Here is a 278,809-nt window from a genome sequence, read left to right on the forward strand (position 1 = left end):
TCTCCCTCTCTCTCTCTATCTCTCCCCCCTGGTCTCTGTGACATAACTCAACGTAGCACAGAGATTAGGACATGGCCTGCCTCTGCAGCCTCGGCTAGTTATGTAACTGAACCCATTCAGTCTGAGGAAGCAACACCCCCCACCCCCCCCCACCCCTCCCTCCCCCTGTTCTATAAGCTAAGCCGCGGCCCAGAAAACAGGACAGACGGCGCAGGGAGACACCAAAGGAGGTCATGCCTGGCCACTGGAATTAAGGGCTGCTATTAGAAGTGATTTTTCTATCTAAAATATGTGATATTTGATTTTTTGAATGTAATTTTGCTTCTATGGGGAATGTGAAAAAGGTGCTTCGCAAATTATTATTATTATTACTATTATTGTTATTATTATTACTAGTATTACTATTATTATTATTACTATTATTATTATTATTACTATTATTATTATTGTTGATTATGATTACACATCAAAATGTCAAACAAAATGGTGTTTTGTATCACTATTGTGCAGCTGGCATCATCGCCCATCACAGCACTTCCTTCCTACATGCACCTAGCAGCTGAGGTAGGCAGCTGCTGAAACATGACCACCACTGCTGCCTTCTTTGGCCTTGTAAACGCGATGTGCCTCCATGGAAAGGCTGCCGTCATGGACCCGTTTGAAACGCGATTGTGTCCAAACCCTCTGAGCGAAGTTCACTTCTTCTTCTTCTTTAGAAATGATTATTATTTAGCTCTACGGACTCGTATCCAGGTCGGTTTGCACACTTGAAGAGTAAAGCAGGGAATGGCTGGGTAGCGCAGTGGACTAAGCACTCGCCTACCACCGCAGAGACTCTGGGATCGAATCCAGCTGTCAGCGGTACCTCCGGCTTGGTCAGTCATCCCTGGTCGTTGTAAACTGCGACTCCTACTGGTCGGTCGGGGCGCCTGTTCAGCAGGGAGGGGATCTGGGGGAAATAGCGTGAACCTCCGCACGCGTTATGTTCCCCCAGTGAAACTCCTCGCTATCAGGTGAAAAGAAGCGGCTGGCGACTCCACATGTAACGGAGGAGGCATGTGGTAGTTCTACACCCTTCCCAGGTCTACAGTGGGGTAATCTAAAAGCAAAGAGGCCTAGAAGCGTGGCAAAAACGAATGCCGCACATACCAGAGAGGCTAACTGCCTAAGAAAACGGGCACAGAGGCACTGAAAGAGGATTTCACCTGTCTAATGAACACACTAGACTAGACAAATATCAAGATGTATCCATCAGTGGACCAATTGCTTACTTTTGCAGAGGACAAGAAGCCTTCAGTCGACTCCTTCAGACATTAAACACCCCCCACAGCCCAAATGGAATGATTCTTTTTTATTTAATTTTTTTTTAGTCGACTATCTGCACATTTTGGCCAATCAAAGTCGACTATACAAGTCCTTAGTCGGGGACAGCCCTACTGTACACAGATATGTACTATATGTACTTAGGCCATGAGAGCCCTTCTGGTGCTTTGCGAGTGCACAAAGACAAAAAAGGTTTGCACGCATGCCTCACCTCTGCTGCTACATCTCTCCACCCTTAGGGGAATCAGCCTTATTACCATCAACTTATCTCGGATAGAATCATAGAATGGGCTCACGGTATGGCTTCCACTACACGCCTGGAATCCATACATCTATTGAAGAGGAACTACCCCCGTTTTCAGAATTCCTCCATGTAATTACTATGGTCTCATGGGGTTGCGGCAGAAATGTCCCATGATTAATAAACAGCACCGGTATTACCGGTGACACCAGATAGTGTAGACTAAACACTGTAGAGCGCTTACTTTGATCTTTAACGTTAAGCGGCTACATTGATCCGCTGTGTCTCTCCATCGACGTCTGTGTTTTTAATTACTTTCCAAATTGTGCCAACAACCTGTCGTCAACTTTGCGTAGCATTCAGAGACTACGGACATGCCGTTCCATGAGCAGAGAGACCGGTTGCAGACAGAGTGGAAGTAATGTAATTATTACAAATGGTAACTGACTGTCTTGACTGACAATAGGCATTAAGCATCGGGGTATATATTGCTGTGTGCATTGTTGTGTCCGCAGGGTGAGACATAATAAAATCGGTAGTGTGTGTGACTCCGCGCAATATCTGGTTATTGCTGCTGCCATGCACTTTGAGATGAGTTTCTAAAAATAGATTTTCCTAAACAATTACTAGAGCACTACTCGAGTCATACAAACCTTTATTTGTATAGGCAGGTTAGTTAAGAACAAGTTCTTATTTTCAATAACGGCCTATTTGGGGGTAAAAAGCCCCCTAGGCCCAGGGGAAAGGGGATGGGGGATCAAATTAAATAAATAAAAATAAAACACAAAGGAACATTATTAAAAAAGCAGGACATACATACAGAGCAACAACTGAACTGAAAAACAACAACTGACAGACAACAGAACAATAGTGGCAGCGTGGTGTTAGCACACGGAGAAGCAGCTACATGAGTGGTCTAGGAAGTTTGTTAAAGTTTCCTTAAACAATCGAATTGAAATAAACGTTTCCATATTTAAGTTTTTTTGTAGTGTGTTCCAGCTATCAGCTGCCGCGTACTGAAAGGAGGAACGGCCTTGTGAGGAGTTGGCATGGGGGGCGTTTACCAGAATATGTGTGGCTGACCGGGTATGGTAATTCAGGAGTGGACGAGGGTGGACTAGGCGAGTAAGGTAAGGGGGAGTACGGCCTAGTACTTCATGCGAGTACTGGGTCTGGGGAAACCTTACTCATGCCCACAGCCCACTGCCCAGCCCTACTCTGCACTGTCTGTGACTCTGCTGCACAGGCCTATAAAATAGCTCTGCTGTCCACACACACTTTCAGTTTACAATGTGGCTCTCCACATTTATCAATGTAAGTATTGATAACACGCTTAGTATTTTACTTGAGTTTTTATTTGATGAATGTGGGCACTGGTGTGCGAAGAATTAACTAAATGGGTTTTATTTCATATACAAGTCATGTGCTCGGTGGATGCCTGAACAGACTACCACGGCAAGCCTATGGTCCGGGACGGTCCAAAAATATGAGTGAACACAGGAAAAACTCTCAAAACTCTAAATACTAGAGTGCTCAAATTCAAACCTGTGATGTCATCGAGTATATAAGTCTGGAGCTGCTTCGTAGACAATGATAAGATAAGATAAGATGTTCCTTTATTGATCCCCTTGGGGAAGTTCAGGTGTCATATAGCAGCATGGGGAGGGGAGGTATTTTTTATATTCAGATAACATTTTATTGCCTATATTTATGTCTACTATGGACGGGGTAATAGTAGACATAAATATGTCAGTAGGTAGTAGTAAATACGCAAAATAAAATGCTATCTGAATATAAAGAAATATGAGAAAGAAAATAATAATGAATTATGGAATGATGGTAAGGATGACACTGAAAGCACCCGGGGGAATGATTATACATGTGAATTCATATTTAATACACTAAAGTAGAATAAAGCTCATTTGGTGTTAAATTTTTTTTTAACTCTGGGTCCACAAAATAAGTCTCCCATTGATTGTGACTGGAGCAGCTCCAGCGTGTACTTGGATGACACACGTTTGAGTATTGATCCTCTGGCGTCTGGCTTTAGAGAGAGAGAGAGAGAGAGAGAGAGAGAGAGAGAGAGAGAGAGAGAGAGAGAGAGAGAGAGAGAGAGAGAGAGAGAGAGAGTAGCTCATGTTCACAGATACTGATTGAACTTTCCATCCAAGGCCATGGAAATAACATATCGGAGTTCTTAATTTGTTCCCCTTTAAGATTTGTTGGGCTATGGGCCAAAACTACAGAGGCAAAGCAACAACATCATTGCACAAGAACATCAAAATAATGTTATAATATGCCCAAACAGGCCAGGTTGAATAACACTGAACATTGGGCGGGGACTGGATGTGAACCCATGACATAATAATGCCTTCCAGGGACAGCATTTCCCCACATGGCAGACACGCTAAATAGGGATATCAGCATATCACACTCAAGATGAGATGTAGGCTCATCCACTCCCCCATAAACAAATGGTACACTGCGTCCTCTCCAAACCCCCACCCAAGTCTACCGCAGAGACACTGACACCATAGCCAACAGCCTTCCATCATACATTACCCTCATACCATCCCGGCTCTGACACCGATACACATCCCTCACTTTCAACCTACTCCATCCATGTCTACTGCATACAGTTCCATTCCCGCTCCTCCCGGGCAGCGTGTCGAAGTGTCCTTGAGCAAGACACTTAACCCCTAATTGCACCTTGCATGGTTGCCTCCGCCGTCGGTGTGCGAGTGTGTGAGTAAATGGGTGAATGTGAGGAACAAAATTGTAAAGCGCTTTGGATAAAAGCGATATATATAAATGCACCATTTAGGCCTACCATTTATTGCTTTAAGAAAAACAAAAATAAATTATATTATCGTCCAAAAGAAACTGAAAATATGCATATGTTGCAGCTTTTATTTTTGAAAGATTCTGACCGGAAGTCTTATTGTTGTTGTCGCCAGTATGACACAGGCCAAAGTTACAACGTTACAATCTCGTGGAAGATTCAAGTGTTTTGATTCCACCTTCCAATCAGAATTGATAAAGCGAGCGCTGATGGACATAATATAGCTCTGTAAATAAACCCAACTGCCTTTTTCACATCGAAAATGACGTAACTCTAGACATATCCGAATGTGTTGCGTTTGCTTAAACCGTGACTAAACCTAGAATAGAGACTCACCTGTTTGTGCCTCGTGGTGTTGTTAGGCTAACATGCGGTAACGTCACATTCATACAGGGTCAGAACGTAGGCTCACATAATGTTACCATTTTTGATAATGCGGTGAAGCAAGAGAGAGACCGAATATAGCACAAGATTCACAACAGGGCTGTTGCATAATTGAATATCGCTCTGCTATCGGGAACACGCGAGGACCGTTATCGCGGGCCACGTGTGCGATATACATAAACGATAATACCGCCGCCCGACCGAGCCCACGCGATACCCAATGACCTTCCACCGTGCCAGCTCATCCCAGACACGATAGATACTAGGGGTGTAACCACCATCCACCACGGTTCGGTACATACCTCGGTTTTGAAGTCACAGTTTCGGTACAGTGGGGGAAAGTTTGGCTTTCCATGTTCCACTCATGGGGGATGTAGTGTGCAGTAACTAATTGTACTTGTAGGGCTGTCAACCAATATTCTATATTGAAATTAATAATCGACTTGTAAAGAAAAGAAAAAATTATTATTATTATTATATTAGATTGTGAAAAAAAACAGCCCCCGGTGGGCGGTCGGTCGTAAGTGGTTAACATATCGTTTGTTCGGTACTACACAGCCGTTCGGTACGGTACGGTACACACTGAACCGGTTCGGTATGGATACGTGTACCTTTACACCCCTGATAGATACACAATCCCTCACGCTCTACCCTCCAGCCAGGTTTACAGCGTACGGTAGACCAGACACAGTATCTAACAACCGTCCAATGCCGTGCCGGCTCATCCCAGACACGATAGACACACGCACCGTGTTCCCAATACTTTCACAGTGCAATTAACAGGCTAGCCTCGCTCGCAGTTCTTTCACAGTGCAATTAACTGGCTAGCCACGCTCCCAGCTCTTTCTTTATGCCCCGGTAACATTTTCAAAGTCAATCGATCCTTCGCGTCGCACGCCCTGTCGACAGACAGTCGACAAATTAATATCAGGGCAGACCTCTCGCTTCTTTGTTTGTTTGTTTCGCACACGGATGACTGAAATACACACACGGGGGGCTTGACTGTGGTTCTTTTAGCGCATCAAAGATCAAACACTCGAGGCGGGAGGTGAACCTTTGCCGAGATGTGACCGCGTAAAGCTCTGTGTTTACATCTCGGAGGTGATAATGGCACTGCAGCTTTGCGGCTAATGTTAGTGCCCCCCCCCCCCCCCCCCCCCACGTCTCACAAACGGTCATGCAATTCTCACTGTCTACACTCTATAATTTGTGACAGTAATGTGTAAAATTTAAACAACACTGGGTGCCGTATATATACGCTGGTGGTTTCTTAAAATAATACTTGTCTTTTGCTTCTGATACTGATTTATTGTTCTCATTCTCTCTCTCTCTCTCTGTTTTATGTATGTTGTCCAAAACACTGTCCGCACTCAGATCACCCCCCCGCCCCCATAGTGATGACTGAAGTGGAAATGCTTTGTATAGAATGAATGTCTCTCCTGCTTCCTCTCTGCAGACTAATGTCCCTGCTGCCCATCCCTCCTCTCGTACGCTGCTGCCGACAGTCCCACCCACCCCTCCCCAGTCCCCCTCACCCCACTATCACCCCCCCCCCCCCCCCCCCCCCCACACACACAGTCACACACACTATTACCCCTGCGTTCTCAAACACAAAATGGGTTGCAGCAGGCAGGCCTATATACCTCTCTAGTAGTGCGTCACACACACATGGCAACAGTATAGCGCAATGCTTTTACGAGACTGGGTCTGGTCTCACACAGGGGGGGGGGCGACATTTCTCAATTCAGCCTCAGACAAGCTGAAAAATGCAGTCTGGCACTGACCTGAGTGGCATATCACAGCTTAACTGGGGGCACCTTCCCCCAAACACACACCACACACACACACACACACACACACACACACACACACACACACCATACCACCAGAAGTCCCACATGGCTGCAAAGGTGAGACTGGGTGGCTACAGGGCCATGCACAGGCCTGGAGAGAAATGGATTGGATTTCATGTCATGGGACAACAACAGTAGTGTGATTATAAATCACGTTGGTGACAGTCATTACTGGGAAAACACTGCAATCAGATGATATTTTTTTTCACAGAATACTGATGATTTAATAGGCTACTTCTTGGATTACTCAGAAGCATTTTAAGGGGAACTGTTTTGATTGTGAGATCATAGATATACAGCTGGATATTACACACCTGGATGTAGGCCAAACAATTGATAATAATTGCGACAATAAAATTAAGATGAGGTGCAGAAGTTTTTTTTTTTTACAATCAATACATTGAAATCAATGGTCAGCTTGACTTTATATTCTATTGATTTAGCTGGTAAAAAGTAGTACAAAAGTAACCAAACATAACCTGATTACAGTTAATGATCTTGAGTAATCTAGTGGATGACATCTGTAAATGTGGTTACATTTTGAAGGTAACCAATCCAGGCCTAAGTGTAAGTGTGCCAGCTATAGCAGCTGCATAATAGTGTAACATATCACACATGCAGGTTAGTTCTTGGGACATATTTCATATTTCATGTAGGCTAGGTCTAACTAATACATAATTCATGTCAGACCTCCCAGAGCATTTCAAGCATACTTTTGCACTCTGCCTGACACGAGCTTATTGCACTGGCAGTATGGATATGTCATCATAGCTAAGGAATGCATACACTGGCCGCACAAACCACGAACACACAAGAGAGAGAAGCCACGGCTTATGCCAAAAAGTAGGCTATTATTAGGCGTAATACTGTAGCTTGTTTTGTTTTGGACACATTCAACTCACACACCTAATAATTGACACATCGACCAACTGCCCCCAACGAATATGGTGTCCAGTCCACTCCACGCTCCTCGTTTTTTCGGACCCACTGTCCCCCCTTTTCACACCCTGCGTGGTTATAACAAGCATCTCGTATCCAGTTTATATAGCAGCTATTATGATTTGGGGGCCTATAACGTTACTATTTATAAATATTATTAAGCGCGACAGAGTAAACAAAGTACCGTAATAATAGGCCTGATGATGATATGACTACCACATTTTAGTCACTAATCTAGGCCAAACAATAAAAAATATAAAAAATATAACACAATTGCCTCGTTGTGTGTGGGGAAAACAAGAGAACTCTGGCTCGGCGTATAGAGAGCCCGTAGCTATGGATACTAATAATAATGGCGAGCCTTCGTTGCATCCATTGACCTGTAATGTAAATGTACTGTAATGTACTGTACGGCAGGGTTGACGTGAGGACAGCACTCACCTTGTTGCAGGAGTCGGACGTATAGCCGCCGCCGCCGTCCCCCCGATGACAGTCTCGCGCATATAATAATTAGTCTTCAGCCGGTGGTCGCGCGCTTCACGTAGTTCGCCGTTATAAAACACCACGGTTGTTGAATAACCGTCGCCCCCTTCAACGTATAGCGGCGCGAGCCCCGAAACAGGAACAGGCGCGAGGGTTACCACCACCACCACCACAGCCCCTTTGCGTAAAAAGACACGGGCCGACAGTCCGCACACTCCTACGCAGAAAGTTGGACGACGTTCCACACTGTCAACAGGCTGTGACGTAGAGGCGTAAAGAGAAGAAGGGGCCGCTCTGCGTAGGAGTGTGGAGGACGGGTCCGTTCCCGTTTTTTTTAACGGTGTGAATCCGTTCTCGCCGGTAGCCGCTTTCCCATATGTTCTCGGTTATTATGGGAGACAGAATAAGCAACACCGTATGTCCGGGACTACCACCACCACCAAAGCCATGGCCACGGACCCACGGTCGGCTTGGGAACTCAAAAGGCTGGCTGTCTACACGCGCGCGGTCGCTCCACCCCCCTCTGCTGCCAGTACAGTACAGTACGGTACGGTACGGGTGAATGCGGGTCAGAGGAGTGGACAGGAGCGGAACGGAGCGCGAGCCATATGTAGAAGCCTCGCGACGCTCTCTACTGGACGGAAAGGAGCTACTATGTGTGTCACACTTGCGTAATGCCACTTGGTATGCTATAGGGGCGGATAGGGTTATTATAGGTTATGGCGCCTACATACATGTGCTGTGTTCTTTCTGGCAGCTTTCTGACACACATTCCCAAGTTATTCCTCCCAACCCCCCCTCCAAAAGAAAGATGCATACCAGCAGTGGCGTATAGGCGTAGTGGTATGAACTTCACCATAATGCTGATTTATTTTTGCACATCATCTCTCAGGCACCCGAAAACTCTAAGCGGTTTTGCATGCATTCATTTTTGTTTGACAGTTACTGAGAGCAAATTGGTTCAATATGGCCACCGGCGATGTCATCGGGGACATTGATCATCCTTGTGTCGTGTTAATTACAGCTCAATTACAGCAGTCCCTATAAGACAAGGTATTGCTATTTTTTCATCTACATCATGGTGCTGAAATTAACACAACACAAGGATCCAATGTCTCTGATGACTTGCTGGTGGCCACATTCAAGCTCATTCCTCTACATTTAAAGATACATTTTGAGGAGAGTGGGCAGTCTAAACCCAATGGTATTCTTTACTGAGACGGTAGAAAGATGAGAGGGAAACAAAACAACAGAGACACGGGAAAGGTTGGAGATAAATGGTAAATGGTGCATTTATAAAGCACTTTACAATTTGTTCCTCACATTCACACATCGACGCGACGGCGAAGGCAATCATGCATTGCAAGGTGCCAACCTGCTCATCGAGCAATATAGGGGTTAAGTGTATTGCTCAATGTAGCACCCTGAAAATATGGCTATTATTCAGAAGTGCTGACTTGCCTTTTATCTCCCCTGGTGCACCAAGACATATTAACTAGTTTCCATTAATATTCCCTTGGACAATGACCTGGGTTTCTCCTTCTCCTACCGGCTGGAATATGGATTATAAACAGTAACACTGGATCATATTCTTCCACCCAGTGTTTCCCTGTGGGGCTAGTTGGCGGTACCAGCAGGGGGCGGTTGTGGCAGGCAGAGAGCGTACGAGAGAGACGGAGAAGGAAGCAAGCCAACTGAGACGGAAGGGGGAGGAACGAGCCTCTTCGAGATTGGACTTGGATGTGATCGGTCGTGTCTTAACAGAGCCCCCGTTGTGGACCACACGGGCGAACGTATTGAACTTGAGTATATGACGGGTTATTCTAGAAGTATCCGTGATAGTGTGTGAGTAAGAGAAACCGAACCCAAGGACTAACGTCCATAGATACCGTGTTATAGTAGCAGTGTGTGCGGTATATTTAGCATGCTGCTAACGGCTATATTGACTCCAGTATACACCGGGCGCGAAGCGCTGAAGGGACTGGTGGTGTAGCCAGCCACGTTGCGTAATAGTATAACCGAATAGCAGGAGGGCTGTCTGGGACCCACAGAGTATCGTCGCACGTCGACCCAGAGCCGGCTGTCAACAACCAGTTTTCGCCGGCGTTCGACAGCTGATCTGCACCGGCTGTCTTCAGTCAACACGGGAGTTCGTCCCGACCAGCAGAGGTCGCCATCACCCAGCACGCGCTCCCAGCCCGCTACTGCTCCCTCTGCTCCAGCCCCGCTGGCTGGCGCCCGTGATGAGAGCATTCGACGCCATCTTGCTACCCGGACAGGGGTGGCGCGGCGAGGCCGCCATCTTGGTTGAGTACAATAGAGCTTCGATGCTCAGGATCTTAACGCTGCTAACTACAGTTCATAGGGGTACCCCATAAACATTACATGCCGGCATTAGTATAGGACTTTTGTTCTGGTACAGTGGGCCCACCTTTTTGATTTCCTTTGAGTGTGATAACGTGTTGGTTCTTTAATAATAATTTCCCATCTAATTAACCCTTTCCCTGTGGGGAGGTTACAGACCTGTGATCTCGTAAGTAAAGCCTTAGAGAGGTATTATTCCTACCATATAATTAAAGCCTGAGAGAGGTATTATCCATGGTACCAACCCAGACGTGGGTGATGAGTCCAGCACATTGAAGTATATTATTCCTGGTACTGACCCAGAGGTGGGTGTATAATATAAGTGTCTATCAGGTATTGAGTTACAAATTGAGTAATAGTAGGACTTCATTCTATTTGACCCATTCCTATTAAATCTTTGTAACTGAACAGTACAATTAACATAAAGAATTAGATGGGGTTCTGTGTGCGTGTCCATTTCTGAGCCTATAAACAACTCTTTTGGTGTGGGTAACGTTAATACAATTAACCCCTTCCTATCCAACTCTCCCCTTTTCATTATAAGGTTTCTAGTGGTCATCAAGGGAGGGTACTGCTTGCGGGAGGAACGAATCTATCTATGCATGTCAGTCACTAGGTGTGGGAGGGCTAACGGAGGTATTCAGGGAAGTGAGAGCGAGTTGGGGAGTACTGCTGACCGCCCCGGAGAGGCGAGGAAGACCAGAGTACCAAACCAGGTTGGTAAATCCCGGGCCCCATTCACTCCCACTACCGGGCCCCAGTTTGACGCTCCAGGCCCAAAGACGAGGGTGCAGTCGGACGGAGCTCTGCTGTGTCCAGCTACCTTGTGACCGCCAACAACCGTTCCCACAAAGCAGGGATAATCCACCCTGCTACATTGACGACTGCTCTACCTCCCGAGCCACTGTCTCCCTTCATCATCCCTTCATCATTCCTTTAAAGCATGGTTTCTCAAACCATGTCTGCGTTGATATGGGGTGGCAGAGCGGGGTTGGCCTCTTGTGCTCCAGCCCCGAATGCTTCCTCAAAAGCCTAGAATCTTTTAGGTTTTTTAAATAACTTCAACTTTGTGTAATTTCCCCTCAGTCTCTTTGACCAGACCGGCAAATCAATGGAGAAAAAGTTATATTACTGGGGAAATAGTAACTATCTAGTGAGCCCACTCCACACACACACACACACACACACACACACACACACCTATATTTATATGAAATGGTTCAGTCCTGAATGGTACAAGGCAGGGGTGAGAAAAGACCCCAGCCACCCAAACCACAAACTGTTTGAGCTCATGCCATCTGGCAGACGGTACCACAGTCTCAGGTCCACATGCAAGAGAACACTGAACAGCTACTTCCACCGGACAAACACTCTAAATCATCACATGAGCATACACACAAAAGCACCTTAAGTGACTTACATGCACACACTGTAGAATAATATATTTCTTCATTTATCCACTGTTTTTCACAGTGTAAAAATACATAATACCTTGTATTGTATAAATTGTATAGATCGTTGTGTATTGTTGTTTACAAGTACGGTTGAGGAGCCGGGAAAAACAAGCATCTCATGTGTTTCTGAATGTATGTACTGTGAGAATAAAATAACCTGAATCTGAATCCTTTAAAAGGCTTCCCCCACTTCTTTTTTTTTTTTTTTTTTTTTATTGATCTTTTCCCCCCTCCATTTTCCTCCGATTTTCTCCCATCCCAATGTTAGTCGTATGCCAATTCCCAATCCCTTCCTGGTCGCTGCGCACTTACCCCCCACAGTCAGATCATCTGGGAGAGTGGAGGCTACCACGTGCTTCCTCCGACACACGTCCAGCCAATCACAGCTTCTTTTCACCTGGCAGCGCGGATTCTCATTGAGAGGGCGTAGCGTGTGGGAGGATCACACTATCCCCCTCAGGTCCTATCCGCGCTTAGCAGGCGCCCCGACCGAACTGTAGGAGTCGCTGTTTACAACGACCCGGACCCACCCCGCCAGCTTCTCCCACCCTCTAATACAGCCAATTGTATTAGTGTGAACGGCCAGCCAAGCTGGTGACAACCCCGGAGCTGTGAGCTGGATTCGAACAGGCGAATCCAGCTCACAGTTCCGGGGCTGGTGACGAACGCATTCTCCGCTACGCCACCTAACCGCCTCGGCTTCCCCCACTTCTATTAGTGGGGAAATAGTAACCATCCAGAGAGGACACACACACACACACACACGCACACACACACACACACACACACACCTCTATTTACATGAAATGGCTCAGTCCTGAATGGTACAAGGCATGGATTGCAGGTGAGGAGTGGTGATGGAGTATCATGTCTCAGAAAGACGAATCTGCCATCCAAAAATTAAAAGAGAGACAGGATAGAGAAAAGAAAGGTGCTGAGAAAGGTGTGTGTCGTCTGTGAGTGGTGGACATTAACAATAATAATTATTCCATAGCAGAATAATAGGTTAGGATACTGTTGCTCGCCTAACATTATACTGAATATCTTCACAAAGAAAATTGTGAAAATGTTCGCTGACATTTAATCAATGCAGGCAAATCTTTAGTAGGGTGTTAGGATCCATATTTCAAAATTGCATAATGATGTGTCATAAATGGTAATATCCAAAGCGCTTTCAAATTTCTGTTCCTCACATTCACCCATTCACTCACTCACTCACTCACTCACTCACTCACACACCGAAGGCGGAGGCGACCATGCAAGGTGTCGACCTGCTCATCGGGAGCAGTTAGGGGTTAAGTGTCTTTCTCAAGGACACTTCGGCACGCTGCACAGGAGGAGCAGGAATCGAACCGGGAACCATCCGATTACCAGACGGCCGCTCTTCCTCCTGAGTCACTGTCACCCCATTATATCATGCAATAGAGCAACTTCTCAGAAACTCCTTCAGTCGAGGACATTTCCAGGGATAAATGAGTGGAGCAGAGAGAGTGAGAGAAGTAATGAAGAAAAGATGAGAAAAGGAGAACAGAGGAGACCATCAAAGAAAGTACATTTGAATTATAATATATGCCCATGTTGTTTATTCCCTAGAGAAAGGTAATATAATTGAGTAAATGTTCTTCTGCTGGTCTAATATTCTATTCTGAGTATTGACATTTACATTTAGTCATTTAGCTGAGGCTTTTTATCCAAAGCGACTTAAGGCCTCTGCATGCTACAGCAAATTCAAAGCAACTTCGACACAACATCGACAAAGCAACGGTGTTGCAGACACTCTACCTTTATGCTTCTGCAAAATCAACGCGCAGCCTATGTAACATTGTACCCCGTATGTAGCTAGGTTCCCTAGATAGATGACGCTTCCCTTCTCAACCAACCCATTGATAAAAGCAGAAAAATAAGCATAATTTTTACTTCCGGGCGAGGGGTTTCAAAATAAAAGAGCGAGTCTAAAAGCACCGTAAATACGTTTATTTTTTACAATATCTAACGTTACACGAACCTAAACTAATCTAAAGTTAGTTTAGGTTCGTGTTAACGTTAGATTATGTACAAAATAAACGTATTTCCGGTGCTTTTAGTCGTCGCTCTTTTATTTTGAAATTCCCCGACCGGAAGTATTATAGTGTCTGTTGCTAGCAGCTTAACCTTTGTCAGCCGGTTCTTTGCTTTTTAACGTAACTTCATTCGTTTCCAATGGAGAGGAGAGAAAGACCGGCTCGCTCACATGCAGCTCAAACTACCTATTGGAATAAATTAATTGATTGATGTTTAACTTGTCCCTGTGTGTGTCCAGTCATTTCGACTAGCAAACGTTGTATTTAACGTTAAAGTTACCTCAGGATACCATTGTATTTAGTTGGTTAGCTATGCAGCTAATGTGGATAGCATTTTGTATAGCACCAATGCTAGCTGGCTGGCTACAGGTTTATTTACTAAATTATGGAGGCTTTTTTATCGTCAAGGTAAGAGAGGATTTGTCATGATCAACTGAAGGCGTATGCTATGGAACAATATGTGCTTGGGTTTTCAGAAAAAGGCCAGCTATGTGACGCTAATTATTTAGCATCAACGCTGGCTGGCTACAACAATGGCGGATGGTATTCTCTGCGATACCTATATTATTCTATGACAGCCCCGCCCCCATTCGCTAACCAACCAATCACTGCTACGCAATATCAACGCAACGGTTGTTTAGGTTAGATTTTGGAGACATGTACGCAGATTCCTCGCAACACAGTCTACAAGACCCTAAACAACAACCGCGCTGAAATCGCGCTGATGTTGTGTTGAAGTTGCTTTGAAGTTGCTGTAGCATGTAGAGGCCTTTACAAGTTCTGTACAACAAGTCAGCAGGAAGTGTACAACTCTGGCAGCTAAGGGTCAGTAACGTTCGTCAAACTGTGAGGGCTGCGGGTGTTTGGGTCACAAGCAGATAATAGGGACTCTAAGTTATTTGTATTAAGGAACAACCACTAAACTGCTAAGCAGACATTAAGGAGAAGGGGGAAAGTAAAGAACAAAAAACGACCTTTACAGGTGGAAGCCTCAAAATGAGTATTTTAAGAAAATAAATCAAGTCCAAAAAACAGGTCAACACTCAATAAAGAGGTATTATAGAAAAACTTAAATAAGCCATAAAGGCACCTCCTAATAACGGAGTTCATACAAATAACCTAAATAACAATAAACCTGCACTATGGGGGTTTATGTGTAGTAGTGGACTAATGACAGTTCAAAAGGAAACTATAATTGGATTCTTATTATAGTATTATTATTGTATTATGCACAATCGTTGCGGGCAAGACCCCCCTCATTTCATTGTATACTTGTATGCCGTGACAAATAAAACTATCGACTCTTGACTTGAACAAAAGAAAACTGTCATAAAAAGAAACTCACTACAATAAAAGGCTCAGCTACTAGAAAATAAAGTGCTGAATAAGCCAGTAGCCTAAAACCAGAATGGCTACAGAAAAATGCTGAATAGGTCAGAGATCAGCACTACACTTTAATATAGTAAAGCCAGAAGGATAGCCGACACAAAAGGAAATGAGAAAGCAGCTAACACTGCAAGATTAAAACTTAAATAGATTCAGCTACCATAGGCACAGCTGCACTGAATCAGGTGCAATCAAGCCCACACACCTGCCCTACCATGAGGCAATTAACCACAGAGGCCAGTGATTGACAGCTGTCCCTCACAGGAAGACGAAATAGATGGCTGTCCCTCACAGGAAGACAAAATAAAGGAAAAACCATGACACAAACAGTGTTGAACTTGAGTGCTACAGACTTGAGTGCATAGCAGGTAATAATATAGGCAAGAGTATATTGAAAACCACATTTACTTGGCATTGTTGGGGATCCTTGACTTGCAATTAGAGCAGCCCAGGTTATTATGGCATGGATTCAAATGTTGCAGATTTTTCAGCTAAGCATTACTTCATTCCTTTTTATCTATTTTTATTTCTTTCTCACCTTTTTCTGTATTTTTCTCCCATCCCAATTTAGCCGTTATGCCAATTCCCTTCCTGGCCGTTGCGCGCATTGCCCCACTGTTGGCCTAGGGAGGGTGAAGACTACCACATGCCTCCTCCGATACATGTGGAGTCAGCCAGACGCTTCTTTTCACCTGACAGCGAGGAGTCTCACTGGGGGAATGTAACGCATGCGGAGGTTCACGCTATTTCCCCTCGATCCCATCCCTGCTGAACAGGTGCCCCGACCGACCAGTAGGAACCGCAGTTTACAACGACCAGGACACACACATACCCCGCCCCACATACCCCGCCGGCTTCCCACTCCGACGACTGACCAAGCCGGAGGTACCGCTGACTCGAACCCAGAGTCTCTGCGGTGGTAGGCGAGTGCATTCTCCACTGCGCTACCCAGCCGCCCCTAGCTATAAGCATTACTTCTGTGAACAAAAACAGGTTTCAAGAGTAGTAATGCTGTTTACGACAAATTCCTACCCTGTTCTGTAACTTAAAAATAGTAACGTCAGATTGCCTCTCATGATTGCCGTTCTGATTTCAGAATGATGAAGACAGTAGGAGAACAATTACATACAAAATAGAATGTAGGCTGTACAGCACTTTTTTCCTGGACAACTATCATGTTTTTCCCAAATAATGTACAGATTTTAGGCCTTCTATTATCTCAAATGGCTTTAAAAATGCATTTAGCTGCCGTAAATCTAAGATCTCCCCGGAGGAGCGTGCCGCAGGTCCCCCCAAGTTTTGGGCTGAGTCCCAAATGTTTACAACATCTGGCTCCAACAAAATAGGCCTGTCTCTGGTGGGTCTACTCTTGATAAGAGTGCCAGTGCCAGTATGGGTCCCAGGGTGACACTAATTTACTTGGTTTGGGTCAAACACTGGAAAGGTTTAAAGGGCAACTCCACTCTGGGTCTCTCTTGTATTTGTAGAAAAGCTGCTTTACTACATTATGGTGAGAAATAGCCCTAGACTACTGTGCATGCTCCAGCTTCTGGCTTCACAATGGACTACAAGACGAAAAAGGGGCGGGCGTCAGACGGCGCCAGTCAAAGGTCGCTGCTTCTTCTAAACTCACAAAAAGAGTGGAGGATGAGCTCAGGAGGTGGATCAAGACACTTAATCCCTGACTGCTCCCAATGAGCAGGTTGACATCTTTGCACGGTCGCCTCCGCCTTCGGTGTGTGAATGAGTGAATGTGAGTCATAGGTTGTAAAGCGATTTGGATGAAAGCGCTCTATAAATGCAGTCCATTTACCTGGTGAGAGAGAGAGAGAGAGAGAGAGGGGGAAGCTGACTGAGAGAGATCATGGTGGAGGCATCAGGAAATTCAAATTACCCACACCCACTGTAGTTCTTTGAAATTGAGTGAGGGTATCCGCTAAGTGTCATTATGACATCTGGCTCTATCAAGCTAGCTAGCGTTAGCTACGTTAGCGAGTGCTAACGTGTGGCAGATAAACTAGGAACAGACTCCCAAGTTCATCCCAACGGGGGGGACAATATCATGATGGGGCTGGTGAACTTTTTCCACGGTCGTCTCCTTCCTCTTGGACCTGACTCTGTGTTAGGGTGAGTTTTTAATGCAATCTACTCTGTTCCTGCCGTGGATCTCTCTCTCTCTCGCGCGCGCACGCTCTCTCTCTCTCTCTTGCTCTCTCTCGCTCTCTCTCTGTCGCTCTCTCTCTCTCACTCGGTGTGTTGCATCGTGCAGTTTGTGACGTGTGTACTAAGCTTATAGAGTTCGATTCAAATAAGGCAAAACTGCAAATCTGCATGTCGTGCTTGAAAAATGTACCTGGCTTTAAGCTTGTTTATCAGGTTCCAGGGGTGTTTTATGCATCTCGCACAGGGCCTCGCATTTCTCCCAGACGGCACTGGCTACCGGCCGGCCGGTCGTTCATACTAACACAATTGGCAAGTGTTAGAGGGTGGGAAAGCCGGTGGGTGGGGATTTGACGTTGTGGACAGCGACTCCTACAGGTCGGTTTGGTGACGCCTGTGCGACGGAAGCAGGAAGTAGCGGGGGCAGCGTGAGCCTCCCACGCATTACTCCTCGCCACTGAGAGTTCGAGCTGCTGCTGCGGTGAAAAGATGCGACAGACTGCCTCCTTGTGTACCGGAGGGGACACGTGATGCAAGGCTTGTGTCCTCACTACAACCAACCTGTGGGAGGCATAGTCTAGCAACGTTCAAGACAGGGGAGGGAAGAATTGTAAATACGAAATTGGGATGGGAGAAAAATGGAAAATGGGGAGAAAAAGTGGATAAAAAAAAGAAAAGAAAAAAAGGCCCGGGAGATACCCCACCTGGGTACCTGGCAACCCGGAAACCTGGTCCCCAAGTGGTATTCGAACCCAGGACCTTCTTGCTGTGAGGAGAGTGTTAACCCCTGCACCACTGTGCCGCAAAAGACGTGTCAGAAGCAGGATGTGAACCCGCGCCTCCATTCGAAGACCAGAAGCAGAGATCACTTTGATCAGCCACAGGGAGAACCAATCAGTTATGCCTCGATCTGGTAAATGGGTTTAATGTTGCTCTGCGGCGGATTTCCCCTTTAAGAATAGCTGCCATAGAGAAAGCCTGCCCTGCTGACAGTAGGCTAAGAGGCCACCATGTGGACACACTGTGGACTGTGCCGGCAGGACAGGTGCATAGGTTCCAGAGATACTATGCTACACCGGCTCTATTACACATGGCTCCCTGCCACTGTGGGTCCAGTCTGTAATAGTAATAATAATAATAATAATAATAATAATAATAATAATAATAATAATAATAATAATAATAATAATAATAATAATACACTTTATTTGTATAGCACCTTTCATACAAAAATTGCAGCTCAACAGAAAAAGACAGGCATATAATGAACACATAAAGTGCAAATATATAAAATCACAGTTTTTCACATTAGGATCTAACATCCCAATAGGCCACATTGTTTATAGTTTGATTCAGTTTAAAAAATAGACTAATAAAAAGAGTAAGATAGAATAGACAGAGTAAAATAGTGCAATGGTGCAGTGCAATAAAATAGAAGAGAATAGACATAAAATGAGCACATAAAGTGCAGACATATAAAATCAGTTATTTTACAGTGCAATAAAATAGTTCTGGATTACTGTTTAACAGTTTAAAGTCGTCTTTACCTTCTCTGTTTGGTATCCACAGTTTAAAACCTGACAGTCTTCCCCCCTGTTTGATACCCATGACCCACTTTGACCCTTCAAACCTCCCACTCAGGGCAAACCTCCTAAACGTGTACCCCCGTTTAACGCAGAGAATATAAATCAGCAGAGTTTAATTTGGGATTATTTGCGCTGAGTCTTGCATTTTCATAGGAAGAGTAACTCCAGTGTCCATGTGGTTACTGTCTGTATTTCATAGCAACATGCAAATACCCTATCCAGGGTGTAGAGGCCATGTAGGTGGTTGCCTAGGGCAGGGGTTCCCAAACTTTTCAGGCCGGGACCCAGAAAATAAGGCGTCAGAGAGCCGCGGCCCAATGCACAGTCAGGCTTTCTTTTCTTCTTTTTTTTTGGCCAGGCGACCGATTTTTTAAGCCAAATATCACTTCAATCCTATTAAGTTAGTTCAAGTTAGTTATTCATTTATATGTGCTATTTATGAGAGGGCTAACTTGTTGCAAAATAATAATGATAATAATAATAGCCTCATTAAAATACTATTGTTGCTTCGGTTGTTTTCAGCGTTTTATGTGCATAATCTGTCATTTAGTTTGAAATGTTCGTTGAAATAAGTAGATTTTTCGTTTTTTGTTTATTTATTAAGTTAATATAAAACCATAGTCACATTTTAGAATACAATAGAATAGAATTTTAGAATACAACTAGAAACACTGCCCTGGCCTGCTTCTAAGTTCAGTGGCCTGACAAAAAAAATGTAATTTATTTTTTTTGGAAATCATCTCGCGGCCCTCCCGTGGCTGCTCGCGGCCCACCTTTGGGTCGCGACCCCGACTTTGGGAACCACTGGCCTAGGGCACCATCCATCTAGAGGGCATCAGGCCAAAAATATGGCAATACATTTAGCTATTCTAAATGAAGAATTTTATTTATTCTTATTTTTTATTCTGCTTCGATTGAAAAACTAGTTCCCTGAAAGAACAGAAACAGTTTCCCCCCCTATTGAATGTAGATACTGTATTTAGCATGCATGCAAATTGTTTCATAATCAAACCCCCCAACCCCCTCTCACTCATGCTGTATGCCCACCACCCCAACCACTCACCATGAAAGGGATAACTTACAGTATTCAGGTTGCTGTATATCTTTTGGTAATACATATCAAATACATATACTGTAGATAAAATATAACCTTTCTTTATGTTTGTGAGTTTTTCATCACACTGAGGAAGAGTTGCATTATTGAACTCTGCCTTGTCCTCGTCACAGCCAGCCGGACCAAAGAATGATGACCTCTCGGACACCTGAGGGAACACGCTCTTTCTCACCCCCTACTAGGTTTTGGTCTGAATACCAGAATCGCAGACGGCTAAGCCACGCATCAAAACGGAGAGGGTCACATCACCATGTAAAGCCCTACTCCAGAAACACTGAAAATTAAAACATATCTGTTTGAATCAATGTATTAGATTAAACTTGTTAATAGAATAAGGATGGCCCTGATTTTAAGCGCCGAGCTGGAAGTCAGTGATTATGAAAGATGTCTATTGTATTCTTTTTCCCTACTTGTGTAATACTGTAAAAACTGTAACTTGTGTAAACCACAATATCTTATACAACCCTAAAGAAATGAATAAGAAAGAACCTCTGGTAACCTCTGGTATGTGAGCCGCCGGAATGGGGCCTCTATAGACGGCCTTGCAGATTACATGCAGGAGCCGAGCAGCAAGTTGGCACAGTTTAACCCTTGCCTGCCCTGTCAAAAGGGAAAGCTTTGTACATTCAGAAAACTACATGTAGGATGTATAATGTATGAGGGTTTTACACATGTATGATGTGGAAAAACATTGTAACCAAGGTTTAAAGTATACAAGTACTGTATTGCTATATATTTCTTTATTTTTCTGCTTAAACATACAAGTGTGGTGAGAGGGACTTTCCCAACACAAATTAATTTGTTACTTTTGTAGTTACAGTAATGAAAGGATGGAAGAGGAGGGGTTGTGATTACGTATTGTACACTGATTGGAACTGTACTGTCCAAAGGGGTGTAATCTTATGACGTATTTCTGTATTATATAAACATCCCGTGAAACAAGGAGAGGTAACTTTTTCCATTTTGACTTGGGACCTTTCTTTGCTGTAATAGATCCTATGATAATTGTGCATTTCTTTTGTAACTCTTGTATTTTTTAATTAAAACTTTTTGAAACTAAATCTTTTTCTTCGTGTTACTTCTTCTAAAAATACTGGTAAGCTATAATGTCACTCTTTTTAGCACCTCATTCAATGTCATGCGGTGTATTGAGACTTGAATAAAGGTCGTTTTGGAAGGATACTTCTCCCTAGGATGGTATCCTGTCACTCTTTTTAGCACCTCATTCAATGTCATGCGGTGTATTGAGACTTGAATAAAGGTCGTTTTGGAAGGATACTTCTCCCTAGGATGGTATTCTGTCACTTTCTAAAATGTTAGATTTACACCACAGTACCTGGCGTTTCAGCTTATCTCTCAAAGAGAATAATATATAAAAGTATTGTCATTAGGGCAGACACATGGCATGGATCTATTTCATTTATTATGTATAGATCTTAGGTATAATAAGTACAGATGTCTGTCTTTTCTCTAAAAATAGCAAAAGAAGTAAAGAAGAATCTGTAATCTATTGTATTCAATGTTAGAGGGGGTTTTCCAGACAGCAAGCATTAGAAGAAATGACCTCATTCATTTAAGCTGTGAGATGTACACTCACCAGCACCTATGACATATGAGGGAGGGATAATCACTTGATTGATGACAACCCTATTTGAACACTCAAGTAGATTTACTACGGAAAGAATTATCAATAAATCTTGCTTGTTAGAATAAAATATAGATCTCGCAACCCTTACCAATGATTAACATCTTGTCGAGGGGGGACGAGGCGAGCAAACAGTATGACCGGTCTCTGATGAACTCTTTTAGATTCATAGGGGTTTGAACGTCACAGCCTTGCAGGACGCTGTTTGAGGCCAGACGAGCAGATCACCGATTGATGGGCTTATCAAACTGACCGGGTATACTGGGGCTTAATAGTTATTTAAGCAGTTGTTATTCAGAACTGTTATTTAGGCAGTTGTTATTTAGAACTGTTATTTAGGCAGTTATTATTTAAAACTGTTATTTAGGCAGTTATTATTTAAAACTGTTATTTAGGCAGTTGTTATTTATAACTGTTATTTAGGCAGTTGTTATTTAGAACTGTTATTTAGGCAGTTATTATTTAAAACTGTTATTTAGGCAGTTGTTATTTAGAACTGTTATTTAGGCAGTTGTTATTATTTAAAACTGTTATTTAGGCAGTTGTTATTTAGAACTGTTAATCATCTTCCCTTTATTCATTTGCTTAGATTTTTCAGGGTTGGTAAATTTTAGCATGGTGTTATTCAGTCAAAGATAATTTTTTCTTTTTTTAAATAGAATTGATATTCTCCTTTGGTTCATTACAATTTACTCAAGCCTAGTAACAGACACACTATTTCTGACACTGGTCCATATATGTCCCTAGATTCAGATACCAAGAACATACAAATGGACCATTTAAAACAAATTGTAAATGTTTATTCTACGTCCTTATGGAATGAGTGACATAATTTTTTTTTAATTTAAATTATATATATATATATTTTTTTATGGATGTTAGAGCCGCACATTGACGGGCAAAGAGCCGCATGCGGCTTGCGAGCCGCAGGTTGGCCACCCCTGCTCTAATCCAATCACCCCTCTATTCTCTCATCCTCATCTTTGTTTATTATTTTTCATTCATTCTTTATAATAATAATTTTACACTGTTTCTTTGACTGTTTCTTGTATGTAGCCTGCTAGGGGGGGGGGATTCCTGTTGTAACATCTTTGTACAATCATTTTACTGTTTTTTACGTTTGTGTCAGTTAGTGTGATGCATTTGTTAAAAAAAGATTCCGATGGTGTTGGGTGCTTATTTGTCGAAAGCTCTTTATGTTGTGGCAACCCCAAGCCACCCCTGGGCTTGGTGATTGATGGGCGCTATGTGGCGACCCAATGGCTGGGCGCTGCCCATGTTTGGGCGTCCGCTTCCGGACGCACCTGTCACTAAATACCCATCAGAGTGATTACCTGATTAGCGAATCACGGCGCGGTGCGCCTGTTGGAGAGGGGGGACTTAATGGAGCCGAGGAGCCTCCTCTCAGTCCCCCGTAGCAGCGCAAGGCAAAAGGCCACAGAGCGGAGACGCCGCCCGGCCGACAGCAAACCGTTATTATTTGACTAAGAAAATAAAGAGTATGATTTTGGGAACTGCAACCTGTCTGTGTGTTGTTTATTCTGCCACCCCTACACCTGGAATTGCCACAGTGGTGGAGAATGCGGGCATAGTCTACTGGCAATCAGGGGTGCAGAATAAACAACAATAGACTTTATCAGAATAGAATAAAAGAAATTAAAAAAAATATATATATATATATATATATAAATGTAATAACGGAAAAAGCATGGACGCGCTGGTGCAGCAGCTTGTACAGGCGTGCATGGAACAACAGACCCGGCACGAAGAGGCCCTGCACGAACAGAGGAAACAGACGGGGATGATCCACGCGGAGCTCCAGCGGATGGCCGCTCACCGGCAGGAGGAAGGGGCCGCCGGGACGCGGCCTAACCCCGGGCGCTTCATCCCCAAGCTGACGGAGCAGGAGGATATAGAAGCCTATCTCCTGGCGTTTGAGCGCACCGCCGGCCGGGAGGGCTGGCCCGAAGACGACTGGGGGGGGACTGCTGGCCCCCTTCCTGTCGGGTAATGCACAAAAGGCCTACCAGGACCTGCCACCGGAGCAAGCCGGGAACTACACTCGGCTAAAGCAGGAAATTCTGTCCCGGTACGGCCATAGTCTGCAGTCCCGCGCGCAGCGGTTCCATGACTGGGTGTATGACGCACAGGCCTCCCCGCGCTCCCAGATGCACGACCTGGTCCGCACAAGCCGAGCCTGGCTAATGACTGACCCCGGAGGGCCCACGGTTTTGGAACGGATTGTTATGGACCGCTTTGTCAGAGCCCTCCCCTATGACTCGAAGAAGCAGGCGAGTCAAGCGGACCCCCGCTCCGTGGAGCAGCTGGTGAATATTGTGGAGGCCCACCAGGTAACGCGGGAGTTACTCAAAGGGGGGCGAGGGGAAAAGCCAGAGCGGCCGAGAACAAGGAGGGGTCCCGACGAGCCCAGCCCAAGGGGCCGGATAGGGAACGCAGGTGAGCCCGAACTACCCCGAAGAAGACCGCTGTTCGACCAGGACCAAAGACGCTGCTACGACTGCGGCGAGCCCGGGCATCTCTCGTGGAACTGCCCAGGCCGGGATGTGTCCATGCCATCGGCGGCAGCTTCAGACCCCCGCGGAAAGACGTGCAACTATGGCGCAGCCTGTTGGGCCCATAAGGAAACATCGGCGACACTTTTACCCGTGCGCGTCAACGACAAAGATGCCGTAGCGCTCCTGGACTCGGGTAGTGCCATAACGCTGGTTCAGCCCCATTTGGCACACTGCGACGCAGAGGCTCCGCAAGTGTCAGTGTCCTGTGTGCACGGGGACACAAAGTTGTATCCTACAGCGCCGATCACCCTGACAACCACCAAGGGGGTCTGCTCGATGACAGCCGGCGTCATACCTAACCTGCCGGTAGCGCTGCTGATTGGTCGAGACTGCCCCCTGTATCGCCAGCTGTGCTCAGCCGTCATCTCCCCGCGCACCCCACCCTCTACGGGTAAACCGAGGAAGAAGAAAGGGTTACGTCAGCCGAAGGTGTGTGCTCTGAACGTAACAGGGAGTGAGACTGAGACGGCCTCAGATGTAGGTGACGACGCGCCGGAACCCCTGGATATACCGGGGAGTGAGACAGAGACGGCATCAGGTGTGGGTGACGACGCGCCAGCGCCCCAAGCGGGCCCCGAGACGGATAACAGTGACGAGGACCCCTTTGCGGAGTTCCCCCAGGCGGACGAGGTGGGGAGGGACCTGGCGGGTCAGTTCGGAACGGCCCAGCTGGAAGACCCAAACCTAACGCAGGCCCGGGCGAATATCAAGACCATAGATGGAAATCCCGTGGAGGGGGTGAGTAACCTGCCATATCCTCACTTTGCAATAAAAAGACAATTGCTGTACCAAGTTGTAAAAAAGAATGATGAGGTTAGGGATCTATTGCTGGTACCGAAGTTCTTTATTCCCACTGTACTCCAGCTGGCGCATTCACATATCCTCGGAGCGCACCTGGGCGTGGACAAAACCATGGAGCGCATAAGGGCGCGTTTCCATTGGCCGGGCATGAAGAGAGCGGTAGAGGACTATTGCCGGAGCTGCCCAGAGTGTCAACGCGCAGCACCAAAGGTACAATATAAAAGTCCTCTGATCCCGCTGCCCATCATTGAGACCCCATTCTCAAGAATTGCCCTCGACGTAGTGGGCCCTCTAGTTAAATCGTCCCGAGGCCACCAGTATATACTGGTAATCATAGATTATGCTACCCGTTACCCCGAAGCCATCCCGTTACGCCCGGTGACGGCCAAAATTGTGGCACGGGAGCTCTTTCATTTGTTTAGTCGGGTGGGAATTGCCGACTCTATTCTCACGGATCAGGGCTCGTGCTTTATGTCGCGGGTCATGAAAGAAATGTGCAAACTAATGAAAGTGGAACAGCTACGAACCTCCATATACCATCCACAGACGGATGGACTGTGCGAGCGCTTTAACAAGACCCTGAAAAGCATGCTAAGGAAGGTGATGGAGAAGGATGGGAAGAATTGGGATCAGTTGTTGCCCTTTCTGATGTTCTCTGTGCGTGAGGTCCCACAGGCCTCCACTGGCTTCTCGCCATTTGAGCTGCTCTACGCCCGCAAGCCGCGGGGTCTCCTGGACATCGCAAAGGAGATTTGGGAGGAACAGCCGTCGCCCCACCGGTCTCTCATAGAGCATGTGCAGGTAATGAGAGACAGGATGAAGGCGCTCTGGCCAGTGGTGAGAGAACACATGCAACAGGCCCAAGACGCACAGAAGCGCATTTATGACCGGGGCGCACAGCCACGGGAGTTTAATGTGGGGGACCGAGTCCTAGTACTGGTACCGACAGCAGAGTGCAAATTCCTAGCCAAATGGCAGGGACCCTACGACATAATCGAGAAGTGGGTCCCGTCAACTACAAGGTCCACCAGCCCGATCGTAGGAAGCATCGACAGTTATACCATGTTAACCTGTTGAAGAAATGGCATGCCCGGGATGTGTTGCTCTCGCCCCCCCCTCTTCCCCCTTTTGCGCAGCAGGTGGCAGAGGCGGCCGATGTTCCCATCGGGGAACAGTTGTCCCCGACCCAACGACAGGAGCTTCGGGAGCTGGTCCAACAGAACCGGGACGTGTTCTCGGCCACGCCGGGCCGCACCACATTGGCCCAGCACCACATCATTACCAGCCCGGGAGACAAGGTAAAGCTGAAGCCCTATCGTATCCCAGAGGCAAAAAGAGAGGCAGTCAGAAGAGAAGTGCGGGTCATGCTGGAGATGGGAGTAATTGAGGAGTCTCATAGCGGGTGGTCCAGTCCTATTGTTTTAGTGCCAAAACCCGACTCAACAACCAGGTTCTGTAATGATTTCAGGAAGCTTAATGAAATTTCAAAGTTTGACGCCTATCCCATGCCTAGAGTGGATGAGCTCATTGACAGACTGGGCCTGGCCAGATTTATCACGACACTAGACCTAACGAAGGGTTATTGGCAAGTCCCTCTGGCCCCCGCCTCAAGGGAGAAGACGGCTTTCTCCACCCCAGATGGGCTGTTCCATTATAAAGTTCTCCCGTTTGGCCTGCATGGGGCGCCATCTACCTTTCAGAGGCTGATGGACAGAGTACTACGGCCCCATCGGGAGTATGCAGCCGCATATCTCGATGACATTATCATCCACTCGTCAGATTGGGACACCCACCTCCAAAAGGTGAGAGCGGTGTTTGTTGGGGGCCCTCCGGGAGGCGGGTCTCACCGCCAACCCAAAGAAATGCAGGCTGGGATTAGAAGAGGCAGAGTACCTGGGGTTCACAATAGGCCGGGGCAATGTGAAACCGCAGAAGAGGAAGATTGATGCAATAAGGGAGTGGCCTCGCCCTTTAACCAAGAAGCAGGTCAGGACATTTAATGGGCTAGCGAGCTATTATAGGAGGTTTATCCCTAACTTTGCTGCTCGCGCTGCTCCCCTCACAGATCTGACCCAGGCGCGGCGGCCGTTCACGGTGAAGTGGACACCGGAGGCGGAGGCGGCGTTCGAGGACCTCAAGACTGCCCTCTGTTCGGGACCGGTGCTGATCTCCCCGAACTTCGACAAGGAGATGACGGTACAAACAGACGCATCAGAGGTGGGACTGGGAGCGGTCCTCTCCCAGCAACTGGAGGGTGAGGAACAGCCGATTTTATATGTGAGCAGGAAGCTGCTGCCACACGAGCGCAACTATTCTGCGGTGGAGCGCGAAGGTCTGGCAATTAAGTGGGCACTGGAGACGCTCCGCTATTATCTGCTGGGGAGGCGTTTCACGCTGGTGACGGATCACGCCCCCCTAGTCTGGATGGCCAAGACAAAGGGGACCAATGCCAGGGTGACTCGATGGTTTCTGGAGTTACAGTCATTTAACTTTTCTGTCATTCACAGGTCAGGGGTGGCGCATGGCAACGCAGACGCCCTCTCCAGGAAGGATGCCTGTTGGGCGTCGGACGCTCTTCCCCGACGGTCGGAGCTGGAGGGGGGGGTACTGTGGCAACCCCAAGCCACCCCTGGGCTTGGTGATTGATGGGCGCTATGTGGCGACCCAATGGCTGGGCGCTGCCCATGTTTGGGCGTCCGCTTCCGGACGCACCTGTCACTAAATACCCATCAGAGTGATTACCTGATTAGCGAATCACGGCGCGGTGCGCCTGTTGGAGAGGGGGGACTTAATGGAGCCGAGGAGCCTCCTCTCAGTCCCCCGTAGCAGCGCAAGGCAAAAGGCCACAGAGCGGAGACGCCGCCCGGCCGACAGCAAACCGTTATTATTTGACTAAGAAAATAAAGAGTATGATTTTGGGAACTGCAACCTGTCTGTGTGTTGTTTATTCTGCCACCCCTACACCTGGAATTGCCACAATGTTCTGACCTTTAACGGCGTGTGTATGTATCGTCATGCAGATGTATTATTGCAATAAAACCACAGATGCACAGGTGAAAAGTAACACCTCGTTGTCCCGCTGGTCTAATTTACAACTTAACACTTTGGGCGCCAGCAGGTCTAGCCATCTTTGTACCTACTGTGCCACCGCTCGAAGAGATATGTGAATATGTGAATTTTGCTACAAGCGTTCACGTTTGTATACGTTTTTTGATGCTTTGATCGACAGCAACGTCATACGTTTTGGAGTACATTACATTATGATCGTTGCGATCGATGTGAAATCATGGTTGGATCAAAGTAGGATTGATGTCATAATAGTCCTTACCTTTACTATAGGAGGTATCCCAAAAAGAATATTCCAATTGTCTGATCGCGATTTCCATTATTGGTGTCCATCGGGTCCCCGACATAATCCGGCACAACACATGCATCGAGGGCCATGGACACGTTCCAATGTGATCGGGTGAACCACTAGGCTTGCCTGGACCAAAATTCTCCGCCTGGAGGAAATTAGATGTAACACCCAGTGTGAAAAAAAGGTTTCAAATGGTGGGCGATACTGCCACCTAGCAGGGTGTTAAGCAGAGAATTAACATTAAAACCGCCTTTCTTTTATAGATTTCTGCCATTAGAATCTATGGAAAAGGGACAGAAAATGTTATTAAGAAAATATTGCAATAGATTTATGTCACAAAAAACAAAAACAAAATGTTGTTACAAAGTTGTTGTGACAAAGGTGACATGTTTTGTATCTTTTCAACAACATTATACGACTTCCTTGAATCTGTGGAGCATGTTTGTTAAGTCAGTAAACTAGTCTAAATACAATTTTTGTTATTCACTTTCCAGGACCATCTGTCTTCCCTTGTATTGAACAGGTTGTTGGTGGGTGTAGCAACACATCACATTCTAAATGAATTATTTCCGTCCCTGGCTACCCAACACCCGAGAGTAAATAACTTTTACAAACTGGGCAGTATGTTAGGTAAGCCGTTGTCCTGGCTTTAGCACAGCTAAATCATTAATCAAAGCTAATCCATCCCATTGTGACATCATAGAGGGATAAGTGATTCTGAACAGCTTGTTTGGGTTTGTTAATCTGAAGATTTCAAACCCCCGGCCAAATGGAAAGGAGGACATAATTCTCCCAACTGCCTAAATAACTGTTCTAAATAACAACTGCCCAAATAACTGTTTTAAATAACAACTGCCCAAATAACAGTTCTAAATAACAACTGCCTAAATAACAGTTTTAAATAATAACAACTGCCTAAATAACAGTTTTAAATAATAACAACTGCCTAAATAACAGTTTTAAATAATAACAACTGCCTAAATAACAGTTCTAAATAATAACAACTGCCTAAATAACAGTTTTAAATAATAACAACTGCCTAAATAACAGTTCTAAATAACAAGTGCCCAAATAACAGTTCTAAATAACTTTTAACCCTGTGAGGCCCAAATAAAAAAGACATTAGCAACTTCAGAGGCCAGAGGGTGAGACCTATAAACACATGAAGGTGCCGTGACTGAAAAAAAAGTTGAGAAACGCTGGTATATGGTGTGGCTCTTTGTGGTATCACAGTCATTTTTGTGGCTCTTAGTCTCTGACTGGTTGGCCACCCCTGGATTAGAGGCTGAGTGACAGGCAGGAACGGCAGAGGTGATTGGCACAGATCGGCGGTACTCACACCCCCTCGTCTCTCAGCAGAGACAGGAACTTGGACACTCTAGACTCCGCGTCCATCTGGAGGAGAGAGAAGGAGATGGCAGAGAGAGAGAGAGAGAGAGAGAGAGAGTTAACTACAGTAGCACACCCAAGTAACAGACACTACACGCTTATGTAACCCGTGCTAATCTTCTTGCAACAGATCCAGATTAGGCTTTATGTGCGAGTGCTACATGATGTCACTGCTTTGAGTACAATAGATTGAAATTGATAGGACTGCTGTTCCCATTCGACGGTCTACACTACATTCTCAAATGGTCATTTGGCCGCTAATCCTTAACGGTGCACCGAGTTCGCGTAGACTCGACCGCATACGATTATCTTTTTTAAATTATCTTTTTCCCCCTTCTTTTTCCGTTCTTCTCCCATCCCAATGTTAGTCGTTATGCCAATTCCCAATCCCCTTCCTGGTCGTTGTGCACTCTACCCCCTACCGTCGGTCCGGGAGGGCGGACGACACATGTGTAGCCAGCCCACTGCTTCTTTTCACCTGGCAGCGCGGACTCTCACTGGGAGAGTGTAACGTGTGGAAGGTCACACTACCTCTCCTAGATCCTTCCCTTGCTGTGCAGGCGCCCCGACCGAACTGTAGGAGTCGCTGCTTACAATGACCAGGACCCACCCTCGCCGGGTTTCCCACCCGCTAACACTGCCAATTGTGTTAGTATGGACGGTCGGCCAACCCGGAAGCACCACAACTGGATTCGATCCCACTGTCTCTGTGGTGGTAGACAGACGCTTAGTCCGCTGCGCTACCCGGCCGCCCTCGACCGCATACGATTAACGTGGAAACGAGCGCGGCCATTTAACGGCTGCGTCTAAACCAGGGGTCTCAAACTCGCGGCCCGCGGGCCATTTGCGGCCCGCGGAATGATATTGTGCGGCCCCCTACTTCACATCAAAGTTTAGTGGTAGTGCGGCCCGCGCGCACCTATTTCCTGGTGGCGCGAGTGTGATGTTTTATTTATTTTATCACTTGTAGGCTACCGTAGCGCATGGTACATAACAGCTGACAGCAACGTTAGTGACTTGCTTCAAACGTGACACAAAGTTTCTAATAATTGTTCTATTCTTGACTTGACTTGACTATTATTATTTCTAATAGTCATGTCTTTATCAAAACCTGCCGTGAAGCGAACGATTGGCGACGAGCACAGGCAATTTCAGGATAAGTGGGAGACGCTATATTTATTTATTGAGCACCGGGGCACCCCAACGTGCCTTGTTTGCAAAGAAAAAGTTGCGGTGCCGAAAGACTATAACCTCAGGCGTCATTATATCACTCGACATGCTGAGGAGTATAACAAATACCAAGGAGATGCGAGAGAGGACCGGATCGCAAATCTTAAATCGTGTTTTACAAGGCAACAAGGTTTTTTTACACAAGCAAGCAAGGAGAGTGATGCGGCAGTCAAAGCCAGCTACGTGGTCAGTGAAATGATTGCTAAGGCGGGGAAGCCGTTCAAAGAAGGAGAGTTTATAAAAAAGTGTATGTTACAGGCTGCAGGTATAGTCTGTCCGGAAAAGAAGAGTCAGTTGGGAAACATCAGCCTTTCAGCCAACACCGTGGCAGAGCGCATTTCTGAGCTGTCAGGCGACATCTACGACCAACTGCGTGAGAAAGGCAAACATTTTTGCGCATATTCAGTCGCTCTTGATGAGAGCACAGATATAACGGACACTGCGCAGCTTGCAATGTATGTCCGCGGTGTTGACGACCGTTTTGAAGTGACAGAGGAGTTGCTCACAATGATTCCAATGCACGGGCAGACCACCGCTCAGGAAATATTCCGCCAGCTGTGTGATGCCATTGTGGATGCCGGTTTACCATGGAAGAGGTAAATGTCCAAACACCCCCCCCCCCCCCCCCCCACCGCTTCCCAATGTACATTATCCTCCCCCTCGTATGTATATATTTTCTGTAAGGATCTCTGTTTAAAGATCAAGAGAGGGAAGTGGTATTTATGTAAAGCAGCTGTGTGTGTGTGTGTGTGTGTGTGTGTGTGTGTGCACATGATACAGAGAGAGGGATAGAGTGTGTGTGTGCACATGATAAAGAGAGAGATAGAGAGAGTGTGTGTGTGTGTGTGTGCACATGATAAAGAGAGAGATAGAGAGAGAGTGTGTGTGTGTGTGTGTGCACATGATAAAGAGAGAGATAGAGAGAGAGAGTGCAGTGTGTGCTTCCACACAAAGGCCCAGGCTTCATAAAGCTGCTCCTTGAGGACAAAATTAGATAATCCTGCTTTGTACTGTACTGTATATTTGCATATCTTGTATGTCACAAATGTAACAGTATTGTATATCTGTATGTCATAAATGTCATATATATCTGTATATCTGTATGTTGTGTAGTGTATGTCATAAATGTCACAATTAATTGAAAATGGGGGACCCTGATGTAAACAAGACGAAAGTCTTTCTCTGGTCTGCATCCCCTTAACAATTGTGTATATTGAGCCGTACTGTATTGTATCCATTCTGCAATCTGTTAATACATTTTTCAATCAATCAGGTTTGCTGGAATAACAACCGACGGAGCGCCATCAATGACGGGGAGGAAAAATGGACTGGTGGCACTGGTTCAAAGAAAACTGGGAGAGGAGGGTGTGGAGGAGGCCATTGCTCTGCACTGCATTATCCACCAGCAGGCCCTTTGCAGCAAATGCCTGAAGTTTGACAATGTGATGTCTGTCGTTGTGAAATGCATCAACCATATTAGATCCAGGGGCTTAAAGCACCGCCAGTTTCGTGCCTTTTTGGAGGAAATAGAGTCAGCATATGAAGATGTGATCTACTTCACCGAGGTACGTTGGCTCAGCAGGGGAAATGTTTTGAAGAGGTTTTTTGAGTTGAGAGCAGAAGTGAAAGCCTTCATGGAGAAGGATGGGATGGCTGTTCCTGTGCTAAGTGATCCCAAATGGCTCATGGACTTAGCTTTTCTTGTTGACATCACACAGGAGCTGAATGTACTGAACAAGAAATTACAAGGCCCGGGGCAGCTTGTCAGTGCTGCCTATGACAACGTCAGAGCCTTCTCCACAAAACTTATGCTATGGAAAGCCCAGCTCTCTAAGACAGACTTCTGCCATTTCCCAACATGCAAGGCACTCGTGGATGTGGGCACACCATTCAGTGGTGCGTATGCTGATGCCATTGTTAAGCTACAGGAGGAATTTGATCGCCGGTTTGCAGACTTCAAGACACACAGAGCCACTTTTCAAATGTTTGCTGACCCCTTCTCCTTCGATGTGCAAGATGCCCCTCCTGTGCTTCAAATGGAGCTCATTGACATGCAGTGCAATTCTGACCTCAAAGCCAAGTTCAAGGAGGTGAGTGGACAAGTAGACAAGCTTGGACAATTTTTGAGAGAATTGCCCCCCACCTTCCCTGAGCTTTCCAGGATGTTCAAGCGGACCATGTGCCTTTTTGGGAGCACATATCTGTGTGAAAAGCTCTTCTCCACCATGAACTTTAATAAGTCAAAGTACAGGTCCAAACTGACTGATGCGCATCTTCAAGCCATACTGAGGGTCTCAATTGCTTCCTCCCTCAAGCCAAATGTGGCTCAGCTGTGTAAGAGGAAGCGCTGCCAGGTCTCTGGCACCAAGGAGTAGGCAAGAGAAGCCTATATGTTCTGAAGAACCGTTCATGTTCTGAAGAACCGTTCATGTTCCGTTCATGTTCTGAATAAAATGTTATTACTAAAGATTGGTTCAGTTGTAATTTTTTTTTTAATACTTGAAACCCTTTTTTTGTGGAATACTTTTTTGTGGAATATTTGATGCGGCCCAGCCTCACCCAGACTCTACCTCCAGCGGCCCCCAGGTAAATTGAGTTTGAGACCCCTGGTCTAAACGGTCCTCACTGTTCGCAGGCTGTAAAAGTGACCACAATGTTGGGGGGGCGACCATTACGGAATGCTCCTTTAAAATAACCGCCGCGAGAGGGTTTGATTATGCTGTCGTGGAGATCTGCGTTGGTTCGGTGCACGAGACTCAAAACAGATATATCTGAAAGAGTCGCTACAGTAGGAAAAGCCTAATCTATCCATTCAAGTCGTGTGATAAATGCGCTGCCGCGCCCAGCTTTGTGCCCAGAGATGGTGTATTGATAAAAGCCCTATTCTCACAGGACTAGTATTACACAGGGACCCATGGGAATATAAAAAAAAACCCACAAAGGCCGTTTTAAGCGCTCGCGTGTACATCCTCGTACCTGGAGTGACATCTCAATAAGCATCAGGAGCTTCTTGATGCCAATCGAAACTCTCTTCCCTTTCAGCTGGTGTGCGACGCTGGCTCGCTCCGTCTCCGTGAAGCTCCCCAACAGCTAGACGCCCGACAGAGACATCACAGATGGAGGGGTCCCACATATCAATATATATACAAATATACACACACACGCACATATATACACATACACTCATACATATACACGTATACATACATACACATATATACACCAGCGTTTCCGTTAGCCGGTAATTACCGGTATTTGTCCGGCAAAATCTCCTGAAGTCCGACATATTTAATTTCTCCGGTCTTAATGTCCGGTGAAAATAATTCCCTGAGTCTAAGCACAATTTGATTATTTGAATTGTATTAAAATAGGCTAAAATTAAATAGCCTATGCGATGAACGAAACGATCATTACATTTGTTTCCTCGTTGCTTCTAATAATGACAACGACGTTGTCAGCGAGAGCTTTAAAAACGTAGGTCTCGGTTCGCTTCATCGGACCAAACGCGAACCAAATATAGGAAGTGATTATTATTACCACTGCTCGCAGCACTCACTGCAAAACAAGCACACTGCATCTAATCTCTATCTATCTATCTATCTATCTATCTATCTATCTCTCTCTCTCTCTCTATGTCTGTGCATCTTGGGAAGAAGGAAGAAAAAACGCGGCTTATTATTATTACCGAGGCGCGCGGCTTATTATATTATTAAAACGGCTACTTGTGGGCACTCATAGAAACACCGTGGTCTACAAGTTGTTTAGCGAGAGGATGGTGGTAGGTAATGTGCTTCAATAGAACAATGGATCAATGCCATGTCAAAACTCGGCTCCGCTGATCTGGGCTCCGCAGTACACACACAGACACACACACACGCGCGCGCGCACACACAGGATCGCAGCCACACACACATTTCCACTGTCCAATAGACAAGCGCCCTTTTCGACCGCGTGACATTGAGGTGGAGAGAGTAGTCACGCAAACCACGATAATGTTGCAGTCTCTCTGCTTTCTCAGTTCTTCGCTTGATATAATTAATACAAATGTCCAATATAACGGAATTCGTTAGCTCATAAAAATGTGATTATAACAGACTGCTGTTCAGTGTCGGACCGACTGCCACATACGCGGTCTATTTTATTTCAAGTCAGCAGCAGCACGGAGACGGAGTATCGAGGGACTTATTTTATTTGGAATATATTAATGACTGTATACGCAAAAGTAGCCTAGTTTTAAGTAATAATATTATAAATCTACATGCCTTGAGGATGACATGAGCCTGCCTATCAATTGTTTTAAAGCTCAATAAACTATGACCGGAATTAATCTCATTTGTCCGGTAGTTGAAATCTTGCAGGTCACGGAGACCGGCAACAATTTTTTCTAACGGAAACCCTGATATACACACTATACATACATACATATACACATACACATACATATATTCAGTATACTTATACACAATACAACAACCTAACTTATTACAATCATCCAAAAAATGTGTGTGTGTGTGTGTGTGCATGCGTGCGTGCGTGTGTGTGTCATTTGCTCATGGCATATAGAGAGCACACTTGTTTGAATGTACAGAATGCCATTTGGATACAATTATTATCATCATCATCATCATCATCTACAACAGGTATCGCTGGACGTGCAGCGCTCACCTCCAGGGCGTCGACCAGCTGCTCCCCGGTGGAGATGTTGGGGACGTGGATGGTGGTGCTGAAGGCGTCTAACTCCAGGACGTCCTTGTGACTGGTGGTGCCGATGATCAGCAGCTTTCGCCCCTGTGGAGAGGAGGAAGGTGGGGTTAAAGTCGAGTAACGCTGTGATGAAGAGGAAGGTGGGGTTAAAGTCGAGTAACGCTGTGATGAAGAGGAAGGTGGGGTTAAACAGTAACACTGTGATGAAGAGGAAGGTGGGGTTAAAGTCCAGTAACACTGTGATGAAGAGGAAGGTGGGGTTAAAGTCCAGTAACACTGTGATGAAGAGGAAGGTGGGGTTAAAGTCCAGTAACACTGTGATGAAGAGGAAGGTGGGGTTAAACAGTAACACTGAGATGAAGAGGAAGGTGGGGTTAAAGTCCAGTAACACTGTGATGAAGAGGAAGGTGGGGTTAAACAGTAACACTGAGATGAAGAGGAAGGTGGGGTTAAACAGTAACACTGTGATGAAGAGGAAGGTGGGGTTAAAGTCCAGTAACACTGTGATGAAGAGGAAGGTGGGGTTAAACAGTAACACTGAGATGAAGAGGAAGGTGGGGTTAAAGTCCAGTAACGCGAGAGGAACGCTGCCGCAGCCTAAAGCCACTTTCACGCAGGAAGTGGATATCTGCTCCACGCGCAAGAGTGGAGAATGTTATCCTGAAATGAGAAACAATGTTACCAGCTATACAACCAAATGCTAAAGGTGCTGAAAGTGGTATTTTCTTGGTTCAAATAAGTATTAAATAGCTCTACATTATCACAGCCATCACTGAGATTGTGTGTTTGGTCAGTAACATGGGTCTCCCAGTCCCTAAGCTCTGCAGTAAACAAACATAAAATGTTCTGGTATCGCGTTCTCACTTTATCCAATCAGGAGAGAGAACCATAGATATTTTTACTAAGAAATCTTGCCAAACCAGATTTACTTACTATACCGGCAGATCATTTTACTTGTTTCAAGCACATATTTGCTTAAAACTAGTTTTTATTTATTTTCCTTTTTTTCAGTGTGGAGTTCTCGCTCCTGATTGGATAAAGTGAATGTATGTTCTGTTTACTGCAGCTATTATTTTAACATGTAGACCACTTATTTTAACCAAAAGATATACCACTTACAGCACCTTTAAGATATAGTCTATTCTAATGTATTTTTAACATTCAAAATCGTGCTGCAAAATTACAAACCTTGTCATTGTAAATGACAGCCTGCTGGATGAGTAAATTACACCTACAAAGGCAAAACCTCACGAGCTGCGGCCCCACTGCTGTGTTTTGACTCTACAGCGTGACTCTACACCGTGACTCTACAGCGTGACTCTACACCGTGACTCTACACCGTGACTCTACACCGTGACTCTACAGCGTGACTCTTCAGCGTGACTCTACACCGTGACTCTACACCGTGACTCTACAGCGTGACTCTACAGCGTGACTCTACACCGTGACTCTACAGCGTGACTCTACAGCGTGACTCTACACCGTGACTCTACAGCGTGACTCTACACCGTGACTCTACACCAGGGGTGGGCAATTATTTTTCCCGGGGGGCCGAATGAGCAACTGAAAATATGTTGGAGGGTCGGGCCAAAATTCCAAACTCAATTATGCATAATATAAATTTTATTTCTATATAAAAAGCAGTAAATGGCATTGTTTTGACCCCTGGTAAGAGTGTATGTTATTATTTGGCAATTAAAAGGTGAGGTTAGCTTTCAAAAATATCATTTATTCAAATAGAATTTATTTCCAAAATGATAAACAAAATGTGAAACATTAATAACAAAGGGCATTTTGAGTTTCATATACTATTGAAACAAGGATTTTCTTAGCTTTCTAAAGACATCACATCATCTTATAGCAAAAATAAACAAGACATGTCACTGAACTGTGTAAAGAAAAGTGTCCCAGTTTTGTAGCCTTTTTTACTTTACATGCCTATATTAAACATTTAATGTTTTCAGAAATGTGCAAAAAAAAGATCAAGTGTCCCATTTCACTTGTTATATTTCCACATTTTAGTGTTCTTCAGTTCTTTTTTTTTCATTCAGTGTGAGAAATCCAGTCTCTGTTGAGCTTTAACAAGTCCATCAAAGTCAGGTTGCATGTCTGAGATGGAGATGCGAAGCACAGCTGCCAGATGTTCATCAGTGAAAGAGGATCTGTACCTGGACTTGGTAAAGTCATGACTGAGAATGTCTGTTCACATATGTAGGTGGATCCAAAGAGAACCAACATCTTCTGAGCATGTCTCCTCATGTTTGGAAAGTTCTCCTCCTTGAGAGCAGAGTAGAACTCTAGCAGTGATGCTGACTTAAAGTGCTCTTTCAGTAGTGAATCAGACTGCAGGTTAGGGCTGGGCGATATGGCCTAAATATGATATCACGATATTTTCTGACCTTTCGGCGATACACGATACGCATCACAATGTTTTTCTTTTTTTCCCCAAACAATTCATTATGAGGCTTACCAAGACCAAGAGTATTTGAGTTTGCAAGCTAACATTAAAGACTAAATAAAATACCCATGCATTTAGCATTTTTATATTATATATTAGATTTAGATTATTGGATTATTAGATTATATATTGCATATATTTAGCAATGAGATATTATATGATTTAGATATGAAATATGATAAATTGAAAATGGGGGACCCTGATGTAAACAAGACGAAAGTCTTTCTCTGGTCTGAATCCTCCAGTCCACTGTTGTTGTATTGAGATGTACTGTACCCATGCTGCAATCTGTTAATAACGTTTTCATTCATTCAGACGGCAAACAGAATCATTTTGATTGACAGTCGAGTCTGCCAATTACGTCACACGGCTTGCACCCGCCCTGCTGTTCTTAGCACCAATCGGCAAGCGCGTATTAATTTTTTACTTCCGCCATTGGAGAGCTCAATGACAACAACAATGGTAGCTCCCCCGCCCCGCGGCCGACGTTTAGCTTTTAGCTCCGCAGGACGACTAAACGACTGGAGGCATAATGATTTTACTGCAACGGATGTTATAATAAAAGCCTTTCCATACATCTGTCTGATTGAAAACTTTATTAACAGACCGCAGAATGGGTACAACTGAGTCAGCACGGGCTGAGATATGAACGACTAATGCTTGCTATATCTAGGTTGACCTCGGACGTTGCTATGTAAATACGCTGATGTTATTATTGAACGTGTAACTATATAACGTTAATGCCACAAAACGAATGCCTTTGTTATCATAAGTAGTAACTTTGATGCAGTAGTGTGTGTGGGGCGGCGCTGTTCAAAAGTTTCAACGTGTGGACCAGATTGACGCGACACAATCCTCTTGGGCAAAACATCACGATATCCACGATACGTTTAAAAAGTGTATCGTTAATGAACTGTACCCGATATTTATATAATATCGTCATATCGCCCAGCCCTACTGCAGGTCAATGAGTTCAAGCTGAACAACTATCAACACTGCAGGTAAAGGGAGAGGAAACCAGCTGCATTTCATCCTCAACCTTTTTGAAATCTTGAAAACGCCTTGAAAATGCATCATGCAGTGCTCCCAACATGGATGAGTACCTGTGCCGGTGATCAGCTGATGGTTTGACTTCTTTCAGGGTTTTCATGTGTTTGAGATTGTTGCTGCCTAGTTGCCTTGAAATTAATTGCAACTTTGTCATGAAGGCTTTCACATGGCTATGCATTTCATGAGCAAAAATGCCCTTGCCCTGCAGTTCTGTATCGTATGGCTCTCGCTCGGCGTCACTCTCTGCACTGTCCTCGCACACGTGCACTGAATAAAGACCACAATGTACCTTTAATCCCAATATTTGTCTGACCACACCCCTATCAGCTTACCCATATAAGCAGGGGTGGGGCCACCCACTCGCCTCCTTCTCGCTTTCACCACAAGGAAGTGCCTCGGTAGATCCCCACTTGAAGTGATGTGATGGTAGGAGAAGAGTTGGAAAACAAGGATACGTTGACATATCTTTATTTTCTCTCACTATTTTCGAGAAAATACGGCGATATTGTCTTCGTACTGGAGTGTCTGGAAGATGATGATCATTCTAAAAATCCTCCACCGGTTTTCGTATTGGGAGTTCGCACCGCTACATGCCTTTCCAACTGCAGTCCTTGCTGTGTGCTGGTTGCGGTAAAGACACAGCTGGGCTGTAGGACGTGCCGCTGTTGTGAGAAGCGGTGGGTTCCAGGTTTGGTGAGTTATGTTTTGCTGGCAAGCTCCACTTGTCTGTTAGTGCTATGGGGGCTAGTTGACAATGTTTATGAAAACCGGCCCCAGACTAGGGTCCTTTGTTCAGCCTCTTAGGCGACAGAAGACCTTGGTCTGAAGCCCATTATAGTTTAACTAGTGGGCCACGACCATTAACACTGGTGATCCCTGTGTTTTCTGGACGAGTGGATGTTTTCTCTGTTACCGTGAGCCCCATCTTTCATATCCAAATGAGTATTCCTCACGAGGAAATATGGGCATAGATGTTCGGTAGCGGAAGATCTGTGTTCAAGTCAGCTACAGGCCATTTGGGTATTGTGCTGGCTCCGTCGGGTGTTGGTAAAATCACCGTTGTAAAACTGTGTTAACATCTTGTTTCTCTTTTCTCTTAAAAAGTGAGGAGGGTTTCAGAACGGCGGCCTGTCTGAGTGAGTGTTATATCATTGTGTACAAGTTCAGGTGATAGCTGTTTAGCTTACGTACTAGTGGTGGCCTACTGTTAGCCAGTCAGCTGTTAGCTGCGGCGCTAGCCTGCTGTGATCACTAGGTGGCCTACCTGGCTAGGCTAGGAAACGTTAGCTTGCTGCTATCGGCCGAGGCCCAGCGCGGGGTGGCTCCGGCCCCTCGCGCGCCGCCGCGGTTCCCAACTCCCCTCTCCCTCACGGGGAGAGGCGGGGGGGGATTCGAAGCTCCCCTCTGGTTGCGTGCGCCGTTCGCTCGGCGTCTCGCGGGCAGGGGCGGTAGCGACCGACGGTTAGAGCGGCCGTTAGCTTAATGCTACTCTGTTGAACGTGCTTTGATTATAACATGTTTTAAACACTCTTGACTACGACGTCATCTTTGACAGAGGATGTTCGTCGAACCTGCCCTGGGCCAGGACGGCAAGGACTGCGTCAACAAGAGGGACCGTAGCGACGGGATGGAGCGGCGACGCTGCCAGATCGACAACACAGGACGGCTGTGTTTACTACGGTGCCTTGAGACTGCACTTCGCTTGATCTACGCTCCGGGTAGGCAAGGTTTGGCCAGACCTTGTACACTTCTTCTGGCTTTTCCCTTCTAAATGTTTAGTAAATAACGATGTTTTCCAAAAACGAGTGTTGCTGCACTACATTTAGGATACGACGCGAGTTATGTGTGAATTGTCTTGTCACTGGTATTTAGCTTCTCCATGCAAATCGGGTTGTTGTTACAGATGTGAAAATTATCTGGTTTGTTGTGTTGAGAAACATCATGTGTGTGTATATGTACCGTGTACTCGCAACTAAGGGGGTTAACTAACCTATAAAGCTATGCTTAGTGACAAATGAGTAAAGAATGATTCTTTTCTCAGCCTGTAATGACAATGAACAGTGTGTTCACATATTAACAGGTTTTCCTGTTTTAACTGGCCGTATTAAGGGTAAAGTAGGAGGATTGTGTTTCCCCCCGGTTCCCTGGGGACTTCTTCATCCTCCTCTCAGACATGTTGTTGCACTACATTGTGTCACTGTGTGGTAGGGATACGATGTAACCCTTAGCTTGATTGCTGAGGTTGTGCTAAAACGGCTGGAGAAACTTTATTTTCCTAAAAGAAAAGATTGTTTGGTCGCTTTCGTGTGTGCTTAGCAAGGCCTGTGGCCAATACTAATCGAGAATTATGTATTCTCTCATTATGAAAAACGCCGTTCGTCTGTAGAGTGTTTTTGCCATTTTTTGTAGGTGATGATGGGTTGTGTGTGTCATGTGACCTACAACTGGGTTGGACTGGCCACAGAAGCACATGTGTAAGTTTGGTACCGGGGCTCTTGGAGAGCCCTCTCTATTCTGTGTTTTTTCCTTAGTAAAAATCAGATAGCAGGTTAGCTCATGCGCTGTGTGAAGCTGTCAGACGCTTCATAGAGCTGACTATGACTGTGTCATACTCTCTTTTTGTCATTACATCGTATCATGGGTGTGGGGTCGTAAAGGGGTGAACTGGTAACCTTTCTTCCCCCCCCTTTTTTCTGTTGGTCAGGGGTAAACCCACCTGTCCTTCAAGGTTCCTGTCACGTTGCGGTTCGGCACGTTACAGGGTGAGGGGGGGGGGGGGGGAAGGGAGTTTCCTGGTCCCACGGCCTGGAATATTGGGCGTGTGCACCGCAGAAATTCCCCCGCCATAGAGTACGTCACCGTGCTCTGTTGGTAGGACTTCCGTGTGCTGTTCAGGTCCATGTGATGGATCTGTTTCGGGGGGTGGTCAGGGCTCCTCCTCACCAAGCTCCTATTCTGGCCTTCTGTGAGTTGGGACTCCTTCCGTGAGGAGGGAGCCTCCTTCAGAGTACAGAGCCTCCTCCTCAGAATGTCAAGGTGAGTGGACCCTCTAGAAGGAGTCCTACTCTATTGTGTATGTATTCGATTCAATTCGATTATTGAGTATGTATGGGTTCAGTGCCTCCTCCCCGGAGAGCCCTAAAACCAATTTTTTACATGGCTCAAGGTGCAATATATATATATATATATATATATATTTTTTTGGTCTTTTTCCCCCTCCATTTTCCTCCGATTTTCTCCCATCCCAATGTTAGTCGTATGCCAATTCCCAGTCCCTTCCTGGTCGCTGCGCACTTACCCCCCACAGTCAGATCATCTGGGAGAGTGGAGGCTACCACGTGCTTCCTCCGACACACGTCCAGCCAATCACCGCTTCTTTTCACCTGGCAGCGCGGATTCTCATCGAGAGGGCGTAGCGTGTGGGAGGACCACACTATCCCCCTCAAGTCCTATCCGCGCTTAGCAGGCGCCCCGACCGAACTGTAGGAGTCGCTGTTTACAACGACCCGGACCCACCCCGCCAGCTTCTCCCACCCTCTAATACAGCCAATTGTATTAGTGCAGACGGCCAGCCAAGCTGGTGACAACCCCGGAGCTGTGAGCTGGATTCGAACAGGCGAATCCAGCTCACAGCTCCGGGGCTGGTGACGAACGCAATCTCCGCTCGGCCACCTAACCGCCCTGCAATATATTCTTTTCAATCTGTACAGCTCGCGTGGGAAGTCTCTCTGGGGATTCCCGTCTCCTTCCTATGGGAGGGTGGTGGGATGTAAAAATGTGAAAAAATTTTACCCCCGGCTGTGTAGACTGGGATACATACTGTTGGTGCTTCCTTCTTTTCTACTAAAAAGAGTTGGAGTTAGGAAGTATCACACCCCTCGTCGTTCCCCTGGGCGCCTTAGGGATTCAATGACAGGTCTAAATAGCCTGTTCATTGATGTGGGTGTGTCCCGACGCACGTATAGTGCTAGCTCGGGGTGTTCTGTAAACAGGCGACTGACTGGCACGCCTTGGTTGCTTGAGGTTAAAACGGCGTTTTTATAAAGCAACTGGGATGGAGGTTTTTCCTCTTCCGACGACCAAATCCGACGACCTGGTTTGGTTATCGACGGATTCTCGTTCGTATCTGGGGGATGATGACGGAATGGATCTGAACATATGTAGAGGGGTCTCACGCCCTGGGGGTGGGCCACCGGGGGCGCGGTTCGCCCGAACGTCTGGGTGGCGCCTTCTTTTCATGTTTAAGATCAACACGCATATCTGCCTCTTCTCCTGGAGTAGGCATGTCGGCGTGGTTAGGGCACGGGACTGGTTCTGGTCATGCTGGTCCGGATCAGTTGAACCCGTTGTCCGCCGGGGATGCAGATCTGCTGTTCTGGTACCCTGAGGGACTTAGGCTTTTTTCAGGGGGAAAAATGCCAGGTCGGTCCGGGTGTCACAGGGTTAAGCTCTATGGAGACACTGGTTGGGTACATTTTTTTAATGGCTTACGGCCATGCCGACCTGTACACGCTCGATCTCGTCAGATCTCGGCCGCTACACAGGTTGGTCCTGGTTAGTACTTGGTTGGGAGACCGCCTGGGAATACCAAGTACGGTGTGCTTGGGGCTGGTTCTCCATTCTTTTTCGCTCCTCTCTCACGCATGGCGAAGAGGGGCCTGTTGGGGTGGTCTTTGATCTCCTCTGGTGACCCTGTGCTTCCCGTATCACCGGGCCCGGTCCGAAGTCATGTTTCGTCGACCCGTAGGCCTGGGTTAACCCTTTTTTGAAAACTGAAACACTTGTACTGCGGTATAGCCGGTGTATACCCGCAGGTGTGTTTGAGTTTTTTTCTTGAGGGGTTATAGGAACAACCACCGCATTGGGTAACACCAAGGTGGTTGATTCCCTGGTGTGTTGGAGCAGTGTCAACTCCCGGGTTCACCGGTTGAGGGTGCCCCTGCACGTTCATGACGTCTGCCAATCGTGTCAGCCTTCTCTGCCTCAACCCCTCTGGGTGGGGGCTTTTTAAATGGAGGCTTGGTCATGCAACAACGCCAGCTTACGCCCCTTCCGCCGGGGCGGCTGTGTTCAGCTGTCCCCTCTGGCGCCTGTCTTGTCCGCAGTCTCCAGGCTAGGGTTAACAGCCTGTTGCCTGGTTTTTCCCCGGTGCGCTGCCTGCTTCTGTTGGTTAACCTTTTTTGTGTGCTTACGGCCATGCTGACTGCCTGTTCTGCAGGGTCAGTGTGCCAGGCGGTGAACTATTGGGGGGACAGGGCCCGCTCGGCTGAGGGGCCTTTGTCCGAATACGCTGGCGATGTGGGGGGCGGGGTCACTAAGTGCCCACCTGGTGGGGTCTTGATGCTGGCATCATGGACTTCTCCGGGCCCCCGTTCCAGGGGGTCCAGTCCCTTTGGTGGGTCTGGGTCTTCCTTCGCGCTCCGCTGCTACGGCCTTGCCACGGGGTTGGGTTTGCCCTTGACCCCGTGATTCTGGGGGCAGTAACGAGGTTGTTCCCTCCGTTCGTTCCCGGGTGGCATGCGGGTTGTGCATGTGTGTAGTCGTGGGGTCAAGCCACGGTCTGCTCACCCTGTGCGTTGAGTTGCTTGAGTGCCTCTTCGCACGGTCGGGTCCGTCGCCCTCCCGTGAAGCCCCCAATAGGGGGGGTGCCCTCCATTAGGGGGGGTCGTGGGGGCTCGGCCCTCCCTGTTCTGATGTTTGTGGGGGGCTTTCAGCAGGGTGTATTTGTCTCGCTCTCGCTCGGCCTCCCTTGTGCAGAGAGTGACGCCGAGCGAGAGCCATACGATACAGAACGTTAGGTTATGACTATAACCAAGTTCTGTTAGTATGGTGACGCTCGGCGTCCGACGCCGCTGCAGCCCTTGATCTCGCCTTGTGGTGAAAGCTTGGGAAGGAGGCGAGTGGGTGGCCCCACCCCTGCTTATATGGGTAAGCTGATAGGGGTGTGGTCAGACAAATATTGGGATTAAAGGTACATTGTGGTCTTTATTCAGTGCGCGTGCACGTGTGCGAGGACAGTGCAGAGAGTGACGCCGAGCGTCACCATACTAACAGAACTTGGTTATAGTCATAACCTAACGTTGTGTGTTCAGTAGGGATGGGTACCGTTCACATTTGAACCGATACGGTACCGGTACCTGTGAATCGATACCGGTACCCAACGGTACCTTTTTTTCTGTACTTTAGTCTCAAACATTTTTATCTACCTACCTCAGTTGTGAAAAAAATAATCCAAACTTCAAATAACCACACTTTCGACCGTTTTCGGCTTGCCCCGACTGCTTTGTTGTTGAATCAAGTCAAATCCTAGGTAAGCGTATATTGTGCGTGTGAACGTTCACATAAAAAAAAAAAAAAAAAATTACTATCATGTAATTTTTCGCGGGCCGGTCAGAATCAGCCGTACAATGCCCAGGTCTGCTCTACACCGTGACTCTACACCGTGACTCTACACCGTGACTCTACACCGTGATTCTATAGCGTGACTCTACACCGTGACTCTACACCGCGACTCTAAACCGCGACTCTACACCATGACTCTATAGCGTGACTCTACACCGTGACTCTACACCGTGACTACACCGTGACTCTACACCGTGACTCTACACCGTGACTCTACAGCGTGACTCTATAGCGTGACTCTACACTGTGACTCTATAGCGTGACTCTATAGCGTGACTCTACACCGTGACTCTATAGCGTGACTCTACAGCAGTGGTGTCGTTAGCCCTGGGCTTCCGGGGCTTTAGCCCCGGATGTTTTTCTCCTAGCCCCGGATCTAAAAAAAAGAAAAAAAGAAAATTGTTTACATTTCTTTTTTTTATGGTAGCATCCCCATTGTCTGTGCTGAATGTTTGTTAGTGTTTGGTATTTTTCTTTGGTTTTTAGTACTTTTAAACATCAATTTTTAGCAAGTAGTAGTTTTCATTTGATCCTATATAATTTTCTCATTCACCAATCTGTGGACTTTTTTTTTTAGTGTCTTGAAAGGCGCATTATAAATAAAATGCATTATTATTATTATTATTATTATTATTATTATTATTATTATTATCATCCAGGAGGGAAAAGACACTTTGGATAGTAGGGACTGCATCTCTGCCTGTCCTGGCCAGGAAACACTTTGCAACTGTGATCTCCTCTGGCAGTAGTTGGATATTGTAATGTGTGGCGAGGGGTTGCAGCAATTCCACTGAGAGAAACTGGTCTGAGGCTGGATAACATGCCTGTATGCCTCTCATACGTTGTTCTCCAACTCATGAGAACCTGCTCTCAAGCTCTTGCAGCATTCTGTCGAGGACTGGATTGAACAGTCTCTGTCTCAGCTGATCTCCATGAGGTCTGAGCTTGTGCCACAAGATGACTCAACTACATACTCGTCCATCCTTTTCTGCTTCCTCCTTTGGCTGGTAGTATGTTCCTCAATCCCAAGGCCATTACATATGGCCTTTGTCCTGTCATACATGTCCACTGCCATCTCTGAGGTGCGATAACCTTTGAGTGTGTCCTGCACTGCGCTTTTAAATAGTACAGATAGGTATTGAAGATGTGCACTTTAACGCAGCAGCACCTGGAGCCATCCATACCCATGTCCAGTGTCCACTGACAAAGACATGCTCATGATACTGTGATAAACTATAATAAACTTTAATCTAACCCTGGTTCATTTCCTCGGATAGCCCGGTTGGTTTGGGTGGTGTGAAAGCTCATTCACTCTTGCAAGTGAACCCTGCTGCGGTTCATTTGAGATGTGAATACAAAGCGGACCAAAGGCAGGAAAAGACCCCAAAATCTAATATTTCTTTTATGAGAAGACTGAAACATTATGTAATCTTTTCGATTGCTTAAGCACGATTTTGAAAACAGGGCCTGGTGTTTCAAAACACTACACACAATTAGCACAACCACACACACAATTATCAGAACACCTCAGATCCTTTGCTAAATAAAACACAAACTATACACTAATTTATAAAAACTACATTTTGTTACCATATGAAACACGTTTCATATGACTTAATTCTGTTTGAACCAGTTACACACTGCTGTGCTTAACCTAAAACACATTTAGCAATTCTACTTCTCAGTGATTAGAGTACTGTAAGTGAAGTACACAGAGAATGTGCAAATATACAATAAATTCACCAAACACTACACAAGACCAATGCTGTAGACTGATGAAAATATAATTTATTTATCTCCATATACCCAAATCAATGATGCAGACTGATGAAAAAAAAAATTCTCCCCATATACCCAAATCAATGATGCAGACTGATGAAAATAGAAATGTTCTCTCCATATAACCAAATCAGTCAACATTTCAACATGGAGAATCACAACAAAACATGTCCCAGTTTTCCCGCTACTACAGTGTGCATAACACAGTAAGCTCAGCAAATATCAGACAAACATAAAATACTGTATCCAGTAACAGGTTAAAATTACAGTAAAACAAAAACAAAAATAGAAAACATTTAAATAGAGTACAGAAAATACTAGACATTATCTCTTTGCCTAGCTGGATCTGGCAAGAGATTTTTTTGTTGTGATTCTCCATGTTGACATGTTGACTGATTTGGGTATATGGAGAGAACATTTATATTTTCATCAGTCTGCATCATTGGTTGTCTTGTGTAGTGTTTGGTGAATGTATTGTATATATATGAACTCACCTGCTGCATTTTTATAGTGCTTAAACCTGATTGGTGTATCTACAATTAAGCAATGGTGTGTTTGTGCATCCGATTGCTGTGTTTAACCAATTGGCTCATATGTGTGGTAATTTGACATTCTATGTGTAATGTAATGCAAGTGTGTTTAGTGTTTTGCAAATCACTGTGTGTATTGTTTTGCAAAAAGTGTGAGGCTGACTTTGTGCTTATATGGGTGCAGATCTGGGCCTATGTGTTGCTCCTTGAGTGTAAGGTTTTGATAATTGTGTAATACTTTTGATTTGAGTGTTTATGCAATCGAAGAAAACTGTAAAGACTAGAGATGAACTGTTTATTTCTTTTGTACATAGGCTGTGCATAATGTTTGTTTGTTTATTTGCTTATGTGTATGATTCTTAACTGTGTTTTTATTTTGTTATTGGTGTATATGTGTGTATGTATGTATATATGTATGTATGTATGACATGTATGTATGTATGTATGTTTGTACTCTCGTTGGGGCCTCTTGGACCATATCAATGTTTTATCTGGCTAAATAAATGTTAAATAAATAAATAAATAAATAAGAAACTGATGATTTGGTCCTGTTAACTTTGAATTTTCTATGGGGACTGCCCAGATCCCTCTCATGGACCTGGACGTCACTTTAAAAAACTCTAATCTAGTTCATCAGTATTTGTCTCTAATTACTCTAAAATTGCGTATTTCTGTGTGTAAAAAAAAAAAAAATAATAATAAGGGGGAGGGAGGCCCCCCCCCCCGGGCTGAAGCCCCCAATGTTTTCTAACACTAAAAACGCCCCTGCTCTACAGCGTGACTCTACACCGTGACTCTACAGCATAGGTGTCAAACTCATGGCCCGCGGGCCAAATGTGGCCCGCCACGTCATTTGATGTGGCCCCCCAAGAGCTCTGGTAAAATAAAAATAAAAAATAAAATTACACTAATCTTGGGTTGAAAAATAGCGGTGTTAAAATAATTGTGGGTTAATGCGTTAATAAAGCTTTAACTTTGACAGCCTTAGTTATTACACATTCTTACACATACATGTATGTTGAACATCTGAGGTATTGATGAAGTAACAAAGGAAAAAAGCCAAAAGCACTTACTCCTCAGACATTCTTTGACAATTTTACAGCAGTAACTCTCTCTCAATGTGTGCCGGGGACAGATTTGGGGGCGTGGCGAGTGACGTCGATGGGGGGGGGGGGGGGGGGGGGGGGTTAGGGCCCGTAGCCGCATTTCTGCAGACCCCTCTCTGATTGGTTGAGCGAAGCCCCTCTCTGATTGGTTGAGCGTGCGCATGAGCCGCGACAAGCTCCTCCAGAAACTCCTCCAGAAACTCCGTTAAGCTCCAGAGAGAGAGGCTGAAAACCCACAGTTCTTGCCCGACGGATGGGAGCGAATCCCGGATCCGAGGTTTCTGATGACTACCCCCAAAACACGGAGGTTGCGAACGCAATTTATACGCATGGAAGTATTGATTACGCCATAACGAATCATTAAAAAAATATACCGTTAACTGGAATATGTTGTGTGTGTGCCTTTCTGAATATGATTTGGGAGGGTTATAATAGAAGAAAGACAGTGTAAACAATATAACGTTATGTGAATAAACTGCGAAATAATAACTAATTCCTTGGTCAATAGAAGTCTCTGTGATACTTTCTGAATATGATTTGGGAGGGTTATAATAGAAGAAAGACAGTGTAAACAATATAACGTTATGTGAATAAACCGCGAAATAATAACTAATTCCTTGGTCAATAGAAGTCTCTGTGATACTTTCTGAATCTGATTTGGGAGGGTTATAATAGAAGAAAGACAGTGTAAACAATATAACGTTATGTGAATAAACCGCGAAATAATAACTAATTCCTTGGTCAATAGAAGTCTCTGTGATACTTTCTGAATATGATTTGGGAGGGTTATAATAGAAGAAAGACAGTGTAAACAATATAACGTTATGTGAATAAACCGCGAAATAATAACTAATTCCTTGGTCAATAGAAGTCTCTGTGATACTTTCTGAATATGATTTGGGAGGGTTATAATAGAAGAAAGACAGTGTAAACAATATGTTTGACGTATTTTAACACACACCTAGGCTGACGACCCGAGCTATTATTATGCAAAGACAAGTACTTTAGCGAGTGGGTACTTGGCCCTTGCAGGGCAAGAATGCACGCAGGTAGGAGTCGGACATAGCACTGAATGTCTTATCTTATCTCTCTTTATACCGTATGTGATGACGTATTTTAACACACACCTCGGCTGAGGGGACGACCCGAGCTATTATTATGCAAAGACGAGTACTTTAGCGAGTGGGTACTTGGCCCGTGCAAATGCGACCCCCATCTACTACTCTTTGCATACAGGTAGTCAGACGGGGGGGGGGACATTAACTGCATTCTGAAAAAATGGGGGGGACCCATTCCAATGTCCCCCGTGCCAAATACGCCCCTGATGCAGACACATAATAGCAATGTCATTACGAATTGAAAATGGTGGACCCTGATGTAAACAAGTCGAAAGTCTTTCTCTGGTCTGCATACCCTTAACAATTGTGTGTATTGAGCTGTACTGTACCCATTCTGCAATCTGTTAATTAAAGTTAATTAAAGTATCTTCCATTAGTTGGATGTATGGCCTCTGCAAGGTTGTGTGCAGCCATTTGTTTTTGTAACATCTGCTACATCTGTCCCACGTGTTCTTTGCAGCTCAGTTGTTAGTTCTGCCCCTCTTGACTGTGACAAAAAGGTTTTGAACAAACTTAATGTCATAGCTTGTATTTGATGATCTTCTTCTTTGTTATTTACTTGAATGGTTTGATCATTGATTAATGGAGTAATATGGGGTTCTGATCAACTAATTATTTGTTAAAATAACATAAGCTAACATATTTTTACATCTATGCAAATGCATATGCAATATGTATAACTTGAATAAGTAATAAATACAGAAACAACATTTAACAATATGTAAATGAGTAGCTACATTTATTTTACATTACATTAACATTTATACGGTCTTTGGCCCTTTGAGGGCAACCATAATGCTGATGTGGCCCTCTGTGAAAATGAGTTTGACACCCCTGCTCTACAGCGTGACTCTACACCGTGACTCTACACCGTGACTCTATAGCGTGACCTGACCTTGGGAGGGGGCTTCTTAAGCAGCACCAGCAGATCCTGGAGCACCAGGTTGGATAAGTGAGGCCCGATGGGAGCATAGTTCAGGAGACGCTCGATGTCGTCCACCACCACGCAGCTCAATTCATACTTGTAGGCGTCGTCAAATACCTGGGAGGAAAGGACGAGGAGATACGATAAGATGATACAATCAGATAAGATAAGATAAGATGAGATAAGATACGATAAGATACAATAAGATAAGATGAGATAAGATACGATAAGATACGATAAGATAAGATACAATAAGATAAGATACAATAAGATAAGATACGATAACATAACAACTAGTGCTGTCAATCGATTAAAATAGTTAATCGCATGATTGTCCATAGTTAACTCGCGATTAATCGCAAATTAATCAAATTCTTTTTTTATCTACCTTAAACGGATCTTTTTCAAGTTCCATGTTTTAATACTCTTATCAACATGAGTCAACAAATGCTTGCTTTATGCAGCCATTTAACACAAAAGGATGACCCTCATGCATTGCAAATTTGCATCAAATTCAAAACAGAGTGATGCACAAAATAACTTAAAAGAAAATAATAATTTAAAACAATGAATAAAGTGTGCATGAAATAATAGGGGAAAGAAAACGTTAGGAACTTGTTACATTCACCCACACAAGGGCTGAGTAATCACACACACACACACTTCAGAAACAAACATAGTATCAATGAGAGCATCAATAATCAATCAATAAATTTACTAGAGTGAAGTCTAGTAAAAAAAAAAAAATCTTAAAAGTGAATCGTGAGTTAAAAAAAATAGTGGCGGTGTTAAAATAAAATAAGCAGTGTAAACAATATAATTAACTCTGAATATAAGAATATGAGCAAGTAAACAGTGTAATCAAAGGTGCAGATGAGGGTCTGTATGCCCTATCTGTTATATTATACGTTACAATAAGGTATATGGTCAATAACACTTAGAATCTGAATATATACTAGGAGTAAGTAAAGTAAACAGTATATACAGGTGCAGTATACATAAGGTACCCTAACTGGCATGCTATAGGTCATACGGAAGAAAGGAGTGGAGATAGGGAGATAAGGAGCGAGAGAAGGAGGGTGTTAAGGAAGGAAGGAAGCAAGGAGGTTAGGGAGGAGGGAGATACAGTATACCCACACTAGGAGACCGTTGCCCATTATTCACACGGCAGCCATTTTGCTCTCATGTCATGCTCAGGTTGGGATTCCTTTCCACCCTCCACTCTTAAATCAACTAGAAAATTACCATAAACTCAAGCGCTCTTCAGGTGTGGAGCGCGTCATAGACTGACAATGTCACTCAGTCACTCACTCGTTTATTAACCGGCTCACAGGCCGTTCAAGACCAGCTCAATCTATGCAAGAATGCTTAACATATATGGCATTCTGTGTCCTTATTAAGAACCATGTTGCAAAGTATTTTACACTGAATACAATAACATGAGATTAAAAAAATATATATATATCATAAAATAGTGGAAAATAAAATATTATAAATTAAGAAATAATTAACTAAATTAAAAATCAACTGAAATGAAATGAAACCAGATGAAATGAAACTAAAGTAAGCCACCTACCTTCTTGATGGCCTCGCACTTGGAGATCTCCGAGAGGCCGATCAGCTTGTCCGGAGAGACGATCTGGATGAAGGGGAACTCGGAGGCTTTAGCGATCTTAGCTGCCAGGGCCGTCTTCCCACTGTGAGGAGGACCTGAGAGAGAGAGAGAGAGAGAGAGATAGAGAGAGAGAGAGAGAGAAATAAAGAGGGAGAGAAAGAAAGAGGGAGAGGAGAGAGAACGAGAGAGAGGGAGAGAGAAAGATAGACAGAGAGAGGGAGAGAGAGAACGAGAGATAGAAAGAGAGGGAGGGAGAGACAGAGAGAGATAAAGGGAGAGAAGGAGAAAGAGAGAGAAGGAGAGAGAGGGATGGAGAGAAAGAGAGGAGGGAGAGTGAGGAGAGAGATAGAGAGAAACAGAGAGACACAGAAAGAGAGAGAGGAGAGGGAGAGAGAGACAAACAAACAGAGAGAGAGACAGAGAGAAAGAAAGAGGAGAAAGAGAATGAGAGAGGGAGAGAGAGACAGACAGAGAGACAGAGAGAAAGAGATGAGGGAGAGAAGGAGAAAGAGAGAGAACGAGAGAGAGGGAGGGAGATAGAGAGTGAGTGAGTGAGTTTGAGTGTGTGTGTGTGTGTGTGTGTGTGTGTGTGTGTGTGTGTGTGTGTGTGTGTGTGTGTGTGTGTGTGTGTGTGTGTGTGTGTGTGTGTGTGTGTGTGTTAGGGGCATGACTCTGACTATATACTGTATATTATTATTCGTGACTTTGACTATATAGATTGTCATTTGGACATCTAAGGACAACAGGAGGCTCTGCTCTAAAGGAAGTCAGTGATTTAAAATACCTGGGCTCGTGGGTCAACTCGTCCGAGCAGGACCTTAAAAGGAGGAAGGCGCTTGCGTGGAGGGCTCTGAACGGCATGACCAGTGTGTGGAAATCCAACCTCCCCCGTCAAATCAAGCTCAACTTCTTTCATGCAACAGTTGAGTCTGTCCTTTTGTATGGCAGTGAATGCTGGACCTTGAAGCCCACCCTGCAGAAGTCCTTGGATGGGTGCTACACCAGAATGATGTGTGTGGTGCTCAACATCAACAGGGATGAGCATGTCACTAATGCAAACTTGTATGGGGGGGTGCTAAAGGTGAGCGATAAAGTGGCAGTCAGGAGAATGAGGCTGGCAGGTCACTGCCAGAGACACCATGAGCTGCCAACCAGCAAACTTGTGCTGTGGGAACCAACACACGGGCATCGATCACGAGGACGTCCCACATTAACCTACATGGACGTACTCAGGAGAGATGCGTGAACAGAATGCACCGGCGAGCTAGCCAGATGCATGGAGGATCGGGATGACTGGAAGCACCGATGGAGGGCCCGTCCGAGGACGACCTAGATAGATTTGTGACTTTGACTATATAGATTGTCATTTGTGACTTTGAGTATAGATTGTTATTTATGACTTTGACTATGAAGGATGTCGAGGTTTTTTCAATGTATATAATGTATATATTGGGGAGATGACAGCATCTAAAGGTGCCAGGTCAGAGAGGTAGATGTGGTGGTGGAGGCGGTCAGAGAGAGAGTCAATGTGTTTAGCAGCAGACTAAGATAGAGCCCAGGGCTTCGAGGTTGTTCAGCTTGTTAAACATAAACACTGATACGGACTGGGAACAGTGCATATTTGGTCAGAGAGAACTATGCAGAGTTTGACATCGAATCATACTAAAGGTTAAAAGCAGTAGCCATGGCAGCGTCACATAGTAACAAGAAGAGGGGCGGGGCCTGTCGTTGCTATGGCGAAGATAATATAATGGCGTTTTCTTCCGGGTACAGTTAGAATGAGAAACGAACCACAGCGAAGAGCGCACGCGTTGATCAGAGACTTTCATCCCTCTCCACCCTCGCTGGGTGGGGGAGGGGAGCGACACCTCATCACTAGCTTCGGCTAGCAGATATGGTTGTTGGCTACGACAAGGCCGTGACGACCACCAAGCGGGGTAACAGGAGATCATTAGAATAATGAATTTAGTGTTCTATCAAAGACTTTCCAAGGACAATACGAGATGGGTAACATCTGAGGCTTTTGTTTATGTAATAAACACCGGGTTCCAAGAAAGGTAACATGTCTGACGGTGTGAATTATTATGATTACGGATTGCATTAAAGGGGAATGACAAAGATTGTACAGCCAGTATGAGAAGACATCGGAGAAAATAAACAACGCAGAACTACAAGCCAACAGATGAAGAGGTGATACTGGCTGGTTGATCAAAATCTAACAACTATATAGATTGTTTTTTGTGACTTTGACTATATAGATTGTTATTTGTACAGAACTTAACCAGAGCACCTTTTAGGTGTCTCCCTCCCCCCCCCCCCCCCCCCCCGCCCCAAAAAATACCCGGATATGCTGTCTGATGTATACCCACCGATAAAGTACCCACTACAAAGTACCTCATTGTGGAATGTACCAACTCCTACATGGGGAACTTCCTACCTCATCATATTTAGCTAGCTAGGAAACTGTACAGCTAAACCTGTCACAGGATAACCGTTGCAGGAGATGTGGTCAGGTGATCACAATATTTGACATCTGTCTTGTCCCCAAGCCTTCTTCACCCAAAAATTACAAATCTCTAGGTACATCATACGATTGCTTATGTAAGGAAGGATGGCGAGTGGCGACTGGTGATTGTCCAGGGCCATCTGTTGCTTTGTTTGTTCGCTGTAAGGTAATAATAATAATAATATATTCAATTTGTAGGGGCGCTTTTGTGGAACAAATCTCAAGGCGCTACAGAAGAACATCAAAACTAGTAAGTAAGTAGAAAGAACATAAATGAAGTAGGGCTAAAACTAGTAAAAGAGTAAAAGAACATAAAATGTGTGGGGCTAAAACTAGATAAAGATTTCTTTTAAAAAGTGCCCCCTTGACGTACATTGAAAAAAGCACTAGCCACCTTAGTCAACTGGGCAGGTATAACTACACCTTGAGCCAGACCCTGCTGTGTGTCTGTCTCTCCACCTGTACCTTCCAGAAGCACCAGAGCTCTGTGTCTGTCTCTGCACCTGTACCTTCCAGCAGCACCAGAGCTCTGTGTCTGTCTCTCCACCTGTACCTTCCTGCAGCACCAGAGCTGTGTGTCTGTCTCTGCACCTGTACCTTCCAGCAGCACCAGAGCTCTGTGTCTGTCTCTGCACCTGTACCTTCCAGCAGCACCAGAGCTGTGTGTCTGTCTCTGCACCTGTACCTTCCAGCAGCACCAGAGCTGTGTGTCTGTCTCTGCACCTGTACCTTCCAGCAGCACCAGAGCTCTGTGTGTCTGTCTCTGCACCTGTACCTTCCAGCAGCACCAGAGCTCTGTGTGTCTGTCTCTGCACCTGTACCTTCCAGCAGCACCAGAGCTCTGTGTCTGTCTCTCCACCCGTACCTTCCAGCAGCACAGACACCAGCGGCGTGCGGTCGCTGTTCTTGGTCTGTTGCACCAGCCGCTCGCCTTCGTCCAGGACGTGGGTCACTGGGTCGCCCCACTTGATGAAATAACCGGCGTAGTCCTCCTGGTTGATGCCAAACGCCAGGCGGACGGAGAGAGAAGCATTCGTTAGTTAGTTAGTTAGTTAGCTACTGTAGTTACTTTTATTTTCATCTTTTATAGGCCCAATCTGTGGTCCCCAAAAAAAGAACCCCACCAGTGCCACCACAAGAAATTCATAGTTATAGGAAGTGAGATATGTTTCTATTCTCTAGTTGATTGACTGACCTCTTGATACAAAGACTAACACTAAACAACAGAACAGATACATATTGAGTTTGTAATCGCATTTGCCGTATTTTGTAGCTGTCCAGCAACAAGGACCTCGTAGACTTAAACATTATGATCGACTGATCCCAAGCTCCACCCTCTTTTCTCGAGCCTCCAATCACAACCGTCGCTTTCCTCGCTCAAGCTAAGAGGGCGGAGTCTAGGAATCGGTTGCTTACACGCCTATACCATGTACCTGTGTGTGTCAAAGAGTCTATGAGATCCTCATTTCATATCGTAAAGATCTTTGTGCGTCTTTAATATTGAAGACCCTCCAAGCTGTCTCTGTGAGAGTGAAGTCGACAGACTACCGTCATCTACTTCTCCTCTGGATGTGGCCTGGGGGTCTGGGTACCAGAGTACTACCGTATAGAGACAGGGTTGGACAGGAACAGGAAGAGAACACAGAAACCACTGTTTACGTACCGGTTTGATGTCATTCAGATATCCAAAGAAGTCGGATCTGGTGACCTGTAGCTTTTCGGCTCTCTCCATGTCCACCTCCACTGTCAATGCAGTCTACAGACAGACAGACAGACAGACAGACAGACAGACAGACAGACAGACAGACAGACAGACAGACACACACAGTAGTATAACAGTTAGATACAACTATATACAAACAGTATCACAATAACAAAGTTAGGAACAGCAGCTCTCTGCTCTTTGTATGTCTACCTCCACTGTACATCCCCGAGTCGATCCGACCACCCTGGACCACTTTCCCCGCAGCGTGCACACGGGGAGAGGGATGTTAAAGGGATGTAGGAAGCGCGCGACAAGGAGAGGTGTAGGCGAGCTAGGTGGGTTTGAATCAGACCTAGACAGCCCGAGTTATTGTTGAAGCTCTTTAATTAGTTTTCTCTTATTTGTACATTATATCTTTGTCTCCCGGTTGACTGGATTCTGCCGCAGGAGCAAATCGCACGTCTTGCATTCCAGTGTAGGCGAGTACAAGTTGTTTGTTTGTTTTGTATTGGTTGCGGCGAACGCCCTTTATTTTCGGGGGAAAATAACCTTTTGAGGTGGGAAAAGAATATTATTTACGTGCTGTTTTTTTTATCACCAGAAAGGTATTTTTATTTATTTTTGGAGAACGGAACGAAACCCACAGTGGACTGAGAGTCGCGGTGGTATTCTTTTTGTTTGTGTTTCTTTTTTTCTTTATTATTTCCATTGAACGAGGGAGGACAGCCAAGACCAGTGGTGAGTCATATTTGAGTTATTGTTTATCTGTGTTGTTTAACTATGTAAATTGAAGGCTTACTGACAGCGGATTGTTCCCACTATAGCCTGCCTTTTCAGTCAGTGAGGGGCAGTTGTTATAATTGTTAAAAAAAATAACAATATACTGTAAAGCAGTATACCAGATTAATAAAGTCATAAACAGAAACTCACTATCTGTCTCTACTAGATGTTGCCTGGATTGTATGCTTGCAATTAGCCAGCCTGACCTTGATATGGCATGTCATTGATTTGCAATCGTGGTCAATCAATTAGTCAAAATACATTTGATTAGCTAGTTTATCCTCAATATGATAATTCAATACTTTGATTGGCTGGTTTATGGTGAATTGGCCAGTGACTGATCTTGATGTGGCAGTTCATTGACCAATTCTGTAAGCGTGGTCAATCAATTAGTCAAAAGACATTAAATTAGCTAGTTTATCCTCAATATGATAATTCAATACTTTTATTGGCTGTTTTATGGTGAATTGGCCAGTGACTGACCTTGATGTGGCGGTTCATGGCGATGGACTGGGCCGCTCGGACCAGCCCTTCCAACTCAGCACCACTAAAGTTCTTGGTCTCGGCCGCCAGCTCTGGGATGTCGACGTCGTCAGCCAACCGGCCGAAGCCTTTCATCTTCTTGGTGTGGTTTGTCTGGATCTGGATACGCCCCTTCTCGTCAGGCAGGCCTGGGCGAGGGATGGAAGGGAGGATTGGGTTGTTAGGGAGATTATGGGGGGGGGGGGGGGCTATTCTGACACGATCCACTAGAATAGAATAGAATACAAATACTTTATTTATCCCGAGGGGAAATTCGGCACTACAGAGTAAACGGTAAACATTTAGGTAGTCAAAAAACAAAAGTCACGAATAAGAATAAAAATAAGAGTAAGAATAAAATACAGTCCGGGATATACATTTTCTATGTTATGTATATACATTCTAAAATCTAAAATATACAGTCAAAATATACAGTAAGTTTCATTTCTGACATGTGGAGTTTAGTATTGGGGTAAATGCTTTAGCCTGGCGTTCACCCGGCATCCCATACCACAATCTGGGCATCGTTCCTGATGACTGAATTACATTTACATTGAAAGTGTCAGCAAATTATCTGATTAATCATCTTGTCATTAACAATGAAGTGAGGAGAAGCGTTACAGTAAGTGCTGCTCTTACCGATCTCAATCTTCACCTCAAACCTGCCAGGTCTCATAAAGGCATCGTCAATTAGATCAGGCTTGTTGGTCGTGCCTGGAGAGAGAGAGAGAGAGAGAGAGAGCAAGACAGAGAGAGAAAGGGAGAAAGAGAGTGAGGGAGAGGGAGATAGAGACAAACAGAGAGAGAGAGAGCGAGAGAGAGAGACAAACAGAGAGAGACAGAAAGAAAGAGGGAGGAGAAAGAGAGAATGAGAGAGACAGACAGACAGAGACAGAGAGAAAGAAAGAGAGAGGAGAAAGAGAGAACGAGAGAGAGAAAGACAGACAGAGAGACAGACAGAGAGAGACCGAGACAATGAGACAGACAAAAGAAATGGACATAGAGAGATTAATATTCTAATTAGTCTAGAATTGCTGTGTCAATGGGGAGTTCTCAATATGCCTCAATATTTCTTCTATGCACACTAAAGGCAGCATCTAGCAATACACAAACAGTCACTGAGTAACACACTTACTTAGCCAGTGAGAAACGTTCCCTTTTGAATTAATTGTGAGTGAGTGAGTGAGTGAGTGAGTGAGTGAGTGAGTGAGTGAGTGAGTGAGTGAGTGATGGCATTGACCCACGAGTGAGTGAGTGACAAGCACGGATCCCTGTTCTCCGTTGGCGACTGAAAACCCACCGATGACCAGGATGTTATTGAGCTGCTCCACTCCGTCGATCTTAGACAGCAGCTGGTTGACCACCGTGTCGTGCATGCCCGTGCCTCTCTGCTTGCAGATGGCGTCAAACTCGTCAAAGATGATGATGTGGAGGCCACTGTTGGCTCCCAGCTAGAGAGAGAGAAAGAGAGAGGGGCGTGGGAGAGAGGAGGGCTTTAAAAGGACCATATGATGAACCCATGTCCAATTTATCTCCTGGTAGCCTCTTGTCAAAGAAATCAGTGATAGCATTAGACCAGAAAGCCGCACAGGGCTGTACGCTAAGCTTTTTCACTAGGGGCACAGTTGCCCCTAAATGAAAAATTTAGGGGCAAATAATATTTTTTAGGGCCATTTTCTTTTAATAATAATTTTACCATTATAGTGCAAAAAAAGATGTTCCTCCTGCCTCATTACTGTGGTCCTTTTATTTAACATTCAAGCGCTTTTGTTTTCAGGTTCGTATCTTTTATAATAAACCAACTGAACTTCGTATTACCACAGCTGCAAACATTTCTTCTTTCATTGATAACGGTGTATTATAAACAGTGTTCTCAGTATCTGCTTCTGCTCTTAAAATAAAGCATTTAAAAGAAGAAGTTCAGGCCCACACACTTCACCCTTTTCCTGTGGTTTATTAAAACACAAAACACACCACAGTCTTCAGCAATGAACTGGCTGGCATTAAATGTAACTTAGAACAACACCACTCTACAGCAGGGGTCAGCAACCTTTTTGACATGGAGTGCCTGTTTGAAATATAGTTGTAACTAGTGTGCCTCAACAATATTCCATGCATCGTAGGGCTGGGCGATAAAACGATAACGATAACTATCGCGATAAATTATTTCCTCGAAATAAACATGAAACGTGGTCGCAAAGTTTCGATATCGATTTCCAAGCTTGGCTCCGTTCAGCCTCGGCTCATCACACTCACTAACAACAACCAACGTTACGTGATGACGTGACGTGCATACGCACAACAGCTAACAACCAATCAGTGAAGGAGATGGCCGAGAGCGAACGAGATCCGGAAGGAGACCCAGAGGTACTAGGACTCACTCAACAACAAGGCTTGCTAGGCTAATTAGCTTGCACGCCGTTGTTTTATATATTTACGTGCCGAGTATGTGTGTGTTTTGAATTCTGAGGCCACGTTTAAGTAGTGTGGGGTATACAGTGGACGTCGTTTCAATATATTGTGGCGGAAGAGAGTATTTTAGTGTCATATTTAGCACATTGTCGTGGAATACACCGCTTAGAAGCAACAGGCTGGCTAGGATACCTAGCTTGCACGGCACTGTTTTATATATTTACGTGCCGAGTATGTGTGTGTTTTGAATTCTGAGGCCACGTTTATAGTAGTGTGGGAGTGGACGTCGTTTCAATATATTGTGGCGGAAGAGAGTATTTTAGTGTCATATTTATTGTCATGAGATACTCCGCTTGACGGCTGTAAACTGTTAACGTGCGCGGACTGATGACGACATCAACTCGACTTGAGACATTCGCAGCAGCATATTAGAAGTTAATTAAACTTGACAGACATTATATCGACGATAATTATCGATATCGAATTATATGAAAATAATTTTATAATTTTATCGCGATAACGTTTTTGGTCATATCGCCCAGCCCTAATGCATCGTAATATTTTTTTCTCATAATCAGGTATTTTTAATGATAATTTTTACATTATTACATCATTATTGTTATTGTTATTATTAACAATATTATTATGATGGTTGTATCAACCCTAAATCTGAGTTGGGGGGGGGGGGGGATGCAATGCAGACAAACAGCTGCATACAGTGCGACCATTTCACTCACATTTGCCCATTAATTTTTGGACACATCACACACCATCGGTGTGTGTACTGTACGTGTGCTGTCATAGCTCCACCTACAGGCCTAATGGAGAACACCAGGAGAACACCAGTATGTGAATGGAGGGTGAATGTGAGGTATATCGTGTAAATAAGTTTTGATTGATCGCAAGACGACACTGTAAAAAAAATAATAATAATAAGTTACCAGAACTTTAAAATATTGAGTTTAGTTACTGTGCATTAAGGTTCAGTTTTCAATCCATAATAAGTTAACAGAAAAATAAGTACACAACCACATTATTTCAACCTAATAAAACTATGTTTATTGTCATTGTTTTAAGAACACAAGTTGACTTGGTAATACTCACATTTTGAGTTAAAAAAAATGGCTTTTAACATGTGCAATGTTCAATGAAATAGAAAAATAAATAATAAAAATTGTTGATTAATCCCACTGGTCACAATGGTGACCGTAATAATGTTTTTCTTATAAGGCTCTGCAAATGTTACTGAATGATGTAGCAATGCTATTTCCAGCTAAATTGAAATAATAAACAAATAAAGGGTCTCAATTAAATATGTGGTAGTAAAAAGAACCTGTGGGAGGATTTCAACAAGATAAATGCGACAACAGTGCAAAATATTTCACTATAATATTTCAGAGCAAATGTTTTTTTTTTTTTTTTTTTTTACTGCTGCCCCCTGTGCCTAGGGTTGCCGACCCCTGCTCTACAGCAATGAACTGGCTGGCATTAAATGTAACTTAGAACAACACCACACAGTCTACAGCAATGAACTGGCTGGCATTAAATGTAACTTAGAACAACATGTGGTAAGGCAAGGGGAAAGAGACTAACACACACAGTGTGCACCCACACACTTCACCCTTTTCCTGTGGTTTATTAAAACACAAAACACACCACAGTCTTCAGCAATGAACTGGCTGGCATTAAATGTAACTTAGAACAACACCACACTCTACAGCAATGAACTGGCTGGCATTAAATGTAACTTAGAACAACACCACACAGTCTACAGCAATGAACTGGCTGGCATTAAATGTAACTTAGAATAGGGTGACCATATTTTGATTTCCAAAAAAGAGGACATAGCGTGGAATAAACTCGCAGAAACGGTAAAGTGTGCCACGGGCACGCCGTGATTCCGATCCACGTGAAAATATTCACGGCCATAGAGGAGACCGTGGGACACCTTTTTGCAACCGAATATGTGTCTCGAATTTGCTCCCACGCGGTGCGCAAAATCGTGCAAGTCTTGTTTACATCAGGGTCCCCCATTTTCAATTCATCATAAATGTACAGTTCCCTCCCCCTTGTATATATTTACTGTATGTCACAAATGTAACAGTACTGCTTTGAGGTCTTTCTCTGGTCTGCATCCCCTTAACAATTGTGTGTATTGAGCTGTACTGTACCCATTCTGCAATCTGTTAATAAAGTTTTTAATCAATCAATCAATCAATCCCGCAGTGCAATACTCCAATTCGGCCATTGGGTGGGACAGTCATGTGACCCAAATCAGCCAATGGAAGCGAGGGTCCTTAAAGTGTGGGTCCTTAAAGTGTTGCGGTCCTGAGAGTGTTGGTGCTCTCTCCTGCAGCTGGATACTATTGCCTCACAGCGCGGCCGTCAGCGCGCGGCCCAGAGAGCGCCGCTGGCTCTGCGGCTCTGCAGCTGCATGCTTCTCCGGGTGTCCGGTTGGATAATGCCATGTAAAAAGTCGCATGCCTGACATATCGGCATGTAACTCGAGAACCGAGGCACGGATTTTGGCGATCCAGATGGCATTCGAACGGCAACGAATAGCACTTTAATTCGGTAATTTATATGTTCGGCGAAAAATGCAGCCCCGAGCCTTCAGATGCTCGCAAAGGGCAGTGAAACTGAAAAACAGTGAAACCCCGGACATTTCGATGAATTAATAAACCCCCCCCGGACAGGGCGTGAAAAGAGGACATGTCCGGGCAAAAGAGGACGTTTGGTCAGCCTAACTTAGAACAACATGTGGTAAGGCAAGGGGAAAGAGACTAACACACAGTGTGCACCCACACACACAGGCCACCAGGGGGCATAATGCTCTGCCATTTAAACACAGAGAACCTCCTTATCCCACTGGATTTTATAGTCAGGTCGCCTAGCTCGCTTGGCTGAGTTCATCCAGCGGTCCACAGCAGGACTTGGATCATACTCTTCAATACTTGGCCCCTCCAGGGTGATTCTCATGAGATCCTCAGTGGTGGAGACTGCAAGGCAGCTTCTTTTGGAGCTCTTTATACGATTCTGTGCAGAGAAGCCTCTCTCGCACTGGGCAGCTGAGATGGGCAGCACCAGCATCAGCTGTACCAATTCCAGTATGTTCTAGTAGGGGCGTGAGATGGGCCTTATATCTTATCTATAATCACCAATAATAGGAGGGCAGCATACAAACACACAGCACTGTTGGCTTACCTTGTAATCCTGCCTGTATGGCTCCTTGGTCAGCATGGTTTCCCACAGGCCACTGTAGGACTTGTCCCGGAAGTTCTGGCTGACCAATATTTTCAGCCCCTGCCACTCGTCCTGGACAGCAGCCAGGTCACACCCTGATCTGTAGGATTTAACAGAGGGAGTTAGCAAATACCCAGACATCATTGTTTTACATAATGGTACAGCAGTGCAAAATACATTCTTACCTCTCAAGAGGCTCTCTGAAGTGCCTCATGCCCTCATCAGGTCCGCCACATCACCATCACCATAAGTGAGAAGGGTGTCCTGGTTATCCGGCCATGCGTCACGATTGAAGACCCTGAAGGACTGCACAGGGGTCTTGACTTCATTGTCATCAGTCAGGAGAACACCAAACCTCGCTTTTAGCTCCGTCACACCCATGTTGATGGCTGCCTCAATGTGCTTCTTCAGCCCGGGATGGGTGAGGTCTGTGAGGCCTGTCCGAATCCCCTTCAGTGGAATTCCCTGAGAGAGAGAGAGAGAGAGAGAGAGAGAGAGAGAGAGAGAGAGAGAGAGAGAGGGGGGGCACACACACACACACACACACGACATCATTGTTTTAAAGACTGCACTTCTCCCCTTATCCTCAAATGTTATATTGTGTGAAAAGGCCTATAATAGTAACTTTATTCTCACACTTCTGCCCTAAACATTTATTTCCCTTGGATCCTCACACACTCTTATCCTAACATACCTGGAATCTGCACTCATCTCCATCCTGTTGCAGAGTAAGCATGGTCTGGATCTTCTCCAGCATGCCTCCTGACTTGGCCCTAGACTTAAGTGCTTCTAGTCTGGTCACGGTTCTCCTCCGCTCTGATGTGGCTTGGGGGAGGATGAGGTCATTCTTCTGCAGGGTGAGGCCAAGTGTAGAGAGCTCCTCCAACATGTCGGAGAGAAAACGGCAGAAGACACAGAAAAAAGTGCATTCTCCATCTCTCTCTTTATCTGCATCAGTGAGTAGATCAATACAAAATACATTTGGGTTAAAAAAATGTATTCCCCTCCCTGCCTGCCAATTACTCAAGTCTGAAATGTAATTTTTAGTTTTATTTATTTACTTACTTACTTACTTACTTAGGCCTTTAAATTCCCAAAGGAACATAGGCCATCGACGAAGCTCCTCCATCCTATTCGGTCTTGTGCCCTCCGCTCCAGATCTTGCCAGGACAGCCCTTCTTTCTTCATCTCCTGTTCTGTGGTTCTTCTCCAGGTGGTTTTTGGTACTGCCTCTCTTCCTCCTGCCCTGTGGGTTCCATGTCAGTGCCCGCTTTGTGATTGATTTCTTTCTTCCGAGTGTGTGACCTATCCACTTTCCACTTCCTCCTCCGGATTTGAATTTCTATTGTGGACTGTGGACTTTCTCTGCTCTGCATTTCCTTAACAATTGTGTGTATTGAGCTGTACTGTATTCTACCCATTCTGCAATCTGTTAATACAGTTTTCAATCAATACAAGATACAAGAGTTTTATTTGTCAAGTATACAATGAAATGCGGGGGGGTCTTGCCCGCAACGATGTGCATAATTATAATAGTAATATTAAGAATCCAATAGAACGACATTGTGCAATAACAAGTAACAAAGTAGGGCAATCAATCAATCACAGGTATTACTATTGGAAAAATATTACCTGACATGGTTGTCGTAGGTTGGATTTATATCAACCCCGTTCTTCTTGTGAAGTGATGAGTGGCCCAAACTTAACGAACGGCTCCTCTTCCTTGGCGATGAAGTAGGCTATATTCAATTTGATTTTGAGCTGCCTCCTTTGATCTGCCTCGGAAATAAAAACTTGTCTACTTAATGCTGCTGTCACCGTAGAAGACGAAGATTTATTGGATTGAATCATGTAGATGTCTCTGCACGCTGTGTGCCTTAAGGATATGTTGTGTTTGGTTAATCCATCTTTTTTTTAAATGGGATTCCCCGTTACAAAAGCAGTTTCCCCCGCCTGCTTCTGTCCCTTGCAGTATTTGCAAAACATTAGCTCATTCTCAAATACTAGCCAGGGGAAGATTTGCATCCACTCGCCCCTGAACTTGGGCTTGGGGACCGTTTTAGTTGCGACAGTGGTGTCAGCAGGTGCAGCTATCTCGCCATCTTCATCGCTCGTTACAACGTGGGCATCAGCGCTAACGATGCTATCAGCGTTAGCATTCAGGTCTGCGGTGGTGGCTACTGCCACAGCTGGCTCACTGTTCTCGACGGTCACATTTTCATTCGACGGCTCACTAGGTGGTGGAACGCGTCGAAAATATGAAGCAATACTAACTTTACTTTTCTTCATAGGCATAGGAAAGCCAGTCTATCAGAGTGCTCAATCGATTTCCCCCGCTCTCATACCTGAGTGCTCAGCTCGCGTGAGTGACGTCATCGCGTCATCACACGGCTTGGATAATTTAGGAGTGAAATGGAGTAGGGTCGAGCTGCAGCCTCGGAGCCTCGGTCCAGATTGAAACTTCCGCCCTGCCACAGGATTATTACTCCTGTGACAGGGCAATGCGCTGATTGGCGGAAAGTACGGATTGATTGATTGAAAACTTTATTAACAGATTGCAGAATGGGTACAATACAGTACAGCTCAATACACACAATTGTTAAGGGGATGCAGACCAGAGAAAGACTTTCGTCTTGTTTCCACCAGGGTCCCCCATTTTCAATTCATCAGGACATATATGACATACATGACATACAGATAGTCAGTACTGCTACATCTATACATTTATGACATACCAGATTTGCAAATACAGTACTGTTTGTGATACAGAAAAGTGAGTTCCCTGACCGGGAATCGAACCCGGGCCGCGGCGGTGAGAGCGCCGAATCCTAACCACTAGACCACCAGGGAAAACCACGGAAGTATCTCGAAGTACGTCTGACGTATCTCGAATTACGTCTGACGTTTCTCTACGTTAGCGAACGTTAAACGTTGTATTCATAAAATAATATAAATTCAGCAGCATGGGGAGGGCCGGGGGGAGGGGAGGTACAGGTAGTAGAAGACATAGAGGTACAGGTCACATAATTATAGTACAGTGGAGAAGTAAAAATAGAATAAAAAGGCAGTGTAAACAATATACAATATTATTAACTCTAATAATAACACGCCTCGCGGGCTCATTATAATACGAGAGCCGTGGGTCTGCATTGTATAGAGCGGATCCCCCGCCGTATTCAAGCGCTGGAACGCTTTGCGATGGATCAAACTGTATTAATATAGTAGTAATAATAGTAGTTGGCTAGTTGCACGCTTCTGGCCACCTCCCGCAGTGCGCGCATACACACATACTGTCTGTAGCCTATACAGTACGTGCAAAATTAGTTGTCAAGAGCCAATCGCACAGGTTGCCTCATCTCATCTGGCTCTGCAAATAGATCTAGAGTCTGAATATCATATATAGCCTGCTGATGATCTCTCTCGAGTCAAATCCATTCTGAGAACGGAATGCAGTGCCCGCGAGTCCGCGACGAGGGTCTTGATTGATTGATTGATTGAAAATTGTATTAACAGATCATGCTGGACCTACAAAAGGCCTTTGACACTGTCAAGAGAAAGACTTTCGTCTTATTTACATCAGGGTCCCCCATTTTCAATTCATCATAACATATGACATACACGACATACAGATAGACAGTACTGCTACATCTATACATTTATGACATACCAGATTTGCAAATACAGTATTGTTTGTGATACAAAAAGAGTCCAGAAAAGAGAGCATATACATTTGACGTAGAAACTGTACATTGGAGGAGGTTGGGTAGGTGGGGGGGGCTGTACATTGGAGGTGGTTGGGGGGGGGGGGGGGGGTTGGGTAGGAGGGGTGGGTGGGTGGGGGACACTGTACAACTGTACAAGCAAAACTGTACATTGGAATATTGACAACCATACTTGGTCATTTACTGTACATTGGAGGGGGTTGGGTTACAACACAGGAGCAGAGTATAAACAACAGTACAGTATTGTTTATAAACAACAGTACACCTACTGTAAATTGTACCTAAATTGCACCTCATCCTATTTCTGCCTTGCACTATATAGTATTGTATATTAGTACACTACACAGTATTGTATATTATATGGTAACTCAGTTACGTCTACTCTGCATCGAACATTGTACATATGTCTATACTGAACACTGTGACCTCATTTTTTTTACTTCTAATTTACATGCTATACTATGTTATCTTATTTCATACTTATCTTGTCTTGCACAGTCTCTGGAGCGTAACAGTAAGAAGCATTTTGTATAAAAGTATTCTGTACTTCTGTATGACAACTATTAAAGAAACTTGAAACTTGAAACTGTTTCTCATTCCTGTACTGTTGTTTATACTCTGCTCCTGTGTTGTAACCCAACCCCCTCCAATGTTCAGTAAATGACCAAGTATGGTTTTGTCAATATTCCAATGTACAGTTTTGCTTGTACAGTTGTACAGTGGCCTTTTGTAGGTCCAGCATGATCTGTTAATACAATTTTCAATCAATCAATCAATCAATCAATCAAGACCCTCGTCGCGGGCACTGCATTCCATTCTCAGAATGGATTTGACTCGAGAGAGATCATCAGCAGGCTATATATGATATTCAGACTCTAGATCTATTTGCAGAGCCAGATGAGATGAGGCAACCTGTGCGATTGGCTCTTGACAACTAATTTTGCACGTACTGTATAGGCTACAGACAGTATGTGTGTATGCGCGCACTGCGCGAGGTGGCCAGAAGCGCGCAACTAGCCAACTACTATTATTACTACTATATTAATACAGTTTGATCCACCCTTGACTCCATTCCGGCTTCAACATGGACGGTCGCATTTTACGTAGCTCCCGTAACCAACGCAACAGCCAACGCAACAGAGCAACAACAAAGTACTTTGCGCATTTTCTACTTTCCCTCCTGTGGATTATGGATTTGTACCTGAATTCACAACTCAAGCAGCAACTCCAGACAGAAGTGGAGGGTAGCGAAAACGTAAATCAACAGTCCCATTGCGACTTCTACTTGTTAACGGGCACGGAGAGTAAACATCCACCCTTCGGAGCCTCGGCGATCCACGCAGTACTTACTGCAAATCCGGAACGAAAGAAATTACCCCCGGCAGGCAAGTGTAATAAGAGATCAATGTTTTTATTATATCTGCTCATGTCGGGTGACATACATCAGAACCCTGGTCCCGTAATGACACGGAACCAGAGACTACAGCAAGAAGCGATGGAGGTTCCCATCGCGACCAACAGCATCAACAACGCAACCTGTGGCTACATCTACTGCGCGGACGGCAACGCTTCCCCAATGACGCCGCAGCAGACGAGCACACGTGAGGCAGTGACGAGAGGAGGTGAACCGAGGGTCGAAACCATGACGACCATCTCGACGCGGGATGTAAACATCTCGACGCCCGATAGCCGGCTAGCTAGCAGAGCTAACAACAAAAACAACCAGGAACGAGTCCTTTGTTGTCCCAGCACGGCGCGGGACCCGACACCCCCCTCCCCCCTTCTTTGTTGTTCCAACACGGCGCGGGACCCGACGCCCCCCTCCCCCCTTCCCACCCACAACAACACAGAGGAACAGATCACAAACGGACAATACTTCGAACCTGCCAACATAAATGAAATAACCAACGCCAATGGACTGAACATTTTTCACATTAACATTAACAGCTTAAAAAACAAATTGGATGAAATCAAGCAAATATTCATAAATGGTAAGGCAAACATACTGTGCTTCTCAGAAACTAAGCTCGACGATTCTGTAAAAGATCCAGAGATAGAGATTGAGAACTACTCAATAATCAGGAATGATAGGAACAAACATGGAGGTGGTGTCTGTATGTACATACACAAGGACACCAAATTCATCAACAGAAATGACCTGAATCATAAATCAATTGAAACTGTATGGGTGGAAATCCTATTCGAAAGGGCGAAATCCCTACTGGTTGGCTGGTCTACAGGCCGCCAGATCATAGTGGCTTTTATGATACAATGGATGGGTGTTTAGCTGGAGTTGAGGATGTAGACAAAATTCTTATTGGAGACTGGAACACGGATATGCAACGAAAAGATGCACCCGTCTTCAAGGCCTTCAGTAGGTTTTGTGATCTGCATGGCCTCAGCCAGCTAATCACCCAACCCACACGTGTATGTGAATCAACTCAGACTACCATTGACCTCATTCTGACCTCCGACAAGTCCAAGATCTCAAATAAAGGGGTTATAGCATGTGGGTTAAGTGATCATTATATGATATTCTGTACCCGAAAAAAACTAAAACAAAAGGCTGGCTGCCACAAAACAGTCACATCTAGAGACCTCAAAACCTACTCTAGCGAGGCCTTCAACCTTGAACTGGAGAGTCTGGACTGGTCAGATGAACTCAATGGTACACTGGTTGACGAAACATGGCTTGGTTTCAAAACCAAATTCTCAGCAATACTAAACGACATGGCCCCCCTAAGAACCACCAGGGTAAAAAATCGCGCTGAGCCGTGGATGCACTCCGAAATACTGGCCGCTATGAAAACCAGAGACAAAAAATGCTCTGAGTTTCGTAAAAGTCAGTCAAAGCTTACTAAAAGCACGAGCAGTGAACTCCAAGCCCACGTGACTGAACTCAAACTAGAAAGAAACAGACTAAGAAACGACGTAAACTCCATGATCAAAACTGCAAAAAAGAATTTCATCAATGACAAAACTGAGGAAAACAAAAACAAACCACGTGAACTTTGGAAATTACTCAATAATCAACTAGGATGCAGTAAAAAACTTAAAACCAGATTCTCAAACATAAACATAAAAACTGACAACACGCTCATCACAGACAAGCTGGATGTAGCCAATTACTTAAACATTTTCTTCACAAACATAGCCACAACACTGGTAAACAAACTACCCTCCCACTCAGGGCTTTATGGGGTAGAACACATAGTAGCTTTCTACAAAAACCTAGGGGTCCGCAAGGACGACTTCAAGCTGGAAATGGTAACAACAGATGAGGTACTCAATAAACTGAGCGCCCTCCAACCTAACAAGGCCACTGGCCATGACAACATCCCCTCCAAATTCCTCAGAGACTCAGCAGCCGCCATCACACCAATCATCACACACATAATAAACCTCTCCATAAAACAGGGACACGTCCCCAAGGACTTCAAAATTGCGAGGGTGACCCCTCTGCACAAAAAGGGCAGCAAATTAGACCCAGGCAACTACCGCCCTGTTTCTATTCTCACCTCCATCTCGAAAGTCATGGAAAAAATAGTCTACGAACAGGTCGAAAAGTACCTAGCGGAAAAAAATCTAATCTACGAATTCCAATCTGGCTTCAGAACATCCCACTCCACTGACACATGCCTTCTCTATTTGAATGACCACATCAAACAAGAGGTGGACGCAGGCAAATACTGCGGCATGGTCATGCTGGACCTACAAAAGGCCTTTGACACGGTCAATCACTCCATTCTGATTGACAAGCTAAAAGCAATTGGTTTTGATAGTCTATCAGTGAGCTGGATGCAATCCTACCTTGAGGGGAGGGAACAGATGGTGGAGGTAAACGGTACCCTATCCCCCCCCCTCACAGTGAGCTGTGGTGTTCCACAAGGAAGCATACTAGGACCGCTACTGTTCCTAATTTATGCAAATGACATGTCGTCAGCTTGTGACTGCAACTTGTTCCTGTTTGCGGACGACTCAGCCCTGCTGGTCTCTGACAAGAACAAGTTACAGGTTGAAAAAACCCTCAGCTCGGAACTAGGCAGAATCTGCATATGGCTCGCTGATAACAAACTATCATTACACATGGGCAAAACAGAGTCCATTCTCTTCGGTTCAAATAACAAACTCAGCAAGACCGACGGCTTCTCAGTTACAGTGGGTGACAATATTGTCACAAGGAAAGATGAAATTACCTACCTGGGGTCCATCCTAGAGGCTAATCTCTCCTGTGACAAAATGGCATCCAATGTAATAAAAAAAGTCAACCAACGAACTCGATTCTTGTACCGGATCTCCTCTCTGGTAAACAAGAACACCCTGAAGACTCTGGCAGGAGCACTCATTCAGGGGTACTACGACTATGCTTGCACCTCATGGTACCAAAGCACCTCAAAGGCGCTAAAAACAAAATTACAAACATCTCAAAACAAACTGGTCAGACTACTGCTTGACCTTACTCCTAGAACCCACCTCACCCCTGCCCACTTCGACAACCTAGGATGGCTTAGAGTAGACGACAGAGTACAACAACTTGCAATGGGCCTGGTCTACAAGATACACTACACGACCAAGGTACCCATGTACATGTCAAAATACTTCCCAAAGGTCAGTGAATACCACGATCACAACACCAGAGGGAGCTCCACAAATCATGTCAAACCCAGATTCGGCTCAAATAAGGGACTAAACACGTTTCGCAATTATGCCACATCAATGTGGAACGCCCTACCCAAAGCTGTAAAGGAATGTGGATCACTACCCACTTTCAAAACCTCTCTCAAGGGACACCTACGGGAGACTGCAATTCAACACTGGCCCCTGTAAATATCCTAACCCAACCCCCTCCAATGTACAGTCATTTACCTAGTATGGTTTTGTCAATAGTTCAATGTACAATTGTGTTTGTTTGTACAGTGTCTCCTCCCCCCCCCCCCCTCAATGTACAGTGTTACTTGTTTATACAGTGTGCCCCCCGCCCCCCCCCCCCCCCCAACCACCTCCAATGTAAATTACCCAGTATGGTTGTCAATATCCCAATGTACCCAACCCCCCCCACCCAACCTCCAATGTACAGTTTCTACGTCAAATGTATATACTCCCTTTTCTTGACTCCTTCTGTATCACAAACAGTACTGTATTTGCAAATCTGGTATGTCATAAATGTATAGATGTAGCAGTACTGACTATCTGTATGTCATGTATGTCATATATGTCTATATGAATTGAAAATGGGGGACCCTGATGGAAACAAGACAAACGTCTTTCTCAGGTCTGCATCCCCTTAACAATTGTATGTATTGAGCCGTACTGTATTGTACCCATTCTGCAATCTGTTAAATAAAGTTTTCATTCATTCATTCATTCATTCATTCATTCATTCATTCGCAAAGCGCTCCAGCGCTTGAATACGGCCGGGGGATCCGCTCTATACAATGCAGACCCACGGCTCTCGTATTATAATGAGCCCGCGAGGCGTGTTATTATTAGAGTTAATAATATTGTATATTGTTTACACTGCCTTTTTATTCTATTTTTACTTCTCCACTGTACTATAATTATGTGACCTGTACCTCTATGTCTTCTACTACCTGTACCTCCCCTCCCCCCGGCCCTCCCCATGCTGCTGAATTTATATTATTTTATGAATACAACGTTTAACGTTCGCTAACGTAGAGAAACGTCAGACGTAATTCGAGATACGTCAGACGTACTTCGAGATACTTCCGTACTTTCCGCCAATCAGCGCATTGCCCTGTCACAGGAGTAATAATCCTGTGGCAGGGCAGAAGTTCCAATCTGGACCGAGGCTCCGAGTCTGCAGCTGGACCCTATTGGAGAAATGCGAATGCAAGGAGTAGGGGGTATCTGCAGAGCCGCAGAGCCAGGCTGGACGGGTTGGAGGCGGGGCTTCGTGGTCTGGACAAGTATTAGTGGTCTGGACAAGTATTTGCACTACTGCGCACCATTTTCAACGTCACTTTCGTCTCGTTTACATAGATCCCCCATTTTCAACTTACCTTCCCCCATTTTCAATTTAACTTTTGTCTCGTTTACATAGGTACATAGACAGTAATGTTACATCTAGACATTTATGACATACCAGATCTAGTAATAATAGAGTAAACTTGTACATAGACAGTAATGTTACATCTAGACATTTATGACATACCAGATCTAGTAATAATAGAGTAAACTTAACTTTCGTCTCAGTAACAATGTTCATAAAGTGTTGAGTGCTACAGTGTAGGTTAGTTTATTAGGACAAGTGCATGACAGTAAGGTTAGTTAGGGTTAGATTTTTTTTATTTTTATTTTTTTATTCAGATAATGGTTGAAAAAGTGAGTCTTTAAGTGCATGACAGTAAGGTTAGTTAGGGTTAGATTTTTTTTATTCAGATAATGGTTGAAGAAGTGAGTCTTTAGTCGACGGCGAAATAATAGAGTAAACTTAACTTTCGAATATGAAACAATCTTACCATAAGCATAAAAATCCCACAGTCAATTCCATTTGTTTGTCTTGGAATGAACATGTGCTAGAAATGAAATAAGTTATTAATGCCCATGAAGAAAAGAAAATGGGGGCTTTATACATATGTTATCTTACAACATAACAATGATGGCAGAAATCATGGGGATAATAGTAATGACTGTATTAGCTTTAGTTCTTCTTCTTCTTCTTCTTGTTGTGATGTGAGAAAGAGTTAGGAAAAAATGGACTCTTTATACTCTCACATGCTCCAGTCCACACGCATGCGCATACACATTGCGCACTCCAACACATAGCGAGAGAGCCCCCCCCCCCCCCCCCCCCACCTCATCCGCAATACTTGTCCAGACCACTAATACTTGTCCAGACCACGAAGCCCCGCCTCCAACGCGTCCAGCCTGGCTCTGCGGCTCTGCAGATACCCCCTATTGAATGCAAGGCTTGAAATCCCTACTCGCAAGCCCGCCCCCAAATATTATTTACCAATCGCAACGGCCAATTAAAGGAGTAGGGTCCAGCTGCAGCCTCGGAGATTGTTCCAGATTGGGCAACTTCTGCCCGCTCCCACGACATTTCTCCCGGGACAGGACAATGTGCGCTGATTGGCGGAAAGTACGGAAGTATCTCGAAGTACGTCTGACGTTTCCCTACGTTAGCGAACGTTAAAGGCCAACCTTCACGTTGTATTTTTGTTCAATAAACAATGTGGACTAGGCCAACGGTGACTTTCATGAAGAAGGGAAAAAAAAGTATTGAAATTGACCCAGTTTTAGCGTTTTTATCAAACATTTTGTCTGCCCAACACAATCACCACGCACGTGGATATTTTAATCAATGGTTCATAACGTGCGTGTGTAATCGAAATGATCTCGTCACAACAGGTGCAGGGCACCAGGGGGCTCACCAGGGGGCGCTGAGAGTCACACACAGCTAGTGGCAGGCACTGCAGGCAGAGAGCCTTGCTACCATAGATATATGCTTGCTACTACTAGCCGAATGAAAATGTATCTGTTTCACCTAACACTATTGCTCGGTGATTATAGCCATCCATCTCTAAAGCTAACCACTATTTGTAAAAGCCACAACCACGTTACCATATTTGTAATAATGTAAATCATTGTGTCGTTGTACATATTGTGTTTATAACGTTAGTAGCTAACATAGCTTAGCTTGGTAGCTATTGTGCTAACAACATATCCCGACATCCGGCTCGCTGGCCGGCATGAACGGCCGACCCAAAATGGTTCTCTCCTCTCTGTACACCCCGTCCCCACGGGTACCCTGCTGGGGGGCCCATGGACGCGACAACGGCGGCAGCCATAGGGTGCTCGAGCCCGTAAAGGCTAGTGGTACACGATAGCTATGAGCTAACTAACGCTACAGGCTCAAACACCCTACGGCCGCCGCTGTTGTCGCGTCCACAAGCTCCTCCGCAGGACACCCGCGAGGACGGGGGCACACAAAGAGGAGAGAACCACCCGCAGGGACGGCGGAGCTATAGGCTAATGTCAGTGTAGTGGTCCCGACTGTAGCAGGGACGGCGGAGCTATAGGCTAACTGTGATGCACCGAGTGGGCCACCATTGATCTACATGCCCCGATCTCAAATGGTTCACGACAGTAGACATAATGCTAACGTTAGCCAGCGCCATATATCGAGTAGTACTATGACCCGGACGGGCAAGGCATACGTTTCCTGAAGTGACGTCACGGCCGTGCTAGCGTCTGATAAGCTTTTAGATTTGGCTCATTAATATGCACCTGTAGTGACGTCGGCGTTTGATACGCTTTTTTGATTCGCGCGTGCATGTTATTCGTGCGTGGACCTTTTTAACTCTTTCGGAGTGGCATTTCCGATGTCAAATGGAAAAAAATAAATAATGAAATTATATACCAATGATGTAAACTACCCATAATTGATCAGTAGGGTTTAACCTGGATGTTGGGCTTTAAACGTTGTATTCATAAGATAAGATACATTCAGCAGCATGGGGAGGGCCGGGGGGAGGGGAGGTACAGGTAGTAGAAGACATAGAGGTACAGGTCACATAATTATAGTACATTGGAGAAGTAAAAATAGAATAAAAAGGCAGTGTAAACAATATTCAATATTATTAACTCTAATAATAACACGCCTCGCGGGCTCATTATAATACGAGAGCCGTGGGTCTGCATTGTATAGAGCGGGTCCCCCGGCCGTATTCAAGCGCTGGAGCGCTTTGCGATGGATCAAAATTAGATAGGAATCAAATGTATTGTCATCATACAGCACCTATAGCTATATAATGGAATAGACTGTATTAATATAGTAGTAATAATAGTAGTTGGCTAGTTGCGCGCTTCTGGCCACCTCCCACAGTGCGCGCATACACACATACTGTATACAGTACGTGCAAAATTAGTTGTCAAGAGCCAATCGCACATGTTGCCTCATCTCATCTGGCTCTGCAAATAGATCTAGAGTCTGAATATCATATATAGCCTGCTGATGATCTCTCTCGAGTCTCGAGTCAAATCCATTCTGAGAACGGAATGCAGTGCCCGCGACGCGGGTCTTGATTGATTGAAAATTGTATTAACAGATTGCAGAATGGGTACAATACAGTACAGCTCAATACACACAATTGTTAAGGGTATGCAGACCAGAGAAAGACTTTCGTCTTGTTTACATCAGGGTCCCCCATTTTCATTTCATCATAACATATGACATACACGACATACAGATAGACAGTACTGCTACATCTATACATTTATGACATACCAGATTTGCAAATACAGTATTGTTTGTGAATTGTGATACAAAAAGAGTCCATTGTCCAACTGTACATTGGAATATTGACAAAACCATACTTGGTCATTTACTGTACATTGGAGGGGGTTGGGTTACAACACAGGAGCAGAGTATAAACAACAGTACAGGAATGAGAAACAGTCTAAATGGGTTTTAACATTTTAGTTTATTTCATGCGGATATGATCTGTAATACCTGATCGGTACAATATCTACTAACCTGATCAATACAAGCCCCCCCCCCCCTCTCGTCAGCGCAGACGTACTTGCTTTTGATTTTGACGTTCAACGTCAGACGTACTTCGAGATACTTCCGTACTTTGCGCCAATCAGCGCACATTGTCCTGTCCCGGGAGAAATGTCGTGGGAGCGGGCGGAAGTTGCCCAATCTGGAACAATCTCCGAGGCTGCAGCTGGACCCTATTGAATTAAAGGGGCAATTTGCGACGAGATCGTCGCAGTGTACAGCCTGCGCTACGGAAAGCGGTGAGTTCATGAACGTAAGCGAGGAAGTCCATTATGCAGAGAGAACATTACACATGGCAACATGTTCTCTGAGGAGCTACCATTTTGTTAGCGTGACCAAGTTCAAGTTCTTTAATAGTTGTCATACAGAAGTACAGAATACTTTCATACAAAATGCTTCTTACTGTTACGCTCCAGAGACTGTGCTAGACAAGATAGTATCAAATAACATAATAACATAATATAGCATGAATTTAGAAGAAGAAAATGAGGTCACAGTGTTCGGTATAGACATATGTACAATGTTCTGAGTTACCATATAATATACAATACACAATACTATGCAGTGTACTAATGTACAGTACTATCTAGTGCAAAGCAGAAATGGGATGAGGTACAATTTTAGGTACAATTTACAGTAAGGTGTACGAGTTGTAGTGCAATCCTTCATCCATAAATATAAAGTGTGGGGAGTGGGTGCTACAGTGTGTTTGTTTAAAGTGGGTGTGTGCTATAAGTGTGTGGAGTGGGTGCTACAGTGTGTTTGTTTAAAGTGAGTGTGTGCGTGTGGATGTGTGTGCTATGTGCGTTTGGTGGTTGTTGTTGTGTAGTGTTCATTCATTGTTCGTTTAGCAGCCTGATGGCCTGGGGATAGAAGCTTCTTCTGAGTCTTTCTGTGCTCGCCTTGAGACTCCTGTATCGCTTGCCTGACCGCAGCAGTTCAAAGAGGCAGTTGTTCGGGTGACTGGAGTCTTTAATGATTCTCTTAGCCTTGCCCTTGCAACGCTTGTAGTAAATGTTCTGGAGGGTGGGGAGCCCCCCTCCAATTGTGCGTTCGGCTGAACGTGTCACTCTTTGTAGTCTGCTTTGGTCTTGTGCAGTGCTATTCCCAAACCAGGAGGTGATGTTGCCGGTCAAGATGCTCTCTATTGTACATGAGTAGAAGTTCTTAAGGATCTTCTGGCTGACTTGGAACTTCCTTAGGCGCCTGAGGAAGTAGAGGCGTTGTCGTGCCTTCTTCACAACACTGTTAATGTGTGTGGTCCATGTCAAGTCCTCGGATATGTAGGCTCCGAGGTACTTAAAGCTGTTGACTCTCTCAACCGGTGCCCCGTCGATGCTGAGGGGGCTGTAGTCCTTGACCCCCGACCTCCTGAAGTCCACAATCATCTCCTTTGTTTTGCTGACGTTCAGGGAGAGGCTGTTTTCCTGGCACCATCCCGCCAGGACCTTGACCTCTTCCAGGTAGGCCCTCTCGTCGTTGGCAGAGATCAGGCCCACCACCACTGTGTCGTCAGCAAATTTGACGATTGTATTGCTACTCCGCTGAGCCACACAGTCGTGTGTGTACAGGGAGTAGAGGAGGGGACTCAGAACACAGCCCTGGGTGGCCCCTATGTTGAGGGTGATGGATGAGGAGGTGCAGTTGCCTGCTCTCACCACCTGGGGTCTGCCAGTCAGGAAGTCCAAGACCCACTGGCAGAGGTCATAGCCCAAGCCCAGGTCCCTGAGCTTGGCTATGAGTATGGAGGGGACTATGGTATTGAATGCCGAGCTGTAGTCGATGAATAGCATTCTCACATAGTTCCCCTGCCTCTTGTCCAGGTGTGATGCTGCTGTGTGCAGCACATGGGATATGGCGTCCTCCGTGGACCTGTTGGGGCGGTATGCAAATTGCAGGGGGTCCATGTTGATGGGGAGGGAGGAGCAGATGTAGCCCTTTACTAGCTTCTCGAAGCACTTCATGGCTATGGAGGTGAGAGCTACAGGGCGGTAGTCGTTGAGGCAAGCAGGCTTGGATTTTTTGGGTACAGGGATAATAGTGGACTTCTTCAGGCAGGTGGGGATGACAGCCTGTTCTAAGGACAGGTTAAATATGTCAGTGAATACTGGGGCCAGTTGGTCGGCACAGACTTTTAGGACGCGGCCGGGGATGCCGTCTGGACCTGCTGCCTTCCTGATATTCACTTTTTTAAAGGTCCGCCTCACCTCATGCTCTGTTACCCTGAACACTGCGCCTCCATCAGCAGCCGACCCCCCCCCCCCCATTGCCGAGGCTTGTGAGCTGGTGTTGTTATTACCGGCATCAAACCTCGCATAGAAGGTATTGAGGTCATTTGCTAAGGAGATGTCACTGTTCAGTTTGAGGGAGGCGCCTTTGTAGTCTGTCATCGTTTTGAGCCCCTGCCACATAGCTCTAGAGTCAGCTTGTTCAAACTGGAGTTAAATTTTATCCCTGTAGCGTCGTTTGGCCTCTGACACTGTCCTCCTTACGTTGTATCGCGCCACCTTGTGGTCATTCATGTTGCCTGCCTCTAGGCCGTCGTTGTATGCTTTGGTGCGCTCTCTCAGAGCTTCACGGACGGATTTGTCTACCCAGGGTTTTTGATTTGGGTAAACTTTCATTTTGGTAGTGGGGATTGTTTCTTTCACCCTAGTACAAACATAGTCCAGCACTGTCTCCGTGTAGGCATTAATGTTATCTGTGTCGCGGAACACAATCCAGTCTGTGTGGTGAAACACTGACCGGATCGTCTCCTCTGACGTCACATCCCATTTCTGCACCTCTCGCGAGACTACGGGAGTACTTTTAATTCTCTGTCCTTTTGAGTAGTATCACCATAACGTTTGCATTTTCTTAAAAAAAAAATTATAATATTTTTAAGAAATTAAGCTATGCTCAGGAAAATGGTCAGGGGTAATGTAAAATATGTGTGCCGCTTAGTAAACAGCACCACGTCATATTTAGACCAGTATGGTCCTTAAGATTAGAAAACTCCTCAGTGAGGCCATTTGTTCTACAGTATACTGTGAAAGTTTCCAAACCACAGTGATATCACACAGGAAGCAGCGTCACATAGCGATAACATGTACTGCATGACAACAGCCTCAGAGACTCATCAGCCGCCCTCGCGTCTGTATATAATATGAAGCGGCAAATCACAATCAGAGTGAAATCTGTCATCACTGTTGAATCACATGATGAAAGAAAATGCAAAAAGAGAAGGAGGTGAGGAGAGAGAGAGAATGAGGAAGAAAGAGGAAAGAGGGGGCTGGGAGGCAGGGAAGTGAAGGAAAGAGAGGGACGAGGAAGGAGGATGATAGAGGGAGCAGAGAGAATGAGGAAGAAAGAGACATTTATGGACAGGGTTAGCGGAGGAGAGGAACGAATTAACGAAAGAATGAAAGAACGAAATAAGGAGGAGAGAGGGATAGAGGAAGAGAGGAACTAAAGAGGAGGAGGGCTGTGGGTGTGGGGTTGTTAGAGGAGGGAAAGGGACCCGGCAAAACGCCAAGAGGAGGAGAGGAAGAGGGCGATGAATGAAAAGGTAGAGATTCATTTCATGCTTCATTTGTGATTTCCAGGACTTTTTTCACACCTCAAATGGATGTGAGAGGAGTCTGTGGAGACATTTAATTACATCTCCTCCGTTTCCACCACCAGTCTGGAGGTCGCAACCACCACAGGAGTCACTAGCTAATGTTAAATACATTTGTACCGCTTAGATAAATATGATCATAATTTGTGTGTGTGTGTGTGTGTGCGTGCGTCCATGCGTGCGTGCGTGTGTGTGTGCGTGTGTGTGTGTGTGTGTGTGTGTGAGAGAGTATTTGCAGATTCTAGGCTTCCTCTAATAACAAAATCAAGTAAAATAGCCAGAGGCTTTTATAAAATATGAAGCACTTTGTAAAGCTGTTTTTCCAAAGGCTTTTATTACCAAAGGGAACTGGTCATGTGGAAGTAATGGAAGCGCCCCGATGTGCCGCAAAGCGCCGGGAACAGCAGCCAGGTTCCATCCTGCGATCATGTTAACAGAAAGAACCGTTCATACAGCGATGGTTTTCAGCGTCTGCCTATTTTCTCCGGCACGAGCGAATCGGACATCTATGGACCTGGGGGAATGTATTCCCAGTGTCCGAAATATTGTGTCTGTTACTAGGCTTGAGCAAATTGTGATGAAACAAAAGAGAATATAAATAATGATTTATATTTGCATTTTTGCCGGTGAATAACACCATGTTATAATTGTGCCGCATCCGACCGCGCTCACTGATCTCATTCAGCACCTTCTTGAGATCAAGTGTACAAGAAATCTAAGCAAATTAATAGAGGGAAGATGATTAAACAGAAAGATTTGTAGATACAGTACTGAATTATAATCCATTTGAATTATACATTCAAAATGTTATTATGAACTATAAATTACCTTATTATGGCCGAATATATCAATAGGGAAAAAGCTCCTCTTTCCAATGGCAGTGTTTAATCTAGATGTAGTCATTTCCTCTCGGTTTTACGATAAAAGAGCGATAGAATTAGCATTTTTTCTATAAATTCTTATTTTCGGAAAATCTTAAAAACATCTGTAAACAAACGTAGTGCTGAAAATATACACTTTGACTGCTGTTTTGATAGGGTTAAGGTCTTTACTCTTGGCTACATTTGAAAAAGAAACACAACATTAATTAATACGGTCTGTATTGATCGATTTATAATAAAAACAGCAGGGTCCCCCAACAGCTTAACAGGTTTTTAACAAAGTCAGACATGAAATCCCAGAATCGACGGTGCCGTGAGCCTTCTCACCCTCTTCTGCTCGTCTTCGTCGTCTGCGAACAGTTTCCTGATGTTGGCCTCAGACTCGCCGATGAACTTGTTAAGGATATCAGGGCCGTTGACGATCTTTGGTTCTCAGGTGTTGAGCATCTTGCCGATCTGCCTGGCTATCAAGGTCTTACCACAACCTGGGGGTCGGAACAGCAGGATGCCCTTCACGTGCTTACACCCTGGAGGAGGAGGAGAGGAGGAGGAGGAGGGGATGAGGGAGGAGGAGGGAGGAGGGAATGGGGAGAATGAGGGAGAGAGAAGGAATGAGAGGAGAGGGAGGAAGGATGGAGGGATAAGAGAGGAGGGAGAATATAAGAGGTAAGAGAGGGAATGGGAGATGAGAGAAGGAGAGAGAATGAGAGAGAGAGAGAGAGAGAGAGAGAGAGAGAGAGAGAGAGAGAGAGAGAGAGAGAGAGAGAGAGAGAGAGAGAGAGAGAAGGAATTAGAGATGAGAGGGAAAGGAGTGGAGTGGAGAGAAAGGAGAAAGGAGGGAGGGGGAACATAAGACAGGAGAGAATAGAAGAGAAGCAGGTAGAATAGAGGAGAGGAGGGAAACAGGAGAGTGAAGGAGAAGAAATGTGAGATGAAAGAGGGAGGAAGAAAGGGAGGAGAACTTGAGTTTTCAGGATGAAAGAAGTGTAAAAAGAAATCTATAGGAATCACTTTCTTATTGTGCTTGTGTGTGAACTCATAAGTGTGTACTCATAAGTGTGTATTCAAAGCGTATTAGAACCTTGATTCCAATGTCATGGTTTTTGCCTTATTTCACATTTCTGTGAGGGACAGCTGTCTATTTTTGCTTTATTTCACCTCTCTGTGAGGGATAGCTGTCAATCCCAGTTCCCTGTGGTTAATTGCCTCATGGGTCGGCAGGTGTGTAGGCTTGATTGCACCTGATGCAGTGCAGCTGTGCCTATGGCCATGTGGAGTCTATTAAGTTTGGATATCGCAGTGTCAACTGCTTTTTCATTTCCTAGTGTTGGCTGTCCTTTTGGTCACGCTCATTATATTGAAGTGTAGTCTGATCGCTGATTCAGAATTGAGCTTTACGGTAGTCATTCTTATTTTAGGCTACCCACGTGATTCTACACATAAACTCCCTTAGTGGAGGTTTATTGTTTTACTTTTTCCAATATACTGTACACTCCTTTATTAGGAGGTGTCATTGTGGTTTATTTACTTTTATACTATACCTCTTTATTGAGAGTAGTCCTGTTTTTTGGGACTTGATTTATTTTCTTAATTACTCACTTTGAGATTTCCACCTGTAAAGGTTGTTTTCTGTTGTTTAATTTTCCCCTCTCCTAAAATATCTGCGTAAGCAGTCTAGTGGTTGTCCGTTTCACGGATAACTTTAAGAGTCCGTGTTATCTGCTCATGACCCACACACACACAGCCCTCACATCCAATGTATGTGTTATAATGTTATATATAATCTATGGATTCAAAAGATATTTAAAACCTTCCTTATCTGTAGAACTACTTGTAACTTGTATTACAAATAAGGAAGTAGTAGCGTATCTCCCATTTGTGCCACAATACCGGGAAATGGGTAGACTGTTAGAACATGTGTATTAATATTGTTTTTTCTTTGGTAATTATGCTCTTATTAAGAAAGAAAGGAATACAAGAGTTTCTCACCCATCTGTTCCATGATGTATGGGGGGAAGACTCGGGAGGCGAACGCTCTGCGGAAGATGTCTGAGAATTCCTTGTCCAGACCTCCGATGCCCATCTTCTCAAAGTTCCATTCTGGGTTGATGATGGTCTGTCTGGCCTGCTTGGTCTTTGCCTTACCTATTGCCAGACAGGCAAGCAGAGAAGGAGTGGGGTTAACCTCCCAGCACGTCATGTGTTGAGAGACTTGACGTCCCACAAGCGAAAGAGATGACAGAGTGGTTTAAGGGTCAGACCAACATCCCAATCATAGTCTGTTTTGGACAGTGGTGCCATTAAAGTCCCCATGAAACGGCTAGCAGAATGCTATTTGATTCCACTTATGTATGTGTTTCCTGTAAAAAACAAGAAACTAGGGAGGGACTTGTCGTGGATATTGATTGGCATTTATAGAAGCCAATAGTGCTGAATGTGTATTACGGTCGACCCATTAGCTAGCAAGCTAACATTGAATTTGTTCAATTTAGTTAAAGAGGCAGAGTGCTAGCGTTGTTACAATGTGCTGTAAACGTCATTCTAGAAAGCATTTCATTGGAATGCAAAATTAGTATATAGTGTTTTCCAGGAAATGACAAACATCTATTTTGATTTCATGGGGCCTTTAAAACTTGAAGATTCTGCGTTTTTTTTGCAGTAGTTTCTGACCCAATCTCAACGACACCAACCTTTCATCAATCTAGCCTCACGTTACCAGTGGGGATCTATCTGAGCTCGAACAGGGAAAATACCGCCCCCTATCGTCTCTCCGGATGGTATTGCACCCATTGGATTGGACTGAATGAAATGGATAGGGGGAAAAAGAGTCGGGAATCCCCATTACTTGTCAGGCATGTAACCGGAGACGATCCCATTCATTGCCGAGCCGCAGAACAGCGTGGAATATGTGTTTCCAGTACCCAGCGTTGGATCAATAAACGCGATCGATATTTGGAATGGCGATCAGGAATTGGAATAATCTTTTTGGAGAACATCTGATCTGAGGTAAGGAATCTATTTTACCAGTCTTGGGATAATCAGAGTTTTTTTCACCTATATCTCAGTGTGTCCCATATGTGTGTGCGTGGCTGTGAGTGTGTGCGATCAGGAAATAAGCTAATCGATTTTTCAGCCCGCTTCTCTAGCGTGCATAAGTACACATATACTATCGATAATCTAGCGTTTATTTGAAAACGATTCATAAATAGGCCAAAAAATGTGTTTTGTGTATTCCAGTAAAGCGCGATTCCTGCAGAATCCTTTTTTTGGAAGTTTAAAAAAACTAGCGTTTTTCAAAATGGTATAAAACGGAAATGTACTGATTAAAAAAACAATCCGTTTCAACAATGTTGACTGCAAACAAGTCATTGATAAGTGACAGGCGTATTAGACACATAGCCATAATTTAAGATATAGTTTATGCGTTCGCAAATGTGATCGCCCTCCCATTGACTACAGCGCTGGCACTCAAGCGCTATTTCTGGCGCCCCCTGCTGGCACTCAAAGTGTTAAAATGGAGAGGGCAATCAGAATGAGATCAGTATTAAAGGGGACATGCATTATAAATGGCTTTTTTCTGTGTTTAGCATGGTTTTATAGTAATAGGGGTTAGTATCAATGGGTCTGTGTCTCTAATTACCATATTGACTCATCAGTCTAGTCTCGAGTTCACGAGATCCTCCCTCACTCAACTAAGCTGTTCTGATTTGACAGTTTAGCTGACATTAATATAGCACTGATTTGCATAACTAACTATGGTTGACAGCGACAGCAGAGCGAGTGTAAAATCTTCACTTCCTCAAACAGAGCGAGGCAGATAGTGCTCGACTGCGACTCTGCGAGGGAGAGAGAGAGATAGAGGGAGAGAGGGAGAGATAGAGAGGGGGACCCGTCTTGCCTCCGTGTGTCCCCCTCTCTCTCTCCCTCCCTCGCAGTCGAGCACCAGCATATCACTGTAATATCTTTGCGCATGCCCCCACGTGCACGCCTATATTCTGATCAGTACAATAATAATCACAGGGGTATATATTGTCATTTGAAACAAGTTACCAATGCATTGTCCCGTGGGATTATGCCCCCCCCGCTGCGAAATTAATTAGTATCCCCCTCAGTCTCTCTCTATCTCTCTCTATTTCTCTCTGTGCCAGTCGCAGACTGTGTGGATGACTGTCACTCAAAGTGCTTATGGGCGGAGCCAGGCCAACACAGCCTGAAATCCAAAGGGAGTAAAATGTGGCTTTTGAGTACTTGATTCGAAATATAAAACGTTTGAATTTTTTTGAATAAAAGCTTACAGATGTGTTCAATAGACTCACAGGAATTGTGTAAAGTTGCCCAAATAGTGCTAGGAATAGCAATGCATGTCCCCTTTAAGGTTTTATTTAAGTATTTGAATTCAAACACTGCCAACATAGGTTTTAAATTAATGTAATCCAGTAGAGGAAAAATATATTAGCTTCTTTATTATTATTTTTTTTATTATAAATATGTATTGCAGTAATATGCTTTTTGGGGGGGGGGTCACACATTCATAAACAGACAGTGGCGGACTCAGGCTGTTTGAAGGGCAGGGGCGAAAAGAAAAAAAGGGCACCTACTTCACAACATGGGACTCCATCAGTGAGCAAAAAGCTATGATGCGTCATGTATGGTGAAATAGTCTTCATCCTTGATTAAGATTAACATTAGAATAACATAGACAATCCAGATTAATAGTATAACCACACCTCTATGATAAAAACACACAGGGAACAATACACCTTTCAAATGTGTATTTCACCTCATTGTCATGGTGTTCCTGTACTCCCCTTCTCTCCTCCTATACTCCCCTTCTCTCCTCCTGTACTCCCCTTCTCTCCTCCTGTACTCCCCTTCTCTCCTCCTGTACTCCCCTTCTCTCCTCATGTCTCTCCTCTATATCTCCCTATCTCTCTCCCTCCCCCCTCTCTATCTTCCCCATTCTCTCCATTAAACGTAATATATTGTACCTGGATACTGGCTGGATCAGTGGGATATTTTAATGGAGAGCATTCAAGTTATTTGTTGTTGTGTCGTTTGAATAATTTCTCTCCCTATCATCATTTTCATCCTCGCTTTCTTTAGCATCTCCATCATCATTTCTCTCCATAGCATCATCTGCATTCTCTCTTTCCTCAACTTTTTCATAATTTCTCTCCATAGAATCATCTGCATTTTCTCTTGCCTCCACTTCTTCATAATTTCTCTCCATAGAATCATCTGCATTTTCTCTTTCCTCCACTTCTTCACCATCTCTCTTCCTGATCATTTCCCTCTTGAATATCTCCATTTTCATTGTCTGTACTGTCTTTATCTAAGGTGTAGCAAATAATATTTGTTTTATAATAGTAATATAATTGTACTGTATATAATATTCCTACTGTAGCCTACAATGTCATAATTGTATTATAGAATAATATGTCATATAACGACCACCACTAGCCCTCTTGCCTTGATTGTAATAAAGATGATCTATGGTTGGTCAATTTAAATGTTTAAGAAAAAATGTTCTGTCCAAAATAAGCATTATTGACCATGTTAGCACCAGATTCTCAGTTTTTTTCAAAAAGAAGCTGCCTCTCGCAGCATTTTTCAGCTGCTTTTTAATATTCTTCTGATTTCTTTCTCATTGGGATTCTGTAATCATAGAATATAGGCCAATGCTAAACCCACTTTTAAGTTTACTACCACTCTTAAGTTAGCTTTAAAAAGCAATTCACACTGAACTTTAAAGCGCCATGGGTATATTTTGTGCAAATAGTCTTAAAATAATTTGTACACTTTATTTCTAAATTGAGAACACAGAGCATAGAATCAGATAAGCAAGGTACCTGTTTAGTTAGCTACTGTAGCTACAGTAGTAATACAGCTAGCCTACAGTAGCCTAGGCTAAAACATACTGCCATCAATAAAATCACTTGCAGTGTACAAGTGAACAATACTATTTAGTAATGCATAATTGGTAAAACAAACTCAATCTTTGCAACTTCAAAGAAAGCTTGCTGTATTACCTACCTCACACACAGCAGTAGGATGCAGGGTTACAGCTCAGACTGCATAAGCCCTCTGGCATCTGAACATTCAAGAGGGGATGTGTCTAAAACTGAAAACTTAAATGGATGGAATATTGTAGTGACGAGGCTGCTCAGAGTTGTAGCTAACACTTTTGCGTGACATTATTTAACCATCGGGGCACATGGTCAAGTTTAGACCATTGGAAGGGCACCAATGGGCAGTTGGGCACATCCTCTAATTTTTGCCACTCAAAAGGGCATTTTAGCATGATGTTTTCAACTGTGGGGGCACATGGTCAAGTTTAACCATTGGAGGGGCACCAATGGGCACGTCCTCTAATTTCCGCCACTCAAAAGGGCATTTTAGCACGATGTTTTAATTTTTTCATGCCCTCAAAAGGGCATTTTAGCGCGATGTGGGGGCACATGGTCAAATTTAAACCATTGGAGGGGCACATCCTCTAGTTTTTTCACTCAAAAGGGCACTTTTGCGTGATGTTTTTCAACTGTGGGGGCACATGGTCAAGTTTAGACCATTGGAAGGGCACCAATGGGCACGTCCTCATTTTTTGCCACTCAAAGGGGCACTTTAGCAAGATATTTTTAACTGTGGGGGCACATGGTCAAGTTTAGACCATTGGAAGGGCAACAATGGGCACAACCTTTAGTTTTTGCCACTCAAAAGGGCACTTTAGGTTTAGCGCAATGTTTTCAATTGTGGGGGCACATGGTCAAGTTTAACCATTGGAGGGGCATCTCCTCTCATTTTCGCCAATCAAAAGGGCACAAACAGTACTTTTGCAAATCTGGTATGTCATAAATGTATAGATGTAGCAGTACTGTCTATCTGTATGTCATGTATGTCATATATGTCCTGATGAATTGAAAATGGGGGACCCTGGTGTAAACAAGACAAACGTCTTTCTCTGGTCTGCATCCCCTTGTACCCATTCTGCAATCTGTTAATAAAGTTTTCAATCAATCAATCAATCAATCAATCAAACCTGCAGCGAGCCAGCTCCATGGAGTCCATTCAAAGCAGTCGACGACACTGGCACATTTCTGCAGACTAGTAATTTTCTGTTTTGAAAACAGCCGGTGTGACAAATTACCACCCATTTTTGTGTCCGTTGTCTTCTTGTGTCTGCATCAACTTTCGTAAAGTTTACCAAGACTCAAGTGGGGGTGCTGCAGGGGGCTGCAACACCCCCTGCTGGCGGGGAGTTGTAACTGCAGCCAGCGCCAAAGATTTACTAAAAATGAATACAAAACTTTTATTTTTTTAGTCAGCATTTTAGTGTAAGCAGTCTATTTTTTTTTTTTTTAAATGGTTGAAATCCACTATTTAATGATATTTTCTGTGTATCTGACTGATGTCCCATCCGAGTCTGACGCAGCGCACAGGTCACACACACATCGGCGACGCCTACTACGTGACGTGAATTTCGGCGCGAAAGACGAGGACACGTCACGGTTGAGGTTGATTTTTCCATTTCTTTTCTATGTGCACATGCACAGTGAGGTGTGGTTTTATGGGTTATTTTTTCCTATCAGGGTAACTGGTGCAACTTTGTATAGTGTTGGAGGCGAGTGTATTCATTGTTTGGTGAGTGGAGGCGGCCGGTGACATGGCCTCGCAAGCAGCAGGACCTGAGTCGGTGTCGCTCAGACACGGGGTGAGGTGTGTCCCCGAGGGGACTGCTACGGTGGAAGAGGTTTTGAAAGCTGTCGGCGAGCAGGTAGGATGCGAAAATCTCGCTTATGCATCGCGGATGAATAAGGCTGTGGTGGTTTTTTTGAAAAAGGAAAGTTTGGTAAGCAAAGTAATTGCGAGTGGCATTTTTGTGAGGGATGTGCTTGTGGTGGCCGTATCGCCGCTGTCGGCTCCCGCTACACGGGTAGTCGTGTCCAATGTACCTCCGTTTATCAAAGACGAGGCTCAGTCAAGGTAGCTGATTCGCTTCGGGAGCTTTGCGAGTGGATTCAGACCTATTGCTCTTGGGTGTAAGGAACCTGGGCTGAAACATGTACTCTCGTTGCGTAGGCAAGTGTTTATGTATTTGAAAAGCGCAGACCAAACGTTAAATGCTAGTTTCACTGAAGCGCGCTCGAGCGTGATTGCGAAAATGATTAAAATGTATTCGTTTCAATCAGACTATCCTGACCTGCCGCGAGCGACAGCGAACTGAGCAGCGATGTCGTCCACCCCTCAGATATTCGCTCGCTGTGTCTCTAGTTGAGCGATTACGCGGCCGAGTCCCGCCCCTAAACACTTTTTATTGGTCATGAATCGCAGCCCCCCCCCACGTGTGCTTCCAGGTAACACACACACACACAGACACACTCGGACACGCGCCGCCTCATATCAGGACAGTGTCGCGCGCGATTTCGTCTCTAGTTCGCTCGCTCGCTCCCTGTCAGGAACCGGTGTTAGCCAAGTGAAAAAATAGTAGAGGTTAATATGGTAAACACTGCAGAGCAACAGGCAGATAAAGGGGGAGTGGAGGAGGTTACTGAGACAGAGGGGCTGGTGGTGGAGGGAGAAGCTGCAGGAGGAGTTGGAGTAGAGAGTGCACTGAGACAGGGGGGCTGGTGCTGGAGGGAGAAGCTGCAGGGGGGACGCATGCTCCCGAAACAGGTGCACAGCCAGGGCCGGTGTTAGGTTCATCAGATGGAGGGGGGGCCCCTTTCCCCGTGGATGTAGGGGGGAATGAAGCTGACGCAGAGGCCAGTGGTGTTGTGGAGAGAGGGGGGGGGGGGGGGCAAAGTGGGGGAGGGGGGGGGGGTCGGAATGGGAAGGAGATTGAAGTTGAGGGGAGCACACTGGTGGGTGAGGAGGGGATGGATTTAGAGGGGGGTGCTAAGGAGAGGGAGTGGGTCTGAGGAAGAGGCATTGGTATCTGGTGATGGGGGTGAGGATTTGGAAAAGGAGGGGATGTATACTGCAAGGGAGCTCACCCGGTTTCTTAGGGAAACCAAAAACAGGAAAAATGTTCCATTGGGACGTTTTTTCCCAGATCAAGAAAAGTTTTTAAGGTCTGTGATGCATGCTAACAAGGTCACAGGTGGGGGTTTAATGATGACACCCAGGAGGAAGTTCCGACTGAATAAGTGGGCTACTAATGTCAGGAAAAGATTTGTCATCAAATACAGGTGTATAATGTATGGACTGTATGGTGCACATCTGCTGGTGGGTTTCTTTTTCTGGTTCTTGTTCTCTGTTTTCTCCCTCTTTTTTCACATGGAGGTCTGTTTACTGTGTAGTGCCGAATTTCCCCTCGGGATAAATAAAGTATTTGTATTTGTATTCTATTCCATTCTAGTGGATCGTGTCAGAATAGCCCCCCCCCCCCCCCATAATCTCCCTAACAACCCAATCCTCCCTTCCATCCCTCGCCCAGGCCTGCCTGACGAGAAGGGGCGTATCCAGATCCTGACAATCCACACCAACAAGATGAAAGGCTTCGGCCGGTTGGCTGACGACGTCGACATCCCATAGCTGGCGGCCGAGACCAAGAACTTTAGTGGTGGTGAGTTGGAAGGGCTGGTCCGAGCGGCCCAGTCCATCGCTATGAACCGCCACATCAAGGTCAGTCACTGGCCAATTCACCATAAACCAGCCAATAAAAGTATTGAATTATCATATTGAGGATAAACTAGCTAATTTAATGTCTTTTGACTAATTGATTGACCACGCTTACAGAATTGGTCAATGAACTGCCACATCAAGGTCAGTCACTGGCCAATTCACCATAAACCAGCCAATCAAAGTATTGATTTATCATATTGAGGATAAACTAGCTAATCAAATGTATTTTGACTAATTGATTGACCACGATTGCAAATCAATGACATGCCACATCAAGGTCAGGCTGGCTAATTGCAAGCATACAATCCAGGCAACATCTAGTAGAGACAGATAGTGAGTTTCTGTTTCTATGACTTTATTAATCTGGTATACTGCTTTACAGTATATTGTTATTTTTTTTAACAATTATAACAACTCCCCCTCACTGACTGAAAAGCAGGCTATAGTGGGAACAATCCGCTGTCAGTAAGCCTTCAATTTACATAGTTAAACAACACAGATAAACAATAACTCAAATATGACTCACCACTGGTCCTGGCTGTCCTCCCTCGTTTAATGGAAATAATAAAGAAAAAAAGAAACACAAACAAAAAGAATACCACCGCGACTCTCAGTCCACTGTGGGTTTCGTTCCGTTCTCCAAAAAAAATAAAAATACCTTTCTGGTGATAAAAAAAAGGCACGTAAATAATATTCTTTTCCCACCTCAAAAGGTTATTTTCCCCCGAAAATAAAGGGCGTTCGCCGCAACCAATACAAAACAAACAACTTGTACTCGCCTACACTGGAATGCAAGACGTGCGATTTGCTCCTGCGGCAGAATCCAGTCAACCGAGAGACAAAGATATAATGTACAAATAAGAGAAAACGAATTAAAGAGCTTCAACAATAACTCGGGCTGTCTAGGTCTCATTCAAACCCACCTAGCTCGCCTACACCTCTCCTTGTCGCGCGCTTCCTACATCCCTTTAACATCCCTCTCCCCGTGTGCACGCTGCGGGGAAAGTGGTCCAGGGTGGTCGGATCGACTCAGGGACAAAAACGCCCACCCTAGCCCATCGGCCCGGAGCCCCGTGCGTGTGTGTGTATTCTCTCCAAGCAACATGTACAGTGGAGGTAGACATACAAAGAGCAGAGAGCTGCTGTTCCTAACTTTGTTATTGTGATACTGTTTGTATATAGTTGTATCTAACTGTTATACTACTGTGTGTGTCTGTCTGTCTGTCTGTCTGTCTGTCTGTCTGTCTGTCTGTCTGTCTGTCTGTCTGTCTGTCTGTCTGTAGGCTACATCGACAGTGGAGGTGGACATGGAGAGAGCCGAGAAGGTACAGGTCACCAGATCCGACTTCTTTGGATATCTGAATGACATCAAACCGGTACGTAAACAGTGGTTTCTGTGTTCTCTTCCTGTTCCTGTCCAACCCTGTCTCTATACGGTAGTACTCTGGTACCCAGACCCCCAGGCCACATCCAGAGGAGAAGTAGATGACGGTAGTCTGTCGACTTCACTCTCACAGAGACAGCTTGGAGGGTCTTCAATATTAAAGACGCACAAAGATCTTTACGATATGAAATGAGGATCTCATAGACTCTTTGACACACACAGGTACATGGAATAGGCGTGTAAGCAACCGATTCCTAGACTCCGCCCTCTTAGCTTGAGCGAGGAAAGTGACTGTTGTGATTGGAGGCTCGAGAAAAGAGGGTGGAGCTTGGGATCAGTCGATCGTAATGTTTAAGTCTACGAGGTCCTTGTTGCTGGACAGCTACAAAATACGGCAAATACGATTACAAACTCATTATGTATCTGTTCTGTTGTTTAGTGTTAGTCTTTGTATCAAGAGGTCAGTCAATCAACTAGAGAATAGAAACATATCTCACTTCCTATAACTATGAATTTCTTGTGGTGGCACTGGTGGGGTTCTTTTTTTGGGGACCACAGATTGGGCCTATAAAAGATGAAAATAAAAGTAACTACAGTAGCTAGCTAACTAACTAACTAACTAACGAATGCTTCTCTCTCCGTCCGCCTGGCGTTTGGCATCAACCAGGAGGACTACGCCGGTTATTTCATCAAGTGGGGCGACCCAGTGACCCACGTCCTGGACGAAGGCGAGCGGCTGGTGCAACAGACAAAGAACAGCGACCGCACGCCGCTGGTGTCTGTGCTGCTGGAAGGTACGGGTGCAGAGACGGACACAGAGCTCTGGTGCTGCTGGAAGGTACAGGTGCAGAGACAGACACAGAGCTCTGGTGCTGCTGGAAGGTACGGGTGGAGAGACAGACACAGAGCTCTGGTGCTGCTGGAAGGTACAGGTGCAGAGACAGACACACAGCAGGGTCTGGCTCAAGGTGTAGTTATACCTGCCCAGTTGACTAAGGTGGCTAGTGCTTTTTTCAATGTACGTCAAGGGGGCACTTTTTAAAAGAAATCTTTATCTAGTTTTAGCCCCACACATTTTATGTTCTTTTACTCTTTTACTAGTTTTAGCCCTACTTCATTTATGTTCTTTCTACTTACTTACTAGTTTTGATGTTCTTCTGTAGCGCCTTGAGATTTGTTCCACAAAAGCGCCCCTACAAATTGAATATATTATTATTACCTTACAGCGAACAAACAAAGCAACAGATGGCCCTGGACAATCACCAGTCGCCACTCGCCATCCTTCCTTACATAAGCAATCGTATGATGTACCTAGAGATTTGTCATTTTTGGGTGAAGAAGGCTTGGGGACAAGACAATGTCAAATATTGTGATCACCTGACCACATCTCCTGCAACGGTTATCCTGTGACAGGTTTAGCTGTACAGTTTCCTAGCTAGCTAAATATGATGAGGTAGGAAGTTCCCCATGTAGGAGTTGGTACATTCCACAATGAGGTACTTTGTAGTGGGTACTTTATCGGTGGGTATACATCAGACAGCATATCCGGGTATTTTTTGGGGCGGGGCGGGGGGGGGGGGGGGGGTGACTATAGTCAAAGTCACAAAAAACAATCTATATAGTTGTTAGATTTGGATCAATCAGCCAGTATCACCTCTTCATCTGTTGGCTTGTAGTTCTGCGTTGTGTTTATTTTCTCCGACGTCTTCTCATACTGGCTGTACAATCTTTGTCATTCCCCTTTAATGCAATCCGTAATCATAATAATTCACATCGTCAGACATGTTACCTTTCTTGGAACCCGGTGTTTATTACATAAACAAAAGCCTCAGATGTTACCCATCTCGTATTGTCCTTGGAAAGTCTTTGATAGAACACTAAATTCATTATTCTAATGATCTCCTGTTACCCCGCTTGGTGGTCGTCACGGCCTTGTCGTAGCCAACAACCATATCTGCTAGCCGAAGCTAGTGATGAGGTGTCACTCCCCTCCCCCACCCAGCGAGGGTGGAGAGGGATGAAAGTCTCTGATCAACGCGTGCGCTCTTCGCTGTGGTTCGTTTCTCATTCTAACTACCCGGAAGAAAACGCCATTATATTATCTTCGCCATAGCAACGACAGGCCCCGCCCCTCTTCTTGTTACTATGTGACGCTGCCATGGCTACTGCTTTTAACCTTTAGTATGGTTCGATGTCAAACTCTGCATAGTTCTCTCTGACCAAATATGCACTGTTCCCAGTCCGTATCAGTGTTTATGTTTAACAAGCTGAACGACCTCGAAGCCCTGGGCTCTATCTTAGTCTGCTGCTAAACACATTGACTCTCTCTCTGACCGCCTCCACCACTACATCTACCTCTCTGACCTGGCACATTTAGATGCTGTCATCTCCCCAATATATACATTATATACATTGAAAAAACCTCGACATCCTTCATAGTCAAAGTCATAAATAACAATCTATACTCAAAGTCACAAATGACAATCTATATAGTCAAAGTCACAAATCTATCTAGGTCGTCCTCGGACGGGCCCTCCATCGGTGCTTCCAGTCATCCCGATCCTCCATGCATCTGGCTAGCTCGCCGGTGCATTCTGTTCACGCATCTCTCCTGAGTACGTCTATGTAGTTTAATGTGGGACGTCCTCGTGATCGATGCCCGTGTGTTGGTTCCCACAGCACAAGTTTGCTGGTTGGCAGCTCATGGTGTCTCTGGCAGTGACCTGCCAGCCTCATTCTCCTGACTGCCACTTTATCGCTCACCTTTAGCACCCCCCCATACAAGTTTGCATTAGTGACATGCTCATCCCTGTTGATGTTGAGCACCACACACATCATTCTGGTGTAGCACCCATCCAAGGACTTCTGCAGGGTGGGCTTCAAGGTCCAGCATTCACTGCCATACAAAAGGATAGACTCAACTGTTGCATGAAAGAAGTTGAGCTTGATTTGACGGGGGAGGTTGGATTTCCACACACTGGTCATGCCGTTCAGAGCCCTCCACGCAAGCGCCTTCCTCCTTTTAAGGTCCTGCTCGGACGAGTTGACCCACGAGCCCAGGTATTTTAAATCACTGACTTCCTTTAGAGCAGAGCCTCCTGTTGTCCTTAGATGTCCAAATGACAATCTATATAGTCAAAGTCACGAATAATAATATACAGTATATAGTCAGAGTCATGCCCCTAACACACACACACACACACACACACACACACACTCAAACTCACTCAAACTCACTCACTCTCTCTATCTCCCTCCCTCTCTCTCGTTCTCTCTCTTTCTCCTTCTCTCCCTCATCTCTTTCTCTCTGTCTCTGTCTGTCTCTCTCTCCCTCTCTCTCATTCTCTTTCTCCTCTTCCTCTTTCTTTCTCTCTCTCTGTCTCTGTTTGTTTGTCTCTCTCTCCCTCTCCTCTCTCTCTTTCTGTGTCTCTCTGTTTCTCTCTCTATCTCTCTCCTCACTCTCCCTCCTCCTCTCTTTCTCTCCATCCCTCTCTCTCCTTCTCTCTCTTTCTCCTTCTCTCCCTTTATCTCTCTCTGTCTCTCCCTCCCTCTCTTTCTATCTCTCGTTCTCTCTCTCCCTCTCTCTGTCTATTTCTCTCTCGTTCTCTGTCCTCTCTCCCTCTTTCTTTCTCTCCCTCTTTATTTCTCTCTCTCTCTCTCTCTCTCTCTCTCTCTCTCTCTCTCTCTCTCTCTCTCTCTCAGGTCCTCCTCACAGTGGGAAGACGGCCCTGGCAGCTAAGATCGCTAAAGCCTCTGAGTTCCCCTTCATCCAGATCGTCTCTCCGGACAAGCTGATCGGCCTCTCGGAGATCTCCAAGTGCGAGGCCATCAAGAAGGTAGGTGGCTTACTTTAGTTTCATTTCATTTGGTTTCATTTAATTTCAGTTGATTTTTAATTTAGTTAATTATTTCTTAATTTATAATATTTTATTTTCCACTATTTTATGATATATATATATTTTTTTTAATCTCATGTTATTGTATTCAGTGTAAAATACTTTGCAACATGGTTCTTAATAAGGACACAGAATGCCATATATGTGAAGCATTCTTGCATAGATTGAGCTGGTCTTGAACGGCCTGTGAGCCGGTTAATAAACGAGTGAGTGACTGAGTGACATTGTCAGTCTATGACGCGCTCCACACCTGAAGAGCGCTTGAGTTTATGGTAATTTTCTAGTTGATTTAAGAGTGGAGGGTGGAAAGGAATCCCAACCTGAGCATGACATGAGAGCAACATGGCTGCCGTGTGAATAATGGGCAACGGTCTCCTAGTGTGGGTATACTGTATCTCCCTCCTCCCTAACCTCCTTGCTTCCTTCCTTCCTTAACACCCTCCTTCTCTCGCTCCTTATCTCCCTATCTCCACTCCTTTCTTCCGTATGACCTATAGCATGCCAGTTAGGGTACCTTATGTATACTGCACCTGTATATACTGTTTACTTTACTTACTCCTAGTATATATTCAGATTCTAAGTGTTATTGACCATATACTAGAGCTGCCGCGATTACCGCGGTATCGCTGTTACATCACGGCCACCGCAGAGTAGGCTGAATACCGCGTCACCGCTGTTTTTTATAATAATAATAATAAATTACCCTCCTCTCGTTGGGCTTGCGGCTCTGCAGATATACCCTACTCCTCCATCGAGGTTCCAAGCGACCCTATTGGGTACCAGAAAAGTCACGTGAAACATTGCAGACCACTGATTGGTCAGAAGAGAGACGCGTCACACGTTTTTTACGTCCTGAATGTCAGCTCATCACAACACGGCTAATAACGTTAGCTTTAACTCTCCGCCGGAGTGGACTACCATCGCTCTTCAGGAGTACTAAACGAGACATAATGATTTTACTGTCTGCAACGAATGTTATAATAAAAGCCCTTCGTTCTATACACTTGTCTGATTGAAAACTTTATTAACAGACCGCAGAATGGGACAACTCAGCACGCTCTGAGAAAAGAAAGGAACTGAGATATGAATAGAGTATTGCTTGCCTTGATATGGTCCGGTAAATACGCTGATGTTATTGAACGTATAACTATATAATGTTAATGCCACCAAACGAATGCCTTTATTATAAAGTAGTAACTTTATAGTAATAATAATAAGAAAGGGTCGGGGGGGTTAGGGGTAACCACCCCTGCCCGCGACACCGAGTGAACTGCGCACGACCAGAGGGGAAACTTCGAATCCATGTTTCACTTTCAATAACTAATGCGTGCTTGCCGAATCCCAAACAATATTCATGCTGCAAAGTCATCCTCTAAAGATAGACATTTAGACTAGAGGCAGGCTATATGCTATAAAGAGTAGACTACTACTAAAAAAAAAAATGCATTCAAACTTTTTTTTTTGAATTTTTTGTGTGCGTGCGGTAATAACCGCGGCGGTAGGAAATATTTTGCAAATGTGTGCGGTAAGGAAAACATCAATACCGCGGCAGCTCTACCATATACCTTATTGTAACGTATAATATAACAGATAGGGCATACAGACCCTCATCTGCACCTTTGATTACACTGTTTACTTGCTCATATTCTTATATTCAGAGTTAATTATATTGTTTACACTGCTTATTTTATTTTAACACCACCACTATTTTTTTTAACTCACGATTCACTTTTAAGATTTTTTTTTTTTTTTTTTTACTAGACTTCACTCTAGTAAATTTATTGATTGATTATTGATGCTCTCATTGATACTATGTTTGTTTCTGAAGTGTGTGTGTGTGTGTGATTACTCAGCCCTTGTGTGGGTGAATGTAACAAGTTCCTAACGTTTTCTTTCCCCTATTATTTCATGCACACTTTATTCATTGTTTTAAATTATTATTTTCTTTTAAGTTATTTTGTGCATCACTCTGTTTTGAATTTGATGCAAATTTGCAATGCATGAGGGTCATCCTTTTGTGTTAAATGGCTGCATAAAGCAAGCATTTGTTGACTCATGTTGATAAGAGTATTAAAACTTGGAACTTGAAAAAGATCCGTTTAAGGTAGATAAAAAAGAATTTGATTAATTTGCGATTAATCGTGAGTTAACTATGGACAATCATGCGATTAAATATTTTAATCGATTGACAGCACTAGTTGTTATGTTATGTTATCGTATCTTATTGTATCTTATCTTATTGTATCTTATCTTATCGTATCTTATCTCATCTTATCTTATTGTATCTTATCTTATCGTATCTTATCTCATCTCATCTTATCTTATCTTATCGTATCTCCTCGTCCTCTCCTCCCAGGTATTTGACGACGCCTACAAGTATGAATTGAGCTGCGTGGTGGTGGACGACATCGAGCGTCTCCTGAACTATGCTCCCATCGGGCCTCACTTATCCAACCTGGTGCTCCAGGATCTGCTGGTGCTGCTTAAGAAGCCCCCTCCCAAGGTCAGAGGTCACGCTATAGAGTCACGGTGTAGAGTCACGGTGTAGAGTCACGCTGTAGAGCCACGCTGTAGAGCAGGGGTGTCAAACTCATTTTCACAGAGGGCCACATCAGCATTATGGTTGCCCTCAAAGGGCCAAAGACCGTATAAATGTTAATGTAATGTAAAATAAATGTAGCTACTCATAGGGCTGGGCGATATGGCCTAAATATGATATCACGATATTTTCTGACCTTTCGGCGATACACGATACGCATCACGATGTTTTTCTTTTTTTCCCCCAAACAATTCATTATGAGGCTTACCAAGACAGTATTTGAGTTTGCAAGCTAACATTAAAGACAAAATAAAATACCCATGCATTTAGCATTTTTATATTATATATTAGATTTAGATTATTGGATTATTAGATTATATATTGCATATATTTAGCAATGAGATATTATATGATTTAGATACGAAATATGATGAATTGAAAATGGGGGACCCTGATGTAAACAAGACGAAAGACTTTCTCTGGTCTGCATCCTCCAGTCCACTGTTGACTGTTGTTGTATTGAGCTGTACTGTATTGTACCTATGCTGCAATCTGTTAATAACGTTTATATTCATTCAGTCGGCAAACAGAATCAGTTTGATTGACAGTCGCGTCTGCCAATTACGTCACATCGCTTGCACCCGCCCTGCTGTTCTTAGCACCAATCGGCAAGCGCGTATTAATTTTTTACTTCCGCTATTGGAGAGCTCAATGAAAACAACAATTGCAGCGGTAGCTCGCCGCGGCCGACTTTTACCTTTTAGCTCTGCAGAATGACTAAACGACTGGAGGCATAATGATTTTACTGTAACGGATGTTATAATAAAAGCATTTCCATACATCTGTCTGATTGAAAACGTTATTAACAGACCGCAGAATGGGCACAACGGAGTCAGCACGGGCTGAGATATGAACGGCTAATGCTTGCTATATCTAGGTCGACCTCGGTCGTTGCTATGTAAATACGCTGATGTTATTGAAAGTGTAACTATATAACGTCAATGCCACAAAACGAATGCCTTTGTTATCATAAGTAGTAACTTTTGATGCAGTAGTGTGTGTGGGGCGGCGCTGTTCAAAAGTGTCAACGTGTGGACCAGATTGACGCAACACAAGCCTCTTGGGCAAAACATCACGATATCCACGATACGTTTAAAAAGTGTATCGTTAATGAACTGTACCCGATATTTATATAATATCGTCATATCGCCCAGCCCTAGCTACTCATTTACATATTGTTAAACATGTTGTTTCTGTATTTATTACTTATTCAAGTTATACATATTGCATATGCATTTGCATAGATGTAAAAATATATGTTGGCTTATGTTATTTTAACAAATAATTAGTTGATCAGAACCAACCATTCAAGTAAATAACAAAGAAGAAGATCATCAAATACAAGCTATGTCATTAAGTTTGTTCAAAACCTTTTTGTCACAGTCAAGAGGGGCAGAACTAACAACTGAGCTGCAAAGAACACGTGGGACAGATGTAGCAGATGTTACAAAAACAAATGGCTGCACACAACCTTGCAGAGGCCATACATCCAACTAATGGAAGATAATTTAATTAACTTTAATTAACAGATTGCAGAATGGGTACAGTACAGCTCAATACACACAATTGTTAAGGGTATGCAGACCAGAGAAAGACTTTCGACTTGTTTACATCAGGGTCCACCATTTTCAATTCGTAATGACATTGCTATTATGTGTCTGCATGAACACACAACTGTAACTGTACTCAAAAATAACAAAATAAGGGTTGTCTCAGTTCACAACTATATTGGTCAAGTTTTGGGTGGGACTTGTTTGCGTCCCTACAGCTTCTTATTCAATTGAGCGAGATGCTCCGTTATGTCACACAGCCAGTTTGCATCTGACAGTTCGGACAATATTTCTTCAACCCTTTGTTACCTATTCCGCCTGGATCTTTTTTGTATTTTGGGCTGTAAAATTGTCAAAGAATGTCTGAGGAGTAAGTGCTTTTGGCTTTTTTCCTTTGTTACTTCATCAATACCTCAGATGTTCAACATACATGTATGTGTAAGAATGTGTAATAACTAAGGCTGTCAAAGTTAAAGCTTTATTAACGCATTAACCCACAATTATTTGAACACCGCTATTTTTCAACCCAAGATTAGTGTAATTTTATTTATTTTAATTTTTTTTACCAGAGCTCTTGGGGGGCCACATCAAATGACGTGGCGGGCCACATTTGGCCCGCGGGCCATGAGTTTGACACCTATGCTGTAGAGTCACGGTGTAGAGTCACAGTGTAGAGTCACGCTGTAGAGCAGGGGCGTTTTTAGTGTTAGAAAACATTGGGGGCTTCAGCCCGGGGGGGGGGCCCTCCCTCCCTCCCTCCCTCCCTCCCTCCCTCCCCCTTATTATTATTATTATTATTTTTTTTTTACACACAGAAATACGCAATTTTAGAGTAATTAGAGACAAATACTGATGAACTAGATTAGAGTTTTTTAAAGTGAGGTCCAGGTCCATGAGAGGGATCTGGGCAGTCCCCATAGAAAATTCAAAGTTAACAGGACCAAATCATCAGTTTCTTATTTATTTAACCTTTATTTAGCCAGATGAAACATTGATATGGTCCAAGAGGCCCCAACGAGAGTACAAATATACATACATACACACATACATACATACATACATACATACATACATACATACATACATACATACATATACATACACACATATACACCAATAACAAAATAAAAACAGTTAAGAATCATACACATAAGCAAATAAACAAACAAACATTATGCACAGCCTATGTACAAAAGAAATAAACAGTTCATCTCTAGTCTTTACAGTTTTCTTCGATTGCATAAACACTCAAATCAAAAGTATTACACAATTATCAAAACCTTACACTCAAGGAGCAACACATAGGCCCAGATCTGCACCCATATAAGCACAAAGTCAGCCTCACACTTTTTGCAAAACAATACGCACAGTGATTTGCAAAACACTAAACACACTTGCATTACATTACACATAGAATGTCAAATTACCACACATATGAGCCAATTGGTTAAACACAGCAATCGGATGCACAAACACACCATTGCTTAATTGTAGATACACCAATCAGGTTTAAGCACTATAAAAATGCAGCAGGTGAGTTCACCTGTCTTCAACCAAAATGGAAGGAGAGTGAAGTACTGTACACAGAGAACGTGAAAATATACAATACATACACCAAACACTACACAAGACAACCAATGATGCAGACTGATGAAAATATAAATGTTCTCTCCATATACCCAAAATCAGTCAACATGTCAACATGGAGAATCACAACAAAAAAATCTCTTGCCAGATCCAGCTAGGCAAAGAGATAATGTCTAGTATTTTCTGTACTCTATTTAAATGTTTTCTATTTTTGTTTTTGTTTTACTGTAATTTTAACCTGTACTGGATACAGTATTTTATGTTTGTCTGATATTTGCTGAGCTTACTGTGTTATGCACACTGTAGTAGCGGGAAAACTGGGACATGTTTTGTTGTGATTCTCCATGTTGAAATGTTGACTGATTTGGTTATATGGAGTCTGCATCATTGATTTGGGTATATGGAGAGAATTTTTTTTTCATCAGTCTGCATAATTGATTTGGGTATATGGAGATAAATAAATTATATTTTCATCAGTCTACAGCATTGGTCTTGTGTAGTGTTTGGTGAATTTATTGTATATTTGCACATTATCTGTGTACTTCACTTACAGTACTCTAATCACTGAGAAGTAGAATTGCTAAATGTGTTTTAGGTTAAGCACAGCAGTGTGTAACTGGTTCAAACAGAATTAAGTCATATGAAACGTGTTTCATATGGTAACAAAATGTAGTTTTTATAAATTAGTGTATAGTTTGTGTTTTATTTAGCAAAGGATCTGAGGTGTTCTGATAATTGTGTGTGTGGTTGTGCTAATTGTGTGTAGTGTTTTGAAACACCAGGCCCTGTTTTCAAAATCGTGCTTAAGCAATCGAAAAGATTATATACATAATGTTTCAGTCTTCTCATAAAATAAATATTAGATTTTGGGGTCTTTTCCTGCCTTTGGTCCGCTTTGTATTCACATCTCAAATGAACCGCAGCAGGGTTCACTTGCAAGAGTGAATGAGCTTTCACACCACCCAAACCAACCGGACTATCTGAGGAAATGAACCAGGGTTCGATTAAAGCTTATTATAGTTTATCACAGTAGTTTCAAGTTTCAAGTTTCAAGTTTCAAGTTTCTTTAATAGTTGTCATACAGAAGTACAGAATACTTTTGTACAAAATGCTTCTTACTGTTGCGCTCCAGAGACTGTGCATGACAAGATAAGTATGAAATAAAGACATAGTAAAAATTAGAAGTAAAAAAAGAGGTCACAGTGTTCAGTTTAGACATATGTACAATGTTCGTAGACGTAGTTACCATACAATATACAATACTGTGCAGTGTACTAATATACAATACTATATAGTACTATATAGTGCAAGGCATAAATGGACAAGGTGCAGTTTAGGTACAATTCACAGTAGGTGTACGAGTTGTAGTGCAAATCCTTTATCAATAAATATAAAGTGTAAGTGTGTTTGTGTGATCTAAAGTGTGGAGAGTGGGTGCTGCAGTGTGTTGTTTGTTTGAGTGAGTGTGTGCGTGTGGGTGTGTGTGCTGTGTGCATTTGATGGTTGTTGCATAGTGATTATTGTTCGTTTAGCGATTATTGTTCGTTTAGCAGCCTGATGGCCTGGGGATAGAAGCTCCTTCTGAGTCTTTCTGTGCTCGCCATAAGACTCCGGTATCGCTTGCCTGACGGCAGCAGTTCAAAGAGGCAGTTGTTCGGGTGGCTCGAGTCCTTAATAATTCTCTTAGCCTTCCCCTTGCACCGCTTGTTGTAAATGTTCTGGAGGGTGGGAAGCCCCCCTCTAATTGTGCGTTCGGCTGAGCGTGTCACTCTTTGTAGTCTGCTACGGTCTTGTGCAGTGCTATTCCCAAACCAGGAGGTGATGTTGCCGGTCAGGATGCTCTCTATTGTACATGAGTAGAAGTTCCTAAGGATCTTCTGACTGACTTGGAACTTCCTTAGGCGCCTGAGGAAGTAGAGGCGTTGTCGTGCCTTCTTCACAACACTGTCAATGTGTGTGGTCCATGTCAAGTCCTCGGATATGTGGGCTCCGAGGTACTTGAAACTGTTCACTCTCTCAACTGGTGCCCCGTCGATGCTGAGGGGGCTGTAGTCCTTGACCCCCGACCTCCTGAAGTCCACAATCATCTCTTTTGTTTTGCTGACGTTCAGGGAGAGGCAGTTCTCCTGACACCACTGTGACAGGTTCTCTACCTCTTCCAGGTAGGCCCTTTCGTCGTTGGCAGAGATCAGGCCCACCACTACTGTGTCATCAGCAAATTTGATGATGGTGTTGTTGTTCCGCTGTGCTACGCAGTCATGTGTGTACAGGGAGTAGAGGAGGGGGCTCAGAACACAGCCCTGGGGGGCCCCTATGTTGAGCGTGATGGATGAGGAGGTGCAGTTGCCGGCTCTTACCACCTGGGGTCTGCCCGTCAGGAAGTCCAGGACCCACTGGCACAGGTCATAGTTCAAGCCCAGGTCCCTGAGCTTGGCTATGAGTTTGGAGGGGACTATGGTATTGAATGCTGAGCTGTAGTCGATGAACAGCATTCTCACATAGTTCCCCTGCCTCTTGTCCAGATGTGATGCTGCTGTGTGCAGCACATGGGCTATGGCGTCCTCCGTGGACCTGTTGGGGCGATATGCAAATTGCAGAGGGTCCAGGTTGATGGGGAGGGAGGAACAGATGTAGCCCTTCACTAGCTTCTCAAAGCACTTCATGGCTATGGAGGTGAGGGCTACAGGGCGGTAGTCGTTGAGGCAAGCGGGCGTAGATTTTTTGGGTACAGGGATGATGGTGGACTTCTTCAGACAGGTGGGGATGACGGCCTGTTCCAAGGACAGGTTGAAGATGTCAGTGAATACCGGGGCCAGTTGGTCGGCACAGACTTTTAGGACGCGGCCGGGGATGCCGTCCGGTCCTGCTGCCTTCCTGATATCCACTTTTTTAAAGATCCGTCTCACCTCATGCTCTGTTACCCTGAACACTGAGTCTCCATCAGCAGACCCCCCCCCCCCCATTGCCGTGGTTTGTAGGCTGGTGTTGTTATTCACAGCCTCAAACCTCGCATAGGAGTTGAGATCATTTGCTAAGGAGATGTCACTGTTCAGTTTGAGGGGGGTTCCTTTGTAGTCTGTCATTGTTCTGAGGCCCTGCCACATGCCTCTAGAGTCAGCCTGTTCAAACTGAAGTTCAACTTTATCCCTGTAACGCCGTTTTGCCTCTATTACTGCTCTCCTGACGTTGTATCTTGCCATCTTGTGTTCTTCCATGTTGCCTGTCACCAGCCCGGTGTTGTATGCTGATGTGCGCACTTTCAGAGCCTCACGGACGGATTTGTCTACCCAGGGCTTTTGATTTGGGTAGATATTAATTTTGGTGGTGGGGATTATTACTTCTACCTGAGTACAGACATAGTCAATCACCGTTTCGGTGTATTCATGAGCATGTCTTTGTCAGTGGACACTGGACATGGGTATGGATGGCTCCAGGTGCTGCTGCGTTAAAGTGCACATCTTCAATACCTATCTACTATTTAAAAGCGCAGTGCAGGACACACTCAAAGGTTATCGCACCTCAGAGATGGCAGTGGACATGTATGACAGGACAAAGGCCATATGTAATGGCCTTGGGATTGAGGAACATACTACCAGCCAAAGGAGGAAGCAGAAAAGGATGGACGAGTATGTAGTTGAGTCATCTTGTGGCACAAGCTCAGACCTCATGGAGATCAGCTGAGACAGAGACTGTTCTATCCAGTCCTCGACAGAATGCTGCAAGAGCTTGAGAGCAGGTTCTCATGAGTTGGAGAACAACGTATGAGAGGCATACAGGCATGTTATCCAGCCTCAGACCAGTTTCTCTGTGGAATTGCTGCAACCCCTCGCCACACATTACAATATCCAACTACTGCCAGAGGAGATCACAGTTGCAAAGTGTTTCCTGGCCAGGACAGGCAGAGATGCAGTCCCTACTATCCAAAGTGTCTTTTCCCTCCTGGATGATAATAATAATAATAATAATTCATTTTATTTATAATGCGCCTTTCAAGACACTAAAAAAAAGTCCACAAATCGGTGAATGAAAAAATTATATAGGATCAAATGAAAACTACTACTTGCTAAAAATCGACATTTAAAAGTACTAAAAACCAAAGAAAAATACCAAACACTAACAAACATTCAGCACAGACAATGGGGATGCTACCATAAAAATAAAAAATGTAAACAATTTTCTTTTTTTCGATCCGGGGCTAGGAGAAAAACATCCGGGGCTAAAGCCCCGGAAGCCCAGGGCTAACGACGCCACTGCTGTAGAGTCACGCTATAGAGTCACGGTGTAGAGTCACGCTATAGAGTCACGCTATAGAGTCACGGTGTAGAGTCACGCTGTAGAGTCACGCTATAGAGTCACGCTATAGAGTCACGCTATAGAGTCACGCTGTAGAGTCACGCTGTAGAGTCACGCTGTAGAGTCACGCTGTAGAGTCACGGTGTAGAGTCGCGGTGTAGAGTCACGGTGTAGAGTCACGCTATAGAGTCACGGTGTAGAGTCACGCTATAGAGTCACGGTGTAGAGTCGCGGTTTAGAGTCACGGTGTAGAGTCACGGTGTAGAGTCACGCTATAGAGTCACGGTGTAGAGTCACGCTATAGAGTCACGGTGTAGAGTCGCGGTTTAGAGTCACGGTGTAGAGTCACGCTATAGAGTCACGGTGTAGAGTCGCGGTTTAGAGTCGCGGTTTAGAGTCACGGTGTAGAGTCACGGTGTAGAGTCACGCTATAGAGTCACGGTCAGTGATGCCACAGATTACTTGTAAAAGTAATCCGATTACTGATTACTGATTACTCCTTTAAAAAGTAATCCAAGTTACTTTACTGATTACTTGATTATCAGAGTAACTTAGTTACTTTGAAAGTAACTAGGTTACGAAGTCGTCGTCGTTCCCCCAACAGTTTTTTTTAAACGCTTTATTGAAAGTGCATAAATTGTTTTTAACTTGTTTCTCTGCACATAACGTAAATTGTTAAACTAGTGCTTCAGCATCTGTACCATCAAGTATGGTAAAGCAACAGTCTATGATGCTCACAGCATTAGAGCAGCCAGCCAGTGGTTTTACAAAACCAGTGTATCTATTCACATCTAACAAATGCAGGCTGAACTATTCAATTATATCAACTGTAACTATTAAATTGTTTTTATAAATGTCTCTCTATAAACATACAATCAGTCTCTCTTTAACATGTAAATTAACTGTAAATCTGGCAAATAAGAGCTTTTGCTCTGCCACCATCAAATATACATTAATCAATAGGGAAAGAAACAATCTCTCTCTTTTGCTGTTTGGCTGGCCTCCGAGTCCTCCTGTACCTAGGGGGGACCCTGATGGAAACAAGACAAACGTCTTTCTCAGGTCTGCATCCCCTTAACAATTGTATGTATTGAGCCGTACTGTATTGTACCCATTCTGCAATCTGTTAAATAAAGTTTTCATTCATTCATTCAGTCGAAGCGTCGGCTAGTGTTGTGATTCCAGATGCTTTCAATGCAATTGGATGTGCTGTTTTTAGCGGTAGACAGTATTTTGACTGAGGCTACGTTTAAACGAGCGTTTTGGGGTGGAAGTCTGAACAGAAACCGCAAAAGTGTGGCAGTCGAACATAACAACGGAGCCCTGCTGTCACACGATTGGCGCATATGTCACATGACGTGCTGTGAAGACCCGCCCTACTCTGCCTCTGATTCGCAGACTGTGGATGGGGAATGTGATTGGGCCAAAGCAGAGTCACTCACAGACAGAGAGTCCAGTCACGCCGCAGCCCGCGGGACACATTCTTGTGTAACCCTTTCACTGCCACACCACGTCACTCCATAATAATAATAAGAAAAACAGCTCAAAATGTATTTTTGACTGTCGAAAACGAAATAAAATACTGCATTCCGCCTGCATTATGAATTTATGATGAGATAGTAACGAAATAGTAATGCACAGCCACTTGGACAAGTAACTGCAATCAGATTACTGGCTTTTAAAGATTAACGCGTTAGATTACTATTTTCGGGGAAAAGTAATCAGATTACAATAACGCGTTACTTAGTAACGCGTTACCGGCATCACTGGTCACGGTGTAGAGTCACGGTGTAGAGTCACGTGTAGAGTCACGGTGTAGAGTCACGGTATAGAGTCACGGTGTAGAGTCACGCTAGAGTCACGGTGTAGAGTCACGGTGTAGAGTCACGCTAGAGTCACGGTGTAGAGTCACGGTATAGAGTCACGCTGTAGAGTCACGCTAGAGTCACGGTGTAGAGTCACGCTATAGAGTCATGGTGTAGAGTCACGGTGTAGAGTCACGGTGTAGTGTCACGCTATAGTCACGCTGTAGTCACGGTGTAGAGTCACGCTGTAGAGTCACGGTGTAGAGTCACGCTGTAGAGTCAAAACACAGCAGTGGGGCCGCAGCTCGTGAGGTTTTGCCTTTAGGTGTAATTTACTCATCCAGCAGGCTGTCATTTACAATGACGAGGTTTGTAATTTTGCAGCACGATTTTGAATGTTAAAAATACATTCGAATAGACTATATCTTAAAGGTGCTGTAAGTGGTATATATCTTTTGGTTAAAATAAGTGGTCTACATGTTAAAATAATAGCTCCACTCTGCAGTAAACAGAAAATACATTCACTTTATCCAATCAGGAGCGAGAACTCCACACTGAAAAAAAGGAAAATAAATAAAAACTAGTTTTAAGCAAATATGTGCTTGAAACAAGTAAAATGATCTGCCGATATAGTAAGTAAATCTGGTTTGGCAAGATTTCTTAGTAAAAATATCTATGGTTCTCTCTCCTGATTGGATAAAGTGAGAACGCGATACCAGAACATTTTATGTTTGTTTACTGCAGAGCTTAGGGACTGGGAGACCCATGTTACTGACCAAACACACAATCTCACAATGTACAGTTTCTACGTCACAATGTACAGTTTCTACGTCAAATGTATATACTCCCTTTTCTTGACTCCTTCTGTATCACAAAAAGTACTGTATTTGCAAATCTGGTATGTCATAAATGTATAGATGTAGCAGTACTGACTATCTGTATGTCATGTATGTCATATATGTCTATATGAATTGAAAATGGGGGACCCTGATGGAAACAAGACAAACGTCTTTCTCAGGTCTGCATCCCCTTAACAATTGTATGTATTGAGCCGTACTGTATTGTACCCATTCTGCAATCTGTTAAATAAAGTTTTCATTCATTCATTCATTCACTCAGTGATGGCTGTGATAATGTAGAGCTATTTAACACTTATTTTAACCAAGAAAATACCACTTTCAGCACCTTTAACATTTGGTTGTATAGCTGGTAACATTGTTTCTCATTTCAGGATAACATTCTCCACTCTTGCGCGTGGAGCAGATATCCACTTCCTGGGTGAAAGTGGCTTTAGGCTGCGGCAGCGTTCCTCTTCGTCTCAGCGTTACTGGACTTTAACCCCACCTTCCTCTTCATCTCAGTGTTACTGGACTTTAACCCCACCTTCCTCTTCATCTCAGTGTTACTGGCAGTGATGGGCAAGCTACTTGGAAAATGTAGCAAGCTACACTACAAGTTACTCTCGATTAAATATAGCTAAACTACAATGGAAGCTATCCCCAGAGAAATGTAGCAAGCTACACTACAAGAACATGGCTAAAATAGCTAGCTACATCGGCACTACTTTTTTTTTTTTTTTTTTACTTTGTGATCAAGTTTACACCAAACAAATAGGCAGGCAAAAAAATAGCTCAGTTTGATTGTTTATTATAAAACTGAAACAAGCCCTCGGTCTGGCTTTTTGTGTCATCCTTTTAACATGAGGAAAGAACTGTGGAAACGTAATAAATAAAAGGCAGTGAAACAATAATAAAATAAACACAAATATATACTCCCTCTATTGGAATGGAGACTTTTCAGCACAGGATAAACTACTGTTTCAACTCAAACCACAGTAACAAAATGACTAACCTGGCCAAAGAAAAAGTGCAAGAAACATTTGTCTACAAAATAGACATTAACGAAATCCTATGTAACATTTATACATTCTTAAGTACGGAAATAAGCAGCATGGGGTAATCGGCATTGGAACTATACTACTACAGTATGTACTCAGAGTATAACACTCAAGCTTGACACTGCTAGACAAACAATACTATCCTTGGCTGCTAGATATGTAACTCACAAAACATTCCAATGCCACAGGTTGAGAACCACTGGTCTAGGACGATCTTTTCCCTATTTTTTTCTTTTCTCCACCCCCCAATGTACAGTGTACAGTGTCCCCCTACCCCAACCCCCCCCCCCAATGTACAGCCCCCACCCACCAACCCCACCAACCCAACCTCCTCCAATGTACAGTTTCTACGTCAAATGTATATACACTCTTTTTCTGGACACTTTTTGTATCACAAACAGTACTGTATTTGCAAATCTGATATGTCATAAATGTATAGATGTAGCAGTACTGTCTATCTGTATGTCGTGTGTGTCATATATGTTATGATGAATTGAAAATGGGGGACCCTGATGTGTAAACAAGACGAAAGTCTTTCTCTGGTCTGCATCCCCTTAACAATTGTATGTATTGAACTGTACTGTACCCATTCTGCAATCTGTTAATACACTTTTCAATCAATCAATCAATAATATTGTTCATAGCAGCTAGCCTATCTCAGACAGACTGTTAGTTAAAGCTGTTGATAAAAAGTGCACTGACTTGTGTGCTGTTTGGGAACAGTTGACAATGTTTATGTAAAGACAGTAAGGGTTTTCATCAGCTCACCTGAATATGTGTTCTCAAGTTAGTATTGGACGTGTGGGACGTCGAGAGCAGCTTCGTTTTTGGTTGACACAATAAACACCTAAACACATATGTTTTAGGCGTTTTTTCAGTCAAACTCATAAACGTGTCCAGGTAGGGCCATGGAGATGCAGTGTTGTTATTGTTGTTGACATCATCTTCATCAATGCCATCAGTGGAAACATCAAATCCCTCTGCCATTATTTCGCGCTGTTATTGTAAATTCATCCATTCATTCTCATTCAGTGGTCTGCGTTTAGATTTTCACTTCCTGGTTTGCGGCCTGGAGTCCCGCCCTATCCTGCCTCTGATTGGCCTACCCGTAATATTTTGGCCTACCATACCCAATCGTGAGTCGTCACTCATATCTAAACAAACCAACCTATCATAGTGGGTTTTTTTACGGGGAGTTTTTTTTTCTCCTCGCAGATCTTCCTGTCTAGACTGCGAAAGTAGCGTGTAACGTTTCTCGTCGCTACGTTACTACTTCGTTCTATAAATAGCTCCGCTTCAGATAACGCTACCCTGGTTAAAAAGTAGCGAGCTACCAGCACGCTACTGAGAATTGTAGTTAAGCTATGTAGCTTCGCTACTTGTAGCAAGCTACTGCCCATCACTGGTTACTGGACTTTAACCCCACCTTCCTCTTCATCACAGTGTTACTGGACTTTAACCCCACCTTCCTCTTCATCACAGTGTTACTGGACTTTAACCCCACCTTCCTCTTCATCACAGTGTTACTGGACTTTAACCCCACCTTCCTCTTCATCACAGTGTTACTGGACTTTAACCCCACCTTCCTCTTCATCTCAGTGTTACTGGACTTTAACCCCACCTTCCTCTTCATCACAGTGTTACTGGACTTTAACCCCACCTTCCTCTTCATCTCAGTGTTACTGGACTTTAACCCCACCTTCCTCTTCATCTCAGTGTTACTGGACTTTAACCCCACCTTCCTCTTCATCACAGTGTTACTGGACTTTAACCCCACCTTCCTCTTCATCTCAGTGTTACTGGACTTTAACCCCACCTTCCTCTTCATCACAGTGTTACTGGACTTTAACCCCACCTTCCTCTTCATCACAGTGTTACTGGACTTTAACCCCACCTTCCTCTTCATCACAGTGTTACTGGACTTTAACCCCACCTTCCTCTTCATCACAGTGTTACTGGACTTTAACCCCACCTTCCTCTTCATCACAGTGTTACTGGACTTTAACCCCACCTTCCTCTTCATCACAGTGTTACTGTTTAACCCCACCTTCCTCTTCATCACAGTGTTATTGTTTAACCCCACCTTCCTCTTCATCACAGTGTTACTGGACTTTAACCCCACCTTCCTCTTCATCTCAGTGTTATTGTTTAACCCCACCTTCCTCTTCATCACAGTGTTACTGGACTTTAACCCCACCTTCCTCTTCATCACAGTGTTACTGGGCTTTAACCCCACCTTCCTCTTCATCACAGTGTTACTGGACTTTAACCCCACCTTCCTCTTCATCACAGTGTTACTGGACTTTAACCCCACCTTCCTCTTCATCACAGTGTTACTGGACTTTAACCCCACCTTCCTCTTCATCACAGTGTTACTGGACTTTAACCCCACCTTCCTCTTCATCACAGTGTTACTGGACTTTAACCCCACCTTCCTCTTCATCACAGTGTTACTGGACTTTAACCCCACCTTCCTCTTCATCACAGTGTTACTGGACTTTAACCCCACCTTCCTCTTCATCTCAGTGTTACTGGACTTTAACCCCACCTTCCTCTTCATCACAGTGTTACTGGACTTTAACCCCACCTTCCTCTTCATCATAGTGTTACTGGACTTTAACCCCACCTTCCTCTTCATCACAGTGTTACTGGACTTTAACCCCACCTTCCTCTTCATCACAGTGTTACTGGACTTTAACCCCACCTTCCTCTTCATCTCAGTGTTACTGTTTAACCCCACCTTCCTCTTCATCACAGTGTTACTGGACTTTAACCTCACCTTCCTCTTCATCTCAGTGTTACTGGACTTTAACCCCACCTTCCTCTTCATCACAGTCTTACTGAACTTTAACCCCACCTTCCTCTTCATCACAGTGTTACTGGACTTTAACCCCACCTTCCTCTTCATCACAGTGTTACTGGACTTTAACCCCACCTTCCTCTTCATCACAGTGTTACTGGACTTTAACCCCACCTTCCTCTTCATCACAGTGTTACTGGACTTTAACCCCACCTTCCTCTTCATCACAGTGTTACTGTTTAACCCCACCTTCCTCTTCATCACAGTGTTACTGGACTTTAACCCCACCTTCCTCTTCATCACAGTGTTACTGTTTAACCCCACCTTCCTCTTCATCACAGTGTTACTGGACTTTAACCCCACCTTCCTCTTCATCTCAGTGTTACTGGACTTTAACCCCACCTTCCTCTTCATCTCAGTGTTACTGGACTTTAACCCCACCTTCCTCTTCATCACAGTCTTACTGAACTTTAACCCCACCTTCCTCTTCATCACAGTGTTACTGGACTTTAACCCCACCTTCCTCTTCATCACAGTGTTACTGGACTTTAACCCCACCTTCCTCTTCATCACAGCGTTACTGGACTTTAACCCCACCTTCCTCTTCATCACAGTGTTACTGGACTTTAACCCCACCTTCCTCTTCATCACAATGTTACTGGACTTTAACCCCACCTTCCTCTTCATCACAGTGTTACTGGACTTTAACCCCACCTTCCTCTTCATCACTGTTACTGGACTTTAACCCCACCTTCCTCTTCATCACTGTTACTGGACTTTAACCCCACCTTCCTCTTCATCACAGTGTTACTGGACTTTAACCCCACCTTCCTCTTCATCACTGTTACTGGACTTTAACCCCACCTTCCTCTTCATCACAGTGTTACTGGACTTTAACCCCACCTTCCTCTTCATCACAGTGTTACTGGACTTTAACCCCACCTTCCTCTTCATCACAGTGTTACTGGACTTTAACCCCACCTTCCTCTTCATCACTGTTACTGGACTTTAACCCCACCTTCCTCTTCATCACAGTGTTACTGGACTTTAACCCCACCTTCCTCTTCATCACAGTGTTACTGGACTTTAACCCCACCTTCCTCTTCATCACAGTGTTACTGGACTTTAACCCCACCTTCCTCTTCATCACAATGTTACTGGACTTTAACCCCACCTTCCTCTTCATCTCAGTGTTACTGGACTTTAACCCCACCTTCCTCCTCTCCACAGTGTTACTGGACTTTAACCCCACCTTCCTCTTCATCACAGTGTTACTGGACTTTAACCCCACCTTCCTCTTCATCACAGTGTTACTGGACTTTAACCCCACCTTCCTCTTCATCACTGTTACTGGACTTTAACCCCACCTTCCTCTTCATCACAGTGTTACTGGACTTTAACCCCACCTTCCTCTTCATCACAGTGTTACTGGACTTTAACCCCACCTTCCTCTTCATCACAGTGTTACTGGACTTTAACCCCACCTTCCTCTTCATCACAGTGTTACTGGACTTTAACCCCACCTTCCTCTTCATCACTGTTACTGGACTTTAACCCCACCTTCCTCTTCATCTCAGTGTTACTGGACTTTAACCCCACCTTCCTCTTCATCACAGTGTTACTGGACTTTAACCCCACCTTCCTCTTCATCACAGTGTTACTGGACTTTAACCCCACCTTCCTCTTCATCACAGTGTTACTGGACTTTAACCCCACCTTCCTCTTCATCACAGTTACTGGACTTTAACCCCACCTTCCTCTTCATCACAGTGTTAATGGACTTTAACCCCACCTTCCTCTTCATCACAGTGTTACTGGACTTTAACCCCACCTTCCTCTTCATCACTGTTACTGGACTTTAACCCCACCTTCCTCTTCATCACTGTTACTGGACTTTAACCCCACCTTCCTCTTCGTCTCAGTGTTACTGGACTTTAACCCCACCTTCCTCTTCATCACAGTGTTACTGGACTTTAACCCCACCTTCCTCTTCATCACAGTGTTACTGGGCTTTAACCCCACCTTCCTCTTCATCACAGTGTTACTGGACTTTAACCCCACCTTCCTCTTCATCACAGTGTTACTGGACTTTAACCCCACCTTCCTCTTCATCACAGTGTTACTGGACTTTAACCCCACCTTCCTCTTCATCACAGCGTTACTGGACTTTAACCCCACCTTCCTCTTCATCACAGTGTTACTGGACTTTAACCCCACCTTCCTCTTCATCTCAGTGTTACTGGACTTTAACCCCACCTTCCTCTTCATCACAGTGTTACTGGACTTTAACCCCACCTTCCTCTTCATCACAGTGTTACTGGACTTTAACCCCACCTTCCTCTTCATCACAGTGTTACTGGACTTTAACCCCACCTTCCTCTTCATCTCAGTGTTACTGGACTTTAACCCCACCTTCCTCTTCATCACAGTGTTACTGGACTTTAACCCCACCTTCCTCTTCATCTCAGTGTTACTGGACTTTAACCCCACCTTCCTCTTCATCACAGTGTTACTGGACTTTAACCCCACCTTCCTCTTCATCTCAGTGTTACTGGACTTTAACCCCACCTTCCTCTTCATCACAGTGTTACTGGACTTTAACCCCACCTTCCTCTTCATCACAGTGTTACTGGACTTTAACCCCACCTTCCTCTTCATCACAGTGTTACTGGACTTTAACCCCACCTTCCTCTTCATCACAGTGTTACTGGACTTTAACCCCACCTTCCTCTTCATCTCAGTGTTATTGTTTAACCCCACCTTCCTCTTCATCACAGTGTTACTGGACTTTAACCCCACCTTCCTCTTCATCACAGTGTTACTGGGCTTTAACCCCACCTTCCTCTTCATCACAGTGTTACTGGACTTTAACCCCACCTTCCTCTTCATCACAGTGTTACTGGACTTTAACCCCACCTTCCTCTTCATCACAGTGTTACTGGACTTTAACCCCACCTTCCTCTTCATCACAATGTTACTGGACTTTAACCCCACCTTCCTCTTCATCTCAGTGTTACTGGACTTTAACCCCACCTTCCTCTTCATCACAGTGTTACTGGACTTTAACCCCACCTTCCTCTTCATCTCAGTGTTACTGTTTAACCCCACCTTCCTCTTCATCACAGTGTTACTGGACTTTAACCCCACCTTCCTCTTCATCTCAGTGTTACTGGACTTTAACCCCACCTTCCTCTTCATCACAGTGTTACTGGACTTTAACCCCACCTTCCTCTTCATCACTGTTACTGGACTTTAACCCCACCTTCCTCTTCATCTCAGTGTTACTGGACTTTAACCCCACCTTCCTCTTCATCACAGTGTTACTGGACTTTAACCCCACCTTCCTCTTCATCACAGCGTTACTGGACTTTAACCCCACCTTCCTCTTCATCACAGTGTTACTGGACTTTAACCCCACCTTCCTCTTCATCACAGTGTTACTGGACTTTAACCCCACCTTCCTCTTCATCACAGTGTTACTGGACTTTAACCCCACCTTCCTCTTCATCACAGTGTTACTGGACTTTAACCCCACCTTCCTCTTCATCACAGTGTTACTGGACTTTAACCCCACCTTCCTCTTCATCACAGTGTTACTGGACTTTAACCCCACCTTCCTCTTCATCACAGTGTTACTGGACTTTAACCCCACCTTCCTCTTCATCACTGTTACTGGACTTTAACCCCACCTTCCTCTTCATCTCAGTGTTACTGGACTTTAACCCCACCTTCCTCTTCATCACAGTGTTACTGGACTTTAACCCCACCTTCCTCTTCATCACAGTGTTACTGGACTTTAACCCCACCTTCCTCTTCATCACAGTGTTACTGGACTTTAACCCCACCTTCCTCTTCATCACAGTTACTGGACTTTAACCCCACCTTCCTCTTCATCACAGTGTTACTGGACTTTAACCCCACCTTCCTCTTCATCACAGTGTTACTGGACTTTAACCCCACCTTCCTCTTCATCACAGTGTTACTGGACTTTAACCCCACCTTCCTCTTCATCACAGTGTTACTGGACTTTAACCCCACCTTCCTCTTCATCACAGTGTTACTGGACTTTAACCCCACCTTCCTCTTCATCACAGTGTTACTGGACTTTAACCCCACCTTCCTCTTCATCTCAGTGTTACTGGACTTTAACCCCACCTTCCTCTTCATCACAGTGTTACTGGACTTTAACCCCACCTTCCTCTTCATCTCAGTGTTACTGGACTTTAACCCCACCTTCCTCTTCATCTCAGTGTTACTGGACTTTAACCCCACCTTCCTCTTCATCACAGTGTTACTGGACTTTAACCCCACCTTCCTCTTCATCTCAGTGTTACTGGACTTTAACCCCACCTTCCTCTTCATCACAGTGTTACTGGACTTTAACCCCACCTTCCTCTTCATCACAGTGTTACTGGACTTTAACCCCACCTTCCTCTTCATCACAGTGTTACTGGACTTTAACCCCACCTTCCTCTTCATCACAGTGTTACTGGACTTTAACCCCACCTTCCTCTTCATCACAGTGTTACTGGACTTTAACCCCACCTTCCTCTTCATCACAGTGTTACTGTTTAACCCCACCTTCCTCTTCATCACAGTGTTATTGTTTAACCCCACCTTCCTCTTCATCACAGTGTTACTGGACTTTAACCCCACCTTCCTCTTCATCTCAGTGTTATTGTTTAACCCCACCTTCCTCTTCATCACAGTGTTACTGGACTTTAACCCCACCTTCCTCTTCATCACAGTGTTACTGGGCTTTAACCCCACCTTCCTCTTCATCACAGTGTTACTGGACTTTAACCCCACCTTCCTCTTCATCACAGTGTTACTGGACTTTAACCCCACCTTCCTCTTCATCACAGTGTTACTGGACTTTAACCCCACCTTCCTCTTCATCACAGTGTTACTGGACTTTAACCCCACCTTCCTCTTCATCACAGTGTTACTGGACTTTAACCCCACCTTCCTCTTCATCACAGTGTTACTGGACTTTAACCCCACCTTCCTCTTCATCACAGTGTTACTGGACTTTAACCCCACCTTCCTCTTCATCTCAGTGTTACTGGACTTTAACCCCACCTTCCTCTTCATCACAGTGTTACTGGACTTTAACCCCACCTTCCTCTTCATCATAGTGTTACTGGACTTTAACCCCACCTTCCTCTTCATCACAGTGTTACTGGACTTTAACCCCACCTTCCTCTTCATCACAGTGTTACTGGACTTTAACCCCACCTTCCTCTTCATCTCAGTGTTACTGTTTAACCCCACCTTCCTCTTCATCACAGTGTTACTGGACTTTAACCTCACCTTCCTCTTCATCTCAGTGTTACTGGACTTTAACCCCACCTTCCTCTTCATCACAGTCTTACTGAACTTTAACCCCACCTTCCTCTTCATCACAGTGTTACTGGACTTTAACCCCACCTTCCTCTTCATCACAGTGTTACTGGACTTTAACCCCACCTTCCTCTTCATCACAGTGTTACTGGACTTTAACCCCACCTTCCTCTTCATCACAGTGTTACTGGACTTTAACCCCACCTTCCTCTTCATCACAGTGTTACTGTTTAACCCCACCTTCCTCTTCATCACAGTGTTACTGGACTTTAACCCCACCTTCCTCTTCATCACAGTGTTACTGTTTAACCCCACCTTCCTCTTCATCACAGTGTTACTGGACTTTAACCCCACCTTCCTCTTCATCTCAGTGTTACTGGACTTTAACCCCACCTTCCTCTTCATCTCAGTGTTACTGGACTTTAACCCCACCTTCCTCTTCATCACAGTCTTACTGAACTTTAACCCCACCTTCCTCTTCATCACAGTGTTACTGGACTTTAACCCCACCTTCCTCTTCATCACAGTGTTACTGGACTTTAACCCCACCTTCCTCTTCATCACAGCGTTACTGGACTTTAACCCCACCTTCCTCTTCATCACAGTGTTACTGGACTTTAACCCCACCTTCCTCTTCATCACAATGTTACTGGACTTTAACCCCACCTTCCTCTTCATCACAGTGTTACTGGACTTTAACCCCACCTTCCTCTTCATCACTGTTACTGGACTTTAACCCCACCTTCCTCTTCATCACTGTTACTGGACTTTAACCCCACCTTCCTCTTCATCACAGTGTTACTGGACTTTAACCCCACCTTCCTCTTCATCACTGTTACTGGACTTTAACCCCACCTTCCTCTTCATCACAGTGTTACTGGACTTTAACCCCACCTTCCTCTTCATCACAGTGTTACTGGACTTTAACCCCACCTTCCTCTTCATCACAGTGTTACTGGACTTTAACCCCACCTTCCTCTTCATCACTGTTACTGGACTTTAACCCCACCTTCCTCTTCATCACAGTGTTACTGGACTTTAACCCCACCTTCCTCTTCATCACAGTGTTACTGGACTTTAACCCCACCTTCCTCTTCATCACAGTGTTACTGGACTTTAACCCCACCTTCCTCTTCATCACAATGTTACTGGACTTTAACCCCACCTTCCTCTTCATCTCAGTGTTACTGGACTTTAACCCCACCTTCCTCCTCTCCACAGTGTTACTGGACTTTAACCCCACCTTCCTCTTCATCACAGTGTTACTGGACTTTAACCCCACCTTCCTCTTCATCACAGTGTTACTGGACTTTAACCCCACCTTCCTCTTCATCACTGTTACTGGACTTTAACCCCACCTTCCTCTTCATCACAGTGTTACTGGACTTTAACCCCACCTTCCTCTTCATCACAGTGTTACTGGACTTTAACCCCACCTTCCTCTTCATCACAGTGTTACTGGACTTTAACCCCACCTTCCTCTTCATCACAGTGTTACTGGACTTTAACCCCACCTTCCTCTTCATCACTGTTACTGGACTTTAACCCCACCTTCCTCTTCATCTCAGTGTTACTGGACTTTAACCCCACCTTCCTCTTCATCACAGTGTTACTGGACTTTAACCCCACCTTCCTCTTCATCACAGTGTTACTGGACTTTAACCCCACCTTCCTCTTCATCACAGTGTTACTGGACTTTAACCCCACCTTCCTCTTCATCACAGTTACTGGACTTTAACCCCACCTTCCTCTTCATCACAGTGTTAATGGACTTTAACCCCACCTTCCTCTTCATCACAGTGTTACTGGACTTTAACCCCACCTTCCTCTTCATCACTGTTACTGGACTTTAACCCCACCTTCCTCTTCATCACTGTTACTGGACTTTAACCCCACCTTCCTCTTCGTCTCAGTGTTACTGGACTTTAACCCCACCTTCCTCTTCATCACAGTGTTACTGGGCTTTAACCCCACCTTCCTCTTCATCACAGTGTTACTGGACTTTAACCCCACCTTCCTCTTCATCACAGTGTTACTGGACTTTAACCCCACCTTCCTCTTCATCACAGCGTTACTGGACTTTAACCCCACCTTCCTCTTCATCACAGTGTTACTGGACTTTAACCCCACCTTCCTCTTCATCTCAGTGTTACTGGACTTTAACCCCACCTTCCTCTTCATCACAGTGTTACTGGACTTTAACCCCACCTTCCTCTTCATCACAGTGTTACTGGACTTTAACCCCACCTTCCTCTTCATCACAGTGTTACTGGACTTTAACCCCACCTTCCTCTTCATCTCAGTGTTACTGGACTTTAACCCCACCTTCCTCTTCATCACAGTGTTACTGGACTTTAACCCCACCTTCCTCTTCATCTCAGTGTTACTGGACTTTAACCCCACCTTCCTCTTCATCACAGTGTTACTGGACTTTAACCCCACCTTCCTCTTCATCTCAGTGTTACTGGACTTTAACCCCACCTTCCTCTTCATCACAGTGTTACTGGACTTTAACCCCACCTTCCTCTTCATCACAGTGTTACTGGACTTTAACCCCACCTTCCTCTTCATCACAGTGTTACTGGACTTTAACCCCACCTTCCTCTTCATCACAGTGTTACTGGACTTTAACCCCACCTTCCTCTTCATCTCAGTGTTATTGTTTAACCCCACCTTCCTCTTCATCACAGTGTTACTGGACTTTAACCCCACCTTCCTCTTCATCACAGTGTTACTGGGCTTTAACCCCACCTTCCTCTTCATCACAGTGTTACTGGACTTTAACCCCACCTTCCTCTTCATCACAGTGTTACTGGACTTTAACCCCACCTTCCTCTTCATCACAGTGTTACTGGACTTTAACCCCACCTTCCTCTTCATCACAATGTTACTGGACTTTAACCCCACCTTCCTCTTCATCTCAGTGTTACTGGACTTTAACCCCACCTTCCTCTTCATCACAGTGTTACTGGACTTTAACCCCACCTTCCTCTTCATCTCAGTGTTACTGTTTAACCCCACCTTCCTCTTCATCACAGTGTTACTGGACTTTAACCCCACCTTCCTCTTCATCTCAGTGTTACTGGACTTTAACCCCACCTTCCTCTTCATCACAGTGTTACTGGACTTTAACCCCACCTTCCTCTTCATCACTGTTACTGGACTTTAACCCCACCTTCCTCTTCATCTCAGTGTTACTGGACTTTAACCCCACCTTCCTCTTCATCACAGTGTTACTGGACTTTAACCCCACCTTCCTCTTCATCACAGCGTTACTGGACTTTAACCCCACCTTCCTCTTCATCACAGTGTTACTGGACTTTAACCCCACCTTCCTCTTCATCACAGTGTTACTGGACTTTAACCCCACCTTCCTCTTAATCACAGTGTTACTGGACTTTAACCCCACCTTCCTCTTCATCACAGTGTTACTGGACTTTAACCCCACCTTCCTCTTCATCACAGTGTTACTGGACTTTAACCCCACCTTCCTCTTCATCACAGTGTTACTGGACTTTAACCCCACCTTCCTCTTCATCACAGTGTTACTGGACTTTAACCCCACCTTCCTCTTCATCACTGTTACTGGACTTTAACCCCACCTTCCTCTTCATCTCAGTGTTACTGGACTTTAACCCCACCTTCCTCTTCATCACAGTGTTACTGGACTTTAACCCCACCTTCCTCTTCATCACAGTGTTACTGGACTTTAACCCCACCTTCCTCTTCATCACAGTGTTACTGGACTTTAACCCCACCTTCCTCTTCATCACAGTTACTGGACTTTAACCCCACCTTCCTCTTCATCACAGTGTTACTGGACTTTAACCCCACCTTCCTCTTCATCACAGTGTTACTGGACTTTAACCCCACCTTCCTCTTCATCACTGTTACTGGACTTTAACCCCACCTTCCTCTTCATCACAGTGTTACTGGACTTTAACCCCACCTTCCTCTTCATCACAGTGTTACTGGACTTTAACCCCACCTTCCTCTTCATCACAGTGTTACTGGACTTTAACCCCACCTTCCTCTTCATCACTGTTACTGGACTTTAACCCCACCTGCCTCTTCATCACAGTGTTACTGGACTTTAACCCCACCTTCCTCTTCATCACAGTGTTACTGGACTTTAACCCCACCTTCCTCTTCATCACAGTGTTACTGGACTTTAACCCCACCTTCCTCTTCATCATAGTGTTACTGGACTTTAACCCCACCTTCCTCTTCATCACAGTGTTACTGGACTTTAACCCCACCTTCCTCTTCATCACAGTGTTACTGGACTTTAACCCCACCTTCCTCTTCATCACAGTGTTACTGGACTTTAACCCCACCTTCCTCTTCATCACAGTGTTACTGGACTTTAACCCCACCTTCCTCTTCATCACTGTGTTACTGGACTTTAACCCCACCTTCCTCTTCATCACAGTGTTACTGGACTTTAACCCCACCTTCCTCTTCATCACTGTTACTGGACTTTAACCCCACCTTCCTCTTCATCACAGTGTTACTGGACTTTAACCCCACCTTCCTCTTCATCACAGTGTTACTGGACTTTAACCCCACCTTCCTCTTCATCACAGTGTTACTGGACTTTAACCCCACCTTCCTCTTCATCACAGCGTTACTGGACTTTAACCCCACCTTCCTCTTCATCACAGTGTTACTGGACTTTAACCCCACCTTCCTCTTCATCACAATGTTACTGGACTTTAACCCCACCTTCCTCTTCATCACAGTGTTACTGGACTTTAACCCCACCTTCCTCTTCATCACAGTGTTACTGGACTTTAACCCCACCTTCCTCTTCATCACTGTTACTGGACTTTAACCCCACCTTCCTCTTCATCACAGTGTTACTGGACTTTAACCCCACCTTCCTCTTCATCACTGTTACTGGACTTTAACCCCACCTTCCTCTTCATCACTGTGTTACTGGACTTTAACCCCACCTTCCTCTTCATCACAGTGTTACTGGACTTTAACCCCACCTTCCTCTTCATCACTGTTACTGGACTTTAACCCCACCTTCCTCTTCATCACAGTGTTACTGGACTTTAACCCCACCTTCCTCTTCATCACAGTGTTACTGGACTTTAACCCCACCTTCCTCTTCATCTCAGTGTTACTGGACTTTAACCCCACCTTCCTCTTCATCTCAGTGTTACTGGACTTTAACCCCACCTTCCTCTTCATCACAGTGTTACTGGACTTTAACCCCACCTTCCTCCTCCCCGCAGTGTTACTGGACTTTAACCCCACCTTCCTCTTCATCACAGTGTTACTGGACTTTAACCCCACCTTCCTCTTCATCACAGTGTTACTGGACTTTAACCCCACCTTCCTCTTCATCACAGTGTTACTGGACTTTAACCCCACCTTCCTCTTCATCACAGTGTTACTGGACTTTAACCCCACCTTCCTCTTCATCACAGTGTTACTGGACTTTAACCCCACCTTCCTCCTCTCCACAGGGCCGCAAGCTGCTGATCATCGGCACCACCAGTCGCAAGGATGTCCTGCAGGAGATGGAGATGTTAGACGCCTTCAGCACCACCATCCACGTCCCCAACATCTCCACCGGGGAGCAGCTGGTCGACGCCCTGGAGGTGAGCGCTGCACGTCCAGCGATACCTGTTGTAGATGATGATGATGATGATAATAATTATATCCAAATGGCATTCTGTACATTCAAACAAGTGTGCTCTCTATATGCCATGAGCAAATGACACACACGCACGCGCACACACACACATGGCCGCCTAGTTATAGTTGAAAGTGGGGGTGCAAGAATATTATTTTTATAAAAAAATTGTTATTTTATTATTATTATTTTTTTTTCTTTTATTTTTGACAGGCAAGGGGTGGTTTGGAGGGGGTCCGGCACGACCCCCTCCATGGCAGATTTTTTTTTTTAAATGTAATGAACCTGTACGTGCAATTTCCTGCAATATAGAGCCTTCAATCTTGACCAATAAAGCTGCTCTTTTCACTATAAAACTCAGTTTATATTGCAGTATGATAGCCAATTACTATAATAATAATATATTATACTGTATATACACTGTATATTGATTTTTCGCTCATTCATTTTTATTAAATCAATCTCCTTTCAAATAGGCCAAGTTTTTAATAAGAAAGAGAAAAAAGATATATTTCCATTACCTGTAAATCTTGTCTCTTTCTCTCCTTCTCTGCCTCCTCCCTGAGTCTGCAGTGCACAATCATGACATCGATCTAAAAAAAAAAAAAAAGGCCCACGGGCCGCGGCCGTCGTTAATCCGGCCCTGCTCGTCTGCCATATAGATAGCGATAGCGTTAACGTTTGGAAATGAAGTCAACGTCATCCAGCTGAGCTCACACCACATATCTAGATAACGTTAGCTAGCGGCTAGCACTAAAGCTAACGCCAACCAGAGAGGGAAACGTTATTATTATTTATTCGAGGAAACCGTATGATTGACCAGATCGCAATTCGGGACCGTGAAACACTTTTATGTATTGCGTGGTAGAACCGTAGAAGTTCTACTACCACTCAATAGTAACTTATGTCTAACATAATCCTTTTATTTGAACAACTTACTGGAAAAGCCTGCCTGCCTCACTGCCTGCCACCAATATTATGACTTTGATATTTACACTGACTCCTGCCTGCAGCCAGACTGCAGCGCTGTGAGGCAGTGAGCCAAGCTCTACGCGCTGGAGATAGGAGGAACTGGATCAAACCATAATGGGGCAGGGGGGGGGGGGGGGGGGGGTTCGCAATCTTTGGAAACTTAAAAACGTGTTATTAAGTGTCATTGCGTATTATTAATTTGATTGAAATTACGTAGTTATGCTTAGATTTATATATTGGGGGGGGGTATATCATATTTTTCATATGATCAAAAAGTGGTGGAGCAAGATCATATCCTTGCTCCCCCAAGTTCAATAGTGGGAGAGCACGTGCATCGTCTGCTCTATTGCGCAGGCGTCTATGCACACACACACACACACACACACACACATTTTTTGGATGATTGTAATAAGTTAGGTTGTTGTATTGTGTATATACTAGTATACTGAATATATGTATGTGTATATGTATATAGTGTGTATGTATATATATATATGTATGTGTATGTATGTATACGTGTATATGTATGAGTGTGTATGTGTATATATGTGCGTGTGTGTGTGTGTATATTTGTATATGTGTATATATATTGATATGTGGGACCCCTCCATCTGTGATGTCTCTGTCGGGCGTCTAGCTGCTGGGGAGCTTCACGGAGACGGAGCGAGCCAGCGTCGCACACCAGCTGAAAGGGAAGAGAGTTTCGATTGGCATCAAGAAGCTCCTGATGCTAATTGAGATGTCTCTCCAGGTACGAGGACGCACACGCGAGCGCTTAAAACGGCCTTTGTGTTGTTGTTTTTTTTATATTCCCATGGGTCCCAGTGTAATACTAGTGAGAATAGGGCTTTTATCAATACACCATCTCTGGGCACAAAGCTGGGCGCGGCAGCGCATTTATCACACGACTTGAATGGATAGATTAGGCTTTTCCTACTGTAGCGACTCTTTCAGATATATCTGTTTTGAATCTCGTGCACCGAACCAACGCAGATCTCCACGACAGCATAATCAAACCCTCTCGCAACGGTTATTTTAAAGGAGCATTCCGTAATGGTCGCCCCCCCAACATTGTGGTCACTTTTACAGCCTGCGAACAGTGAGGACCGGTTAGACGCAGCCGTTAAATGGCCGCGCTCGTTTCCACGTTAATCGTATGCGGTCGAGGGCGCCAGGTAGCGCAGCGGACTAAGGGTCTGTCTACCACCACAGAGACAGTGGGATCGAATCCAGCTGTGGTGCTTCCGGGTTGGCCGACCGTCCATACTAACACAATTGGCAGTGTTAGTGGGTGGGAAACCCGGCGAGGGTGGGTCCTGGTCATTGTAAGCAGCGACTCCTACAGTTCGGTCGGGGCACCTGCACAGCAAGGGAAGGATCTAAGAGAGGTAGTGTGACCTTCCACACGTTACACTCTCCCAGTGAGAGTCCGCGCTGCCAGGTGAAAAGAAGCGGTGGGCTGGCTACACATGTGTCGTCCGCCCTCCCGGACCGACGGTAGGGGGTAGAGTGCGCAACGACCAGGAAGGGGATTGGGAATTGGCATAACGACTAACATTGGGATGGGAGAAGAACGGAAAAAGAAGGGGGAAAAAGATAATTTAAAAAAAGATAATCGTATGCGGTCGAGTCTACGCGAACTCGGTGCACCGTTAAGGATTAGCGGCCAAATGACCATTTGAGAATGTAGTGTAGACCGTCGAATGGGAACAGCAGTCCTATCAATTTCAATCTATTGTACTCAAAGCAGTGACATCATGTAGCACTCGCACATAAAGCCTAATCTGGATCTGTTGCAAGAAGATTAGCACGGGTTACATAAGCGTGTAGTGTCTGTTACTTGGGTGTGCTACTGTAGTTAACTCTCTCTCTCTCTCTCTCTCTCTCTGCCATCTCCTTCTCTCTCCTCCAGATGGACGCGGAGTCTAGAGTGTCCAAGTTCCTGTCTCTGCTGAGAGACAAGGGGGTGTGAGTACCGCCGATCTGTGCCAATCACCTCTGCCGTTCCTGCCTGTCACTCAGCCTCTAATCCAGGGGTGGCCAACCAGTCAGAGACTAAGAGCCACAAAAATGACTGTGGTACCACAAAGAGCCACACCATAATAGCGTTTCTCAACTTTTTTTTCCACTGATGCAGCCGGGGTTATAACAGTTCATTCTGGAGCCTCTGAGACCCGCGGAATCATGTACTGCACTGTACACACGTTGGATCCATACACTTATCGATTTTTTCGAATGGTTCAAGTTCAAGTTCTCAAGTTCTTTAATAGTTGTCATACAGAAGTACAGAATACTTTCATACAAAATGCTTCTTACTGTTACGCTCCAGAGACTGTGCTAGACAAGATAGTATCAAATAACATAATAACATAATATAGCATGAATTTAGAAGAAGAAAAATGAGGTCACAGTGTTCGGTATAGACATATGTACAATGTTCTGAGTTACCATATAATATACAATACACAATACTATGCAGTGTACTAATGTACAGTACTATCTAGTGCAAAGCAGAAATGGGATGAGGTACAATTTTAGGTACAATTTACAGTAAGGTGTACGAGTTGTAGTGCAATCCTTCATCCATAAATATAAAGTGTGGGGAGTGGGTGCTACAGTGTGTTTGTTTAAAGTGGGTGTGTGCTATAAAGTGTGTGGAGTGGGTGCTACAGTGTGTTTGTTTAAAGTGAGTGTGTGCGTGTGGATGTGTGTGCTATGTGCGTTTGGTGGTTGTTGTACCTTCCAGCAGCACCAGAGCTCTGTGTCTGTCTCTCCACCTGTACCTTCCAGCAGCACCAGAGCTCTGTGTGTCTGTCTCTGCACCCGTACCTTCCAGCAGCACCAGAGCTCTGTGTGTCTGTCTCTGCACCTGTACCTTCCTGCAGCACCAGAGCTCTGTGTCTGTCTCTGCACTTGTACCTTCCTGCAGCACCAGAGCTGTGTGTCTGTCTCTGCACCTGTACCTTCCAGCAGCACCAGAGCTGTGTGTCTGTCTCTGCACCTGTACCTTCCAGCAGCACCAGAGCTCTGTGTCTGTCTCTGCACCCGTACCTTCCAGCAGCACAGACACCAGCGGCGTGCGGTCGCTGTTCTTGGTCTGTTGCACCAGCCGCTCGCCTTCGTCCAGGACGTGGGTCACTGGGTCGCCCCACTTGATGAAATAACCGGCGTAGTCCTCCTGGTTGATGCCAAACGCCAGGCGGACGGAGAGAGAAGCATTCGTTAGTTAGTTAGTTAGCTACTGTAGTTACTTTTATTTTCATCTTTTATAGGCCCAATCTGTGGTCCCCAAAAAAAGAACCCCACCAGTGCCACCACAAGAAATTCATAGTTATAGGAAGTGAGATATGTTTCTATTCTCTAGTTGATTGACTGACCTCTTGATACAAAGACTAACACTAAACAACAGAACAGATACATAATGAGTTTGTAATCGCATTTGCCGTATTTTGTAGCTGTCCAGCAACAAGGACCTCGTAGACTTAAACATTATGATCGACTGATCCCAAGCTCCACCCTCTTTTCTCGAGCCTCCAATCACAACCGTCGCTTTCCTCGCTCAAGCTAAGAGGGCGGAGTCTAGGAATCGGTTGCTTACACGCCTATTCCATGTACCTGTGTGTGTCAAAGAGTCTATGAGATCCTCATTTCATATCGTAAAGATCTTTGTGCGTCTTTAATATTCAAGACCCTCCGAGCTGTCTCTGTGAGAGTGAAGTCGACAGACTACCGTCATCTACTTCTCCTCTGGATGTGGCCTGGGGGTCTGGGTACCAGAGTACTACCGTATAGAGACAGGGTTGGACAGGAACAGGAAGAGAACACAGAAACCACTGTTTACGTACCGGTTTGATGTCATTCAGATATCCAAAGAAGTCGGATCTGGTGACCTGTAGCTTCTCGGCTCTCTCCATGTCCACCTCCACTGTCAATGCAGTCTACAGACAGACAGACAGACAGACAGAGTAGTATAACAGTTAGATACAACTATATACAAACAGTATCACAATAACAAAGTTAGGAACAGCAGCTCTCTGCTCTTTGTATGTCTACCTCCACTGTACATGTTGCTTGGAGAGAATACACGCACACGCACGCCCGGGGCTCCGGGCCGATGGGCTAGGGTGGGCCTTTTTGTCCCCGAGTCGATCCGACCACCCTGGACCACTTTCCCCGCAGTGTGCACACGGGGAGAGGGATGTTAAAGGGATGTAGGAAGCGCGAGACAAGGAGAGGTGTAGGCGAGCTAGGTGGGTTTGAATGAGACCTAGACAGCCCGAGTTATTGTTGAAGCTCTTTAATTCATTTTCTCTTATTTGTACATTATATCTTTGTCTCCCGGTTGACTGGATTCTGCCGCAGGAGCAAATCGCACGTCTTGCATTCCAGTGTAGGCGAGTACAAGTTGTTTGTTTGTTTTGTATTGGTTGCGGCGAACGCCCTTTATTTTCGGGGGAAAATAACCTTTTGAGGTGGGAAAAGAATATTATTTACGTGCCGTTTTTTTTATCACCAGAAAGGTATTTTAATTTTTTTTTGAGAACGGAACGAAACCCACAGTGGACTGAGCGTCGCGGTGGTATTCTTTTTGTTTGTGTTTCTTTTTTTCTTTATTATTTCCATTGAACGAGGGAGGACAGCCAGGACCAGTGGTGAGTCATATTTGAGTTATTGTTTATCTGTGTTGTTTAACTATGTAAATTGAAGGCTTACTGACAGCGGATTGTTCCCACTATAGCCTGCCTTTTCAGTCAGTGAGGGGCAGTTGTTATAATTGTTAAAAAAAATAACAATATACTGTAAAGCAGTATACCAGATTAATAAAGTCATAAACAGAAACTCACTATCTGTCTCTACTAGATGTTGCCTGGATTGTATGCTTGCAATTAGCCAGCCTGACCTTGATATGGCATGTCATTGATTTGCAATCGTGGTCAATCAATTAGTCAAAATACATTTGATTAGCTAGTTTATCCTCAATATGATAATTCAATACTTTGATTGGCTGGTTTATGGTGAATTGGCCAGTGACTGATCTTGATGTGGCAGTTCATTGACCAATTCTGTAAGTGTGGTCAATCAATTAGTCAAAAGACATTAAATTAGCTAGTTTATCCTCAATATGATAATTCAATACTTTTATTGGCTGTTTTATGGTGAATTGGCCAGTGACTGACCTTGATGTGGCGGTTCATAGCGATGGACTGGGCCGCTCGGACCAGCCCTTCCAACTCACCACCACTAAAGTTCTTGGTCTCGGCCGCCAGCTCTGGGATGTCGACGTCGTCAGCCAACCGGCCGAAGCCTATGGGGGGGGGGGGGGGGGGGCAATTCTGACACGATCCACTAGAATAGAATAGAATACAAATACTTTATTTATCCCGAGGGGAAATTCGGCACTACAGAGTAAACGGTAAACATTTAGGTAGTCAAAAACAAAAGTCACGAATAAGAATAAAAATAAGAGTAAGAATAAAATACAGTCCGGGATAGGGCTGCACGATTAATCGTTTTTTAATCGAAATCGCGATTTGGAATGATGCAATTATCAAATAGCCAAGCCTGCAATTAAAAAAAAAATATTTTATTTTTTTTATTTAACCAGGAAGTCCCATTGAGATACACGATCTCCTTTGCAAGGTAGACCTGGCCAAGATGACAGCAATAACATTTGCAATACATCACACAGCAATAAAATGTGCGATACATCACACAAGAACATAATAAATGTGCATGTATACAATACATCACATGTAAACACAAAGCAGAATAGTCTACATGATAGTAAAAGTGTATAATACAAGGTAATACAGTAATTTTGCAGTTGGGACCCGACTACAGAAAGCAGCAACATTCTTCTTGTAAATTTTTTTTTAAATATGTTATAATCGCATCGCAAATCGCAATCGCAATATCTGTCAGAATAATCGCAATTAGATTATTTCCCAAAATCGTGCAGCCCTAGTCCGGGATATACATTTTCTATGTTATGTATATACATTCTAAAATATACAGTCAAAATATACAGCAAGTTTCATTTCTGACATGTGGAGTTTAGTATTGGGGTAAATGCTTTAGCCTGGCGTTCACCCGGCATCCCATACCACAATCTGGGCATCGTTCCTGATGACTGAATTACATTTACATTGAAAGTGTCAGCAAATGATCTGATTAATCATCTTGTCATTAACAATGAAGTGAGGAGAAGAGTTACAGTAAGTGCTGCTCTTACCGATCTCAATCTTCACCTCAAACCTGCCAGGTCTCATCAAGGCATCGTCAATTAGATCAGGCTTGTTGGTCGTGCCTGGAGAGAGAGCGAGAGAGAGAGCGAGAGAGAGAGCGAGAGAGAGAGACAGAGAGAGAAAGGGAGAGAGTGAGGGAGAGAGGGAGATAGAGACAAACAGAGAGAGAGAGCGAGACAAACAGAGAGAGACAGAAAGAAAGAGGGAGGAGAAAGAGAGAATGAGAGAGACAGACAGACAGAGACAGAGAGAGAGAGACAGAGAGAAAGAAAGAAAGAGGGAGAGAGGAGAAAGAGAGAACGAGAGAGAGAAAGACAGACAGAGAGAGAGACAGACAGACAGAGACCGAGACAGTGAGACAGACAAAAGAAATGGACATAGAGAGATTAATATTCTAATTAGTCTAGAATTGCTGTGTCAATGGGGAGTTCTCAATATGCCTCAATATTTCTTCTATGCGCACTAAAGGCAGCATCTAGCAATACACAAACAGTCACTGAGTAACACACTTACTTAGCCAGTGAGAAACGTTCCCTTTTGAATTAATTGTGAGTGAGTGAGTGAGTGAGTGAGTGAGTGAGTGATGGCATTGACCCACGAGTGAGTGAGTGACAAGCACGGATCCCTGTTCTCCGTTGGCGACTGAAAACCCACCGATGACCAGGATGTTATTGAGCTGCTCCACTCCGTCGATCTTAGACAGCAGCTGGTTGACCACCGTGTCGTGCATGCCCGTGCCTCTCTGCTTGCAGATGGCGTCAAACTCGTCAAAGATGATGATGTGGAGGCCACTGTTGGCTCCCAGCTAGAGAGAGAGAGAGAGAAAGAGAGAGGGGCGTGGGAGAGAGGAGGGCTTTAAAAGGACCATATGATGAACCCATGTCCAATTTATCTCCTGGTAGCCTCTTGTCAAAGAAATCAGTGATAGCATTAGACCAGAAAGCCGCACAGGGCTGTACGCTAAGCTTTTTCACTAGGGGCACAGTTGCCCCTAAATGAAAAATTTAGGGGCAAATAATATTTTTTAGGGCCATTTTTTTTTAATAATAATTTTACCATTATAGTGCAAAAAAAGATGTTCCTCCTGCCTCATTACTGTGGTCCTTTTATTTAACATTTAAGTGCTTTTGTTTTCAGGTTCGTATCTTTTATAATAAACCAACTGAACTTCGTATTACCACAGCTGCAAACATTTCTTCTTTCATTGATAACGGTGTATTATAAACAGTGTTCTCAGTATCTGCTTCTGCTCTTAAAATAAAGCATTTAAAAGAAGAAGTTCAGGCCCACACACTTCACCCTTTTCCTGTGGTTTATTAAAACACAAAACACACCACAGTCTTCAGCAATGAACTGGCTGGCATTAAATGTAACTTAGAACAACACCACACTCTACAGCAATGAACTGGCTGGCATTAAATGTAACTTAGAACAACACCACACAGTCTACAGCAATGAACTGGCTGGCATTAAATGTAACTTAGAATAGGGTGACCATATTTTGATTTCCAAAAAAGAGGACATAGCGTGGAATAAACTCGCCGAAACGGTAAAGTGTGCCACGGGCACGCCGTGATTCCGATCCGCGTGAAAATATTCACGGCCATAGAGGAGACCGTGGGACACCTTTTTGCAACCGAATATGTGTCTCGAATTTGCTCCCACGCGGTGCGCAAAATCGCGCAAGTCTTGTTTACATCAGGGTCCCCCATTTTCAATTCATCATAAATGTACAGTTCCCTCCCCCTTGTATATATTTACTGTATGTCACAAATGTAACAGTACTGCTTTGAGGTCTTTCTCTGGTCTGCATCCCCTTAACAATTGTGTGTATTGAGCTGTACTGTACCCATTCTTCAATCTGTTAATAAAGTTTTTAATCAATCAATCAATCCCGCAGTGCAATACTCCAATTCGGCCATTGGGTGGGACGGTCATGTGACCCAAATCAGCCAATGGAAGCGAGGGTCCTTAAAGTGTGGGTCCTTAAAGTGTTGCGGTCCTGAGAGTGTTGGTGCTCTCTCCTGCAGCTGGATACTATTGCCTCACAGCGCGGCCGTCAGCGCGCGGCCCAGAGAGCGCCGCTGGCTCTGCGGCTCTGCAGCTGCATGCTTCTCTGGGAGTCCGGTTGGATAATGCCATGTAAAAAGTCGCATGCCTGACATATCGGCATGTAACTCGAGAACCGAGGCACGGATTTTGGCGATCCAGATGGCATTCGAACGGCAACGAATAGCACTTTAATTCGGTAATTTATATGTTCGGCGAAAAATGCAGCCCCGAGCCTTCAGATGCTCGCAAAGGGCCGTGAAACTGAAACTGAAAAACAGTGAAACCCCGGACATTTCGATGAATTAATAAACCCCCCCCCGGACAGGGCGTGAAAAGAGGACATGTCCGGGCAAAAGAGGACGTTTGGTCAGCCTAACTTAGAACAACATGTGGTAAGGCAAGGGGAAAGAGACTAACACACACAGTGTGCACCCACACACACAGGCCACCAGGGGGCATACTGCTCTGCCATTTAAACACAGAGAACCTCCTTATCCCACTGGATTTTATAGTCAGGTCGCCTAGCTCGCTTGGCTGAGTTCATCCAGCGGTCCACAGCAGGACTTGGATCATACTCTTCAATACTTGGCCCCTCCAGGGTGATTCTCATGAGATCCTCAATGGTGGAGACTGCAAGGCAGCTTCTTTTGGAGCTCTTTATACGATTCTGTGCAGAGAAGCCTCTCTCGCACTGGGCAACTGAGATGGGCAGCACCAGCATCAGCTGTACCAATTCCAGTATGTTCTAGTAGGGGGGTGAGATGGGCCTTATATCTTATCTATAATCACCAATAATAGGAGGGCAGCATACAAACACACAGCACTGTTGGCTTACCTTGTAATCCTGCCTGTATGGCTCCTTGGTCAGCATGGTTTCCCACAGGCCACTGTAGGACTTGTCCCGGAAGTTCTGGCTGACCAATATTTTCAGCCCCTGCCACTCGTCCTGGACAGCAGCCAGGTCACACCCTGATCTGTAGGATTCAAATACCCAGACATCATTGTTTTACATATGGTACAGCAGTGCAAAATACATTCTTACCTCTCAAGAGTAGGGATGCCCCCCGGACCCCGGTTCTAAACGGGAACCGGTACTATATTAGAAAATACCGGAGTATTTATAAGCTCCGACGTCCTCGGTACTGCTATCGATACTCTAGAGAAATTATTATTATTATTATTATTTAAAAGTTGCGAACGATCCTCTCTCTGTCTCTGCACGAGAAGCGAGCCGCAGCCAGCGAGTCAATTATTACACACACTCCTCGCGAGTCGCTCGCTAGTGCTACACATAGACATACGGGTACTACATACGGGTACTCCTTAATGAAAGCGCTGTCCCCGACGCCCCGTGCTGAAGCGTGCTGCACACAGACAGCAGCTCTGCATGCACTGAGTCGTGATCATGGCGGATAGAGCGAAGCGTTCTAAAGTATGGATATACTTTACAAGGGCAGGGATTAAAGCAAAAAAAAATCTCCTGACTGAAATTTTTTTCAGGCCAAGTCATATTCTTATTTTAACCTCCACTGTATTTCTTTTTAATAGCGTTGGCGTTTTAAGGGAGCCTACTTGTTTCGGTTTCGTCGATAATCCAATGTACAGTTACCCCCCCACCCCGCCTACCCAACCCTTCCCTCCCCAACCACCTCCAATGTACAGTCCCCCCCCCCCCTCCACCCAACCTCCTCCAATGTACAGTTTCTTCGTCAAATGTATATGCTCTCTTTTTTAGACTCTTATTGTATCACAAACAATACTGTATTTGTAAATCTGGTACGTCATAAATGTATAGATGTAGCAGTATTATCTATCTGTATGTCATGTATGTCATATATGTCCTGATGAATTGAAAATGGGGGACCCTGATGTAAACAAGACTAACGTCTTTCTCTGGTCTGCATCTGTTAATGTTTTCAATCAATCAATCAATCAATCAATCAAACCTGCAGTGAGCCAGCTCAATGGAGTCCTTTCAAAGCAGTCGACGACACTGGCACATTTCTGCAGACTAGTAATTTTCTGTTTTGAAAACAGCCGGTATTATATATGTGACCCGGTACAATGGTAGCATATTAATCACACTGGATACGCTGTTTACAGGGACTACAGACTATGGCTGTAGCTGTCTTTATTGCCATAACAACGAACCCGGAAGCGGGCTGAGCTGTCACCTTAAGAAGTGCTCGCCCTCCCCCTAGAGGGCAGGAATAGGAATGGTGAGGTCGTAACACACCAACAGCCACATACATCACACTCCTCCCCACTTAATCGTATCGCTGTCCCCACTTCCAAACCCAGTACCTAATATAGTGACAAAGTGCCCCTGAATGACCCCTCCTAATATAACACCAAAAAACAATAGTGCAATAACCCCCCATAGTCCAACTGAGACTGTCAGAACGTCCCGCTCAATATGTGAGACGATCAGGAGGCCTAGTTACCCTCACCGGGTACCTCCTACTAGTCTCTGTAGATGTTCTGGTTGGCTCTAAGTCAGCTGCCTCAGTGTGAGTGACTGAGGGACCGGTTAGGGAGGACTCCTGTCCGCCCGCTGGGGAAACGGTCACTGGATCTGGCATAAGGACTGTCGTAGTTTGTGCCAATGGGGCTGGTGGTATAGGCTCCCCTGAAGTGAGTAGCATCGGGTCACAGGCCCGCATCTGTTCTGTGTGGCGTTTCCAATGCCCCGAGCCTACCCCGACTGTGTAGGACACTGGCCCCTCCTGGGAGACCACCACCCCTGGCATCCACTTATCCTCCCCCCGTCTATAATCACGGACCAGCACCGGGTCTCCCGATGCAAAGTCCTTGTCTCTGGCGAACTGGGCTCTGCGATCCTGCTGGACTGTCTGAGCTTGATCCACCACTGCTGCCACACTGGGTTTGAGAAGGTCAAGGTGGGAGCAGAGCCGGCGGCGAAGGAAAAGCACCGCCGGAGACTCATTAGTCGTGGCGTGGGGAGCATTTCTGTAGCTGAGCAGAAACTAATCCAGTCTGTGCTGCACTGTCGTCGCTCCTCGGGACGCTTTCAATGAGTGTTTTAGTGTCTGTACAAAGCGCTCCGCTTGACCGTTCGTGGCCGGGTGGAAAGGAGCAGAGCGCATGTGCTTCACTCCATTTCCCTTGAGGAAAGACGCAAACTCATATGAAGTAAACTGCGGCCCATTGTCGCTCACCAGAACTTCTGGCAATCCATGGCGACTAAACAACCCCTGCAGTACTTGAATAGTCTTAGCGGTTGTGGTGGAGCCCATCAGCTTCACTTCTGGCCACTTGGAGTGAGCATCCACCACCACCATAAACATATGACCCTCAAAGGGCCCTGCAAAGTCCACATGTATCCTCTGCCACGGAGTGCCTGGCCACGGCCAGGAGTGAAGTGGGGAGAGACCGGGAGATCTCTGGTTGCGCTGACACGACTGACGCACTCTGGCCTGTTGTTCTATTTGAGCGTCAATCCCCGGCCACCAGATGTAACTACGAGCCACACCTTTCATTTTAACTACTCCCGGGTGGCCTGCATGCAGCTCCTGTAGTAATTGGGGTCTCAATTTTGGAGGCACAATCACCCGATTTCCCCACAACAAACACCCCTGTACCACTGAGAGTTCATCTTTTCTTGTGTAATAGGGAGTCAGTGCACTGTCCTGCCCTTGCGCCACAGGGAAGTGTCCTGACAAACACATGTCCATCACCTGAGCGAGTACTGGATCATACCTCGTTTCCTTACGAATGTCAGTGCTGCCTACTGGCAGCGATTCAAGGTGATGTATCAGTACCGTATCCACTGAACCTGGTTTGTCCTTATGCTCAACCGGCAGTGGCAGGCGTGAGAGGCCGTCCGCATTGCCATGTTCCGTCGCCCCCCTGTACTGAATCGTGTAGTTGTGAGCAGCTAATATTAGGGCCCATCGCTGCAGTCTAGCAGCCGCCATCGATGGGATAGCTTTACTGGGGCTCAATATTGTAGTCAGGGGCCTGTGGTCTGTGAGTAGGGTAAAATGGCGCCCGTACAGATAGGCGTGGAACTTGCGCACGCCAAATATGATCCCCAGGGCCTCCCTCTCAATCTGAGCATAATTTTGCTCCGCTTTACTCAATGTCCTGGAGGCAAACGCTATGGGCCTCTCTTGACCTCCCGGCATCACATGCGAAATCACCGCGCCCACGCCATAGGGCGAGGCGTCACACGCCAGTATGATTGGCAGTTGGGGATTGTAATGTGTCAACACCCTCTCCGAGAGCAGTTGATCCTTAGCTGAGCAGAAAGCCTTCCCACACTCCTGTGACCATTTCCATGGTGTCCCCTTATGTAGTAACGCGTGAAGGGGGCTGAGTGTCGTTGCCATGTCCTGAACAAACCGACCATAATAATTAATTAATCCCAGGAAGGAGCGCAGCTGGCCCACATTTGTCGGGGCTGGGGCCTCAGCAATCGCCCTGAGCTTTTCTGGGGATTTATGAAGGCCCGTGGCGTCAATATAATGTCCCAGGTATTCCAGTGAGTCCTTGAAAAACTCACATTTCCCTCGCTGCGCCCTGAGACCAAACTTTTCCAATCGACCCAGCACCCCCTCCAGATTCTTCAGGTGCTCTGCATCATTACACCCAGTTACCAATATGTCATCCAAAAAGCAGTGCACATTGGGAAGCCCCTGGAGGACTTGATCCATAATACGCTGAAAGATAGAGGGCGCTGACGTTATGCCGAAAGGCAGTCGGTTATAGCAGAACATCCCCTTGTGCGTTGTGATGGTGAGATATTTGCGTGAACTCTCCTGCACCAGCACCTGCAAGTATGCGTGAGCCAGATCCAGCTTGCTGAACCGCTGCCCCCCCGCTAGCGAAGCAAACATATCCTCTATCCGGGGTATTGGATAATGTTCAGCACAGAGGTCCGGGTTCACCGTCACTTTAAAATCCCCGCAGATGCGCACACTGTCATTCTTCTTAATGATAGGCACAATGGGGGTTGCCCATTCACTGAACTGCACAGGCGAAATTACATTTAGCAGTTGCAGGCGCTCTAGCTCAGCGTCCACCTTTGGCCTAAGTGCATAGGGAACCACCCGGGCCTGACAGAACTTCGGCTGATGGTCGGGCTTGAGTGTCAGAGCTACCTCAAAGCCCTTCAATGTCCCCAGTTCATCCTTAAATACATTGGCATGCCCCTTTAACACTGCTTCCAGCGTGTTCCCCTGCATGCGTTGTCCAGATCTAACTGTTTTTATGGCTCTCCAGTCCAGTCTCACTCTTCTCAGCCACTCACGGCCGAACAAGGGGGGTGCATCGCCTTTCACCACATATAGTGGGAGCCGTGCTTGGTCTCTGTTCATTTGAACCTTCACCTTTACCACCCCCACTGGTGCGATCACTTCACCTGTATATGTTTTCAGCAGGATGTGGGTGTGGCGCAGGCGAATATGACTGAACTTTTCACTATACATTTTCTCTGATATAAGTGAAACGGCTGCCCCCGTGTCAAGCTCCATGTCAATCATTTGCCCCTCCACTTTTGGCCTAACCCAAATCACTGATGAGGCTGCACCGCCCTGCTGAGACACATCACCTGCTGCATCCACCCTGTGCAGGGCTAATTCCCCATCTGAATCAGACCCTGTATCACTCTGCATTCCCCTGGTGTTCATCTTATTTATCCGCCTTTTTGACCTTTCTCCCCCTCTGTCTCTTTGCTCCCATCTTGTGTTAATCCCCCCTCTGTCTCTTTGCTCCCATCTTGTGTCACTTGCTGCTTTATTTTCCTGCTTGCTCTCTCTGCATGTACGTGCAATATGGCCTTTCTTACCGCAACGGTGACAGGCCTGGTCCTTGAAGAAACAGCCACTCTCCACATGATTCGTCCTCCCACACCGGGTGCATTTTCTCCCAGGTGTAGATGAGAGAGACATCGCATTCACTTTTACAGAGCTGCTGAGCTGTTGTGCCTCCCTCGCCACCGTTTCCATAGCAACGGCTATTTCCACCGCTCTGTGATAGGTGAGAGCATTCTCTGTCAATAGTCTCTTCTGTATGGACTCGCTGAGGAGACCACACACGAACCGGTCCCGTAACGCGTCTGACAGGTACGAGCCAAACTCGCAGTGCTCCGACAGCTTCTTCAAATCCGCAATATACTGGGCTATTGTCTCCCCCTCCGATTGATGTCGTTTATGGAAACGGAATCTTTCCGCAATCACAATGGGCTTGGGAGAAAAATGGCTTTGCAGTGCTTGCACAGTCTGAGTATAAGTTATATCCCCCGGTTTATCCGGAGCAATCAAACTGCGCAGTAACCCGTATGTTGTTGCCCCTATTAGACTCAAAAACACCGGAAGCCTCTTCTCATCGGAAATGTCATTTGCAGCCACAAAATGTTCAAACCGTTCCACATAAGTCGGCCACTGCTCCGTCGATTCATCAAAAGCCACGATATGCCCGATGATACCAGCCATCCCTCTGTGTGATTGTCCCGCGGCAGATCCGCCGACGTTAGCCCCTTCGCTAACCGGCGTCAGTGTAGATTCCTCTTCCACTCGTTCCGTCATCAAACAAACGTTAGCGTGGATTCTTTTCAACCAGTGCCGTCACTGGATGAACCGTACTCGTCGCCATTTATTATATATGTGACCCGGTACAATGGTAGCATATTAATCACACTGGATACGCTGTTTACAGGGACTACAGACTATGGCTGTAGCTGTCTTTATTGCCATAACAACGAACCCGGAAGCGGGCTGAGCTGTCACCTTAAGAAGTGCTCGCCCTCCCCCTAGAGGGCAGGAATAGGAATGGTGAGGTCGTAACACACCAACAGCCACATACATCACAGCCGGTGTGACAAATTACCACCCATGTTTGTGTCCGTTGTCTTCTTGTGTCTGGAATCTCAACTTTCGAAAAGTTTACCAAAACTTAAGTGGGGGTGCTGCAGGGGGCTGCAACACCCCCTGCTAGCGGGGAGTTGTAACTGCAGACAGCGCCAAAGATTGACTAAAAATGAATACAAAACTTAAATTTTTTTAGTCAGCATTTTAGTGTAAGCAGTCTAAAACATGTTTTTTTTTTAAATGGTTGAAATCCACTATTTAATGATATTTTCTGTGTATCTGAATCCCATCCGAGTCTGACGCAGCGCACAGACGGTGCACACACATCGGCGACGCCTACTACGTGATGTGTATTTCGGCGCGAAGGAGAGTTGTTCGAGATGGATTTCGGTTTGCCTCGACTAGTAGACGAGAGTAGCCGAGTGAAGCCGGGGGAGGAGTTAAAAAGGCGGACACTTTCGATTTCACGAGAGCCTCTCGCCTAGTCTCGCATGGCAGATACGCTTTCACGTCACCACACACACATTACATACCTGTCCAGCTCATTATAATGCGATGGCCGTGTGCAAAATTAGATCAGATTCAAATGTACAGCACACCATATACTGCTATAGTGGAATATACTATTCATATACCATAATGTATACCATCTTGTTGCGGGCTCCTGGCCGCACGCACACACAACACACTGCTGAATAATTCTGTTTTGCATCAATATATATATGTATACTGTGTATATTGAGGCAAAACAGAATTATATATACAGTATTGAGGCAAAACAGACGACGCATGTGTATGTGTGTGCAGGGTGCGATCCACAGGGGAGCTGGGTGAGCTATAGCTCCCTTAGATCAGACGTCAGCTCCCCTGAAAACATGATTTGTGATTTTTTTTTGGGGGGTCTCTAAATTACTGAAAATAAATGCTACTTTTGCCATGCATTTCTCATTTTTCTGTAATTTTCTGTATCATCATCGTGTATAATAGGGTGCATCAAAATACACATTTCCAGCATATTGATTTGTATGGGTGCTAAAAGTGTTACCATCCATGTAAAAACAATACATGCAAAATATTTTTGCAATACGAGGTGATTTAGATGTGCAACGGTACATCAGTACATGCTGTCCTCTCCCAACATGGCCTGCTGTTAGTGTCTGTGTGTGTGTGTGTGTGTGTGTGTGTGAGTTGCAACATTGTTTCATCTCGCACCTGGTCCTGCAATTTTTGAGGGGATGGGCGGGATGGGCCTATAAATAGCTTTACCTGTGTGGCTCTGCATCACAGTTTACTCAATACCCCCAACTCCACCATCACCCACCACATGATCCAGCTCTCCAACTATATCTCCAGCTATCCAGTTCTCACAAGATGGCGTCGCCGCCCTTAGGCTCCCGCCAGAGCAGCCGCAGCCTGGTCTTTGGTCTGGGCCCCAGCATAACCAATGCAGATGCCATCATCACTGGTGCCAAACTGCCAAGTGGTCGCCAGATCTTGCGGTGCATGCTGTACAACTGCGACACGCAACTGCATGCCAAGCGGCCAGGTTTGACCGGAGCCTTGTCACGGTTCCATGCGGCTAAGGACGTTTTGGAGCAGGTGCAGCCATTTTATGGAAAGGCCAATATTCCAATGGTGAGTGATCGTCGAGCATGCGTCAAGATAGTAGCGCTTGTCGATGCTAGCAACAAGCTGCGGCAAATTCCAAAGGCCAGGCACTCCAGTGAGGCTACAGCTCGACTGGTGGACGCAATGGAGCACAAGCTGGATGCCACATTCCCGCTGTGGTCTCCAAATGCAGAGGAGCTGATCTGTGATCCAGAGGACATTGCTTTCCTGGCCAGCATGAAGGGCGACAGAGTGGCCACATTTGGAGCATTGGATGCCAATCTGCAATCCAAGTTGAAGCGGCGACAGGAGCGTGAAGCAGCGCAGCAGGCATGCTTTACCAAGGAGCAGCAGGAGATGACTGCGAGGTCCAGCATGGCGGTGGTGTTGGAAAGCGAAAGTGATGAAGACAGCAATGCAGATGAAACAGCTGCTCCACCGGCTGAGAACACACCCACCGTGAGCGTAAGAAGACTGGCACCACAGCCTTCATTCCATCAGACATTCTCAGCCGGCCGAGTCTTGTGTCACTGGCTACACGGTTGAAGATCACACCAATGCAGCAGGCTGCCTTCACGCGCGGTCTGATCGAGGAATCCGGTGGCAATTCGGCAATGGTCTCCACATCCTACGCAACAGCAGACCGAGCGCGCCGCCACGTGTTGCAGGCCATCAGTGAGGACCAGCAAGAACAGTGGACACCACCTCCCATGTGCACCTTGCACTGGGACAGCAAGTTGACGCCAATGCTCAACAATGTGCGCCAGTTGGAGGAGCGTCTGACAGTGGTGATCGGAGACGCGGAGCGGCTCAAACTGCTTGGTGTGCCAGCATACATGAAGGGGAACGATCATTGCCCGGCTGACATGCAAGCTGCTGCAGGACTGGTGCTGCACCGATCAGGTTGTCAACATGGCATTTGACACCACCGCGTCAAACACTGGCCATCTCACGGCAGCCTGCATTGCCATCCAGCTCTCAATGGGTCGACCACTGCTCTGGTCCGGGTGCCGGCACCACATCGGCGAGGTGCTCCTCAGCCACATCTTCACTGACCTCAAGGTGGAGACGTCACGCTCGCCAGAGGTTACATTGTTTACACGTCTGCGCGACAACTGGAACCTGTTGCCACACAAGGACAGCGGCCCATTGGCCCGCTACATTCCTGGCGATGCCGAAACACCGTTCCTGGGCAAGTTGCGTGCTGAACTAATTGTGTGCGCTGCAGGAGTGCTCGACTACAAGCGAGGCGACTATCGCGAGTTCGCGCAGCTATGTCTTGTGTATCTGAGTGCAGACAGTGCAGAGCACACTCCAGTTAACTTCCAACGACCGGGAGCACTGCACAAGGCGCGGTGGATGGCTAAGCTGCTCTACACTCTCAAGCTGGCCTTGATGGAGCAGCACATTGCCTTGCTTCCTCAGGGGACCATCACTACGCAGCAGCAGGTGCTGAAGATTCGGGCGTTTGCCAACTTCATCACGCACATCTACGCAACGTGGTGGTTGACCTGCGACACGGCCGTAGATGCGGCATGGAATGACCTTACACTCTACCACAACCTGTACGCATACAAGTCTGTTGACGAGGGCATCGCAGCATCAGCGATTAAGGCGCTGAAGCGGCACCTATGGTACCTGTCGGGCGAGATGCTGCCCCTGGCACTCTTCAGCACCAAGGTGCCAGTTGGCGAGCGGCGCGCACTTGCAGATGCTATATTGGAGCACAAGCCGGCTGATATATCCATGCAAGCCCCACAGCTCCGCTTTGGCACTGGCTTCGGCAAGCCAAAGTTTCCAACCCTCTCGCCGACCACCAGCTTGGCTGACCTCGCCAACCCAGACTGCTGGTTCGGCATGCACCTCCCGCGTTTCTTTCACTGGATGTAGAGGATTGGGTTACCAGTACAGCATTTCAGATGGGTGCAGTGAATGTACGTGCCATCGATGTTGTGAATGACTGTGCCGAGCGTGGCGTCAAACTGACGTCAGACTTTGTGGCAGCAGCCAGGAGCGAGGAGCACCTGCAGAATGTTCTACAGGCAGTTGAGCATGACCGCTCAACACAGCCAAATCTTCGCTGCTGCAAGCGCAAGCTGGACCAGGTCTAGGACTCTAGGATGCTTGAGACATGTTTGAAAGACTATTTCAATGTTGTTATCAAACATTTTGTTCTTAAATGTTAGGGTTAATAAATGTTGAGGCTGGGGCACTGTGGGTTGAACAGTAGCTTGTGCATTGTGGGCAAACATCCAGATGGGGTGTGTGAATGTGGAGAGACTGAAACTGTCGGGCATGTCTTCCTAAAATGTGAAAGGTATAGGAAAGAGAGGGAAATCTTTTATAAAAGTCTGGAAGAGCTGGGAGTGTCTTCCTTCTCTCTTAAATCATTCTTTGGCATGGATAATGAGAACCACCAGTTGATCACAGAGGCAGTGCTGACATTTCTGCATGCTTCAGAGTTGTACCAGAGGATATAGCGTTAGGGTATGTATTAGTATTGGACAGGCAAGAGGAGCAGAGAAGAAGGAGAAAGTGTGAGTTGAAGAGGCCTAAAGATGGAACACCACTAGTGTAGTATAAGAAATGAGGAGGGAAGAAATACGCCAAGAAAGAAGAAGAAGAAGAAGAAGAAGAAGAGATCATCAAAAGAAGTGTGGAGGGCAGTAATACGCCACGATGCGTCTACTCTGCCGGAAATTCAAAAGAAGAAGAAGAAGAAGAAGAAGCCTAAGATGGATTTTGAGAGGTGCGCAGAGTGGCGGCGTCTGCGTCCGCCGGAACTGTGCAGCGAAGACATGTGTAGGGGTAGTAGTCGGTGGTGGGAGGCGAACGGAGTAGATATGGAGGATCGGGAACAGGGAAGACCTCGCGATTGGTGGCCCCGGCCTGTGAGCGGCTGTCCAGGGTATTGGGAGGATGGTGATGGAAGTAAATGGTGTGATGGAAGTAAATGGTGTGAGAAGGGCGAGGAAGATAGCGATAGGGGTAAGAATGGCAAAGGGAAGGAGTCGGGTGGTGACAGAATGGAGTATAGTGGGGAGGAGAGTGAGAAAGAAGAGATTGAGAAAGAGGGGTGGGTAACGGTGGTGAAGAAGAGGAAGAAACAGACGGAGAGGAACGACAGCGATGGGGGTGAGAGTAGCCAGGGCAAGGGTAAGGGGTCGGGTGGTGACGTGGAGAGTAGGGGGGAGGAGAGTGGGGAAGAAGGGGGGAAGAGGAAGAAAGCGAGGGACGATAGCTCAAGAGGGCCGGGAGGAGAGGGTGCTGGAAATTATGTGGCAAAAGAGGAAGTGATTCATATAGTGGTCAGGCTTGAGGGGGAGTGGGGAAAGTAGGTAGGCTCGAGTTGCCCAAACTCATTGCCGAGCAATTAGGTGAGGTAAAGTACGCGAGAGTTTTGTGGGATGGGAATTTGGCCGTAGGGTGTGGTAGTGAGGGGCAGGTGGAGAGGGCTAGGAAGATGGGGAGCATTGGTGGGGTGGGTATAAGTAGGGTGGCGAGAGTAGGGGAGGGGGGAAGTAAGGGGGTGATAGCTGGGGTACCGGTCGAGGTTAGCGTAGAGCAGCTGGTGGAAAAGCTAAAGGAGGACGGGCGTAATGGCATAGTTAAGAGTGCAGAAAGGATGAGGAGGGGAGCAGAGAGGGCAGTGACGGAAACGGTAGTGATTAAGTTTGAGGGTGGGGTTGTTCCTAGGGAGGTGTTTGTAGGGCGTAGGATGTATAGGGTTAGGGAATTTGTTCAGAATCCTCTTAGGTGCTATAGGTGCCAGGAGTTTGGCCATATAGCTACCACGTGTAGGAAGGGGCTGAGGTGCGCTAGGTGTGGTGGGGAACATGAATATGGGAAGTGTGGAGAGGGAGTGAAGCCGATGTGCTGTAGTTGTGGTGGGGAGCATAGTGTAGCGTTTAGGGGGTGTGAGGTGATGAAGAAGGAGGTCGCGGATCGGAGAGTGAGAAGGGAGGGTAAGTTGTCGTATGCTGAGGCGGTTAGCAGGGTAGGACAGGGCAGCCAAGAAAGGGTGCAGGGGGTTGAAGGAGGGCATTTGGCAGAGAGGGTAGAGCAGGTGGAAAGAGAGGGGAAGGGAGGAGAAATTAGGTATTGTGGCCTTCGTGGCAGGGGTAGTTACTGGTATGGCAGAGGCTAAGGGTAAAACAGCGATGGTGAAGATGATTGTTAGGATAGCGGTTCAACATCTGGGATTGGAAGGTCTGGACTGGGAGGTGGTGCTTAGGGAATTGGCTGAGGGGGCTGCGAGGGACAAAGCAGCCCAGAAAAAGATCGCAGGGGGCAAGGAGGGTCCCGCGGAGGGGGGCTCAGGCAGGAAGTAGCAGCGTTAGCTGCACTCCAATGGACAATGTAGTTGATGACGGGGTCCAGTAGAAGAAGAAGAAGAAGGTGAAGTAGAAGAAGACGAAGAGCCCATACAAAGAATTGCGGAGGGCAGTAATACGCCACGATGCGTCTACACTGCCGGAAATTCAAATAAGAAGAAGAAGAAGGTCTCCTTGTGCATCTTGAAACAGTACTGAACAGATAGACTAAACAACATAGATTGAAGCTGTTCTACTTGAATACTGAATGTTAATATTGAATCAGACAATATTGAATACTGAATGTTAATTCAGGTTGACAGGTGACATCATTTGACAGTTGACAGGGGGCTGGAAAGTTGATTTAATAAAAGAAAAAAGACAAATTTAATCAGATTAATCACTTTATTCAAATTGTCTGTGTTGCACAAATTCAGCCTGAGACATTCAGAGTCACTCCGGCCGCGCGCACACACGCACACACACTATTGTCACCTGTGTGTCGTTGCGCTCTGGGTAGTGTATCTGTAGTAGAGAGCTGTGTAGGCTACATCATCTGGGCGGACTGTTTCTGTGCGAGCAAGCATGCATACTATGGAATTTAATCCTGCCGGTGCCACTGCCGGCCCACACACCGGCCCACTCACCGGCCCACATACTGGGCCACATACCGGCCCACATTAGTGGCCCACACACCGACTCACACACTGGCCCACATACCAGCCCACACACACAGGCCCACATTAGTGGGCCACACACCGACTCACACACTGGCCCACACACCGACACACACCGGCCCACACACTGGCCCACACACCAGCCCACATTAGTGGCCCACACACCGACTCACACACCGACTCACACATTGGCCCACACACTGGCCCACACACTGGCCCACACACATGTACATCAAAACTTTCAATTTATTGAAAGAAAAGATCTTGCATTAACTTTGGCGACAGTTGATGCAGAGTCGGTGTTTATAGAAATACTTTCATGTACCATGTTTGGAGGAAAAAATATTATTGTTGGATGCATATATAGGCCCCCAAATACTGACATAAAAGTTTTTAATGATGCTTTTGCTTCTACTTTAGATGGAATTAACTTGGAAGGTAAAATGTGTACTCTGTTAGGGGACTTCAATATCAACTTGTTAGAAAACAATAGTCATTCTTTGACCGCTGACTTCCTAAACATCTTGTATTCTACTTATTTTCTGCCTCTCATTCATAAACCAACAAGAGTAACTAAGCAATCTGCCACTCTTATTGACAATATTTTTACTAATAATTTTGAATATACAAGCAAATCAGGACTGCTGTTAACTGATATTTCTGATCACTTTCCAATTTTCCAATTGACCATTTCTAATAGAAGTGAACGAGTGGGGTCTGAGGTGAGAGGAAGTCACTGTAGTTTCAGCAGAGGTAACATTGCTCGTTTTGGGAGTTGTATTAATGATGTTCCATGGGATGCTGTGTATAATCAAAATGACGCAGAATTGGCATATCAAACATTTTCACAAATATTTAATTCCTCATTTGAAAAATGCTTTCCTTACATTACATATAATAAAGGGACATCAGTCAAAAAGGAATGCAAACCATGGTTTACTTCTGGTTTGCTGAAATCTGCAAAGAAGAAAAACAAATTATACAAAAAGTTTGTGACTAGCCCGACCCCTTTAAATTCAGATGTTTACAAAAAAATTCAAAAATAAATTTACATACTTGCTTCGTGCAGCAAAAAAGACATATTATTCCAATAAATTTAAAGAAGCTGCCAGCAACATAAAATCCACATGGAACGTCATAAATCAATTACTTAATAAAAAAAAAAGCATGCTGTTTCATTTCCATCTACTTTTGTGGATGGAAATGAAACATACACAAACTCATCAGAGATTGCAAATGGTTTCAATAATTATTTTGTAAACATTGGAATTTCCTTGGCTAGAAATATTAAGAGCACAAATAACTGTCCACTTGACAAGATTCAAGGTCAGTACCCATCTGTCTACATTTGAACCACCTACCTCGGAAGAAATGCAAAATATTATTTTAAATTTAAAAAACTCAGCAGCAGGTTATGATAATATTAAAAGTAGTCTGCTTAAAGAGGTATTACCTTCAATAATTGAGCCATTGAACCACGTTTTTTCACTCTCCCTGGAAACAGGTGTTGTTCCAGGAGACTTGAAAGTGGCAAAAGTTATACCTCTGTTTAAATCTGGTGACTCATCCTTATTTTCCAATTACCGTCCGATTTCGTTATTACCGTCTGTTATGTGGTGTCATGTGCCCTGATCAGGCGTTCCTAGTGTGATGTGTCATGTCTAGATGTAGTCCTTTGTCATGGTGTGTAGTCCCTATTGTTTTCCCCCCAGGTGTACCCAATTACCATTACCCCAGGTGTGTGTTGTCTCGTCATTCCCTTGTTCCCTCCTGTAGTCAATGGTTACGTAATATGGGGGCTCGGCCAAACGACTAGGAGCAAGCATTGGTGATGGCCGCTGGGCTGGATCCACACTGTGAGGTATGGTTGGCATTGTCGTGTGTGTGACCCATGTTTTAGACCCCCTTGGCAAATACTTCTCCAATAGGGAGCGTTCTCAACCAGCTAGGGCAGTTGGACCATTTTATATATGGTACCTTCCATCGCCTGGGGACACACCACATGCGGTCGGGGTATTAGAAGGACCCTGTCAGGCTCCTCCTAGGCCGGCGTGTGTATAGTAGTTACTTATATAGGGGTACTATAGTGAGGGTTGAGAGCGTTTGGGGATGGGTTTGGTTTTTTTTTTTTTTGACACATGACAGTGGTTGATTTGCGAATACCTCTAGGTGTGGAGGCATTAGGCGGTCGTGCCAGCGCTTGTTTAGATATCGTACATACAGTACCAGGGTTGGTAGTGGAGCGGTGGCCGAAGTAGGTAGGGACCAGGGCTATACAGACGCTCGGGTGAAGCCGTTTTTCTTTTGTTTGTTGTGGTTAGTTAGGGGTTGATTGTTTTCGTTTGTTTTGTTATATGGTGGTTGTGTTTGTGGGTATCCCTCGTTTTCTCCTTCCCTGTTTCTGCCCGGTTCAGAAATGCCAGTGACAGTGGCAGACTTTGTGCGCAGGCCGACAGTGGGGTTGTTAGGCGTGTGCACGAAGGATGAGCTGGCGGGAATAGCGGTCCATTATGGGGTTAACACTTTGAACGCCACTAGGGGGAGACGGCAAATCCCTCACCGTGCCAGACTCTTAAGAGGCTGATTTAGCGAAAACACATGATTTCCGCGGATAGATTTCTATATTATATATTTTAGCTATGTGGAAATGGTTGGGCTCATTTGACAATATGCTAGTTGATGTACAATACGCCAAAAGCCGTTTGTTGATCCGTCGTTCGTTCACAATTCCACGCCAAAAAAGGTAAATATTGGCCCAATTCGAGGTGCATTTCCTCAAAGTCGAGATATGAGCGTTTTGCTGCAGCAGCGCAAAATCATATTTCCTCGTCTGAAACACATTGTCCAAGTGCAATAATGTCATGAACTGTACACACAACACTTAGTGGTGTTTATCATTCATGAAATGCAATGCATATATTATATAGAGATATTTGTATCGATCACGTTGTATGCCTATATGCATTTTTATAATAATGTGTAGCTGTATGCTTCAATTCCACACAATTACCGTACACATCTCTCGGCATACTAATATTACATATAGACATTTTCAAGGTAAATCAAAAATATGTATAGAAAACGCAGCAATTTAGCAAAACTGTGCATACGCTTCACATTCGATAAATGGGGGGGGGGGGGGGGTAGATCATGATTGCATTTATTCCAAGTGCATAATGTCACACATTGTACACTATGCACTTGGAATAAATGCAATCATGATCACCCCCCCCCCCCCCCCCCCCCCCCATTTATCGAATGTGAAGCGTTGTCATCAAGTAAAGTATAAAATATCCCTATATGCATTGCATTTCATAAATGCTAAAACACTAAACCACTTCGTGTTTTAGCATTTATGAAATGCAATGCATATAGGGATATTTTATACTTTACTTGATGACAACGCTTCACATTCGATAAATGGGGGGGGGGGGGGTTGATCATGATTGCATTTATTCCAAGTGCATAATGTCACACATTGTACACTATGCACTTGGAATAAATGCAATCATGATCAACCCCCCCCCCCCCCCCCATTTATCGAATGTGAAGCGTTGTCATCAAGTAAAGTATAAAATATCCCTATATGCATTGCATTTCATAAATGCTAAAACACTAAACCACTTCGTGTTTTACCATTCATGAAATGCAATGCATATAGGGATATTTTTTATATAGATTACGTTGCATGCCATATGAATTTTTATAATAATGTATATATATATATTATATTGCTTCAATTTCACACAATTACTGTATATATCAGCATACTAATATGTCTTCACAGCTGTTCGTGATGAATTTACCTGCATATCATGGTGTAGTCGTCCACAGGTATTCTGACATGTAATGCATGATGCCTGAATTTTCCCCAAGGGGATCAATAAAGGAATATCTTATCTCATTTTTGCATTGCATTGTATTCTGTATATTATAATCTAAGACACACAAGTTATAAAAATCATTGCATTATAAGTATATAATACACACTTGACACTTGATGGAGAGGAAGAAATGTCTTTACTTCAGATAAGTAGTGATTGCATTAGCAAGTGCACCATGTGTTCAACAGATACTCAACACACATGTTGTAAAAAACACATTGCATAATAATGTTCTGTATATACACACTTGACACTTGAAGTGTACAATATTTATTCACCATTGGGTACGCCATGTAAAGTGCATTCACATTCATGCTATAATATAAAAGCATAACGAACTATTTATAACACTTGAAGTGGACAATATGTGTTCACTTCAGGTAAGGCACACCGTGTACAGTGCATTACAGTAGCAAAAACAACATACAATGTGTATATATTCAAGTCCATTCATTTTCGACCTGTCAAAATGGTCGCTGCACATTTAAAATATGTTTAGTGTTGACCTGACAAAATGGCAGATAACCATTATGTGTGTGCATCAGCACACATGTACATTTATAAAGGTATTGTGTTCAACCCATCCTCTGCACACTATAAACACTTCTTCAGAGAAAAGCACCATTGGGTACGCCATGTAAAGTGCATTCACATTCATGCTATAATATAAAAGCATAACGAACTATTTATAACACTTGAAGTGGACAATATGTGTTCACTTCAGGTAAGGCACACCGTGTACAGTGCATTACAGTAGCAAAAACAACATACAATGTGTATATATTCAAGTCCATTCATTTTCGACCTGTCAAAATGGTCGCTGCACATGTAAAATATGTTTAGTGTTGACCTGACAAAATGGCAGATAACCATTATGTGTGTGCATCAGCACACATGTACATTTAAAAAGGTATTGTGTTCAACCCATCCTCTGCACACTATAAACACTTCTTCAGAGAAAAGCACCATTGGGTACGCCATGTAAAGTGCATTCACATATGTACATAGTGTGTTAGTTAGTAAAGTGAGCCATATGTACTCTGTGAAACTCTGTGAAAATAATCAGCAGCTAACACCAGGACACTGATGAACGGCATTGACAATATAGACCAACATTGCTACTCTGAAAGTGGACCAAGAATAGTGTTTCAAATATATCCATGTGCACAGTAAATTTTGCAGAGTAAATTTTACTCAAACTGAGTCCATTTGAGCCCAAATGGACTCAGTCTATGCTAATATTCTGGTCTGGCTGAAATAGCTCCTGGAATCGGTTGACAAGGTAATCTAGGACCGGGCGTACTTTGTACAGTTTATCAGCCTTGTCTGCTCTCTCGTTGTTGCTAAAATGTAGAAACCTCCAAATGACCTGGTATCTATTACGTGCCATTGTTTTGGAGAAATAGGCGCAATGGAAACATTTTAGAGTTGACCAGTACAGTTTGAGTAAAATGTACTCAGTTTGAGTAAAATATACTCAGCAAAATTTACTGTGTGCCAACACCTTTGTTCTGTACAACCAGTAATACCTATATTGTGAAATACTTACACTATTTACAAGACACTATACAATATACTACACACCCTCAATAACCCTACGCTCTGCATCGTCTGGCCGCCTCAGACACACATTGTTACTCAGCTGATAGAGTTGTGCCCGTCCTGATGACTTGTCGTACAGAACCTGTAAGTCACTTTGGATAAAAGTGTCAGCTAAATGACTAAATGTATACACTCATATATCATAACACATACTACGGGGAAGTACGCACCCATCCACATTCATGGAGAGTGTTTCCACTCTTAGCACACAAAGAGAGTTTATGCTAGCGATAATGCTCAGCTAGCATAATCTCTCTTTGTGTGGTAGGGTGTGAAACACTCTTGATGTAGGGGGACTCCACACTTCGAGCAGTATGATCTGGTTTCCCGCCTAATGCCTTTTTTTTACAGACCCGGCACTCTCTCGTGGGATGCGTCTTTTTTGGGGTGGGTGGGTACTTCTCCATAACATGAATTTTTAGCTTGCCATCCAACCTGCAGTGTGGATCTGTCTTTTGGGCCCTGGAAGCTCCCTCACACCCCCCACCCCCCCACCTGCGGCACCTGCCTCTGCCTCATCTGCCTCACCTGCGGCACGTGCGGCACTGGCCACTGTGCGAGCTAAAGCGGCTGCATCTGCCTCATCACACAAGTCAGCGATGACTTGTATTTGAAACTGCATGAGTGACTTGTGCGGTCCTGTTGGCTGTCTGACTCTGTACAGAACATAGGCATTGTTCATGGCTATTTGAAGCAAATATACTACGAACTTCTTGGTCCACTTTGCAGTCTTCCTAATGAACGGATAGTACGAAATGTGTTGATCTAACTTGTCGACTCCGTTCATGCACACGTTATACGTGAGCACGCAGTCTGGCTTCATTGCCGGTACCTTAGTCCTATGACCCTTCTTCCAGACGAGTGTTTCCATTAGAGTGCCATGGTGAAAGCTGCTGATCATTTTGACAATCCGCTTGTCTCTCCAGGCGATAACCATGACCCGATTGTTGTGCAGGGCCATGGTCTCGCCCACCGGCAGCTCAACATTGGTTACACGCTTTATCTGCGCCGGTTCTCCCCGGTGCATCCTCAAGGTACCGCAGATGTGGGTCCTCAACTGTAGGAGTATGTCAGACAAGGCCACAGAATTGTAGAAATTATCCATATACAAAAAATAACCTTTGTTCGACAGACGTCCTAGGAGCCCAACAACCGTGTCCTTGAGGGGTACATAGTCCCCACAAAATGGTCGCAGTGAAAAGCAGTAACCAGTGTGAGAATCACAGAGCACATATGACCTGATCCCATATTTGGTGGGCTTCAGGGGGCTGAACACTCTGAATTTTAGTTTGCCACACCAGGCCAGCATCCCCTCGTCTATGCTAATATTCTTGTCTGGCTGAAATAGCTCCCGGAATCGGTTGACAAGGTAGTCAAGGACCGGGCGTACTTTGTACATTTTATCAGACTTGTCTGCTGTCTCGTTGTTGCTAAAATGTAGAAACCTCCAAATGACCTGGTATCTATTACGTGCCATTGTTTTGGAGAAATAGGCGCAATGGAAAAACTTTAGAGTTGACCAGTACATATATAATTGCGGCTTCCGATCTATCCCCGTTAGGAATAGTATCCCTAAGAACTTCCACAATTCTGCAAGGGTGACAGCCGTCCAACTGCGTAGCCTGTTACTCTGCCTGTTGGGATCAATGACGGCCATTGTTTGTTCAGCATACAAGTTTGTTTCCTGTACAATGCCACCCATGAGTTCATCGGTGAGGAACAGCCGCAGAAAGGCAAGGGGCTTGGTGGATGTGATGGTGGCCGCACCGTGTAGTGGTCCTGGCTCTGCGTCAAATGTAAATTTAAGTGGCACAAAACTGTCTGTACCTTTGATCCACTCATCGCTCCCACCAGCAGCTGTGCTTTTACGGCCTCGACCTCTGCCTCTGCCCCGGCCTCGACCTTTGCCTGTAAATTATGAGATTACAATAACTAACTGGTATACTACAATGCACTGTAGACACATTCATATAATACATATTTAGAAACTTGTGTGAGTGAATGAGTCAGTGTGAGATAGTGATCAAAACTCACCCCGCTGCTTAGCGTGGACATCCTCTTCTTCAGAAGAATCTGTATCTGCCTCAGCAGCTGGTCCTGCTTTCGCTGACGCTGAAGCTGAAAAAGGGACGTCAGCTTTGTCACAATGCATGAGAGAGAAAGAGAGAGAGATAGAGAGAGCGAGATATATACACACCTATCGGAGGTGTGCATGGTCTCCTTGCTCTACGCATGGCAACTTCGACATCGGAGTCAACGTACTCCATGTCATCGATTGCGCCTTCTGCAATCTTCTCCACAGAGTCTGTGTCAGAATCTGCAATAAAAAAACAGTAAAGTCAGATTTTTGAGAGAGAGGAGAGGACACACACCGTTTAGAGAGATAGAGAGAGAGACAGAGAGAGAGAGATAGAGAGAGAGAGAGACAGAGAGAGAGAGAGAGCAGGGGTGGGGGGGTGGGGATGGGGGTTACATGCAACATCAAAAGACAACTAACCCTAACACAGAGACAGAGAGAGAGAGAGAGAGTGCAGGGGTGGGGGGTGGTGGGTGGTGGGGGGTGGGGATGGGTGGGGGGTGGGGATGGGGGTTACATGCAACATCAAAAGACAACTAACCCTAACACAGAGAGAGAGAGAGAGAGAGAGAGACTCTAACTAACATGCCCAACATACATAAACAATTGAGCCATGCATGAGACATCAAAAGACAACGTGGCTACTGGTGCTACTTCAATCACTGCAATTTACCATGCTGCATTGAGACCAGATCAAAGACCACGTGGCGATATCATGCATGCAGTCACAAAACATTCTAAAATCAAATTGTAATTTGATATGCATAAACTTACCAATTCTCCGATTGTACGGCCAAATACCCTCCAGTTCTTGCATGGGTTCATCATCGTCGTCCATGTCTTCCATGTCCATTCTGCCTGGACCTATAAAGATATATAATAAATCACAGTTAGCATCAATGGTCAAACATTCAATCATGGACCAGGCCATATCTAGGCCATGCACTTTGCTTTTCATGACATTGACTAAACACATGCATATATTCGCGTTACTGTGTATATACCCCGCGTTACAGACGCAATATAGCGACACAATAATAATAATTCATTGATTTTTATAGCACTTTTCAAAGACCCACATTCGCTGATCATATACATACGCTGCACATGCATATATTAGCTTTAGCTTGCAATGTATCTACAAACATTCGATCATACGAGATACATTCACGCACATGGATTCAATAAACACATGCATATATATATATATATATATATATGTATTCGAGTTACACATGCCTTGAATTGACCATTTATTGAATTGAAATTACCTGGCATCCACTCGTCATTATCATCAGCGATGTCGATCTCAGACTCGTCCGTGGTGTGGGAGGACGGCGGCGACACATGCCGGGTCTTCGCAACCCGCTTCATTGTTGCTCTGACCGGGAGTGGCGCGATCGTTACCGGAGAACTGATCGGTGCCGGCCTCACCTGAGGCGGAGGTGCACGGCTTGTACCCGCTGTAGCTGCGGTAACCGGGGCCCTGACCCGCTTCTTTGTTGCTCTGACCGGGAGCGGCGCGATCGTTACCGGAGAGCCGGTGGCAGCGGCCACGACCGGAGAACTGATCGGTGCCGGCCTCACCTGAGGCGGAGGTGCACGGCTTGTCCCAGCGACAGCTGCGGTAACCGGGGCCCCAACCCGCTTCTTTGTGGCTCTGACCGGGAGCGGCGCGATCGTTACCGGAGAGCCGGTGGCAGCGGCCACGACTGGAGAACTGATCGGTGCCGGCGGAGGTGCACGGCTCGTCCCAGCGGCAGCTGGTGGAACCGGGGCCTGGGTGAACGGCAGTGTGGTCTGGACGTATCGGTCCGGGAGTTTGCCTCTCCTTACCGACTTCCTCGTTCTCCTCATTGTGAATACCTACTCTCAACTATTACTATGAAAACGGCTATGAAAATCTACTAACTAGTGTTACTAAAACACGGACTAAGCACTTATCTAAAAGTGCTGTACTTGCTACAGTACTGCAACTAATATTACCTGGTACTACAAAAGAAAATAAGTATTACAAAATGAAGAAAATATATTATCAATCACTACTACTACTAGAAATACTATCACTACTACTATCAATGCTAAATGCTCAAAATCAAATCAAATCAAAACGCTTATCTATCTATCTATCTATCTCTCTCTCTCTCTCTCTCTCTCTCTCAATGATAACTGTATTCACAAAATTCGAAGACGCACTGAGCTCACGCTGGGTGTGTTCAGGTTAAATATCAGGTGGGCAGGTCAAGATCGTCACGATCTTTACTATCGACCAATCACAGCAGAGATCCATCATCCTTATAATAATGCAGGTAGATTGACTGATAACATTATACATGTGTTACAACATAGGGCTCTACTGCCACCTGGCGGAATCGAGCGAAGTTGCATGTCTAGACGTTCAGAAATGTGGTAGCAAGATGGCCGCCGATGTATAGTTCACAAAAAATAAATAAAAATAAAAATAAAAAAAACTGAGAAATCTTGTGAGTGGCACTCAAAGTATTAAACTGGCCCCGGGTAGAAAAGCACAGCAGCGGGGCACATTGGTAGAGGCTCTGACCACCCAAGAGGTGGTGCATGATGACACCGATGAGGAGTTAGACCAAGGCTCCGATGGCTCTCTGGGGCTGCGCAAGTTGGAGTTAGAACTTAGGTTTGAAGAGCTCAGGTTCAAGCGTGAGGAGGCGGACCGTGTGCGCGCGGAGGCGGAACGGGTGCATGCGCGTGAGTTGGAGCGTGTGGGCCGTGACCAAGCTGAGGCGGAGCGCAATCGCGCACACACACTCGAACTCAGGAGGCTTGGGGCAGAGGTGCGCCCACACGTCGAAGATAGGTTTGATGTGGCCAGATATCTCCGTCTCGTGCCACAGTTTCTGGAAAAAGATGTGGATAAATATTTTTCCATGTTTGAAACTGTGGCCACGACACTGAGATGGCCGGCCGAACACTGGACCTTGCTGCTCCAGAGTGTCCTTACGGGAAAAGCCCAGCATGTGTATGCGTCCCTGTGCCCGAATACCCAAGACTACGAGGCGGTCAAAGCTGCGATTCTCAGGGCGTATGAGCTGGTGCCTGAGGCGTACAGGCAGCGGTTCAGGGCTCTGAGGAAGGGCAGCTCGCAGACGTATGTGGAGTTTGCTTATGAGAAAGAGCTGTTGTTTGACCGGTGGTGTGCGTCGGAGAAGGTGGACACCCTGGTTAAGATGCGAGAGCTCGTGCTCCTTGAGGAATTCTGCCCGAAAATGTTGCTATGTACATGCACGAGCGTGTTCGGTGGCTGCGAGCCTGGCGGACGAGTTTGTGCTGACGCACAAGACACTCTTTACGCCAAGTTACCCTGTACGCAATATGGAGAGTAAGCCGAGGTGGGGTTTCGGCGACAAGACGGTGGGCACGGGTGGTAGCAGTGGGGGCGAGGCGATTGAGCGGGGCGCGAGGTCTGAGACACGCGATTGCTTTAACTGTGGAAAACGAGGTCATATAAAAGAAAATTGTTTTGCCCTTACTAGTCCCAGTAGGCAGATTTCGTTGGTGATGGCACCCACACGCACATCGGTTGAGTATGACAAAAAGGGTGAGGATATTAAAGCTTACCTACCGTTTATCAGCGGGGGTTTTGTATCCTTGGCTAGTGATGGGGTGAGGGTTCCTGTGACCATATTAAGGGACACGGCTGCATCCCAGTCATTTATTCGGGGGGATGTGTTGCCTTTCGACAGTAGTTCAGAAGTGGATGCTGGGGTAACAGTTAGGTCTTTTGGGATGCATGTGATGAAGGTCCCGCTTCATATTGTCCACCTGACATCTGAGTTGGTGTCGGGCCCGGTCGTCATTGGGGTAGAAAGTTGCTTCCCGGTAGCGGGGGTGTCACTAATCCTCAGGAACGATTTGGCAGGGGGTAGGGTCCTCGTGAAGGCAGACGTGACTTGTGTGCCAGCACAGTCTGGGGCGGTAGACACCCTGGCAGAGGCGTATCCGAGAGTGTTCTCTTCATGTGCGGTGACGCGAGCCAGGGTTGTTAGAGCTCGGGCCGAGGAAGAGGGCGAGGTGGACTTGTTCGATACCATAGTAGTGGCTGACGGCGACGAGCCTGGGAGGAAGGGGGCGCTCCAGGGGCAGCCTGGATCGTTGTTATTGTCTCAGCTTGCCCCTACAGTTGACCAACTTGAGTCGGATGACGCTGTTTCTTCTGTTTCAGCCGGTTCGTTGCTGAACACTACTTCCTCGGAAGTTGCCAGTAGCGCGGCTGAGTTGTTTTCCGCTCGTGAGGAATTTATCGCAGAACAGGGTAGGGATTTGAGCCTGTCGGGTTTGTTTGCGTCCGCTGTGGGGGAAGGAGAGAGTAAGGGTCTTAAAAGCTGTTATGTCCTGGGAGACGGGGTGTTGCTGCGTAAAGGGTCCCCTGATCCGGATGCGTCATTGGGGAATGATTGGAATGTGGTGACGCAGGTTGTGGCTCCGTTCAAGTACCGTCATGATATCCTTTGTTTGGCTCACGATCATAGGCTCGCAGGGCATTTGGGGGTCAACAGGACATTCAACAGGGTGCTGCGTAATTTTTTTTGGCCAGGGTTAAAACGGGATGTGGCGCAGCACTGCAGGGGGTGTTCTACGTGTCAAATAGTGGGGAAACCCAGTGACGTCATTCCACGGGCGCCGCTCTATCCTATCCCGGCAGTGGGGGAACCCTTTGAGAGGGTTATTATTGACTGTGTGGGACCGCTCCCTAGAACGAAGGCAGGTAATAGTTTTCTTTTGACCATTATGTGTGCCAACACACGTTTCCCTGAAGCGATTCCGTTGAAACGGATAACTGCCAAGACTGTGTCACAGGCTTTGGTGAGGTTCTTCTCTGTGGTCGGTTTACCTCGCGTGGTCCAATCCGCTCAAGGGACGAATTTCTTGTCTCGTATCGTCTCGCAGGTTTTGAAACAGCTGGAGATATCACATAGCTTCTCTAGTCCATACCACCCGGAGTCACAGGGGGCGTTAGAAAGATTCCACTCCACGTTAAAGACTATGCTTCGGGCGTTCTGTCGTGATACAGAGGAGGATTGGGATGAGGGGGCTCATTTGATGTTGTTTGCCGCAAGGGAAGTGGTACTGGAATCTTTGGAATCTTTGGGTTATATTAATATGATTAAGCCGTTTCATACAAGGGGGCCTGTGGCCAGTACTGTGGCGGCCGCTACGCCGGTGTCGGCTTGTGTGCTGGCCCCATCTAGTGTCGATATGAGTAATGACAGTCTCTTTCTTTCAGATGGCGTTGGTGGGCTGGAGGATGACGTGATTATCCCGTCTAAAGTGGTAGTGGAGGGCCGTCGTACAAACACGGAGTCTGTGGTCACTCTTGGCTGTCGGCTGGGCCATCTGTCAGAGCTACAGCAAGCTGATATCATGGGCCTGGTTAGGACTCACGGCGAACTTTTCTCGGATATCCCTTCGCGCACGAGTGTCTTGTACCATGACATTGATGTGGGGGAGGCAGTGCCCATTAAACAGCACGCGTATCGCGTGAATCCACACAAACGTGCACGGTTGCAAAAGAAGTGGAATGTATGCTCGCTAATGGCATCGCGGAGCCCAGCTCCAGCCCGTCTTGAGTCTCCACGGCTCCTCTTAAAGACGTATTGCACACAATAGAATGAACACTAAAAGTGAGGAGATTCTTCAGAATAACATCAGAGATTTTGTTCTGAAGTATTAAATATACTCTGCGGGAGTGCACTTTGGCCTATTGTGTTTCTCTTTGTTAATTTTGTTCTGTTTTCCAGGGGCGGGTCGGGCTGGTGAGGAGTGGGGCTGGGGTTGCCCATTCGTCCTGACTGATTGCCTGATCGATTGAGAACGTTATTGCAGTGTTTGTGGGAAAACGTTTAGTCGACAGGATGGTGTACAGATGCACATGAAAACACATACTGGAGAGAGACCATACAGCTGCAGTGTTTGTGGGAAAGGATTTATTCAAGCCTCAAACTTTCAGAAACACATAAAGACTCATACGGGCGAGAAACCATACAGCTGCAGTGTTTGTGCGAAAGGGTTTATTACATCGTCAAACTTAAAGATCTAAAACGTGTTTAGAAGTGGCCACTATTTTTCTCGTTATTTATTTTGTGTGGTATTTTTTCTCTTTTATTGTTTATGTCCATTTCCCCATTTTTATTCTGGGGTTATGGCCATACATTTAAGGGGGGGGGGGGGTGTTATGTGTGTCATGTGCCCTGATCAGGCGTTCCTAGTGTGATGTGTCATGTCTAGATGTAGTCCTTTGTCATGGTGTGTAGTCCCTATTGTTTTCCCCCCAGGTGTACCCAATTACCATTACCCCAGGTGTGTGTTGTCTCGTCATTCCCTTGTGTATAAGTAGTCTGTCATCCCTTCCGTCTGGTGCTGATCCTGTCTGTATAGCCCTGTGTTTGTCTGTCTATTATTTGAGGTTCATTTCAGTTACGAAAACCATGGTAACTATTAATTAAAATATTCTTTATTTAGATACTTTGGCTGCCGTCTCCTTATTGTGTAACATTGACAAGTTAACGAGCCTTCCTGTAGTCAATGGTTACGTAATACCGTCCATATCTAAAATATTGGAGAAGCTGGTTTATACCAGAATTTTGAAACATCTTGATGACAATAATATATTATATGAACATCAATATGGTTTCAGACAAAAACACTCTACGTACATGGCTCTCTTACAGTTTATAGATAGAATCACAGATGCACTAGACAATAAGCAATTTTCAATTGGTATATTTCTGGATCTATCCAAAGCATTTGATACTGTGGACCATAAAATACTTATATCAAAGCTTCAGAGGTATGGTTTGGCTGGCGACGTGATTAAATGGCTCAGTGACTATCTTTATAATAGGGAACAGTTTGTTTCCATAAATGGCGATGACTCTGACAGGGCAAAGCTAGTCTGTGGGGTTCCTCAGGGCTCTATACTTGGCCCCCTTTTATTTTTGATTTATATAAATGATTTTGCTTGGGTATCTCCTAGAGTATTCTCGATCTTGTTTGCTGATGACACCAACATTATAATGTCACATGAGAATTTTGCAGTATTAATTAGGGAAGCAAATGATGGTTTATCTTGTGTCTCAGATTGGTTCCAGACTAATAAGCTATCGTTAAATGTAGAAAAATCAAACTTTTTTGTATTTTGTAATAAAGGTAAAAGTTATTCGAAAAAGGAGGCAAAGCTATTAATCAGTAACACCGAAATCAAACAAGTAACTTCAACAAAGTTTTTAGGGATCCTAGTTGATGATAAACTAAATTGGAAAAAACACATTGATCATGTTTGTAAAAAAGCAATGAAGTCAGTAGGTATAATTAGGAAGATGTGTTCATTGATAAATAGAAGTTGTTTTTTAATCCTGTATTAGTCTTATCTTTCCTTACATATCTTATTGTAACATAATTTGGGCTAGCACTCATTCATCTCATCTTCAAAAAATTATTTTACTTCAAAAAAGATTTGTTAGACTGGCAACCCTCTCAGATCGATTTGAACCATCTGCTCCTCTTTTCAAGAAACTAAACATTCTGACTGTCTGAGGTTAATTCTTTACAGATATGTATATTTGTGTACAAATGCATTCATGATCACAATCTACCAAATGGTTTTAATAGTTTTTTTTCTTTTAATTCAGATGTTCATTCATATGCTACACGTCAGTCCAGGGACCTGCATATACCTTATTGTGGTACTTCACTTAGGCAGTTCTCAGTGAGGTATAGAGGGTCCAATCTTTGGAATGCAGCTGATCCTATGCTGAGGAAATCTCCATCTCTGCTTATTTTTAAAGCAAACTACAAAAAAATTCTCATCCGAAAGTAGTACTTGTAAGTCGCTTTGGATAAAAGCGTCAGCTAAATGACTAAATGTAAATGTAAATGTAGTAGATAACAGGTCATACATGTAGGTATGAGATGGCGCTGCTCCGACCGGCTGCCTTTCTGTTCGCTCCGTCGAGACTGTGCTTACTTTTGTTAATATTTATAGTTTTAAGAGTTTTGTCTGTACCAACAGTAGGTGCATTTAAATTACATGCTATACTATGTTATTTGATACTATCTTGTCTAGCACAGTCTCTGGAGCGTAACAGTAAGAAGCATTTTGTATGAAAGTATTCTGTACTTCTGTATGACAACTATTAAAGAAACTTGAACTTGAAACTGGTATGCATTTGGTTATGTGGGTGGGTAGGTTTGTAGGCAGGTGGGTGGGTTGTTATATAATATTATGTACACAGTATATGCATGTATGTACTGTGTGTATGTATGTTTGTATTAACACTAATCTTTTAATGTATTCTGGTATTTTATAATATGCATATTTTTGTATTTGTATGTTTGATTTTATAAAACGGGACGTTCTTGATAAGCCTCTAGGCTTCTAACTTCTCCTTCACAATCGTTATAACTTATTATGTATTGTTTTTACTTCTGTTATAACTGTGTTAATAAACAAACAAACATCACAAATGTTCTAGAATGTCTATTATGACATCATACTGTGACATCACAAATGTTCTAGAATGTTCTATTATGACATCATACTGTGACATCACAAATGTTCCAGAATGTTTGTTTATGACATCATACTGTGACATCACAACGGAACATGACTACTTTTTTTTATTTAATTTTTTTAATTAAAAACGAAGGTTCGAACGTCCGTTCGAAGAACCCTGACGAAGTTTGAATCCGAAAAACAGGCTTCGGGGACAGCCTTACCAAACATTATTTATATTATTCAAATGTCTCTCAAACATGTTCTGTTGTGATGTCACAGTATGATAACGGAGAGGGAAGTGAGAAGGAGGCCTCGGAGATGGTGGAAGACAAAGGGAAGGAGTCGGATGGTGTAAAGAAGAAGAAGAAGGAAGAGGAAGAACGGGAGAGGGAGGAGGAGGGGTGGGATACGGTGAGGAAGAAGAGGAAGAAGCGGACGGAGAGGAACGACAGCGATGGGGATAGTGAGAGTAGGGTGGAGGAGAGGGGGGGAGAAGGGGGGAAGAGGAAGAAAGGGGGGGACGATAGCTCAAGTGGTCCGGGAGACGAGGGTGCAGGAAAAGATGTGGCAAAAGCGGAAGTGATCCATATAGTGGTCAGGCTTGAGGGGGAGAGGGATGAGAGGAAAGTAGGTAGGCTCGAGTGGCCCAAACTCATTGCCGAGCGATTAGGAGAGGTAAAGTACGTGAACGTTTTGTGGGATGGGAATCTGGCCGTAGGGTGTGGTAGTGAGGGGCAGGTGGAGGTGGCTAGGAAGATGCAGAGCATTGGGGGGGTGGGTATAAGTAAGGTGGCGAGAGTAGGGGAGAAGAGGGGGGGGGGATGTAAGGGGGTGATAGTTGGGGTACCGGTCGAGGTTACAGTAGAGCAGCTGGTGGAAGAGCTAAAGGAGGACAGGCGTAATGGCATAGTTAAGAGTGCAGCAAGGATGAAGAGGGGAGCGGAGAGGGCAGTGACGGGGACGGTAGTGATTACGTTTGAGGGTGGGGTTGTTCCTAGGGAGGTATTAGTAGGGCGTAGGATGTATAGGGTTAGGGAATTTGTTCATAATCCTCTTAGGTGCTATAGGTGCCAGGGGTTTGGCCATATAGCTACCACGTGTATGAAGGGGATGAGGTGCGCTAGGTGTGGCGGGGAACATGAATATGGGAAATGTGGAGAGGGAGTGAAGCCGAGGTGCTGTAGTTGTGGTGGGGAGCACAGTGTAGCGTTTCGGGGGTGCGAGGTGATGATGAAGCAGGTCGCGGATCGGAGAGAGAGAAGGGAGGGTAAGTTGACGTATGCTGGGGCGGTTAGCAGGGCAGGACAGGGGAGCCAAGAAAGGGTGCAGGGGGTTGAAGGAGGGCATTTGGCAGTGAGGGTAGAGCAGGTGGAAAGAGACAGGGGAAGGGAGGAGAAATTAGGTATTGTGGCCTTCGTGGCAGGGGTAGTTACTGGTATGGCAGAGGTTACGGGTAGAACAGAGATGGTGAAGATGATTGTTAGGATAGCGGTTCAACATCTGGGATTGGAAGGTCTGGACTGGAAGGAGGTGTGTAAAGAATTGGCTGAGGGGGCTGCGAGGGACAAGGCTGCGAGGGACAAAGCAGCCCAGGATAAGATAGCAGGGGGCAAGGAGGGTCCCGCGGAGGGGGGCTCAGACAGGAAGTAGCAGCAGTAGATGCACTCCAATGGACAATGTAGTTGATGACGGGGTCCAGTAGAAGAAGAAAAAGAAGGTGAAGAAGGATAAGAAGGAGAAGAAGAAGAGCCCATAAAAAGAATTGCGGAGGGCAGTAATACGCCTCGATGCGTCTACTCTGCCGGAAATTCAAATAAGAAGAAGAAGAAGATCTCCTTGTGCATCTTGAAACAGTACTGAACAGATAGACTAAACAACATAGATTGAAGCCTGCATTTCTCAACCAAGGTACCTTGTCTCTACCGTTTTTCTGTGGAAAGGTGAGTGGCGGCTAGCTAGCTGTTCTACTTGAATACTGAATGTTAATATTGAATCAGACAATATTGAATACTGAATGTTAATTCAGGTTGACAGGTGACATCATTTGACAGTTGACAGAAAGTTGATTTAATAAAAGAAAAAATACTAATTTAATCAGATTAATCACTTTATTCAAATAGTCTGTGTTGCACAAATTCAGCCTGAGACGTTCAGAGTCACTCCGGCCGCGCGCACACACGCACACACACTATTGTCACCTGTGTGTCGTTGCGCTCTGGGTAGTGTATCTGTAGTAGAGAGCTGTGTAGGCTACATCATCTGGGCGGACTGTTTCTGTGCGAGCAAGCATGCATACTATGGAATTTAATCCTGCCGGTGCCACTGCCGGCCCACTCACCGGCCCACATACTGGGCCACATACCGGCCCACATTAGTGGCCCACACACCGACTCACACACTGGCCCACATACCAGCCCACACACCGACTCACACACTGGCCCACACACCGGCCCACATTAGTGGCCCACACACCGACTCACACATTGGCCCACACACTGGCCCACACACCGGCCCACATTAGTGGCCCACACACCGACTCACACATTGGCCCACACACTGGCCCACACACTGGCCCACACACCGGCCCACACACCGGCCCACATACTGGGCCACATACCGGCCCACATTAGTGGCCCACACACCGACTCACACACTGGCCCACACACCGGCCCACATTGGTGGCCCACACACCGACTCACACACTGGCCCACACACCAGCCCACATTGGTGGCCCACACACCAGCCCACACACTGGCCCACACACCAGCCCACACACCGGCCCACATACCGGCCCACACACCGGCCCACATACCGGCCCACATTAGTGGCCCACACACCGACTCACACACTGGCCCACACACCGCCCCACACACCGGCCCACATACCGGCCCACATTAGTCGCCCACACACCGACTCACACTGGCCCACACCGGCCCGCCGTACAGACCATGTAACCTGGGAGATGACTGAAATCACTGCAAGTGTGAGAATGGGTTTTAAGCAGAGCCCAATCGCTGAACACAGGAGAAGTGAGAGTTTCAAGTTTCAAGTTTCTTTAATAGTTTCATACAGAAGTACAGAATACTTTTATACAAAATGCTTCTTACCGTTACGCTCCAGAGACTGTGCTATACAAGATAAGTATGAAATAAAATAGTATAGCATGTAAAATAGAAGTAAAAATAGAGGTCACAGTGTTCAGTATAGACATATGTACAATGTTCGATGCAGAACATATGTCTATACTGAACACTGTGACCTCTATTTTTACTTCTATTTTACATGCTATACTATTTTATTTCATACTTATCTTGTATCTTATCTTGTATAGCACAGAGAATGGAGCGTTTCAGGATATTTAATAGTATTCCCAAGCAGACAAGAGTTACATCCAGAAATGTACAACAGATAGGAATTGGGAATGTTCTTGGGGCAATGAGAGCAGGTGCACTCCAGTGCTACTGCGGACAGAAGATACAGGTCCGTGTCGAGAGAGTGAGCAGGAACTCCTTAGTAAGCTCCAGGGGGTCCAGACAGGGGCTCGCTGGAACGGAGGTCCTGGGCACAAGAGAAGGAATGTTAGAACAGGGAATAATCACACAAGAGTGTCTAGCAGGTCTTCGGACTGAGGCGTCGTACCTAGGTAATGATACTAACACCACGACGACTTCTGGTCAGCATCGTCCGGTAGAAGTAGGGTCCCATCATCAGGGAATGGGATACAGCTGTGAAGAGTGAGGTGCCTGGCAGCGTGCGAATCAGGAGATGAGGTTGCAGCTGAGTTGAGTGACAGGGGGTGAAGGGGTGCTGACCATATATGGGCGTGAGGCTTCCGTGGTGGATGGAAGGGAGGATGAAGAGGAGTGAGGAGGGTGTGTGGTGAATGTGAAGGGGGGATGAGGAGGAGTGAAAAATGCTCTTGCTGTGATTATGACAGCAAGAGCTAGTAGGCTATTTTTAAGCATCTTTCTGTGGCAATTTTCATTTTTACATCTAACTTTTTCAGCCCTACCCTACCAAAGTGGGCCAATCGGAGTGGACTAAATGGGCCAGTCGAACCCCCCCATAAAAAAAAAGAAAAAATACAAAAAAATAATAATACATTTTTTATTTATTTTTTTGGACCAGCCCACTTTACTTCCGGCCCATCGGGATTCGTCCCGAACGTCCCGATGGCCAGTCCGGGCCTGAATAGCCCCAACTTTAGCCAAGGTAATGTTAAAGCTAAAACTAACTTTTTGGTTAGCTCTTCAGCTAATGCTAATAACACCAGCAACGAACACATCAGAGCTCCCCGTCAACACCGCTCTGTCGAGACGATGGCATTTAAGAAAGTATCTGCTGTTAAAATGACAAACAGAGGCGGTCAGGTGGCGTAGCGGAGATTGCGCTAGTCACCAATGCAAGAGGCTGCGGTCTCGACTCCCGGAGTCAGCATTGCTTGAGGCTTGGGCTGATCGTCATACTAACTCGTTTGGCTGGGTAAGGGGGAGGGCAAGTCATGGGTGGGAATCTGGCGTTGTGGACAGCGACGCCTACTGGTCAGGTCTGGGCGCTTGCTCAGCGGAGGCAGGACTTGATGAAGGCAGCGTGACCTGCGTTATGCTTCACCAATGAGAGTCCTCGCTGCCAGGTGAAAAAAGAGTCACTGGCTGTCGCCGCACGTGTCGGAGGAAGCGTGCGGATGACTTCAGGGTTCCCTTGTACCGACCAGTAGGAGAACATGCGCATAACAACCAGGTAGGGGAGGGGGGGAATTCGCACAACGACTAAAAATAAATTGGGACGGGGAGAAAAACAGAGAAAAATCAGAGAAAGAGAGGATAAAAATAAATAAATAAAATAAAAATTAGCCAAGCGACAGACTTTTTTTGCGAGCCGACCGACAGAATTGTATCGCCTCCTTTGTTATGAATGAGAGAACCCACACGGCAGGAGATTTTGAAGCGACGGTCGCGCAGCTATTTCTATCGCCTGGCTAAAAATCGCCTCAATCCTATTTTTTGAGGCGACACAGAAAGGACAATGAGGAAATAACATGACTTCTACTGGTGTATCATTTGTACACCATTAATGTATCAATAACCTACGTATTATTACCATGCTACTTATGTTAATTATTATTAACAGGAACAATTTAAATAAATAACGTTAGTTGGACAAGCTATAGTGGCCGCTTGTCATTAACTAATAAATGAACAATGCCCCACGATGCACCTACTAGTGTTTTTATACTCGGGTAACAAAGTTGACAGAGTTTAATGTCCAGGCTGCGGCTGATGTAGTTTATACGGTTTATTGTCCAAAGAAAATGATGGTTGAGAACAGAACAGCGTCTTCCGTGAAAAAACGTTCTCTCTCAGCTGCATAACATTACTTGTCCAATCGGTGGTAGTGAATGTATTGTAGCGATCAGGCATGCAGTAATGTCAGGAAGAATGAGGAGAGGTTGCAGTCGTATGGTGGTTTAATTCCAGCTCAATATGGGTTTTACAGGTTAATATTCCCTCGTAGAGCACAACACAGCTACCTAGGGATGGGTACCTTTCACATTTGAACCGATACCGGTACCGGTACCTGTGAATCGCTACCGGTACCCAACGGTACCTTTTTTCTGTACTTTAGTCTCAAGAAATTTAATTTACCTACCTCAGTCGTAAAAAAAAAATCCAAACTTCAAATAACTACAATTTCGACAGTTTTCGGCTTGTCATTGCTCCGACTGCTTTGTTGTTGAATCAAGTCAAATCCTAGGTAAGCATATATTGTGCGTGTGAACGTTGACATGAAAAGAAAAAAGTCAAAAAAAAAAAAGTCAAAAAAAAAGAATTAATACAAAATATTTTTTTTAATTTTTTTTTAATTTTCTTTTCGGTTTCTCACTTGATTCGATACTCGGTAGTACCGACGTGTTTCGGTTCGGTACCTCAAAAGTACCGAATTCGGTACCCATCCCTACAGCTACCACAGCTACCTGCTTCACGATAACCTAACATCCGGTCCGTCCTCCTATATCTCCTTCCGGGGGGAAACAAGTAATAACCACACCCCCAGCTAGACAGAGCGACACATTATTATACCTGTGAACGGTCGGTCGGCTCTGGTGTGGGGGGCCAGGCGATTGTCGTTGAGCGACAGACGATCGCATCGCCAGGCGACGTCGGTCGCTCGCCGTGTGCAGACCACTTCACTCTCAGCAGGAGGATACCGCACGTGTTGGTGATAAATTACGTCATATGAGATCGGAGGCTAGACTTTCGGCGTACTCGCCGATACCGATATCAGCATTTTAGGCTGTATCGCAGTGGCGGCCGCTGGGTACTTCGCCACTAGGGGCGCTATACCAAATATTTTGCAAACATGTACAGTACAGTACTGTACCACGCAAGACTCATGGCAAGACGTGAGCGATTCGACTCACGCTCACGGCAATGAATCGGCTCTTATGAACGAGTCGCTCAGCTGTTACTACAACAACACACAACCAGTCAAATAAAGTATAGTCTAGACTCTAATTCACAACTTGAAACACAATATAAATAGAAAAGTTAGAAACAAAACTCGCCCGTCTCCAAACACAGGCAGATCTCTCCCTCTCTCCTTCTCTCTCTCACACACAGCGCGACGTGGAATCGATTCGTTACACAATCAGACCTATTATATACCAAGAATAACTTCAGTATGAGTACAGGGCTGTACACATATTTTGCATATTGTTAAACGAGCCAAGGCTAGCTATTAAACTATCGATATGAATCGAAAATCTGGGACCCTGATGTAAACAAGACAAACGTCTTTCTCTGGTCTGCATCCCCTTAACAATTGTGTGTATTGAGCCGTACTGTATTGTACCCATTCTGCAATCTGTTAATAAAGTTCTCATTCATTCATTCATTCAAACATAGACGATATTGAACAAGCCATAATCCACGTATTTTCAATCCGAGAGAGCTGCAGTAGTTAAATCAATGAGCCATCGACATAGTCAGTGTGGTAAGTAACGTTATTATTGCATCCAAGATTGATACACGGCTGGCTAGGCAGTTGGTAGTCATAGTCTTGTGTTATAAAATAAATAAACAATCAGCAATGTCTCGCTTCATGAATGGCCAGCAGTAGCCTAACAGTACTACTGCTCCTAAAAAAAACTATTTACAAACGTTAACGTTAAGCACAGAGAGAGAGAGAGAGAGAGAGAGAGAGAGAGAGAGAGAGACTCACTGTTTAGTTGAAACGTCCAGGGCAGGAGAGCTTGATAAACGTGTATAATCCGCCATATAGCTTGTTAGCCAAGTGTTAGCTCGTTAGCACAACACTCAACAAGTACATTCCTTTGTCCATTTCCGCTCGAACAGACTGCAAACTACCTGGCGTTCTATCGCCATGCTCTAAGACAAACTCTAACCTTAACCAACTTTGAAAGAGTGCCTAAGCTTAACAGTCTAAAGAACTTGCAGTCACGGCACGCTCTAAGACAAACAACCTAGACCAACCTAGGAACCAACCTAGGAAGCTAGAAGCTAGAATTGGAACATTAGAAATTGGATTCGGCCAATCAGAGATCGTCTCTGTGAAATTCTGCCACGGAAAAAAATACTGGCGTCGGCCAATCAGAGAGCGTCTCCGCGAAATGCGGCTACAGATATTCTTGACGCTACTGGCTAGACCGCTTCAAATCGCGCCCGGATTCCAACATAATAGTCATATTTCAACGCACAACGCGTTATGCACTGATTGGCTGTGACGGATACAGCGATCAAACTGTGACGCGCACTCAGAGCGCTATCGCGTATAGCCCGGGCCGAGAAATACGAAAAAAAATAAATAAAAAAAACGTGATGTCACTTCCTGCTCTGGAAAACGAGTGTTTTTTAATTGCGATAATAACGTTATATTGTGCATTGGAAATACAAACATACTTAAAATGAGTAAATATTATTCATTTTAAACATGTTTATATTATTTATAGGGCTATAAAACAAAAAACAAAAAGATACCTTTTCTTGTTCTACTCTCATATAACCAGGCAGGGCCTGAAGGGGGGGCGGCGCCCTAGCGCCCCCCAGTGGCGGCCGCCACTGCTGTATCGGAGGAATTTCCGATACTGGTATCGGTATTGGAACAACTCTAGTGAAAGGGTTAACCTTCTGTAGTGTGGTAGTGAAAGCGTTAACCATTTGTAGTGTAGTAGTGAAATGTTAACCTTCTGTAGTGTGGTAGTGGAAGGTTAACCTTCTGTAGTGAAAGGTTAACCTTCTGTAGTGTGGTGGTGATAGGGTTATATTATCGCATAGCTCCGCTCTGCGTCTACTGAAATATAGTTCCATATCAGCCCAAGCACTGAATAAATTTTCACATGCACCTTTACATACCTCATCTGCCTGGCCACACCCCCATCCGCTCCCCTACATAAGCAGGGGTGTGGCCATACCATCAGCTCCTTCCTAGTTTTCACCACGTCAAGTGCCTGCATGTACCACACTTTGAGATTGCTGAAATATTGGAGAAGGGAATAGGAGCTACGATGAAGGAGCTATGTTGACATTATATCTTTGTTTTCTCTCACTATTTTCGAGGAAATACAGCGATAATGTCTTCGCCACTGGGGTGTCTAGAAGATGATGATCATTCTGACCTCCACCGGCATTTTCGTATTAGGGGCTCGCGTTGCTGGCCTAATCCCCACCTGCAGTCCTCCAAGCTGCAGCTGGACAGGTATTACCTCCGCTGCTGCAGCTGGACTGTGCTGGAGAGGCGACGGCTGTTGTGAGAGCTAGCTGCCTCTCCGGGTGAGTGATGGTTTTGATATGCGAGCACCAGTTGTGTTGCTATGAGGGGATTAGCTACACGATTTACGAAAGCCGGCCCCAGGCTGGTACCCTTTTTTCTGCCTCTTAACGGCGTGGAGAGGGTTCTGGTCTGACGCCCACGCTACATGAGCTCCTCTTCGGGAGCTCTATTTTGCTTGGGACCGTGACCAAATCTGCGGTTCAAACCCCCGGATCTCTGGACGAACGGATTCTCTCTGTCACCGTGCAAGGCCCCATCTTTCAAGATGAAAGTTACCCAGCGCGAGGGAAGTGGGTTTTGGTGTTTCGTTATCGGAATTTCTCCACGCCCAAGTCGGCTGCAGCCCATGGGGAATTGTGCTGACAACGCTGTATCTGTTAATCACCGTTCTGAAGACTGTGTTAACTTCTTTTTCTCTTCTCTCTTAGGATGAGGAGGGGGACAGACGGCGGCTGTCTGAAGTGTTGGCCTATATTGTGTTCTCTCGTTGTACAGTTCGGTGTTAGCTGCTTAGCTTGCATTCTAGCCGGGTTGAGCTACCTGTTAGCCAGTTAGCTGTTAGCTGCGGCGCTAGCTCTGTACGCTCGCTAGGCTAGGAACGTTAGCTTGATGCTACCAGTTGGCCTGGAGTTGGCTGTTAGCTTATGCTACACCGTTGAACATTAGCCGTGAGAATAGCAGGCCATAACACTCGGACTACGACGTCATCTTTGACAGAGGATGTAGTCCAGTGGAGGCTGCTGACCAAATTTTTAGGTGAAGCACAAATTATTATATTATATTATATATTAAATTATATTTTTAAAACATCCCCCACTGTGTGTCAGTGGTCAGTGGACACAGATGAAAACATATTAACATTAGGTGACCGCGCACCTGACCAGATGAAAACATATTAGGTGACAGCGCACCTGACCAGATGAAATCATATTAGGTGACAGCGCACCTGACCAAATGAAATCCTATTAGGTGACAGCGCACCTGTATATTATATTTATTATATATTTATTATATATATTATGGCGCTTTTCCACTGCATGGTACCTACTCTACTCTACTCTACTCGGTATTTTCGGTTTTCCATTACCAAAGTACCTGGTACCAGGTACTTTTTCGGTACTTTTTGGGTACTTTTTTAGTCCCTGCTCTGTCGTGGTTCCAAGCGCGTGCCAAGCGGGTAGAACTGGTACTAGAAAAGTCACGTGAAACACTGCAGACCACTGATTGGTCAGAAGAGAGACGCGTCACTCGTTGGAGAGTCTGAACCTGGTCTGAACGAAAACAGAAAGCCGCCATCTTTAATGTCTCGCATAGGATTTCATTATGGTTGCAGCAGGCACAAGTTCAATAAACAAACGATACAGTCACTGTGTATTCTGCCTCATTTATTGATTAAACAAAACCGACATCAACACAATTTGCCACCGAGCGGAGAGTTTAGTCTCGCAAAAAGATTGCTGACTTGTTAAGGCTTAAGCTTATGTTGTGCTAGCGTTTTAGCATGGCTATCGTACATAGCGTGATCAATATAAGTCGCTATTGATTGTTTGTATGAGTAACATTAATGCTAGTAGAATAGACACAACGTGAGGTAATCACCATCCATTTTAAACCGGTTATTACCTAATGCTAACGTTAGCAAATAGACGCGACTGGTAACGTTACAGCTTGTTAGCCTAATGCTAACGTTAACGTTAGCATAGACAGCCTAGCTAACGTTAACGCTTGTAGAATAGACACAATGAGAGGTAACGTTAGCGTTAGCAGAATAGACACAACGAGAGTCTCGTTAATGTTGTTATTGATTGATTGAAAACTGTGTTTTACTCTGGCTTGCGCATAGCTCACGGACATAGCTATGCTGGAGCTCTCACAGAGCTATGGAGCTCTCAGCTGTACACCAGCAGCCCCGCCTCCCCACACGGAGACAAACTGAGTACTTTATTTTAGTACCTGCAGTGGAAAAGGAACGAAGTACCAGGTACCTAAAGCGAGTAGAGTAGAGTAGGGTAGAGTAGAGTAGGTACCATGCAGTGGAAAAGCGCCATTAGGTGACAGCGCACCTGACCAGATGAAAACATATTAGGTGACAGCGCACCTGACCAGATGAAATCATATTAGGTGACAGCGCACCTGTCCAGATGAAATCATATTAGGTGACAGCCAGTGGCAGCTGCTGACCAAATTGAGCAGAAATTATATTTTTAAAACATCCCCCTCTAAACAGTTATCAGTAAATACTCACAGTGCTCTGAATTGAGGGAGGGACTGGGGATTTGTGTGACCTCTGTTTCAGCTGGACAGTTGAGGGAGGGACACAGGCAGGGGTGCAGTGCTGGTCACACGCGGTCAAACGACGTTTGGGCTTCGAAGTGCGCGCATCCTATTATTATGCAAAGTCTAGGTGATAAGTGCCTAGACTTTGCATAATAATAGGATACCGTTTGGCCTTCGCCCATATTACGACTGCACCCCTGGACACAGGGGGCTGTTTCTTCTCCAGGAGAGATCAAGACTGGTGTTGGACACAGGTCATTTCATCTGGGAAAACATAAAAGGCATAAAAGCATATTAGCCATTATCACAAATAGCATTTATATGTATTGAATCTACCATCTCTCATTAAACACTGTTACAGTTAGCTTGGTGTATTGAATCCACTATATCTCAAAAACACTCAACTGTGTACAGTATGTTAGCTTGGTGTATTGAATCTACCATCTCTCATTAAACACTGTTACAGTTAGCTTGGTGTATTGGATCCACTATCTCTCATTAAACACTCAACTGTGTAGGCTACAGTAAGTTAGCTTGGTGTATTGAATCTACCATCTCTCATTAAACACTGTTACAGTTAGCTTGGTGTATTGAATCTACCATCTCTCATTAAACACTAAGTTATAGCTTGGTGTATTGAATACACTATCTCTCATTAAACACTCAACTGTGTAGGCTACAGTATGTTAGCTTGGTGTATTGAATCTACCATCTCTCATTAAACACTGTGTTACAGTTAGCTTGGTGTATTGGATCCACTATCTCTCATTAAACACTCAACTGTGTAGGCTACAGTAAATTAGCTTGGTGTATTGAATCTACCATCTCTCATTAAACACTGTGTTACTGTTAGCTTGGTGTATTGGATCCACTATCTCTCATTAAACACTCAACTGTGTAGGCTACAGTAAGTTAGCTTGGTGTATTGAATCTACCATATCTCATTAAACACTGTTACAGTTAGCTTGATGTCAGGGACGTTAGCGTCCAGGTATCGTTATGTAAACAATTCGGCTGGCTAACGTTAGTGTTGTTCTCTAAACAATTCGGCTGGCTAACGTTAGCTAACGTTAGTGTTGTTCTCTAAACAATTCGGCTGGCTAACGTTAGCTAACGTTTGTGTTGTTCTCTAAACAATTCGGCTGGCTAACGTTAGCTAACGTTAGTGTTGTTCTCTAAACAATTCGGCTGGCTAACGTTTTACAAACACTACTACTTACTTGTTTTCTGATCCAGATGCATAAGTCCACTTCTTCATGTTGCTCAGTTGCTGGTTTATACTTCGGTCCTAATGTTGGCGCAAAGTTTAATTTAGCCTACTGTGTTCACTGTATTGTACCCAATCTGCAATCTGTTAATACAATTTTCAATCAATCAATCAATCAAACAGCCGGAGAATTTGATGACATCATCACAGTCACAGTCCAGCTGCAGTTGCGTAGGTTAAACTTTAGCTGGGGCCAATCTCTGATTGGATTTGAAGGTTGTCAATCATTCAACCCGCGTTTGATGGTGGCGTGAGGCAAATCTGCACGGGCAGGGCTTAGATGACTCAAATAGCCTATTTTGATTGGATAATAGAATAAAAAGATCAACCCGTGCAGGGAAAGTTGCACTTGAGTGATTGACAGCTAGCCATGACTGACTGCAAGCCTGACCAGAGAGGTCAGAGCTGTCACGTTTGGCCATTTTTGAAGAAAAACAAATTCACTGGCATTTTTTTACAGAGGAAAACATTTCTAATAAAAAAAAAAATGTATTATTAAAAAAAATATATAATTAATTATATATATATATATATATATATATATATATATATATATATATATATATATATATATATATATATATATATATATATGTGTAAATTAATAATAATTATGAATTATGAGTGAATTTGTGTTTCACGTGTTGTCATAGAGAAACCTCCACTGCACTATGATCGGCTGTTGGAGGGGGGAGTTTCGCCGGAGCCTTGCTCCGGCCTTGAAGAGCTTCTTTGCCCCGCCAGCGAGGGCCTTCGTCAGCGTAAGGAGACCAGCCTGTTGCGGTCCTCTCAGCCTGCGTTCATTGGTGCAGGTAAGGGTTTGTTGGACACTTAACGCCTCTTCCTTCCTTCCCTTCAAGTCAAGTCAAGTCAAGTCAAGAGTTTTATTTGTCACGGCATACAAGTATACAATGAAATGCGGGTGGTCTTGCCCGCAACGATGTGCAATACAGTGGTACAACATATAATAGAATCCAATAAAAACAACATTGTGCAATAAACAGGTAACAGGTAACATGGTGTGACATCTCGGTATCTGTACATAGTTATTTACAGAGCATATAGGACATGCTAGGTAGCTTTGGTAGTGCAATACACTGTTACTGTTGTTATACTAATTTAAAGTGGCCTTTCCTTTTGGCCATAAGTGGGTGTGTGCGGCATGAGTGTGTGCCCGCTCATGTTAAAGTGTTAAAGTGGCTGCCAGTGTGTGAGCGTGCACAGCGTGCGTGTCGTGTGTGTGCTCATGTGTGCTTGTGTGTGGATAGTTCAGTGTTCTGTGGCACTCAATGTTCATTGTTCAAGGCTCTGATGGCCTGGGGGAAGAAGCTGAGCCTAAGCCTCTCTGTCCTAGTAGCTGGGGTTCGCAGGCGTCTGCCTTACCTCAGCAGCTGGAACAAGCTGTTATTGGGGTGGTGGAGGTCTTTCATTATTCTGCAGGCTCTGGATTTGCACCTCTTGTTGTATAGAACCTGCAGGGGAGGTAGTGCAATACCCGTGGTACGCTCGGCTGAGCGCACCACTCTCTGTAGGGCCTTCTTGTCCTGTGCCGTGCTGTTTCCATACCAGGCAGTGATGTTTCCGGTCAAGATGCTCTCTACAGCTCCTGAGTAGAAGGACTGGAGTATCTTCCCCGATACTCTGAACTTCCTTAACTGTCTCAGGTGGTAGAGGCGCTGCTTCGCCTTCTTTACTACTGTGTCTATGTGTGTTGACCATGTCAGATCCTCTGAGATGTGGACCCCCAGGTACTTAAAGCTGCTCACCCTGTCCACGGTAGCCCCGTTAATCATCAGTGGTGTCTGTGTCTCCTGCTGTCCTCTCCTATAATCCACGATCAGCTCCTTGGTTTTACCAATGTTCAGGAGCAGGCTGTTGTCCTGGCACCAGCGTTCCAGTACCTCAACCTCCTCCCGGTAGGCCTTCTCGTCGTTGTCCGAGATCAGCCCCACCACCACTGTGTCGTCTGCGAACTTCACTATGGAGTTGGAGCTGAACTTGGCCACACAATCGTGTGTGTATAGTGAGTACAGCAGGGGGCTCAGAACACAGCCCTGGGGGGACCCGATGCTCAGGGTGATGGTGTTGGAGGTCTGACCCCCCACCCTGACCGCCTGGGGTCTTTCACTCAGAAAGTCCAGTACCCAGGCGCTCAGAGCGGAGCTCAGACCCAGCTCGATCAGCTTGTCCACCAGTCTGGTGGGGACTATGGTGTTGAACGCTGAGCTGTAGTCAATGAACAACAGTCTCACATAGCCCCCCTTCTGACGGTCCAGGTGAGAGAGGGTGCTGTGCAGTACTTGGGAGACCGCATCGTCAGTGGACCTGTTTGGCCTGTATGCAAATTGCATAGGGTCCATATCGCTGGGGAGGGAGGCACAAATGTGATCCTTGACCAGCCTCTCGAAACATTTCATGGCCACAGAGGTGAGTGCCACCGGTCTGTAGTCATTGAGACCTGCTGGGGAGGGTTTCTTTGGTACCGGGATAATGGTAGACATCTTGAAGCAGGCAGGGACCACTGACTCCTTCAGGGATCGATTAAATATGGTGGTGAACACAGGGGCTAGCTGGTTAGCACAGGACTTGAGTATGCGTCCTGTTATTCCATCTGGGCCAGCCGCCTGAATGTTTTGTAATAACGATGTTTTTTTCCAAAACGTATGTTGCTTCACTACATTGTGTGTGAATTGTCTTGATCGCTCGTATAGCTTTCTCTCTACCTAGAAAATCGGCGTTGTTTTTTACGTGAGTCAAAATGAACTGGTTTTGTTGTATGATGAGAAATTGTGTGTTCATGTAACGTTAGGCAACGTAGTTGAGCTCACAACTGGCTGGGTTAATAACCCTGCAAAGCTATGCATAGTGACATGTGATCGAGGGGTGAGTCCTTCTCTCAGCCTGTGATGACAATAAAACAGGTGGCATGTTCACATATTAACAGGGCTGTACCTGTTCAACCGAGTCGTATCAGGGGTAAGGTGGTGAGGGGTGGTCCCCCCGGTTTTCCCCTGGGCCCCCCCCCTCCCCTCAAACATGATTTTGTTTACAATATATTGTTTCACTATGTTTGTGGGGATACGGTGTAACCCCTCAGCTTCTGCTGGGGTTGTGCTCCTGCTTAGAGAAGCAATATTTTTTCTAGAAAAGATTGTTTGGTCGCTGTCATGTGGACTTAGCAAGGCCTGTGGCCAGTACTTAATCGATGACTTGTGTCTTCTCTCGTTATGAAAAACGGCGTTCCTCTTACGGTAGTGAGAGTGTACTTTTGCCTTTTTTGTTGTGATGGAGGGTTGTGTGTGTCGTTAAGATCCACAACTGGGTTAGGTGTTGGCCTACAGAAGTCACATGTGTAAGCTCTTGTACCGGGGCCCTTAAAGGGGCCCTCTCTTGGTCTGTGTTTTTCTTCCTTTGAAAAATTCTGATGGCAGGTTCGCACATGAGTCTATGTGAAGCTGTTAAACGCTTCATGTAGCATGCTATGACTGGTGTCATGGCTCTGCTTTGTCATTGCATCGTATCAGGGGTGAGGGGTCATGAGGGGGTGATCTGGTAAAACCTTCCTCCCCTTTTTCTGATTGGTCAGGGGTCAAAACCTCCTGTCCTTCGAGCTTCCTGTCACGTTGCTGGATCAGCGCGTCACAGGGTAGGGGGGGGGGGGAGTTTCCTGGTCCCACGCCATATTGGGCGGTGGGCCACGGAATTCCCCCCGCCATAGAGTACGTCACTGGGCGTGTTTCTATTGGTTAGACTTCCGTGAGTTATTCAGGCTCCATGTTGTGGACCTCTGTTACAGGGAGTTTCAGAGCCTCCTCCTCAGGGAGTTCAAGTTTCAAGTTTCTTTAATAGTTGTCATACAGAAGTACAGAATACTTTTATACAAAATGCTTCTTTCTGTTACGCTCCAGAGACTGTGCTAGACAAAAAAGATAAGTATGAAATAAAATAAGTATAGCATGTAAAAAATAGAAGTCACGTATGTAGACACAAGTGTTCAGTATGTACATATGTACAATGTTCAATGCAGAATAGAAGCAACTGAGTTACCATACAATATACTATGTGTAACTGAGGGGTTACAATACCCTGACTGTATTAAAGATTGTGATATATTAAACCACTACTAGTTATGTACTTTAATTACTGGCCATACAGTACATGAATATATATGGTGAACACCCACACAAGAATACGGCATTGACACATAAAGTTCTATTGGAGGGTTATTTATTATTATTAAGCAACGTTAGGTTACAGATTGAGAATTAGGCTCGCGCTTGTATGGCGAAGAACATACGTAAAGTCAGTCAAGAGCATAAGTCAATGAGAATAGTATGAATACTAGGATGGGTCTAAGCTGACGCCACCTGTGGTATAGCAATTATATAGGCCACACCGGTACCAGCTGGAGACACTGGGGGGTTCCCTCCGGGGTGTAAGGCCGGTAGGGGTAGAGGAATGTTCTGGTACAAAGTCGTTTCAACGAGGAATAACGAGGCTCCAGATACAGGAGCCGGTGCATGTACTCCCTTGATCAGCAGACAAAGCAACAGCTATAATCCAAGATGCTCGAATAGCATTGACGACAGCTAGCCAGCCTCCTAGAGGCGGGCCCGAGTGATGATCCTCACGGGGGTAAATCCCAAACGACAGTGGAATCGACGGTACTCTTCTCCAGCGGTCACGGTCCCAAAGCAATATAATCCAACCAGAAATGGTTCTGCAGTCGCCGGTGTAGGTTCTCCTGTGTACATATCCAACGGTTCTCGCCTAGGACTCCTCGGCTGTGGGCACGGATTTAGGCCGTACAGCCTGGATAAGTGCACTAGCTAAATTCACGACGAACCGATGATAATGCTGGTCACTGAAGAACTGTAGCCGCACGATACACTATAAATGATCGACTATTACTTCACATTAGATTAAGTCGAACTCAACGTTACTGCGTTAAACTCTGACACTTTAGCATTCTATTCGCACGCGGTTCTCAATGCTCTATTTAGATGCAAGGTTGCTCACTTCACTGCACGTTGTATGCGTGGTGAAGGCTTGGACACTGAACTTGAACTACTGCTGTTTTACACCTGTGCCGTATTTATACGTAAGGTGATTATCTAGTGCCAACCTCAGTTCTGTCTCGTATTACTGCGCAGACTCTGGGCATGTAGCGACATGCCCGGAGTTGCCTTTGAACTTGCCGTTGGGGGCTTGGTCGTTGGCGCCTAGCGGTCGCTGTCCAATAGGAGAGCGAATATTACTCTGGTTTGTACACAGGTAAAGGGATATTCCGTGTATATATACAAATAATATACAAGGGATATCAAACGATATGCAAATATTATACGAGGGATATCAAGCAATAAATATATATATTCGGTTTAATCTGACCCTTTGTAACAGCCGCCTCCTAATTAGTCCGCACCTAATTAGTTAAAGCGAAGACAGATTAATAGTCCTGTCAACTACTCAATGTCTGTTGTGGGGAGTAGGGCAATCTACAAAGTCGGTGGGTCGTGATCGTCATCAAGGGAGTCAGGGAGCCTTGGCAACTCTATCAGCCTCGCCACGGGTCGGGTGTAGCGGTGAGGCAGGTCGGCCCTCCTGGGTATACTGGGCTGTGCTCGCCACTGGCGACAGTCTGGTCGAGTCCGCTGGAAGCGTCGTACTGCTTCTCTTCCGTTCAGTATCCAATAGCGACGTCGGATCTCAGCGAAGACTCTCTCTGCCCCAGCGTGGTGCACATCCTCGTCGTATTTCTTTATGATGAGCTCGGTGACCTTGTGTCGGCTGTTGAGGACTATAGGAAACTTGACGTCATCCGTTAAGTCCGGGGCTCGTCTCAGACGACCACCCACCCTGATGAGGTCATGGGTGTCGCGCTCAGGGGCCAAGTGGAGCAGTCTGCTGTCTGACGGGACTGGCTTTGATCCCTGCAGACAGTCTAGCTCGTCGGGGAACGAGTCTCTTTGGGCTCGCTGTAGCAGAAGGAGTTCTGCTTCTTCGTAGTTAGCTGCATTAATGTCGGTAGTGGGGGGAACCTCAGGGTGGTGCCACAGGAATGTCTTTAACTGCGCACTCTCAAGGGTGGGGCAGTCGTCTATGTTAGGGTCAGTGGGGACTGGTGTGTGTGTCAACCCACAGAACATAGATTTCTTGATCTCTGCCTCCTCTTGACTAGCCTCCCGAGGGGTGGGGTTAGGCCACTCTTCTTCCGGGAGCTTGAGGAACTCAGGACCGTCACTGTAGATATTGTGACGTGTGAGGTCATCTAGGGACATCCCCCGTGTGATGACATCAGCTGGGTTCTGTTTCGTGTCCACGTACCTCCAGCACGCTGATTCTGTTAAGTCTTGGATCTCTGTGATTCTGACTCCCACGAAGACCTTGTATCTACACGAATCGGACTGGATCCATGTGAGTACGGTCATGGAGTCTGACCACAAGATTGTTCTTTGCACCGGGATGGTGAGTTCACGTTGGATTAACGTGGCGAGTTGCGCGCCTACCAGGGCTGCGCAGAGCTCTAGACGCGGGATCGATTGTTGCTTGCGGGGGGCTATCCTTGAGCGAGCCAGAATGAAGGCTGTGTGTATTTCTCCTCCTTCCTCTCGGGCCCGCAAGTAAGCCACTGAGCCGTAGGCCACTTCTGAGGCGTCGCTGAAGACGTGCAGGTCCATCTGGCACGTCTCCAGCCGCACTGTGGGTGGGAAGTAGCTTCGGCGTATGTTCACATTTTGGAGCGAGTCAACTCTCTCTCCCACTCTCTCCAGGTGGAAGCGAGGTGGTCGGGTATGGGGTCGTCCCAGCCCTGTTCCTTGTCCCACAGCTCTCGTACAATCATTTTCGCCCTGGTGGTGTAAGGTAGGATACACCCCAGCGGGTCATATTGCCTTGCGAGTGTTCTGTATACGCTCCGTCTGGTGGTCGGTAGAGGGGTCGACCTTCCCTGCTCCGTGGTCAGGGGTGTGTATCTGTAATGGAGCGAGTCTGTTTTGAAGCGCCAGACTAGTCCTAATGTCATTTCTTGTGCTTCACCTGGGATGGTCGCCATCCAGGTCTCGCTGCTTGCTGCCTTTGTCTCTGGGGAGAGGCTGCGAAGTACTTGAGGGTCGCTGCTGGCCCACTGCCGGAGATCAAAGCCGCCTTTGATCAGTGAGGCGCGGAGCTTGAGTAGGAGGGCTTCGGCTTCTTCTGGCGTCGAGACGCTTTGCAGACAGTTGTCCACATAGAAACTCCTCTCTACACTTTGTCTGACCTCCTCGTCAGCTTCTGGGTCTTCTGTCACATGTTTTTGCAGTGCGAACGTAGCACAGCATGGGCTGCATGTGGTTCCGAAGGGGAGGACCTCCCATTGGTAGATGGATGGTTGCTCATCCCCGATCCTCTCTCTCCATAAGAACCGCAGCAAGGGCTTGTCCTCTTCCACTAGTCGCACCTGCAGGAACATCCCTTTGATGTCGCCGCTGATGGCCACCTTGTCTTGGCGGAAACGTAGTAACACGCCTAGTAGAGAGGGGCCGAGTGTTGGGCCAGGCAAGAGTTCTTTATTCAGATTCTGTAGTCCGATCTGGTAGCTGCAGTTGAACACAATACGATCCTTGCCGTTGTGGTGGACCTTGTGGTGGGGCACGTACCATGATTCGGTCGTCTGGTCGGCCTCTTGAATGTCAATTTTCTTTATGTGTCCCGCTGTGATTAGCTTGTCAATCTCAGCGCGGTACACAGTGGCTTGAGTGGGGTCTTTGGCCAGACGCCGCTCGGTGTTCAGTAGATATCGCTCTGTTGCTTCTTTTGAGGCGTGGAGGGTGGGCATACCCTCTTGCCTCAAGAGTGGAGTTGCGTATCTCATCACTCCATTGACCTCGACTCTCTTTGTCCTCTGCTTGAGGAGGGTTATGGCATAAGTGTCTTCCTTTGATCGAACAAGTTTCTTTTCATTCTTAAAGGGCATCGTGTCTAATGTCCATAGCCTCTCGACGTGCTGTAAGAGGGTGGTGTCTTCTTCTTTTATTCTTGAGTGGAGGCAGCGAGTGGCTGTTGGTCGGTTGGAAGACCCGGAGAGGGGGCCTTGTAGTGTCCAACCTAGGCGGGTCTCGACCGCTGCTGGACAGCCTCTGGGCCCGATGTGGACCCGGTCCGTTGGGACGATGAGGTGTGCGTTGTCGGATCCTATGAGCAGGGTCGGGGTGGCGCCGTCGATGAGCGGTATAGGTAGTTGACGTAGGTGCACGTATTTTTCCATCAGCTTTGGGATGGGGTAGGTGTACTGTGACAGGCCTATGTCTTGGCTGGTGAAGGCGTTAGTAATCCTATACTGCTTCTTGGGCTGCCCGACTGCTGCTATCGTGAAGGAGACATTTTCACCTCTTATGGTCTTCAGGTCTCTTCTAATAGTACGGATTGTCATTGTTTCTTCGCTCCCCCGCAGACCCAGCCGGGCTGCAGCGGATGCGAGGAGGAGAGTCTTTTCTGACCCATCGTCTAGGACGGCGTAAGTGTCCATGACCTTGTCCTCGTAGCTTAATATCACTCGGACCACTTTCAAGAGCACTCGGGAGCTCCCGCTCCTCGAAGGGTCGATATACATGACGTTCACTCTCGAGCTGCTTGGGGGTACGAGTTTCTTCTTGTTGCTGTCATGTAGGACATCCAAGTGGGCGCCGTCGCACTTGCTGCATTTCTTCTTTAAACGGCACTCGGCTGCCATATGGCTGCGCGCGCAGCGGAAGCAGCGGCGGTTGGCTTTGATCCACTGACTCACCTCGTCAGCGGTCATCTTCTTGAAAGTGTCACATTGAGACAGCCAATGTTCCTTTTCACAGTACTGGCATACAATCTTCCACTTCCCCTTCGTCGGGGGGGTGCTGTGGTTTTTGTGCTGCGGTACTGACTCGGCTTGGTGCATAACGGTCACTGACCGGCGGTTATCATTAGATCTCCGAGGTCCATCTCTTGGACTTGGTCCACTCCACACGAACGTGTCCAGTCGTAGGCTGCTGACTTCCCTTGCGAGGAAGGTGGCCAGGTCTAGGAGGGATGGCTCGGGACCGTCGGGATCACGGTGGTCTCTCTGCCGCCGAAAGCGCTCTTGGCGGGCTGGAGGGAGCTTCTCTAGTATTCGTTCCACATTAGAGTTAGCATATAGTTCATATCTCCGTTTCTCCTTTTGGGACCCCAGCATCCCTACCAGGGATTGTACCTTGATAGAGAGGTCATCCAATGCTCTATTGTCTTTGGCTGGGGGGAGGCGGTCGATATCTCTTATTTCTTGTATCACGTAGTCCCATATACGTCCATAACGCTGGTCGAGGGTCACTAGAGCCGCGGAGTATGGGGTGCTTGAGTTGGAATATGCCAGCGCTATATTATGCGCTCTGGGCACCTTGAAATGCTTGAGGAGGATGGCATATTTGTACGACTCATCAGGGACGTCGGACATCATAGTCTCCAAGCACATCCGTAATTCCGTGTACTGTGCTCTGTCCTCGTGCGTAAAGTCTGGGAACGTCGGTGTGCCAAGGTACGATGCCATGGTTGGCTGGCACATTGGTGATCGTAGGGGAAGAGGCCTCTTGGGCGAGTCTCCCCGTACGTGTTGTCGTGGGTTGGTACTTGGTGGGTACCAGAGGCCGGGTACCCAGGTGCTGTTCCTCGGTGCTGACTGTATGTCAAACTCACCCCTGAGTCGAGTCTGGGGTTTGTAGTGCAGTGACTCGGGGCTGAAGTCTGGGCTGTACTGGGCCTCCTGGTCCTGAGTACGTTGCTGCTGGTGGGCTTGACTTTCCTCCTCTTCCTCTTCCTCTTCTAGGTCCTGAAGTCTTCTATTCAGTCTCTCGGCGACGTAGGCCGGTTCTTCCCGGTGGCTGGGTCTCGTATGGACCGGTCGGGGAGGGGGTTCGGAGACGTAGACAGGATCCTTCTGTTGGCCGGGTTCCGGGTTGCTTGGTCGGGTAGGGGAAGGTGCCCTAGACCCTTGTCGTGATGATCTCCGGGAGCTCCGTGCGGAGAGAGGGGGTGTCGCCCTGGCAATCAATTGTTCTATCATCTGCGCCTGCAGCCGGTCGCGCTCTGCTTCGCGCTGGGCATGGGCGGCGTCGCGCTCTGCTTCGCGCTGGGCATTGGCGGCGTCGCGCTGTGCATTGGCGCGGTCTCTTTCAATGTTCTCTTCCGTCTGAAGGCGTCTCTCCTCCAGTCTTATGCGGTCGTCTTCACTCCTTTGTTGCGCCTGGAAGCGCTCTCGCTCGGTTGCAGAGTGTTCGCGTTCACTAAGGGCTTGTGCTTGGAGTTGCGCGTGAAGGCGCTCTCGTTCCGCTGCAGCTTGTTCACGCTCGCTCGTCTGTTGAGCCTGAAGGCGCTCTCTTTCCATGGTAGAGTGTTTGCGCTCACTTAATTGTTGCGCCCGGAGGCGCTCTTGTTCCATGGCAGAGTGTTCGCGCTCACTAAGCGTCTTTGCTTGAAGTCGATCGCGTTCGGTGGAGGCTGTCAGGGTGGCGATGAAGGCTTGCGCCAGTATCTGGTCCGCCTCGCTGGGGGATGACACTGACGGAGGTGATCGGCTTCTGACAGTGCTCGTTGGAGATCTGTTCTCCTGGCGCGCCCCGAGGTCCATCTCCTGGGCGCGCTTCTCTTCTGGTGGTGTGTCGGGTTCTGTCCCTGGAGCGCTTTCTTTATCCTGGAGCTCTCCGGGGACTATCCCGTTGACGTTGTCTGGAGGTATAGTCATGTCATGTCCCACCTGGTCCCCCCCGTGAGCTTGGTCAGTTTCGTTAGAACCCACTGGGGTCTCTACTGGCAGGGTCGCCTGGTCGATAGGATTTGACATGCTTTGACTATCCGCTTTATCCGTATTTAACGTCTGTTTAGATAAGCTAGGTAGTAGAACGACAGCGTATTCCTCCAGATAGGGAGGTGGCTGACGTTTGCGCTGCGGGCGTTCTAGCTTGGGAGAGCCGCTTGGGGAGTGTTCACCGCTGGCCATGGTTAATATCAATATTATATTAAATATTACACTGATACCCTCCGGCTCGAAGGACCAATTGTAACTGAGGGGTTACAATACCCTAACTGTATTAAAGATTGTGATATATTAAACCACTACTAGTTATGTACCTTAATTACTGGCCATACAGTACATGAATATATATGGTGAACACCCACACAAGAATACGGCATTGACACATAAAGTTCTATTGGAGGGTTATTTATTATTATTAAGCAACGTTAGGTTACAGATTGAGAATTTGGCTCGCGCTTGTATGGCGAAGAACGTACGTAAAGTCAGTCAAGAGCATAAGTCAATGAGAATAGTATGAATACTAGGATGGGTCTAAGCTGACGCCACCTGTGGTATAGCAATTATATAGGCCACACCGGTACCAGCTGGAGACACTGGGGGGTTCCCTCCGGGGTGTAAGGCCGGTAGGGGTAGAGGAATGTTCGGGTACAAAGTCGGGTCAACGAGGAATAACGAGGCTCCAGATACAGGAGCCGGTGCATGTACTCCCTTGATCAGCAGACAAAGCAACAGCTATAATCCAAGATGCTCGAATAGCATTGACGACAGCTAGCCAGCCTCTTCCTAGAGGCGGGCCCGAGTGATGATCCTCACAGGGGTAAATCCCAAACGACAGTGGAATCAACGGTACTCTTCTCCAGCGGTCACGGTCCCAAAGCAATATAATCCAACCAGAAATGGTTCTGCAGTCGCCGGTGTAGGTTCTCCTGTGTACATATCCAACGGTTCTCGCCTAGGACTCCTCGGGTGTGGGCACGGATTTAGGCCGCACAGCCTGGATAAGTGCACTAGCTAAATACACGACGAACCGATGATAATGCTGGTCACTGAAGAACTGTAGCCGCACGATACACTATAAATGATCGACTATTACTTCACATTAGATTAAGTCGAACTCAACGTTACTGCGTTAAACTCTGACACTTTAGCATTCTATTCGCATGCGGTTCTCAATGCTCTATTTAGATGCAAGGTTGCTCACTTCACTGCACGTTGTATGCGTGGTGAAGGCTTGGACACTGAACTTGAACTACTGCTGTTTTACACCTGCGCCGTATTTATACGTAAGGTGATTATCTAGTGCCAACCTCAGTTCTGTCTCGTATTACTGCGCAGACTCTGGGCATGTAGCGACATGCCCGGAGTTGCCTTTGAACTTGCCGTTGGGGGCTTGGTCGTTGGCGCCTAGGGGTCGCTGTCCAATAGGAGAGCGAATATTACTCTGGTTTGTACACAGGTAAAGGGATATTCCGTGTATATATACAAATAATATACAAGGGATATCAAACGATATACAAATATTATACGAGGGATATCAAGCAATAAATATATATATTCGGTTTAATCTGACCCTTTGTAACACTATGCAATATACTAATATACAATATACTATATAGTGCAAAGCAGAAATGGGATGAGGTACAATTTAGGTACAATTTACAGTAAGGTGTACTGAGGTATGGGTTGTAGTGCAAATTCTTTGCCAATAAATATAAAGTGTGTCTAGGTGTTCTAAAGTGTGGAGAGTGAGTGCTGCAGTGTGTTGTTTGTTTAAAGTGAGTGTGTGCGTGTGGATGTGTGTGCTGTGAGTGCATTTGATGGTTGTTGCATAGGGACCTGTTGGGGCGGTATGCAAATTGCAGGGGGTCCAGGTTGATGGGGAGGGAGGAGCAGATGTAGCCCTTTACTAGCTTCTCAAAGCACTTCATGGCTATGGAGGTGAGAGCTACAGGGCGGTAGTCGTTGAGGCAAGCAGGCTTGGATTTTTTGGGTACAGGGATGATAGTGGACTTCTTCAGACAGGTGGGGAAGGATGACAGCCTGTTCCAAGCACAGGTTAAATATGTCAGTGAATACCGGGGCCAGTTGGTCGGCACAGACTGTTAGGATGCGGCCGGGGATGCCGTCCGGTCCTGCTGCCTTCCTGATATTCACTTTCTTAAAGGTCCTCCTCACCTCATGTTCTGTTACCCTGAACACTGAGTCTCCATCAGCAGACCCCCCCCCTCCATTACAGTGGCTTGTAGGCTGGTGTTGTTATTCCCAGCCTCAAACCTCGCATAGAAGGTATTGAGATCATTTGCTAAGGAGATGTCACTGTTCAGTTTGAGGGAGGTGCCTTTGTAATCTGTCATCGTTTTGAGGCCCTGCCACATAGCTCTAGAGTCAGCCTGTTCAAACTGAAGCTCAATTTTATTCCTGTAGCGCCTCTTTGCTTCTATTACTGTCCTCTTTACGTTGTATCTCGCCACCTTGTGGTCATTCATGTTGCCTGCCACAAGCCCGGCGTTGTATGCTGTGGTGCGCGCTTTCAGAGCTTCACGGACGGATTTGTCTACCCAGGGTTTTTGGTTTGGGTAAACTCTAATTGTGGTAGTGGGGATTGTTTCTTCCACCATAGTACGAACAAAGTCCAGCACTGTCTCCGTGTAGTCATTAATGTTATCTGTGTTATCGCGTTTCAGAGCCTCCTGTGAGTTCAGACCCTCCCTCTCAGTGAGGGAGCCTCCTTAGAGTTTCAGAGCCTCCTCCTCAGATTGTCAAGGTGAGTAGAACTTAAAAAGAAGTTCTGCTCTGTTGTATATGTATTGAGCTTGGTGGGTGATGCAACGCAGTAGAGACGATTTGTTCTTCTGCTCTGCTCCCTACTAGTAGTGTGTGTATTGGGTCAGAGCCTCCTCCTCAGTGAGTTTCAGAGCCTCCTCTGTGAGTTCAGAACCTCCCTCTCAGTGAGGGAGCCTCCTCAGAGTTTCAGAGCCTCCTCCTCAGTGAGTCTTAGTCCAATTGTTACATAGCTCAATGTTGCAATATGTCTTTTCATTCTATTGCTCACGTGGGAAGTCTCTAAGCTGGGGGTTCCCCGTCCCCTCCTTTATGGAGCAGGTTGATGGGGTATTGTTTAGGGAGTTCCCTGACTCCTCGCCTGTAATGGTCTGTTGAGTCATGGGTTTCCCCCCGTCATAGGGTACGCCGCTCCCCGTCCCCTCTTTTATGGAGCATGGTTGACGGGGTGTTGTTTTCCCTCAGCCACGTCGTACGTCGAGTTGCTAAACTCCTCTTCGCACAGTCGGATCCGATACCCTCCCGTCCACCGCTAGGGTGGTCCGGGGGCTCGGGTCCTCCCCGGTTCTGGTGGTTGTGGGGGGCCTCAGCGGGTACATTTGTCGAGCTTCCGCTCTGCTCAGCTCCTGTATTCCAGTAGACGCAGAGCGGAGCTCTGCGATAATATAACGTACAGTTATGTATATAACCATAGTTATATGAGCTTAGTGACGCTCTGCGTTGGACTTACTGAGGACCCCGTGGTCTTGCCTTTGTGGTGAAAGACTTGGGAAGGAGCTGATGGTATGGGTTCCACCGTTTAGAGGGTTAGGGTTTCCACGAGGTATCAGATTCATTGTCAGTCATTTACGCACTTATCTAGTGAATGAAGGTAACTCTGATTTGGACGCACGTCATTTCTTCCGACATGCACGTGATTATGAGCCCACCCTTGATTATGGTTTTCAATCACTGATTCGTATGATTATTATTACATGTTAGACACTTAGGGCTAGATCCACAAAGAATGGATTGCACGGTGCTAATTGCACCCTTACCTACAATTCTTTATGAATTGAAAATGGGGGACCCTGATGTAAACAAGACGAAAGTCTTTCTCTGGTCTGCATCCCCTTAACAATTATGTGTATTGAGCCGTATTGTATTGTACCCATTCATCAATTTGTTAATAACCTTTTCATTCAATCAATCACCTGCACGATGATTGAATGAATGAAATGAAATTGATTGATGAATGGGTACAATACAATACAGCTCAATACACACAATTGTTAAGGGGATGCAGACCAGAGAAAGACTTTCGTCTTGTTTACATCAGGGTCCCCCATTTTCAATTCATAGCACCGGTTCCCTTCAGGGCTGTGTGTTGAGTCCTGTCCTCTATTCACCCAGGACTGTGTGTCGTCCATGGATCCAACACCATCATTCAAGTCACGGACGACACACAGTGGGATGAGATCCAACACCGAGACGGCATACAGGGATGAGCACTAAATCCCTGATGAGCACTAAATGAGCACTAAATACGCACTGAATACATTTTCACATGCACCTTTACATACCTCATCTGCCTGGCCACACCCCCATCCGGTCCCCTACATAAGCAGGGGTGTGGCCAGGCAGATGAGGTATGTAAAGGTGCATGTGAAAATGTATTCAGTGCTTAGGCTGATATGGAAGTATATTCCAGTAGACGCAGAGCGTCACTATGCTCATATAACTATGGTTATATACATAACCGTACGTTAACCTTCTGTAGTGTGGTAGTGAAAGGGTTAACCTTCTGTAGTGTGGTAGTGAAAGGGTTAACATTATGTAATGTGGTAGTGACAGGTTTAACATTATGTAATGTGGTAGTGACAGGTTTAACCTTCTGTAGTGTAGTAGTGACAGGTTTAACCTTCTGTAGTGTAGTAGTGACAGGGTTAACCTTCTGTAGGGTGGTAGTGACAGGGTTAACCTTCTGTAGTGTGGCAGTGACAGGGTTAACCTTCTGTAGTGTGGCAGTGACAGGGGTAACCTTCTGTAGTGTGGCAGTGACAGGGTTAACCTTCTGTAGTGTGGTAGTGACAGGGTTAACCTTCTGTAGTGTGGTAGTGACAGGGTTAACCTTCTGTAGTGTGGCAGTGACAGGGTTAACTGAAGCTCCTGCTTCGGCACCATGAAAGCTCTTTCTTACCCATAGAAATAGAAACTCGTTATTCCACACCGATGTCCTTACCACTACTAAAGAAATACCGTTGCCATGACAACGGCCACTAGTTCTCTGGTTGCATTGATGTGCGATGGAATTCCTCTGCCTCCCGACTCTTGCTCTCATATTCTGTCTTCCACTACGACGTCAAGCCTTTTCTGTCTTCTGGGTGTGTGAAAAAAGAACCTGCCGCTGGCTTGTAGAGGGTGAGAGGTCGTCTGCAGGCGTGTTGAACATGAATACACAGCCGACCAGATAGCATGAGATATCCCTCTCTCTCTCTCCCTCTCCCTCTCCCTCTCGCCGCGTCCTCTCTCTCTCTCTCTCTCTCTCTCTCTCTCTCTCTCTCTCTCTCTCTCTCTCTCTCTCTCTCTCTCTCTCTCTCTCTCTCTCTCTCTCTCTCTCTCTCTCTCTCTCTCTCTCTCTCTCTCTCTCTTTCTCTCAACAATGTAAGATGTATGTGGAGATCAGTGTTAAACAGTCTCCTCTCTGGACAGTCAGGAAGGCGTTATAAACATGTTTGACTGTTATTACAGAATACAGTGTTATTGTTTGGAGAGCGCTTGTCATTCTAGTTGTGGCGTTTGTTTAGCCTTTCCACTTGACTCGAGTAACTCCAGCCGCTAGTAATACTCAACTGTTTCCAGTGTTGACTTGTTAAGTTTCAAGTTTCAAGTTTCTTTAATAGTTGTCATACAGAAGTACAGAATACTTTCATACAAAATGCTTCTTACTGTTACGCTCCAGAGACTGTGCTAGACAAGATAGTATCAAATAACATAGTATAGCATGTAATTTAGAAGAAGAAAATGAGGTCACAGTGTTCGGTATAGACATATGTACAATGTTCTGAGTTACCATATAATATACAATACTATGCAGTGTACTAATGTACAGTACTATATAGTGCAAAGCAGAAATGGGATGAGGTACAATTTAGGTACAATTTACAGTAAGGTGTACGAGTTGTAGTGCAATCCTTCATCAATAAATATAAAGTGTGGGGAGTGGGTGCTACAGTGTGTTTGTTTAAAGTGGGTGTGTGCTATAAAGTGTGTGGAGTGGGTGCTACAGTGTGTTTGTTTAAAGTGAGTGTGTGCGTGTGGATGTGTGTGCTATGTGCGTTTGGTGGTTGTTGTTGTGTAGTGTTCATTGTTCGTTTAGCAGCCTGATGGCCTGGGGATAGAAGCTTCTTCTGAGTCTTTCTGTCCTCGCCTTGAGACTCCGGTATCGCTTGCCTGACCGCAGCAGTTCAAAGAGGCAGTTGTTCGGGTGACTGGAGTCTTTAATGATTCTCTTAGCCTTGCCCTTGCAACGCTTGTTGTAAATGTTCTGGAGGGTGGGGAGCCCCCCTCCAATTGTGCGTTCGGCTGAACGTGTCACTCTTTGTAGTCTGCTTCGGTCTTGTGCAGTGCTATTCCCAAACCAGGAGGTGATGTTGCCGGTCAAGATGCTCTCTATTGTACATGAGTAGAAGTTCTTAAGGATCTTCTGACTGACTTGGAACTTCCTTAGGCGCCTGAGGAAGTAGAGGCGTTGTCGTGCCTTCTTCACAACACTGTCAATGTGTGTGGTCCATGTCAAGTCCTCGGATATGTAGGCTCCGAGGTACTTAAAGCTGTTGACTCTCTCAACCGGTGCCCCGTCGATGCTGAGGGGGCTGTAGTCCTTGACCCCCGACCTCCTGAAGTCCACAATCATCTCCTTTGTTTTGCTGACGTTCAGGGAGAGGCTGTTTTCCTGGCACCATCCCGCCAGGACCTTGACCTCTTCCAGGTAGGCCCTCTCGTCGTTGGCAGAGATCAGGCCCACCACCACTGTGTCGTCAGCAAATTTGATGATTGTATTGCTACTCCGCTGAGCCACACAGTCGTGTGTGTACAGGGAGTAGAGGAGGGGACTCAGAACACAGCCCTGGGGGGCCCCTATGTTGAGGGTGATGGATGAGGAGGTGCAGTTGCCTGCTCTCACTGACTGTGACTGTCTGTTATTATGATGCCATCAAGTTTACCCTCGTCCCTGGTCTATTGTTGGTTCTACTTGTGGCTGTGCTGTCTGATGCCTGGCAGGTGGGGGTGTGCTGTCTGAGGCCTGGCAGGTGGGGGTGTGCTGTCTGATGCCTGGCATGTGGGGGTGTGCTGTCTGACGCCTGGCAGGTGGGGGTGTGCTGTCTGACGCCTGGCAGGTGGGGGTGTGCTGTCTGATGCCTGGCAGGTGGGGGGTGTGCTGTCTGATGCCTGGCAGGTGGGGGTGTGCTGTCTGAGGCCTGGCAGGTGGGGGTGTGCTGTCTGACGCCTGGCAGGTGGGGGTGTGCTGTCTGACGCCTGGCAGGTGGGGGTGTGCTGTCTGACGCCTGGCAGGTGGGGGGGTGCTGTCTGACGTCTGGCAGGTGGGGGTGTGCTGTCTGAGGCCTGGCAGGTGGGGGTGTGCTGTCTGATGCCTGGCAGGTGGGGGGGTGCTGTCTGACGTCCTGGCAGGTGGGGGTGTGCTGTCTGACGCCTGGCAGGTGGGGGTGTGCTGTCTGACGCCTGGCAGGTGGGGGTGTGCTGTCTGACGCCTGGCAGGTGGGGCTGTGCTGTCTGACGCCTGGCAGGTGGGGGTGTGCTGTCTGACCAGGGGAGGAAACTAACTGTTTGGCTTACCAGCCAACTGGCGGGTAGATGATTATTTTTTTTACCAGCCAAACAGATTTTGTACCAGCCAAAAATAAATCGCGTATGTGTCCCCCACCGGCAGCCCTTTCTTCTCATCTAAACTGCAGAGACAAAATGGGTGATTATTAGCTTGTTAAACTGATGTTACCGTAACCACCAGTCCCCACCCCACCTACCCAACCCCCTCCAATGTACAGTTTCTTCCCCCTCAAATGTATACTCTTTTTAGAAACTCTGTCTCTTAAACAGTGTTTCCAACGCCAGGGTCTATGTGACAGGCGTTGTACTCTTAAACAGTGCTGTATTTCTGTAGATCTGTATGTCATAAATGTCTGGATGGAACAGTACTGTCTATCTGTATGTCATGTATGTCATATATGTAATGATGAATTGAAAATGGGGGACCCTGATGTAAACAAGACGAAAGTCTTTCTCTGGTCTGCATCCCCTTAATAATTGTGTGTATTGAGCTGTACTGTATTTATAGGAGCCAAAGCACTCATAAGTTATACCTTATTTCTATTGGCTTAGTTGCCTACACTGTTAAAGTCTACATTTCAGAATCCAATGGGGCTTAGCTGTATATTTAGGTTATTGTATTATATTTAGTGAGAATGTTTATTTGTATAACCTTACATTGAAACGGCATTAGGAATATTGATTGGATTTAGAGCCGGCGAGTCTGCGGTGATTTTGGAGACTGGGAAAATACAGTTTTCTTAACTTGTAGTAGTAACGTGAATAGTAAATATATTTCGTGGCAGTAAACAGCCAAACACGTTTTGGTGTAGGAAAATAGCTTTAGGATCACTTCTGTAAAGAGGACGTCACTTCGCTGTGGAAGAGAAATAAACCCTTTTGGATATCTTTGTTTTACACTGTGGCTGTGGCTGTGGACATTATTTTCCTGCTATCAATGAACGTACGAGTAAGCAACTTTAACCAGTAGAGTGGACCGTCGGCCCTCATAGTATTGTACCCATTCTGCACTCTGTTAATAAAGTTTTCAATCAATCAATCAAAACCACCGTAGCTGGCAGTGGTAACGGTTAGCGAAGTTAGCTAGCTAACTTGCTGGTCGGGGAGCCCAGCATCTAACGTTCGTTTGCAAGCAAGCTACAGGTAGCCATAGATATATAGCAATAGATGGCTTACCCGCGCTGCTGGCCAACGGAGACCAACGTTGCCACATGGTGGCCATCTTGCAAGGGTGGAGCACACCCACTCATAACATGCATGTCTATGGTGCATGTACTCTAGCAAGATGGCCGCCACTGAAGGTCGCAGGAGACTCCGCCTTGAGCCATCTAGTGTTTTATATCTATGTTGTGACTAGGCTCCGCCGATTGTCTTTACTCGCAGAGTGGCGAGTGGTCTTCATGAATCACTCGCCAAGTCGCCAAACATAAAAAATACTCGCATTTGGCGAGTAAAATGGCCTAATTTCCTCCCCTGTGTCTGACGCCTGGCAGGTGGGGGTGTGCTGTCTGGGGGTGTGCTGTCTGACGCAGTGGCGGCCCGTACTATCTACTGTTGGGTGGTCGCAGGGGGTTCACGTTAGGTCGAGTTGAAAATGTAACGTTAATAAATGCTCTGGAGCAATCTCTCTCTGTCTCTCGGATCAATCCAATAAAATAATTAACACATGTATATGTTGTCATTTTAAACAACTCACCATTCATTCATTCATACATTATGCATCAGCAGCAGCGAAATTAATGTTATAGTTCACAACACAGAAGCGCGTTTTGAAGCGCTATTATCATCTCAGCAAGCACCGTCAATACTTTCCGTAGCCGCATTTCTCGGAGACACAGGAACACAGCATCGCTGTGTTGAGAGAGCGAGAGAGAGAGAGCGAGAGAGAGAGACTCACTGTTTAGTTTAAACGTCCAGGGCAGGAGGGCTTGATAAAGTGTATAATCCACTGTCCCACAGTCCCAGACTGTTGATGTATATCCAGACCACTGTCCAGACTGCATCCGCCATATTATAGCTTCTTGTTAGCCAAGTGTTAGCACCACACAACACAAGTACTGTGATGATTTCTTTGCCCATTTCTGCGTCGAACAGACTGCAAACTACCTGGCGTTCTATCGCCATGCTCTAAGACAAACTCTAACCTTAACCAACTTTGAAAGAGTGCCTAAGCTTAACCGTCGAAAGAACTTGCCGTCACGCTCTAAGACAAATAGCTGCATCACAACAACACAAGTTACACAACAGCTACAACAGAAACTGACGTCGGCCAATCAGAGAGCGTCTCCGCGAAATGCGGCTACGAAAAAAAAACTGACGTCGGCCAATCAGAGAGCGTCTCCGCGAAATGCGGCTACGGAAATTATAGACGCTGCTAAGGCTGCTGGCTTAGACCGCTTCAAATCGCGCCCGGCTTCCATCATAATACATCATATTTCAACGCACAGCGCGTTACGCACTGATTGGCTGCGACGGATACAACGATGAAACAGTGCACGGCGTGCACGCGCACTCAGAGCGCTATTGCGTCTAGCCCGAGACGAGAGAAATAAGGCTAGGAGAAATGAGGCTACGGTAACGGAACGTGAGTCACTTCCTGTTCAGGAAAACGATTATTTATATTTGATATTATTAACGTTATATTGTGCATTGTAAACACAAACATACTTAAAATGAGTAAATATTATTCATTTTAAACATGTTTATATTATTTATAGGGCTATAAAACAAAAAACAAAAAAAAATGATTTCTTGTTCATCTCTCTTTTAACCAGGGTTAACCAGGAGGGGCGGCGCCCGAGCGCCCCTAGTGGCGAGCCGCCACTGGTATGACACCTGGCAGGTAGGGGTGTGCTGTCTGACGCCTGGCAGGTGGGGGTAGGGATGCACCGATCCGATATTGGTATCGGTATCGGCCGCCGATTTCAGTAAAATAGCTGGATCGGGTATCGGTAAAAAATATATATATATCGCCTGGCAGGTGGGCGTGTGCTGTCTGGCAAGTGGGGGAGTGCTGTCTGACGCCTGGCAGGTGGGGCTGTGCTATCTGACGCCTGGCAGGTGAGGGTGTCAGGATCCGTCTGCCCAGCCTGGCTTTGTTCCCCCTCCAGTTCCAATAGTACCCAGCTGCAGCCGTTCAGACCAGCGCTTACAAGCCCCGCACATACAAGCCCGCACATAGCAACCCCTCGCTTCCATTGGCTGATTTTGGTCACGTGATTTTGGGTCACGTTGCACGTTGCACTGCGGGATTGATTGATTGATTGATTGAAAACTTTATTAACAGATTGCCGTATGATTTGGGTCACGTTGCACTGCGGGATTGATTGATTGATTGATTGATTGATTGATTCATTGATTCATTGATTGATTGATTGAAAACTTTATTAACAGATTGATTGATTGATTGAAAACTTTATTAACAGATTGCCGAATGGGTACACGTGACCACAGGCCCTGATTGATTGATTGAAAACTTTATTAACAGATTGTAGAATGGGTACACGTGACCTGACCGATTGATTGATTGATTGATTGATTGATTGATTGAAAACTTTATTAACAGATTGCAGAATGGGTACAGTGACCGATTGATTGATTGATTGATTGATTGATTGAAAACTTTATTAACAGATTGCAGAATGCAGTACAGCTCAATACACACAATTGTTAAGGGGATGCAGACCATGCAGTACTGTTACATTTGTGACATACAGTAAATATATACAAGGGGGAGGGAACTGTACATTTATGATGAATTGAAAATGGGGGACCCTGATGTAAACAAGACGGAAGTCTTTCTCTGGTCTGCATCCCCTTAACAATTGTGTGTATTGAGCTGTACTGCAGATATATTTCAATTGCCTTACTTATTTACATAAGTATTATAGGCCTACAGCAGTATTGTACAGACAGTCTGTGTGAAGTCTGTGTGGTTATCCAGCTGCACAAAGGCAGAGCAAGAGGCTCTACAGAGGGTGGTGATGATAAAGCCATGATAAAGACCTTCAATCAGCTGAAGGGGAATCCCTCCAAGCTGCTGTCAGCGCTACACATCTTCGGCCGCTCTGGTATCAGCCATGCATCAAAACGTGCACACGCACTCAGGCGAGTCGCTAACCGTGCTGGGCCAAGTATAGCGGCTCAACCCACCTCTGTTGCCCGTCGTAAAATGAAGCTCGGGGGTCGACGACGGCTCGCTGCGGGGAGGCCGAAGAAAAGTGTGGTGAGCACAGACCATCGCTATAGTTTCCCAACAGGAGTAAAGTCTGGAACGCACCACAGCCTGTCACAAGCAGTAGAGATGTGTCGTAGCAATCCGAAGTGACATTGACCACCAATATAGCATGTGCATAAAGACCCAGTGCCTCATCCGTAGCTAATATTGCACTACCACAGGACCTAGCATGTCCTACCATGCTCTGTAAATAACTTATGTACATATACCGATATGCCCTACTCTGTTTACTTGTTTTATTGCACAATGTCGTTCTATTGGATTCTATTATATGTTATTACTATTGTATTATGCACATCTTTGCGGGCACGACCACCCGCATTTCATTTTTTTTTTTTTTTTTTATATTTTTTGCACAAATCTCTCCAATATTCAAAACATCTCTTTCCACATCACCATATGCAACTTCCAAGATTTGCCTTTTTCTTTTTTGTAAGAACATACAAAACATGTAAAGGACTCATACAAATACATTAACAACTGACATGGAAAATAAAAAAGACTTACGAAAAAAAGAAAAATACTATACTATACATTGTGCGTATACATCCCTGATATATATACTTTGCATGTAGACCGATCTACCTGCGAGCAGGTATGTGCTGCATCCTCTATCGGGATGCCACCCTTCTCCATATTGCATGTGAGAGAAAGCGTCCCAGACACATGTAGGTGTGCATGATAGCATGCATGCATGTGTGTCTCCAACATATGTATGTGGGTACGTGTATCACGTAAGCATGTGTACATGCCTCACATGTGTGTGTGTGTGCATCTTCCAGGTATGCGACTGTACTCCTATCTCTTGTGTGTGTCTCGTATCCATGTGTGCCTCCGCCCCCTATGTGAGTGTATATCTCAGGTGTGCATATATATGTGCGTCTCAGCTACGTATGTGTGTGTCTCCTATGTACATGTATATCCCCCATATGTGTCAGTGAGAGCCTATACCTCAACTATGTGTATATGTAGGTGTGTGTATGCCTATTTCCTATAAGTGAGTATGTGCATGTATGTGTGCCCCTGACATGTATAACTTAGCCTTGTGCATATAAGTGTGTGTAAACCTATTATGTACACATACGAATATGTGTATCCTAGATACTTGTATGCGGCTAAACATGCGCATATGAGAGTGTGATAGAGACAGTGACCATTCCATAGATATACCATCCGGACATAAAATCCATGTACATACATATATAACACATTATAAAGTACAAGTACCATCAGATCAGATCCCCTTTTTCATATTCATCCTTGATATCATTGTAACCCCACCTTAATCATTTGTCCCCAGACCGTTCAGTCAGGTGTAGAAAACTGTCCCATAAACGTGTATGCAAATAAACAACTTGTGACAAATAAAACTCTTGACTTGACCACCAGCCTCTCTATCTAAATGTTATATTGTTAACTGTCTAGTTAGGCATTAACTGTGTTAATCTAAATGTTATATTGTTAACTGTCTAGTTAAGGCATTAACTGGGTTAATTAATCTAAATGTTATATTGTTAACTGTCTAGTTAAGGCATTAACTGGGTTAAGTGGGGAGTGCGTCATGGTACAGTTTCAGTAAGTGGGGAGTGTAAACAAGTTGAACGCGTCACGTGAAATAACGTTACGTGAATAAACATATAACGTTACAATGTACAGTTTCTGACAGCTGGCTGTGTTGTGAAATGTGCATAACGTTATGAATAAACCGCGAAGTCACGCGAAATAACGTTATAAACGCGAATCTGGTAGTATATTTATTTGTATCTTCTTGAGATGATAACATTACATCCGCATTTTACCGCATGGCGAGCTAAACCAATCAGAGAGGGGCTTCGCTCAACCAATCAAAGAGGGGGCTGCAGAAATGGAGCCCAACCAATCAGAGAGGCGTCTGCAGAACCTCAGCCATTGGGTGGGACCCAAATCACGTCACCAAAATCAGCCAATGGAAGCGAGGGGTTGCTATGTGCGGGGCTTGTATGTGCGGGGCTTGTAAGCGCTGGTCTGAACGGCTGCAGCTGGAAGCATCTCTCCAGTTCGCCTGTACGTTAATGCCAAGCAAGCAGTGCAAAAATGCTTCCGCATTCGTCACCGCACGCTAGTGCGGTAAAGCGCCCTTCTTTTCAGACAAATGCTACCGTGCGTGCACCGGCGGCGGCGTGCTCGCTCAGGTGCGTGCGTGCGCCGGCGTGCTCGCGCGAGGTGCCCGCGCATGCGCATGAGATCCCGCCTTGAGCGGAGCTCAATATATATAAGTCACCGCCCCTTATTCAGTATCTACCAATAGCTCAATTGGCAAGGACACATGGCTGTGGATCCTATGGCTTGTTTGCTGGCGAGTTCGAATCCCATCGAAAATATTTTTTAACGTGATTTTTTTTTAACGTGTATTATTTCGCCGGTTAAGGTTATTTCGCCGGTTAAGGTTAGGCATGGTTAAGGTTAAGGTTAAGGTTAGGCATTGTTTCGGAGTTGGTTAAGGTTAGAACGGTTAAGTTTAGGCGCTGTTAAGGAGCTGGTTAAGGTTAGAGTTTGTCAAAGAGAATGGCAATATAATTTCTATGGTTAAGGTTAGGCATGGTTTCGGAGTTGGTTAAGGTTAGAACGGTTAAGTTTAGGCGTTGTTAAGGAGCTGGTTAAGGTTAGAGTTTGTCAAAGAGAATGGCAATAGACAGCCTATTTCCGCGCGACCTGGGCGCTGGGCGGCGGAAAATGAAAGGCGCATTACTGCATGCCACTACAGTAAATTTTTGCACTGCTTGCTTGGCATAAAGCTACACGCCTCCAGTTCAGAGATCCTGCCCTGCACCCACCAGACCCTGCCCTGCACCCCCCTCTAGTGGACTTTTCCCGTTACTCCCGTTACTACCACTGCTATTGGCAATTAATGTGTGTATCCTCCATATGTCCTTAATGTTCAATGTATTCTCTGTGGTGTTGTCTTTGTTACCCACTCTGTTTCCTGGTCTGGTCTAGTGTGTTGTCTTTTGTATTTTGTATGTATTGTTAGTCAGTCCTGTCATATATTTGGTGTCATTGTTTGTCGAACTCGATTCTTGTACCGGATCTCCTCTCTGGTAAACAAGAACACCCTGAAGACTCTGGCAGGAGCACTCATTCAGGGGTACTACGACTATGCTTGCACCTCATGGTACCAAAGCACCTCAAAGGCGCTAAAAACAAAATTACAAACATCTCAAAACAAACTGGTCAGACTACTGCTTGACCTTACTCCTAGAACCCACCTCACCCCTGCCCACTTCGACAACCTAGGATGGCTTAGAGTAGACGACAGAGTACAACAACTTGCAATGGGCCTGGTCTACAAGATACACTACACGACCAAGGTACCCATGTACATGTCAAAATACTTCCCAAAGGTCAGTGAATACCACGATCACAACACCAGAGGGAGCTCCACAAATCATGTCAAACCCAGATTCGGCTCAAATAAGGGACTAAACACGTTTCGCAATTATGCCACATCAATGTGGAACGCCCTACCCAAAGCTGTAAAGGAATGTGGATCACTACCCACTTTCAAAACCTCTCTCAAGGGACACCTACGGGAGACTGCAATTCAACACTGGCCCCTGTAAATATCCTAACCCAATCATTCCAACCCCCTCCAATGTACAGTCATTTACCTAGTATGGTTTTGTCAATAGTTCAATGTACAATTGTGTTTGTTTGTACAGTGTCTCCTCCCCCCCCCCCTCAATGTACAGTGTTACTTGTTTATACAGTATGCCCCCCGCCCCCCCCCCCCCCCCCCCCAACCACCTCCAATGTAAATTACCCAGTATGGTTGTCAATATCCCAATGTACCCAACCCCCCCCACCCAACCTCCAATGTACAGTTTCTACGTCAAATGTATATACTCCCTTTTCTTGACTCCTTCTGTATCACAAACAGTACTGTATTTGCAAATCTGGTATGTCATAAATGTATAGATGTAGCAGTACTGACTATCTGTATGTCATGTATGTCATATATGTCTATATGAATTGAAAATGGGGGACCCTGATGGAAACAAGACAAACGTCTTTCTCAGGTCTGCATCCCCTTAACAATTGTATGTATTGAGCCGTACTGTATTGTACCCATTCTGCAATCTGTTAAATAAAGTTTTCATTCATTCATTCATTCAGTCAGCATGTGTTGTCTGTCCAGGTGTTGCTCGTTGTAATTAGTCTCCCTATATATTCTGTCAGGTGGGGGTGAGCTGTCTGACGCCTGGCAGGTGGGGGTGTGCTGTCTGACGCCTGGCAGGTGGGGCTGTGCTGTCTGACGCCTGTCAGATGGGGGTAGGGATGCACCGATCCGATATTGGTATCGGCCGCCGATATCAGTAAAATAGCTGGATCGGGTATCGGTAAAAGAAATATATATATTGAATTTTTTTTTATTTAAATTTTTTTCTTTCTTTTTCTTTATATAATAAATAAAATAAGAAATAACCATTCAGTACATTTATATCTATGTGTTAATTTGTTACATTTAGTTTCACTAAGTTAGGAAAGTAGGGCTGTCCTCGACTAAGGATTTGGATGGTCGACTATGATTGGCCAAAATTTGCAGTTAGTCGACTATTGGTAAAAAAAAGAAGAAAAAAAAAAAAAGTATAATATAATATAATAGATTTTTTTTTTCATTCCATTTGGGCTGTGGGGGGTGCTTAATGTCTGAAGGAGTCGACTGAAGGCTTCTTGTCCTCTGCAAAAGCATGCAATTGGTCCACTGATGGATACATCTTGATATTTGTCTAGTCTAGTGTGTTCATTAGATTGGTGAAATCCTCTTTCAGTGCCTCTGTGCCTGTTTTCGTAGGCAGTTAGCCTCTGGTATGCGTGCCATTAGCGTTAGCCACGCTTCTAGGCCTCTTTTCTTTTGGAAATAATGAAAAAAAATATATTATAATTATTAATTTTTTTTTATATATTTATTCGACTAAGAGGTTGGCCAGTCGACTGCGGCTCCTTTCGACCGATTAGTCGACTAATAGGGGGCAGCCGTATAGGAAAGTAATGTTTTAAGTCAAGCCTGGTGTTGTCTTGCACAAAAGAATGATCCCAGTCTCTTCCACACAGTGACAGTGAGGCATACAGTTTATTAATTGAATGAATGAAGTTTATTTTCTGTCTTTGTTTACAACAAATCAAAAACACACTTGTGATCCTTTACAATTCTTAAAAACAAAATATATGTTTAAAAAAATGTAAAAAAAAAATGGATAAAAAACAAAAAAAAATGAAAAGAAATATTGGTAATGGGTATCGGATCGGTATCAGCCGATACCCAAACCCAGGTATCGGTATCGGGACTGAAAAAGTCGGATCGGTGCATCCCTAGGTTGGGGTGTGCTGTCTGACGCCTGGCAGGTGCGGGTGTGCTGTCTGACGCCTGGCAGGTGGGGGTGTGCTGTCTGACGCCTGGCAGGTAGGGGGGTGCTGTCTGACGCCTGGCAGGTGGGGGGGGTGCTGTCTGACGCCTGGCAGGTGGGGGTGTGCTGTCTGATGCCTGCAGGGGGGTGCTGTCTGATGCCTGGCAGGTGGGGGGGTGCTGTCTGACGCCTGGCAGGTGGGGCTGTGCCGTCTGATGCCTGGCAGTAGGGGGGTGCTGTCTGATGCCTGGCAGGTGGGGGTGTGCTGTCTGACGCCTGGCAGGTGGGGGTGTGCTGTCTGACGCCTGGCAGGTGGGGGTGTGCTGTCTGACGCCTGGCAGGTGGGGGTGTGCTGTCTGATGCCTGGCAGGTGGGGGTGTGCTGTCTGATGCCTGGCAGGTGGGGGGTGTGCTGTCTGACGCCTGGCAGGTGGGGGTGTGCTGTCTGACGCCTGGCAGGTGGGGGTGTGCTGTCTGACGCCTGGCAGGTGGGGGTGTGCTGTCTGATGCCTGGCAGGTGGGGGCTGTGCCGTCTGATGCCTGGCAGGTGGGGGGGTGCTGTCTGACGCCTGGCAGGTAGGGGGGTGCTGTCTGACGCCTGGCAGGTAGGGGGGTGCTGTCTGACGCCTGGCAGGTGGGGGGGTGCTGTCTGACGCCTGGCAGGTGGGGGGGTGCTGTCTGACGCCTGGCAGGTGGGGGGGTGCTGTCTGACGCCTGGCAGGTGGGGGGGTGCTGTCTGACGCCTGGCAGGTGGGGGGGTGCTGTCTGACGCCTGGCAGCCGGTGGGGGTGTGCTTGGGCTAGGGAGAGAGGACCCTGCTTGGGTGGATGCTGGCTCATTTCTGTGATTTCCTTTTGGTCTGACCTTGGGCACGATGATGTATGTATGTACTGTATGTATGTATTATTTATGTATGTATTATACATACATAAAATCACAATTATTAAACACGATTACGATTGATTTGAGAACATCATATGACGACAACTTTGTTTGACTTTTCTTTTCGACCAAAGGCTGCCTTTCTGTCATCTTCTACAAGTAACCAGATGCTCCCTCCTCCCTCTCAACACGAGCTAGGGGGGAGGGCAGAGCGCACCGCTGTGAAGGAAGGGTGCGCTGCATTTACAACAAAAACAGACAAATGAGAGCAACAGAACATATAGCATTCATGATCGTGGGAAGACAAAATCACAATCTAAATTTAAATTAAATTAATCACCCAGCCCTAATATGTACTGTATGTGTGTGTGTGTGTGTGTGTGTGTGTGTGTGTGTGTGTGTGGGTGTGTGTATTTAATCTTGATTTTGTTTGTGTTTTGAAGAACATTTTTAAATAAAATAAATAAAACATGTATTCCCAAAACTACATAGCAGAGCTATAAGATGGTGATTATTTTTGCCGTATACAGCACATGCATGCTTTCAGTGTACCCACAACGAACCAACTGAAAGAACCATAATTTAAATCGTGGGGGTCGGCTCAGTTTAATAATAAACTATAGAATAACATATCAGTTTCTCTGTCATCTCTCTACCACGCAGACAACTGTCTCTCGCTGACAACTGTCTCTCGCTGACAACAGTCTCTCGCTGACAACTGTCTCTCGCTGACAACTGTCTCTCGCTGACAACTGTCTCTCGCTGACAACAGCTTCAGAATGTTTTATTCAGTGTGACGGACTGAGGAAGCACAGAATAGCCCACATCACACAACTAACAGATGACCTGTGTGATAGAAAGTGACACATGAAAAGGCTTGTGTGATGCTTTTTTTGTATTGTCACAATAACAGGGCAGTATCATGCTTAGCCGTGGTGACTTTAGATTACAGTAATATTCAAACGATTCAATGATAAAGATGTAGTGAGTATCTGTACCACTGGTACAGATACCGTAAATTAAGTACTCAATGAGCAAGTTTGAAGGACTCAAAGATGATCATCACTCCCTGTGAAGATTAGACCCAGTCTCTCCATTATAAGTCCCTCTGAGAAGATGACTTTGGAAGATATTATTTTAAATGTGTCTCTGTCTCATCCTGCTCTCTTCTTCTCCTCTGCAGACCATGCAAGTGGCGCGGTGCCCGACGGACGAGCTCTCGCTGACGAACACCGCCGTGGTGAGCGAGAAGGACCTGCAGTCCGGACAGTGAGTTGTTGTTATCATCTGTTATCTGTCCATCTATTCAGCCATTTATCCATCCGTCCATCTAGGGGTGGGTGGTGGAAATCAGTGCCACGGTAGAGATTTGATTCCATCAAATGTACCGGGAGAAGTCTACTTTTAATTGTTATTGTTTTTTGTTACTGTAATGTAATGTACTGTAATGTTGTATGTTGTGTGTTAGGACCCCAGGAAGAATAGTCTTTCACCCATGGATGTAGACTAATGGGGATCCATAAATAAACAAATATCTTTTAATGTAAAATACAAATAATAATAATAATAATAATAATAATAATAATAATAATAATACATTTAATTTGTAATGGACTTTTTGTTCACTAGGATCCCAAAGTGCTACAGATCATTGAAGTAGAGAGAGAGCGAAAAAGAGAGAGAAAGAGAGAGAAATAGTCTCCCATTCCTATTAAAACATAGTTAAAAAATAATTATTAATAATAATAAAATAAAATATAAAATACATGGACGTATGAGAGCTGGAAACGCTTTACTCTACGTTATTTTCCTCTTTACAATACAACTACTCGGTTCGATTGGAATCTCAAATTAATGTGTTAAAAAAAGAGATTAATGCCATTTTAAAACAACAATCTGAAGTTCAAATACGTAGCACATGACAACAGTATTACTTTCATGGTTCTAAACCAAGTCACCTACTAGCTATGCAGATATGAGCCAACCCAAAATTTGCAGATATCCCTACTATTAAGGCACAGCAAGGACTTGTTACAGACCCTAAAAAAATCAACGAGACGTCTTTAGTTCATCCTGATCAGACTGGCTTCATAAGAGGCCGCTTGATCACGGATAATATAAGACGGTTATTACATGTGCTAGATGCCAGCAAGGATGACACCCCACCTATGCTGTCCCTGGATGCGATGAAAGCCTTTGATAGGTTGGAATGATCTTATTTATGGGCAGTACTAGAAAGGATGGCGTTAGGAAAAGGATTCATTGATATGATAAAAGTATTATACAAAGACCCATCGGCCATGATTACAACAGGTATAATCACCTCCGAAATCTTTCCGGTATCGCGCTCTTCCAGACAGGGTTGCCCTCTTAGTCCCGGACTATTCGCTTTATCATTAGAGCCTTTAGCACAATATATAAGACAATCCCAATCCATAGAACCAATCGCAATTAAGGGCACACAACATCATCATAGTTTATATGCGGACGACGTAATATTGTTCATGCAAAACCCTACCACCTCAATGCCTCATCTTCTCAAGTCGATTGATGACTTTGGCAATCTATCGGGATTTAGGATAAATTGGCCAAAGTCGGCCTTCCTACCACTTAATGCACCTGCAAAGAATATACTCCTTCCAGAAAAAATACCAATGGTAAAACACTTCAGATGTTTAGGAGTTGAGGTATTCCCTACTATAAGCCAAACGGTGAAGTACAATTACACAAAATTCCAAGATAAGATCAAATACGACTTTGACAGGTGGTCCAAACTTAAAAACTCAGTACAGGCACGAGTATCAATAGTTAAGATGGATGTTTTACCTAGAATCAACTTCATTAGCTCAATGTTACCGTTACCCCTTCCTGATGGTTACTGGAAAAAATTACACTCCACCGCATATAAATCTATTTGGAATAACAAACCTGGTTTGACTCCCAAGCATCTGTATCCTGGAGAAACTTAGAAGAAAATATAGTAGCACCACATAGACTGCAGGACATAGTATACACCATATTATCAATTAAGCAATGCGAATAGAAATTTGGCCCCCTTTTGTGAAACACAAAAAAAATATTCTAACCAATATAAATGGCATAGCCATACTCCCCTATTCAATAACAATGCACTCCTTATTGGAAAACGACCTATCAGATACCCCAAATGGGAAAAGCAGGGCATACACACATTGGGAGATGTTTTCAACAAACAGGGTTTTTGTAGCTATCAAGATATACATAACAAATTTAACCTCACCAGTTCCACATATTATTTTTACGCACAGTTATTGGATTGTTTGAAGGCTCATGGAGTCCCATTAAGGATACCAATTGAGCACCACAGATATCACAAATTCTTCTATGAAAGAGAGACATCGAGAGGCTTCGTATCTGATTTTTATCATCACTTACTAACGTCTTCGTATGGAATCCTTCCCCTAGACTCAGTCTGGAGGAGGGATATACCAGACTTGGAAATAGATTTTGATTGGCAAAAAGTCTGGGCAAACATTTCAATTGCGTCACGCAACCCGGACCATCAACAAATTAATCTTAATTATATTCATAGGACATACCTGACTCCTATAAGATTGAACAGAATGGGACTTAAACAAGATTCTCTATGTTCCTTATGTACAAATGGGGATGAGGTTACATTTATGCACATGTATTGGGATTGCCCACCGGTTAAGATATTCTGGGAAGAAGTGTCCCAGCAATTATCAGAATTCTTATTTCTGAACATACCTGTACAATTCTGTATTGCTGTTGAATGATGTTTTTCAGTTTGCAGCCCCTATACAGCTAAAGAGACTAGTTTTATCCGGTTTCACAGCTGCTAAAAAGCTGATAGCATCACGATTGATTCAACCGGATAAAATGTTCCGGAAGGTATGGGTTCTTACCTATCTCGATGTGATTTATCTAGAAATATCTACAGCAAGAATTTTAGGTGTCAGTGAAACCAACATTGCAATCTGGTTAGAAGTGGTGGAGAGAATAAAAGATAGCATATGAATTGTAGTGCCTGGTTAGAAATGAATGAAAATGGATGGATTATCCAAGTGGGGGTCCGGGGGGGGAGAGTGAGCAAGAGCATGAATGAATGAATGAATGAATGAATGAAAACTTTATTTAACAGATTGCAGAATGGGTACAATACAGTACGGCTCAATACATACAATTGTTAAGGGGATGCAGACCTGAGAAAGACGTTTGTCTTGTTTCCATCAGGGTCCCCCATTTTCAATTCATATAGACATTTATGACATACACAACATACATGACATTTATGGCATAGGGACATATAGGTATTTAGTACTGATACATTTGTGACATAGGCGGTATTCAAATATACAGTACTGTTACCCCTAGATCCTGACAGAGTATATACATATGATGGGGAGGGGACTGTACATTAGGAGGGGGTGGGTGGGTGGGAGGGAAATATACATACGGCGGGGAGGGAATATATACATGCGGTGGGGAGGAGACTGTCTATTAGGAGGTGGTGGGGGTTTTGGGCATTTACGGTGGCCAGTTTCGAATTGCAGCCTCCCGTAGGTGCTCTTTAAGGGCGGTTTTGAATGTGGGCAGGGATTCACATTCCTTTACAGCTTTGGGTAGGGCGTTCCACATTGTTGTGGCATAATTGCGGAACGTGTTTAGTCCCTTGTTTGAGCCGAATCTGGGTTTAACATGATTTGTTGAGCTTCCTCTGGTGTAGTGGTTGTGGTATTCACTGACCTTTGGGAAGTATTTTGACATGTACATGGGCACCCCGGTCGTATAGTGTATCTTGTAGACCAGGCCCATTGCAAGTTGCTGTACTCTGTCGTCTACTCTAAGCCATCCTAGGTTGGCAAAGTGGGCAGGGGTGAGGTGGGTTCTGGGGTTCAGGTCAAGTAGTAGTCTGACCAGTTTGTTTTGTGATGTTTGTAATTTTGTTTTAAGCGCCTTTGAGGTGCTTTGGTACCATGAGGTGCACGCATAGTCATAGTACCCTTGAATGAGTGCTCCTGCCAGAGTCTTCAGGGTATTCTTGTTTACCAGAGAGGAGATCCGGTACAAGAATCTAGTTCGTTGGTTGACTTTTTTTATTACATTGGATGCCATTTTGTCACAGGAAAGATTTGCCTCTAGGATGGAACCCAGGTAGGTAATTTCGTCTTTCCTTGTGACAATATTGTCACCCACTGTAACTGAGAAACCGTCGGTCTTGCTGAGTTTGTTATTTGAACCGAAGAGAATGGACTCTGTTTTGCCCATGTGTAATGATAGTTTGTTATCAGCGAGCCATATGCAGATTTTGCCTAGTTCCGTGCTGAGGGTTTTTTCAACCTGCAATTTGTTCTTGTCAGAGACCAGCAGGGCTGAGTCGTTCGCAAACAGGAACAAGTTGCAGTCACAGGCTGACGACATGTCATTTGCATAAATTAGGAAGAGTAGCGGTCCTAGTATGCTTCCTTGTGGAACACCACAGCTCACTGTGAGGGGGGGGGATAGAGTACCGTTTACCTCTACCATCTGTTCTCTCCCCTCCAGGTAGGATTGCATCCAGCTCACTGATAGGCTATCAAAACCAATTGCTTTTAGCTTGTCCATTAGAATGGAGTGATTGACAGTGTCGAAGGCCTTTTGTAGGTCCAGCATGACCATGCCGCAGTATTTGCCAGCGTCCACCTCTTGTTTGATGTGGTCGTTCAAATAGAGGAGGCATGTGTCAGTGGAGTGGGACGTTCTGAAGCCAGATTGGAATTCGTAGATTAGGTTTTTTTCCGCCAGGTACTTTTCGACCTGTTCGTAGACTATTTTCTCCATGACTTTCGAGATGGAGGTAAGAATAGAAACAGGGCGGTAGTTGCCTGGGTCTAATTTGCTGCCCTTTTTGTGTAGAGGGGTCACTCTCGCAATTTTGAAGTCCTTGGGGACGTGCCCCTGTCTTATAGAGAGGTTTATTATGTGTGTGATGACTGGGGTGATGGCGGCTGCTGCGTCTCTGAGGAATTTGGAGGGGATGTTGTCATGGCCAGTGGCCTTGTTAGGTTGGAGGGCGCTCAATTTTTTGAGTACCTCATCGGTTGTTACCATTTCAAGTTTGAAGTCGTCTTTGTGGACCCCTAGGTTTTTGTAGTATGCTACTATGTGTTCTACCCCATAATGCCCTGAGTGGGAGGGTAGTTTGTTTACCAGTGTTGTGGCTATGTATGTATGTATTGTATTAGATAGCAAGTATTAGGTATATATCTCGTAAACTACATTTATATTGATTCAAATGGTGATTTACATTGGATGTTTACTGTTAATGCTTGTGTGTCTAATTTTATGTTATGTTTAAAAAATACAAAAAAAAATAAAAATACATGGACGTGGACATGGAGCCTATACAAACAGTTGAACAAACCCTTTCACTACCACACTACAGAAGGTCCCTTTCACTGAAAGGTTAACCTTCTGTAGTGTGGTAGTGAAATGGTTAACCCTTTGTCGTGTGGCAGTGAAAGGGTTAACCTTCTGTATTGTCACAGTGAAAGGGTTAACCCTTTGGTAGTGTGGTAGTGAAAGGGTTAAGACAGTGTGAGTTTTCACTTGCATTTGCGACTTAGGTAGATGTGTTTGAATCTGAAAATAATATTTAGGAGCTCATGTGTGAGTAAATATTATATCCTACAAACTGACCGTTCAATGACCTAAACTAATGTTAGCTGCTAATGTCAACTAAGCTGGTCCCAAAACAATTAAACTAATCCTGGAGCTCATAGCGGAGCAACCCTCTGGGCGTAGTTACAGTAGTTTCATATTTGCAAGATAGTTACTGTATAATGTGCTCCAGTTCAAACAGTGAGGAATGGGAGGGGCTGCTGAAGACTCTCTCTCTCTTTCTCTCTCTGTTTCTCTCTCTCTCTACTTCAAAGATCTAGCTGAAGTAGCTAAACGTTACACTATAAAAACGAACTGAATAGTTGACGATAATAAATGTTTCACTTCATTAGCTGAAATATTCTAAAATGATTAAGTCTGATATAAGCCATTCTCCCTCTCTCTTGTGTGCGTGTGTGTATTAGTGATTCTGCCTAAAGCCAGGACTTGACAGAGCGAGCGTTTCACTCGCATTTGCTACAATTTCCTAAACTAACACTCAATGTAAAATTGTTCATAATACAGAATACTAATGGAAGAGTATTGTACTACTAAAGCATTTATTATTATTATAAGAAAAACAAATATACTGTGATATATACCCAGGGCCGGATTAACGACCGGGCCGTCCGGGCCGCGGCCTGTGGGCCATAGTGATGAGGGGCATAAAAAAAAGAAAAAAAAAACATGTTTTAAAAAGAAATTATTTTAATTTTTTTGGAGGCCCCTTGTCACTAGAGGCCCCAACATTTTTTTTTTACTTTCATTTTAAATTTTTTTTGAAGGCCCCACGTCACTAGAGGCCTTTTGGAGGCCCCTCGTCACAAGAGGCCCCAAATTATTATTATTATTTTTTTTACTTTTATTTTTTTTGGAGGCCCCTCGTCACTAGAGGCCCCAAATATTTATTTATCTTTTTTTAACTTTTATTTTAAAATGAAAACCTATTTCATCAACAAAAATATTTCATCAACTAAAATATACAGTACGTCACACCTTGCCGTCTGCAAGTGGCTAATCTTGAGTATTTTTTCTCCTCTTCATAAGAGTTTGAGGTTTTCCGTTTGAGGTAAAAACAGCAATAAAAAGTCAAAACTTGCATCTCCACATCCCAGCCCCGACGCCTGAATACTTTTACCAACGGATTTCCAGTTCCGCGTTCGCGTTCTGCGCTCTGATTGGCCACTGACGTTTCTGGTAGCGCCAATCGTGTGACACCTCTTTCGTTCACCGGTTAAGCTTAGGCACTCTTTCGAAGTTGGTTAAGCTTAGAGTTTGTGTTAGAGCAGGGCGATAGAACACCAGCCCTGATTCCATACTCTAACCTTAACCAACTTCGAAAGAGTCGCCTGAGAAACGTCAGTCAATATTTCTATTGTATTTTTTCTTCTTTTAACATACATACATACATACATACATACATACATACATACATACATACATACATACATACATACATACATACTAGGGATGTGCATCTCCTCACTGAGGCCGATGCGATGTGCATCTCGATACGGTGCCAACGATACGATACATTAACGATACATTTGAAGCACCGGGCGATGCGATGCGATATGATTCACCCCCTGTTGAGATACGATACGATTCGATACGATTTGATTCAACATAATGCGATTCGGGGCGATACGATGCGATTCAACACGATGCAAAATAATAATAATAATAATAATAATAAATAATACAATTTTATGGTATGACAGAGCATTTGGTTGTATTCCTTATATGCAGCTTATATTATTATTAAAAATAAAAGAATCTACTGTAAGACAATTTATATAAAAACTCTTGGGTGCCTAAGAAGACTTTTGCATAAACTGTCTTTTCTATCCACTTTAGCTAAAAACACACGAGATTTATTTATCATTATTATTATTTTGTTGTTCCTATTTGTGAATAATCATGCACTGAAATGTCAAATCACATTCCATTTGTACCTGTACAATATGGTGAATAAAGTAATCTGAATCTGAATCTGAGAGAGAGAGAGAGAGAGAGAGAGAGAAAGAGAGAGAGAGAGAGAGAGAGAGAGAGAGAGAGAGAGAGAGAGAGAGAGAGAGAGAGAGAGAGAGAGAGAGAGAGAGAGAGAGAGAGAGAGAGAGAGAGAGAGAGAGAGAGAGAGAGAGAGAGAGAGAGAGAGAGAGAGAGAGAGAGAGAGCCCCTCCCCGTCTGAGCTACCCCGTCGACAGTTGATGATGTCACACACTAGACTAGGTCACTAGGATGCGTTCAGAGTCCTCTTAGGTGTTATAGGTGTCAGGAATTTGGCCATGTAGCTGTTTCTTGTAAGAAGGGACAGAGGTGTGCTAGGTGTGGCGGGGAGCATGAATATGGGAAGTGTGGAGAGGGAGTGAAGCTGAAGTGTTGTAGTTGTGGTGGGGAGCATAGTGTAGCGTTTAGGGGTTGTGAGGTGATGAGGAGGGAGGTTGAGGTTCAGAGAGTGAGAAGGGATGATAGGATTTCGTATGCGGAGGCAGTTAGGAAGTTAGGTCAGGGAAAGCAAGGTGAGGAAGGAGAAGGGCATTTGGCAGTAAGGGTAGTGCAGGAGGATCAGGGGAAGCAAGGTGTGGATAAAGGGTTTAGAAAAGGGCATTTGTCGGTAGAGGAAGTACAAGAGGAGAAAGAGAGGGTGTGGGGGGTGAAGTTGGAGATAGTGGCATTTGTGACGAGAGTGGTGAATACTATAGTTATGGTTAGCAGTAGGACAGAGAGGTTAAGGTTAGTAGTTGAGGCGGCAGTACTAGACATGGGTATGAAGGGGTTGACAATGGGGCAAGTATCGAGGGAGTTAGGGAAGTCAGGGAAGAAGGTTGTTGTGAGTGATCAAGTAAGAGAGTTAGGGAAGGGGGAGGTGAGTGTTCAGGAAGGCCAGAGTCAGCCGCAGGAGGCAATGAGTGACTCATAGATTAGGTTGGATAGGGTGGTGATGTTAGGGAGGGGTTTTGTTTTGTTTGGTGTGTTAGGGGGTTGAATGGATTTGGTCGCGATCTGACATTGAACCGTTGGGAAAAAAAAGAAAAAGAAGAGGGGAGAATGGAAGACTGGCCCGATTTCCGGGTCGGTAGGTGGCGGTAAATGGCCCAATTTTGGTGCCCGTCCGCCGTAAAACACCAAATAGAAGAAGAAGAAGAAGAGAAGTCACTAGGATGCGTCTATAGTACTTTCCGACCGTAGCATTATGTCAACATCACGGAGCCAGGCTGGATGGATTGCATGAAGCGATATAATTAAGAAATGAATAACCAATAAATGTGAAGTTATCTTTGAACCCCTGTTGTCAAGCGTCTTCAATATACCCCCCCCCCCCCCCCCCTCCTCACTAATGTTACTGGTGTTGCAGAGTCACTTTAGTTAGACACTAGTTTAGCGTTAGCTGAACGGCTAACTGGCGTTAGCCAGAGGCTACTAGCGTTAGCATGTTGAGCAATTCTATTCATGTCTCCTCGACTTCCACTGTTTGTTGATAACTGTGACGCGGCTCTCGCCTTATGTAGTAGCAAAGCAATAGTATCTGCTGTGTGTGTGTGCAGTCACAGTGCACTGCTGACAAGTGGATGAGAGGAAATTATATCAATGCATCAGTTTTTGACCGATGCAAAGACGCTACAACAAGATGCATCGCGAGTTCAGCCTGACATTTTGCCGACGCGGACTTATTCCACCGGTGCACTTGCATCGTGAACGTGTATGCCGGCGCACCGATGCAAATCGATGAATCGTCACATCACTAATACATACATACATACATACATACATACATACATACATACATACATACATACATACATACATATATACATATATACATACATACATACATACATACAGCCCCACCCCCACCTAATAGATATCAGTCTAAATGTATTTACTAAATAGAATACACTGGCAGCCATCTTAGAAATCTATGACTCATGCATTGTGTCCTGCATCAGTGGCCACTGTGGTACATTCTTTCTCAGATATCATGGAAGCAGAACTTAGTTCTTAGTAATTAGGAAACAGATAGTAAATAGTCGAACATAAAGTAGATAGAAGTAGAACATGGATAGTCACAAAAAAAATGTATTGTTAATAATCAAATTAAATAACTATCATCAAATATAACAGCATCAACGTGTGTCAGGCAGGCATCAACACAGACTGCTGCTAGCTCACAGCACGTTGAGTCCTCCCCTAGTAGGAGCGATCGTTTTTCTTCATCTAAAGAAAACCTTTAGTTATTAATTCAATTTGTGTCTAAGATGTTAAATACTTCTCACATTTCGTGAGGAAGTGTAGCTCTGTTTCAGGCTCACTGACAGCAATGATAGCACAGCCTTTGCTCTGCAGGAAGGTGTTCCTGTGTTTTGATTGATTGATTGAAAATTGTATTAACAGATTGCAGAATGGGTACAATACAGTACAGCTCAATACACACAATTGTTAAGGGGATGCAGACCAGAGAAAGACTTTCGTCTTGTTTACATCAGGGTCCCCCATTTTCAATTCATCATAACATATATGACATACATGGCATACAGATAGACAGTACTGCTACATCTTTTTTGTTTGATCCACTTTTTCTCCCATTTTATATATTTTCTCCCATCCCAATTTGCGTATCATCCAATCCAACCCTCCCCTGTCACGAACGCTGTTTCTTGCCTCCCACAAGCCGGCTGCAATGTGGACTAAGTCATACGTAGCACAAGTCCCCTCCGGTACTTGAGGTAACAGCAGTCGCATCTTTTCACCTGCGCAGTGCGATCTCTCAGTGCGAGGAGTAACGCGTGGGAGGCTCACGCTGCCCCCGACACTTCCTGATTCTACTGCGCAGGCGCACCAACCGACCTGTAGGAGTCGTTGTCCACAACGCCCGATCCCTACCCATCAGTTTCCCACCCCCTAATACGGCCAATGTGTATTAGTACGGACGGCCAGCTAAACTGAAAGCAATGTGGAGCGCTGGGCTCGAACAGGCAAGCCCAGCGTCTCCGTCATTCGTGGCGAGCGCCTTGCCCACTACGCCACGTAGCCGACGCGGACTTATTCCACCGGTGCACTTGCATCGTGAACGTGTATGCCGGCGCACCGATGCAAATCGATGAATCGTCACATCACTAATACATACATACATACATACATACATACATACATACATACATACATACATACATACATACATACATACATATATACATATATACATATATACATACATACATACATACAGCCCCACCCCCACCTAATAGATATCAGTCTAAATGTATTTACTAAATAGAATACACTGGCAGCCATCTTAGAAATCTATGACTCATGCATTGTGTCCTGCATCAGTGGCCACTGTGGTACATTCTTTCTCAGATATCATGGAAGCAGAACTTAGTTCTTAGTAATTAGGAAACAGATAGTAAATAGTCGAACATAAAGTAGATAGAAGTAGAACATGGATAGTCACAAAAAAAATGTATTGTTAATAATCAAATTAAATAACTATCATCAAATATAACAGCATCAACGTGTGTCAGGCAGGCATCAACACAGACTGCTGCTAGCTCACAGCACGTTGAGTCCTCCCCTAGTAGGAGCGATCGTTTTTCTTCATCTAAAGAAAACCTTTAGTTATTAATTCAATTTGTGTCTAAGATGTTAAATACTTCTCACATTTCGTGAGGAAGTGTAGCTCTGTTTCAGGCTCACTGACAGCAATGATAGCACAGCCTTTGCTCTGCAGGAAGGTGTTCCTGTGTCTGCAGGAAGGTGTTCCTGTGTTTTGATTGATTGATTGAAAATTGTATTAACAGATTGCAGAATGGGTACAATACAGTACAGCTCAATACACACAATTGTTAAGGGGATGCAGACCAGAGAAAGACTTTCGTCTTGTTTACATCAGGGTCCCCCATTTTCAATTCATCATAACATATATGACATACATGGCATACAGATAGACAGTACTGCTACATCTTTTTTGTTTGATCCACTTTTTCTCCCATTTTATATATTTTCTCCCATCCCAATTTGCGTATCATCCAATCCAACCCTCCCCTGTCACGAACGCTGTTTCTTGCCTCCCACAAGCCGGCTGCAATGTGGACTAAGTCATACGTAGCACAAGTCCCCTCCGGTACTTGAGGTAACAGCAGTCGCATCTTTTCACCTGCGCAGCGCGATCTCTCAGTGCGAGGAGTAACGCGTGGGAGGCTCACGCTGCCCCCGACACTTCCTGATTCTACTGCGCAGGCGCACCAACCGACCTGTAGGAGTCGTTGTCCACAACGCCCGATCCCTACCCATCAGTTTCCCACCCCCTAATACGGCCAATGTGTATTAGTACGGACGGCCAGCTAAACTGAAAGCAATGTGGAGCGCTGGGCTCGAACAGGCAAGCCCAGCGTCTCCGTCATTCGTGGCGAGCGCCTTGCCCACTACGCCACGTAGCCGCCCGCAGTACTGCTACATCTATACATTTATGACATACCAGATTTACAAATACAGTACAGTACTCTACTGTGTCTCATTTTCAACAGCAGTCTGTACTTTTCAATAGCAAGGCTTTGCTACTCAGTCTGTACTTTTCAATAGCAAGGCAGTGCTACTCAGTCTGTACTTTTCAATAGCAAGGCTGTGCTACTCAGTCTGTACTTTTCAATAGCAAGGCAGTGCTACTCAGATACTTTGTCACAGTTCTTTTTGGTTGTTGATCAGTCACCATGTTCAAATAATCTGCTACTGTATGGTGTACTGTCCATTTAGAGCCAGATAGCACCGCATTTTGCTCTGTGCTTTTGTTTGTGTTCGCCAATAGGTGATGTAGTTTTGTTTTAACCACGTAGTAATTATATTGAGTCTGATTAGTGGTGTTGTCAGGTTTGTGTCTCTCCCTCTCTAACTCTCTCACTCTCTCTCTCTTTCTCTCCTCTCTCGGTAGACACGTGACGGTGAAAACCACGCCCAACCACAAGTTTGTGTTTACCACCAAGAGCCACCACACTGTGGTCCCTGGTACTATCGCCTTCAGTCTGCCTCAGGTAAACATACACACACACACGCAGGCAGGCACGCAGGCACGCAGGCACGCACGCACGCACACACACACACACACACACACACACACACACACACACACACACACACACACACACACACACACACACAATCATGCATGCATGAACTAAATGCACATATACTGTACAGACTCACATCACACACATTGATAGATTACAAACTGTTGGCACTGTTGTCAGTAACACCTCTCTCTCTCTCTTTCTCTCTCTCTCTCTCTCTCTCTCTCTCTCTCTCTCTCTCTCTCTCTCTCTCTCTCTCTCTCCTCTCTCTCTCTCTCTCTCTCTCTCTCACTCACTCTTACTCTGTAGAGGAAATGGGCTGGACTCTCCATTGGCCAGAAGGTGGAAGGTAATATAGTAATATATTATATTCTGTCAGTTTAAGACTCTTCTACTGCAGTCTGAACGCAGCGTAACGTTTAACTGAGTTTACGTCTCTGTTTAAGACTGTTCTACTGCAGTCTGAACGCAGCGTAACGTTTAACTGAGACTCTTCTACTGCAGTCTGAATGCAGCGTAACGTTTAACTGAGTTCACGTCTCTGTTTAAGACTCTTCTACTGCAGTCTGAACACAGCGTAACGTTTAACTGAGTTCACGTCTCTGTTTAAGACTCTTCTACTGCAGTCTGAACACAGTGTAACGTTTAACTGAGTTTACGTCTCTGTTTAAGACTCTTCTACTGCAGTCTGAACGCAGCGTAACGTTTAACTGAGTTCACGTCTCTGTTTAAGACTCTTCCACTGCAGTCTGAACGCAGCGTAACGTTTAACGTAAGGTTATGTATATAACCAAGTTCTATGAATAGGCTACTGGTGACGCTCAGCATCATTCTGCACGCACTTCACTTCGTGCACGAGCACTGCGTGACCAGAACCAGTCCTGTGCCCTAACCACACCGACATGCCCACTCCAGGAGAGGGGGCAGGAATGCGTGTTGATCTAAAACATGAAAAGAAGGCGCCACCCAGACGGTCCTATTTATACCGCGCTCAGTGGCCCACCCCCAAGGGCGTGAGACCCCTCTAACTATGTTCTGATCTATTCCGTTAACATCCCCCAGATATGAACGAGAATCCATCGAGACCCAGTAACAGGCTATCGGAAGAGGAAAAAATCCCCCATCCCAGTTGCCCTATAAAAACGCTGTTTTAATAACAAGCAACCAAGGCGTACTAGCCTCCTGTATGATTCTTAACAGAAACACCCCGAGCCAGCACTATGTATGTGTCGGGACCCAAAACACATCAATGGACAGTCTAACCAGACCCCACATTGATCCTTCAAGGCGCCTGGGAGAACGACAAGAAGGTTGTCGTGCTTCATATTCTCCACTCTTTTTCTTTAAAAAAGAAAGAAACACCGACTGACATGAATCCCACGTGACGCAGCCGAGGGTAAAAATTGTTTACATTTTACATCCCGCCACCCTCACCACAGAGGAGAGACGGCCAATGGCCGACAGCTAAAGGCTAGCCAGGTAGGCTACTGACACCAGGCCACACACAGCTTTGGCCAACGGCCCAACGCTACCCAAGCTACACAAACGACCAAGACAATGAATTCACACACAGCACATGTCGTATCTACAAATGTTGTGAAGTAACATATGTTTTGCCTGGAAAAAAACATCGTTATTAACAAAACATTCGGGAGGGGAAGGAAGGAAGAGTGGGGTAATCCTGCACCAAGGAACGCAGGGCGAAAGGCCGCAACACAGGTCTCCACGTTGACGAAAGGCCTCTCGCTGGCGGGACAAAAATAAGCTATGGCCAGAGCCTTGTCATGGTGCAGGCCCGACTACATCTTCTGTCAAAGATGATGTCGTAGTCAGAGTGCCAGAACCCCCTGCTATTCTCACGGCTAATGTCAATGGTCGTAGCACAAGCTGACAGCTAACTCAAGGCTAACTGATAGCATCAAACGAACGTTCCCAGCCGAGCGCAGCCGGCAGCTAACGTCGTAGCTAAACAGCTAACTGGCTAACAGTTAGCTCAACCCGGCTATCGCTAACCATTAGCTAACGCAGAAGCAAGCTATGCGGCTACCACTGAAAAACTGTACAATGTGATAAAAGCAATACAGGTGCTGACACCAGGCCACACACCGTTAGCTACTAGTAGTACTACAACAGCTAGTTGGCCAGTTTGGCTCCAGAGAGAGAGAGAGAGAGAGAGAGAGAGAGAGAGAGAGAGATGTCCACGGCGGGAATAGAATAGAGTTAATAGAATAGGTTAAAAACTCACCAAACGTCCAAGAGGATGGAGACAACCGCGTGGAGTTGACTAAGTTCATCTGCCAAACGACCATCCTCTTCATCTTGGCTGCATGCGCTGTCTCTAGGTTAGCTAACGCTAGTTAGCCTTTAGCTAAGCTAGCTACTAGCCGACATCACCATGGCTATATCCCGACTGCACCATGACAAGGCTCCGGCCATTTGTCCCGCCAGCGAGAGGCCTTTCGTCAACGTTCCTTGGTGACCGACCGACTGATAATGACCGACCTCTTCGTCTTGGCTGGCATAACTAAGCATAATAGTCAAAAGCTGCACGCGCGAAATAGTCAAACGCAGCTGACGCACGCCGGCGTACTACACATGATGTAAGTAACCACTCCCTTCGTTGAAACCAATAGTATGTCTGCTGCAGAGCCCCAGAGCTCCAATAGTGAGTGTCTGCAGACCCAGGAACAAGTCAGACACATTCTACAAACGTGTCTAATGTGAAATATATAAGCATATAAGCAAAACTAGATTTTAGGTCTGTGATGAAGAAGGGCCTCGCGGGAAGGGGGGCCTCGAAAAAAAAAAAAAAAAAAAAAAAAAAAAAGGAGGCGGCCCTGCATGTGACCAACCGACTCAAGTTACACGTATATCGAGCGTAGTAGAACAGTAAGTCCCTACGCTCTGCCCCGACAACTTGACAACAACAGACCCTACATACGGGTCTAAACTCACGGAAGCCGCCGTCCAATAAAAACGTGCCTAGTGACGTTTGCTATGACGGGGGGAAACCCAAGACTCAATCGCCTGTGAGAGGTGCGGAGTCTGGGAAACCCTCCCCCCCCCCCCCCCCCCCTCCTTGCCAAGCCGCCTAACAGCTTGGCCCTGACCGAATGAAAAGAGATTCCAATAACCCCCTGACCAATCAAAAGAGGGAAGGAGGGGTTTATCCGGTACCCCCTCACAAGCCCAACCCTTGCATACGACAACAACAATAGCCATGTGATACCTTCAGTAGCAATGCTAATGAATAGCGCAAGCTAATTCAATGCACGCTAACCACAGACACATCTGTGAACAGGGTTTATAGCAAGTCCAAGTTGTGTGTGTGTGAACCCGACACCTGTATCTATGTTGTAAGACACAGAAAATCTGATAGAGAGAGAGAGCGGCTGAGCCGCGGTACGTTTTCATACGAGCATTACTGCAAACCAACACAATAGTGTTGCAGCTCAATATCACTGTTTAAGCAACAGAGCACACAACTAACCTCTACCTTTATGTGGAGATTCAGGTCGAGGCAGAAAAAAACCTTTTTCAACCGAGTGTAGGCTGCAGGCCTTGCTTAAGCTCTAACATGAAAGTAACGTCTAGCCCTCCTATCAACCCATACTAGCGAAAGATTCACACGTTGCATCCCCATCATATGTTTGGTGAATAAACACACAGTTTGTTAACAAAAAATACAGTCCCCCTTTAGAGGGGACTCTTTATTTTCCAACAAAAATCATAGAGGGGCCGGGAAGGGAACAGGGGGGGACCACAGAGGGAAAAAGTCAATGAAGTTTTAGCGACGCCTGCCATGAGCCGCTCGGGGCTTCCCACCCCGTGGAGCCCCGGAGGGACGGTAAACGATCGGCGGCTGGTCTCGACGATCCCTACCGTCACCTCCGGGCGTAGATGGGCCGGCTCCAGTGGCGGAGGCGCCCTCTCTCCTCCTGGCCTTCTTCGCTGAAAGTCCAGCAGTGGCAGTGGTAGCAGCGGCGGCCACGGGGGAGGAACCTCGACGACGCGGCGGCCGTCTGACTCCACCGGCAACATCGGGCGGGGGGAAATGAGGCTGGAGCACGGAGCGCTCCTCCTGCATCTCCCTGCAGGTTGAGGTCATCAGCTGCAGTGCCGACCCGAATAGTCCAGCCTCGGAGAGGGGTGCCGTCAGAAGGGGAGTCCTCTTCTTCTCCGGCACACGCGCCTGCTCCAGCCAAAGGTGGCTCTGGATCAGAGTGGCCAGGGCGCGCACTTTCCCAGCGGCTATAGCCTGCGGCTGAATCAGATGCAGGATGGCTCCTGCCGACTGGGCGAGCTGACCATGCTGTAATTCAGTCAGCTCCGTGCCGCCCGTCAATATCCCGGACATGAATCTTGCCAGCTGCGCGATGTTAGAAGTGGCAGCTAGAGATTGTGTTCCGGTGATAAATGACTGGTCGCTCCAAAATGCCAACCGCCTCGCCGATTTCCCTTGGGGAACCGGCTTCCGTAACGGCTCCCACACCACCTCAGGAGCGCCGCCATCGGCCTATCAAGCCGTGGCACGCCCTCCTTCATGCCGTCTACCAAACCCGCCACCCGCGTGACTTGCACGTAGGCGTGAGTAAGGCCCATGATGTGGGAGACCACCTGGCCCTGACGGACGTAGGCCGCCATTGAGGGGAAAAATGGGTAGACAACGTACACCCCTCTCACCGGGCGACGTTGCCATAGATGACCTATGAGATCGTCAGGGACAGGAACAGGCAGTGGCTGCGGCAGCGGCACGCCGTTTGCGACTGCCGCCGCCGCCATGAGCTCGGGGAACAAAGCACGCAGTTCCCCCTGCCTACTTTCCTCCTCCGAGCCCGCGTCCCTCACATGCAGCAGACTACTGGTCAAGGAGCCACATTCTGATGTGGCTGATAGTAGGGCATCCCGCCACCGAGTCGGAGGTTCTAACCCAACATCCGCGGACGAGGAACCCCAAGGAGACATCTCGCCCCCCTCCAGTGTTACCTGGACAGGCGGGAGACATGTCTCCACCGCGCCTTCAAACAAGAACCCGTCCGCCTCTATCATGTAGTCCTCTGTTTCCATTGGCCATGTAGAGACAGACGCATCCTCATCCGGCTCCAGCAACTCACCAAAACCAGGCCGTTCGCGTCTGCAAGCCACCATCTTGCGACAGGAGCGAGCTGACGCAAAAAGTTTGCGTCTCAAATCCCCCGCAACCAAAGGAGCCGGCCGCCCAACAGCGGACGACTCCCCGGAAGCAGAGGAACCAGAGCCGGAACCAAGCCATCGCACAGGAGATGGCACTGGTGCACCAGCTCCTTGGAGAGGCAAACTACCCATCGGACGCCTACCGGGCGTGGCTGCCGACCACGAGAGAGGCCTCAACCCCGCTCCAAGACGCACGACAGAGGCGGCGATGGAGAACCGCTGGTGAAGAGTGGCGTTGCGAGCGCGACCCTCCGAAGTAGACATTATGACTTCGCTTTTTTCTTTCGAAATATATGAGAGAAGAAAAAAGCAAGAAAAAATTTAAACACGTCTCAACTTTCTTCAGCTAACAACCTCATCAAGTGTGGGATCTACCGAAGGCACTTCCTTGTGGTGAAAGTGAAGAAGGAGGCGAGTAGGTGACCACACACCTGCTTATGAAGGTAAGCGGATAGGGGTGTGGCCAGACGAATGTTGGGATGTAAAGGTACATTGTGGAATTTTTTATTCAGTGCTCGTGCACGAAGTGAAGTGCGTGCAGATGACGCTGAGCGGCAGCCAGTATGAAATAGAACTGAGTTTACGTCTCTGTTTAAGACTCTTCTACTGCAGTCTGAACGCAGCGTAATGTTTAACTGAGTTCACGTCTATGTTTAAGACCCTTCTACTGCAGTCTGAACGCAGCGTAACGTTTAACTGAGTTCACGTCTGTTTAAGACTCTTCTACTGCAGTCTGAACGCAGCGTAATGTTTAACTGAGTTCACGTCTCTGTTTAAGACTCTTCTACTGCAGTCTGAACGCAGCCTAACGTTTAACTGAGTTTACGTCTCTGTTTAAGACTCTTCTACTGCAGTCTGAACGCAGCGTAGCGTTTAACTGAGCTCACGTCTCTGTTTAAGACTCTTCTACTGCAGTCTGAACGCAGCGTAACGTTTAACGGAGTTCACGTCTCTGTTTAAGACTCTTCTACTGCAGTCTGAACGCAGCGTAACGTTTAACTGAGTTCACGTCTGTTTAAGACTCTTCTACTGCAGTCTGAACGCAGCGTAACGTTTAACTGAGTTTACGTCTCTGTTTAAGACTCTTCTACTGCAGTCTGAACACGGTGTAACGTTTAACTGAGTTCATGTCTCTGTTTAAGACTCTTCTACTGCAGTCTGAACACAGTGTAACGTTTAACTGAGTTTACGTCTCTGTTTAAGACTCTTCTACTGCAGTCTGAACGCAGCGTAACGTTTAACTGAGTTCAAGTCTCTGTTTAAGACTCTTCTACTGCAGTCTGAACGCAGCGTAACGTTTAACTGAGTTCACGTCTCTGTTTAAGACTCTTCTACTGCAGTCTGAACGCAGCGTAACGTTTAACGTTAGGTTATGACTATAACCAAGTTCTGTTAGTATAGCGACGCTCGGCGTCACTCTCTGCACTGTCCTCGCACACGTGCATGCGCACTGAATAAAGACCACAATGTACCTTTAATCCCAATATTTGTCTGACCACACCCCTATCAGCTTACCCATATAAGCAGGGGTGGGGCCACCCACTCGCCTCCTTCCCAAGCTTTCACCACAAGGCGAGATCAAGGGCTGCAGCGGCGTCGGACGCCGAGCGTCGCTATACTAACAGAACTTGGTTATAGTCATAACCTAACGTTCTGTATCGTATAGCTCTCGCTCGGCGTCACTCTCTGCACAAGGGAGGCCGAGCGAGAGCCATCGGCCGACAAATACACCCCGCTGAAAGCCCCCCACAACCATCAGAACAGGGAGGGCCGAGCCCCCCCGACCCACCCTAATGGAGGGTACCCCCCCTATTGGGGGCTTCACGGGAGGGCGACGGACCCGACCGTGCGAAGAGGCACTCAAGCAACTCAACGCACAGGGTGAACAGACCGTGGCTTGACCCCACGACTACACACACGCACAACCCGCATGCCACCCGGGAACGAACGGAGGAAACAACCTCGTTACTGCCCCCAGAATCACAGGGTCAAGGGCAAACCCAACCCCGTGGCAAGGCCGTAGCAGCGGAGCGCGAAGGAAGACCCAGACCCACCAAAGGGACTGGACCCCCTGGAACGGGGGCCCGGAGAAGTCCATGATGCCAGCATCAAGACCCCACCAGGTGGGCACTTAGTGACCCCGCCCCCCACATCGCCAGCGTATTCGGACAAAGGCCCCTTAGCCGAGCGGGCCCTGTCCCCCCAATAGTACACCGCCTGGCACACTGACCCTGCAGAACAGGCAGTCAGCATGGCCATAAGCACACAAAAAAGGTTAACCAACGGAAGCAGGCAGCGCACCGGGGAAAAACCAGGCAACAGGCTGTTAACCCTAGCCTGGAGACTGCGGACGAGACAGGCGCCAGAGGGAACAGCTGAACACAGCCGCACCGGCGGAAGGGGCGTATGCTGGCGTTGTTGCATGACCAAGCCTCCATTTAAAAAACCCCACCCAGAGGGGTTGAGGCAGAGAAGGCTGACACGATTGGCAGACGTCATGAACGTGCAGGGGCACCCTCAACCGGGTAAACCGGGAGTTGACACTGCTCCAACACACCAGGGAATCAACCACCTTGGTGTTACCCAATGCGGTGGTTGTTCCTATAACCCCTCAAGAAAAAACTCCAAAACACACCTGCGGGTATACACCGGCTATACCGCAGTACAAGTGTTTCAGTTTTCAAAAAAGGGTTAACCCAGGCCTACGGGTCGACGAAACATGACTTCGGACCGGGCCCGGCGATACGGGAAGCACAGGGTCACCAGAGGAGGTCAAAGACCACCCCAACAGGCCCCTCTTTGCCATGCGTGAGAGAGGAGCGAAAAAGAATGGAGAACCCGCCCCAAGCACACTGCACTTGGTATTCCCAGGCGGTCTCCCAACCAAGTACTAACCAGGACCAACCTGTGTAGCGGCCGAGATCCGACGAGATCGAACGTGTACAGGTTGGCATGGCCGTAAGCCATTACGACAGTGCTGAGTAAAAAATGTACCCAACCAGGGTCTCCATAGCGCTTAACCCTGTGACACCCGGACCGACCTGGCATTTTTCCCCCTGAAAAAAACCCAAGTCCCTCAGGGTACCAGAACAGCAGATCTGCATCCCCGGCGGACAACGGGTTCAACTGATCCGGACCAGCGTGACCAGAACCAGTCCCGTGCCCTAACCACGCCGACATGCCTACTCCAGGAGAAGGGGCAGATATGCGTGTTGATCTTAAACATGAAAAGAAGGCGCCACCCAGATGTTCGGGCGAACCGCGCCCGGTGGCCCACCCCCAGGGCGTGAGACCCCTCTACATATGTTCAGATCCATTCCGTCATCATCCCCCAGATATGAACGAGAATCCATCGATAACCAAACCAGGTCTCGGATTTGGTCGTCGGAAGAGGAAAAAACCTCCATCCCAGTTGCTTTATAAAAACGCTGTTTTAACCTCAAGCAACCAAGGCGTGCCAGTCAGTCGCCTGTTTACAGAACACCCCGAGCTAGCACTATACGTGCGTCGGGACACACCCACATCAATGAACAGGCTATTTAGACGTGTCATTGAATCCCCAAGGCGCCCAGGGGAACGACAAGAGGGGTGTGACACTTCCTAACTCCAACTCTTTTTAATAGAAAAGCAGGAAGCACCAACAGTATGTATCCCAGTCTAAACAGCCGGGGGTAAACATTTTTCACATTTTTACACCCCACCACCCTCCCATAGGAAGGAGACGTCCCACGCGAGCTGTACAGATTGAAAAGAATATATTGCACCTTGAGCCATGTAAAAAATTGGTTTTAGGGCTCTCCGGGGAGGAGGCACTGAACCCATACAGGTGGCATACACACTCAATAATCGAATTGAATCGAATACATACACAATAGAGTAGGACTCCTTCTTGAGGGTCCACTCACCTTGACAATCTGAGGAGGAGGCTCTGTACTCTGAAGGAGGCTCCCTCACATGGAAGGAGGAGTCCCAACTCACAGAAGGCCCGAATAGGAGCTTGGTGAGGAGGAGCCCTGACTACCCCCCCAAAACAGATCCATCACATGGACCTGAACAGCACACGGAAGTCCTACCAACAGAGACGCGCACGGTGACGTACTCTATGGCGGGGGGATTTCTGCGGTGCACACGCCCAATATTCCAGGCCGTGGGACCAGGAAACTCCCTCCCCCCCCCCCCCCCCCTCACCCTGTAACGTGCCGAACCGCAACGTGACAGGAACCTTGAAGGACAGGGGGTTTACCCCTGACCAACAGAAAAAAGGGGGGAGGAAAGGTTACCAGTTCACCCCTTTACGACCCCACACCCATGATACGATGTAATGACAAAAAGAGAGTATGACACAGTCATAGTCAGCTCCATGAAGCATCTGACAGCTTCACACAGCGCATGAGCTAACCTGCTATCTGATTTTTACTAAGGAAAAAACACAGAATAGAGAGGGCTCTCTAAGAGCCCCGGTATCAAACTTACACATGTGCTTCTGTGGCCAGTCCAACCCAGTTGTAGGTCACATGACACACACAACCCATCATCACCTACAAAAAATGGCAACAACACTCTACAGAGGAACGCCGTTTTTCATAATGAGAGAATACATAATTCTCGATTAGTATCGGCCACAGGCCTTGCTAAGCACACACGAAAGCGACCAAACAATTTTTTCTTTTAGGAAAATAAAGTTTCTCCAGCAGTTTTAGCACAACCTCAGCAATCAAGCTAAGGGTTACATCGCATCCCTACCATACAGTGACACAATGTAGTGCAACAACATGTCTGATAGGAGGATGAAGAAGTCCCCAGGGAACCGGGGGGAAACACAATCCTTCTACTTTACCCTCAATAGGGCCAGTTAAAACAGGAAAACCTGTTAATATGTGAACACACTGTTCATTGTCATTACAGGCTGAGAAAAGAATCATTCTTTACTCATTTGTCACTAAGCATAGCTTTATAGGTTAGTTAACCCCCTTAGTTGTGAGTAAACGGTACATATAAACACACATGATGTTTCTCAACACAACAACCAGATCATTTTCACATCTGTAACAACAACCCGATTTGCATGGAGAAGCCAAATACCAGTGACAAGACAGTTCACACATAACTCGCGTCTTATCCTAAATGTAGTGCAGTAACACTCGTTTTGGAAAACATCGTTATTTACAAAACATTTAGAAGGGAAAGCCAGAGGGCGGTTAGGTGGTCGAGCGGAGATTGCGTTCGTCACCAGCCCCGGAGCTGTGAGCTTGGTTCGCCTGTTCGAATCCAGCTCACAGCTCCGGGGTTGTCACCAGCTTGGCTGGCCGTCTGCACTGATACAATTGGCTGTATCAGAGGGTGGGAGAAGCTGGCGGGGTGGGTCCGGGTCGTTGTAAACAGCGACTCCTACAGTTCGGTCGGGGCGCCTGCTAAGCGCGGATTGGACGTGAGGGGGATAGTGTGGTCCTCCCACACGCTACGCCCTCTCAATGAGAATCCGCGCTGCCAGGTGAAAAGAAGCGGTGATTGGCTGGACGTGTGTCGGAGGAAGCACGTGGTAGCCTCCACTCTCCCAAATGATCTGACTGTGGGGGGTAAAGCGCAGCGACCAGGAAGGGACTGGGAATTGGCATACGACTAACATTGGGATGGGAGAAAATCGGAGGAAAATGGAGGGGGAAAAAAAGACCAATTAAAAAAAAAAAAAAAAAAGAAGGGAAAGCCAGAAGCAGTGTACAAGGTCTGGCCAAACCCTGCCTACCCGGAGCGTAGATCAACGAAGTGCAGTCTCAAGGCACCGTAGTAAACACAGCCGTTGTGTGTTGCCGACCCGGCCAGCGTCGCCGCTCCAACCCGTCGCTACGGTCCCCTTTGTTGACGCAGGCTTTGCCGTCCTGGCCCAGGGCAGGTTCGACGATGATTTTACCAACACCCGACAGAGCCAGCACAATACCCAACTGGCCTGTGTAGCTGACTTTGAACACAGATCTTCCGCTAACGAACATCTATGCCCATATCTCCTCGTGAAGGAATACTCTCATTTGGATATGAAAGATGGGGCCTAACACGGTGACAGAGAGATATCCACTCGTCCAGAAAACACAGGGATCACCAGTGTTAATGGTCGTGGCCCACTAGTTACTTTCTATAATGGGCTTCAGATCAAGGTCTTCCGCTGCTGCCCAAGAGGCTGAACCAAAAGACCGTAAACATTGTCAGTTAGCCCCCATAGCACTAACAGACAAGTGGAGCCGCAAGCAAACAGTACTCACCCAACCTGAAACCCACCGCTTCTCACAACAGCGGCGCGTCCTACAGTTCAGCTGTGTCCTGAAAGGTTTCACCCCAACCAACACAGCAAGGAACTGCAGTTGAGAAGCATGCAGCGGCGTGCTCCCAATACAAAAAACCGGTGGAGGATTTTTAGAATGATCATCATCTTCCAGACACTCCAGTACGAAGACAATATCGCCGTATTTTCTCGAAAATAGTGAGAGAGAAAATAAAGATATGATGTCAACGTATCCTTGTTTTCCAACTCTTCTCCTAACATCACTTCAAGTGGGGATCTACCGAGGCACTTCCTTGTGGTGAAAAGCGAGAAGGAGGCGAGTGGGTGGCCCCACCCCTGCTTATATGGGTAAGCTGATAGGGGTGTGGTCAGACAAATATTGGGATTAAAGGTACATTGTGGTCTTTATTCAGTGCGCGTGCACGTGTGCGAGGACAGTGCAGAGAGTGACGCCGAGCGAGAGCTATACGATACAGAACTGAGTTCACGTCTCTGTTTAAGACTCTTCTACTGCAGTCTGAACGCAGCGTAACATTTAACTGAGTCCATGTCTCTGTTTAAGGCCGCTATTGGAGCAACAGATTAGTCTGGGCCAGGAAGATTATTTTTGTGTGTGGTAGGCGGACATTCAGTAGCGTCTGTGTGTGTGTGGGTGAGTGTGTGCGTACGTGCGTGAGCGCGTGCATGCGTATGTGTGTGTGTGTGTGTGTGTGTGTATTCTTGGGGAATTTATTTCCAGCGTTCTCCATTGACTTTCATGTTCTCCTTTTTACCACCAGAGGGCAGCAACAACAACAGTTCAAATGCTATCCATTGTTATAGCCATGGTATCAGTCCTGTGTTTTGTACACCGTGCCTCAAACGGGATCATCCCTATGTTCCCCGGGTCCTATGTTCCCCGGGTCCTATGTTCCCCGGGTTCTATGTTCCCCGCTTTGATTGATTAATAGATTGAACATTTTATTAATTTTTATTATTTTATTAATTATTAATGTCCGCCTTGTTTCGAACGGTTAAGCTTAGGCCCTCTTTCGAACTGGTTAAGGTTAGAGTTTGGAATCAGGGCTGGTGGTCTAAAATGTTCAATCAATCAATCAATCAAAGCGGGGAACATAGAACCCGGGGAACATAGGACCCGGGGAACATAGACATGCTCCCCCTCAAACGTCTCTCTCATCTCACCCGGCCTTGTCTCTAATCCTGCAGTTGCCAACTACAACTTCGACAAGATCAAGCAGTGCATCGGCAGCATGACAGTCGAGATCGACTTCCTGCAGAAGAAGGGCAAGAAGAAGAGCACCGACACTTCCGCCTACGACTCGGACAAGATGGCCGCCGAGTTCATCCAGCAGTTCAACAGCCAGGCCTTCTCTACCACCCAGCAGGTCACCCAGACACACCCATGCACGCACGAGTGCACACACACACACACACGCACGCACGCACGCACGCACGCACGCACGCACGCACGCACGCACGCACGCACGCACGCACGCACGCACGCACGCACACACACACACACACACACACACACACACACACACACACACACACACACACTTGTGTTTTGTATGTTTTGCTGTCATGTCTCTATCTCTCTTTTTCTGTATTCTCTCTCTCTCTTTTTTCCTCTTTCTCCTGTTTCTCTCTTCTGCTTCTCTCTCCTTCTCTCCTCTCCTCTCTCTGTATATCTGCGTTTAGCTTCTGTACCCCAGAAACATGGGATGTTTTGCAATGCACTTTAATACTGTTTTGTTAATACTGTAGCAAACCACTTCACCACCGTCTGCAGTTGTTTTTAATAATTTTAAATGTTTAATTGATGGACTTTCTGTTTCTATATTGTTTTCTTTTTTTGTATTTATTATGTTTTGTGTTTAGGCTATTATGTTTGAGGTTAAATAAAGATTGAATTAATTAATTAATTAATTAACATCTTCTTGGCCGTCTCCCACTATCTCTCTCTCCTCTTTCCTCTGCTCTCTCTCTCTCTCTCTCTCTCTCTCTCTCTCTCTCTCTCTCTCTCTCTCTCTCTCTCTCTCTCTCTCTCTCTCTCTCTCTCTCTCTCTCTCTCTCTCTCTCTCTCTCTCATACCTCTGTCTTTCTGTCTCTGTCCTTCTCTATGCACTCTCTCTTTCTTTGTTGCTCCCTCGCTCTCCACCCCCTCTCTCTCTCCATCTCTCTCTATCAGCTGGTGTTTAGTTTCTATGACAAGTTGTATACCTTGGTGATAAAGGACATGGAGGCCATGGACTCCAGCATCCTGAGGGGAGAACCAGCCACTGGCAAGAAACAGAAGGTAGCTGCTCAAATATCAACAACTATACAAATTATTTTATTCTATGTTTGTTTTTTGTTTGTCTTTTTTAGGGTGTTTCTGCTTTGTTAGTGAGTAGGACAGTGAGTGACAGGAAATTAGTGGGAAGGTGACATGGGTCAAAGGTCACAGACTGGACTCACTGGAGAATTTTGCTATCACAGTACATCAGGCTTGTTGCATAATAATAATAATAATAATAATAATTGTTCTGAAGGATCAGATTAAACCGAATATATATATTTATTTATATATATATATTTAATTGTATTTGTATATCCCCTGATATCCCTTGTATATTCCTTGTACAATATGCATTGAATATCCCTTCTAGTCTACTGAACATCCCATAATAGTCTCCATTCTACCATTGGACGAGACCTTGGTGCCAGGTCGCCATACCCCTCAGACCAGGTTCAATCGTACCGCTCAACATGTATGGACAAGTCCTAGTTCCGCGTAGGAATATGTCTACCGCACCACTAATGGTACTATTTGTTCATAGTGCGTATATATACTGCGCTATTAAAGTAGAGCTTTCTTTTAGTCCAGTTCCTTACCCTCCAACAGAGTGACAGACGCAAAAGCCTCCCCGCGAACCACGTGTGGGCAGTAAGGCCAATTCGGCCCAGTATCGGCATTGAGACATCGTGTATATTAATATTTGAATAGTCATATTTGGCACTATATCGTCGAGTTGGACGTATTCTATTAAGCTAATAATAGTTTATTCATATGTAGTGCCTCGTGCGGTAAGAGTTCTATAGTAATCAGCACCCCCATCGTTTCGGGCATCAGCTGGACGCTTATCCAGGGTGGTTGACCCCACGTGAAGCTGCACCCGAGGAGCTCCAGGCCAAAGAGCGAGTGGACCTGTATATTGGATTATTCTACCGACGACGGCTAGCCTTCCCCGGCTTGGATTATGCTTTGAGTACTTTGATTATTCTATGGATAAAGGCCAACACTGCGGTGTGTTGGAAATACCCCCCCCGGAGAGGACGACAGGTGAGAAGACGCTCTACACGACGAGGTCGCCTCACGTCTCTCCATCGTGGACCGGAGGACGCCGGCCACAGAGAGTCCAACTGCTTTCATCTGTGGATCGAGGATCGCTGGGCACCGGGTCGCACGACTGTGGGCTCTCCCAGGATACCCTCGGCCAGACGGGATACAGCCAGACTCTACCCCCCCCCCTCCAGCTGTCCTACAAGCAGTCGGAACCTTCCCCTAGTGTATCCAGCTATATAATCATTCAAGTATCATTGCTATTGTTCCCTAAATATTCCAGGTTGTATATTTGCTTCCTGCGCAATCAGAGATTGGACATTCGATATTGATCTACCTACGAATACTCATTTGCCATAAAAGTGCATACTATTTCAAATCATAAATGTAATTAAGTGATCGTTGTACATACCTTTTGCTATGTATTATTATTAAACGCAGACTTTCGACTTGGTACATTTGTGTTGGATCCGTTTCATCAGGTGGGAGTGTTTATCATAATTATTTATACCTAGTACTGGGTGGCCAGAGTCTAAAGTACAAGAGGTAGTGGTAGTAAGTATCATATCTAACCATACAGTCAGGGAATTGTACCCCTCAGTTACAATTGGTCCTTCGAGCCGGAGGGTAATCAGTGTAATATTAATATAGTGTTATTAATATTAAAATGGCCTATGATGAACACTCCACGAAACGATCCTCCTAACCAACAACGTCGCGGCGCAAACGACAGCTCCCTCAGTACCTAGAGGCTTACGCTGTCAGTCAACAACCTAGTCTTCTACCAACAGTAAACGCGGTAAAACTAGAAAGTAAAATTATGTCTAACCCTAACGACCAGGCTACCCCGACCATAGAGGCCCCTATGGGTTCTAACGTAACTGACCCAGCTCACGGTGGGGACCAGGGGGAACCAGACATGACTTTACACCCCGCCAATACCGAAGAAGTAGTCCCCGACGAGTCCCGGGAGGAAGACAACATTACCGAGAGAGAACTCGGCACGGAAGAAGATGAGGAGAGCACCGTGGAGATAGAGCTCCAAGACTCCGCACGGAGTACCCCAAGGGACGGCTCCCCTATACAACCGTCTTCTCCCAGCGAGGCAGAGAGGACACTACAGCAGGCATTCCTCGTCAGCCTGAAAGCCTCTACTGAACGCGATAGACTCCAGGGTGAACGCGATCGATTGCAGATACAGCAACGGAGCGAAGAAGAGCACATACGCCTGGAAATAAGACGCATTCAGATGGAAGAGAATATGGCAAGAGACCGGGCCGACGCCCAGCGCGCCGCCACCGGGGCCCAGAGAGAATCGGATCTCACCAAGCGCGAAGCCGAGCGCGACAGAGCACAAGCTCAACTAATAGAACAGCTGATCAGAAGGACAACACCCCCTCCCTCCACCAGAGGCTCCAGGAACTCGTCTAGACATCACTCCAGGGCGGCATCCCCTAGCCGAGTAAGCGACCCTGAACTTGACCAACAGACGAGGTTTATACCCCCCGCAGACCCCCTTCCCCAACCGGTCCAAGCGAGACCCAGCCACCGGGAAGGAGCAGCATACACTGCGGAGAGGCTAAATCAGAGACTACAAGCCCTGGATGACCTAACGGAAGACGAAGAGGAAGAGGAGGAGAACCACGCCCAACGACAGCACAGTACTCTACCGGACCAGGAGGTCCAGTACAGCCCAGGCTATACCCCCGCGGAGCTGCGCTACAGACCCCCGACGCTATTCACGGGTGAGCACGACGCACGACCCGCACCGAGGAACAGCACCTGGACCAGCGGGCCATGGTACACAGCCGGTACCAGCCCACGCCAAGGAGCAGGAGGAGACTCGCCTAGGAGGCCTCTCCCCCAACGCTCGCCGATGTATCAACAATCCGCGTCATACATTGGCACACCTATGGTACCAGACTTCACCCAGGAGAACCGGGCCCAGTATACGGAGCTCCGCATGTGTCTGGAGACAATGTTGGTGGATGTCATTGATGAACGCCATAAATACGCGATACTACTGAAGCATTTAAAGGTACCCCGCGCGCACAACATAGCGCTCGCCTACGCCACTTCCACGACCCCATACACCGCAGCGCTGGTAGCGTTGGACCAGAGATATGGACGTATATGGGATTACGTGATCCAGGAGATCAGGCACATCGACCGCCTACCCCCAGCAACAGACAATCGAGCACTGGACGACCTGTCCATCAGAGTGCAGTCCCTAGTAGGGATGCTGGGAGCGCAGAGGGAAAAGGGTAGGCATGAACTATACGCCAACTCAAATGTAGAGAGGATCTTGGAGAAGCTACCGCCCGCCCGACAGGAGCGCTTTAGGCGGCAGAGAGACCACCGAGACCCTAATGGCCCCGAACCGAACCTCCTCGATCTAGCCGACTTCCTGGCGAGAGAAGTCAGCAGCTTACGGCTAGATACATTCGGACGGAGCACCCCTGGCTCCAGAGAAGGAACCAGGAGACTAAATGATGGAAGAAGATCGGTGACTGTCATGCACCAATCGGAGTCAGTGCCAAGCAGTAGGAGCCACAGTACCCCCTCAAGAAAGGAGAAGTGGAAGATAGTGTGCCCCTACTGTGAGAAAGAACACTGGCTGTCACAATGTGACTCATTCCCCAAGATGAATGCGGAGGAAGCGAGTCAATGGATAAAGTCCAACAGACGCTGTTTTCGCTGTGCGCGATCACACATGGCAGCCGAATGCCGCTTAAAGAAAAAGTGCAGTCGGTGCGATGGAGCCCATCTGGACATACTCCACGACAGTAACAGACGGCGGCCTCCACCCGCACCATCCAGCAGCAAAGCAAGCGTCATGTACATCGACCCCGCCAGCAGCAGCGGAGCCAGAGTGCTCTTAAAGGTAGTCCGTGTGACATTGAGCTACCAGAATAAAGTCATGGACACTTACGCCGTCCTTGATGACGGGTCAGAGAAGACCCTTCTGCTCGCGTCCGCTGCGGCCCAGCTAGGGCTGCGGGGGAGCGAAAACCAAATGACAATTCGGACAATAAGAAGAGATTTGAAAACGATAAAGGGCGAGAATGTCTCATTCTCTATCGCAGCAAGCGGCCAGCCCGAGCGACGGTACAGGATTACAGACGCTTTCACCAGCCAAGAAATAGGACTCTCGCGGTACACATACCCCGTAGCCAAGCTGATGGAGAAATATGTACATCTACGCAAGCTACCGATCCCACTCATAGACGGTGCTACCCCGACACTGTTGATAGGCTCCGACCATGCAGACCTCATTGTCCCGATAGACCGGGTTCATACCGGACCCAGAGGCTGTCCTGCAGCAGTCGAGACCCGCCTAGGATGGACTCTCCAAGGCCCACTCGCCAAATCTCTCAACCGAACCACAGCCACTAGCTGTCTCCACTCCCGAGTCACAGAGGGAGACACCGCACTCCTGCAGCATGTAGAGAGGCTATGGACCTTAGAACAAATGCCCTTTAAGAACGAAAAGAAAGACATTCGCTCTAAAGACGACATCTACGCCATTAACCTCCTCGAGACGGGAACAAAGAGAGTCCCAGTCAGCGGCGTGTTGAGATACGCCACGCCACTCCTGCGGCGGGAAGGGATGCCTACCTTTCACGCAAAGAAAGACGCCACAGAGCGGTACCTACTAAACACAGAGCGGCGCTTAGCCAAGGACCCCGCCCAAGAAAGTGTATACCGCGCTGAGATTGAGAAGCTCATCACAGCGGGACACGTCACAAAGATTGACATTAAAGAGGCCGACCAGACGACTGAATCGTGGTACGTGCCCCACCACAAGGTTCATCACAACGGCAAAGACCGCATCGTGTTTAACTGCAGCTACCAGATCGGATCCCACAATCTGAATAAAGAGCTATTGCCCGGTCCTACACTCGGCCCCTCCCTACTAGGCGTACTACTCCGCTTCCGCCAGGACAAGGTGGCTATCAGCGGGGATATCAAAGGGATGTTCCTGCAGGTGAGATTAGTAGAGGAGGACAAGCCCCTGTTGCGGTTCCTATGGAGAGAGAGGCCAGGAGATGAGCACCCAGCCATCTACCAATGGGAAGTCCTCCCTTTCGGAACTACATGCAGCCCATGCTGTGCTACATTTGCACTACAGAGACATGTCGCAGAGGACCCAGCAGCGGACGAAGAGGTCCGACACAGTGTGAAGAACAGCTTCTACGTAGATAACTGTCTACAAAGCGTTTCGACCCAGGAAGAAGCCGAGGCTCTCCTACTTAAACTCTGCGCCTCTCTGATCAAAGGCGGCTTTGATCTCAGGCAGTGGGCCAGCAGCGATCCGCACGTACTGCGCAGCCTCTCCTCCGCGGACAAGGCAGCGAGCAGCGAGACCTGGATGGCCACAATCCCAGGAGAAGCCCAAGAGATGACACTAGGACTAGTGTGGCGCTTCAAAACAGATTCGCTCCACTATAGACACAAACCCCTGACCACGGAGCAGGGAAGGTCGACGGCAATACCGACCACCAGACGGAGTGTGTACAGAACACTCGCCCGACAATATGACCCGTTAGGATGTATACTACCGTACACCACCAGGGCAAAGATGATTGTACGAGCATTGTGGGACAAGGACCAGGGCTGGGACGACCCCATTCCCGCACACCTTGCATCCACCTGGAGAGAGTGGGAGATGGAACTCCACTCACTCCCAGGCGTTAATATACGCCGAAGCTACTTCCCACCCACGGTGAGGCCAGAGACATGTAAAATGGATTTACACGTCTTCAGTGACGCCTCCGAGGTCGCCTACGGATCAGTAGCCTACTTGCGGGCCCAAGAAGAGGGGGGAGAGATCTACACAGCATTCATCCTCGCCCGCTCGAGAATAGCCCCACGCAAGCAACAGTCTATCCCACGTCTAGAGCTCTGCGCAGCCCTCGCAGGAGCGCATCTAGCCACGCTCATCCAACGTGAGCTCACCATTCCGGTGCATAGAACAATCCTGTGGTCAGATTCCACGACAGTACTCGCCTGGATCAAATCAGATTCATGCAAATACAAAGTCTTCGTGGGAGTCAGAGTCACTGAGATTCAAGAGTTAACCGGAGAGTTAACCGGAGAAGCAAACTGGCGCTATGTTGATACAAAACACAACCCAGCTGACGTCATCACCCGGGGAATGTCCCTAGATGACTTAACCCGTCGTAACATCTACAGTGACGGACCAGCATTCCTCAAGCTCCCGGAAGGAGATTGGCCCACGCCCACCCCGAGGGAAGCAAGTGACCAGGAGGCTGAGAATAAGAAACCCATGTTCTGTGGATTGAGCACTGTTGTCTCCGCAGACCCCAACATAGACGATTGCATTACCATAGAGAGTGCGCAGCAACGGACATTCCTGCGGCACCACCCAGAGATTAAGTCCCCCGCTGATATGTCAGCAGCTGACTACGAGGAAGCAGAACTGCTTCTACTGCAACGAGCCCAGAGAGACTCGTTCCCCGATGAACTAGACTGTCTACAGGGAGGAAAGCCCGTCCCATCTAGGGATGGGTATCGTTAGGATTTTATCGATACTACTACTCCTATCGATACTGCTTAACGGTTCGGTACTTTATCGATACTCTTATCGGTTCTTTTTGATAATTTTTTTATGATTTTTATATTTGCAGTTGAGAGCATTGGTCATCTCCCTACAGTAAAGATTAGAAATGATTGAATTATTGTAAATTTGTGTGGAGTGGTGGGAATAGCTGCTTCAATAATAACTTATAACAACAACAGACAAGTTAGACAACTATGTATACAAAAAAAACGATATACACTGAATGATTAGTTGTTACCTAAAGTCCTTGGACTCCACTGTAGAGAACGGGTGCAGGCCTTTGACAACAAACTTTGTCACAGCCCTGTGACACTCGTTCACCCTATCCTCTGTCATCTTTCCTCTAGCTGCTAGGGAGAAAGGACTTTGGGTGGTGGAGGTAGAGGGAGGATGTGTGGTGGGCTCACTGTCCTGGGACACATTGGTGGCTGACCTCAGCTTGACGATCTATAAAAAGTTTTTAGATTGTAGTATTTGTAGCTAAACAATTATTTTGTTTATTAGCCTATTTGTAATAATTCGTTATTAGCCTAGGAAACTCTGTATCTTGGCTTACCGGCTGCAGTGGACGTGGATGCAGATGGACCACTGCGCGCAAGGCAGTCGAATACGGCGCATTTCTGCACACTAATATAGTGTTTTGCAAACAAATGTTTTGATAGATTGCTCGTATTGCCACCCTTACTGGCAAATGTTTTGTTGCACTTGTGAACGCTTCGCTCTATCCGCCATCACGACTCAGTCCATGCAGAGCTGTCTGTGTCTGTGTGCAGCGCGCGTCAGCACGGAGACAGCGCTGAGATGCTTCCAGCTGCAGCACATCAGGTGTGCGGGGCTTGTATGTGCGGGGCTTGTAAGCGCTGCGGTCTGACGTGCTGCAGCTGCATACTATTGACAGCGCTTTCATTAAGGAGTACCCGTATGTATGTGTAGCGCGACTCGCGAGGAGTGTGTGTAATAATGACTCGCTGCGACTCGCTTCTCGTGCAGAGACAGAGAGAGGAGAGATCGTTCGCAACTTTTAAATAATAATAATAATAATAATAATAATTTCTCTAGAGTATCGATAGCAGTACCGAGGACGTCGGAGCTTATAAATACTCCGGTATTTTCTAATATAGTACCGGTTCCCGTTTAAAACCGGGGTCCGGGGGGCATCCCTAGTCCCATCAGACAGCAGATTGATTCATCTGGCCCCCGAGAGTGACACACATACCCTCATCAGAGTGGGTGGTCGCCTGCGGAGAGCCCCCAATTTACCGGATGACATTAAGTACCCGATCGTATTGAACAGCCGACATAAGGTCACAGAGCTGATTATAAAGAAATACGACGAGGATGTACACCACGCAGGAGCAGAGAGAGTCTTCGCGGAAATCAGACGTCGTTCCTGGATACTTCAAGGAAGAGAGGCGGTGCGACGCTTCCAGCGAACCTGTCTAGACTGCCGAAAGTGGCGCGCGCAGCCCAGCATACCACGGATGGCTGACCTACCTCCATGTCGCCTCCGACTCGGCGACAAGCCATTCCACTCAACAGGCATGGACTGTTTTGGCCCGCTGCACATAAAGAAAGGAAGAGGCACCGAGAAGCGGTGGGGTATTGTATTCAAATGCATGACCACCAGAGCGATACATATCGAGCTCCTTCCGACCATGAGCGCAGACTCATTCCTTATGGCCTTCCGAAGATTCACATCACGGAAAGGAAAACCGTCTACATTATTGTCCGATCACGGGACAAACTTCAAAGGCGGAGAAAGAGAGCTGAGGGAGAGCTACCAAGCTATGAACTTAAGACCCACCTCGCTCCAGCCCAGATTGACTTCCAATTCAACCCCCCAAACGCACCCCACTTCGGTGGAACTTGGGAACGAGAAGTACGTTCTATAAAGACAGCCCTGTACGCAGTACTTGGGGCCCAGACTGTGGCGGAAGAAGTCCTAATGACAGTCCTCACGGAGATTGAGGGAGTATTGAACTCAAAGCCCCTCGGTTACGTCTCCAGTGATGTAGCAGATGTCGACCCAGTCACCCCCAACACCCTCCTGATGGGGCGGCTAGATCCCGCGTTACCCCAGACAATGTACCGGCCTGAAGAAGCGAACGGCCGACGAATGTGGAGGTACAGCCAAGTATTAGCCGACAAGTTTTGGAGCAGTTTCCTACTGCACTACCTACCGTCTCTACAGACCCGCCAGAAGTGGGTAAAAGAGAGAGACAATTTGACGGAAGGAACAGTCGTCATGATTATTGACCAGTCACTACCCAGAGCTATGTGGCCGGCTGGCCGCGTAAGCAAAGTGATCACCGGTGCCGATGGCAAGGTCCGAGCAGCTGAAGTACTCGTCTAGGGGCGCATTTACACCCGTCCTGTGGCGAGGCTCATAGAACTGCCCCGACTCCCAGACACAATCGATGATGACCATGACCCTATGACTTTGTGAGTTGACTGACCCTTTCAGCGAACCCTAGAGTGGTAGACAGTGCGGTTAATCTGTCTCTGCTTAACTAATTGGGTTGGGACCAATTAGGGGGCGGCTGTTCTGAAGGATCAGATTAAACCGAATATATATATTTATTTATATATATATATTTAATTGTATTTGTATATCCCCTGATATCCCTTGTATATTCCTTGTACAATATGCATTGAATATCCCTTCTAGTCTACTGAACATCCCATAATAGTCTCCATTCTACCATTGGACGAGACCTTGGTGCCAGGTCGCCATACCCCTCAGACCAGGTTCAATCGTACCGCTCAACATGTATGGACAAGTCCTAGTTCCGCGTAGGAATATGTCTACCGCACCACTAATGGTACTATTTGTTCATAGTGCGTATATATACTGCGCTATTAAAGTAGAGCTTTCTTTTAGTCCAGTTCCTTACCCTCCAACAGAGTGACAGACGCAAAAGCCTCCCCGCGAACCACGTGTGGGCAGTAAGGCCAATTCGGCCCAGTATCGGCATTGAGACATCGTGTATATTAATATTTGAATAGTCATATTTGGCACTATATCGTCGAGTTGGACGTATTCTATTAAGCTAATAATAGTCTATTCATATGTAGTGCCTCGTGCGGTAAGAGTTCTATAGTAATCAGCACCCCCATCGTTTCGGGCATCAGCTGGACGCTTATCCAGGGTGGTTGACCCCACGTGAAGCTGCACCCGAGGAGCTCCAGGCCAAAGAGCGAGTGGACCTGTATATTGGATTATTCTACCGACGACGGCTAGCCTTCCCCGGCTTGGATTATGCTTTGAGTACTTTGATTATTCTATGGATAAAGGCCAACACTGCGGTGTGTTGGAAATACCCCCCCCGGAGAGGACGACAGGTGAGAAGACGCTCTACACGACGAGGTCGCCTCACGTCTCTCCATCGTGGACCGGAGGACGCCGGCCACAGAGAGTCCAACTGCTTTCATCTGTGGATCGAGGATCGCTGGGCACCGGGTCGCACGACTCTGGGCTCTCCCAGGATACCCTCGGCCAGACGGGATACAGCCAGACTCTACCCCCCCCCTCCAGCTGTCCTACAAGCAGTCGGAACCTTCCCCTAGTGTATCCAGCTATATAATCATTCAAGTATCATTGCTATTGTTCCCTAAATATTCCAGGTTGTATATTTGCTTCCTGCGCAATCAGAGATTGGACATTCGATATTGATCTACCTACGAATACTCATTTGCCATAAAAGTGCATACTATTTCAAATCATAAATGTAATTAAGTGATCGTTGTACATACCTTTTGCTATGTATTATTATTAAACGCAGACTTTCGACTTGGTACATTTGTGTTGGATCCGTTTCATCAGGTGGGAGTGTTTATCATAATTATTTATACCTAGTACTGGGTGGCCAGAGTCTAAAGTACAAGAGGTAGTGGTAGTAAGTATCATATCTAACCATACAGTCAGGGAATTGTACCCCTCAGTTACAATAATAATAATAATAATAATAATAATAATAATAATAATAATAATAATAATAATAATAATAATAATAATAATAATAATAATAATAATAATAATAATAATAATACACTTTATTTGTATATCACCTTTCATACAAGAATTGCAGGTCAAAGTGCTTCACAGCAGTAAAAAAAGAGAGCAAAATAGACAAAGTCAAGGTAAGACATAGAACACCAAATCACAGTTCTTCATATTAGGAATTAACATATTAGGATTTAAAATAATAAAAGAGCAGTAAAATAATGCAATAGTGCAGTTCTGAATGACTGTTTTTTAAACAGTTTAAAACCTCTTTCATGTTTGATACCCACAGCTTAAAACCTGACAGTCTTTCATGTTTGATACCCACAGTTTAAAACCTGACAGTCTTTCTTAAAATCTTAAAATTCTTCCTGTTTGATACCCAATTTAACCCTTTGAACCTCCTACTCAGGGCAAACCTCCCACTCAGGGCAAACCTCTCTCTCAGGGCAAACCTCCCTCAGTCTCAGGGCGTAGTTCAGGCCTGAAAGAACACAGTATGAACTATATACTAGACTACACCACTGATGATGAAGAGAATGAACGATAGGTTATGTATATAACCTAGTTATATGCAGGGCCGCCTGGGAGAAATGCGAGGCCCTGTGCGAGATTTAAATGCGAGCCCCCCCCCCCCCCCCCCCTAAAAGGTACAAAAAAAAATAAAAAAAATGTCATACAGTCAACATATTCTTAAATAATAGCGCTGCCCGAGGCTAGGCATGATACAGTCAACATATAGCAAGAGAGAGAGCGAGAGAGAGCTCCCGTTCTACAGTCAATATACAGTGTTATCGCTGCACAGACCCGGCAATGCCCCTGACCCTCCACCAGAGCAAGGCCAGAGAGAGAAAGAGAGAGAGAGACACATTGGAAAGAAACAACCCAAAACCAGAGCAAATTGAAATTCTATTTGGCCCTAAACAGAGAGTACACAGTGGCAGAATGACTAGGTACAGACTCAGCGAGCACAGCCTAGCCATCGAGAAAGGCCGCCATAGGCAGACCTGGCTCCCAAGCGAAGACAGACCCACTGCACACAAGATGAGGTGGAAACCGAGCTCTACTTCTTAACAACCTGCCCACTATACCAAGACATACTTCCCACAAATTGCAAACACCCAAAGAGACTTTGAAAACATTGACAATAACTCAAAACTCCCCTGCCTACTGGGAGAAATACAAGAATGTGAAATAAAGCCCATTTGAATTGAAGAGAGAGAGATAGATAGAGCATGTCTGTGTGTGTTAGAAAGAGAGAGAGAGAGAGAGCATGTGTGTTTGTGTGTTAGAGAGAGAGAGCATGTCTGTGTGTGTGTGTGTTAGAGAGAGAGCATGTATGAGAGAGATAAGCAAAGATGAGCCCCTAAAGGATATTCAACTTTTAATGGAAGCACAAAACAGAAGGAAAAGATAACTTCACAAAGGCAACATGAATATACATAGATCCAAAAGGACAAAGATCAACACTTAAATCCAAAGAGAAGAGGGTCTATACCAGAGAAAACAAAGTAGCAAGGAGCCAATGGCCGACATCAGCTAAATAGGCTAACTGCAAATAGAGTAGCCAGGTACTGACACCAGGCCACACACCGTTAGCTACTACAACAGCTAGCCGGCCCGTTTGGCTCAATATAACGTTAGCTAGCTGGCCTGCTTTGGCTCAATATAACATTAGCTACAACAGCTAGCCGGCCCGTTTGGCTCCCGAGAGAGAGAGAGAGAGAGATATATCCACGGCGGGAATAGAATAGAGTGCATTAAAAACTCACCAAACGTCCAAGAGGATGGAGACAACCGCGTGTAGTTGACGAAGTTCATCTGCCGAATGACCGTCCTCTTCATCTTGGCATAACAATGCTGCACGCGCTCTCTCTAGGTTAGCTAACGCTAGTTAGCCTTTAGCTAAGCTAGCTACTAGCCGACATCATCATGGCTATCCCGACTGAACCACACGTTAGCACTCGATATTATAACGTAGCTAAAGCTAACTAGCTGTCCCTGCCTTTAGATAAGACGACATGGCTAGCCTGACTGAACTGTCTAACATGCAACAACTTTCATCTTCAGTCCATCTGCCGAATGACCGTCCTCTTCCTCTTGGCTGGCATAACTAAGCATAACCTCCAAAGCTGCACGCGCGAAATAGTCAAACGCAGCTGACGCACGCCGGCGTACACATGATGTAACCCCTCCCTTCGTTGAAACCAATAGTATGTCTGCTGCAGAGCCCCAGAGCTCCAATAGTGAGTATGTCTGCTGCAGAGCCGCAGAGCCAGGAACAAGTCACACACATTCTACAAACGTGTCTAATGTGAAATATATAAGCATATAAGCAAAACTAGATTTTCGGTCTGTGATGAAAAAGGGCCTCGCGGGAAGGGGGGCCTTGCAAAAAAAAAAGAAAAAAGAAAAAAAAGAATAAATAATTTTTATTTTTTTTTATTTTCTTTTATTTATTTTTGTGCGAGGCCCCCCTTCCCGCGAGGCCCTGTGCGACCGCACTGCTCGCACACCCCCTGAGGCGGCCCTGGTTATATGAGTACTGGCTGAGCGTCTCGCTCTTTCGCCATATCGAGATATACCTCATCTCCAGTACCTACTGTACTACATGAACAAAAACAAAGCACCCGTGCACTTGACCAGGCCCCGCCCCGGCGCCCCAGTGACCTCCTATAAGGCACCAGGCGTGGTCATACTCGCCCTTCCTCGGGAACAGTTTTCCATCAAGAAAAAAAACCCTCAAGGGACCTCAGTGATCGGTGAAGACCGTGACGTGTGACAGCCTACTGCCCATGGGGACCCCCCTGGTGAGGGCCTCAGGCCCTCCCCAGAGGGCGAGGTCCCCCAGTACTGACACGGGAACCGTAGCCGCTTCCACTTGCCTCTCACCGGGTCTATTTCCGTACTGGAAAGAAGAGGAGGCCAAGAGGGACCACGGAATGAGCAGATGCCATCATACCGAGCAGGCGCATCACGGACAGCGCCATAACCGTCCTAGGTTATCGTCCGTGTCGATAACATGCTCTGAGAGGGATGCCCATAGTACTCCACCCGTTGACTGGGAAGAGGAGTACTCTACTTCCAGTCTACAGCAAACCCCAGGCTGGTGAGGAATTCCACCACCTGCCTGGTATGAGACCTGACGATCCACCTTGACCGCCAAGGACCAGAACGTCGTCAGGGCAGAATACACTTCGTAACCCCTGACGACGCAGAGGCCCCAGTGCGGCCTCCACGTACTTGGTGAAGATGCGGGGAGCCAGAGAAAAGCCGAACGGCAGCCTCTGGTACTCATACGCTAAACCCTGCAAAGGAAGCGTAGGTAAGCCCTAGGATGGAAGATCGGGGATGCGAATACGCATCCTACAGGTCTATGGAGGAGAACCAGGCCCCCACCTGACAGTGTTCAACAGGTAGGAGACGGTCCAAAATGCTGAACCTTCCCATGGGCCCCTTTTCCGCTGGTGTTGGGGGAGGGAGTGACCGGAGAGCGGGCTGCACACAGCTGGACGGTGACGTTTTTTTAGGGCGTGCTCATCCAATGTAGCCGATCCCTCGGCCACCAAGGCTGTCGGCCTTGTGGACACCTGTTGACATTGAGCCCAGGGTACCTCCGGCGGGGGAAACATGGCTGCTGGTCGAGGGCCTCGCCACAGCCGCTGTCGAGGCCGTGCTCTCACCTATGGCTGCGCGGCGTGAGGCGGTGTGGGGCCTAGGTCAAATACCGCCCGCGCTCCAGCGGAAGACCAAAGATCCTCTGCGGAGAGGGGAGCCCTGAGGAGGGAAAAATTATTTTTAACTTCTCACCCCCTCAAAGGGAGACTAATCCAACCAAGATGTCTGTAAACAAGCGTTGACAGCATCCTAGCCCTCCCTGCGGTTATAGCTTGCGGCTAGGTCAAAGCTAATAACGTCAAAAACCTCGCGCAATGTTTCGACGCCGGCTGGCCCTCATGGCCCCGTCACCAGACACCATTTTTGACATAAAAAAACAGCAATTCGAACAAAGTTACTAATCGCTGCTAATTCTATACCGTGGCGGTATAGGCTTAACAGCCCACCAGCCACCCGCCGGGCCGACTCACCTCATGGCGTCCGCCGGGCGGGGCACTGTTTCAACATGCCAGAGTCAAAGGACTGATGCCACCTGCTTCATAAACACGGAGCACCAGTGGTGGTTGCAACCAGCAACCTCCACTGTGGTGTGCACCCATGAAGGGGTTAATGAATAAATGAACTAAAACACCACCAATACACTGTAGAATGGGCTAGCCCATACACACAATGTTAAGGGGATGCGGACCAGAGAACACCAGTCCTGCATACCATTCATAATATTCACAAAAAGCACACCAGCCCTAGGCCTCAGCCCATTCACCCATGAAAGGGGTAAACAAGCCCCCGTCAATACTCCCAACAGTAGACACCAATTGACCGTCAGCATGAATGGTTAAGAGGAGGGAAGACCTTTTAGAAAGACAGCCCTCAGCGGGGAATCAAAAACAGAAACAGTAACCCAGCATATAGCATAGCGTTAGCCGCACGTTCCAGGATAACCGGGAAAACAACAACGTTTACCCAGATATCCTGCCCCTTGCGCCAATACACAACTCGTTGTCTCCCGGGACAACTCGAGCAGCATCACTAACGCCAGCATTGTTATGCCTAGTGTCGCAGATCCTACCTGGGCGCGAGTTAGCCCGATAGCTAAACATCGCGTGACGTCCCTCGATCTGCTGTCAAAAGACGAGGAAACCCCAGGACAGGCCCGACGCGCCGTTGGAACATGCCGAGAAGATTCCAGGGGCTGGCAAATCTCCGGCGAAACCCAACATTGTTCAATTTATTTCTGCATTTCATCAACAGCTAGTTACATGGGATGCAAAGCACGTCCATGATGGAAAACGAAAAAGAGGAAGGGCGAGTATGACCACACCTGGTGCCTTATAGGAGGTCAATGGGGCGGGGCCTGGTCAAGTGCACGGGTGCTTTGTTTTCGTTCATGTAGTACAGTAGGTACTGGAGATGAGGTATATTTCGAAATGGCGAAAGAGCGAGACGCGATTCGCCAGTACGACCATATAACACTGTAGACTAGACTACACCACTGATGATGAAGAGAATGAACACTGTAGACTAGACTACACCACTGATGATGAAGATAATGAACACTGTAGACTAGACTACACCACTGATGATGAAGATAATGAACACTGTAGACTAGACTACACCACTGATGAAATTAATGAACATTGCAGTGAATGAGCACCAGTCAATTAAAATACTAAATGTGCTTTTGCTTCCAATTAGTTTGTATGATGACTTTGCTGCGCGGGCGTTGGTGGATACATCACTTTGGAACAAAACGATTTAAATAAAAAATAAAAAAACAGGCATCAGACTAAATCATAATCCCTGTCTGAGAATCCAGCTCTGTGATTAGTATAATTAAATAGTACAGTAGAGTCGTAGCCATCTGTTCCATTTAATACCTGATTCAGGGTACCCTTCTAATTCAATTGCTGTTTTGGAAATTAATTTATCATCGTAATGACACGGCTCTCCTCATGAATATCATTCTCATTACTTCTGCAGACATTGCGTATTATGTATCAGGGGACTGAGTAGGTACTAAATTGTTAGATTCATTTAATTTTCTTAGTGGGCGGTGGTGCATAATGAATTGGGGATGTCAGAATCAGTATTGATATACAAAGATTATGTGCTGGTAGCGCATAATGAATGTAGGACATAAAGATCACAGCCAACTAAATAAAACCAAATAAAACCCACTTCTTAGAGAGCTGCACTGGCTTCCCATTGCCACACAAATCTGCTTCAAGGTCCTCGACCTGGCATACCGTGCAGCGAAGGGAACGCCTCCCTCCTACCTCGGGTCAATGGTCTCTAACTACACACCCTAACAAGACCCCTCCGCTCTACATCTTCTGACCGCCTCAGACCCACTCCTATCTGAGCTCCGGGAGGGTTATCAAAAAGAAGCCTCCTATTCTCAGTCCTTGCAACCAATTTTCTGCCGTTGACTAATGCATTTTGCTACTAAATAATCTCCCTTGGGCGGCCGGGTAGCGCAGTGGACTAAGCGTCTGTCTACCACCACAGAGCCAGTGGGATCGAATCCGGCTGTGGTGCCTCCGGCTTGGCCGACCGTCCACACTAACACAATTGGCAGTGTTAGCGGGTGGGAAGCCGGCGTGCGTGGGTCCTGGTCGACTCCTACAGTTCGGTCGGGGCGCCTGCACAGCAAGAGAAGGATCTGGGAGAGATAGTGTGACCTTCCACACGTTACACTCTCCCAGTGAGAGTCCGCGCTGCCAGGTGAAAAGAAGCGGTGGGCTGGCTACACATGTGTCGGAGGAAGCATGTGATAGTCTGCGCCCTCCCGGACCGACGGTAGGGGGTAGAGTGCGCAACGACCAGGAAGGGGGATTGGGAATTGGCATAATTGGCATAATTGCCATATTGGGATGGGAGAAAAATCGGAAAAAGGAGGAAAAAGATAATAAAAAAATAATAATAATAATCTCCCTTGCCTATATTACTACTTACTATGTTGATATGTCTTACTACGATGCACTCAAGACTGTAGCACTGACGTTCAACATTGCTACTTAGCTGCCAGAGTTGTACCCTTCCTGCTGACTTGTTGTACAGAGGCTTTGGATAAAAGCATCAGCTAAATTAATTTAAATGATTAAATGTAAATGTAAACGCTCTATTTAAAAAGAAAAGTGCTATACAAATAAAGAGAATACAATGTACAGGTTTTCTACCAATAACAGAGGGCTATTTTTTTCTCACTTTTAATTGTTTTACGATTATTTACAAATCCATGTCATTTTTTTTTAGTAACTGCTTATGAAGAATGGAAACTGCTCATGGAGCGTCTGGTCTCACCATGTCCTTCTGTCACTGGCTTCACCAAACTCTTACATAAGGAACTTCATCTAACTTTGGCCCTCATGTATTCTCTGTGGTCCTCTCTTTGACAGATTGACATTGGGCTGATGGTAGGAAACAGCCAGGTGATCTTCGAAAAGGCAGAGACCTCCTCCCTCACGCTAGTTGGTACGTTCACTTACTCCCCTCACGTATTAGTTGGTAGGTCCCGTAACGTTGTTTCCCCTGAAACCATGTTCCTATTTCCCCTTACACTAGTTGGTACAGTCCATATTTCCCCTTATAGCAGTTGTTGTTAAGTTTCTTATGTCCTCTAACACTAGTTGGTACAGTCCATATTTCCCCTCACAACAGTTGTTGTTAAGTTCCTTATTTCCCCTTACACTAGTTGGTACAGTCCATATTTCCCCTTATAGAAGTTGTTGTTAAGTTCCTTATTTCCCCTAACACTAGTTGGTACAGTCCATATTTCCCCTTACAGCAGTTGTTGTTAAGTTCCTTATTTCCCCTAACACTACTTGGTACAGTCCATATTTCCCCTCACAGCAGTTGTTAAGTTCCTCATTTTATCCTAGTTTTTTTCACACCTAGTTTTTGTTTTTTGTTTAGTTTTAGTAAACTATAATAACCTTGGTCGGTGCAGTACATTCCATATTTCTCCTTAAAATAGTCGCTAGGTTATTGTACTGTACGTACATTAAAAAAAAATGTATCCACTTTTTGTCCTCTTTTTCTATTTTCCTCCCGTCCCAATTTCGCTGTGCCAATTCTCCCCTCCCCTGTCTTGAACGTTGCTGGCATATGCCCCCCACTGGTCGGTTGTAGGGAGGATAGAAGCCTTGCATCACGTGTCCCCTCCGATACACGAGGAGGCAGCCTGTCACATCTTTTCACCTGCCAGCGTGGACTCTCATTGGCGAGGTGTAACGTGTGGGAGGCTCACACTACCCCCGCCATTTCCTGTCTCTGCTCTGCAGGCGTCCCCCAACCGACCTGTAGGGGTCGCTGTCCACAACGTCCAGATTACCACCCATCGACTTCCACCCAATTGAGTTAGGATAATGAAAGACCCTCACCACCCCAATAACAGCCTGTTCCAGCTGCTGAGGTCAGGCAGACGCCTGCGAACCCCAGCTACTAGGACAGAGCGGCTTAGGCTCAGCTTCTTCCCCCAGGCCATCAGAGCCCTGAACAATGAACATTGAGTGCCACAGAACACTGAACTACCCACACACAAGCACACATGAACACACACACGACACGCACGCTGTGCACACTCACACACTAGCAGCCACTTAACACTTTAACATGAGCGGGCACACACTCATGCCGCACACACGCACACTTATGGCCAAAAGGAAAGGCCACTTTAAATTAGAATAACAGGAACAGTGTATTGCACTACCAAGCTACCTAGCATGTCCTATATGCTCTGTAAATAACTATGTACAGATACCGAGATGTCACACCATGGCCCTGTTCCCCGTACCTGGTTCAACTAAGTCGATCAAGATGTCATTATCCAGATTCAGTTAACCCGATGTTTGAAGCCGGGATTTTCCTGTTCCTCGAAGGTGGATTCAGTCTCGTTAACTCGATTCAGACTTGAGACCCAGGCTAAATGCGCGCGGCCGCTTCAGTTGAAAAGCCAGCACGTATCGATGGCAGAGATCCTGATTCTCTAACGGCATTGATTGATTAATTGATTTAAAACTTTATTGACAGATTGCAATACGGCTCAATCGCCTCGCCGACAAGTTAAATGCGTAACTCCCCTTTGACACAGGAATTCTAGACTAATTAGAATATTAATCTCTCCATGTCCATTTCTTTTGTCTGTCTCACTGTCTCTGTCTCTCTCTCTCTCTGGTTCTCTCTTTCTCCTCTCTCCCTCTGTCTTTCTTTCTCTCTGTCTCTCTGTCTCTGTTTGTTTGTCTCTCTCCCTCTCCTCTCTCTCTTTCTTTGTCTCTCTCTCTCTGTCTCTCTCTCTCTATCTCCCTCTCTCTCCCTCTCTCTTTCTCCCTCTCTCCCTTTCTCTCTCTCTGTCTCTCTCTGTCTCTCTCTCTCTCTGTCTCTCTCTCTCTCTCTCTCTCTCTCTCTCTCTCTCTCTCTCTCTCTCTCTCTCTCTCTCTCTCTCTCTCTCTCTCTCTCTCTCTCTCTCTCTCTCTCTCTCTCTCTCTCTCTCTCTCTCTCTCTCTCTCTCTCTCTCTCTCTCTCTCTCTCTCTCTCTCTCTAGGCATGACCAGCAGGCCTGATCTAATTGACGATTCCTTGATGAGACCTGGCAGGATTGAGGTGAAGATGGAGATCGGTAAGAGCAGCACTTAACTCTTCTTCTCACTTCATTGTTAACACATTGACTGCCAGCCATTGTACCCATCAAAGTACCCAGTCTGCCACCGTTGAAAGCCTATGGAGATGTTTACCTTCTTTGCAGGGCTATAACTTTTTAAATTGTATTACTATGGCCCATTCAACATCGATTATCTATCGTTCCGGATGTGGGAACGTTATATTTTTTCATTCATACATTGTTGTGTTAATACTGTCTTGAATATAAGTATGTTTATAAGCTTTTCTGCTGTAATTCCAAAAACACTAGTTATTGGCCCAAACGCATATGATAGATTATCGATTGCCGTTTCTTTCCTATACACGCTATATTAAAAAATGTAAATGTATATGATCGGTATACATTATGCTTCATCATGCATGGAGGAAAGGGGGAGCGGGGGTCGTCTATAATTCCTTTATCGTCAGTAACGGCTTTATGTAGTATGGGTTGATATATTGATCAGACTTTTTGCAAACAAAGAAACGGGCTGAAAATAACGTTACTGTCCTCTTACCGTTCGCCGATGAGACTGGAAGAAAAAGATCCCAATTATTTGACGCAGATCGCCTAGATCCATTTCCGGTTTGTAAGGCGCAATAAACGCCAAAATCATATCGATTATTGCGTTATGGAAGCAATCCAAATGTACGCCAGTGTTTGTCTGTAGTCCCGTAGCAAGATATTACTGCCGGAGGGATTTCCTCGACGCACCGATCACAACTTCCGGTTTTGAGAGTGTAACTCACCCGACCATCCACCAGGTGGCGGTATTGAGGCGTTGCAATCTCATTCAGGGTCCCGCTGCAGCTCCGGAGGTTGGCTGGAGGAATTATGAATGCCATGGTGAACAAATTAAATATTGATTTCAAAACCGGCGTACAACGTTGTTGGTGTTCAACGCATGGCGGGGAAACACGTTGTAAGCTGTTTTTGGCGACCAATGTGTTAATGACAAGATGATTAATCAGATAATTTGTTAACACTTTCAATGTAAATGTAATTCATCAGGGAAGTCATCAGGGACGATGCCCAGATTGTGGTATGGGATGCCCGGTGAACGCCAGGCTAAAGCATTTACCCCAATACTAAACTCCACATGTCAGAAATGAAACTTACTGTATATTTTTCTGTATATTTTGACTGTATATTTTAGATTTTACATAACATAGAAAATGTATATCCCGGACTGTATTTTATTCTTACTCTTATTTTTATTCTTATTCGTGACTTTTGTTTTTGACTACCTAAATGTTTACCGTTTACTGTGTAGTGCCAAATTTCCCCTCGGGATAAATAAAGTATTTGTATTCTATTCTATTCTAGTGGATCGTGTCAGAATAGCCCCCCCCCCCCCCCCATAATCTCCCTAACAACCCAATCCTCCCTTCCATCCCCCGCCCAGGCCTGCCTAACGAGAAGGGGCGTGTCCAGATCCTGACAATCCACACCAACAAGATGAAAGGCTTCGGCCGGTTGGCTGACGACGTCGACATCCCAGAGCTGGCGGCCGAGACCAAGAACTTCAGTGGTGCCGAGTTGGAAGCGCTGGTCCGAACCGCCCAGTTCACCGCCATGAACCGCCACATCAAGGTCAGTCACTGGCCAATTCACCATAAAACAGCCAATAAAAGTATTGAATTATCATATTGAGGATAAACTAGCTAATTTAATGTATTTTTGACTAATTGATTGACCACACTTACAGAATTGGTCAATGAACTGCCACATCAAGGTCAGTCACTGGCCAATTCACCATAAACCAGCCAATCAAAGTATTGAATTATCATATTGAGGATAAACTAGCTAATCAAATGTATTTTGACTAATTGATTGACCACGATTGCAAATCAATGACATGCCACATCAAGGTCAGGCTGGCTAATTGCAAGCATACAATCCAGGCAACATCTAGTAGAGAAAGATAGTGAGTTTCTGTTTCTATGACTTTATTAATCTGGTATACTGCTTTACAGTATATTGTTATTTTTTAACAATTATAACAACTGCCCCTCACTGACTGAAAAGGCAGGCTATAGTGTCCGCTGTCAGTAAGCCTTCAATTTACATAGTTAAACAACACAGATAAACAATAACTCAAATATGACTCACCACTGGTCCTGGCTGTCCTCCCTCGTTCAATGGAAATAATAAAGAAAAAAATAAACACACAAAAAGATTACCACCGCGACTAAGTCCACTGTGGGTTTCGTTCCGTTCGCCAAAACAAAACAAAAAACCATTCTGGTGATTAAAAAAACGGCACGTGAATAATATTCTTTTACCACCTCAAAAGGTTATTTTCCACCGAAAATAAAGGGTGTTCGCCGCAAACCAATACAAAACAAACAAACAACTTGTACTCGCCTGCAAGACGTGCGATTTGCTCCTGCGGCAGAATCCAGTCAACCGGGAGACAAAGATATAACGTACAAATAAGAGAAAACTAATTAAAGAGCGCTTCAACAATAACTCTGGCTGTCTTGTTTTGTCCTGTGACAAAATGGCATCCAATGTAATAAAAAAAGTCAACCAACGAACTCGATTCTTGTACCGGATCTCCTCTCTGGTAAACAAGAATACCCTGAAGACTCTGGCAGGAGCACTCATTCAGGGGTACTACGACTATGCTTGCACCTCATGGTACCAAAGCACCTCAAAGGCGCTAAAAACAAAATTACAAACATCTCAAAACAAACTGGTCAGACTACTGCTTGACCTTACTCCTAGAACCCACCTCACCCCTGCCCACTTTGACAACCTAGGATGGCTTAGAGTAGACGACAGAGTACAGCAACTTGCAATGGGCCTGGTCTACAAGATACACTACACGACCAAGGTACCCATGTACATGTCAAAATACTTCCCAAAGGTCAGTGAATACCACGATCACAACACCAGAGGGAGCTCCACAAATCATGTTAAACCCAGATTCGGCTCAAACAAGGGACTAAACACGTTTTGCAATTATGCCACATCAATGTGGAACGCCCTACCCAAAGCTGTAAAGGAATGTGGATCACTACCCACTTTCAAAACCTCTCTCAAGGGACACCTATGGGAGACTGCAATTCAACACTGGCCCCTGTAAATATCCTAACCCAACCCCCTCCAATGTACAGTAATTTACCTAGTATGGTTTTGTCAATAGTCCAATGTACAATTTTGTTTGTTTGTACAGTGTCTCCTCCCCCCCCCCCCCCTCAATGTACAGTTTTACTTGTTTATACAGTGTGCCCCCCCCCCCCCCCCCAACCACCTCCAATGTAAATTACCCAGTATGGTTGTCAATATCCCAATGTACCCAACCCCCCGGGCCCCCACCCAACCTCCTCCAATGTACAGTTTCTACGTCAAATGTATATACTCCCTTTTCTTGACTCCTTCTGTATCACAAACAGTACTGTATTTGCAAATCTGGTATGTCATAAATGTATAGATGTAGCAGTACTGACTATCTGTATGTCATATATGTCCTGATGAATTGAAAATGGGGGACCCTGATGTAAACAAGACGAAAGTCTTTCTCTGGTCTGCATCCCCTTAACAATTGTGTGTATTGAGCTGTACTGTATTGTACCCATTCTGCAATCTGTTAATAAAGTTTTCAATCAATCAATCAATCAGTCTAGGTCTCATTCAAACCCACCTAGCTCGCCTACACCTCTCTTGTCGCATGCTTCCTACTGTACATCCCTTTAACATCCCTCTCCCCGTGTGCACGCTGCGTGAAACTCTTAAAGGGTCATTCTAAAATTATACCTACCTGTTCATTCGGACCCGGTCTACACCTTTGCCTAGGGGAAATTCTTCTCATCTGAGGACAGCGGTGTGCTTTTACTTATCTAGCCACTCACTGTCCTCACCATAAAAAAGGTACTTTACCCCTTCACCACTGGACAAGTCCATCCATATGTGGCTGTGTCACACAATATATTTTATTACCAGTGTAAAACAACAAGGCTTTAACACAAGTAGCGCATCTATGGACAAGAGAGAGAACAACCAAAAGGACAGAACGGACTATACAGCTAAATCAACCTGTGAATGGATATTTCAGTTGTCTCTTGGATGTCGATACGCTCAGCTCATGATTTCATTCAATGCATGGAATGTGTGTGTGTGTGTGTGTGTGTGTGTGTGTGTGTGTGTGTGTGTGTGTGTGTGTGTGTGTGTGTGTGTGTGTGTATGTGTGTGTGTGTGTGTGTGGTGTGGTGTGTGGTGTGTGTGTGTGTGTGCGCATGCGTGTGTGTGTATTCTCTCCAAGCAACATGTACAGTGGAGGTAGACATACAAAGAGCAGAGAGCTGCTGTTCCATAACTTTGTTATTGTTATACTGTTTGTATATAGTTGTATCTAACTGTTATACTACTGTGTGTGTGTGTGTGTGTCTGTCTCTGTCTGTCTGTCTGTCTGTCTGTCTGTCTGTCTGTCTGTCTGTCTGTCTGTCTGTCTGTCTGTCTGTCTGTCTGTCTGTCTGTCTGTCTGTCTGTCTGTGTCCGTCCGTCCGTCCGTCCGTCCGTCCGTCCGTCTGTCTGTCTGTCTGTCTGTCTGTCTGTCTGTCTGTCTGTCTGTCTGTCTGTCTGTCTGTCTGTAGGCTACATCGACAGTGGAGATGGACATGGAGAGAGCCGAGAAGCTACAGGTCACCAGATCCGACTTCTTTGTATCTCTGAATGACATCAAACCGGTACGTAAACAGTGGTTTCTGTGTTCTCTTCCTGTTCCTGTCCAACCCTGTCTCTATACGGTAGTACTCTGGTACCCAGACCCCCAGGCCACATCCAGAGGAGAAGTAGATGAAGGTCTGTCGACTTCACTCTCACAGAGACAGCTTGGAGGGTCTTGAATATTAAAGACGCACAAAGATCTTTACGATATGAAATGAGGATCTCGTAGACTCTTTGACATGGAATAGGCGTGTAAGCAACCGATTCCTAGTCTCCGCCCTCTTAGCTTGAGCGAGGAAAGCGATGGTTGTGATTGGAGGCTCGAGAAAAGAGGGTGGAGCTTGGGATCAGTCGATCGTAATGTTTAAGTCTACGAGGTCCTCGTTGCTGGACAGCTACAAAATACGCCAAATGCGATTACAAACTCATTATGTATCTGTTCTGTTGTTTAGTGTTAGTCTTTGTATCAAGAGGTCAGTCAATCAACTAGAGAATAGAAACATATCTCACTTCCTATAACTATGAATTTCTTGTGGTGGCACTGGTGGGGTTCTTTTTTTGGGGACCACAGATTGGGCCTATAAAAGATGAAAATAAAAGTAACTACAGTAGCTAACTAACTAACTAACGAATGCTTCTCTCTCCGTCCGCCTGGCGTTTGGCATCAACCAGGAGGACTACATCAAGTGGGGCGACCCAGTGACCCACGTCCTGGACGAAGGCGAGCGGCTGGTGCACCAGACCAAGAACAGCGACCACACGGAGCTGGTGTCTGTGCTGCTGGAAGGTACAGGTGGAGAGACATACACACAGCTCTGGTGCTTCTGGAAGGTACAGGTGCAGAGACAGACACAGAGCTCTGGTGCTGCTGGAAGGTACAGGTGGAGAGACAGACACAGAGCTCTGGTGCTGCTGCAAGGTACAGGTGCAGAGACAGACACACAGCTCTGGTGTCTGTGCTGCTGGAAGGTACAGGTGCAGAGACAGACACAGAGCTCTGGTGCTGCTGGAAGGTACAGGTGCAGAGACAGACACACAGCAGGGTCTGGCTCAAGGTGTAGTTATACCTGTCCAGTTGACTAGTGGCTAAGGTGGCTAGTGCTTTTTTCAATGTACGTCAAGGGGGCACTTTTTAAAAGAAATCTTTATCTAGTTTTAGCCCCACACATTTTATGTTCTTTTACTCTTTTACTAGTTTTAGCCCTACTTAATTTATGTTCTTTCTACTTACTTACTAGTTTTGATGTTCTTCTGTAGCGCCTTGAGATTTGTTCCACAAAAGCGTCCCTACAAATTGAATATATTATTATTATTATTATTACCTTACAGCGAACAAACAAAGCAACAGATGGCCCTGGACAATCACCAGTCGCCACTCGCCATCCTTCCTTACATAAGCAATCGAATGATGTACCTAGAGATTTGTCATTTTTGGTTGAAGAAGGCTTGGGGACAAGACGATGTCAAATATTGTGATCACCTGACCACATCTCCTGCAACGGTTATCCTGTGACAGGTTTAGCTGTACAGTTTCCTAGCTAGCTAAATATGATGAGGTAGGAAGTTCCGCATGTAGGAGTTGGTACATTCCACAATGAGGTACTTTGTAGTGGGTACTTTATCGGTGGGTATACATCAGACCGGCATATCCGGGTATTTTTTTGGGGGGGGGGAAGACACCTAAAAGGTGCTCTGGTTAAGTTCTGTACAAATAACAATCTATATAGTCAAAGTCACAAAAAACAATCTATATAGTTGTTAGATTTGGATCAATCAGCCAGTATCACCTCTTCATCTGTTGGCTTGTAGTTCTGCGTTGTGTTTATTTTCTCCGACGTCTTCTCATACTGGCTGTACAATCTTTTGTCATTCCCCTTTAATGCAATCCGTAATCATAATAATGTACACCGTCAGACATGTTACCTTTCTTGGAACCCGGTGTTTATTACATAAACAAAATGTGTGGTTAGTTTCTCATTCTAACTGTACCCGGAAGAAAACTCCATTATATTATCTTCGCCATAGCAACGACAGGCCCCGCCCCTCTTCTTGTTACTATGTGACGCTGCCATGGCAACTGCTTTTAACCTTTAGTATGGTTCGATGTCAAACTCTGCATAGTTCTCTCTGACCAAATCTCCACTGTTCCCAGTCCTTATCAGTGTTTATGTTTAACAAGCTGAACAACCTCGAAGCCCTGGGCTCTATCTTAGTCTGCTGCTAAACACATTGACTCTCTCTCTGACCGCCTCCACCACCACATCTACCTCTCTGACCTGGCACCTTTAGATGCTGTCATCTCCCCCAATATATACATTATATACATTGAAAAAACCTCGACATCCTTGATAGTCAAAGTCATAAATAACAATCTATACTAAGGGCGGCTACGTGGCGTATTGGGCAAGGCGCTCGCCACGAAATGCTGGAATTGCTTTCAGTTTAGCTGGTCGTCCGTACTAATACACATTGGCCGTATTAGGGGGTGGGAAACTGATGGGTGGGGATCGGGCGTTGTGGACAGCGACTCCTACAGGTCGGTTGGTGCGCCTGCGCAGTAGAATCAGGAAGTGTCGGGCATGAGCCTCCCACGCGTTACTCCTCGCCACTGAGAGATCGAGCTGCGCAGGTGAAAAGATGCGACTGCTGTTACCTCAAGTACCGGAGGGGACTTGTGCTATGTATGACTTAGTCCACATTGCAGCCGGCTTGTGGGAGGCAAAAAACAGCGTCCGTGACAGGGGAGGGTTGAATTGGATGATACGAAATTGGGATGGGAGAAAATATAGAAAATGGGAGAAAAAGTGGATAAAAAAAAAATAACAATCTATACTCAAAGTCACAAATGACAATCTATATAGTCAAAGTTACAATTGACAATCTATATAGTCAAAGTCACGAATAATAATATACAGTATATAGTCAAAGTCATACCCCTAAGAGAAGTTGGCGTAAAACAAATCATGTTTTTGAGTGGAGGGGATGTTTAAAATGAGAATATGGAAAAACCTTCATCTTGGGAAGGTTTCCAGATGAATGAGCATGAATGTTCTGTCAGAGAAAAGATACACTTTGAATTGATTGAATTGAAAGTGAATTGAGCCCAGCCGTGACACACACACACACACACACACACACACACACACACACACACACACACACACACACACACACACACACACACACACACACACACACACACAGGCACGTTGGAACTTTAAATCAGTAGGGGGTGCAGCCTTTGAGATTTCTTTTTCTTTTTTTTGCAGTGGAGAAAAACAGAGTCGGGACACATTTCCTTTAGTCTAGCTCTAGCCTGTACCCCCGAGACATGTTGCTGGCCCCGTCAAAACAGTATCCTATCAGCCTCTCCATGGGCAGGTCGAGGCGTAAAAGAATGTCTTTTATACACAACCAGCGTCTCGGCTGTTGTGTCTGGGCCGGGCATTGTAAAAACCCCCAAAGAAGTTCTGAGCTTCCAAGTTGTCATCGGCAAACTGTATATTACACGAGATTTGTTCTTTTCCAGTGACATCAGTGGTTCCGTCAGCGCTCAAGCCAAAGAATGGGCTTTTGAATGCTTTGCCTCTAATTTGTAGCTGAATATCATGGGCAAACAGCTGTAAGATTTCGTTTTGGATGTTGTTGGACATCCAGTTGTCTCTCTTTTGGAGCCAATTCTTCAACTCAGGATCATACTATTTTTCTTTTCTGCAAGTGAGACATTCTGTGCTAGCAAAGTCTGACTACTAGCTAAAATCAACTGACTGTGCAAGCACTGTATCACAGTAGCTCAGTGGTTCGTGGCGCGTGGGAAGGGCGGGAGACGGGAGGTGAATACAATTAGTTGTTTCACCTGTCATTCAATCAGTCTGTGACAGTCTGTCATCACTCGAAAATCTACTCTACTGCAATCTTGTCGGTTTTACACGTATGATTGTGTACGTACAGTAGTGTAATGAATTAATGAAAACTTTATTTAACAGATTGGAGAATGGCTACAATACAGTACGGCTCAATACACACAATATTAAAATGGCGAAGTGCTTTGAGCAGGATAAACTTATAATATACAGTGTTACAGTTATACAGTTACAGTATATAATATACAAATATATAAGTACTGTCAAAAAAAATAAAAGCATAAAAAAAAAATATATATATATATAAAAAAAAATTGTATTCTTTGCAATAACTGCCGCACCCCCCCGCTCACTCTCTCTATCTCCCTCTCTCCTCTCTTTATCTCCCTCCCTCTCTCTCGTTCTCTCTCTTTCTCCTTCTCTCCCTCATCTCTTTCTCTCTGTCTGTCTCTCTCCCCCTCTCTCGTTCTCTCTTTCTCCTCTCTCCCTCTTTCTTTCTTTCTCTCTGTCTCTCTCTGTCTCTGTTTGTTTGTCTCTCTCTCCCTCTCCTCTCTCTCTTTGTGTCTCTCTCCCTCTCCTCTCTCTCTCTTTGTGTGTGTGTCTCTCTCTCTCTCTCTCTCTCTCTCTCTCTCTCTCTCTCTCTCTCTCTCTCTCTCTCTCTCTCTCTCTCTCTCCCCAGATATGGAACATCTCCAAATCCTGTGCCGCCCGTACCACCTACCCCGTGAGTTTACCGCGGTCATTTTATCCGTCGTGTATATCCACCCACAGGCAAATACTGGCAAAGCGCTGGTGGAATTACACGACCACATCAACAAACAACAAATCAAGCACCCGGAAGCCGCGACGATAGTGACTGGTGACTTCAACCAGGCAAATCTGAAAAAAGTGATGCCGACCTTTTTTCAGCACATCGCCTGCTCCACAAGAGGGGGAAACACACTCGACCACTGTTACACCCCGTTCAAAGCTGGCTACAAGGCTGTAGCGGCTCCGCCACTGATGGGCGCTGCAAGCGCGAGCGATCACGACTCCATTTTTTTAATCCCAGCATACAAACAAAGATCGCGTGACGTTGTCGTGTCACGTGAGACAAAAAAGTGGTCTGACGAATCAGAGGCCGTGCTCCGTGATGCGTTCGAGGATACAGACTGGGACATGTTTAAAGGAAGCGCCAGTGACATCAGCGAGTACGCTGATACCGTTGTGAGTTACATAGCAACTGTGGCAGACGGTATTGTCCGTGAAGTAACTTTCTGTTCTTCATTTATCTCTATCTAAGTGATCGTATAGTTTTTCTATTACCCTTTCCTCTGCATTGGTTAGGTATTTTCAGATGTTCGGTTCAAGTAAGGGGAGACTGACGAGGTGGTCAAAATAACAACTGCGGTGTTTATTAATACCACAGCTTAGGAATCAAAGCAAGTACATCGTCTCTTTGGTTCAATCTAATCGTCTCTTTCATGTGGCTGTTGGTCCATTCTCGGATCAGCTAGGGCTGATCAGAGTTTTCTTCTTCCTGTGCGGTTCTCTGGTTGTTGTCTTGGTTTCCATGCCAACCAGCCCTTCTCTTCGTGGTTTGCTGGTCGTTCCTTGCCGATCAGGCAGGGAGCGCTTGATTTCGTATCGGCGGAGTCTGCTATGAACCTCGGCTCTGCCATCTGGTGTCAATGGCTCTCTGTGTCATCGGCTCTCCAGTAGCCGGCTTGGCGAGTCTCCCTCTGTCGGTGGAGGTTTTCAGCGCTCCAGGTCATGTCTCTCAGTCCCCAGGTTCCCTTCTGGTCTCCTCGCTCCCGTCACCGGGTGTGTGTCCTCTGAGTGTCTTGCTCGGCTCTCGAGTTCTGTGTGGCTCGCCTCCCAGGGTCTGTCCCCTGTGTGTCTCTCTCCGTCGCCATCACAGCCCTTTTTATCAGAGCGAGAGAGAGAGAGAGAGAGAGAGAGAGAGAGAGAGAGAGGGAGAGAGAGAGAGGGAGGGAGCGTCCCTGCCTGCCTGCCTAGTCACAACCCCCACCATCTGCCTTCCTTATTTGGCCACATTCCAGCAGGAACTTGTCTGCGGGGTCTTGTGACAACATGTTACACAATTTATTCTGCTGACACAACCGTTCACCATAATCTTGCCGGGCTGTTTAATCATTTACTTGATGAGGGGATCCGTTTTTCACTGAGTAACACTTGATTAAATTATATGACCAATATTGTACAGCTTTTATCTTCTAGTATTAAGAGTTTTTATTCTTTATTGTGACTAAGTTTATACAATGTAGCCTATTGGGTATTTCACCACATGTTATTTGATTTCCATATTATAGGACGATTTACTAGTCTCCATGAAACACCACATCTTGCAAATGGTCTAACCCTTTACCTCTGATATTTACCAATCAACTGCATTTCTTATTGTTTCTTCCGTTTCTGATTTGCTAAACCTTGATGCATTGAACACTGGTCTCCCACTAGACCATCTGCCATGTCGTAACCTGAAATTCCTTACGTAGGGTAAATATGACCTCTTGATCTCAACTGTTATTTTGAGTTTGGTTCCTGTTTCAAAGATAATGATCTCCTTCCTTGTCAGTTGGAGGTGGCCATTTCCTAAACCACAGCTGCTAACCAACCAGTGGAATGTGCATTAACATCATAAACAGTCTTTTGCCCTATCAGCGAAACCTCATCTGTGAAACCCTGACGGCAGATTGTCCTCCAGTTAGCTGAGTGCGGGGTGATCTCCCTCTCAAGCCTAGGGTCACAGAATCAATCAGCATTTTGTCTTTCTAATCATTACCTTGTACATTTCAGTTGCTATGTTCATGTTTTCATTTAGAAATATACGACATCCGCACAAAGAAGGCGCGGGTTTTCCCAAACCAGAAACCTTGGGTGGACAGCACTATAAGAACAGCCCTGAACTCACGCACCACGGCTTATAACCTGGGCAGAGAGTCAGGAAATATGGAAGAGTACAAGGCTTCAGTCTACACTCTGCGCAAGGCTGTTAAACTTGCTAAGAGGACATATGCTGAGAAACTGGAGACACAAATGGCACAAAACGACACAAGAGGCTTGTGGAGGGGACTGAAGACAATAACTGACTACAAAGTCAGCGCCCCCGCAATGGGGAGCGACGACGCCTCTCTCGCGGACAAACTCAACTCCTTCTACGCTCGGTTCGGTGTAGACAGTGTCGCCGCTAGCCCTCTGGCTAGTGACGTCACTGGCGCACCGGCTGTTGTGGAGGGGGGGGGGGCAACCGCGGGGGGGCGGGGGCGCTCTCTCGTTGTCGGAACACAGTGTGAGAAGAGCATTTATGCAGGTGAACACCAGGAAGGCTGCGGGTCCAGATGGTATAACAGGACGCATACTTAAGTCCTGTGCAAACCAGCTTGCCCCGGTGTTCACCGCCATATATAATCAATCCCTGGCGGAGTCAGTAGTCCCTGCCTGCTTCAAGATGTCTACCATCATCCCTGTACCGAAGAAACCCTCCCCAACATGCCCAAATGACTACAGACCGGTGGCACTCACCTCTGTGGTCATGAAATGTTTCGAGAGGCTGGTCAAGGACCACATTTGTGCCTCTCTCCCCAGTGATATGGACCCTATGCAATTTGCATACAGGACAAACAGGTCCACTGACGACGCGGTCTCCCAGGTACTGCACAGCACTCTCTCCCACCTTGACCGTCAGAAGGGGGGCTATGTGAGACTGTTGTTCATTGACTACAGCTCAGCGTTCAACACCATAGTCCCCACCAGACTGGTGGACAAGCTGATCGAGCTAGGTCTGAGCTCCGCCCTGAGCTCCGCCCTGAGTGCCTGGGTACTGGACTTTCTGAGTGAAAGACCCCAGGCGGTCAGGGTGGGGGGTCAGACCTCCAACACCATCACCCTGAGCATCGGGTCCCCCCAGGGCTGTGTTCTAAGCCCCCTGCTGTACTCACTCTACACACACGATTGTGTGGCCAAGTTCAGCTCCAACTCCATAGTGAAGTTCGCCGACGACACGGTGGTGGTGGGGCTGATCTCGGACAACGACGAGAAGGCCTACCGAGAGGAGGTTGAGGTACTGGAACGTTGGTGCCAGGACAACAGCCTGCTCCTGAACATTGGTAAAACCAAGGAGCTGATCGTGGATTATAGGAGAGGACAGCAGGAGACACACACACCACTGATGATTAACGGGGCTACCGTGGACAGGGTGAGCAGCTTCAAGTACCTGGGGGTCCACATCTCAGAGGATCTGACATGGTCAACACACATAGACACAGTAGTAAAGAAAGCGAAGCAGCGCCTCTACCACCTGAGACAGTTAAGGAAGTTCAGAGTATCGGGGAAGATACTCCAGTCCTTCTACTCAGGAGCTGTAGAGAGCATCTTGACCGGAAACATCACTGCCTGGTATGGGAACAGCACGGCACAGGACAAGAAGGCCCTACAGAGAGTGGTGCGCTCAGCCGAGCGTACCACGGGTATTACGCTACCTCCCCTGCAGGCTCTATACAACAAGAGGTGCAAATCCAGAGCCTGCAGGATAATGAAAGACCCCCACCACCCCAATAACAGCCTGTTCCAGCTGCTGAGGTCAGGCAGACGCCTGCGTACCCCAGCTACTAGGACGGAGAGGCTTAGGCTAAGCTTCTTCCCCCAGGCCATCAGAGCCTTGAACAATGAACATTGAGACACAGAAACTGAACTATCCACACACAAGCACACACAAGCACATACACGACACGCACGCTGAGCACGCTCACACACTAGCAGCCACTTTAACACTCATGCCGCACATACGCACACTTATGGCCAGAGGAAAGGCCACTTTAAATTAGTATAACATCAGGAACAGTGTATTGCACTACTAAAGCTACCTAGCATGTCCTATATGCTCTGTAAATACTATGTACAGATACCGAGATGGCACACCATGTACCTGTTTATTGCACTGTTGTTTTTTACTGGATTCTATTAATATGTTGTACCACTGTATTTTTATTGGATTCTATTATATGTTGTACCACTGTATTGCACATCGTCGCGGGCAAGACCAGCCGCATTTCATTGTATACCTGTATGCCGTGACAATTAAAACTCTTGACTTGACTTGACTTGACTTGACTCTCTCTCTCTCTCTCTCTCTCTCAGGTCCTCGTCACAGTGGAAAGACGGCCCTGGCAGCTAAAATCTCTAAAATCATCAAGATCTGCTCTCCGGACAAGATGATCTCCAAGTGCAAGGCCATCAAGAAGGTAGGTGGCTTACTTTAGTTTAATTTAATTTTGTTTCATTTCATTTCAGTTGATTTTTAATTTAGTTAATTATTTCTTAATTTATAATATTTTATTTTCCACTATTTTATGATATATATATATTTTTTTTATCTCATGTTATTGTATTCAGTGTAAAATACTTTGCAACATGGTTCTTAATAAGGACACAGAATCAGGGTGCGATCCACGAGGGGAGCTCGGTCCGCTATAGCTCCCCTAGATCAGACATCAGCTCCCCTGGGGGTCTCTAAAGCTCCCCTGGGGGTCTCTAAATTACTGAAATGCTACTTTTGCCATGCATTTCTAATTTTTCTGTAATTTTCTGTATCATCACCGTGTATAATAATAAACGTATGCTATTTTGGATGTATGATTAATGATTTGCGCACTAATTCACACATAATATGGCAACATGCATGCTATTCTTGCAATTACCATTCGGAGCGCGGCGGCGCTGCAGCCTGCACGCACGCACGGTACAAATCAAACTTGACCCACTTTGTAACCTGACTTGTTGACACAGTGATCGTTTTGACAGCCAGTAAATAAGGTCACTCAGGAATGCATAATGTCTAAACGAAAACAAGTAAGCCTAACCAATTTTGGTTTCACGAAGACAGTGAAGCTGACAGAGCAGCAGGAGGCGGGCCGCGGGATCATACAGGCGACGCCCGGTGACCGTGCCGTGGAAGCCCAGACCTTCCAGACGGCCGGACCTCAACAAGTGAGTTGTCTAGTATTATGTGTTCTGTAGTTACTGAAACTGATTGAATATATGACAGGATTCAAGAGGTTTATTTGTCACATACATACATACACAAGACCTACAGGCCGCGATCACAGCATCCTCCTCCAACAGTCCGCGCACCGCGCACCCCCCCCCCCCCCCCCCCCCCCCCCAGCAAAAAAATTTATCTGGCTCACCCAAAGACCATGCTATGGTTCACACACTGCACAGAATGCCATATATGTGAAGCATTCTTGCATAGATTGAACTGGTCTTGAACGGCCTGTGAGCCGGTGAATAAACGAGTGAGTGACTGAGTGACATTGTCAGTCTATGACGCGCTCCACACCTGAAGAGTGTTTGAGTTTATGGTAATTTTCTAGTTGATTTAAGAGTGGAGGGTGGAAAGGAATCCCAACTTGAGCATGACATGAGAGCAAAATGGCTGCCGTGTGAATAATGGGCAACGGTCTCCTAGTGTGGGTATACTGTATCTCCCTCCTCCCTAACCTCCTTGCTTCCTTCCTTCCTTCCTTAACACCCTCCTTCCCTCCCTCCTTATCTCCCTATCTCCCTATCTCCACTCCTTTCTTCCGTATGACCTATAGCATGCCAGTTAGGGTACCTTATGTATACTGCACCTGTATATACTGTTTACTTGACTTACTCCTAGTATATATTCAGATTCTAAGTGTTATTGACCATATACCTTATTGTAACGTATAATATAACAGATAGGGCATACAGACCCTCATCTGCACCTTTGATTACACTGTTTACTTGCTCATATTCTTATATTCAGAGTTAATTATATTGTTTACACTGCTTATTTTAATCTTTACTATAATTGTATTGCCTATATTTATGTCTTCTATATTACCCTGCCGGTACCTGTACCTCCCCTCCCCATGCTGCTATAATGCCCCACTTTCAAGGGGATCAATGAAGGAATATATTATCTTATCTTATCTTATCTTTGTCTACGGAGCAGCTCCAGACTTATATACTTGATGACATCACCGGTTTGGATTTTAGCACTTCAGCACTCTTATGTTATGTTATCGTTAGGTTATGACTATAACCAAGTTCTGTTAGTAGTGGTGACGCTCAGCGTCACTCATGCACTGTCCTCGCACATGTGCACGCGCACTGAATAAAGACCACAATGTACCTTTAATCCCAATATTTGTCTGACCACACCCCTATCAGCTTACCCATATAAGCAGGGGTGGGGCCACCCACTCGCCTCCTTCCCAAGCTTTCACCACAAGGCGAGATCAAGGGCTGCAGCGGCGTCGGACGCCGAGCGTCACCACTACTAACAGAACTTGGTTATAGTCATAACCTAACGCTCTGTATCGTAGTCGGTTCCGCTCGGCGTCACTCATGCACATAGGGAGGCCGAGCGGAGCCACCGGCCGACAAATACACACCGCTGAAGGCCCCCCACAACCATCAGAACAGGGAGGGCCGAGCCCCCCCGACCCTCCCTAATGGAGGGCACCCCCCCTATTGGAGGTTTCCCGGGAGGGCGACGGACCCGACCGTGCGAAGAGGCACTCAAGCAACTCAAACGCACAGGGTGAGCAGACCGTGGCCTGACTCCACGACTACACACACGCACAACCCGCATGCCACCCGGGAACGAACGGAGGGAACAACCTCGTTACTGCCCCCAGAATCACGGGGTCAAGGGCAAACCCAACCCCGTGGCAAGGCCGTAGCAGCGGAGCGCGAAGGAAGGCCCAGACCCACCAAAGGGACTGGACCCCCTGGAATGGGGGCCCGGAGAAGTCCATGATGCCAGCATCAAGACCCCACCAGGTGGGCACTTAGTGACCCCGCCCCCCACATCGCCAGCGTATTTGGACAAAGGCCCCTCAGCCGAGCGGGCCCTGTCCCCCCAATAGTACACCGCCTGGCACACTGACCCTGCAGAACAGGCAGTCAGCATGGCCGTAAGCACACAAAAAAGGTTAACCAACGGAAGCAGGCAGCGCACCGGGGAAAAAACCAGGCAACAGGCTGGAGACTGCGGACGAGACAGGCGCCAGAGGGAACAGCTGAACACAGCCGCCCCGGCGGAAGGGGCTGTAAGCTGGCGTTGTTGCATGACCAAGCCTCCATTTAAAAAAAACCCACCCAGAGGGGTTGAGGCAGAGACGGCTGACACGATTGGCAGACGTCATGAATGTGCAGGGGCACCCTCAACCGGTGAACCCGGGAGTTGACACTGCTCCAACACACCAGGGAATCAACCACCTTGGTGTTACCCAATGCGGTGGTTGTTCCTATAACCCCTCAAGAAAAAACTCCAAAACACACCTGCGGGTATACACCGGCTATACCGCAGTACAAGTGTTTCAGTTTCCAAAAAAGGGTTAACCCAGGCCTACGGGTCGACGAAACATTACTTCGGACCGGGCCCGGCGATACGGGAAGCACAGGGTCACCAGAGGAGGTCAAAGACCACCCCAACAGGCCCCTCTTCGCCATACGTGAGAGAGGAGCGAAAAGAATGGAGAACCAGCCCCAAGCACACCGTACTTGGTATTCCCAGGCGGTCTCCCAACCAAGTACTAACCAGGACCAACCTGTGTAGCGGCCGAGATCTGACGAGATCGAGCGTGTACAGGTTGGCATGGCCGTAAGCCATTACGACAGTGCTGAGTAAAAAATTTACCCAACCAGGGTCTCCATGAATGAATGAATGAATGAAAACTTTATTTGCAGAATGGGTACAATACAGTACGGCTCAATACATACAATTGTTAAGGGGATGCAGACCTGAGAAAGACGTTAGTCTTGTTTCCATCAGGGTCCCCCATTTTCAATTCATATCCATAGCGCTTAACCCTGTGACACCCGGACCGACCTGGCATTTTTCCCCCTGAAAAAAGCCCAAGTCCCTCAGGGTACCAGAACAGCAGATCTGCATCCCCGGCGGACAACGGGTTCAACTGATCCGGACCAGCGTGACCAGAACCAGTCCCGTGCCCTAACCACGCCGACATGCCTACTCCAGAAGGGGCAGATATGCGTGTTGACCTTAAACATGAAAAGAAGGCGCCACCCAGACGTTCGGGTTGAACCGCGCCCGGTGGCCCACCCCCAGGGCGTGAGACCCCTCTACATATGTTCAGATCCATTCCGTCATCATCCCCCAGATATGAACGAGAATCCGTCGACAACCAAAACAGGTTGTCGGAAGAGGAAAAACCTCCATCCCAGTTGCTTTATAAAAACGCCGTTTTAACCCCAAGCAACCAATGCGTGCCAGTCAGTCGCCTGATTACAGAACACCCCGAGCTAGCACTATGCATGCGTCGGGACACAACCACATCAATGAACAGGCTATTTAGACCTGTCATTGAATACCCAAGGCGCCCAGGGGAACGACAAGAGGGGTGTGATACTTCCTAACTCCAACTCTTTTTAAAAGAAAAGAAGGAAGCACCAACAGTATGTATCCCAGTCTACACAGCCGGGGGTAAAAATTGTTAACATTTTTACATTCCACCACCCTCCCATAGAGAGGAGACGGAAATCCCCAGAGAGACTTCCCACGCGAGCTGTACAGATTGAAAAGAATATATTGCACCTTGAGCCATGTAAAAATTTGGTTTTAGGGCTCTCCGGGGAGGAGGCACTGAACCCATACACACTCAATAATCGAATTGAATCGAATACACACACAATAGAGTAGGACTCCTTCTTGAGGTTCCACTCACCTTATCAATCTGAGGAGGAGGCTCTGTACTCTGAGGAGGCTCCCTCACATGGAAGGAGAGTCCCAACTCACAGAAGGCCCGAATAGGAGCTTCGTGAGGAGGAGCCCTGACCACCCCCCGTTTTAAACAGATCCATCATATGGACCTGAACAGCACACGGAAGTCCTACCAACAGAGACGCGCACGGTGACGTACTCTATGGCGGGGGAATTTCTGCGGTGCACACGCTCCCAATATTCCAGGGCGTGGGACCAGGAAACTCCCCCCCCCCCCCCTCACCCTGTAACGTGCCGAACCGCAACGTGACAGGAACCTTGAAGGACAGGTGGGTTTACCCCTGACCAACAGAAAAAAAAGGGGGAGGAAAGGTTACCAGTTCACCCCTTTACGACCCCACACCCATGATACGATGTAATGACAAAAGAGAGTATGACACAGTCATAGTCAGCTCCATGAAGCGTCTAACAGCTTCATACAGCGCATGTGCTAACCTGCTATCTGATTTTTACTAAGGAAAAAACACAGAATAGAGAGGGCTCTCCAAGAGCCCCGGTACCAAACTTACACATGTGCTTCTGTGGCCAGCCCAACCCAGCTGTAGGTCACATGACACACACAACCCATCATCACCTACAAAAAATGGCAAAAACACTCTACAGAGGAACGCCGTTTTTCATAATGAGAGAATACATAATTCTCGATTAGTATCGGCCACAGGCCTTGCTAAGCACACACGAAAAGCGACCAAACAATTTTTTCTTTCAGGAAAATAAAGTTTCTCAAGCAGTGTTTAGCACAACCTCAGCAATCAAGCTAAGGGTTACATCGTATCCCTACCACACAGTGACACAATGTAGTGCAACAACATGTCTGAGAGGAGGATGAAGAAGTCCCCAGGGAACCGGGGGGAAACACAAGCCTCCTACTTTACCCTTAATACGGCCAGTTGAACAGGTAAACCTGTTAATATGTGAACACACTGTTCATTGTCATTACAGGCTGAGAAAAGAATCATTCTTTACTCATATGTCACTAAGCATAGCTTTATAGGTTAGTTTAACCCCCTTAGTTGTGAGTACACAGTACATAAACACACATGATGTTTCTCAACACAACAACCCGTTTTGCATGGAGAAGCTAATACCAGTGACAAGACAATTCACACATAACTCGCATCGTATCCTAAATGTAGTGCAGCAACACTCGTTTTGGAAAACATCGTTATTTACAAAAGATTTAGAAGGGAAAGCAAGAAGAAGTGCTCAAGGTCTGGTCAGACCTGGCCTACCTTGAGCGCAGATCAAGCGAAACCGCAGACTCCAACAAGGCACCGTAGTAAACACAGCCGTTCTGTGTTGTCGACCTGGGCAGCGTCGCCGCCCCATCCCGCCGCTACGGTCCCCCTTGTTGACGCAGTCCTTGCCGTCCTGGCCCAGGGCAGGTTCGACGAACATCCTCTGTCAAAGATGACGTCGTAGTCAAGAGTGTTTAAAACATGTTATAATCAAAGCACGTTCAACAGTGTAGCATTAAGCTAACGGCCGCACTCGGCCGATAGTAGCAAGCTAACGTTTCCTAGCCTAGCCTAGGTAGGCCATAACTAGCATGCAAGCTAACGTTTCCTTGCCTAGTGATCACAACAGGCTAGCGCCGCAGCTAACAGCTGACTGGCTAACAGTAGGTCACCACTAGCACGTAAGCTAAGCAGCTATCACCTGAACTTGTACACAATGATATAACAATCACTCAGACAGGCCGCCGTTCTGAAACCCTCCTCACTGTTTAAGAGAGAAGAGAAACAAGATGTTAACACAGTTTTACAACAGTGATTTTACCAACACCCGACGGAGCCAGCACAATACCCAACTGGCCTGTAGCTGACTTGAACACAGATCTTCCGCTAACGATCATCCATGCCCATATTTCCTCGTGAGGGAATACTCTCATTTGCATATGAAAGAAGGGGCCTACACGGTGACAGAGAAACAACCACTCGTCCAGAAAACACAGGGATCACCAGTGTTATTGGTCGTGGCCCACTAGTTAACTATAATGGGCTTCAGACCAAGGTCTTCTGTCGCCTAAGAGGCTGATCAAAGGACCCTAGTCTGGGGCCGGTTTTCATAAACATTGTCAACTAGCCCCCATAGCACTAACAGACAAGTGGAGCTCGCCAGCAAAACATAACTCACCAAACCTGGAACCCACCGCTTCTCACAACAGCGACGCGTCCTACAGCCCAGCTGTGTCTTTACCGCAACCAGCACACAGCAAGGACTGCAGTTGGAAAAGCATGTAGCGGCGCGAACTCCCAATACGAAAACCGGTGGAGGATTTTTAGAATGATCATCATCTTCCAGACACTCCAGTACGAAGACAATATCGCCGTATTTTCTCGAATATAGTGAGAGAGAAAATAAAGATATGATGTCAACGTATCCTTGTTTTCCAACTCTTCTCCTACCATCACATCACGTCAAGTGGGGATCTACCGAGGCACTTCCTTGTGGTGAAAGCGAGAAAGGAGGCGAGTGGGTGGCCCCACCCCTGCTTATATGGGTAAGCTGATAGGGGTGTGGTCAGACAAATATTGGGATTAAAGGTACATTGTGGTCTTTATTCAGTGCGCGTGCACGTGTGCGAGGACAGTGCATGAGTGACGCCGAGCGGAACCGACTACGATACAGAACTTATGTTATGTTGTTATTAAGGCTGTTAAGCTATTAAGTCAACGCGGTATTAACGCGTTATCGCCCGATTCTATTAACGCCACTATTTTTTTTAACTCACAAAAACTTTTTTTACTTTTACGTTTTTTCTTTTTCTTTACTAGACTTCACTCTAGTAAATTGATTGATTGATTATTGATGCTCTCATTGATACTATGTTTGTTTCTGAAGTGTGTGTGTGTGTGTGTGTGTGTGTGTGTGTGCGTGTGTGTGCGTCTCTATCTCTCTATCTCTCTGTCTCTTTTTCTGTATTCTCTCTCTTTTTTCCTCTTTCTCCTGTTTCTCTCTTCTGCTTCTCTCTCCTTCTCTCCTCTCCTCTCTGTATATCTGCGTTTAGCTTCTGTACCCCAGAAACATGGGATGTTTTGCAATGCACTTTAAAACTCAATTCATTAGTAACTATTGGTCAGTTAGTTTAAATCGTTAATACTGTAGCAAACCACTTCACCACCGTCTGCAGTTGTTTTTAATCATTTTAAATGTTTAATTGATGGACTTTCTGTTTCTATATTGTTTTCTTTTTTTGTATTTATTATGTTTTGTGTTTATTATGTTTGAGGTTAAATAAAGATCGAATTAATTAATTAATTAACATCTTCTTGTCCGTCTCCCACTATCTCTCTCTCCTCTTTCCTCTGCTTTCTCCTTTCATTCATTCTCTCTCTCTCTCTCTCTCTCTCTCTCTCTCTCTCTCTCTCTCTCTCTCTCTCTCTCTCTCTCTCTCTCTCTCTCTCTCTCTATTATACCTCTTTCTCTGTCTTTCTGTCTCTGTCCTTCTCTATGCTCTCTCTCTCTTTACTATACCTCTGTCTTTCTGTCTCTGTCCTTTTCTCTCTCTTTACTATACCTCTGTTTTTCTGTCTCTGTCCTTCTCTCTCTTTACCTCTGTCTTTCTGTCTCTGTCCTTCTCTATGCACTTTCTTTCTTTGTTGCTCCCTCGCTCTCCACCCCCTCTCTCTCTCCATCTCTCTCTATCAGCTGGTGTTTAGTTTCTGTGACAAGTTGTTTGGCTGGGTGATAAAGGCCATCCTGAGGCTGAGGGTCAAGAAACAGAAGGTATCTGCTCAAATATCAACAACTATACAAATAATTGTATTCTATGTTTGTTTTTTGTTTTTGTTTTTTAGGGTGTTTCTGCTTTGTTAGTGAGTAGGACAGTGAGTGACAGGAAATTAGTGGGAGGTGACATGGGTCAAAGGTCACAGACTGTACTCACTGGAGAATTTTGCTATCACAGTACATCAGGCTTGTTGCATAATAATAATAATAATAATAATAATAATAATAATAATAATAATAATAATAATAATAATAATAATAATAATAATAATAATAATAATAATAATAATAATAATAATACACTTTATTTGTATATCACCTTTCATACAAGAATTGCAGGTCAAAGTGCTTCACAGCAGTAAAAAAAGAGAGCAAAATAGACAAAGTCAAGGTAAGACATAGAACACCAAATCACAGTTCTTCATATTAGGAATTAACATATTAGGATTTAAAATAATAAAAGAGCAGTAAAATAATGCAATAGTGCAGTTCTGAATGACTGTTTAAACCAGGGGTCTCAAACTCAATTTACCTGGGGGCTGCTGGAGGTAGAGTCTTGGTGAGGCTGGGCCGCATCAAATATTCCACAAAAAAGGGTTTCAAGTATTCCAAAAAAAAGTACAACTGATCCAATCTTTAGCAATAACATTTCAGAACATGAACGGTTCTTCAGAACATGAACGGTTCTTCAGAACATAGGCTTCTCAGTGGTGTCAGTGGAATCATCCACAGCTATGGAAATGCACTGTGCATTTTTTTATTCTATCACAAAGCTGTTTAATCAAATCACCAGCCAGTAGTTCAGTTATTCTGGTTGCTGTGCTATCTGAGGGGGATTTGCTTTTGTTTGCCTTCAAACATGGTCTCCATCACTTCAGTCATACATTATTTTATTATGTATGCATCAGAGAATGGCTTCTTGTGTTTAGCCAACACCCATGCCACTGAGTGAGGACTTGGTTGCTTTTCCTCGTTGTGACATAGATTTAACAATACGTCTGCTTGCAGCTTGATATGATGATTTCATTCCATTTATTTTTGTGGTTCTTAGCACTGAATTTTGAGGAAAGGTTGCATCAAAATAACTGTGTTTTGTTTCTGTCAAAGGTCAGAGTCAGGATGACCAAATAATGATGACCTCTCGGACACCTGAGGGATCACCCACCTCACCCCCTACCAGATTCTGGTCGGAGTACCAGAATCCTAAACGACCACACCGCGCGCCAAGACGGAGAGGGTCCCAGCATATACTCCAGAAACACTGAAAATTAAACATATATCTGTTTGAATCAATGTATTAGATTAACTTGTTAACAATATGTAAATGAGTAGCTACATTTATTTTACATACATTAACATTTATACGGTCTTTGGCCCTTTGAGGGCAACCATAATGCTGATGTGGCCCTGTGAAAATGAGTTTGACACCCCTGATGTAAAGGGTTTACATTTACACATTGAACAGCACTTTATACATCCACGATATACTCACTAAAATCCGTGCAGTCACGCCTGAATATTAAAACAGCTAGAGAGATTTGTGTGTTATTTCATACGTACCTGTATACTGTATGTGTTTGTGTAATAGATTATACATTTTTGAAATCCATATTGCGATTTTGCATTTCAGTTTTTTCTTTTTTTAAACAGTACAATTCCTATGATATGTCGATCATAGTGTCGTCAATCGAGATGAAGATGATGGCGGTGATGACAAAATTGATGAATGAATTAATTATTTTATTTTGAATGTTTACAAATACAAATAAATAAACATAAACAAATCATTTTTCGAAATTTTCTACAAATAAAGATGATGATGATGGTGAAGGTCATATCGGCCACTCTGTCACTTTGAAGTGAAACATGCTTTGACAGAAATGAGCCACATGATGCCTTTCTTCGTCCTGTTTTCGTTGCGCACCGGCCCGACAGCGTCCCCCTCCGTCCTATTCCATTCGGCCACGGTCACTGGAAAAGAGAGAGAGACAAGGCTTTAGTCTCACATTATCCACAGTTACTCAAATCTCAAGCTCTGCCCTCCGTTCTCCATCCTCCGATCGCAAACTGTCGCCTCCCTTGTCCGAGGTTGTGATTGGAGGATAAAGGAAAAAAGGGTTTGAGGTAAATTCTCCCATAAGTAAAGTACCACCAGCCAACCCCGGAGTACTCACACAACACCAGCAGTGCGCTGGGCGTTGTCTTGCATGAAACAAAAAACGACAGGCAGGATTTAATGGGCTATAAAACAAGGAGAGAACCATGATGTAGAACCACTTAACTGGCTACACAACAAGAAGTGAACCTTGATGTACAACCACTTAACTGGCTATACAACAAGAAGTGAACCTTGATATACAACCACTTAACTGGCTACACAACAAGAAGTGAACCTTGATATACAACCCAGTGGCGGCTCGCCACCGGGGGCGCTAGGGCGCCGACCCACCTGTTAAATGAGAGAAGAAGAAAAAAATACTTTTTTGTTTTTTGTTTTATAGCCCTATAAATAATATAAACATGTTTAAAATGAATAATATTTACTCATTTTAAGTATGTTTGTGTTTCCAATGCACAATATACCGTTAATATATAAAATAAAAAATACTCGTTTTCCTGAACAGGAAGTGACATACTTTTTTTTATTTTTTTTATTTTTTTTTTATTTCTCGGCCCGGGCTAGACGCAATAGCGCTCTGAGTGCGCGTCACTGGTTGATCGCTGTATCCGTCGCAGCCAATCAGTGCGTAACGCGTTGTGCGTTGAAATATGACTATTATGTTGGAATCCGGGCGCGATTTGAAGCGGTCTAGGCAGCAGCGTCAAGAATTTCTGTAGCCGCATTTCGCGGAGACGCTCTCTGATTGGCCGACGGCAGTTTTTTTTTCCGTAGCAGCATTTCGCGGAGACGATCTCTGATTGGCCGAATCCAATTTCTATGTTCCAATTCTAGCTTGGTGGTAAAGATAGTTGTGTTGTTGTGACTGAGATGCGAGCTATTTGTCTTAGAGCGTGACTGCAAGTTATTTTGACGGTTAAGCTTAGGCACTCTTTCAAAGTTGGTTAAGGTTAGAGTTTGTCTTAGAGCATGGCGATAGAACGCCAGGTAGTTTGCAGTCTGTTCAACGCGGAAATGGACAAAGAAATCAAGTACTGTCTTGTTGTGGTGCTAACAGCTAACAAGCTATATGGCGGATCGGATGCAGTCTGGACAGTGGACAGTGGTCTGGATCTGGATATACATCATCAACAGCGGATTATACACTTTATCAAGCCCACCACGTTTCAATTAAACAAAGTGAGTTTATGCTGTTGTGAGATGCAGCTATTTGTTGTTATCTCACACAGTACTTGTTGGCTATAAGCTATAATAATGGATGCAGTGTGGAGGGACATGCACAATGGACAATGCCATGGAGTGGATATATACTTTATCAAGCCCTGCTGCCTGCTCTGCTGTCAATTTAACAACAACAACAAGGTAGATTTGCAATACTCTGTCTTAGCTGGTGAGTCGCGATCTTTTTCTCTCTCGCTCTCTCTCTCTCTCTCTCTCTCTCTCTCTCTCTCTCTCTCTCTCTCAGCCACTCAGCTAACGCTTCTCTCTCTCCCTCTCTCTCAGCCACTCAGCTAACGCTTCTCTCTCTCCCTCTCTCTCAGCCACTCAGCTAACGCTTCTCTCTCTCCCTCTCTCTCAGCCACTCAGCTAACGTCTCTCTCTCTCTCTCTCTCTCTCTCTCTCTCTCTCTCTCTCAGCCACTCAGCTAACGTCTCTCTCTCTCTCTCTCTCTCTCTCTCTCTCTCTCTCTCTCTCTCTCTCTCTCAGCCACTCAGCTAACGTCTCTCTCTCTCTCTCTCTCTCTCTCTCTCTCTCTCAGCCACTCAGCTAACGTCTCTCTCCCTCTCTCTCTCTCTCTGCCACTCAGCTAACGCTTCTCTCTCTCTCTCTCTCTCTCTCTCTCTCTCTCTCTCTCTCCTCTCTCTCAGCCACTCAGCTAACGTCTCTCTCTCTCTCTCTCTCTCTCTCTCGCTCTGCCACTCAGCTAACGCTTCTCTCTCTCTCTCTCTCTCTCTCTATGCGTGTGTTTGGAGACGGAGCGAGTTTTGTTTCTAACTTTTCTATTTATATATTGTGTTTCAAGTTGTGAATTAGACTGTACTTTATTTGACTGGTTGTTGTGTGTTGTTGTAGTAACAGCTGAGCGACTCGTTCATAAGAGCCGATTCATTGCCGTGAGCGTGAGTCGAATCGCTCAAGTCTTGCCATGAGTCGGTTGCGTGGTACATGTTTGCAAAATGTTTTGGTATAGCGCCCCTAGTGGAGAAAAATCCAGCAGCCGCCACTGATACAACCACTTAACTGGCTTCACAACAAGAAGTAAACCTTGATATACAAGTTACAACCACTTAACTGGCTACACAACAAGAAGTGAACCTTGATGTACAACCACTTAACTGGCTACACAACAAGAAGTGAACCTTGATGTACAACCACTTAACTGGCTACACAACAAGAAGTGAACCTTGATGTACAACCATTTAACATTTTTTTTTACACTAATTTACTGTGTAATTATAACTACTATATAATCCTCCATTTTGGGTTAGGGTTAGGGTTAGGGTTAGGTTCAGTTCTGAAGGAATAATAATTCCTCCTTGGACTAACAAGGAGGCAGCAGTGTGACAAACGTGTCAATCGTGATCTGTGATCAATCACATATACGTAACATCCTAACAAAACAAAACAGTAAAATGATTGTACAAAGTTGTTACAACAGGAATCCCCCCCCCCCCCCTAGCAGGCTACTCTGTGTTCTTTCAATGATGGTAGAAGCTTATACAGTTGCCTATATAGACCTTTTATCAGTGGAATTCTGTCACTCAGGGAACAGCCCGGGCCCAAGTGTATGTCACAAACAATGCAAGTCGGAAATAAACTTGGGCCCATTTGGGATGCTTACGTTGTCGAGTTCGAAAAGGTCTATAGATTGAGTATAGAATCATAAATCATAAATATACTGGGGACAATTAAAATAAATAAAAATAAATAAGCGAAGGGGCGGACATCTGATGAAATCTGCAATGTCATGTTTGTTGAGGTATCATGAAAGGCTTAAATCAATGGGTTTACAGGTTAAAGGTATGAACGGTAATGCAAGGGGTGGGATGTTAGGTACTGTAAGTTGATCCCCTGTAAGTTGAT

At 45.8% G+C, this 278,809-nt stretch overlaps 1 protein-coding gene and 2 pseudogenes across 3 annotated transcripts; 2 read left to right on the top strand and 1 right to left on the bottom strand.

The window, feature by feature from the left end:
* Positions 1-29,904: 29,904 nt before the first annotated feature.
* LOC311240456 (vesicle-fusing ATPase-like) lies at positions 29,905-88,921 on the bottom strand (annotated as a pseudogene). Its single transcript has 13 exons — positions 88,807-88,921; positions 83,760-83,915; positions 82,098-82,297; positions 59,689-59,839; positions 59,028-59,102; positions 58,350-58,537; positions 57,045-57,137; positions 56,247-56,391; positions 52,837-52,970; positions 51,231-51,377; positions 35,854-35,976; positions 34,165-34,278; positions 29,905-29,964 (listed from the first exon to the last, which is right to left on the bottom strand). The product of its transcript is annotated as a vesicle-fusing ATPase-like (transcript).
* A 1,342-nt stretch (positions 88,922-90,263) lies between these two features.
* LOC311240457 (vesicle-fusing ATPase-like) lies at positions 90,264-176,063 on the top strand (annotated as a pseudogene). Its single transcript has 10 exons — positions 90,264-90,459; positions 91,204-91,391; positions 92,675-92,767; positions 93,425-93,569; positions 96,478-96,611; positions 99,028-99,174; positions 124,023-124,157; positions 125,802-125,915; positions 127,077-127,132; positions 175,970-176,063. The product of its transcript is annotated as a vesicle-fusing ATPase-like (transcript).
* A 29,344-nt stretch (positions 176,064-205,407) lies between these two features.
* LOC311240458 (vesicle-fusing ATPase-like) lies at positions 205,408-274,813 on the top strand (the record flags this gene model as incomplete). Its single annotated transcript, XM_084329038.1, has 13 exons — positions 205,408-205,490; positions 217,792-217,891; positions 218,237-218,276; positions 230,601-230,779; positions 231,586-231,693; positions 249,323-249,398; positions 251,467-251,541; positions 252,968-253,155; positions 256,161-256,253; positions 256,888-257,020; positions 265,236-265,339; positions 273,526-273,603; positions 274,787-274,813. 13 exons carry the CDS (start codon positions 205,408-205,410, stop codon positions 274,811-274,813), a joined length of 1,284 nt encoding a protein of 427 aa, XP_084185164.1.
* Between the last annotated feature and the right edge of the window lie 3,996 nt (positions 274,814-278,809).

Source organism: Notolepis coatsorum, assembly GCF_963971535.1.
Source record: "Notolepis coatsorum genome assembly, chromosome: 14".
Taxonomy (NCBI): Eukaryota; Metazoa; Chordata; class Actinopteri; order Aulopiformes; family Paralepididae; genus Notolepis; species Notolepis coatsorum.